The sequence below is a fragment of the Leuresthes tenuis genome, unplaced genomic scaffold (genome assembly GCF_036924035.1).
Source record: "Leuresthes tenuis unplaced genomic scaffold, fLeuTen1.0.hap1 SCAF_24, whole genome shotgun sequence".
NCBI classification, from domain to species: domain Eukaryota; kingdom Metazoa; phylum Chordata; class Actinopteri; order Atheriniformes; family Atherinopsidae; genus Leuresthes; species Leuresthes tenuis.
Window position 1 is genome coordinate 20,082,272 of NW_027325378.1, and position 288,358 is coordinate 20,370,629.

General features: G+C 41.6%; 4 protein-coding genes across 7 annotated transcripts; 2 read left to right on the forward strand and 2 right to left on the reverse strand.

Annotated features, from left to right (window-relative positions):
* Positions 1-1,413: 1,413 nt before the first annotated feature.
* odad2 (outer dynein arm docking complex subunit 2) lies at positions 1,414-40,399 on the reverse strand. The gene is made up of 20 exons (XM_072378456.1): positions 40,160-40,399; positions 39,664-39,821; positions 39,104-39,305; positions 38,843-38,949; positions 38,191-38,327; positions 36,043-36,159; positions 32,175-32,392; positions 31,486-31,614; positions 29,211-29,364; positions 23,504-23,650; positions 22,955-23,164; positions 21,760-21,987; positions 20,713-20,823; positions 20,410-20,564; positions 12,718-12,898; positions 12,560-12,621; positions 10,175-10,289; positions 7,199-7,387; positions 6,818-7,039; positions 1,414-1,573 (listed from the first exon to the last, which is right to left on the reverse strand). Exons 1-20 carry the CDS (start codon positions 40,381-40,383, stop codon positions 1,457-1,459), a joined length of 3,183 nt encoding a protein of 1,060 aa, XP_072234557.1. The 5' UTR covers positions 40,384-40,399; the 3' UTR covers positions 1,414-1,456.
* Positions 40,400-62,167: 21,768 nt separating this feature from the next.
* On the reverse strand, positions 62,168-176,879 carry mpp7a (MAGUK p55 scaffold protein 7a). 2 transcript variants are annotated; one of them, XM_072378194.1, is made up of 20 exons: positions 176,592-176,879; positions 151,289-151,457; positions 137,006-137,124; positions 126,307-126,384; positions 117,489-117,569; positions 109,617-109,748; positions 97,087-97,168; positions 96,592-96,677; positions 95,765-95,839; positions 94,342-94,538; positions 93,661-93,725; positions 87,713-87,733; positions 87,590-87,613; positions 86,875-86,907; positions 79,442-79,612; positions 74,098-74,178; positions 71,051-71,144; positions 69,053-69,161; positions 67,945-68,088; positions 62,168-62,470 (listed from the first exon to the last, which is right to left on the reverse strand). In XM_072378194.1, exons 2-20 carry the CDS (start codon positions 151,323-151,325, stop codon positions 62,291-62,293), a joined length of 1,809 nt encoding a protein of 602 aa, XP_072234295.1. In that variant the 5' UTR covers positions 151,326-151,457; positions 176,592-176,879; the 3' UTR covers positions 62,168-62,290. The 2 variants fall into 2 exon arrangements, with proteins under 2 accessions (XP_072234295.1, XP_072234296.1); XM_072378195.1 differs by lacking the exons at positions 86,875-86,907; positions 87,590-87,613; positions 87,713-87,733; positions 176,592-176,879 and adding an exon at positions 157,255-157,338 and having other exon boundaries at positions 62,169-62,470.
* Positions 176,880-178,683: 1,804 nt separating this feature from the next.
* waca (WW domain containing adaptor with coiled-coil a) lies at positions 178,684-212,315 on the forward strand. Of its 3 annotated transcripts, none has more exons than XM_072378131.1 (13): positions 178,684-178,926; positions 179,123-179,153; positions 180,395-180,587; positions 199,162-199,253; positions 199,829-199,944; positions 200,060-200,175; positions 203,652-203,900; positions 207,095-207,217; positions 207,329-207,480; positions 207,980-208,104; positions 210,083-210,284; positions 210,385-210,512; positions 210,612-212,315. In XM_072378131.1, exons 1-13 carry the CDS (start codon positions 178,886-178,888, stop codon positions 210,679-210,681), a joined length of 1,638 nt encoding a protein of 545 aa, XP_072234232.1. In that variant the 5' UTR covers positions 178,684-178,885; the 3' UTR covers positions 210,682-212,315. The 3 variants fall into 3 exon arrangements, with proteins under 3 accessions (XP_072234232.1, XP_072234234.1, XP_072234233.1); XM_072378133.1 differs by having other exon boundaries at positions 210,086-210,284; XM_072378132.1 differs by having other exon boundaries at positions 207,332-207,480.
* A 4,164-nt stretch (positions 212,316-216,479) lies between these two features.
* On the forward strand, positions 216,480-220,452 carry bambia (BMP and activin membrane-bound inhibitor (Xenopus laevis) homolog a). The gene is made up of 3 exons (XM_072378563.1): positions 216,480-217,039; positions 218,565-218,852; positions 219,620-220,452. Exons 1-3 carry the CDS (start codon positions 216,964-216,966, stop codon positions 220,033-220,035), a joined length of 780 nt encoding a protein of 259 aa, XP_072234664.1. The 5' UTR covers positions 216,480-216,963; the 3' UTR covers positions 220,036-220,452.
* The last annotated feature ends 67,906 nt before the right edge of the window (positions 220,453-288,358 follow it).

Genomic DNA, 288,358 nt, shown 5'->3' on the forward strand with positions numbered 1-288,358 from the left:
AGAACTGCGTCATGCAGACGTAGTCAGGGGATGAAAAACAGTTTGTCTTACATGTCTTAAAGGCCTCCTAAAAACTGGACTTTTTCACACGTCTGGATTAAACAAGAATCTAATTGGTTTTCTTTAGTTTTACAAGTTAATCACTTCCCGACTCCATCCCAGAGCTTAATGAACACACAGAAGACTGATATCAATCAGAAGGCTTGAAGGATAAGAGCATCATTGTGAATTGATTTGCTCTGTTTCTTTGGAGGAAGTCGCTTCTTCACATTAGCAAGCATGCTCAGCCTCTCCTCCCGCATGCATGCTCTTCCACTGACCCCTGCAAGCAGCTGGTAGTGTTTAAACTTCAAAGAGTGATGAAGATTTTCGAGCACATATTTTCAGTGTTTTGCTAATTTTCATTTTTTGCACGTGGCTGATATTAATGATGAAAGTCCCAGGAGACTCTGTGGCAGCATCTGTGGTTGAGTGCTGAACATCTAAGGTAAGTGGGACCAGGGCTGCAGGATCAGAGGCCGAGAAACATGTGAGCGGGCGGCGGTGATGGAAGCCAACAGTGAAGGGCAGCTGAGCCTAATGCGGCCTGTTTACAATAAACAGGAAAAGAAGACAAAAGGACCGGACAAGCCCACATCAGCCGCGGCGAACAGCACTCACACGTCAGTAACAATACTGCTGTGTGTGTGTACTCTGTGAACAAAAGATGACGGGATCAGGAACAAAAAGGGAAAAGGCAGAGCAACTTTCTGTTTTTCTCCAAGAATGTTTTATAGTTGGCACTGACTTAATGCCATGAAAGTGCTTTGGTGCAGAGATGATCCCAGCAGGCCAAACATTCAAGTGTGCACCTTGTATGGGGGGGGGTGTTGTTTAGATATTCTGGTTTCATTTGGGTTTCTAAGGAATGTGGAAAAGGTGGCTCAGAGGTATTTCACTGCAAATGTTTGGGGTCTCTGGCAAAAGAACAAACACTCACAAAAAAGGGCTTTTATTTCTATCTTCATAATTTCCACATGCAGATGGTCAGAGAGCAAGACGAAGGCCTCCCAATGAATTCATGCTAACATGTGATGAAATAATTGATGTAAACAAAAGAGTTCAGGCTTCAAGTTTGCGGCTAAACGGGAGCAAGTGGAGAAATAAATACGAACTCATCAATCAAGATGAAACATTTAATTCAAATACCTTCTCAAATAATTCGATGGGACATATTTTACATTTGTGATACTGATTTTACTTACTTTAACTTGTTTTTACATGTTTCTCACAAAATCTTCAACCAAGAGACACATTTCAAGCATTCTGAAGTTATTTTGCACTGTTTAGATATTAAATAGTTTAATATTTAATATACTTGATAGTTTATGGTTGTGTGTTATTTGCAGATAAAAGCAGTGTTTGCAAACCCTGATCTTTTCTGCATCTCCAGAGGTTGCACTGTGGTGAGTAGCTGTCAAATGAACAAACAGGCCTTTTTATTAGCCAGAGCCAGAAGTCGGATGTCACGCACACAGCCAGCAGCAGCTTCCTGGAGCACCTCGATGTCAGAGCCCATGATGTGAATCAGAGGCTGTGGGAGTGCACAGAAAACAGAGGTTACAGCTGGCAGCAGGAGCGAATTCCAAAAGCATCATTGTTTTCTAAAAGTGGACTAATGCACCTTTGGAAAAACATCCAGCACCCAAATAAGTAGCTGCTTTCACATGTCCCAACTTTGCAGTGCAGGAACTATCTCCAACTGCCCTGCCACGCGTACATCTCTGTGTGTGTATTCAGTGTGTGTGTCCCCATTCCAAACCATGCCTCAGCAAAGGGGTAACAGCTGCATGCACACATGCCTCTGTAAGTTTGTTCAGATGAAAGTCGTGCAGGGCAGGCCCGACATTAAAAACCTGAGCATGAACCACACCACTCAACAGCCTTTCCACCGCTCCAAAGGTCAGATTATATCCGACTATTAGTGGCTTGTGTAATGGATCTCGTTAGATCTTATTGCAGAATAAGGGTTTTGAGCTTTCCAGAAAACTCTAGCTTTGGAAGTTTATTATTTGGTTGTATAAAATTGGACATTTAAAAGATTCTCATAGTTTCAAAGAGTTGCATATTATGTGGACTGCAAAAAAAAAAGTGAGTGGCATGTGTTTTTGGGTAGAGTTTTTATTTCCTGGTTTATCTGCAGCAGAATCACGGCGTTATGTTTGGGAGCAGCTGTGGGGTAGAGTCAAAACAAAAGTAAATGTAAGCATAAATACTCTGGATGATTCTAAATTTGTTCAATGTGTGCTGTGTGGTAGACACAATGGTGTGCCACAGAGGTTTCCAAAGCCACACTTGCAATTATTTCAGATTGTCTTGTTTACATCCATAATGAACCAATGGCAACATTACATCCCTCAACTAAGCGCTTAAGGCCTCCCTCCTCCTAAACATAACAAATTCTTGATAGATACCCTGCAGACACGTCTGAGGCACTTTAAAGCTCCATATATCAAGGCCTTGTTCTCCAGTGAATGAAAAGGGACTTTCTGTAACTAACAGCATACTGCAGCAGGCTTACAAGTGCACGATGTGGACAGTTCCTGAGGTTTCAGCGTAAAACTATCACATCCCTGCTGATCATGAGCAACACGGAGGACAATATGTAGACTGTCAAAAACAGACCATACGTTATGTATGACCACAAATTTGGATTTTTTTTTTCCCTTTAGAGAAAAATCACTACCTCTGTTCACAACTAGCTTCGTGTAAACAGAAGAATAGATTCTTTTGTCTGACTTCAATGATTTTGCTCATCTTCATCCAGCCGATCGGGTTTTTTTTCTGCCTGGGCACCATCATATTAGCATGCATAACAAAGCAGAGTTGAGGCTGATCCCGTCCTCTACATCCACCACTCCACAGATTTGTGTGGTTAGCAAACAGCCTGAGAGGCAGAGAGAGGACATTCCCAGGATTTTCAGCACAAAGATAAACAGTGAAAGGGAAACAGATGAAAGATGAGGTGAGCCAGCTTGTGTGTGAGCACAAAGAGCTGTGAATCTACAGCGTAAGTCCAGTTGAGGGTGAACACCCTACGCCTTGATTACAGTCGCATTACTTTGTTGAAACAGGTATGCAGCAGGCCAACATGTCAGTTCCTGTTAATAAACTTTAAAAACAAATTCTAAAATAGCATTTAGAGCAGCTCCCAAAGCAAACTTGCATCCACAGGCAACAGAAAACACGAGGCTCTCTAAACAAGACTCTTTTGTGAAAAGAGAGGATGCCTGAGAAGTGCCAGAGATGCCGTTTTTGCCAACCTCATAGCACGTTATTCAGACATCGCCAAATAAGGTCTCCCAAAGCGCAAAGCTAGGCTAAGATAAGCGTGCCTGTCTTTGCAGCTTTTTTTTTCTAGCTCTCTCTTTCCCTCCCAGCTGGGATCTCTTGGAATATAATACGGCACTTGTTAGATATTCTCTGACTGTGGTAACAGGAACACTTGCTCTACGTTTGAAAACCAAATCAAGAGTTTGAGGTTTTTTGCACTTCAGAGAGCTCCGGTGAGTCTTGACCTCCAAGATGGGAGGCTGGGGACCATACGCTCCCTCCACCTACTCAACCAGTGGAGGTATGAAAGGAGCAGGCGGGCAGTCTGGGAGCGCTGCTCATATTATTGCATGTCACACATCCACACACACATGCATACAAACACACACATACATAATCTATCGCCCATGGAGGTGTCACAGTGTTAAGTGTGCTCTGCTGGACTGTAACTGCCCGCAGGAGCTCAGGTTGAAACTTCCCTGCGTCCGGTCTGACAACCATTACAGTACCACGCGGCTCCCAACTCCTGGAATTACCATGTTTTAGCAAATAGTACAAACAGACAGCAGTGTTTAGCTAGGTCGAGGGGAAGTTAGTGAGGGAAGTCAAGGTAAACAACATTCCCTGCAGTCTCCAGTGAGCGAGAGACCGTTATGCTGCTTTCTCTGGGTCTCCAAAGAGGAAGAGGAAAAGGAGGGAGTTTTCCAATCAATGACTTTAAGAGGTAAGTTTTAAACTGAACGATAACTCTGTTCAACTGGAAGAACACGGCATTAGGGGCAAAGGCTTAGGTCAAAGGCTCTAAAACATTGATTAAACATGGATCTAAAAATGGCAGTCATAACAGAATATGTGGCATATCATCTGCTCACCACACTCAGAGCCTGAAGTCAAGTCATGTTTCATACAAAGCCAAGGGACACTTTGGAAGTAATGCTACATTTGGAAATGTTCTCATTCTAACATTTGAGTGATTTCAGGCCCCCCACAGCCTCACTGTAGGAGAAGAAACTAAACAAACACTCAGCGTGCCAGAGAAGAAAAGCACTCATAGTAACAAAAGTGCAAACGTTTTTCTCATTTAGATTAGTAAAAGCCTATAATACATACCAAGACCTGGCAATAGCTACACTCTGGAATACCTTCAGTTGAAAATTGCCAATAATTACCGTCCGCATTTTGTAATTTTCATCAATTACTCCACAAAGCTTTGCTTATGAAAGAGGCTCTTTAACACAAATAGCTGGCTGAAGCTGTCTGCACAGATTTATGGTTTCGGCAAACAATCCCCAGTCTTTTGGACGCAATGTAAAGCACAGGGGGAAGGCATGTTGATTTAATACATGACTCAAAATGAAGCACATCCGTATAAAAGTGTGAGATACTAAGAGTGGATGTCAAATCAAACCGAGAGGGCGATTTATCTCTCAGGCTGAAACTCCCGTTTTTGTTGGTATGCAGTTCCTTCTTTAAACCAGGACCAATCTGATCAAAAACATTCTACAGAAATAAAAAAAAAGACTTCATTATATGAAACTGAACTGATTTATGTGTGATGTTTAAAACTCACAGTATTAAGAGGAAATAACTAAGCGGACAAAACTGATGTTTAGGTTATAGCAGAATAAAAACACCAGCATGGTTATCTAATGTGTTTTCCAGCATGAAATACATTCTTTTAAACGGTTAATTTACCTTGCAAATCTTAAGGGACGGGCTATACACCGTTAAGTGTGCTTTTTTTTTTGGGAGGGGGGGTGTCGCTTTCTAAAGCAGCTTTTGAGTAGTAGAGGCCTTTATATTCTTTTGAAACAGTATACTACACGTGGGTGAACATGTTTTGAGAGCTTCTTAATAGCAATAAAAAAAATACTTTTTGACATACAGCTGCAATATAAGAGGGAGTCCAGAATTTTATGCAGCACCATAAATTAGATATGGGCCCTGTATCTGCCCTCAATAAACCCTCACCAATCCATTCAGAACTACTGGAGATATTGTTTTAGCATATTCACCTCCATGTATATCATAAAGCAGAGCAATATAGTGCACACTCAGTGTTGGAAATCGGCACACTGTAATGTTTCCTCTGGGGTCAGGCAGGTTAGCATCAGCATCCCTCGTCCAGACTGGCTGAGACCGAGGCCAGACAGAACAATGAGGCCGTCTGTGCTGCGTTTCCATGTCTGAGATTAAGAACAAATGCAGTGCTGGTGCAGTTACGTGGCCTTTTGCTAATTAAGCTCTTTAAAAGTCCAAAAATACATTATAGAGTAGTGCTGCAATTCTTGACTGGTACATTAATAAAGACAAACACGGAGACAGATTAAAAAGGGTGGGATGTCTTGCATTTGGACACACACGTACACACTAGAAAGTCAAATATAGACACACAAAAACTGAAAGCAAAAAAAATCAAAAAGGGCTTGCCTCGTTTTTGTCATGGCTAAAACTACAAAAAGCATGCAGCTTAACAACTTTTGCAAATTGGACATGACTCTTTCGGAACACCCAATGTTCAGTCCAACTAACCAATTATGGCTAGTGTTTGAACCACATACACTGTAGCAGCAGATCAAGCTAAAGTGCACCACTTAATGAACATGGGAAAAAAATATCTGGCAGCAATGGCATCTTATAATTTATATCACAGTTGTTATTAGGGGTGGAGGTTGAACGCACTCGTGGCCACAAAAAGATTTCTCATGTGAAAGACTTGCTGTAAAACATGTCAAAATTATAGGAGAAGATGCTGAAATATGGTAAACATGAGCATTTGTAACAAAACATCAGTTACAGCTTAATCTTAACATAAAATCTCCACATCACTGTCAGACAAATCTAAACAGCCTGTTTCGCTGAGCATGGAAGCAGCCTGACAAGCTCAAATGATAGACAAAACAATCCGAGTTCCTTTTTGGAAGACACAACTCCCATGATGAGAAAACACTGGTGGATATGGCCCAACCAGGAAGAAAAAAAAGACTTGACCATAAACGAAAACATTGTTCTGTTTGAGCTTTGAACAGCTTTAACCCACTCCTTGGTCTGAAGCATATCACTGCTGCATTCTGTCTTGATGTCCAGAAATAGCCCTTAGTAACAGTTACCCCCAGCTACAGTCCTTTGACTTGTGCTGTGATGGCATCTAGGGTCTACCGTAGAAATGGCACTGCGCACACTGAGCTGTTTGCTTTTCTGAATTCCCATGACGGCTAGAAAGTGGAGTTATGTTTCCGCCACCGAATAAAACCTGCTTTGTTTCTGCTCCATCGGTCAAAGGCTCTGAAAATAGTCACAGCTTTTCAAAGTTTATTACTCTGTGTTCTTCACACATCACGAACAAGGGTGGTGGGAGACCAAAGCACATTTTCCTCAATGCAATTATGCCAGATTTAGTCTCAAATGCACCAAATATACCACAAGGAACTTTGTAAATTACCTACAAAAAGGAATTAAATTAATGAGGACCCAGGAATCAAGCTAAAACAGTAGTGCAACTGACCTTGACCACTCCTTTCTCTTGCATTGTGATGCAATTGTTGGGTTCCTTGGACAGCTGGTACAGGGCCATGGCTGTGCTCTGGTGGACTGAACTGTTTTTTGACTTGAGGTAATAGACCAGAGGTGCCACGGCTCCAGCCTCACCAAAGGATGCTCTGTTGCTGCTCCACATGCAGCAGTGGCTGATGGCCTCTGCGAGATGGTGACGGAGCCTGTCATCAGTCTGTAGAGAGGAAAGCAGGTTAATGGATTCAAGATAAAGCACAAAGAAGGCAAGAACTACCACACCTCACTGTACATATCTATTATTATGAGGGAGCATTACACATAAAAGCAGAGGTAATAATAATAAAATAATACAGCTTCATTCAGGTGGTCTTACTGTGTTAGTCAGCTTAGCCAGCAATGGGACGACCCCATGATCCGTGAGGACAGCCAGGTTTTCCTTGTCTTTGGCTATCTTGGCAATGGCAGCACAGATGCTTGCCAAGACCTCATTGTTTGTTGACTGCAGTAAATTAACAATCAGTTCCAATCCACCAACAAGGGAGCGCACCATCTCCCCTGCATCCTACAGTCAAAGAGTCATTTATTAGCTGGAGTTTGGTACATATGAACACAGGAGATGATGAAGAGGAGAGCACCATAATTACGAAAAGCAGAGACAGCCCCTGACATCTGAACATAGAGCAAAACACTGGAAAAAAAAGGACAAAAGTATTCCCATCAGCCGAAGCAATAGTTCCTGTGCATGCAATGTAATCTGCTGTCTATCTTACAGCAGAACTATGCTTTGGATATATTTGGATTCTTGTTGCAAATCTTGTTTGACATCTATATCCATCTCTCCTACTCACACCCTAACTTGTCATAATGAAGATGAAACATAGAATTAAAGGCTCAAGAGTGACGTGTAACACTTTTTCCCAACAGTGCAAACTCATGGCCTCTTGCTTTGAGCTTTTTGCTTCCGACTTTGAGCCACTTGTGGGGCGATGCCTACCGAATGGAGTGAACCACAGCGGAAGAGCTGGCAGAAACGCCGGTTTCAGTATGGCTTGACACATCAGGCCGCTGTTTAAAATCACAACTTATTATATTGCCAGCCAAGGAAGAATACATCAAGTTGGCTGAGTCTGTAATGTGCAGTGCTTTGAAAATAGGACTAGAATTTCCAAAAAAGCGTGCAATTATGGATCACTGAATGCAAATCACAAAGCACGCTTCATTTGAATCATTTTAACGTCAAGCTACATGTCCAGGATGATATATGGCACACTACTATAGATGGCATATTATTGTTTTGTATTATCGTATAGACCAAAGATTTTACAAAATTCTGCTCTTATAAAAAAAGTGATTCACAGTTTTAGTGCACAGCTACTGTGGGAGAGCTTGATGTACTGTTGTTTCCTCCTCTCCAACAGAGAGTGCATAGCTGAGATCAGGCTATGCTGCCCTGCAAGGGCCCTGTGATGCAGTGCCAGAGGACGAGCTGTGTGCGGCGTGCAGGCCAGTGGGGGGGGGTGCCAGGGCCACAGGCTGACCCCCGATACACAGGAAGCTCTTCCTCAGGAATACTGATGACGACTGGCTGGGAGTCCCTGTGACAGAGGAAGCTCTCTCAAGCCACCAGCTGCGACAGACTAGCCAGAATCTCTTTCATGGCCTGGAAGGGCCCCCAGTTTTGAAAACCACAGCATTATGAGGCGGCACATGGAAAGGCCTTTCTCACTAACCTCTCTCTCTAACCTCTCTCTCCCCTCCTTTTACCCAGGATAAAATTAAATAGAAAACACATTATCAGCTGTGCGTGATCTGAAGCTGAGGGGTTTAAGTCAAGTTCAGAATGCCCTGACCCCCTTCTCTGAAGCAACTGGACTGCTTTAACCTACCAAACTACCATGTAAAGAGAAAATAAATTAAGTATCTAAATGTGTCTCTGCATCTAGACAAATTATTTATATAGCCCTGATACATGTGACTTGGAGGGTCCTTTTTTGGAGAACAAACATAATTGACTAATCCACTACTAAGTCTTCAGGGTACTTTTATGGTGTCTAATCAATTCAAAGTGAACACATGTTGACACTGAGCATAGCGTCTGCCTTAGTCTGTATATGGAGGGGCAACAGTAAGGAGCATCCAGCAGCAGATGTATTTATACTATGGCCTTTTCATAAATCTGCTATGAAACTGCTAAGTCAAACCACATGTTTTTTTGTTTTTTTTTTATCTAAATAACGACTGCTCCAAAGCAGCTGTATCGGGTTCCTAAACTCGGTGGGCAAAGAGCCATATTTAGCTCTTGTCATTGCCCCTGTCCCAGAAAAAACAACCAGAAAGCATGTTCATGAATTTCCCTCAAAATTGGCACGCTGACATCCAGACAAACAATGTCAAACTTTGTTAGCGCTCACAGTGGATCTGCAGCCTACCTTCTCCTTCCATTCCCTCCATATGGTTATCATACATAATTGTTGCTATATTTCACGACCAGAGAAATTCCAGTAAATACAAAATATACATATATATGACATTATTAAGTTGCTGTAAACTGTTACGGACACAAGATTATTGACAACATTGCATGATTTGCATGAACATTGCATGCACAATTGTACGCTAAAAGTTTAAAGCAATTGCTTGAAGGAGCTCATATTCCAGGCTATTTCTCAGGCTTTGCATAGCCACGAAAAGCTTTATATAACTTTTTCATATATGATCATGTGTTTTAATTTGAGGAAAGTATGTCAAGGAGACCGAGACACTCTTAATTACATATTATATAACATTATATTTAGGGTTATGTAATATTCATAGCCGTGTACTGGATATATTTGCAAAGTGTTTTCATTAGAGAAGTGGCTTCACAGAAGCCGTCTGGTTCCTTGCGCTCTATGCGTGGATTGTGTGCCTCTGTAACAAGTAGCATGTTGAGGGAAGATTTTCAGCTAGGAAATCAGACGCCGTGCCACAGGATATTACTCAGTCTTTCTCCGTGCCTTCTCCCCAATTCCCCGATCCCAATGTGCCAAGGAGGCTTCTCTGCTTCATATTAGTCCAAGGTTCACGTAAGCCTCCACTGACACAGCTCTGCCCCTGTTAACCTCCCAGCAGCAGCAGGTTAGAGGGAGAGTTATGGAGTCAAGCATGGTGATATAAGCAGGATTTTGTCTTGTGAGTGAGATAGCCCTTCATGAAACAACACGAACTTTGCAAAGTTGCTTGATTTACAGGTTATCTTTGTGCCGTTGGAGTGTTTCAGCAGTATGACACCAGACAGATGCAGAAGAATTATGCAGTTTGTGTCTCCAGGGATTGAAAAAAAAACAAAAAAACCTTTACTTCACTGTACCTTTGCATTCTCAATACATGGACAAAGGGCCCATGCGGCGCTAGACTGAACATCTGCACTGGGATTTTTTAGTAGTGACCACAGCAGGCGTACTCCATCAAGTTGGTCAATTATTCTGAAGAGAGAGAGAAGAGGAGAGCATAATATCATACTTGACTGATATAAGAGCATATTTCTGTATTTCTTTCTTCATCTATTTTGATCATTCTTGTGTCTTGGAGATCTGGCTGCATCAGTCTGGCCAGCAGCAGGCCAGTCTAACTATCAAATACGATCAAACCATCAATCAGTGTAAGCACTCAATTTTCATTTCAACATGCCTTCAGTCTGGCTCATTTTCCTTCCTCTGTAACCCACCCACTGTGTTCACTCAAATCATCCTCCACGGAAAAGCTCAGCAACGATAGGGCCAAAGGTTAACTCACATAGATCTGTGTATAATGCTTCATACATGGATTTATAAATAGACAATGAGACAAACTTACACTTCATGTTGGTGCCTTGTTTTTAAACCGGAGCCAGAAAAGGACTCCCTTCCAAATAAAACAGAGCCTGAGACAGGTCGCTCTATATTTCATAAAGTCTGAGTGAAGTTTACTTTAGCATGAGCTTTATTTCATGTCATATACATGACTGTTTTCAAAACTGCAGGCAAGCTCTGAGAAGTCAAAGAATTACACCACAGTGCACCCGTTGTCTGGTATAAATAACATGTAACGTGTTCCCCATGTGTGCTTCCACCAACAAGGCCGACATTGAATGCTGTCATAATTACTTAAACACTCCCTAATCACAGTATCTCCGTGACTGGCAACGAGCGAACACTCATCAGGGATGTCCCCTGCGCCATCTGTCTTCCGTTTGCACATAAATCAGTCTAGAGGGATCATAACATCAGATTCCAGTCTGCAGGGCCTCTTAAATCCGGACCAAAAACAAAAGTGAAGCGTCATATCATCTGCCAAAGCAGCTCCATCTTCCCATATGAAGCAGGTATGAAACAAATCAGCAATGAAGTTGCAGCTGGCAGTGATGGATTAGGGGAGGAGACCTTAAACTAGGCATTAAGAATGGTAGGTTCGTTCCTGTAGTTACACAGGATTCGTGGAAGGAAGTGTGAGGTCATCAACTAGCTGAGAATGTAAACAACCATATTAGCATTTCATGGAAAACTTAACAGTGATCAATGCTAATTTTGAGTTCTCAGTAGTTAAAAATAAGATCAATAATGAGAGAATGAGTCCGCTGAATAACAGAAAGGGGTTACTTGAAAGCAAAACTTTTGCGTGGTATCAGCACATCCATAATTACAAAATGTGTGAGTTAGTTGTACGTCATCTGTCACTGCTAATCTGAAAAAACAACTATGGTAGTGTTGGGATGGAGTAGGAAAAAAGCAAATAGGATTTACGTTAATTGCTTGGCAAACTACTGTACACATGTATGTCTCAAAATAAGCAATCGACACAAACTATACAGAGAGGGGCTGTTGAAATAGGAACTCTCTGTTTACAGCACCACGTGAAGGCTGAAGGATTACAAGGTCTGGTGTAAACATGCATACATGGAAAAATATAGAGAACATGATGAACAGATGTAATGGACTTCTGTTGTGTGAAGTTTACCACACTTCCTGGCTTCGTTTTGACATGGCTCATTTTTAATCGAGCCCCTTGGTTTTTCCCTCCAAACAAACATACAAGGCTCATACAACAGCATTAGCAGCTAACTAACAATGTAAACACAGACGTTTAGTTAAGTTTCTGTCCAGTGCTAATTAAGAAGGGTCTTGTAGTCACAGCCTATAACAGCCTTATAAAAGCAAATGAGGCACAGATGGAAGCTCAACAATGATGTGCAGTATTGAGGGTGAGGTTAAATGAACACAAAAATAAAAATGCTCTGAGCTCTAGTTCCCTGTGCTTTTCCAGCCATATAGTCTTGGAAAGGGCAGGGCCTTAGGTATGTTGGTGTGACCAGCGCGGTGACCGCAAGGCTATAGTAAAACCCAAGGAATTAAACCACAACCATATTTAACACAGCAGGGACAATAAACAAAGCTTTTAAAATCTATCATTAAGCTGCAGATGAAAGAGCAACCTACCTGCATCATTACAAATTAAAAGGACGTAAATTTCTTTGTGCATCAAGCCGTGGCAGGTTAATGATACTGTGTGTAGATCTTTGAAATGGTGTCATTCTCTTATAAAAACATGTGACATCAATAGATGGCCAGGAGTATGCATTTGGAGCGAATTCACTGATGACACTGAGTAGGTCACTAATCACATTTTAAGAGACACTCACAAAAAGTTGTTGGCTTTTCTGAACTTCTGTATATACCAAAGACCGTGGTAGCTTGAATAGAAGGAGACCAAGACTTACATCATGTTATCCTTATCTGTGGCACATGCACCCACAGCCTTGGTTACATTCACGAGCAGCGCCTGGTTAAATGACAAGGTGGACACACATAAATCAATGGAGGAGCATGTTTTGAAGACGCGACCATTCTAAATTAAGTAAGAGAAAGTTTCACATACCTGGTTTGTTCCGGTGAGCAGGTTGACTAGCGGCTTGATGCCTCCACACTTGCGAATGGTGGCTTTGTTTGCGGGTATCTGAGCAAACTCTCCCAGGGCTCCCACTACATTGACTAACACTTCTTCAGGCTGATTCGATAGCAGACGAACCAGGATCTCTTGGGCTTTGTACTCCTGAAAGCTTTGAGTGAAGAGAAGAAAGAGAAGATTGCATTATAAACAATTCAGAGCATATTATATATCATATTCAGCATATAAACTGATTAATGAGCACATGCCCAGAGTCAAAAGTGAAAAGAGTCGAGTGCAATGACAGTTACTAACATCAGCATTAAAGGGGAACTCCGGTATTTTTAAACCTAGATCTTATTTCTGGCATGAAATACGTTTATCTACTCACCGAGAACAGTTTGGCGAAAGTCAGCATCCTTTGGAAGCTATTTAGATAACTCGCAATCCATATAACCCAACTCTACTAGGACAACTTCTTCGACACGCATGGCTGCAGCACAGCTCATTCACTCCGGTAAGAACGTCCATCGCACTCAAAATCGTCGTTCATGTTGTCAAAATTTGACAAATATCCTGCCATGTTGCACAAAACTAGCAATAGCAAACTCTGTGTGAAGTTAGCTGACTGTCACAGAGAAAGGAGTAAATAAACTGTTCTCCAGGGGGGCGTGTGGATGAAGTGGTCCCAGTAGAGTGCCTGTGTAGAAATCCCTCCGTTAGCTCTCCTATAGCCGCAAGTAGCCACATAACAGCACCTATGAGCTAACAGAGCAATAGTACACGTTCGTTCATTTATTCGTCTTAAAGTATTGATGAAATAAAGACAGATAATACCTTATTTAGAGGCTGCATCGTCTTTGCCCCGTTCACTCCGTTATATGGATCGCGAGTTTTCTAAATAGCTTCCGAAGGACTCCGACTTTCGCCAAACTGTTCTCGGTGAGTAGATAAACGTATTTCATGCCAGAAATAAGGTCTAGGTTTAAAAATACCAGAGTTCCCCTTTAAGGTTGTGTCAACTTAAAATAAAAAGGGCATAATATATTTCCTTTAATGGTGATCGATCCGATCCGTGCGATTCATGGGCACACATGCAAAACCAGGACATTACTACAGCTGGGAATGTTCATGGCCACTCTGTTACCATAGGCAGTGAAAGAAAATGTATGGTGAAAACCCAGGAAAATAAAAGTGAACATGACTGAACTTCAGGTGGCAACTAATCTCAGTGCCAGAGCGAGGTGATGCGAGCCATCAGAGCCACACACTTTGCACAGATAATCAATTCTTAGTTATTAGGTGTCTAAGTCAAACATGGACATGACATTGCTTTCAACAACAATGACAGTACATGCACTTTTCCCACGGCTGCTTATAGTTGTCCATCGCATTTACTTTGCATAACCAAAGCTTTGCTGCGGCTTGGAAACTCTTCCTCCCTCTTTAGCTGTTTTTCCTTGTTTGCGTATGCTATAGAGTGGTAGATAGACAGTAAACATTCAGAAGGGATATGCCGTGGTTGCAAAAAAACCTCAACAAACCTCTGAAGTACAGTTAAGTTCTACGGCTGTTTTTATTCACAGTTACGGTTGCTGGCACTGTACTTCGTAAGCCATTGTAGATGGCCAAGGTCATTTGGTTTTGGTCAGGGTCCACCGAAAGACAGCCTATTCTTGCAAGTGAAAACACTGCTAATGAATAGAGGAGCTGCCAAAGTTAACTTCAGTGAAATTCACCAAAACAATAGTTTTCCTATGCCATCACCGAGGTGTCATCTGCACTTAACAACGGTAGGATTATCTTGTAGTCACAGACAGGACTTTTGTGAAAAATGAACAGTGTGTCGTGTCTATTTTGGTTAAGTCAGGCCCAGCTGAGGTAATTACGCGATGGCAAGAGTAACATTACACAAAGCTGCCTGAAGCAGCTTCAGCTGGGAACTACACAAATGAAGGTTTGAAGCACGTATGAGAATGCAGAAAGCACAACAAAGCTTCTGTGCAGTATTGTTTTGTAACTAATTATATGCTATTTCTTCACAGATTCACGTGCTCTCGTCACACCTTTAGTAAAGTCTAGAAAATCAAATGCTGCCCTTTACTGTAACTTGAGCTTTTATGCAGGCCAAGTAAAAGCAAGACAACGACCAATGACAACGAGGGTGGAACTAGTTGTTAATTCAATCTGATATTTAACAAACAGTTTGATCCATTTCATTTGAAAGAAAATAGCAGAACATTAAATAACTTGGGTGAACTATCATGAGGTGAGGGGAAGAGTCGTTTAGAGGGCCAATTATCGTCTGCTCATCATAGGGCTGGAACAGAGGTAAGGTGGAGGGCTAGCCAGTATTTGGAAGCAAGCCCCACAAGCTTGACCCCAAGCATTACTGCATTGGCAAATACAGTCCAAAATTTGGCAGTCGTGACTTTCCATTGCAAACTTATTCCCTAACTCTTTTGTTAAAGCTTTTACAGCATTTCTGTGTGTCCATAACACCTCAGTACACAGGCTCAAGGGGCCACATGTGGGTGCATCCATAAATGTGGGACAAAATAATGTTTCACTGTTTAAGGTTTTTTTCTTCACACATATAAACTTGGCCAGGTGATGATGGTAGTCATGTTTAAAAAACATAAACCTAAGACAATGTGGTTTTTAGACATACACGGTTATGTTATGAATGTAATTATGTTTCAAGGCATCAATCATTTCTCATTTGGATGCATCATTAATCAGGAAAATGGCTAACACATGTCACTACTTGTCTTGAATGGAAGTCTCGCCTACCTCAGTACTCTCCAGACCACACAAGTCATTAGTCCCATAAATAAGAAGTAATCCTGTTGTTGCAATAGGCCACAAGACCTGTTCCATTTAACTTACTGAAAGCAAGAGGGAAAAAAATCTCACATTGGTGCATTGCTGCAGCAAAATATATTCCAAAATGATTTTCATTTCACTGCACCGCTGAGCCTTTGATTGATTCTGAAAAGAGCGTGTGCCCCTGTTACCATTAGTATCCTTTCGTTTTTGACAGTAATGATTCAGTTGGTTCATTCCAAGCTTTCGCCTGACCCAGACATTTTGAGTAATTCAAATAAGGCAAAATGCGAAAAACAGAAGCACTTAAACACTCAAGTGGGCATTAAAAACATTTGCAGTGCATCACGCTGGTTTCCTCCTGACGATGTGGCCAGTTTTACCAGCTATCTATATCATCTGCAGAACCAAATAGAAGACAATTCATATGGGAATCTATTGCTACTCCACAATACCCCATGACATGTTATAAATGGCGTGAGGGGAAACCAAAGGGTTTTTTATATTTTCACTTTATAAATGAGGTGTCACTAAATGTGCCTTACATATGATCACCGTTACAACTACTTCTATTTGTATTATCATCAGGAGTATTATAACTATTTTCTATAGCAACAGTCAAGGAATGACAGAATACTTTTCCTGAATGTAAGCATTTATGCTGCCATATTACTTATGGCCGGCATGATTAGGTTGTTTTATCATCTTGCAACGCTACAGTTAGCCAGTGCCAGTATTGTTGGTTTTGCTGTTTTCAGAAAAATATTAAGATCTCCCTTAAGATGTCACCTTATAGTTTGGATTTGTGCCATAAAAGTAGCACTTCTATCCACAGAATAAGAGCCAAGTTACTACTGTTCCAGATCTTCCTGTCACGGTGTCTGTTTAAAGACGTGCTTTTAAAGGAATGTTACTCTCATCCCTCTGCTTTTGTAAAGGAATTTGCACTTAACTCAATGTGAAAGCCGACACTCAGTTATGACACATGCAGTGAGGAGCGTTCCTTGTGATTGCTACAGAACAATTTTCTTGTCATGATCAGAATTCCACAGCAATTTTAACTGCTAATTTGAATTATTTCACAACAAGAAAAGTGTTTTTAGATAATTGCCCCACAAACCAGAAAACTTTAGCTTTCATCCTTGTTATCATAAGGATGATAAAGTAACGATGTCTTATCAGTTTTTTGGCTACATTGAGGACAATAAGCTTTGAATTGATGAATGTGTTACTGAGGTATTAAATCACTGCATGTGGGTTACATATTACATTCCCAGCCTCACACTGAAAAAGAAAATAAATACGGCTAAATCATTCTTTCAGGGGTGCACTAGTGGAAATGTATTGGTCTGCCAGGGCACAGTCTGGGCATTATTTATTTTAGAAGGAAGGAAAATTACAGACATAAAAGTCATCTGACACTCAAGTGCAAGTCAGAAACCGTTCCAGAAATGTCACGACTAAAGGAACTAGGTTAAATGACACTTAAATAAATTCCTGTCTTACATGACAAATGATTAGAGGCCCTGTCAGCCTGCATGTTCTGACATTAAAAATTCCGATCTTAAGTCGGACTCTTTCAGTATGCCTTCAGCTGGTACAGCACTAATGGGCTTTAAATGACACATCACTAAGGCTTGTAAAATCTGCACATTTACTTGATCCTTTGTTAACGGTGGAAAAGTACGAGATCTAAAGGCAAACACTCATGTAAAAGATGAAAGCTTGATAGAATCCATACAAAAACTTGACATTTTACACAAGTAATCACTTCAACCGGACACAATGGCAAAGCAAAGGGAGGAATGACAATAGTGAAGAGTGGAAAGAGTGATACAACTAGTCATGACTGAGTGAGAGCCGCATATAAAAGTAACATATGTGATTATGGCATGACGACGATAATGCACATATATTGGCTGAACTCCCTGTGTTCCATATCCATTTTTGCTGTTAATTTTTTTTACATACTGCAAGTCTGCTGTTAACCACATCAGCTTAGCAGGCACATGTCTCAAAAGTTATGGGCACATGCGGACAAAATGTTCAATTCCTATTAAACTTTTTACACAGAGCCTCATTAGATTTCTGTTCCTATGTGCAGTGAGTAATCTGTCAAATTCACACTAATCTGTTATCACAAATAACAAAAAATGCAATCATTCTGTAAATCCCAAAAGAGATGGCTGCAATGTGCTTTAGATATATGTGTCTGCATGAGTCAAAGTGCCAGATGCATAAAACTAAGTAGTTTTATGACCACTGTATGTCAACACAGAGGAAGAAACGTATATATACATTATTTTGCCGCACTGATAAAGCCTTCTGTACGTGTGACTCCCTATATAAATCTTATATAGAAGATTAAGATTATAAATCTGAAATTATATGTACATGCAGGAGTCAATTTCCCACATCCATGTTAAACCAAGATATGTTGACACTCCACTAATGAATCATTTCAATATAAAAACACCTAAACTAAATATTCCCAAAAATAAAAGCAGCAAAGAGGCGCAATTTTGCTGAATGCGAAACCGAGACGCTCAATAGTGAAGACAAGAGAAGTCAAACTGATCTGTTAGGTTGTCTCACTTCTGGGATCACAAACAGAACAAAACAGCTGACTGAAAGAGAGCAACAGAAACATTGACTATGTACGTTCAGAGCAAAGGACCCTGTGGAGGATAAAGAGAAAGATCAGAGGCAGAACAAAATAAAATTAAATACTGTGTTATAAGATACACAATAACAACCATACATGTACATCTATATAACATATGTATATAACATATCTATATAGACATATTTATATAACATATCTATATACATATACATTTGCTATCCACTGGAAACAAGCAAACTAAACTGTGTTGCAGAAATATACATACAAAACAGCTGCTAATGGATGGGACCCACCCAGACTGGTTAACCCAAGGTCAGACATTCCTGATCATGAAAGATCCTCAGAAGGGGGCGGTTCAATCAAACTACCAAGCTCCTGTCAGGCATCATAGCAGAAAAGATTAGTAGGCACATGGTTCAATACATGAGCAGGGCCCAGAGGGGAACTGGGAGAAACACCTGAGGAGCTAAACACCAGCTACTGATCAACAGGACTTTTCACTCAAGACTGTAAGATCAGACATACAAATCTGTGCACCGCCTGCATCTGCAAGACAGCCTACGACTCCATGCTTTACACATGGATACTGGAATGCTTGGAACTCTACAACATCATCAGGACACTAAGGGCCTTCAGGAACCTGGGACTGTGGAAGACAACCCTGGACACCAATTCCAGAAGTCAACATATCTACCAAGAAGATGCTCTGTCCCAACTGCTGTCCTGCATAGCCCTGAACCACCTCAGCCACATCATCACAAAGAGTGGCCATGGATACTAGTTCTGTGGATACTAGTGGAGCGACCATCAGCCACCTCCTCTACATAGATGACATCAAGCTGTATGCCAGGTCTGAGTGAGACATCGACTCACTGATACACCTCACTAGGATATACAGCAAGGACGTCAGGATGTCATTTGGACTAGATAAATGCGGCCGAATGACATCTAAGAGAGGCAAGGTGATCATGACCGAAGGAGCTGAACTACCAGAGGGCACCATAACAGATGTTGAGGACTGCTACAAATACCTTGGAATCCCACAGGCAAATGGCAACCATGAGGAGGTTGCAAGGAAGTCAGCCACAACCAAGTATCAGCAAAGAGTGAGGCGGGTCCTGGAGAGTCAGCTGAATGGGAAGAACAAAGTCTGAGCCATCCACACCTATGCCCTGCCAGTCATCAGATACCCCGCTGGCATTAAAACATATTAAAACATATATTAAACATATTAACCTGGTCAAAGAAGGAGATAGAAGCCACTGATATCAAGACAAGAAAGCTCCTCACAATGCACAGCTAAAACTAAGAGGAAGAAAGGAGGCCGGGACTAGTGAGCATCAGAGCCACTATTCAGGATGAAACAACAAAGATCCAGGAACTCATCAGGAAGATGGCCTCCAGTGATGAACTGTTAAGTGAGTGTGAGTGAAAGGCAAGGAGGAAGAAGAGGAACTATCATGGAAAGATAAGCCTCTACATGGCATGTACCACTGACAGATTGAAGAAGTGGCTGATATCAAGGAGTCCTATCAGTGGCTAGAAAAAGCTGATCTGAAAGACATCACAGAGGCACTAATAATGGCAGCTCAAGAACAGGCCCTTAGCACAAGAGCAATGGAGGCTGGGGTCTACCACATCAGACAGGAGTGACATCAACATCAAGAAGAAGGAATACGAGAAGCTTGAAAAATACCAAGGGCTGAGGGAGGAAGTTTAAAAGATGTGGGAATTGATGGCAGCAGTGGTACCAGTGGTAATTAGAGCACTTGGGGCCATGACCCCCAAACTGGGAGAGTGGCTCCGGCAGATCATGGGAACAGCATCAGAGATCTCTGTCCAGAAGAGCAGTTCTAGGAACAGCGAAGATACTGTGGAGAACCCTCAAGCTCCCAGGTCTCTGGTAAAGGACCTGAGCTTGAAGGAAGGGCACCAACCACTAGAGTGTGGAGTTTTTTTTCTATCTATTTTTATGCTGATCACGCTCTATGAAATTCTGTTTTATGTAAACATATATTACCAAGTTTTCCATTTCCACCTCACCACACAAGCCTTTCATTGCTCTGAAAATATGTGTATGTGTCCTCTAAATGTTGGGTCCACACATTGTCACTGCATATCCTGTCTTTATACTTGCATGGTCTTTGTGTGTATGCATCATTTATACATCTGGTGTTTCAGTACGTGTGTGTTAACAAGCAGTGATACTGTCAGACTGTGTCTGTGCATACGTGGTCACATTCTCCAAGCTGATGGAACACTTCCAAATGGCCCCAGTGGCAGCAGCCAGGAGATATTTGTTGTCCGCTTTATCAAGCAGTGAAACCAGCAGCTGCAGGCCTTTGTACTTGCGCACTAGGTCACGGGTTTGTTTATCCTCTGCACACTGTAAAGCAAACAGGAATATTAAGAGATATGTGTTAATTCAGCTGCAACCTGCATCATGAGCTACGGAGGTGAGATCTTAAAGAAGAATTTTAGTCCATATTTTTTTAAAAATCTGTTTTTTGCACACAAAAAAGAAAAGCAAGCACCTTGAAGATTGCACTTGCGCAATGCATTTGTAGCTCATCATTGTTACTGCTTAGGTTTTTGACCAAATCCTTGATCATTCCTTCAGTGTGGATGGCAGTCCTGTAGTTTTCCTGTGGTAACAAAAGAATCAGCATAAACATGGATAATCATTTAATCACTTTACATAGGGCTAATATTCTTTTCATCTTTTAGTCAGCCTCTTTTTAATCTGAACATCTTGCAGCAAATATTTGTACTTTTATTCTAATCATCATTGTCAATCTACATGGACTTCACTGCAGTACACGTGTTATTACTCCACTTATTTGTTTATACCTGACTTTGTGCACTGTTGGATGTGCAGCATCTGACAGTCGAGGGCTGTGTTTTAAATTCACTATTCTCAGCATTCACCAATTACAAGTTCAGTAATAATATCACAAATAGTTTGGAAGCCTGTCTTGGTCCAAAATGCTGCTTAACAGAGGAACTAAAAGCATCCAACACAAAGTTAGAATCATTTTAAATAAACTTTTGAGTGTAGCCTGAGGAAAACCTGGTGTCTATCAGGTATCAGTTTGAAATGAAAATTTGCATATTCACTTGTAGGGGGAAGTTTATATTATTTGAAGGTATTTCAACTCTTATTTCAAATATAAAAAAAAAACTCAGGGGGGGAAATCATCAGATTTCATGGAAATATTTAGCATCTGTGAATCCTCCTTTCTCAGTACCTCTCCAAGCCGTCCAATTTAAAACAAAGACAGTAATATTCATTCTATTGTTTCTTTAATTCTTCAGACACGCACATTTTTGACTAAAAAGACTAAGAAATAAAATAATTCAGTGTTTCTTGGGGATTTTGACAGCATAAGTGGAATTAATTCAATATAAACTCCAGCAGACAATGATATGGAACTGTGCTCATCTATGGTAATAAGGTGTATGCTGCCTAGCACAATAATTAGTTGGATCATTTGGATCTGTTCATTCAATATCTGTATCAAATAATTGTCAAACAGAACCACGTATCCATGTCTTATTGCACAGACTGTGGCTGTCCTCACCTCTGAGGCACATTCCTGCAAGGTGCCCACAACAGGGATAAGCATGTTTTCATGTGGAGACTTGAGCAGGCGTCCCAGCAGAGGGATGCCACCAGCTTTACGAATGGCCTCCTTGTTCTTGGTACTCCTGCTACAGCTCCACAGTGCCAAGGCCCCGCAGCGGGCCACCTCCACATCCAGATTTGCACTTGGGGTTGCTAAATTAGGGACACAGTCCAGCAGCTTTACCTGATCAGACAGGGGACACCAGACTTACATGTGGATAGAAATAAACATAAGAATGCATGCAGGCAAGCAAGGAGGCCGTGTGTATATAAGTAGAAAGCCTCCATAATTACAAGTACAAAAATTCAGTGAACCTGACATAAATTCAAAAACCCTCCAAAGTTTGCTTGCAAGATTGAAGTGAAAATGGATGGCTCCAGATGGGAACAGCAACTTTTTGGCGATGATTAAGAGTGTAATTAAAAATCTATTACCACATGGTCTGCAAGCTTGAAAACACCAGAGATGCAAGGAGTGGAAAACTGTCAGGACAGATGTTGATGTTAGGCCTGGAAAGCCCAGTTTGATGGTTTATGGCCATCATTTAGTGTTCTAATTCATAGTTCCTGGTCAGTGAGACAGAGCAGACAAAGCTATTTTACACTGCACAGTTCAAAGGGGGTCTTGTAGAATAGCGTGAAATTAATCTGCTTCCGTGAGTGACTTGCACATGAGAACATCCGATTTAGGACTGAGGAAAATATACAATCCATGGCGGCTTTAATCACAGGTCCTTCTGTCAACAAACATGGATGCAGGTCAGAGGAAGTAGGAGACATTCTACCTGTTTTACTCAGCACCCATTCAGCCACCTTAAAAAACCGACTGGACACTGTCAGAAGTCTACTGTACAGTACAGTGTGAAAAGAGCAATTTACTACTTATTTTACACTTTAAACAAAAAACAATTAGTAAATGTAAAATATGTCTCCAAAGTGACTGTGGCTGGGAACAAAAAGGTGGTAATAAATCACAAACCCAGCAGAGACAAGCATAGAAAGAAAAATATGATGATGAAAATCTAACATAAGTTTTCATTAATGACGATGCAGAAAGAATATGTTCCAGTCCGTAGATGCTACCCTCCTGTTGTACTGAAATTACAGAGCTAAAAAAGCACAATTAAAATGTGCAGTGGATTTATACTCACTAGTTTTTTGATACCACCGTGTTGCCTGACGGTTCTTCTTGCTCTGCGAAACCTGGCCACATTAGCAATGGTCTCTGCAGCTAAGGCCTTAAGGTCCTTTACTGGTGAATCCAGAATTTTCACTATACTCTGCAGGCCTCCCATGTCTACAATGGTCCTCCGGATTTGTATGTTGTGGCTGATCTTCCTCAGGATTTTTAGTGATCCAATCTATTTGCAAAACATGTGCAACAAAAAATTATAGTAAAAACATACAATTTCTAGATTTGTTTTAAGATTGAAAAATTAAACTGTTACGATGCCAAAATGAGGCCTCTGTTTATGCTGTGAAATATGAAGCCAAACGTTTGCATGTTCACTAACAGTAGACAAAATACTGTGAGAAAACCTGGATAAAAAGCACCTAAACATATTGCTATACTGTGTCTTTAAAGACACATTCACTACCAAACATTTGGGTTTCTGTTACTAAAACACAGGCTGGCATACGTGGTGAGTTCTGTTCATGCCTGCAGGCTGTCCAGGTCCAGCTTTGGCACAGCTACTCACTTTGCATTTGACTTCGTCTGTATCCAGCAAGTTAATGAGGACTTCAAGGCCACCGACGTCCCGGATGGCCAGTTGGCATGTGTCCTGCATCAAATTAAAGTCCATCATGGCGCAAAGAGTGAGCACGGTGGCTGTCTGGTCGCCTCCCTGAAATAACAATGCCAAGCAAGAATAAATAAAACTCAGCAACAAAAGTGACATAATCAGGAGATATTTAGGAAAGGGGGGAGGAAACAAAGGTCTCAACATTCCTGTCCCCGAAATCACTCCTTCCACAATAGCATTCTCACTGGAGTTGTAGTTACCACATCCTTTTACACGTTTAGTTTGGTTGTGGTTAATGGTGATGGAATGAAATTATCTGCTATCAGAGCACAGAAGTGACCCCAAGACAGGAAGCCATTAGACATCCCCCTTAAGAAAACTACTGTTAGCTCTTGAGCCCAAAACTAATCTAATGCTAATGAGTTAGCATTTATAAGACAGAATGCATTGACCGTTGCTAAACAGCATGTCCATATATCATTTTAGATCCCAGCTATTAGCAACTTACTGACTACAACACCACTCAGTCAATAAGTGTTTTAAGGGTGGAAAATCTGCACTTTGATTCAAACTCAAGCCTCTCTGCACACAAGGCAGGAAATTGAACTGATTATGTTTTATTGCCACTTAACTCCAGTGTGTTTGCAGAAAAAAAGTCAAATAGAAACAATAGAGGGATTTAAAATAACGCATGTGTGGTCAAACGTGACACATGCTGTAGTTAGAAAGCTCAATCTTTTTTATTATTTCCCCTAAATTTAGTATCCAAATTGTTTTTGTCTTTTTCCAAAATCCAATATAAATCCACATAATGTCCAAAGTGTAGATTGATGTTGACAGCATTACAGCACTCAAAATACCTCGTGGCCGGTGCTGTGAGAAGCTTAAAGTACTGTTCAGGCAGGCAGAGGTCCTTTTATATATGTATATAGATGTACATATACATATATATATATATGTAAAGACAGGATATGCGGTGAGAATGTGTGAACCCAGCGTTTTCCTCGGAGTATACATGCACATATTTTCAGAGTGTGGTGAGGTGGAAATGGAAAACATATACAAAAACAATATATGTTTGCATAGACAAATTTCATGGAGCATGATCAGTATGAAAATATATACAAACACATACTGTACACATACATACAGTTTGGTATGCTTGTTTCCAGTGAAGAGTAGCTTTAATAGCAAATATGATGTAAATCAGTGCCTAACTAAAGTCTGAACATAAATATGAAGTAATCTGTGCAAAAAGTAAACAGATAGGTGCTGCAGAACTAGGCCTGCTTCGAGTCTTTAATATGTGACACCGACGCGCTCAGTCCAAAATCTTCTGGCAAGTGAACATCCAATACGATTCCTTTTTTGCAGTGGTTAAAATGTGCCATGAAAAGAATCAGATTAAATGGATTCAAGCTTGCCTGGCAAAGCTTTATTAATTGCACATTTAGCAAACAATCTGAGTAGATTGTTTTAACCAAGCAAAAGAATTTAGATTATCCTACTACCCGTCTACATAGAAAATAACCCAAATCATCTGTTTGATGCAAATTGTGGAGGGGGTAACTCCTCGGTATAGACCTGTGCCACAGTTTCAAGGGGTGTTTGATCATATCTTCCTCACAAAGCAGTGCTCAGACACAGCAGGGTAACAGGCACATGTGTTCTCCATATCACAATGCTAGCCTAAATGTGAACCATTTGCCCATTAACAGCAGTGGATCTACTGCTTCCTTTGTCTGCTTCATTTTAACTCTTCAAAGGCTTCGGCAGGCGAGCTTCGTACCTTGTAAAAACAACACAAACGCAATGTTTAAGGGTGATAGCTGGGAGAACAGAAAACAGATCATATGCTTTCAGTTTTGGTAGCTTTGGTCTTGAAGTATTGTCGACATTCTTTAAAACATTGACAACATCTGACAATCTTTTACGGTGTCTGTCTTTGAACATGATAGGTGCAGATGGTCAATGTGGAACAAATTAAAAAAGAAATTCTATTACAGAAAAAGAAATTCAAACTTGGTAAAGGAGTCTAATATCTACGCCAATATTTATTATCTTTGTTCAGAGATGTTTTGCGTGCTGTACTTCACTTAGGTTTTCTTATTACTACTTAAAACAAAGTGCAAATTTGTTTCGATCATAATAGTTGACTTGACGATAGAAATCACAGAGTCAAAAAATTATTAGAATCCTAAATCGACCTTGAACATCTGTGGTAAAATGTGAAGATTCAATAGTTTACAGGAGGAGTAGGGAATAATCCATAAATAACAGATCTTTTTTTTGTGCAGTCATGAGCTCAAACACAATGAATTTACACAACACCAGAACCTTAAGTCCTGTTCGTAGTGTTGCTGAAAAAAGATTTCATATACATTTTAAGGTAAATCACTAAGTAAAAGACTGGAGACTAATTAGTATTAGTATTAATCACTCTGAAAATTGCATCATATTGGGATCATATTCATCACTAAACAATTAAATTTGAGCATCTGAAGCATAAAAATGTATTAACATGGTCCATTCCTCAACTTGATATCAGCTGCATAAAGCATTTTAAAACATTTTTTCTCTTCTTTTACTGCAGGTGTCTCTGCCCGAGCTACTAAATAGCAGAGGCCTCCGTGCTACTGAATGGAGGTCTTATTCTGGTGTGGTTCCCTCAGAGCGGCGGACTGGATTCTACAGACACAGACTGCCCTGCCAGAGTCACTCCAGGGCAACAAATCGCAGCACGTAGTATGTGGGAGTAGGAATGGGGTTAACAGTGCTGTCAGTGATACCCTGTCAACCTTTTTCTTGATGCTGTTTTGCATTTGACTTGGACCACATGCAGAACTGCGAGAATAAATATCCACATAAGCACGACGCTCAGATAGACAGAAATATGTCTGCAATGCTGGACTGGTGTCAGGTGAACTCGGGTGACTGAAAATGCTTTGTAGATCTTAGTGTAAGAAAAGACTGCCGAGTCTTGGCAGAGGTCAAGCTATAGAAGATGCATGTGCACTCAGACTCTGTGCTCTAATAGTAGACTCAGAAGGAAAGCTCCTAATGACAAGAACAAACCAAGTCTCAGACTCTGTTATAGGGAGAGTCCAGCAGGAGTGCACAGAAAGAATGATTATTGGCTGATTCCAGCTTTGTATTTGACATGGGATCTCCTATAACATAAAACTTAATCACCTAATGGGCCTCATTATCATAAAATGAGTACTGTGCATGGTGAGCAAACGTCTAGTTATGTGTTTGAGCTGAGAGTTGCTTATGTCAGTGGAATGACAGGATGTCATTATTCTCGTGAGAAAATTCTCCACATTAGGCATGTTGTAAATGAATTACAATAACTGAAAATAAAATGTTTTGACTGAGTGCTGTAGTTATTCAAAAAGACAGGAAAAATGATTAACTTATTACAGTAGCTACAACTGGCCCTCTGTTGATAAAGTGTACTGATCCTGGACGTTTTACATAGGGAACAGCATTAGTTTTAGCACAGCAATTAGTCGTACTGCTCTCATGAGAGGATAAAAGTGCTGTAGTACCGCTGCTGTCCAGCAGAGGGGGTGCAACCTTAATGGGGATGGAACACAAAACCATGTTTATGTTTCCTAAAATCTTTATCTGTTAACTGGTAACATTTTGGACAAAAATTGCAAGTAAATATTTCTCTGAGAATGTGAAAATGGTTTTGTGTGCAGGAAGGACAACTCAACTGATTTCCACTGGAAAGTTTGGTCTTTATTTAAATTTTTTATCTAATTGTTTATTTAATGGACAAAAATTCTCAAATTCTATTTCTGAGCTCAGTTGCCAAATTTCTTAACATTCTTTTAGTCAGTTTTCAAATGATGCTTTTCCACTTTTGGAAATTACATAATTTCCAAAAGTCCCGTGCTTTAAATGTCGTCATACATGCAGCATACAGCCAATAAATACAGCGGATGTTTATGTTGTGGATGCGAGGTGAATTTTGTAAAACATCTTCCGTGTCAGTATGAAATCTACTGAACACAAACACACTCTTACAAGATACTGACTTCAGTCTAAATTCTGGATTTTGTAAAAGTCCTTGTAACCCTGCAGTCACACAGATATAACAAACACATCGGACCCATAGGCAAATATTCTTACATACACATCATTAAAACACAAAACAGAATCTCAGTGAAAGTGTTCTTTCACTTCTTAGAGTACAAACGCCTGCCTATAGTGCGAAGAAAAAAAGGGGGGAAAAGATCTCCTCCTAAAATAAAACAGATATTTTACTTGGCTCATGTGAAGTTTCAGCATCTGATGGTAATGATATTATAAAATGACTACTGGACTAACCCCATAAATAACTGCGCTGTGTAGTTTCCAGACAGATAGAAAACTGGGACATGTTGGTTATAGCACTGATGCATCTTTTTGAAGCAGCACACACACACAAAACCCAAAGGCACTCACCACAATCCCACTGAAAAGTATAAAACTTACAAAGCAGAGGGGTGTTGTTTTTTTTTTTTCTCTTCTTTTCCTGAATTTGCCTTTCTCGTATCATTTGGATCTTTTTTTTTTTTCCCTTTCTGGAAACAGTAAGCGCCTACTTTTAGAATGGGAATTTCCTTCCATTATTTTCTATTTTGCTAAGCTAAAAATACCCACTCAGAATTGCACTTGACTGCAGTGTTTTCTATAAAAGATTTCTTTGGTTGCGGCACGCACGATTTCGTTGAGCAACAAGCTACAAAAGCCAGGAGCTAATGGGTAATATGGAGAATTCACACACCGTCTCAGAATTATTACTAACGCTACACGCTGAAAGAATAACAACAAAAAAAAAAATCATTTCTTGAAACAGAAACAGTAATTAAAGTATTTTCAGTGTTAAAGACAAAGGGACTGGTCGTAAGGCGCTGCTTTAATATAACCCATCTGAATGATACTCTCCAGATAAATAGGTAATAGGGACCACTGCGGGGGGGCGACTTCATTTCTGAAGTCAAGTAGTCCGAGGCATTCCCAGCCAGTCTGGGTCATTGACATTTCTGTCTTCCTTATTTTTTCTTCCATGTTTTGACACATTAATATTCCCCATATGCCCTGTCAGATCTATGGGAGGCGTGCTTCATTTTCATGCTTCTGTGGATTGGGCAAACAGCATGTACAGCTGCTGCCGTCAGACAGTACTTTCCCCTGTGCCTTGGCTTGCATTTGCAACCAAACAGCTCTGTGTCAGAAAACAAGAATCCACAAGTCCAGCCAAGCACTTCAGTAAGCATCTTCCAACAAAGCGCAGCTTTAAATGGGATAAACCCACTCTTCATTTCATCTGACATCCTGTCTGTCGCTAAGAGTGTCTTGATGTGACTGAGGCATGGCAGCTGGATGTGACGGTGGGATAGGAAAATTTCCTTTGGTGAACCTTCACTGCTGCACATTTGTGACTAAATATAATTTCCATGGACTGCAGTTCTATAAAAGTGTTAGACATTTGACTGCGGACTCAAGTAAGCATCAAAGTTGTTGTACAGATGACAGGAAAAGAGCATGAATTTTAATGCTTCCTGTCAATTGTGGCCTGCCTTTGCCTGCAGTTGTACAGTTCTCACTAATTTGGGATGAGATCCATCTAAAGAAAGAAACAGCAGTGTATAGGGTGACTTTGTAATACCTTGAGGTATTTCACCAGCTTCTGGATTTGCCAGTATTCAGAGGGCAGGTCTGTGTTGCTCTCTGGACGGCGCTCAGGCTGCTCCTCTTCCTCCTCGCTCTCAGTGGAACTTTCGCTGAAAAACTCCACATGTACGGCTCCTGCTGAGGTCTTCCTGAGGATCAAGGAGCAGATAACAGCGCGCTTCTTACTGCAGATAATGATGCGCGTACGTGGGTGTGGGATAGACAATACTGTACACAGGCAGACAAAGAAACCAAACACAATGAATGAAACATTTTCATCTGGAAATTTTAATGGATAAACAGTCTGGTCATCCCACACAAGAAAGCCTATTAATGATTTTGAAATTTAAGTTTCAACTATGAACTTCCGCTGAATCGAAGCAGCAGGAAAACACAGATTGGAAAAATGTCACTGGAGGACTGGAGCTGTCATCATATACAGAACAAAGACTCTTGCAAAGCTATTGATGCAACCAGAAATGCAGATGGCTTTTTAAAGTTGCACGGGCCGGTACTATCGCAAAAAATTGGGCACTGTGGAGCAATGAAATTTGGTACATGTTCAAATGGCTCCGCAGAGAGGCAGTTACCATGTACATACAAATAGCATTTCCAGGGGAGCGTATTATCAGACGGAGTAAGCTGATATGAGTGTTTTCCAGGATGTAAACACTTTTTCCATGATGAACACCAGATAAAACAAAGCTCCCGGACCCACAGTGCCCTGGCAGGTGATAGGTGATGAGTATGATTGAGTAAGTTCAGTCTTTATTGCTTACACTGTCTGTGGATGACTTGCAGCAAAACATGCAATCAGCGAATAGGCGTTTGGATCAACTTTGTTGATTACACTAACAGTTTGTATACATTGGCGGGATCGAGTACAAAAACAGCTGAAAAGCTGTAGCTGCCAAGAGCCAAGAGGGGAAAAACATTTCACATGGGCTCGTGTTCAGTAAAATGCTCGCAAGTTCATGCTAATGTTGGTATCAATGTCAAAATCCCGTGCACAGAACACAAAAAACTTAGCATTGCCAGCAAAATATTTAGTGACTGAGCATTCGATAATTTGAAATTGAATGTGTTATTTCTAAGTTGATTTTATGTGTGATTGAAAACAAAGTGTTTGGATGGTCGATGTAAAAGAAATACACACCCGAATGTAAACTTCAAGGCATCGAAAGTGAGGCTTTCCTTCATCAGTGCGAGGCCATGATCTGGACATTGTTCTGCAGAGATCTGTTGGGAGTTGCTCGACCACTCTAACACGCCAGGCATACTGTGACAGTTCACTGTGTTACTCCGGTTATTTTTGGACTAGATCTGGCATCACTGGTGTTTTAGAAAGTGTCTCTGGAAACATGTTTCTTGAGGTCATCTTTTTATGGGATATTTTGGTATACAAACAAATATCTCCAGCACATGTTGGTATCTGGCAGAGCTCTGCTGGGCAACATCTGCTGGAGGTCCCCCGGTCCAGGTGTAAGCAGTGGGGTGACCGATCTTTCCCAGTGGCAGGTCCAAACTCTTGGACCACTCTGACCTCTGATCTACATCACCTCCACTAATCTACCTCAGTTCAAAGCCAAATTAAAAACATACTTATTTGAACCGGCTTTTCACTGAAGCTGTGGCTCACCTTTCTGTTGTTGTCTTGTGTTATATGTAATCTATTTTAAATCTGTTTCTGGAATTGTGAAGCAATTTGGTCAATCTCTGGTTGTTGTAAGGTGCTGCATAAATAAATGTTGATTGATTGATGTTTGTCACAGTTTAGCCCGTAGCTGACAGCATGCAAAGCTCTTCTACCCTTGTTAGATTCACTGACACAAGAGCTTCAACAGTATCCAGTTATTCGTGGAAACTGCTGCATTGCCTTTCTTTTTCCACTCAGCCGTCTTGTTTGTCAATGCAAGCCTGCACTGCAAAATGGACGGCCGCTGTATCACCAGTTAGTAGTAACATGGTTCTTCCTGTATGTCTTCACTGCTCCAACAGTGGTTTTTTGGCTCATTTGCAACAGCTTTGTGATGGTGACACACATGTGAGTGTTTCTTACTTGTCGATCCACGCTGCATTAGACTCACCACAGGACATAAGTGAGAAAGCTGTGGTGTTCATAGGATCCCGTATAACCTTGTTCACGGCCTGAACATGCTACTGTTTTTGTTTTAATCAGACAATTGATCAAATCATTGCTTCTTACTGAAAATCATTCCAACTCTAAAGCACGAAGGAGCCTTTGCAGACCTGAGAAGGAGCAGACTTACATTTTCTGAGAGGACAGGCATCTTGGTGAAGAAGACACAGTGAATTCTCCTCTTATCTTGCTCTTGGCTCCTGCTCTCAGCCTTTTCTTCTTCTCACCAGAGCTCTGACTGTGCTTCGCCTCGTCCGCTCTACAGTAATGATTTGAAATAATAGACATTATGCCTGCTTCTTTGTTTGAGAACGGTTTATTTTTCTAACATAATCATTATTTAACAATTCAAGAAACGGGTCTTGCCGGACATTTTCTTTAGCAACTGAAACACTTTTATCTTAAGCCAGTTTCTACTCAAATGGGTACACTTATCAAAAGGTACAGCTGCAACAGCTCAGCTCAGTAGATCTAGTTATCAATCAAAGACCATATGTGATAGATAGTTTGGGGATTTTTTTTCTGGTACTTTTCTCTTGGTTCTGTATCTCTAATTGAGCAGAAAGGGTTTCCAAACATGAAATATTTGTTAACTCAGATCAATAGCGTAATCAAGAATGCTTGCACTGAAATGAATAAACCATACAACAATGTCTTTATAATATGTGACTGCAGGCAGACATATTGAAAGGATTTGGTGAAAGCTTGGCATTACTGTCCTTTGACGCTCATTTGCTCTAGAGGAGGAATACCTGTCACACTCAGTGTGCAGCAGGCTGAGGATATTTCAGGACACTTTTAAGATGAATTATCACATACCCACATGTAGACAACAGACCAAGATTCCTCCATCTCAGGCATGGTTCATATTTCTTCTCTACGCCTGCCTTGTTCGACGTATGCTGTTGTTTCGGCTTCTTGAGCACATTCTTTTTCTGTTGCTCGCAAGACTTCTGCAGTTGGCCTTGTTCCTCTCCATCAACCATTTCCACATGCGGAATCCTTTGTGTTGTTAGAGGTTCTTGAGCTACAAAAACCTGCTGGTGAGCAGAGAAAGACGGAGGCCGAAGGGTGAGGAGGAAGATTTCTTTCAATTTGCAAAAGACACAACAAATTTTTGTAGTAAAAATATATCTCATCATCTATTTAATGCTCACTGCTCTGAATTTTCCACCCACCTACTGCACCGATTAGTCCTGCTTCATAAGGCTGGACTCAGACCATACAGCATCAATGTCTAACAAAGTGTTGGTTATGTCACAGAACAGTATTAGTAGCAAATGAGAAACACAAAACTCACATAAAAGCCCTTTCTCGACAACGTGCTGACCAGCATGAGAACCGAGTCTTTACTGAGGCAATGGAATAAAATAACTTTTACAGAGAGGAGCGCTCTCTTTGTTAATTGGTTGAACAATGTCAGAACATTTACTGTTTCTCATTTGCCTAAAACCTTCCAGCTTGGCTCACACTAAGCAACGCCTTTGTGTCACTGTTATTCGGGTATGATTAGTTGTTGGAGATTTTCAAGGTCTTAATACCAAACTTTACAGCCCATATATGAATGCCAGTGAGGCACATATGAATGGCTTGTTGGCAAGAGCTTTTAATCACAGACACCTGCTTCAGCATAAATAGCTCAGACTGTCATTGGCTGTTAGGGGCTCAGCATATTTTAAGGGAGGGAAAAAGAATTTAGATGTATTTCTATGGGTTGTTTTCACTCACCAGCTGGAGGCAAGCATGCCCAATCCCTTTTCCAAAGATTTATTTTTCATTATACACACAGTGACCTGCTGTTGGAAACAAGACAAGTCACCCAACCACAGACTCAAAGTCTGACGTTACTAAGGCTAACCAACTTTGTTTATTTCTATTATATGTGAAGTGGACTAAATCCATTTGAAACACTCCAAATTTTGCAGCATATGACAGTAAATTCATTGTAAACCATTGCTATGTGGAACAGGACTGACACCTGAACACTAAAAACATTCATAATCATCCATCTATTTTCCATACCTGCTTTATCCAATTCAGAGTGGTGGATGGCTGGAGCGTATCCCAGCTGCCATCAGGCATGCAGGGTAAACTCAGGATAGGTCACCCGTCTAATGTAGGGCCCCCTCAAACAAGACAAACTACCCTGCGCACTCTCAAGGTCAATTAACAATCACCAATTAACTGAATGTGCATGTTTTTGGACGTAGAGGCCCGAGTATCTGGAGAGAGCCGAGGCAGGCACAGGGAGAACATGCAAACCCCACACAGAAAGCCCCCTGCTGAAACTGGAACCAGGAACAGTCTGAATAACCTCCACGCCACCATGCAGCCCCACAGTGACACTGTATAGATACATAGTTTTTCTAAGTTTTCTAAGTTTTCAGTGAGCGACTCGAGGCGCACATGCAAATACGCAGATTAAATGTTTTTATCTTCAGCCTTGTCACCTTTCTGGGTTTGGGCTCCTTGCTTTGCAATCAGGGAACTGAGCTAGAACAACAGAAAATAGTGTTTCTGACAGACAACAGTCACTGCTTTCACAAATGAAAACTCGAATGGAGAATGTCCAGAAGAATGAATGGTGTTGCTTAACTTCTCATACAGATGATGTATATTGTATCATTTGATTGCTGTCATCAGCAGTCAATCAAATACATTTCAAAGCAACTGGTTCAAGCACCACATACAAAAAGGATTAGATTAGATGAGGCATTGAAAATATTCCACTTGGATCAACTGAAAGTTAGAGGACAGTGCACACTGCACATATCAAAGGAGTCAAGGAATCCAAGAGAAAAAGTTTCAAACAATGATTTGTGCCTCCACATACTCCTTCACAACTATTTTAATGCAGCTGTCCATCATTTTTAGCTTGTTCAGACTTTAGCCATCATTCTTCCCACAGCACTCCTAAAACATAAAAGCTCAAACGTCTTTTTTTCACTGTGGTTAGGCCTGGATCTATTCAGTTGTTTACTGAAGTCTTCATAAACCACATTTCCATCTGTCAACAACTGCAATATGTTCACTTGGTATGGAGCAGTGAATTGGGATTACACAGAGTCATCATTATTTAGGGTCTCTACTGACAGGTGTAGGGTTAGACTTGTGATTCTTAAATAACAAGAGGAGCATTGCATTATGGGATTGGGGACGTTCCATGTACACTCCTTTTCTGTTCTTGAAAGGGTACTATAAAGGGTCAAGGTCACATTTATTTCTATAGCACATTTAAACAACTGAAAAGCACCAAAGTGCTTTACACAAATAAAAAAAAACATCAAATAAGAATAAAAGTACCATAAAATAAGAACAGTAAAATAAATGCAACAGTATGCAAAACCCATCACACATAAAACAATGCAGGAATCACCAGGAAAGATCAAGTCTGGCTCACAGCAAGACCAAGACGACCAAAAGCCAAGGAGAAAAAATGAGTTTTTAAGGAAGACTTAAATGACTTCAATGACTCCAACGATACAGCACGTCTAATATGAAGTGGCAAGCTATTCCGTAGCTTTGGAGCAGCCACTGGGAACGCTCGGACAAAGCAGTAGAGAGTAAGTCTAGATGCAACCAAGACGTCTACAGCAGCATTAGCAGGACTTTCCACTAAATGCTCAAATCATTTTTAAACATTTCTACTAACTTTAGTTGTTGTCTCAAATGTACACGACTACACGTGCAGAATTGTGTGTCTTAACCATCATGACCCTTTAGAAGCTAAAAGTCTGTCCTGAAAACACAAATCCATGTTAATCTTTGCCTACATTAGTTAACTATGTTGCGTACATAAATTCATAATATTGTATTCTTTGCTCCCGCTTTGACAGAAAGATTTGTATGTTGGATGATTAGAAATTGAATTAAAATGTCACTGCTTGTGATCATATTTACATTTTAGAGAGCTGAGAATCACATGGTTGCAATCAAAGGACTGTGAAAAGATCTTTCACATAAGACGCTAAATGCTCTTCCCTCCGGTAAGAAATGGCAGGTGGGGAGCATTAAGTACATGTCAAGAATCTGATAAACTTGTGATGATGCCACATTTTCCAACATCAGTGTGAGGGAGAAAAGAAAAAAAAGATCATATTTTTTAAATGATAACAGATTTTTGAGAGCAGATGGAATCCATTATTGCAGTGATTTGTTATGTCGTCAAATTACTAAAGCAGGAAGTAGCACTATCAAATAAATCCCACATATTTCAATGTCTAAAAAATGAGCATGTATGTGTATGTGTTTGTGAGTGCGTACTTGTTTTTTTATAATATTCATAAGGTCCACAAAACGAGGAGTTCGTCTAGGCATTTAGCTGTGATGGATAGGGTTAGAGGGCGTGTGTGTGTGTGTGTGTGTGCATGAGAGAAAGAGAGAGAGGAGGTCGTGGGTGACGACTGGGATGTGGCTTCACTGTTTTGATGTTACAACACGTAGGAGGTTGATTCAGAAATTTTCCAACACAGTGACAACCAGACACTAGCTCACTTGCGTGGAACAGCACAGACACTGATTACACAATCCCAACTCTGTTTGCGAATATGAGTCAGACAGTACGACCGATCAAATAAAGGTTTGTTCATGAGACAAAGACGCATTTTAACACCCACATGTTTGTTAGGGAGATAGATTGAAGGTTAAAAAAGAGGGGCCTTAATGTGTTGATGTGATTCCACTGTACCTGTTTGTTTATGTTGTCTGCAAAATGTGGAGATCTGCTCTTCAGAAGTGTCATCAGATCTTTGTAAATATCACTTATTCGTTCATAGCCACTCTCATCTCCCTCCTGTTTCCTGCCCTTTAAAACAGAAAAAGAGCTTCATTAGTTTGAAAAACCACAATCAAAACGTGGCCCACATGTCAGCTGGAACAGTTGAAGCCCAGAGTATCTCCAGGTAGCCTTAGAGGAAGTTTAAAACCGTGTAAACCGCTAAATTAGGTTTAAGACACTGTTGCTCTTTGAGGTTTCATTTTCATCAGTGTCACCAATTCGGTTAGAGGTTGTACTTTTACCTTGCTTCAACTATTTCCAGGTGAAGAAACACAGACAGGAAACCTGAAAGAGTAAAAGGTGCTGCTGCATGCAACATCTCTCTTACAAATGACTGAGAGCACATTTAGACAAATTCCAGACATTTGACAAATATTCACAATCTCTCTATCCCTCTCTCCATTACATGCAATTATGTTCAATCATATACATATACTTGATAGGCTTGAAATATTGCTGTGTTAAGATGTACTTCATTTCCAGAAAATTGGAAGTTTTTTAAGAATGCAAAGGAGAGAGGAGACAAATCTGGGCTGCAGGCAGGCCATTTATGTTGTAAGATGTGTAGAATGAGGAGAGGTGCTGTCTCCTCGCAAAAGACATCACCTTGTTGGTAGCATATGTACCCACGGCACATATGCTGATCACAGATGCTAGCTTTTGCAACAGCCTGGATGGTCTTTCTCACCGTTAGCACACAAAACGTGTCTGTTTTTCCCAAAATCAGGCTGAAACATGGGCTCAGTTGACCACAGAACACGTGACCATCTGAGAAGAACTTGTTCCCAACAAACTCAGCTGTACAGTTATTATATAGCTTCATCATCGTCTTATACAGGTTCAGGTTACATTCATGGATCCAGCGACAGACTCTGTTTAGTGGAAACAGTTTTCTCGAGCCTATGTGCTCATATTGGTTATATAATTATTATACAGTGATGGTCGCAGTTCCTCATGCAGTGCGACCTTGAGGACTCAAAGGTCACATCCAACACTGAGATTTTCTTTAGACTTCCTGAATGTTTCACAGTTTTATTCTTGGTAAATGTTGAAAGTTGGAAAGCTTAATCCTTTGGTAAAGGATTAAGCCAATTCTGACACCCTCACCTGTCCCCAATGAATCTGATGATTGACAAATCAGTTAATATGCAGTTTTATGCATTTTGCAGATGCAGGGGGGAGGTCAGGATTTGAACTCCGGTCACCCAATCTTACCACTCCACTATCCAGTCGCTACTCTATGACAGTTTGTCTTTCTTCGCCTCTCTGATAACGTTTTTACTTGTGCTGCTGGCATCAGATTCTACAGTTGTTGAAATGTTCTAATTACAAAGAAGTTGGTCAGTGAAGATACTGAAAATCCTTTCCTTCAGAGCTGTGTCTGTTAAATAAGTTTAAAACCGATGAAATCCACGCACTCTAAGTTTTCACCCAACTGGATTATGGTGGCATGCTCTCAAAGAATGCACCTCCCCGGTGTATCTGGGGACTCTCATGTAGCGTAGCACTGTGCTCTGAGGCCTTTTTACGGGTCATGGTTATCTTGTAACATACTTCAATTTGTTTAAACATGCTGCTCCATCCATCTGGAGCAACGCACAAAAGGACTTCAAAATGTCAAAACCGATTACTCCCTGAGTCAGTTTGAAACTGTCTCTCTTGTTCAGTGCATGAACTTTTAAATCTACATTCATGTTCTCATCTTATTGTGATTATCCTAGAATCTCTTTATGTACGTCATCTGTATCTTGTCTGTATTCTTATGTACTGTGTGAATGTTCTTTATTGTTTTAGGTTTTTCTGCTGTCTTTGCCGGGCTTCTCTCTCTCGCGCTCTCAGAAAAGGCAAAGTAAATAAATACTTACAAAAAATGTCGAGGTTAAAGAAGGAAAAAACAAAAAATATCTTAAACCAAACAGCTTCAAAATCATCCCATCACTGCAACTCAGTAACTGATTCATTGGAATCTATTAAAAAAGATCTGAAACAAGACAATAGCATAATTCGAATTACATGGTAACTAATGTAGTCTACTGTGTTTTCTGTTGCCAGCCTCACCTCATTAAGAAAAACTCCAGCTGTGCTGCAGGTGATATGGAGGGTTTCAGTGTCACATGGCTCGATCACAAGGTAACAAATCTCACCGAGCACCTGTCTCCATGGAGGGGCGCGACAGCCATTTGGAAATTCAAAATCTAAAAATAAAAAAGGGAAAAACAATCCAGCATCAAACTTTCTAACATGAAGTTCAGAAGAAAATGAAGTCAAAGGAAAATTAGGATTAATCAATGTCTGGTGATGAAATAGCACTCCAAAGAGACACTAGTCCAGGGTTGGAACATGCTTTCACTTCTAATATGAATCATACACGAGGAAACTGAGCCACGTAAAGTGGGTTTGGGGAGTATTTTCATAGGAGGTATCAATTCACCTGGAGAAAAGGAGGACACAGACTGCATTCATCACAAGGCTTGTGCATGCCACTTCATGCTTTGTCTGGACATGATAAATACACCACAGAGAGGCAAAAAGCACGTGCAGACTAATGATTTGGTAAACTGGAATCTGACAGATATAATGACTTCCATGACGGTTTAGGTGGCAAAGAGTTTTTATGCTCTGGACTATCCAGCGTTAGATCCAGTATTACTGTTAACAGCAACTGCTTTCCCTGCAACCCAATGAGATGTGATGTGAAGATAATTCAAACCTGATGTGTATCGAAGTGACTTCAACACGTTCTTTTCCCCTCCACTGCACAACTGTTTCAGCATCTCCACTTCATTCTTCACTGTGGTGGCATCAAGCCTGACTTGTCTATTGCAAAGATGGAAAAGAAAAGGATCAATTTATCGTCTATCTAAATCAGACACGACCACATCAACCACAGGTCTGTATGGATGTGTCTGAAGAAGAAAGCAGGATTGATCTGAATGCGAAGACATTTGTGAGATATGAGTGAGGTACTCACTCTGATATTTCTCCAAGAAGCTGGTTGAGGATCTGTTTGTCTATGTTTTGGAGCACTACGTACAGCTTGACTTTGACGTCCAAGGCTGAGCCTTCTTCTTTCACTTCATCTTTAAGGCTTAGAACATCAAGACAGACCTCTTCTCTGTCCGACTTAGTGGCAAAGCTTGAACCAAGAATCCCAGCCATGGGGTTTCTATTTTCTGAACAACAGAAGAGACTTGCTGTACTGATTTAGTTTGAACTCCCAATACAGCTGGCGTCACCTGTACTTCGATCACACGTGCACTTCTTCTCAAACTAGCATTCCATCTCTGGAAAATGGAAATAAATTGTGACCACATTCTTTACATAGTCATGTCTCAGGCAAATATTGTGTATATTACCACAACTGTTTTTGGCAATGCCTCTACAGTAAATATCTATCTGTACAGAATCGCCGGTGGCAGCATAACTGGATGTTTGTAGAGCGTAGCAAGGAAGGACAAACAAATTAAGGCAGTGGGTTCTGGTGGTTGGACTGCTTAGGATGCAAAACGATCCAAATCTCATCATGGTTACCTTCGAGACATGTTCGAACCTCTCCCAGCTTCTTCTCATCTGCCAGATGAAGTAGTTTGGACAGCTGGCCGAAGCTGCGTACATAAACATTAGGAGGGGAGAGCTGCAACAGTGGCTGCCCCTCACTGTCTTTTTCATGGGACTGTACAGCGGAGTCACTGAAGGGAAATAAAAACATATCATAACAGTTATTTGTTTCATATGAGAGTACAAATTCCAAAACAATGAAAGCAACTGGAGCCTGTATTTTTGTTTTTGTACTTTTCTGCGTCCCAGCTATGGGATACATGGCCAATCACACACTGAAGGTAGACCAAAAGTTCTGATTAAGCAAAATGGAATGTTCTCAATCTTACAAAAACTGAAAAACAAATTAATTTTAGCTTTCTGCTTGGAGAGCCAAGGTAAAACACATTTGGAAACTTCCGTGACAGCATAATATCTCGTAACAGTGACAGTGCTGTCGGCCAGCTGCATGCCGCATGATTAAACCAACCTGACATCATAGTCTGTTTGGAAATCAGAAGCCACCAAAGCAGTGCTCCATTGGAGTGGCTCCTCAAACACATGCTCTGCTTCCTGTGGGTGTTGGGCAGTGAACTGCTCCACAAAGCACAGGATTTTCTTCAACAAGAACTCATTCATTGGCGTCGGCTCCAGTTTACCAGAACCAGAGCTGGCGGCGGTCCACTGGGCCGCCCTGGTCAGTGACACCCCCATAACACAGCGCGGGATGTTCTAAAACTTGAAAACAGCATTAAACAGCATTAAACAGCAAGCAGCTTCAATTCAACATTAAACATATCATGATAACATTGCCTAGTTGCAGCTTCTTAAGGACACATGAGGACTTTCAACAGAGCAATTTTAAAATGCTAAAAATATGAATTTGTATTACGTTTGTTCATACATTAACAATGTTATGTATACATGAGCATTACCTTCACAATTATTCCTTTTCAAAAGCATGCCAGACATTTTTATACAATTTCTAAGTAAAATCAAGTGTGTATAAACAATTTATTGGCATTTCTTTAGATTTTTTTATGCATAATGATACTTTCTTTTATTTTTCACTGTAACAATCAAATGATGCGTGGTCGCACCACGCATGACAGACGCAACCTCATATTGTTAATCGGTACAGTAGGAATCAATAAACTGCATGAAAAACAGATTTTATTCCAGTTTAACAGAATCATTTTTGAACAATCATAGTTTAAGTGAACTGGGTTTTTGTGGCTTTTTTGTCAAGCAACAAGAAGGATTCGAACAACACCAGAAAATATCCCACTGCTCCTTCTACTAATAATCATCTTCTTTCACACCAGGAACTTTGGCATTTTTCCCAATCTCGGTTGCTCATCTTAGCGCAGACTCTTGATATTACAGACTGGATATCATTCTTAAAGTATCATTCTTGTGGCCACATGAATAAGTTCTTATCCCCTGACTGTCACACGGCACTAACTTTGACCTCCTCTTCCATAACCTCCAGACATCTGCCTACATATGGCAGCTTATCGTAAATTACAATTACAAAAAAGTCCCAAAGACTATCCTGCACATGCTCACAGTCATGATTTCTTTAAATTCAGTCAAAATTGACAGGCACACCGTTAGCCACCTACTAAAAAAATAGGTCGTTTCTAAGTAAAGTATAAATTTATCAACATAAATTCCCATTTATTATCTTTTTGAGGTCATTCCACACAACATCCAAAGATGGAAACTAAACACCATCCATTAAAAACAGGATTTTCTTTTTAATATGAGAGAAAGTTACAAACCTACTCGCTGCTTCCAGGGGTCCTTTGCAATGAAGCAACTTCCTATCTTTGAGTGGACTGTGATTCCTTATGGGACTACAAAAGACTTACAAAATTATGCCAACTGGGGAGGAATCTATATTTGAGCAGATTCTGAATCATTTTAAAGAAGTTTCCAAATCATCAGTCGTGGCCTGACGGTCGCACCACATGATAATTTGACACTTTTAGTATAAGAAAAACATAAGTAATGCCTAGAGATTGTAAATGGTTACCTGGAGGGGAGAGGCACTGAAGACATATGATAAGTTTTTATCAAATTTGAACCTTTTTTCACTGTAAAGTGCAGTCGGAGGGTAAATTTAGGTGTCACATTGTTTTATGCAGCCGTAGGCTTTTAATTTCACGTATTCTCTGACATTCTACAACACGAACTCAAGATAAGTCGGGTTTTGTTTTCGTGAAGCTAATTGAATCTGTTAATATACATCAGTTTATGTATTTTAGGCGTGCAACACATTCAAAGAAAAGTTTGGGACTCTAAAGCTTTAACTGTATCACTTTGTAATGTTGTAATGAAGACTTTATGGCATAGAGAATACAAAACAGTGAGGTGGGTTTTTTCTCTTATTGTTGTCTCTTTGTTCATTGGTTTTGTCTCATTGTGGGGTTCTTGTCATTCTCCGCACACACCTCTGCTGCAGCCAGGCCTTTGTAATACGTGTAGAGAGTGATTTTCCTTTGTCTTGTTGAAAAATGCACGCATGTCCCTGAGAAGTTGCTGTGAAGGAAGCGTTCAGCAAGTTCCTCTCAAATCTCAAAGTACTCTTCTGCACCAATGCTGTCTTCTAAACATCTAATAATTTAAATAACCTAAAACAGCCACTTATCATCACAGAGACTGGCTTTAGGACTTGTTGGAAACAGTCTGTGTGAAACTTTTTGCCTTTAGTAAGGAGCACACAGCGATTTTCCTACTGACATGATGCCAGACACGAACAAATGTGACTTTGTAAGAGCTGCGGTTGTGTTATAATATAAAATGTAACTGTAGTAATTGTGGGAAAGGGGGGAGACTAAATATCTGTCAGTAATTACAAAGAAGATCAAGGTTTGATTTGATCACATGATATTTCACTAGCATAGGTCTATAACAAATTAGAATGCTCCATGACGTCTGGGAGATAACAGAACCTATAGAAGAACATGTGCCCTGAGAGCAGAAAGCAGAAGTGAAACCAATTTTAATGCACTTCTTTGGGGATTCTGAAAAAAATGCTATATTTTTGTGAAACACCAGTAGCCTTTTCCATCAGTATCAGAAGCCCACGACCACTTTAGACTAACACAGCAAAGGCACACAAGTACTAGAACTGAGAGAGACACTTGGAAAGGAAAAGGAACGGTTGAATATGCTAGCTTCTGTTAAAGTGAGGCGAAACAGGTCAAATTCAAAGCTAACGGTCACATAAATACAACCACGCTCAGTCATTACTCAGTAACATGGCTAAAGGTTTGTTTCTGACCGTTTAAAGCCAAAAATTACTTTAAGTTAACCTGCCCGTGTTTTTCAGCTTACCTTACAAAACCTACCGGTGGGTTTCTTTCGACGGTGTCCATGGAAACCACACCGCTGAGTTCCATTTCAGACCCCCCTTTTTTGTTGCTACGATACAGCAAAACAAAACGGGAACAAGTTGGACCCAAAATTGCACATCTTTTTTATATTTTTATTTTTAAATGTCAGTAAATTAAAACACGAATTCAAAATAAATGTATGATAATTAGAAAATAAACATTAAAAACTTATATATATTTAGGGATATTAGGCACTTTCTGTATTTGCAGTCTAACTGAAGTGTATCATCGGCTCATCAGTGTTGTGACTTGTATGCTCAGAGACTCTTAAAATGTCAAGTCAAATGTTTTCACAATAATAAAAACCCTTGTATGCCTTCCTTTTAGTGTTCAGCTGACCACATATTTGAGAGCCTGTTTCCTCTCTCACTACTGGTTTGGCACTGTCCTACAGACAAACATTGGGTAGTGAAAACATTCTATTTGCGCAGATACTCTCAATTTAGACACACAAGTTCACTCAGTTCAAAGTTAATTATTACCAATCAATGTGTATGTGTGTGTGTTTATCCTTGTCATGAAAATGAAAAGTTGAATGATATTCTCCATTTGCGGATGCAAATGAAAAACGTCTTTGTTCTCATTGTCACACATTTAAGTAGCCAAGAGTTTTCACAACTCTCCATATAAGATGGCTGAGAGCATCCACTGTAGGCAGCATAACATATAATAAGCATTCTAAGGCAGGGCACCAGGCAATCCCATTTTGCCTTTTTATTTTACTGTGCACACTGAAACAACTCGCTCTCACAAGTGATGTGGGATGGAAACAGAGACATCTTCAGTCTTCACAATGTGGCACTTTTTTTGAGTTCAATCAGGTTCCCAACCCATCATGTTCTAAAGCTGAAGGCAGTATTTAATGTGCAATGGAAATGCTGACTTCCCTTAACTTGGTTGGCGCACTGCTAGGAGCACAATTAGTGCAAAAACCTCTCTCTTTCAGATTACCTTGTACAAAGGCAAAGCAGGTGGAACTACTTCATATTCTAAACTGTTATGGTATAAATTGGATTGAGCCTGCATGTATATCAATCACCAGGAGTCCCCCTCAGGGGAAGAAGAAGTAGTAGCACTTCTCAAGTATCAAGCCAGATCATTCTCCGTGTTGTTGTTGTTGTTAGAGAAGTAAATTTATGAGAAGTTCTCCCTCACCAAATATTATATTTGGAACAAGAGGAAAGCTGTCTAAATTAAGAAGCATTCAGAGTTTGCAAACGAGTGCTGGAAGTAAGGGAATGGCTTGAGGCAATGGAACTATAAAACACCAGTGAATGAACTGGAGAGTATGAGGTGAGGCACATGGATGCATCTGTGTCTGACTTTCAAAGAAAATAAGAAGTAAAGAGGGATGGAAGAGTGAGAGGAAACAGAGAAGAAAAAGCAGGATGAACGAGCATATTAATATATCTGGCCCAGGTCTCATTAGGCAGCCTAATTGCTGTTTGTAAAAGGGATTAAATGAAACAATCTCTCCAGACTTGGTCTTTGCTAAGTAAAACAAATATGCAATGCGCTCAGAAGCACCTGCTTTCTTTTAGATGTTGTGTGAGTAAAACTTAATACTGTATAATAAACACAAGTGCTCTCCACGCTATTTCTTTACTGCATGAGTTCAGTGACTGATTGAAGTGCAAGAAAACATACTGATGATACACACAAAAAGTGACTGCAGCCTGGCTTCTTCACATATGAATATCATGATTGCATCTGTTCACACCGTGTCCCACACTCCATTAACACTCAAATTAAATATACACTAAAGACTTTGCGTGAGTAGCTTGAGTGATGATGAGGAGGTGTGTAGACTACTGGTTCTAGTCCTGGTTTGGATAGAGCTGGAAAGCTTTTCTACTGAATTTTCTTTCCTTTTTTATACTGTAGATCATATCCTCCAAAGAGCTCAGATGTTTTTTCAGGCTCCGTATCAACTCCAGTTCAGCGGGGCTCATGGCTATGTGGTAAAAGCAGGAAAAGAAAGAGGTGACACTGGTCATTGTAATGAGCACCTGCAAGATGTGTCTCACAAATTCATGTGAGTTTCAAAAATAGAGAGCAGTTGCAGGGACTCTAACAAGAGGCTGTGACCACATTCCCCAGTTGTAAAAAGCTCCAGAAGCCTACTTATCCTTCCCCATAATCCACAGTGTTTTGGCAAGGAAAATGGGGCAAATGAGATTTACTATGAGCAACTTTGATAGACAAAGTCCTTGAAAACCTAATGCATGACTTTCTTCCAGTTCGATTAATGGAACATATGTAGCCTATATGGAGAAGCCTTGTCCTGGGTCTTTTCTTTATTACTGACCTTGTTTTAATTTCACAAACAAAAGTGAGTAATCACCCTTCTTATTGATTGTTTAAAAAGGCATCAGTACGAGAGGCTACGGCTTGTCAAACTGAACACAAATCATTCCTACGATCCCGAAATTCTCTCAAAGTAGTTGGAGAGAGTTATTTCACATCAGCTCCAAACCTTCTTGGACACAAGTTGTGTCTCTTAAAATATTTCAGCCTGGTTTTTAAGCACATCATAGCTCAGAGTCACTCTGAAAAGTTTTTAATGATCTTTTATTAATACCAAACTTAGAGGATTCTGCTAATTTTGTGCTTTTAATTAAATCCAATTCAGCTTCAGTTCAGTTTTATTTATATGGCACTAAATCACAACAAATGTCATCTCATGGAACTTTAAAGATACAATCTAAGACTTTTAGACCTTAGTTCTGCATTTGACACGGTTGATCATTGTACCCCAGTTTCTTGACTGGAGCATTGTTTGGGCACGATCTGCTCTTAATAGGTTTAAATGTTATTTAACAGAAAGCAGATTTTCTGTCAGACTGCGGGGTTTCACATCATCATCACCTCCCTTCACATGTGGGGTTCTCCAAAGTGTCTATTATTGTACCTGTACTTTTTAGCCATTAATATGCTCCCGTTAGGTTCTATTCTATAAAAGTTGGGATTTCATTTCATTGCTATGCAAGTGACTCACATATTTATTTGCCCCTCAGAAAGCCACGACTCCTCTAAAAGCTTTGCTGGACTGTCTTGATGACATTAAATCCTGAATGGCACTTCCCTTTCTGTGCTACTTTTTGGACCCTCTGACCTTCACTCCTGCCTCAGTGGGGATCTTGGCCCTTGGGAATGTTTCAAAAAAGTTTAGATTTTTGATCAAACCTGCATGAATGCTGCTGTAAAAACTTCGTTTCTTCTGGCTGAAGGCACTTTAGATCAAGGTTAAGGTCAAAGGTCAAGTTTTTTATTTCCTTCACTGACTTCACAAGGTGATTTCTCTCCATATTTCAGTCACATTGATTATTTGCGTTAGTTTTAATTTATAAGGGGGAGCACTTAGGGTAAACAGTCTCTTGGGAGAAGCAAGATATCCAGGATGTCTTTAAGTGGAGGGCGTGGCCCGTGTGAGCCATTTGAAACCAGGCTATCATTTCAGGTGAGATGGCCTTTATGGCCTTGTATTCGCTGGCATTCTTAGTGACTGTAGGACTGTTTAGGCGAGTTTGTCTGCAGAATCTGTTAGTGTGTCTTGTCCTGCTTCCACCTCTGGCACCCTCTATACTTTCATTACCCCCTACCCGAACCAGGGTTTGTATCCCCATCCCGCTATAACTAGTGTACAGTTGGTGAGAGGCTGGGGTAGCTGATAATAAGGCTGCTTGTGGAAGAAAAGATGGTTGCTGTGGTGTGAGGAGCAGTGATTACTGGCATTAGGGGAGTGACTCTGGGACACCAGTGATTATTGTCCAGCCTCCTGGAGGTGTCATGTTCTCAATGAGGTGAAACACTGATGAAAGGAGGTTCCCACCTGATGACCCCAATGACATGTTAGTCAGCACTGCTCAGTGGTCTATATAGGGATTATAGGGATCAGGAGGTTCTTCATAGGTACTGAGCCAGTAATAGAAGGTTAATTGTTGAATTTAGGGAATTATTCACTGAGTCTGGTCCATTTTTTTTTTTGTAGCACAAGTTTCTTGTGTTTACTTTGAATAGGTATCAACCAGTCCCTGCTTTCTCTCTGTAACTTATTCAAAACCCTGCAGCATGACTTCTGACATGCATATGCAATCATGACCACATTTCGCCTATTTTGGCTTCTTTGCACTGGCTCTCAGTTGATTTTAGAATTAATTTTAAAATGTCTTCTTTTTGAAAATCATTAAAAAGGTTATCCATGGTAACTGTTTGTTTCTGAGCAACCTACCCCTTCACATTAGGTATTCACCAACACACAACACTTTGAAAACCCATTTCAACACCTACCTTTATTCTTTGGCATTTAAATCAGACTGAAAGTTCAACATGCTTTTTGGCCCTTTTAGTTTTAATTTAGTGTATTACTGCTTGCAGGGCAGGTCTTATTATATGTGAAGCACTTCATTGTCCTTGCAGGGAGGAATTTCCACACAGAAGTTGATATTGCCTGTCACTCACTTTGGCATTGATGTCATCCCTATGTGGCTCACAGAGTGAATTCCAGTCTGTGTCCTCAAGTCTTCCACCTTCAGAGTTTATCAAGCTACCTGAAACACTCTCCTCAAACTCTGTTTCACCACTGATTGCTGCTCAACAATGGGTGTATAAGTGAGGGGTCAGATCAAAGCATGATCTAATTTTCCTAATAGAGGACCAGCAGGGAACCTGCATATAACACTTATGCTGGCATAGAATAAATCCAACATATTGTTTACTCAGATGTGGTTGAAATCTCCAGAGCGCGCCACAAATACATTGGGAAGTTGTGTTTGAAAGCTGGCAACAAAGCGCTGCAAGATGACCTTTCTGTAGATAATATGGATCTAAACTCACAGCAAACAGCTCAGTCTCTCAGACACAGATCCTCTCCTGTACAGTGTCAAGTTAAGGTTTACACCTTGTATTTCTGATAAGCGCTGCAATACCTCCATCTTTGCTTTTGCCACTCATTTGGATGTCTCTGTCTGCCTATATATTATAAAAGCTGAGTAGAGAGGCGTTGGAGCCTGTTACATGCTCCTGCAAGTATACTACATTCTTAATGTTCCAGTTGTCTTCTATATTCGCTAACAATTTCGCATTCCCCATGATGATTGAGGAAAGAAATAGTTTTAACTTCCACCTCTTTTTTTGTCTTGGGGCCTTTTGCTGGGCATTAGTTGGCTGTTGGAAAGCACTGTCACCTGCTCCTGCTTGTAAGTAACTCTTCTTTTGCATGGTTACTCATCATAGCAAATGTTAACGAGTGTCCGAAGTATGAGGAGAAATCTCTAAAGTATCACAGCTTCTAGAGCACAGCTGAAAAAAATCTCAAAAATCAATATTTCGCTTGAAAGGGAAAAAAAAGCTCACAGGAAAAACAAAATACACAGAATGTGATCGAAGTTGCTGTAACTTGATGCATTATATTCTAGAATATGATGTTTTTATGTTCAGTCAGAATTTTTTCAGTTTATACTTTTGAACCAAATCCTGATTGCAATCACCTGTTGACACCCCATGTTTTCTAGTGACTAGCCCTAAATTGTCCACCTGACTGCCATCCTGACTTTGGGATGTGTTGCAGGCCTGAAATGGAAAAGAATGATGTTTATTGATAAATGAAAGGGATTTCATGAGAGAAAACATAAAATACCTTTGTGGTTAAAAAACCCAACACAAAATGACAGTTAATCAAAACCTGTTCTAAAAGAGGCTATGCAAACAAAACCTGACACGTCTGATAATACCACTGCCAGAGCTTCTTAACCTGCAATTGTGGTTTTCAAATTTCTCGTGGCAATCTCTAAGTGCCAGTGCTTTCTGTGGAGGGTACAGACTCTTGCCAGACATAGAAGTAATGCAAGATTTATGGCTATGAAGTTTTATAAGACAACCAATGACAACTACAACTTTTGTTGTTTTTTTTTCCAATTCTGCCCGGCAACACTTCCTTTTGTTCCTTTTGCAGAATCTTCAAGGCACTTTAAAGAACTTTTACATATTTCCTGGAAATCTGAATGGGTACATGTAACTACAGGTTATCTTTGAGAAGATCATATCATCATCAACTGGAAAATTATCCACCCATCTGGCTGGCTGGTGTGCATAATCTTTTATTTGAATCTGCAGGTTGTCATTTAATGTGAAAATAAAGCAACAAATATGAAACCATGTTAACAACATGTTATGAGCATATTTTAAATAAGTTTGTCTGTTGAACTGAACAGATTATATACACTGCACTGTTTGCATTTCACTTTGATAAACATAGAAAGTAAAATCAATATTTGATGAAAATTGCATTTACTTTCTTCCCTTCCTCATGGCTTACATTATGCAGGAGATACCACATGTTTTACATAAAGTGCAGCAGACTGGTGAGCTCAGTAAGTTTGCAATGTGCTAACATATCCATGGCAATGCAACTGATCCCCCTATTGGCCAATGGTAAGCTTTCTTTGGGACAGAGGTTTATACCAACTGGCCAAATATGAACAATTTAATTCCAAATGCTGGTTAAAGTGCCTTTCCTTCAAGCAAACACTTTGCAGCAGAGTTCTTAGACGAGTGTTGAATCTTAACCAACACCTAAGGATATACTGAAAGTCCTATACCTGTCTTACATCTGCCAAAGGTGCAAAGCAAAAAGAGAAACATCCATAGGATCAGAGAAATTTCCAGTAAACCAGAGAGGTTTTTTTTGTCTTATTCAGGCAGCTTTCTTCTCTTTGTTCAGCACTGACTTCTACCTGTGTATTTTCATTACATCTAATGCTGTGATGCTGTTGAAAAGATGATCAATTACACCAGTTGTGGAATCAGGAATTAGTGTACATAACTGGAAATAATATACTGCTGGATTAGGCATTCTGAGTGGGCACACTGATAAATACAGACTACGAGAAGATGTTAGATTTGGGAGCTAAGCTGGTGTTTAAACAAAGCTATTCAACGTGTTTCAACCAAGGAAAACCATTCATATGGATAAATGATTAGATTTATGTTGGAACCAATATATTATTCTTGTGCTTTGCTGAAATAATACTGACTAGGTCGATATTGTCAATGTTGAATAATTCAAGCAGGTTTTACTGAAAATAACATTCCATGAAAACATCACATAATTCAAGAACAATAATTTAACAAAATTCAATGACATTTCAGCATATTCAAAGTTTAGAAATTGAAAATCACAAAAAAAAAACAAAGATCGTCAGCAGAAACACATATTCAGTTAAATTGTGGTTAAAAATCACAGGGATCTTGGAACAAAAATTTGGAGCGGAGTGAAAAAAAACATGGAGCAAAGCAAAATGTAGGGAGGACCGCCATCTGTCTCGATTGGGTTCGGTTGTGGGAACTGCAAAAGGGAGAGACAACAACAACAACACACCTGATATCAACACTCTGGCAAATTGGCAAATTGGTCGGACCTGTAACCACAGAGCAAAAAGATGCAGCTGCAGAGCCAGAGATAACTGCAGAAAGGTACGGGGAGCTGATATGGTATGGTATGGGGGGCTGATATTTTACACTGCCTCACTCGATAACGCTCTGAGAACTCCAAGACGCTTTGACTTCTGCTTCATAACCCCTCCAAGAAGACACTGAGAACCCTTTGGTCTTTCCCTCGTCTCTGTCAGGGTAAATAGAGAGCTGAGGTAGCTGCAGAAGTTGGATCAGGCAAGAGGGAGTGCGGTGTGAGTGAGTGGTGGGCCTGTTTGTGAGAGGGACACATGGATGAAAAGCGCCGACTGAGATGAACATATGTGTTGAGTAGAAGATGGAAATTGTGGGGAAGGGAGGGAAAAGGACGGCAACAGACAAAGAGGGCAACATGTTAGTGAAGTGAAGGGTGAGTGAGAGCTGGTTTCCTGTCCTCCCATCATTAAAGAGGTGCTGCATGAAACCTTTACGTTGGTGCAGCTCATGCGTTGGTGCCGCCAGGCCAATCAGAGAGAAAGAGGGAGAGGAATATTACGCCTTGGAAAGTATGAGACATCTCTGTGAAAGGCATGAAAAGAAAATTACACTTTCCTGTGCACAGACTAAGATCATTTAGAGAGGATTTTGCCTGGAGACAACTCTGTTGTTCATCACATTTTATCCAGAGCACAGTATAGCATAGCAGAGCTCTGTCACTCTCTTTATTGTTTTTTTCATCCCTTTGTTATTCCGAAGGTATCCAGCTAAAGTAATAACTTTAACTTTTGACATAGATTATCAAGCTGTAGGCCATTTATCATTGTCAAATCCAATCAAAGATGAAACCATCCTTTTTTTCTTACTTTTAAATTGAATTAACATGTAGTGAAATTGTCATTCCTATCTTCAGCTCTTCTGACAGATGTTCTGTGCAGTTTTGAGAGTTAGCTTTGGCCGTGCCTCTAAAAAAAACATCCTGCCACTCCAGTGTTGCCTTTGTTCTTTGCTTTGATGCACAATAGTGCCAAAATTGTGTCATTGTAAGTATAATTGTGCTGCATTAGCTAACAGGTTTGCCTCACTGACCTCCTGGGACTTGACTGCAATCAGCATGAAGCTGTCATCGCCTTGCCTCAATGCTGGTTGGTAGTGACATGTGACCAATATCACTTTAACTGCTGTAGGTTAAGTGTTTTACTTGAACCTGGAGGGGATAGTTTTAGCTTAGAATTCAAACTGAAGGTAGCTCAAGGGAAACTGCAAACCAGACTATTCTTCAACCCTAATTTATCTGTACACACATGAGAATATGGAAGCAAGACAGTCACATCTAATCCCTTTCTTATTTCAATGGAAATGGTAGGCAACAGAAACTTGAGGACCACACTCCACCTGGATGCTGCTCGCCGTGAATTAGCTACACCGTGCAACTGTAAATGTCATGTGTAGTTTCTAGGTTTATGTTAATGTACAGATTACACAAACACATAGAGGGAACATTTGGACATTAATGCTCCATTTCAAGCATGTCTTCTTGTTTTTAACTATTCATACCATCCTGCATCACTTGAGCTGAGAATTTATGTTATGGCTTGGGAGGCACAAATAAATGCTTGACCCTGAGGCTGGCTGTTGCTTAAGTGCCTCATTCAACCCCATGCTGTGTGCTAACAGCGGGAGTACAGATATGCAACAACATCAGCCTCAGCTGGCTGCCAGGGTGGCTTATATTATACATGACCAAAACACATAAATCCTTTGACCCATGTTGTAGCTATTGAGGGGTAACTTTGTGGATGACCATAGATCTAAAGTATTCTTTTTTCACTCTCTTGGAGCTGACTGTGTTACTGCACCGGAAGGTGTTTTACAGGAAACTATATATACTGGGAAACGGTCAAATGCATTCAACTCCAAAACAGCCAAGGTGCTTAAGTGTAATTAATCAAGCATAGACGGAAACAGGTCCTCTGCGTGACACATTTGAGCCATTTGAGCTCTTTACCTAAGATGTTGCCAGCAGTATTAGTGGATAAAACTAAAAGTTATATAGTATACAAGCTCTTTCTATTATACAGGACATTTTCTGGACATATTTTTAGCACCACTGAAGCTCTAGTATAACTTAACATCTTAGTTGAGCCATTTCCTCTCATGTCTTTGACTTGGAAGGTATATAGTGCTAAGAGTCTTGGCTTGAACATCAGGTATTTGTTTTTAACAACCACTTTTCAGTGCTGGAAAAAAAAAAAGAAGATGTCAGCACATAAGAAATTATACCACAAGCTACTTTGAAGTTTAAGAACTTTGGAAATCAAGTATGTTTCTAAGCAAGTTTTCAACAGACCAGGAAAAGGCAGTCAAAGTATGTGCCGTTCCAATGCTAACACTGTAGTCTAATCACAAAGCTCTGAGGACTAATCAGTCCGTCTGCAGCCTGCGTGTTGTGAGTCCTGCTGCGGGTACTTAAGACAGGTTAGACTCAGCCTCAAAGCAGGATCCCCGCTTGAGGGAGATCTCTCTGCAGAGTTGTCAGTGTCAGGCAGCCAGACTTTTGACAGTGCGTATTTAACCTTTTTCAGATGGCTTCAGTTACTGTAAAAGGGTGCTCATACTTCAGCTGGCTGTACACCAGCCCCTATTTAGCATCACTCATTAGGGCCTAAATTTTAACTGTCCATCCCCAAGGCACCGCAAGACCACCATCAACACCTGCAAAGACATGATATACAATCTTTAATTTCCTGCTTGGAAGACTCCCTTCGGTCTTGCTGCCTTTGCCGAATAAGACCCAATAGATCTCTCTGTAGGCCATCTAACCTACAGATGCAACATTTACATAGGTTAGATAGCCCTTTCTTATTTAATTTCTTATTTGACCTCATGCTGCACTTCCTCACAAGCGCCTCAAAGTTAAGAAAGTAATCCCACTACTGTGTAAAGCTGACTGTTAGCTGGCAAAGCTGTGCTGCTTTACGGTATTTTCGTCTTATGGCCCAACTACAGGGTTTCTTTCATGTAAGTCATGGCGGCTTTGGCGGTTTGAAATGTCCCCTGGAACAAACTTTTTTTTACAGATCTGTCCTCCGTCCCACCTGGTGTGACCTGGACAGAACCTTGTAGCCTCGTCTCCTGTCTGCTCTACACATAATATTCTGGCAGCCTCATTGGACCTATGGCTTTTTATTGGAAATTACATCACATCATAAAGGGACATGACCCATTACAGAGCCACAGTGCTTCTTGTTATTTCTTTTTTTTTTACATAGCTGAGAGCCTCTCACTTTCCCACTTTTTTCTTCCAGGCCTGATTATGTTTGTTTTTTTATCAGGTGAGTTCCAAACATTCCTCCATGGTGGGCAAGCAGCCCATTAAGGCAGGACAAGGACTTGATTAGAAACACACACAAACACACTGCATGCGGCTACCCTGTGCTCTTCCTCACGCCTAACCATCCAAAAGCAGAATGACAACCTGTCAAAACAATGTGTGCAGGTTCAAGGGCCAAGCACTTGCTTTTAGGCCCTGGGAATAAGCTTAGAGATACATCTATGACTCTCATAAATCCTGTCAGCCCTGCAGTGTGTTGATACAGAGACGCCAACAGTTCCTGATGTGTGAACCTGTTTCCCAGAGCATGCATAGCAATAACAACATGATGCCTGTATGTCTGTTACAAGGTCCTTGCCTGCAGCATGAACTTGCACTGATGACAAGATATACATTCCCTCAATCTCTGGGGTTTCATAAGTGTGCTTGTTACATCCATGAACATGGCTTGTTAAGTGCACGTCTGCTTTCCTGAATGCACAGATTCATAATACGATGATGTATAGCCTTGTGGAACCCCAGCGTATGAAATCAAACTTTTGTCTGCCAATTCTGGAGGGGCTACAACATTTTTCCCTTATTAGTTGTGCACATGTTCTTAAAACTGTCAAGACAACATATAAACTCTGTGTTACAGTTAGCAGTCAAGGCAATAGTGCAAGAATAAAAAAATCTACACCTATACAAAAGTTCTAATATGAAGTAAAGAAAATAGCAACTAAAACAACAAAAAGCTTAAGTTTTCTATCATTAACAGACTGACAATAGTGCAAGGGACAGTAGAGGAGCTTTTGATTTGATGTAGTTTTAACTTAAAGCAAAAGAATGGAAGTCTGCTGCATAGAAGACGAAACAAAATCGATGAACTAACTGCTGAGCGAAAGAAGGCTAAGAAGCTGGTAAAACACTGGCCAACAGCTTTGTGGCTAATCAGCCACAACAATGGTTGCAGAAGCTATCTAAGCCAGCTAGCTTGTTCACTGTCAGCTGGCAAACTCATCACAGTACAAATTTGTACAAAAAACACACATGTATAACAACTTCCATCATCCATCTATTGGCTGCTCCTCTTGTGAGAAGCAATTGAATAGCTCATAAATGAGTTACATTTAATTTTTTTCAGATATATCCATTGTCATCACTGATCTTTTATCTGCCTGGGTCTTTTGCAGTTTCAGGGCCGTCTGATCACCTGAAGCCATACACAGTGCAATGAGCTTCTCAGGTATCGTTGAGGGTCCCTGTGGTGTAGCTGCTGCCACATTAAGGTAATTCTAGCAGACTCAGCAATAATGACCACTGCAGGGCTTCTTGTAATCCACTTACCGTCATTACTCAGGGTCAACGTGGCTACTGCTGCCAGGCACTCACACCCCAGCTGGACATTCTGCTGCATTCCATTCGACTGGTGTATAGTGGGCAGACTTAGGAACACTGTTTTGCCACTTACATTTGCATGTATTTGCATGAGTTTTTTCAAGTGAGGGTGCTGCTGGAAACACATTAGGATAAGACAACCCGTTAAAGGAATTATTTTCTGTAATGATAACAAACACGTTTCAAATTCTGAAATAGTGCTGCACCACTGGCAGTCTGCTGCAGTGATTCTGGACATATTGTGTCTTTCTTTGTATCTTGAAATTGACCATTTTATCTCTGAAAATACAGATTTGTGAAATTATAGTATACCTTTGGAATGATTATTTTTTATTTTAGTTTTTCATTTCATTTAATTTGAAAGAAGCTGATTTTGTGTGTGTGTGTCTCTCTCTCTCTCCCTCACCCAATCATGGCAGTGTTGAGACTAATTTGTTGCGCATTCAAGAAAGGTCCTGACCTCCTGAGGACTTTAACTTGAAAGATGACAGTTCTGAATCCATGTAATTACAAACTGCTTCGACAGAGGCCAATAATGCTCAGGGGAAAGCCTCAGTGAAAGTTTAAGAAAATACAGGTGGACAGCTCAGAACTCCCCTATAACATAGCCAATGCCGTTACACTCGGCCCCTGGACCCTGCTTTCACTCCACATGTCAGAGGAATTCTTCAGCTGCGAGGGCCTTTGGTGTGAACTTTTACCCCATGGTCTCATTTCCGAATGCACACATAGTGCTGAGTTAACCTCCACAGCCCAGCAGGCAGTGTATACATTTGCCCATCTTGTTAATGATCAACTCCGCTGTAGCTATAAGACAGAGCATGATGTTATGATTTGCACATATTCTCATTAAGGTGAAAAGGCGTTTTCAATCCAGATGAAAATGAGGGGCATCCTCTGTTCACTTCTCACTTCCTATCCCTGCTGTTGATTTAGTTTTTTAATTGAGTAATACAGCTCATGATAACATGACCTGAAGGCCTTTGCCTGCCGACATGAGGTAATCCTGAGGCTGATTAGACTTAGGAGACATAGTGGGCGGTTCAAGGCTTGAAGCCCCATCGCTCAACAGAATAGTCACCCTATGGTCAAGGGCATTTACCCGGCGATGAAGAAAACAGAGGAGCATCAGACACTGGCTCCTTTAGTAAAGTAATGGTGATGGACTGAGCAACCACATAAAAGTCTGGGTAAAAAGCCGGATAGAAAAAGAGCTGCAAGAGAGTCGGGGAGAAAATTTCCTTTCGGACGGGCGATCTCAGCAGGGGTCCACATCCTTCTGAAACCCATGCTAAACAGTTAGTCATGTTAGACAGGCAGGATTTATCAGGCTGAGTCCCATTTAGGATATGGGCCCTGCCACTGCATTTGTAAGTCAATAAATCAAAATGATTGCAGCATATACTGAGATGTGAGATGAAGACATTTCAGTTTATTGGTTCCCAAAATGCTTCAGGTCAACGTTGAAGGAACCCCTATGGCAAGTCAATGAGAGCGGGACAGCTTTTCCATATCCTCCCCTCCTCCCTTTACTAGGTTCTTAACCTCTTCTCCTAAACAATAGAATCAGTTCATGCATAGATTTATGGACATGAAAAAAAAAAAACATCAAAAGGAAAAAGAACGATTCATGAGGCCTTATTGTGGAACAAGGGGGGCAATATGAATCGCCCAGATTTGATATAAAAGCAGAGCTTTACTTCCTATATACCCCAACATTTCTTGTGTGTTCTGTTAAACTATTATAGTCATCACAAGGAGTGGGAAATAGACCTGGAATAGGTCCTGATTTGGTGGGCGTTGGTGTTCATGTCAAAGCTGGGGAAGCCATCGCTTGGCCTTTGCTTTCATGGCAGCTCATTCCTCAAGGGATGTCAAAGAAACATGTGACATATGTACATTGTATTTTTTCGATAATACTCACTCATCTAAAGTACATTGGCATATGTGGCTGATTCCTCTCTTCATTACCCATGTCAAGAGCAATATAGTCTGTACACATTTCTTTTCTCCTCAGCTGGAAGCGGATAAACAACAGTATCCAGACTGATGAAACACTTTCATTACATGGGCTCTTTGAGGTGTATACTGATGGCATGCTAATGAGCCAAGAAGTGAAACAGCATGTCTGTCGATGCCGTTGATGACACTGCGTCAGCAGCTCATCGTTTGTAACAGATAAAAAAGTCCTGGGAGTCTAGGAATCATCACTCCCTTTTTAGGCAGTTGGAGTGCTATCAAAGCATAGCCTGAGACCCTTCAGATGAAGCATAGTCAAATAAACACACGGGAGAAGCAACAGCAGACGACACAGAAGGTGATTTAGGACATCAATTTGACTGTAGTGGGTCAGAGCATGGAGGAAACAGATGGAACTATGGAAATGGAAACTTTTGATCGCTCCTTCGAATCTAGAAGGAGGACATCTTTACTCATAAGATTCTTGGTATAAAGGTAGAGGTGAGGAAAGATGGTGAAATAAACGTTCTCTTGAAAGCCTTCAGAACGTCTGTGTCCATGTTTTCCATAAAGCACTGAACCATTGAGGACAACTTAGCACCGTATTCATTGTTGGTCTTGTGTTAAGGATCATGAAGCTTGATGGCTTTTAGAGGGAAAGATCCTCGCTCACTCACCCAGCCTGCCTTAGCTCAAACACACGGAGAGCTAGCGACACATTCTTGAACGTAAATGCAGCAGCTTTCAAGTCTCCCCCCTACGCTCTGTGATCCAGAGAGAAAGACAGGGAAGGAGAGTAAGATGTTTCCTTCCTCTCCTCAGCCTGAATGAGAGCCATTACCTCCTCCTGACCTTCCCCACAACATCCTCTTCCCCCACCTTACGGCATCCTTATCCGTCTTTGCTGCAACCCCCCCGGTACAGCTATCAAAGTGAGCACTGTGGAAAAGAGGAAAATTGAGGGCTGAGCGACCCGATTTGGACGGGTGGGGGATTTCTTTGGAACATCATCAAGCGGATGTCAGTCGAAACCACAAATTGAATGCTGGTTGGAGGCCATGCTTCTCAAGAGTCCCCTTTAACCACCCCCATCGACTCTGCCCGATCACATCCAGTTTTCAAAGGGCCAGTGATATCTGAGTTAATAATTTGGCACAGAGCACAGCAAGACAGTGGGCTTTAATTGGGGTGAACTGCTCTGGCAGTTTGACTACCTCGAATTTGGCCCTATCCAACAAATGTCATCCACCAATTCTTCTGCGTCACTTTAGGAACACACACTCCACCTGGATGTCCAAAAGAGTTTCCATCGAGTGTTCAGGTCTTACTCGCACTTTTAAAAAAATGTAGACATTTTAAAACTTGACACGTCTGTTAAAGGTCAAACTAGATCACAATCATTCCTCATTAAGAAAAAGAGTACATATTTCCATAAAAAATATATAAATTTTTTTAAAAGTTAGACTTTTTATTGCTCAATGCACCAATCTACAAGTGTATACATCAGCGTAGGTTATAGAAAAACACTTTGAAAACTGTGGAAAATATGTTCTATATGGACCAGATTTGGCTTAAGAGAAAAAAAATTAAATCCAATATGTTCCGCATACGCACAGCCGTGTGAGAAAGAAAGTCTTTGTCAGTTATGTGGTTCAATGTTACAGGATCTAATAAAAAAAATGATTTGGTCCCCATCAGGTCTTACAATGTGGTAAATAAAACCTTAATTGAGAAAAACACAGTTTACACCATGTCATTTATTTCACAAAAACTGAGCAAAAAAGCAGAAGCAGAGCCAAAAAAACAAGGTATACTTGCACATTTAACGATAAAAACTAAGTCGTCATTTCTTTGTATGACATTATCAGTCTGTCAGACTGCTGTGGAGGATTTCTGGCCAACATTCTCCTCAGATGATTGAGTCTTGTGCGCAGCTCTCTCATGGTTCATTTCAATCAAGTTGAGTCTTGGACTGGGTCATTGTTGCGCCTCGATTCTTTTCTTTTTCTTTCTGTTAAAGGTTTGCTGGTCTATTTTGGTTTATTGTCCTGTTGCATGACCCAATTTCGGTCAAGCCTCAGCAGTCGGATGAATTGCTTCACATTTGACTCTACAGCACTTTTGTACACGGGGGGAGTTCACGGTCGACTCAGTGGCTGTAACGTGCCCAGGTGATGTGTTCTTCTCTACCCAAAGGCCATTGTTCCAGGAGTCCTGCGGTTTACTCAGCTGCAACTTTGCAAACCTAATAAATGCTGCCATGTTGTTGTTTCTTTGCTCTTGGTTTCCTGTACATTTTTTTTTTTTTATTTCAATTCTTTTGCAATTGTAATGTCATAAACATTTACATGCTAACTCAGACCTGTAGAGTCTGAGATACAACTCATCCAAGTAGTTCATATCATATCCATGTCCAATAAACCCGGGTCAGTCGAGTTGGACGTGGGCAAAGATTATGATCACAGGTCTCGGCCAGAGATACTCGAAAACTTTCAGAGGTCGTGCTGCTAGTCAATTAAACCAGTGCTAGCAGCACCCGGCTGCTACCTGCCCTTTTAATTTATGTGGAAGCATTAATGGTGTGCTCAAGTTTTTCCAATAATGTTTGTTAATAAATGTCATTTTTGCTCATTTGAGATTGTACTCAAGTCATTTTTAGACAAAGAACCAGATTTTTCCCAAAGTTTTGACTTAGAATTAAATAATTAAATTTTGACTTAGTAAAACCTTAGAATTGAAAGGTGATGTACATTCCCATTCACCACTGTGTACTAGAGGTGACAAATCAGACTGTAGAGGCCAAGGCCCAGTGAGCAAGAATACCAAGTAACAATACACAATTAATAAAAAACAGAATGCTTTGTAGATAAAATGCTTCAAATTCAGTTGGAATTGTGTGCGAGTGAGTAAAAATTATTCAGACAATTCTTTTTTTTTTTTGCTCCCTTGAGCTGTCATTTACAAGACTGACCGTGTTCACAGCAGCATTCTTTCCGAATCTGAGCAGGATAGATTGAATGTCACTCAAGGGCACGAGTTCCCCACAAGCTGGACCACTTTTCTACCACCATTCCACCCCACACATCGTTTCTCTCAACCGTCGCTCAGTTAAGCACATAAATCAAGGACGACTTTGAAAAGTTTAGTTGGATTTTCTTTAATACAAAATGTAGCCTCGTAAACAACGTATCATTTACAGAAAAGAAATTAAAAAATATTTTCTGTAGACTGTACAAATCTGATTCTGATCAATACAACAGCTGACAGAAGGATGATTTAATTAGTAAAAACTGAACGGGAAATCTAAATGAAAAAATAAAAAATAAAGCGGCAAAGAACAGGAGCACCAGTCCCTTTTAGCTGCTATCGTTTATGAAAAGCTAAAAACATTAACATTAAAAATCAGAGATCCAGGCTGCGGATATCACAGTTGGTGGAAATTATTACATGAACACACAAGAAGCCAACCTGAGCCTAGAAGCACAGTTACAGGAATAGTTTCAACATTATTCATAATATGCTTATCTGTGTTATTGCTGAGAGTTAGCAAGTTGTAAGCCAACAACACTCCAGTATGCTAGTTGTGCAGCTAAAGCTAGGAGACAATTAGCTTAGCTTAGCTTAGCATACAAACTGGGAAAAAAAATGGCATGGCATTGCATGAAGTTAACAAAGCTAATTGTTCTTGTTCAGTGAATTAAATCACAAACAGAAGTGCAGCAGTGACAGGCTTGTACGAATCGTGTTGTGACTCAAAGGTCAAACATAATCTATAGACACAAAAGTGATCTCATCTCAGCTGGACCAAAGACGGAAGTATCTCCATGATAAAAGCTTTAAAATAATTTAAAATAAAATGAAAAATAAAAACACAAAGCAGGAGAAAGTTAGACGGGATGACTTCTATTTTTTACTGCTCATAATGTCAAGAGTGATTACTTAAGTTGAAAATCCTGGAGGTGTGCTATAGAGCCGCTACAGGCAGCCTTGCTGAAGCCACTCTCCCCTCTTATAAAACACATTGCTGAACACTTTCTTCTTCCAGACAGCCAAGAGAGTCCAGTTCTGGGACTGTAAATGGCAAAGTTGTTGTGCTGGGCACCTTCTGTGAAGGGGTGGCTTTTCAAAGTGTTCCCAAATGAAATATACGACACCTAAATAAAACAACTCTGTATGTGCTCTGGAGGGGGACACCGGGTTGGGGCAACTAAATTAAATCACTTCAATGAAAGAGATCAGGTTGCCCTCAAAGTCCAGATTTGGATATAAAATGTTTCCAAAAAACTAGTGGAACACATTTAAAAATATATTATTTTCTTTAAAATAAAATAACTCTTATTGCCCTTATTGAGAGTGTACCTGGCAGTGTTGTATTTTGATTAATGGTCATGGAAGCATTTTTAAACAAGAATAAAAAATGGCAGAAGTCACGTATGTTCTTTTCTCCCCGTTTTTCCCTCAAAGTCAGGGTTCTTTTACAGATGTAAGTTATCCACCAAGACGGAAAACATCGGTCCCTTTGGTTTCTACAGGTCTGATGTCTCAAAACACTAAAGATGAAGTCCTGGTTGATTATGACGGTAGAATCGCTGGTGCTATGACTCGTGGCCATGGTAGCGTGACCCAGACTGAACCCCAGATCAATGTTCAGAGCTCTGCACGTAGGCTTTTAGCAGCAAAGCTGTCGAGCCCGGTCAGACCTGAGTGTCTACATCCAGATCGCAGCTGAGGTCCAAATCCAACCCGAACCTAAGCATAAACCTATTTTCAGCCTGTTCAGATATGGTGAAACAGCAGCTTACAGAGTCTAGTTTTATTGGCAAACAGACGTTTTTAGCGTTTTTACACAACAAGCCACGTATATCTGTCCTCACATTCATTAAAACAGCACATTTTAGTCTACACAGTGTTTTCTGTTTTTATCTATGCAGTGCTTTCTCTACCATATATGTACTCAAGCCCAAAACCACTTAGGGTCATGTGCCATTCAGTGTGCTGCCCAAGAACCCCCCTCCCCCCCCCCCCCCCCTCTTATACCCAGCACTAGCCACAGTAGAGATATAAGAAAATATAATAATACTAAGAAAAACTCAAATCTTTGTTGAAGCCCTTCACTTTCCCTCTTTTACAGTCAGTGTGGGTCTCAGGAGTGTGTCCAGCTGACTGGAATCCAGTGAGTTTCCGTTTCCACCATCTTTAGTGCCAAATGCAACTCGCTGAAGGCCGACGAGAGGTCATCGTTGACTATGACCTTCTCAAACAGATGGCCGTACTGACTTTCTATCATCTGGGCAGTGCTCACCATCTCCTGAAAGTCCTCCTCCTGAAGAGTGTGAGAGAGCGAAGGGGAGAGACAAAGAAAGTGGAGGTGAAAAACAGTAAATATGAAAATCTGTTCGTTGCAGTCAGGTTTTAAATATACTGTACACACAAATTACATGGCTTTGATTGTGCAAATAAACATAAAGTGGCCTGTGCAAAGCCTGTTATAACCTCCCTGAGACATGGTATCCACATATGAGACCTGGCAGTAGGAGAATGTGCTTAAACCTCAAGGAATTTTCATTATTCCCTCTGCTGAATACACAAGGTTATCCAATTCAGAAAACAAAACAAAATATAGCTCAAAATAAGCCGAGCACCAAACATGACCCTATTTTACAAAAAGACAGAGGCGAAAAGCACTCATTTTTGTCAATCTGCATTTTGTGTTGATATGGAAATGACAGCTTGTGGACAACGCTCAGCTCAGGCAGTGTGAAACGGCTGACTGAATCTACTGGAGAAAAATGCCAATAGGTCTGGTTTGAGGTCTGCTGAAGTTTTTCTCACGGGCAGAAGTCTGGACACGATGATCAGGTAGTTTGGGATTTGCCTAAACAAGAAGCTCCAAAGGTCCTGAATCTAACTTGTAACACAGCTTTGACTTCAAAAACCAGTTAACCTTTGACTTGACCTCAAGCCCAAAGATGAAAAAATAAACGATTGATAAAGTCTGAGCTTCAGTATAGCACGCTGTTGGGTTGTGTCTCAGGATAGAAGAAGCCTTCATATTTAGGGATATGCTCCACAAACTGTGACTCACAACTGTCTGAAGTAACGATGCAGCGCCATATGAGGTTTCAATGAAACACCGAAATCCACCTGAGATTCCACTGAGTTTGGAACTTCAGACCACTTGAGCTCAGCTTTAGATCTGACCACAACCTATAAGCTGAGATGAGATGTACCAACCAGGACTGAAAACTTTTAATGACATTAAAAATGCTGAAAGGTAAGTAAAAGCCAAGTTTTTCCTCACTAATGGCCACAGGAACCTCAGTCCTCGTAATATGTTTCTTAAAACTGCTCTCCACCACGAAACACTGGAAACAACATCACCAAACCACAACTATGGAAGTTAAAACAAAACATAAGTGCAACAGTGAACGCAACAGTATATTAATGACAAACAGAGAAGTCACATGAGGCTTTGTGCTTTCCAGAAAGAAACCACTAATGGCCCGAGCAGTCAGCAGTTAGCCGGTGCTGCCGCTCATGGCTCTGCACAGAAGATGGTCGTCACAGTGATGCAACTTGGTCAGAGTGGATGGAAAAGAATTCTATTTCTGTTCAGAACCTCAGGTAGTGGTGGCCCGTCCATAAAAGTCTACAATATATTATCAGTCAACAGTCCACCGGTTCACTTAACATCCCTATATTATCCATGAGAATAGTAATCATAATAATAATAATAAAAAAAACAATACCGAGTGGTATTAAGTATCACAACCGCTACCCAAATGTCTTTACAAACTTAGAGTTCATTGTTGGGGTTTAATACAGGTGTATTAAAGTACTAGCAACATCCCTAAAGGGGGGAAATGTTTTATTGTACAACCTCAAATAAGAAAAAGACACCTATCCAAACATTTCTGCAGATCAATCTATTATAACACCTATTATATCCATCATAACTCACAACAGTTTGAAATCATTTCAGAATGTGGGAGAGCTGTCTCTGAGGAGAAGCCCTTTCACTGAGAACCAGAGATTTGGGGAACATGTGGTGTCAGGTATAAGCCAGACATTCATGAACAAATCAAGCATGTTTCACAGGAAAAGCGCATCCATTGTTTACTAATCGAGCAGATGGAACGTTTTCCAAGTCTTCGAGTGTGAAGATGAAAACAACACGCTTACTGTGAGGAACAGCAAAAAAACATATTTTTAGCAGTCCAGGAGTAAATATTGCTCTCTGCATTCATAGAGCGTTCCTAAAGAGCCCAGGTATCTCTCTCCGGTGGTCCCTCTGAGGCTTCCTGGCGTCACATGTGTGGGCTCTGGCTGATCCTGCCCTCAGTGCAGCAGCAGGGCTAACGTGGCTGCACTGATTTAGCCTTCTGTTTTTACTCAGAACAGCCAGCTTTAGATTTCTGGACCGATATGGTTTTATAGGGAACCACCATGCCAAACAGACAATTATAAACGGACACAGATGCACATTCATGCTCCGAAACACACACACACTCACCCAGTACGCTCTCTCTCTCTGACACAAACATGCAGGATCAGGCTGAGCGTGCATGCAACGTGCACGCACATAAACACCGTCTCCAGCAACTTTCAAACTGCTAAACGCTTCACTTTTTAGAGACGCTTCTTCAAGCCAGGAGTTACTTCAGAATGTTTCTGGTGGTTTTCCGCTTCATAATGGATTAGCTGCGGAGCTAAATATAAGCACTCACTTGCTGTGACAGTCAGCAAAAGCCCTGTCTGCTGTTTCTGCCCAGATGTCTGGCATGGATCAACCTTACGTACACCAACTGATGCCATTCTCATGCTCTATTGTTTCGAGTGATGTTTTATCAGTTTTTGCACTGGAGAATGACAGAGGGAAGACATTAGACCATGTCTCGGGGAGCAATCTGTTCCTCCGCAGTGCTGTTGTCTGCATCGAAGCTGCCACAGGACTTCCCTTGCTGGCTCATGAGTGGCTGATGACCACTGCGCCCAGTGCCAGGAAGGCAACCCCTGTGACGGATCCTTAATGAGCCCAGGATACTACATGCGATGTGTTTTCGTGTCCAAGAGTGTGTCTGTCTCGAGCGAGGGCTTTCCAGGTAAAAAAAAACTAAACTAAAAGATTTCACAGCAGGAAGCTGCTTCGGGCTGAAAGATACAGTGAGAGTCAGGAACTGAAAGAAGAAAATAAGAAGGAAAATTTTGGATGAAATGAAAGAGAGATGAGACTAAGAAAGTCAAGATGGCAGATGGAAAACTGGGGGAGTGGGAGGAAGTGGATATTCCTCGGCATCTCCTGATTTGAGCTGATCACTCTCCTAAGTAGGCAGTTTGAGCTGGAGCCACGTGGGGAGTGCAAAACACAAGGGGAAAACACCTGGGACCTATTCATCACCGCTGCAATTATATCGCTGATTTCTACATGAAATGATGTAGCGTCTTTTGCCTGTTTAAGTACTTGCTTCCAGCACAGATAAAAGGCCATTCTGATTGCACAATATGAGGCTTTGATTGACGATTGATGTTTCTCAGCTCAAACTGAAACTCAAGCAGGGCTGGAGTAGAACCAGTTTTCAGTCCAATACCAGGCCACTCCTTTCCAGTGTGGAGCAAATTTACTTCTGTCTGTTCTGTCATTTTTACTGTTGAAACTTTATCACTTATTTATTATCGACTCAGTTGAGAACGTGCCCTTAATTATTTTCTCATTATCGGCAGACATCAAGGTTTTCCTTTCCTTCGGAAACAAAAACTTCTAAGTTTCCCTGATTTAATGACTTTTCAGGAGTTTCACTGACGATTCCAGACAGTGAGTGAACTCGTGGTTTAACAACATTGATCATCATTAATAGAATACTGCAGTGCAGAACACTGAGTTTATAATAAGAAATAAATGTGTCAAACTGCTATAATGTATATTTACCATGTATTGTTTAAAGTGGCATCCCAACTGTCATCTCAGATTCCTCTCAAAGGCCCAAAAAGCATTTCATGAGGGTGTGTGTTACTGCACGTGTGGATCGTGCTTTGAATGGCTTAAGACGCCGTTTCATCTTCCCTCCTCCGCTAAGGACATTCTGCCTCTTCTCAAACTGCTTTCTATCACTACGTCAACAGAGCCGGAGTCACAACAAGCAGAAAAATTTTTATTTTTTATTTTGTAACTTTACAGTGTGTCTTTTGTTGTAAAATCTGACAAGTGAGGGAAATTCACCTTGTGGGACGGTAAAACCTTTCAGCACTTCAGTGGCAGCATGCGTCAGCCCCAGGTATCATCTTTTAAAACCATCACACAGCACATCCTCAGCAGGACATCTGCTTTATTGTTCTAATAAAACACATCTGTCCTCTAATTAAAAAAGTCAGAAACCAAAAAGGTTCTTTTTTCCCCCCACTCAGATTGAATTTAATCGAATCTTGGATTATGCGTTACATTATGATCATCAGACTGTTTTGCTTGCTTCTATAGAAAGTTTCTCCTCTAATTGTCACAAACAATAGGGTTTAAGTCTGTCTGCTGTGTGGAAACAATGACACTACTGTGTTTCAGGTTCTAGCATTTAAGCAGACCCGTATCTGTCCAGGAGAAATGCAGCTGGCTGGGGATCGAGTTCGTCTGAGACTACTCACCCAACAACAGCTTCCCTTTCAAAGTCCATCCTACCTTATATGTGGCGACTTACTCAGTTTACAGGACGTGATAATAATTAATAGGAGGACAGCAATCGATTGTTAGCATTTCATTTGTCTCTCACAACTACTGTTATCAGCTGCTTTCAACTTCAAGCTGCTGTTCCAAGCTGCTTCAGCAGGTATTTTTCCATCGTGTTGGGGCCAGAGACTCGGACCAACATCTGCAGGGATTGCTAAGATAGGCTGACATCTACCCCACTCTGAAAGTCCATTGTGCTCAAAATACAGTTTGTTGTCACTCACACTGCTGCTGCTATTTTAACTCACAATGACACAGATGGAGTAATATAGTGTGAAATAATTTGAATTGTTATTACTCGGAATAAATCTATTATGAATGATATGCCTCACTGCCTGTGTTTGGGGTCATCGGCTCTGTACAAACACAATGTTTACTCATGTGGTGGAAAAAACGTGATCTTAAACAAGTAGAAGGAAGTGTTTGAAAATTGCAACAGAAATGGGGATTATCGTTATGAAATTATTCTGAAAGTATGTGTTCTCGAGAACAAGAAGCTGTGTATCTCAACTATAAATACCACTCCAGCTTTACCAAGAGTTACACTTTGTCTGGCATCTACAGTCCCTCCTTTGCACCCCATCGCCTCCTTTCCAGTTCCAGACTGCCGTCAATCAGTCTTCGTGTCTTTGGCAGCCTCCCGCTCCGCTCACTGGGATGTCAGCTTTATGTTGTCAAAGGTGAGTGAGACACGCAAAGGGGTAAGACTGCCCTGGGCCTGACGGTGCTGTGAAAACCATCATCCACCCCAACGCTGAACTTTCTCTCCTCCCACACCCATCAACTTCCCAGCACACCGGCTAATTGGTTTCACGTGTGTCCCCGCTGGGCCAGGATAAAGGTGTGTAAAGAATGAGCTCATCCCTCGCATGCAGACTGTACACAGATAGTGTTTCTGTTGTTGTGCTGCTGATCTGTAATGTGTTTTTTTACAGTGTGACATCTCAGCTACACCCTTCAGGTTAACCCATTCTTGCACGCATTGAGGTCATATCCCTTTTTACTACATGTAGACCTGCAGCTCCCTGTTGTTACGGGAGTGAGTGATTAAACATTCTACACAGGGATTCTTGGTCTCTTACCGTAAATGCCCTGGCAGATCCCTTGTCATCTTTGCCCGATATGATTTGGGCGTTCTTTCTGGTTTCCCTCAATCTGTCGATCGTCGGAGGCTTCACAAACACAACAAAAGGTTTGAACTCGGCTGTCCGCAGATGCTTTAAGGTCTGAGAGAAGGAGGGAGATTTATTATCTTATTTCTTCTCTTAGGAAGACAAAGAATGCCAAGTACATCATTTTAGTTTGAGAGCACTGCCAAATGGTTGCATGGCAGAGATAGTTATAGGACCTAGGAAAAAAGAATCTCCATATAAAACGGATTCCTAATTCATGCAAAACCCTTATACAATTTATGAATCTTAGACTGTGGGGGATAGACTTCTGTCCACATATGCCTGCATCTATTGTCCCGTCTCTCTTGGGACAAACCTAAAGCATAAAATAGCTGCAGTGGTCTGAGCCTCCAGAGGTCAGTGTTGGAGTCAGAGATGTTCTTGTACTGGCACCGCAATCAGGGTTTCTAGTGTCTTATAAGTGGGTCCAAGCCTACTGCCAAAAGAGTTAATAAAACCCAAAGATGTGGAGGCAGAAGAATCATTAAGAAGTGTTGACCATGACTTTTATCAGTCGCCCGTAAATGAGCTGAGGAGCAATAACATGCTGTAACATAGCCACTGATCTGATCCACGGCTCCAGGCGTGTGATTCCTTCGGCTTTAACTGGTCAAATTGGTTTGGTTTGAAACCCTGCCGGGCTAATGGGTCTAATGGCAGATTTTCACTTTTCTATCATTATTCACTAAACAAAAATAAACTCGTGGGTCGAACACTTGTTTGATGACGACCACGCTCACAGGTTTGTCAGGGCCCGGGTTCGAGCTGACCATCTGTGGAGGGTCTGGACCCGAGACACATGAGCCAAAAAGGAAGTCTTCAAATGCAGGAAATTAGCTGCAATTTGTCCTTGAAAATAACACCTTCGCAAAGCTGCTTCAGTAACTTGGGAAAACGGCAAAGGCCTCTGGGAAAGCCGATGAAGAGGGAGATGGAGGTACCACAGCACTAAAAAATACAGGGAGGTGAGGGATAGCAGGAAATAATGGGATGCAGATGAAGGGTTTGTGTCACTCACATGAGGCTGGACATCCAGCAGGCAAACTTTGTTCTTGGAGATGATGGAGCGTATCGAGTCCAGGCTTGTCCCGTAGTAATTCCCTTTGTACTCACCATACTCAATGAACCTGAGATGACAAAAGGGGTGATAAGTGGGTAGCTGAGCTCTCTCTTCTTTTGAAATGCTTTTCCAGAATTTACATAAATTGAATGCAATTGGCTTCTTATGGGAGAAATATTAAAATCTTTGTGCTAATCTGGTCTACTGTTTTCAGCACGCACCTGAGATATGTCCTTTATAGGCCGAGTCAGTTTATTTTTTTATATATACACACCGGCACATAAGCTCTTATGCCAGTGATTCAATCAGTACCACCTGTTTCGTCCAGTGAGACCACAAAGTAAATACCAAAACCCATCCTGCTTTAATCCAAAAGGATTTCAGCTCGGCAAGCAACCGGTTTGGGTACAAGCAAAGAAACACTTTTCCACCAAATAATCTTCTCCCTGTCACACAAAGCCACTACCAGAGCATTTTAGGCTGGAAACAAGTAAGAGAAGAAAAAAAAAAGAGAGAAGAGAGTAACAACGTGGAAAGAATGTGAAACTAATGGAACGGCGTGGTATGCTCAGTCTGCTCATGACGAGGGTCAGACAGAATGACTGCCTCTGTGTGACTGATGCCATGTAAAAAGAAAGTTTTATGGTAATTGCCCATGTAAGAAAGTTTTACTCAGCTTTTTTTCTAATTCTTTCTTAAAGGGAGGTTTAAGTCTCAAACAAACCTCATATACAGTTATGGGAAATTCATTTAAAAGCTTACAGTAGCTGGTGTTCAAAAAAAAAAAAAAAACACAAGGAAAGGTATATAGATTATAGTGACGCATGCCAGCACAGGGTTAGCTATATTGAGAGAATGGATATTTGCCATATTTACAAGAAACAGGGCTTCCCTTGGGAAAACTGTTCAAGCTGAGCACATGTTGTTGTGGCCTCTTATTTCTGTGCTGAGAGCATTGTTTCTGCTGCGTGCAATGAGGCATAACGCAAACAAGTTCATCTCACTCCTCCTCCTCTGTGCTGCCTTGTAATTTCAGTGTGGAGTGTACCATGCATCCACCCCACATCACAGCTCTGTCACTCACCCCTCCGACTCCCTGAAAAACATTGCATGCCTTGACCTACACCGCAACATGGCCAAAATATACAGCCCCCCCCCCCCCCCGTTCTCTGCAAGCTCTGACACTCTATATGCACTCACCAGCACATGCTTCCCTGTCATATGTACTGTATGTGTGTTTGCGTGCATGAATGTTTTGAATATGCACCCTACAGTGCGTCTCTTAGCCTTTCCTCCAGCTCGTGTGAGACCAGCAGAAAGGCATCAATCATTCTTATGACGATTACAACTTCCATTTCAATTTGTTGGCCACAAATGTCAAGGCGGGCCGTGGTGTGGCTGGAATCAGAGAGTGACCAAGTAAAGGAGGAAGTAGACTGGAGACCTTGGGGCCACTGTCTGGAGATCTGTTACCAGCAAAGGGCCCGGGCCTGTCATCACCAGCTCACACTCAGTTACAGAGACACACAGACGACAGCGGGAGCTCATGTTTGAACTGCGGAAGCAAGCGTTGGACTTTCAGGCTGCCGCTGCTCTCTCTGCTACACTCTGCCTCCAGTGGTTTAGAGAGCAAACAGAGTGGGACTGTTGTTTTTATTATGATGTAGACTCACATTTCACATGATTAAATCACAGGCTCTTGTTAGACATTGACAGATGATGATGTGATATCTGATTGAAATACTTGGTGCCATTACTGGTCCTAATTATTACCAACAAGATACTGGCACTGACCAAAAAAAAAATAAAAATCACTAGTTGCATCTTCTCTGTTGTAACCATTTGTGCTTTCTGTGTTTCTTTGTCTTCCAGTGTCTTATTTATGGAAGTATTTGTGGAATTTATGGCACTTCTTCAATGAACTGTTTTGATTGCATCTGTAACAGGTTTGCCTACTTGTTGTTATGGATGTCTGTCTCGAAGAGATGTTTGGAGATGAAACGGTACTCCACACCTTCAGTCTCATGGTTTTTCTTGGCCCGGCTGGTGTCTGAGAAAGAGAGGGAACAAAGACAAAGAGAGAGAGGGAGTGATTACCTCAAACCCAGACTGTCTGACTCACTGCTGGGAGAGAAAGTGTTCTGAGCAGAGCCACATTCTAACAACCCTGGAAGTCTGCAAAACGGCATTAGTGCCATGCCAGCTCTTGTATATATTATTGTGTAATTGCTCAATAAAATACACAACCTATGTTTCTGCAGCAGCACACTTAAAATACTTAAATGACATAAAGCGGAGGTTTACTGTCGCTTATTAAATTTGTCTCTTGAAACATTGCTGCTGGCCACCAGTGTTAGCGGCTGGAAAGTGATTGAATTTGGGAGCTCTAATTAAGATCAGGTCTCTGCGTTTATTTGGCCATACACTATAAATCCTCGCTGTAAAACAGGCAGTGGGGGCGGCACGTGGAGGGAACGTGAGAGGACAGCCCTGCTGGATTCGAAAGGGTCAGGAGGCCGACTCACACTCATGCTCCTTTCCGGAGGTCAGAGGGGAGAGGTTCGCACCCGTCAGACACTCCAACCTGCTCCAAAACAAACTATTAAACTTTTATCACCTGCAGTCACAACTGCCAAGTTCTGCTTTACTCTCGACTGAGCTTCTCATTTTTCTCCAGCATATTGTGGGTGTTGCATTGATGCTGTGCCCCAGTCGAGGCCTTGTGCTTTTCCTTTGAATAGTTCAGACTAATCAGTGTTCATGAACAACCAGTAGTGTGATTTATAAACACGAAGGGGAGATAAATCCAACTGTTGCAGAGAAGACGTTGAGGAAGATCAATGACTTCATGTCATCGGTCTCAGACAAAAGCAGAGGGCCAAAACAGACTTGTCATATGTTAACAGATACATATGCCTCCCATTCAGAAATGTTTAAGACCCAATTCCAAACAGTCTCTCATCAGTCAAGACCAACACCATCCACCGTGCATTATTTTAGCATCTGCTTTGTGGCACAGGAAATAATTACAATGCGACAAAAGAATGTGAAACCCGTTCAATTGCAAATCGTGGAAAAATATCTCCAAACTTGGATTGGAATCACAATGTTTCACCCCCACTCCCAACTCTAATGGCTTACTGCAACACTCCTAGTGTTTCTTAGACGGCTGGTTTACATTTTACAGTGACAACCGGAGAGAAGGGAGAAAAAAGTGAAACCAGGGCCACAAGCTGGTGGTCTCCCGAGTTCCAGTTTTCAAATTAACAAAATGGGGGTAACGCTTTAATCTGAAACAACACTAAGTGTTGAACACATCCATGTGTCCACTGGCAGAAATCAAAGATTTAAAAAAAAAAAGAGGGAGAGAGACGGAATACTTTCGGAGTCTCTTTCTTCAATGGACCTGTGCCATACGTTGTCTATATGTGTCTGAATCAGACAGGCTTTATTAAAGAACACCATCACAGGTCACATTTGAGAACAATTAACAGGCTTTGTGGGGAAAAAAAGGCCTCACCAATGAGATTTTAATACCAGGGACATTTTAAGTGTCAGTCTTTGACTGGGATACATCCATTATGTGACACTGCATGTAACAAACAAAGCAATTAATATGAGAAGTCTCCATATTTCCTTCAAACTAATGCTGCAGTTTTTTTTATAAGCCCCAGATGGTAACTGTGCGATTAATAGTGCCTTTGCCCTGCTTAAATGTGAAAACCAAGAAGATTTATTTGTCCCCCAATGCTGGCTTTGGGACATCTCGGAGCTACAAAAATCTACTGCAGCAAAGCTGGATGGTGTTGAGAATTATGGCACGCTGTTGTTGGGTCCTTAAAAGGAAAAAAAAAGGGAGGAGGCACTAGAGGAAAGTGACAAAAAAAGACAGAAAAAAAGTGAATAAATAAGCTGAGAAAAGGGGGAGAGTGGGTAGCTTGGTGCCAGCTCATGAAGCAGTGGAATGGCATGTCTTCAAGAGGCAGAAAAACAGTTTCCTCCATTATTTGGAGCTTGTCAAGCATACTGTGAAAAGCTGACAATTACACAGGAGGAGAACCAACTACCTCGGCCTTGACAGGACCAGCCGTGTTGCCTAAGAGCTGCCTGGGTGTTGTGCCAGACATCTCCCCCTACATGTGTGTGTTTAGGTCTCAGACCTAAGCAAACTAAACTGGAACAAGTGAACATCCTTCATCTGAAGTGATTATTGTGATTTGTTTCTGGGTGCACCAGAGTACTCTTACTGCACTTAAGTTTCTCTGTGAATGCGCTTCCAAAGCATTCGTCTTGGTGGACAGAAGCACAGGAGAATTCTTGGGAGTAAACAGGATCAGAAGAGTGAAGAGGGAGGCAGCTTATTTCCGTGGCAACACAGCTGTGATGTCCCATTCGGTGTTTAGGAAGGTCTTTCCTCCACAGAAGAGCTCACAGACAAAAGCAGCTAAATGCAGCTTGTTTTATCAGGCACTTTGATGTTTACAGTAAGAGGTGCTTCAGTTACATTATTCATACCAGACATTTATAGGCAAGAAACAACGTGTAACACGTGTACAAAACTGAGGACGGCTATTCAAATTTCTGTCAATAATAATTCCTGAATGACCATTTTCTTCTAAAGAAAGGAACCAAATCTCAAACCGTGGACGAAATGGAGCAGAAACAAACATCTTTTGTCATTCATCTCACTTCTAAAGTTCCCCCTTAAGCTAAAGTTTGGTCTAATCTAATCTAACATCCTTACTGATTTAAAAAAAAAAAAATTCACTTGTTTTTATGCTGTAAATTTTATGCAAAATGTGCCATATTAAACATATTGAGTGGAGCTTGTCTCATGATCCATCTGGCTCATCTGTGCGAGTGCAGCAAACCCAAAAAGGCAAGAAGGTAACAAAAAAAGGTCTCCGACTGACCCTCTGAAAGGTTTAGGAATGGAACAGAACATGTTAAATTCATGTAAATACATGTGAGCATATTAAGAACACATAATGGGTTGAACTTACGTGGGATGGTTACACTAAAGTGCTGGGGGTCACAGATCAGCAGTTTCCTCTTAAGTACATTCATGCCGACACCTGTGGGTCCTACACAAAAACCAAAACAGGACACGCACTGTGAATATGCAGAAAAGGAGGAGAAGCAAATTCTAATTGATAAAGCAAGTGATGCCTGCAGGACAAGGTTCTGAATTGTGTTTTATTAATCCTACAAAACCAGTTTAATGCCAGTTTTTATCCATGTGCTTTTCCTCGTAATTGGAATCTCAGGAAAAACTGAGACTGAGATTACACGATCCACTAATCTCAACAAACTGATCGTGTACTTTATGAAGTGACGATGTAAATGTACCCAACTCATTCATCAGAATGAACACCAATGTATCGCTCTCTCTCAAAAAGAAATCCACCACAAACGCGTTAAAATGCCCAGAAAGTTGCGGCTGCTAAAATATGAGAGACTAAGAAATGAGTTTAAAAGAATAAAGTCAACATAAGACTTTAAATAGGTCTGCCTCGAACTGTAGAAAACATAAGAGATATGCTGTGACAGGCAACATAATACTAATAGGAATGCAAATTTAGGAACCATTAATAGAAAAAAAATTAAATAATATATCGCAACATACAGAATCACACCCGCCTTTAATTAAGAGTTTTTTAACTATAGAATAAAAATCGTCACGCTGAACAGGCTACATACTGCATAATATGGCTCTCTTAGTGTGTAATTTAGCCTGAATGAGCCTCTTATTATAATTAGCCTTTTGAGAAAAGATGCTTTATCTAAACACTATTGAACATCTACAACATATTGATTATTAAGTGTTTCACAAAGCTGAGTATCCCTCGCCAGCCTTTCCCAGGAGCCAGCATGGAGAAGCGGAGTACCAAAAGTCAGGAAATTATTTCATATGTTTCTTTGAGAAACACTCAAGATGGATTTCTTTTTTTTTTCACGTGGAACCTTATTGCAAAACATTTTTTATGCTTTTATGAAAGCTTCACATTTTCCCCCACCTCTCCCTTGCACCTCCGTCTCAGTTTGTATTCACAGACAGCCTAAAAGCCATTTTCAGTGAACTAACCGACATCTGTGTCTTTCACAAACTGGACAAGACTTTACAAGTGCACGGCTTGGAGTTCCAGAGATTCACCTCGGCTCCGTGTGTGGACAGTTAGAAACAGAGTTTGATTTGGGCTTCGAGATTCCTTGCATGCCTTTCGTTCTGGGCAGGCACTACAGTCGCATCAAACTCTATTGGAAATTCATTATTCCAGGCAAATGTGTTTAGCAGGCCGCTCCTCTAAAACAAACGGACAATGAGTTCACTCACTGTTGTGGATTAAATGGAAAGAGAGGTAGATGGGAAGGGAAGAAGAAAAAAAAAGGGAGCTCTCAGTAGAAATAATGCTCCTGTTTCTTCTTGTGCCATTTTGGTGTTATTCTAGATTTAATCTAGTGTAAAGGAGGATGGTTTTGCAGTGATCTGCAACCTGATAAATTGGTGTGGACATCAAGGCTCTTCTAAGTACAATCCTGGAACACTGGAAACCTTAATATACAGACAAATTCTCACCCGGTGCGGATGCTCTCCTTCTGCACGCAGCAACACAAGCTTAGAGTCCTATTGTGGGACTGCTGGAAGTGATAAAAGCTGTTTCCTCGGCCTGCTTGTCGACACTACTGTTAAACTTAAAAAGTCCTCTTTAGAATGACAACGCAGGGCATTCTGGGCATTCTGTGGTTGCAGCTCATATAAACAAGCACATGCTCAGGCGAAGACAGCAATCAATCTTAGCTGGGAAAAGACGCTTTTCAGTAAGAGAAAATAGTCCGAGAAGCTGAGGCCTGGGAGCTTGGGTGATTTATTGAGATGAGGAAATGGGGTTCAGTTTGAATTTGTTTCCGGAGCGCAGGAGGAATGCTGCTGTGCTGTTTGAACATGGCTCTGGGCTAATGTTGTTCTAGGTGCTGAAGGTGGCAGAGCATGGTAATAGAGGATTTTTATGAGCCCTATCACAGTGGTGCAGACAGTCCACCCAACAGGCCACAAACCTCTGCACAGACTTGTTTGCCTGAACCTTAGAGTGGATATCGGAGTCTTGGTGCAGTCCTGCGGGTTACCCTTGGTATGGCTAACGACTGCAATTCTTCACACTTGTAAAACCATTTTCGCTTTGTTCATGGCTCCCTTGCTTGCCACTTGCGATATCAATGATACATGTCAGCAAAACCTCTTCAGAATAGCGATTAAAGCCTATTCCAGCTGTACCACCGCTTGCCAAGGAGGCCCAACAGGCCCACCACCAGATCTTTTACAAGCAGAGGCAGTGCTCTGTTCCACCATCTGACCTTACACACAGCACCTCTTTGTGCATTGTTTGTTTTTTAACAATGTTGCAATACAACAGCAACATTATAAATCTGAATGCTGCAATAAAAAAATTTTAAAATAGTACAACTCTCACACTTTTTCTGGACCGAGCTGCAGTATTTACATTGTGTTTATGTGTTTCTCTCTCCTTCCTCCTGCCTCTCCCCGTCCTTGCACGCCGCTCTGCCACTAAAAGTGTCAGACTTCATTACCGCTCTCATTAGAGAAGCTGACTTTAATAATGAGAGCTAAATAACTTCCAGGCCAATTGGGAAGCACATCTTGTGCAGTTTTTGCTTAGAAGCAGGACAGACCAGACCCGACAAAGCAGGGCTCTGTAACCGAGAGCCTCGACCCAGTCTCAAAGCTCATTGACTTCTTCACATCCAGGCAGGCGACATAACATCACTACTCGAGGTGCTGGCTTAACCGATACCACATTTAGAGAATGGCGGTGGTGGAGTGCGGCAACCACAGCTTATTTACAGTTCAGGTTTTCAACACGGTCAAGTTTTAAAAGAGCTCCAGTTGTATAAATTAGGTTAATTACACTCTGGATAAATATTCACTTATGACATATGTTGGGGCTAAACCCCAAATTATAAAACTTTTAATATATCAAAACCTTACTGTGACTTCATGGTGTAAAGTAACAGGGAAATGTGGAAATCTGAACAGTATTTTGTCAGGTTAAATAATCACATTTCTTTCAAAACCATCAGTGGTTTGGGCAAACTTTGCATACAGTATGTAAAAATATATTTTTATTGGCTTTTCTAAATGTGCAAAAGCCCAGATAAGCATCTTGATTTGTCTTTGAAACAGATCTTAAACTAAATTCGCCCAGTGCTCCATTCAAGTCAGAGGTGGGCAGCGGGTCATTCATAAATGGGTACTTTAAAGTTGCGCGTTTATTCTAACGAAGGACAGTGAAAAGCTTTGGGAGAGTGGGGTGTTTGATACAAAAACAATGTGTGGGGAAGGTGCTGGGCTGAAGAGTGGAAAAAGTACAGGGCTGAAGCCAAGCCAGGCACCGAGAGCTGTGTCCTGTCTGCAACTCCTACAGTAATGCAGACTTTACTTCTCTCAAGTACTACACTGACCTTCTGCTAAACCCTTTTCTCAAAACAGCAGGTAACTTCGATTTGCCCACATGTTAACAGCTGCAAATGAACTGCAACGAGAACAACACTCGCAGCCTAAAAAAAGACAAAACCAAAGACACACAAAAAAAACAACACGCTTGTCTGTTGGCAAAATGACTGTATGTTTGGATAACTAGCTTCATTCTGCTCTAAACCAGTGTTTAGGGAAAAGTAGCTCTGTTCTGCAAACTTTGTTCTCATCTTTTCTATAACATGATTTGACAATACAATGGAACACACGTATAAACTGCTGGACTGAACAGCTAAACCTTTTGCTCGAGACATGCAGCTTCAGCCACGGGTGAATGGCTTAAAGCCACGTACTCTTTGTGCATATTAAAGATCCCCCGACATAAACATGTTGTTGTCTTCCTCTAACCGAAGTCAGAGAACCACAGATTCAAATCAAGAAACTAAAACGAAGAATTTTGTCAACACTGGGCGTTGCATGTGGCATTCTTTTTAAATGAAAGGTTTGCTTCACTAAATTAAACAAAGAGCAGATATCATGAATGGAAAAAAATACTTTTCTCACGTACTAAACACACGCCCTTATGTGCTTCGAGGAATATAGTCCCGACACTAAAAAGAGTGGGCAAGGTTAGAGAGAGAAGCTTTCTAACGGGGAAGTTCGGACAAACCCAGGGAGAGTAAGAAGGAGGGTGAAAGGTCAAGAAACATAAAGCAGATCTTTTCTTGGCCCTCAGCTTCGTTGTGTGTGAAATTGTCCACAGATTGTCCTCCAAATTGTGGAAGCTAATTGTAAATATTTACATTGGTGTGACAGGTGAGAGAGGTTCAGCATCCTCTGCGTTAAGCGAGGACATGCTGGCAGGAAAATGGGCCCACTAATTAGTACCGTGCTTGATGAAGTCCATGCTCTGTGTACCAAGGCCCGGTCAATCAGGCTAAAAGTACAATTCAGGAACGAGCCTGTGCAGCAAGGAAATGAGAAAAGAGTGAGACGCTGTTGCCTCTGGTGTTGGTTTCTAATTCCGTCACTGGATTTGTGAAAAATTGCTGCTGAAATACACCTCAAAAGGAGATGAGCAGTGAAACAGATGTTTGAATTCTCGTTGCTTAAGTACATCTCTTGCTTTGATAAATGGAAATATCAAAAAGAATCCCACTGAAAATCTGGGGAACAAGTTGTTCCATCTTTGTCTGGGACATTCTTGACATATTTGTTAAAACAAAACCAAAAAGGAAAATGGGGAGAAGCCTTGGATTCTCTGATGCTACACTTGGTCCTGACAGAGATTTAAATCTTTACTGGTGCATCTGGCGAAGTATATTGTTCCACCGTTCACTGGCAACACTCGTCTTCCAACCACAAATACATAATGAGAAACCGCTAAATTCATTTCAAGACCTTGGCACGTTAAAAAGCTCTTTGGAAGGCTTAGTAACACCCGTTGCTGAAGGCAAGTGGTAACAATTTCAACGGCTCAAACAATGCAAAGGACATTGAGAGTGAGGCGAAGCAAGTGAGAGCACTAAATGTGACTGATTAATAAAGAGGTCTGCTCTGTCGATTCCACGGAGTGCTGAATTAAGGAAGAGGACCGCTGGTGAGCCCCCACGTTTCAAAGCTCATTTCCGGGTCAATGGAAGCCAAGGCTGAGCCACTTGGAGCTCCTGGAGCAACAACAATCTGAGTCACAGTCCTTTCAGTGATGTGTATATGTGTGACCATGCTGGGAGGTGAGGATTTTCATTAAAATCTGGGGTCTCTGCAGCGCCAAGTCTAACAGCAAAAGAGCACGAGGTAAGCAGTGACATCAGATAGTTTGATCATTTCTTTGAATGGTTCGGCTCTCTACTCACCCACTAAAACCACGAGCCGGTGTTTCGCTCCACCCTGCCTGCGATAAGGGGCGACCTCCTCATACGTCGGAACATCAGCCATGTCGTACATCTCGCTCTTCTTAGACTCGTACATAGACTTGTTGGTCTTCTTGTCTCTCCTGCTCAGGCGAAAGCTTCTCCTGAAGCCAGCTGGAGGTCAGCAGAAAATGAGAGAATAAAGCAGAAAGAAAAAAAAAACAAACCTTCATCTACAGATATGATACATGAAACTCTGGCAACAAAACTGTGACTACGCATAAGCCTGCAGCTGTGCACTTCGATTTATGCTTGTTACAACATCTTGGCAAACACCTTCGAACAGCTTGATGTGCAGAAATTCATATAATTTTGTGCAGCTCGGTTTGATGAGAGCTATCTTTGCTTTAGGTGAAAGAAGTGCAGCGCAGCGCTCAGCCAACAACTTTCCCTGGATGTCACACGTTACTCACACTTCCCCTGGTGACATGTCGTATTTCTAGGAGACTAATGGTGAGTGGTTCAAGTTTTTTTTACATTTTTACTCATTTTGTGTATGCAAAACATTATTTTTGTTGTTTAAGGATCTTGTGGCTACAAAAACACTTTTATTGGGTGAAACTGTAGGAACTCGATGTTCTAGTGAGTTGTTTGATGTATCAGGCTTTGATTTGCAAATCACTCACTGTTGCAATTGCCAATGCAGATGAGGTAAGCGTGTGACCACGTGTGCCATTTAGTAAAAAGAAGCATCTTTGAGCAGGTCGCTCTGCAAGCTGTGACCTCTAATTGTTTTTCTACCAAGCCTTATCCTCTGACTCCTGTGGCAAAGGCTTCTTCACATTCTCATCCACCAGTGCGAGACGTGATCTTATGATCAGTGAGACGTTAACCCTTTATTTTCAGAACTATGGCTTTATATTCATAGCAGATGTTGGTTGAACCTGAAAAGAAGCCAGCATGTCACATATCCTATTTCTGTTCAGCGGAATCAGTTCTGAAAACTCAAAGATGTGATGCAAAATTCCCCAAAAATATTAAAATGATGAAGTGAGAGAGTCGTAATATCGACCTGGTTAATACTTTCCACAACATTTTCAAACCGCTGCGGTGCAGAGCAGACAAACAGCAAAGAGAGTCTGGATTTTTTCTCAGCTTGTTCTTTTCCAAATAGTCCCTTAATAAGGGATAGAACTGCCGGCCAATGCCGAGTTACAAATTAAACACACTGTAAGTCAAGGGGGAACAATTTTAGTGATTTTGAATAAATGTGTGCATCAACAAGAGAGAGCACACGTGCCCCAATCCTGAATATAGTGTTTCACTGAACATTAGGGATAGACTTTGTTCCATTGTGGGCAAGTTGTGGCTTCAGTCGTCTGTGCCATTTCTCCTGTGGTTAATCAAGTCATTCAGCACCACCCCCCCACACCTCCCACCCAGGGATTATTACCCTCTGCCACACAGTGGAAACATAAACCGATCATCTACATTTCTCCTGTAAGAAGACATAAAATTGTAACCAAAATCCACAAGGTTGACATCATTACAATAAACATCAAGAGTATAGTGTTGGTGATATCCTATTGAAAGTGAGCAATCAGTTTCTGAGAGTTCAACCTGAAAAACTCAAACTTGGGTCAGTCCTTTAGCTTAATATACACAGCCTGATCGCTTATTAAGCTTCAAGTAAAACTATCAAAATGTCATCAACTCCGTCTGCCAAGCTGACATCTCATTGGCTCGGGGGACGGCCTTTCCACAGGGTGGGCAGGTGCAGAGTTTTGTTCATCTCCCAGCTGAAAGAGTCTTAAGTAATCTGGTATTACAATTCACTCGCCTTGGCTTATTCCAAGTATTGAAGCCAATTTCCCTTTACTTCTCTGTTGCTCTGTCTGAGAATAAATAAATGGACGCCCTTGCAGGAGTAAGGAGAGCACCCTTCTCCAATTACTTCATCTTCTGTTGATGGAGACTAAAGTAGACAGAGGGGATGAAATTACCATTATTCAGAATTGAAGGTCCTGTTCAAACGCCAACATGTCTGTCAGGGGAATGATTTGAAGGACTAAATCAAATTTTGTTGACAGTCGACATTATTGTTTAGATTTTGCCCAGCAGTGGCAGAGTCCTGCTGTGTTTTTCAGTCTTTTGTTATGGAGTTAAAATGTCCTTGCTGAAGTTCCACAAACACACACATACAACTGTTTAGAAGCTGCCTTCAGTCCTCCCAGCCCATTTTCCAGTCTGATAATGTCTTATAGCCACATACAAAATTTGGCAATACAAAAATTGCTACAGTCCTGTATCAGTGAAAGAAATGTCAACCAATATGAAAGTTCTTAAAGTACAATGCAACTCAGAAAGACAGAGTGATACATTTTCAATTGGGGGGCCTGAAGGCATAGAACCCTGAGAAGGACAAACGCATGGGGGCTTCCCTACATCACGCGTAGGGGTTCAGCAAAATGACAAGACGGAAAAGATTAGAAAATGAAAAAAAGATTCCTGCTTTTCACAAAGAAAGGAGGGAAAAAAAGTGAAGCTCAAAGGAAAAAGCTCACAGTGAAACCACCTGTTGTAAGGTCCCACTGGAGTAAGGGCCGCTGTCTCTGAGTAACTGTGGGAGACTGTGCTGACAGCTCTGATGCCATCCTGACCCTGCTTAGCATTGGCCCACTCTCCTCTGGGCTAACGGAGACGGCATCTTTTGAATAACCAAGCATGGCAGCTGGAAATTAAGCAAGTATTATGCTCTTGGCTCTACGCCACATGCTGCGGTTTGACACTGTAACACCTTGTCCAGTTTGCGGGCAACAAATGTGGGAAGCATTACCAGCTTTCTCTGCCTTATTATGCCATCAATATTACCGGCTTGGTTGGCATGAGGAGGTCACATAATAGGCAACATTATCAGTCATTATTACAGATAAAACATGCCCAGATTTTTAAAGATCTGACATAATCAGCAGTTGAAAAAAATATGCAGTGAAGTCACATAAATGTAATGTGGGCCAAAATGGTTTGGAGTAAATTTCCTTCAGCTCAAGGAGACTGCATGAAAAAGAGATGAGAGCAAAAGAAAGAGCAGAGGAAAGGAGAGGATTGTGCAAGGACATCATGTGAAGAGAAGGAATTGGACGTGTTCATTTAGGTTTCCACTTAGGTTGTGAAATATTTTGGCTATGGACAGTTTTATCTAAAAATATAAATAAAATAATAATAAAATTTCAAAGCACACCTCTGATTAGAGTCAAGAATGACCTTTCTCTCTTTTTCAGGGGCTAATATCATTGTAAATATTTAGGTGTGTCTTTAGCTTCGTGTGCAGCTCCATCAGGCTGAGGTCAGGTGGATTACTCTGATAAATCTGGTGATTTAACGGTATCCCTTGGGTTCACTGTCCTTCTGTACAGTGATGTGCCATCACATCACTGTTGCATTTGACTCGAATCTGAGATCATTGTATGTCCTCAAAAATCTCAGAATTTATCCAGGCGCTTCTGTTTTCTGTCATATCATCAATAAAACTAGTATTTGCAAATGTAAGTAGCGCGTGCCCATGCCAGCATACTGCCTCCATGTGTTTTACACAAGATGTTGTATGCTTTGGCTCATGAGTTGTTCCTAGCTCGCATGATTTTTCCTTCTCTTCGCTTAAGCTTCATCTTTCCCAAAAATGTTCCATTTTTTGGAAAAATGGAGGAGGGGTAAAGTCTAAAATGATCTTTTCTAAGGCTTATAAATGCTTTGTCTTTCCTTAATGTAACATTTTATGGAGTGTGTTCCTCTTTTGGCTGGATATTATGTAGTTAACGTGCAAAGAAAACTTCCATCCTTCATCTATCGCTGTTATCTTTCATGGACACAAGGGTCCATCTACGCTACTGAGCTCTCACTTTCCCTTCAAGTCCCCTTCTGCTAAGAATTAAGTTTTTAACTTTCATAGAATGTTCATAAAATGAACAAGTAACAAGAAAAATCATGAGCAAACTCATCCACCAGTGCCATAGCTGGGCATTTCTCATTTGAATCTGTGGGGCACCACCTGTGAGCTGAGGCAGCTCACAGGCAGCCTAAAAGTTCCACAAACTAATCTTAACAACTTGCGAAGTGAGACTTTACAGTTTATATGAATGCTTTGCGAGGAATGAATGAAAACTAGAAATCAACAAGAAAGGAGAAGGGAGAACATTAGAAAGGAGGAGGAAAAGTTACTTGGTGTGTTTTGGTCTTGTTGGCAGACCTGATGCGTTCTGTTTATAGCTGTGATAGAACAAAATAAAGTTACTTCAGTTTATTTTGAGACATCGTAGCGTCCCATAAAATATTTCATACAAGACATTGCTCTCCAAACTTCATTTTTCTAACAACTGCTTGGCAAATTTCCCCCATGAACAGATGGGTTTTGGCATTTAACTAACTAGAAGGTTCCAACCAGGAGTCATCTCAGCTTGGACATTCCCCTAAAAAAAAATAAAAAATTCTGGTTCCACTGCAGTTGCACGCAAACTGTACACCTGACCCGAGGGACACAGTCTGGGCCTGGGATGGTCTGAGCCCTGAAAAAAGATGGTTCTGTGTAAGAAGAGTAGTTCCAGAACCCTTCCTCCATCTTGGATGTGAAAACCCAGGATTTGCACCTTGAGCTTGCATCCGTCATAGAACTGTAACATGAATATGTTTTGGTAAATGCATGAAAAAACAAAAAAATATATGAAATCATCGTTGAAATATTTCCGGACCCATCTCTATGTATTCTACAAATGCTCCCCCCCACACAACTGCAACAACAGGCATCTGCAGAAATGATTACGGTACAGTAATAAAGTGAGCTCCATGACTGATCTTAGGATATTTGATTGCACCAAGCATCTGTTTTCAGCAGCAGGCTGGATGTATGGTATAGTAACTATAATGAACATTCAACACAGCAAGTTTCAGATGGGTTTTCAGCCAAGTGATGCACTTTGCTCCTTCAATGAGTTTGTGTAGAATTCAACAGCGGTGAACTCTTCCAGACTTCTTTCTGGGGAGTACACATTCTGGGAGCAATTTCCATGATCCCTGCACTAAGAATTTGGAAAATGGTACCCAACCCAAGTGTTATCGGCTTAGATGGTGGAATAGTGCTCTAGACCTTTGGCTGCGAGAGGTCCATTTGTGTCAAGTGCTATTTGTTTTTCCCCTCACTCATATCCCACAGCTCTTCGAGCTTTGGAATATCTCGTCTCAAAATAATGCTGTATGCCTTATGTTTTGGCCAAGGATTTTCTCGTAGACACACAGGAAAGGCTGCTTCTAAAGGACTCCTTGAAGCCTTTATCAACAAGCGAACCAAAAGTGCCTGTGAGTGCCAAAAGTCCTCAGACAAAATGCCTGTTTTTCCATGAGTCTGATGTTCCAACAAAGACGATACCATACAACAAAGGCACGAGGAAACAAAGTGCCACTTAAATCAGTGGAATGATTGTTTCCACTGAAAAAGGAGCTTTTCGTCAAACCGACGTATTACTGCTCAGATCATATCCAAATGTTTGATATTTATTCAGTTGTGTTTCATTTCAACGTTCCAGCAAGATGCCGCTGCCTTTAAGCTCACCAATTCTTACATAGATGAGTAGGTGAGTCCAACAATTGGATTTGCAAGCAGATGAACTCATTTCATTTAGAAAAAGGTGTATATCTCTCTTTTTTCTCTAACTTCCTTAATTGTACTGTGACCTACTAATGAATATCTTATCAACTATTAATTTGCTGTTTAACTGACCAAACTCACACTGAATGGATGTGCAATGTGGGACATTGGGAAAAAACAAAGGGTCTCATGCTTCTTCTTAAACCTACTTTGGTGGTCAAAGCTTTTCTTCGAAAGAAAAGTTTTGGAAGGAAATAAGTCTGATGAGAAGATGTCCTGAGACAGATGTCCTCCTCCTAAGTTAAGTTTTACTCTTGCTGGCTCTAAAATCAAGTGCATTCTGAGTACAGATATCTGCTCACCCCCAAATAGTGCTCATGGATCCTTTTGGCAATGGACCTTACAGACGTTGCATCACTGAGAGAAGCATGAAGGGAAAAGTAAGCAAAAACTAAGGACAACAACTGCCTGCCTGCGCCTTCCGACCTCCTCCTTTATTTCCCCATGCAACCTCAGTAGCATTGCAAAAGCATCTGTAGGTTCTAGGATTTCAAACTTTTAAGAACAGGCCAATTTTAAATCATACAACCACATCCAACAGGCTGAAAAGCCATGCAGCAAGTACACTCATAGAGGAGATGTTATTATAACTCACTTCTTTTTTCTTCCTCTCCTGAGGGTCTCTCATTTCAGTTAAACCTCGTTCTGGGCTGCTGCAGTCAAGAAATGCTGCTAACCCACTTGAGTGTTGGATGCTGTTTGGGCACCAAAGAGGAAGAGAGGCTGAGGTCAATGACCTCATGGAGGGGACAGGGTGACAGTCAGGGCAAGCCTGACAGAGAGAGAGGAATTCAAAAAATAAAGGAACAGTGTTTGGCACAGCTGGGCCTCGGGAAGTGACCCTGATTGAGTTTGGCAGAAACAGCTCAAACTTAGTATTTATAAACTCACGTGCACTCTGGATATCCTGTGAAGTCTAATTTGTGTAGAAGCCAAGCACCTTTTGACCTCAACATCAGAATATTGACAGAACAGGAAAGAAAGAGAGAGAGAGAGAGGACTAGAAATAAAGAGAAATTGGCAAAGAGATGAACTACCAGATTTGTGTATGAGCCAGCTAGGATGGCCTGCGGTCATCCAGAGGGATGCTACCATATGATTTATTGGGAAAATGACAGTGGTAATGAAAACACGACGGGGACAATTTCTGTTCATGGCAGGGAATTGGAAGCAGCTCTCTGGAAAAGGCTGCAGAGCTAAAGGGAGCCATGGTAATTGTCGTCAAGTCTGACCAGGACCACATCAACAGGACTAGTCCCCAAACCTCCAGCATGGAAAACAGGCTGTTCTTTTGACCCAAATCCATCGGGAAGTATTCTCAAAGATGTCTTCAGATCTACAGCTGAGGTAAAACAGGATAACTAGAACTTACTGAATTGCCACGACTGACATGACATGATTTGCCAGTGCAGTCATGCTGCCTGCAGAACTGCTCTTTATTTCTACATGAGTCCAAGTTGAATCAGTCGTAATAAGAATGCTCCACGAGTTAGAAAAATGGGCCCCCAACAATATGAGAAACAGGTTACTAATTCTCACTGGAACAATTGATCTGTGTCCTGTGGAACACATGACACCAAAGGGCATAAATGCTGATGTATAAAGGGAGAAAAACAAGGATCGGGAGAGGAACGATGGAGAAGACAAGTCATTCTCTCTCCACTCTAAATGCAACAATGAAACAGCCATACCAGGAATGGAGAGGACACATTGGAAGAAAAGAAGATGAATCTCTCACCTAAGTGGAATCCGCTACTATAGTCAGCTTCCTCTGGTGATGAGAAGAAAAAGAAAGAAAGAAGCCAGAAGAGAGGTACATCATCATGTTAAAAAGAACAATCAGACATGAGAGAAACAGGCACCCATCTTTTTTTGCCATGTATCAAAATAAAAGCACAAGTTCATAAAAGCACACAGTTACAGATAAGATCACAGATATGTGATTAGTTGATGTTTATGCCGTTAGCTTTTAGTTTTTAATGTAATAGCCACAGACGAAGGGAAAAAGACAAGGAAGGTTTGGCCCCTGCCAAAGAGCAATGTGAGACATAGAATACAATAATACTAAACTAAACTAAAGTAAGCGTCGGCTAACACTCTGCTACATTGCTACTTGGCCTGGGCTTATGACGGGATGATTCTTCACATGATACAATCTTCCATAGAACTGACATGTTAGCAGGTGAAAGATGTGGTTTTGTAACAGCTGATTAGCTTTTTAAGGATAAAATTACCATGAAATCTGACATGTGTCTTTAATTAACTTTGACATGAGAGGACTGACCAAATGAAAGCAACTAGGATGAAGAGGGAGGGGTGTGAGGTTCATCTTTCATTGCACACAAAATCCATAAAGGGGGACCAGTCACAAATGATTTCACTGTTTAACTGTGTGTTGCAACACAAACAGCAAGTCAGTAAAGCACATAATGGATATAAGAGACAACTAGTACCTTGAATCTCTGCAGCTGTAGGTGCTATAGAGGCAGGGAATGAGCATTAGTTCAATCTAGAGAAAATGTTAGATTTTAAAAAGGAAGTTGAGGGAGAAGGCAAGAGAATAAGAGGAAACCTACCAAACTCTACTGCCACATCATCTTTGAAAAGCAAAACATACGGCAAAAAGAAGAGTTAAAATCAGAACCTCTCAGGGGAAACATTCTAAAATGACTGGAAGCTTGCTGGTGTCACACTCGTATACCTTGAGGCTGAGTCATTTCTTGCACGACATTGAAATGGATTCAAGTCAACTGAAAATTCTATTTAGTTTGTGTCAAATCTACAGCTCTACAACTACACAGTGAGCCACACTAGTCTAAAGTCACTGCTACTGTGACAAGTAAAATCACTGTACTAAAAGAAAAACATCTCAACTCAAGGTCCATTTATTTTCTTTAGAGAAGCAACTTACGGTGTTGATCAAAGTAAGGTTTCTACTCAGGCTATGACAGCTAACAGCTGAGATAGCTTCAAGACTGAGAAAAACCAAGAGTTCAGATTTTTTTCTCATACAGAACACATCACAACTCGAACAAACATTCTCATCTACAGCTAAAACATCTGTTTTGCTAAGGAACATGTATGTTCATTGTTACCTAGTGAGACAAAATCTCTGGTACATGTCTGTGGAGCATCCACTATAACTTCACAGGAAGAAGAAAGGAAAAAAATAGAGTCAACCTAGCATTCAGACAGGACTATAGAGCTCAGATCAATATGTTGAAAACAGAAGAAGAGGAGCATTCAGAACATTTTGACCTCTGAGTTTTAAAGGCGGCTGTATCTTATAGCGAAATATTTCAACCACATTTAAGGTAGCTTTTCAATTCACTCCAGATGTTCATGAGTGCCACTGAAACATTAAAATGAAGATGATTTCAAAATGGTAGCTGAAGCAGGCTCTTGTGTGTGTTGGTTTAATATGCTGCGAACATTTGGAGGCATTTATAGATGCTTCCTCCCCTTTAAGTGTTCCCATTTTGGCTAAACAAGGTTAAATCAAAACATACATAACACCATCTACCACAGCATGAGGCTCACCTTACACCACAGCTCTCATTTCCCACACTACGCCACAGCTCAGGGATGTCACAGCCAAAATGAACGACTAGCCATAACTGCAGTCAGAACTGATCATCGTAAAGGCAGTTTCAGGTTGGAAACGTCAGGACGGAGCGCGGCGACTGGTTTGATGTATAGACCAAATGTGTCTGCCTTTATCCGACATCTTGTTTCGCATGTTCACATCAGTTTTTTTCACGGATGTCCTCGTGTTGTAATGTGACATTTTAAGTTGAACCAGCACCTAAATCAAATTTAAAGTAGGATGTGAGGTAATTATAGAGGGGGAGGACAAAGGGAAACTTGAAAGAGCAAACAATAAGGACAATGTGAGAATGATAAAGATATCTAACATCACTCCCGGTGCTGCCTTATTACACTGTGGAAGGCTTTGATCTGGTGCCTATCTGCCAGCAGAATGGTTCTAATGGCCTTGTAGCCTCACACACTAGCATTCCTTGTCTAATGAAACACTACTCGATAACACTGCGGAATGGAAATAAGTCAGGGGCACGGCCAATCATAGAATACTTAGATGGGAGGAGCTAAAACTTGCCATTTATCGTTTGAGCGAGTACATTTTGCCTGGTGGCCTAAGGAAACATCTTGAGAAGAGAGACGAGTTGAAGTCGTGATCCAAAGCAAGTTTATGTGGACAGCCCGGCCTGCAGCGATGGTGACAGCTAAGCCTATCATTTACAGAGTGCAGGGAGCATTGGCCGCCCTGAGTGCGGTCACTGACTTTCGCAGAAGTTCTCTTTGTGAAGTCAACCAGTCTACAGCTGGATGCTGCATAGTCCCTCTGCCTCCCTGGAAAGGGATGCACGATTAGAAGTACATGTCCAAACATGCCACAGATTCACCACAGAGAATGTCAGAGGGGTTGAGACGAGTATAGTGGTGAAAAGGAATAACAACGGAAGGTGAGTGGATGTTCTATTTGTTAGAGGTTTGACATCATAAAAGCCCACAGGGTCAGACAATGAGACATGATGAAAAGCTGAGCTAGATTCTCTTATCCAATACATTTGAATGTCTAAACTCAAAAGAAGGTACAATTAAACTAATGGGATGAGGTCACAACTGCAGACAGTATGATGTGGCCATGTTGATCAAGAGGCCGGCTTTGTAAATTGCCATGTATGGTTAACACGAGACAAGCTTCATATTTTCTCTGACATGCAAATCAGCTGTGTCCATACAACCCATCAGATTGAAATAAAATTCAAGGCATCTTTACTCTTTGGATAACACCTGGATTTGGAAGTTTCCGAATCCTACCCAGCAGTGTCTAACATACGGTAGTAGGTCAGAGGTGCACAGCTGTGGAAATGTTTCGGCTATCTTTTACCAGGGGAGGAAGAGACAAAAGAATGACCCCCCCTCCCTCCTCAGTGCCCTGGAAATGGCCTGGAATTGCGAGCTGATATCACCATCGCAGCAAGCCAGCATACAGATGGCCTTCTCCTTGAACAAACTAGATGCTGTCACTTTCTCCTCTGCTCCCCATCTCTCTCTCTCTGTTTTAAGCCACCAACATGAGACCTGCGAGATTTTTCAGATGACACAAAATGAGAGCTTTGTAGTAGTCTTTTGCCCTTATAATTCAGAGTTGATGAGCCTGGATGAATGCTCTTCACATTCAAATCCCATGTCTGTAAGCACTTAAGGTAAAAATTGAAATGGACGGATAAACTGAACAGGGGGCTGGGTTCAGGGCCAGGTAAGACCTGTCCCGGGTGCCGTACTGTAATGGTTCCGCTGCTCAGTGAAGAGAGAGAGAGCAAGAGAAAGAGGTACAGTATTGTAATTAAGACCCAAAGGTGAGCTGTAAGTGTGTCCACGTGTTTGGCAGAGTGTAAACTTCACTAAACGATCCGACAGTAGAGAGGTTTGCACGTCAGACGGAGCAATCAACATGCTGTAAGAAAGCAAGAAAAGCCGTCAGGATGTTCAAAGGGAGCGGATGGGGAAACTGGAGAAGAGCCAGGTAATGATGCAAGGGAACTAAGGGCAAAGAGGCAGGCGGCACATATTCGAGGTTGACAAAGGTAGAGGCATAATCTGATTTGCAGCCGATTAATAGCTGGTTTAAACGGTCAACTGCTGGCACTTTAAATATCACATTCACAACCGAAGAATGCATCAATGAAAGCAGAGAAACAGTGAGGAAAAGGGATTATTTATATCTTGAAAATGTTAGACGTAAATGGACACGGTTAAGCAACGCTCACCGCAGCGCCTCGCCAACATCAATATTGTTCCAGCCGATGGAGCTCCCGGACTGGAGAGAAAGAGAGGAAAGACCCCCTCTTCAATCACCACCTCTGTTCATTCACTAACAGCGGGGTCTCCACGGTATCCTTCAATTAGGTTGTAGTTTATGGCCCCAGGGCCAAACTGGGACGGCCCTGTACGGGGCCTTGAGCCAAGCAGTATCTCTCTCCATCTCTCCTGACCCCGCCGCCACTGCTCCACGGAGCCACATCTGCTACCGAAAGTGACCCCTCGACAGTTTCTCTCTCCATATTTTACTCCGTAAGCCCCTCATAATGACTTCTGAAACTTTCTTGCACCTTCTCTTTGGAGTCTTTATTTTTTCTTTTACAAATATAACTTTTAATATTTCAACTCGCTTGCTCAATGCTCCAAAGGCACAAATGTTTTGTGAAAATTTTAAATAAATGCATGCATGTTACCATTCCCCTACTGCTGCACATACAACTAATGCTTCCCGTATGTTTTCCATTTTAAGAAGTGTTGGGACAACCCGAAATGCTCCTTGGGTAGGAGCTGCAGTGGACTGGATTTTACACCTACCCTCTGTGCATCGTGGGAGGAGGGTTACACATCTAATAACTCACTCGAAAGGAATAGAGCCATTAAAAAAGAAATAGCAAGGGAACAGCACAGCGCTGTCTTTATAAACCTTTCAGAAGGACATCCAGCACCATGTATGCCAGTATGTGGTTGAACATAACCAGGAAATGACTAAATCTATAATTCACTTATAACTTTGCACCAGAGGTAAAAGAGGCTAACGCTAAGTTTAGAGGTGGTCAGTGTAGCTCTGAGGTTTATTTCAGAGCTACATATTGAAGGAGTTGCGTTACGTTAGGGCTCATGTAAAGGGAAGCAAGTAGTCAAATGGACATGTCTGTCTGAAAGTGGTAATCTACAGTGAAAAATACTGCCAATACGAACCAACTTTTGGTTCACTGGGGTCATTGTGAGACCAGAACAGGCCTATAAAGCCAATTGCAAGTGTAGTCTATTATACTGAGGGTTTGTGTATATGGAAAAGACCAAATTAAAGGAAGGAAATGAGCTATACATTACACATGATGACTTACGTGCTTGCATTAGGCCTAAATATGTGTTTTTATTTGGTAAGATGAAAACAAAGTCAGTTAGGGATCAAAAGAGGAAGAAGAAGAAAGGTTTGTCGGGAGGGGAAAAGCAGAGATGCTTCTGCAAATAACTTTGTAGAGAAAATGACAAACAAGAAAAAGCATGTACACTAATAAAAAGTGTTGGCAGTAAAAGAAGACAAATGGATTATCCCAGGAATCGCCTTGATAATCACTTCAGCAGCTTATGTTTTAGCTTATACGAGTCTGCAGCAATCAAGTGAAGTAATATCAGCAGTGAGAATAAGACTATAGTCTGTGTAAAGAGGGCTGACCCTCTGATGCTGCAAGATACCAAACAGATGCACAATCGTTTCTTAATGGCTACAGGCAGGTATAAGCAGTCATATTACAGTGTGAGGATGCCATCTGGATAACCTTCTGTCGGTGCACCGAAGCTTTCCATAAACAAACCACACTGCTACTTGACAGCTGCTTATAAATCAGAACGAACGTCTTTGTCTTTCGAAAAATTGCATGTTGGGGAATTTCTAACAGAATACAACTGCGGCATAAAGGGACACTGAGACGAGTGGAGGGAAGCCTTTTGCAGCTAAAGCTGCTGCTATTTTTGTATTCAATTCTTGAGCAATTCTTGAGCTATTCTATTTTAAGAATTCTAGCTCAACTGGAAAATGAGCAACTAAAATCTTTTTTATCTCAACAGCAGCTGTTTAAAACTGCAATCTACGAAGGCATCAGGGATGCTGCCAAACACTAAAAGCATGCGGCATTCCAAAACTCTCATTTCACTGTAATGATAATTTTACTTTTCCACTGTGTTAAACTTAAAACCACAATCTGTAGACTATGCTTAATTGTTTCTGCTGCAGTCCTTATGTAACATGGTTTATGTCTTCTGTCATCATTATGAAGCAATCAACAATCTTTGATTTATAAGAGTAATTTAACCATAATCCCTTCATTTCCTGATCTCTTGCATTCAGGCTTGCAATGGTACATTTCAGCTAAAGCTATCTCAATTACTTTGTTGCATCGTCTGACCAGGTTTGGGGCAAACATATTCTATCATAGCATACATTAATGTGCTCCACAGTCTTTATCACATCTTCGGCTCTAGTATTAGATGGTGAATATATCATTAGGCTGTCTGAGATGGGACAACTAGCTTGTGTTTTGGCTGAAGGATGCAAAGGCTCAGAAAGGTGCTCCAGCGGGTAAACCTTCTTCTTGCATTAAAGCTCCCAAATGGCTTAGACCACATCAACATATGGAGAGGCAGAAGGGGACAGAGGAAAGAATGTCTGGCAAAAAACTGAAAGAAACTAACATGAGACAGACAGGAAAATAATAAGGAAGGTAAAGCCAGACAGAATACTTCCTCTGATGACAAGCGTGAAGGAGTGAAACGATATAGTTGCGCTGTTTCTAGAGCATAAAGATGAGAGCAGGTCAATGATCAGGGCTCTGTTTTAGAGATGAACTCTCCCGACCAGCATCTCACTTTCAGCATCCCTTCCTCCGTGTTCTGTGTTGTGAGCTGTCATGTTCTGGTTTGTTAGAACCAAACACAGCAGATAGCAAATGCTTACACAATCGCCTGCTCGAGGTCCGCTGGGCCGGGAAAGTTGCAACGGGTCGTCGCAGTGCGAATCTCCTGGAAAACGAGAGAGATGGGTAAAAGAACAGAGGAAAAAGAAGAAAAGGCACAATAAAACAATCAGTTTTCACGACTGCTAGGGGAATAATAAACACTCTCTGCTACGCTACAGAGAACCCACTCTACAATAACCACCAGTTTGATTCTGTCAGCTGAGACTGGTGAAAGAAAAGGAGGGAGAGGTGAAGAAGAAAAACCCACAACACTTTGCTGTTGAGAAAAATCTGAATGTGAAACATTCTCCCACTTTCTGTAGTCTTCACCAAATGGCTTTTGTATGCGCATATGATTTTTCCTTTTACTCCCTGAGTGCTCATTGATCATGCCAAAAAAACTGCCCCGGCTTCCTTAACTCTGAGTCCCACATCAAGTGCGACACACTGATGTGCAATTTTCCATGCACTTGCTGTCCAAAGTGGATCAGTACCAGCGCTATCATTTTCTATCATTACTCATTTTGATCCAGACATTATGAGGAAATCCAGACTATATTGGCAGTGAGGCAAAAAAAAAAAAAAACAAGGAGAGAAGAAGAAAGGGTGAAGAAGAAAAGAGAGTCAGGCCAGCCTTGTTCTAAGGATGCACTGATAAACAGGACAGGTAGTTCTAGTACCTCTCTTGGAACTGTTTGGACGGTATTAGGCCGGCACGAGGATTTGCGGTACCCTCGTGTTTGGCCTGCCACCAGGTTGCATCCTCTTGACTCATGATCTGAAGGATGGAGCCCTTTTTGAAGGCCAGTCCAGCCTCCTTACATGGGATGGCTTTGTCTTCCATGGGGTCATAGTCAAAGAGTGCCTTCAGAAACACCTGCATGTTCAGCAAAAGAAGCGAACAGAAGAAAACAAAGAGCTTGCTTCAGGGCACAATAGGATAAAGCACATATTTATCAGAAATGCTAACACTAACAAATTATTGTCATAATGGCAGGCACTGCCAAAACTCAGTGATTAATATCGAAAGGTAATAGCAGTCAGAAATGGAAACCTGCAGTTGCTGGCCAACTTAGCCTTTTCCTGAGGTTTCATCAGAATTTAGGATGAACTAAGTCCCTGTAGCAGTTGGAGCGTTCTATTCTGCCCCGAGCTTTCTTCAGTTCTATATGCACGCCATCATCAGTAATCTTTCCACACAAAACCAATACAGACAAAGACCGTTTTCTCTCTTTACAGTCTGGTTTACTTTGGCAGTGAGACTTGTACACAAACTCTTCCTGTTGTGAGGAGAAAGCTACAACCTACAGAATCTCGCTGCGTCCTCTGTCCGGATTAAGTTCTGTCCCGATGAATTATCACTCCAAGCACACCTCAGTGCACGTGCAAAGAGAAAAGAGAAGCACAGAAAGTGTGTTTGTATGGGAGAGAGAATCAGTTATTGATGTACTATTGATTTAAAGAGTGTTTTGTGCCATGTAGTGATACTGCGTTTTAGCAAAGATGTTTTGTTTGGATCATAACCGCTGCTTTGGCTGCTAAACTCTCCAACAGCTTATACTGAAACACACTAACATGGCCTGATTTCCTTCCCTTGGCTTGTTTTATTTTGGCCTGTTCAGCCACTTGGCTGCCCTTTGATACAGCTATACAACCTAATGCAAGTCTGCATGGTTTTTTTTTTTCAATGAGGGAAAGGTTGAGTTTTTGGCACCAGCTGACTATTATTCAGATAGATTTCTTACACACAGCAGGACAGATTCGGCCATTATATAACTACAGAGGATGTAAGTTGCCTACACTATCCCCTGAAATATAGCCTACAGGGTGGGCTGCATTATGAGTAATGATCAGCAGCTTCTGACCGTGGAGCTGAAAGCCAGAGAGTGGATCCAGCCGAAGTCTGCTCCTGATAGATGAGCATGTGAGAAATGATGGATCAACATCCCAGTGGGTGGGAACAAATGTTGGTTGGAGTGACAGATAAAGATCCATCATTACAACAAATGATCTTTTCCTATTCAAGGATGGACCATACTTCCTTTTCTTCCTAAGTCGATGAGTGGAAGCCAACCAAGATAACGATGAAGCTACATGACTTACCTTTGGCTCTTTGGTTAGCGCCTCGTCCTTCATGCAAGGGACAACTTTAAAGGTGATGGCTCCTTGTGATTGGGCCTAGAATGCAAAGCAAGACCATACGGATTAGGTTCAGTGAGACGGCAGAAACAGCGCTCATCCTCAGGCACCAAATCCACTGACATGTAAAGATTGCATCTATTCTAACTGCGTAACACATCTCTGCTCCCGCCATGCACATGCAGACTGAAGCAGTCTCCCCTCCTGTGAGATTTAAGGGAAACTTTTTCCTCAGTGATTCCTTCAGTAGGAATCCTTTCCATAATATTGTCACACACTTGTATATTTTATTTTACAGATGGTTGCCTTATCATATCACTCTGAAGCTGATTAGTGGCTTGCTGTGTAAACTTACGCTTCGTGTGTATGTTTGAGAAATATGGAGAGCCATCATCTGCTCTTAAAGGGATTTGATGTCTGAGAAGGCACAGAGTTTAAGAGACTCTCTCTATACTCATCAGTCCTCCCCTGGCACGGTTCAGACCTATAATGGAGCTCATTTGAGGCCTGCGGAGAAGGCTGCTTGGAGTAACTACACAGCTTCAACCTCATGCAGGGAGACCACGTGGCTCAATGCATGTGGTCTAAAGGCCAGGAAAGACTCGTAGAGAAGGGCCAGTATTTGGTTTTAAGCACAGTGATGGAAGGCTTGGGGTCCTGGATGAGTTCAGGCAAGTCTTTGCCATCACAAACAGAATGTTATTTTCACCAAGCGAGTGCAGCTAAAACATGGGAGAAACCTTTGGAACAGCACACAGACGGACACATATACAGAAAAAGACAAGGCATACCAAAATACGAATAATCTCCTCTGGTTTCTTGTCCTCCACAGGTATTCCATTGACCTCCTTCAGTTCATCCCCAACATGAATGAGCCCTTGTTCATAAAAATAAAGATCACATATTAATAGCTATCATCCAAATGTCCTGAGGTTGTTTACAAAACACCAAAGTATTGATTACAGTCATGGTGGCATTTGGGATTGGAAAATAATCAAAATGTTACTGTTGACAGATGTGGGAATTTGCCTTTGGTCTGCTTATGATGGAGCTAAATAAACTGGACACAATGGATACACACACACCCAAACACAAAACATGTGGAGCCTCTCTACACACTTCACATTTGTGCTCATTCTTTTAAGAGTACATGAAGTTGCCTTTTCTTTGCTGCACACCGGACTCAATAAATAACTTTCACTCTTCCACTTTATTGAGTCACATACAACTCACTTCTGCGTGCACCCATTCACAGTGCAAAAGAAATTAAAATGCTAGGAACTGACCGCTTCTGTCGGCTGCTCCTCCTCTCATGATCCGCGCCACAAGGATGGCTCCTGTGTGCTCATCCCGCCTTATAGTTGCTCCCTACATAACAATCAATAAGAGTGACTCATTGAAATGAGCTTCTGATGTACTTGGGTTAATATCATACTGTTCACATGTCAAATGGAAAAAACAAAAACAAAACAGCAGTAAAATGTATCTGGTTGAAACTCAGGGACCTTAAACTGCTACCAGGATACTTGTTACCAAACAGGTGATTACGTCTTGGGTAAAATGATACTCAACTTTGTCCTTAAAAGGGCAAACACAAAAAAATCTAAGATGTCCTACCAATAAATATGGATGCTGCTCAGATTTATTGGAGGCATTTCTAAGTGAAAAATGATGGTATAATGCAAGTAAAAGCAGTTTACACATTGTATTGCAAGCAATGGAGTGCTTCTTCTTCGTTATCTTTCCCTCGATCGAGTTGAAACTAAATAGGTATGTCAGGCCCAGACTTCACTCAAACAAACCTGGCATTATGGCAAACATGTCAGTGGGAACATTAGACTTCCTGGGATCAAGCATAAGTGAAGACCAAATGGCAAGAGTGAAAACAGTGAGGAGCAAGTGTACAGTGCATAATCATTTCCGATTGGCTGGTTAGATTGTATCCCTATGGAATGAAAGGGTCTTCGAAAATTTCCCTTCAAATAAACATCAGAGCAACAACACATTGGGATAGAAATAAAACACACAGACTGATGTGAAAGGCCGGGTTATTCCGTTGAAGTTGTGGTGACAGAGGCTGCCATTTGTCTCTGCTAATACAGATGAAGAGTTAGACGGAAGAACTTAGAGTGAAGAGGACTCAAATACACCTGCAATTCTTCTCTGTCCTCCTATGTGAGCTCGGTGCTTTGACAAAGAGACTGAGACGGGAGTGGAGTGTTTCATCTTCCTTATTTGAAATGACAGTTCCACGGTGATGCATTTACCAGTAAACCCCCGAATCTTTTTTCTTCTTTTACAATAACACAATATGTTTAATGGGTGCGTACCAGTCAAAGCCCCCCCACAAACACCATGTAGGCACCAGTCTGGCTGGGAATCAGGATGGAATAATACAGCACAAGTGTGGCGTCATCCTCACTCGGGCTTGACATCCAGAACCAGACGTATGTCATCGAGTCGACACATAGTTTATCATGGCTACAACTTATTCACAGCACGGGGGGGGGGGGTTGGAGCCTTTTTCATCCCATTCAGCTGTTGTGCTTTGTTCCAAACTCAATAATGCCCAGGTCAGTCCAACAACAGCTCACTTGCAATGATTCACACCACACTCTGTCAGGTCCAGAGTAGTTTGAGCCAAAGATATTACAAGAAAAATAAAAATAAAAATCTTCAAAAGACCAAAAGAGCCTCTGGTTTGTGCCACTTTGGCAATGCCATTAGCATGTCATCTTGGTTGTTTTCACAACATATTCATACCTAATGGTTTTCCTCAGAGATAATGGTTTCCTCAAGGCCTTTGGGGTGAGTGCAGACATGGAAACTGTGAAGACTTCAGACTAAGACAGTGGCTGGATCTACGCAGAGCAGCAAACCTAATAGAATAATTGGGCTAATTCAAAGAAACTGAAGAGGTCCCAGTAAGAAAGAAATCAGTGGGGCAGGTCAGTAAGTGGGGAGGACCCTGTCAGACCTGGTGTCAGGGTTACACATAACCTCTGGGTTGTGACTTAAAGCAGCTGTCTGTGATGCGGCGGCCCCCAGACAGACAGAGAATCCTCTTTTTGTGTGAGCATCTGAAAGAATAGAGTGCTACATGGGTAGAGACTGACTGTGACGGACAACAGGGTAAGATATGGAGTCTGCAGGAAATCTCAAAAGAGCATTCAGACATGTGGTCATTACAGTTCTTTCTACTTTTTTGTCTGACTTTTTTCTTTCAAGCTGGCTGATTGCCAGTGGTGTGATGGATGTTTTTATTGTATCCCTGGAGGTGCCTGCTGGTTGGTGGCAGCCTAAAGGCTAACTAAACAGCAGAGAAGCAGCAGCCTTGGACTCAGGCTGTAATGACAATGGGCTGTCTGCACAAACTCCACAGATACACTCGACACCGCACGTCTTTGGCAGTCTTTGGAATGTGCTCACATATGGTGTGTAGATAAAAATCGTGTTTTGACACATATGGCTTAAATCACATGTTGAAACCCTGATGCCATTTACAAAGACCACTTTTATGACTTTTGTTGCAAGTGGCAATGGTGATTATAGAGCAGCACATTTAGCATGCAAATACAAATGAATGGGGTCACACACCCAAATTTCTACAAGGCATAAACAACTTTATCTCCATTTAAAACACTGTGCTTTATGGAAGTCTACACCAGTGGTAAAACAAATAAGTACACTTACATTACTATCTATCAGAGTTAGTTCAAGTTGTAGTCATTGCAAAGTTTTTATACAATGAGGATCTAATCTGGGCACTGCCTTACAATGTGAACCCATCACACTGGACAGCCGTGGAAGCAGCAATGGTGTTTAGGATTTATGACAGGAGGCGGAGCCCCCTTTGCAATCAGGCCAGCCCCAGTTTGAACTCAAACTGCCACCGTAGCCAAATCATCTCCTTCTGATAAGAAAAACTAAGAAAGGCCAAAACACTCCAATCGCAACATGAGGGAGACAAAAAAGTGAACTAAAAGACCAGGGGACGGTCAGGACCAAGAGGCTGACTGGGAGGGTCAAGAAAGACAGAAAATGTAAGGGGAAAATAGCAAGAGAAGACAAAAAGAGAGAAAACAATGATGCAGATATATCTGCACATTCTGTGTGTCAGCAGTTAGAAATGAAGAGAAAGAATAGGACAAAATGTTTAAGGAGAAAGAGAAGGAAATCCTGTGTTAAGATTAAAGTGTGACGATAACTGGGACTACTTCGTGTCAGTAAATATGTTCTGATCCACATCTGCACAAAGTCAAGAAGTGGCAAAACATAGAACTACAGTTCTGAACCACTAGCTTTAGATAGAATTGATCACATCATGCTTTCTTTCATAATTCCCATGTTCTGGTCTGCCCCGTATCTCACAGTCCTTGATGCACAGCATCCTCTCCTCTCCATCTCATTACAATCGACAGTCAACTCTTTTTTTTTTTTTCCAGTCCTCCAGGGGGTATGTCATCCTTTTGGAGGCTGAACAAATTCTATGTAAGCACGATGAGGCAGATGGAACAAAGGGGGCAAATCCAACCTCTTGAACTTGGCATCACCTCCCCCTGTGCTGTGATACCCTGTGGGTGCTATCAACAGTGTCCAGCCATGCGTGGTCAGTAATGAGGACCACCTGCTCAGTTAAACAAATACACAAACAGTGCAGATTAGAACCTAAATAAGCCCTGTGATGTGTGTGTGAGTTTGTGTGTGTGTGTGTATGGTGGGGGCACGCATAAGGAAGAAACAGTAAGTAAGCACTAAGCTTTTCGTGTACAGCTATAAGCTCAACACCCATTGGCACATGGAAGCCATTTCGTACTTTAACTTGTGCGTAGTAACAGCGCAGGAAGTCAGAATAGGAATGTCTGTCTGTCAAAGCACATGTACGCATGACTGACAACATGTGTAGGTGTGTTTTTGTGTGCATGCAAGCGTGTCTGTATGTGTTTCTCTGAGAGAGCAGCCGCGAGCTTCTACCTGAAGCCAGGCCAAGCAGGCCAGACAGAAACCTCAAAAGACTGAATGATTGATGCTGGACAGTCACTAAGCCTGATGAATGGGCTACACTATGTTAGCAATTAGACACAAGGCGCCACTTAACCATCAAGTGTCTCAGCTCCACTATATGCATGGTAAAAGACAGCAAAGGGTGATTGTTGAAGTTATGATCTGATTCTCTCTTTAACGAGAGTTTAAGAACAGAAAATGCAGATTTACGCCATCATCATCATCTCCATCTGGGAAAGCAGTGGCCAATTAGTGAGAAAGCCTCCCCTCAACACAACATGACAAATTATATATGCAGCCGATGCCGCCGGCTCTGTATCTTCATTTTTAACACATAAATGTCTCCAACTGTTTTTGTTGGGCTGCACCAAAACGCAGGGGCTTGGTCTCTGCTGTGAGCTTAAGAGAAACGGAGCAACACTTTGTCCATATCAAGGTAACACCCCTCCCAGCGCACTGCACTGCAGCACACATGCTGACATGGCAGCTACATTAAGTATGTGATGACAAATGGCTAACACCTCATACAGAGCTAAAAAAGTGAGAGAATATAGACCAAAATTTGGATCCCCTCATATATGAGAGTGTGTGTTTATTAGAGGGAGTGGAATGGAGGCATGATTGTCCAGCAAGCTGTCAGCGCACTGTAATGTCATGAAAGACCAGCTGAATGTTGGATTTCTCATCACATTTGGATGCCTTGGGTTGGTCACAATGAGTGTTTGGCAAACTGCGTAGTTATGAAGTGGTTCGAGTGTCCCCTACCTCTTTCTGGATGATATGATGGGAGCCGACTGGCTGGTACTCCTTCATAGATAATGAAAGGCTGACAAGTTGTCTTGGTCTCATCAATCATTTCAGGATGTGGGGCAACCCATGATTGGCCGTACTAGCGAGTCCCACAGCAAAACAAATGGACAGTAGAACCTATTTACCTTACCCACGGCCACAACTCTTCACTATTCCTGACTCACCAGGGAAAACGGAGAGCTCTGTCTTCAACTCACAGCCTGTAACAACCGCTCACAACACCGCCCTATGAACCAAACTGAGCGCCGTAGCATTTGACAAACATTATTTCTCCCTCTAAATTGACAGTGACAAGGGAAAACAAACGCAAGCGGCCAGGGCAGAGAGGCGGACGTGTTTTGACATGATGTCACTTAACAGTGAAAGTGTAACAGTGACAATAAACTCCTGCCGACTGCTGTGTTGACTGCTATGTTTGGAGGTATAAATGCAAGTGTAGTGGAAACACATGCTGGCATCCTTCACACCAGATGTCGACCGTGGAAAAACCAAATATAAAGTGGGAATGGGCCTCCTGGACATTAAAATACAATTACCTCTAATCATATCTGGTGTTGGAGTGTGTCAATTCGTCTTACCTCACTGAGATGGCGCAAAGCCGCCTCCCAGCACATAACACGCATGACCGTTCCACACAGTAAGCCCAGCATATTTACGAGTTCTTGCATACTTCCTTGAAGGCCACGGACTCCAGTGCAGCTCAGAGAAGGTGAAATCGTGTACTACAAGTGTATTTGGTCAGAATCAGAAAATCTCTTTGGTGTTATGGTCACCAATAAAGAATAATACTGGACTGTAAAAGATTAGCAGGAGCCCAAATGAAAACCTGAAAAAGCAGAGAGCAGTCAAAAGCACCTGACGCTTTATGTTAAATGATTTTCTGATGTGATACAACAGTGCAGCCACGGCCGGCCAGTCTCTGCTGGGTGACTTCTTGGATTCCTATCCACCTGTTTTGTTAAATCACTTGTGATTGTGACCAGTGAAAGCCAGTCTATCTACCTTCCCCTTCCTCCATTATTCCTAGTCCCTGTGTCTGCATTAAAGCAGGGTCTGGTTTTCCTAATTTATTTCTTTAACCCCAGTCTTGACCTACCAGTCATAATTAACAAGTACACTGAGGAAAAAAAAAAAGGGAAAATTGCCAGTCCTTATTATGATAATTATAAAAGGCAGGAGGAATTCCAGAAGAAGCTGCCAGGAAATGTAATGCAGAGGGCTCTTTGACAACCCTGCTTACCTTCATTTGTCTTCCTACAACCCCTCTTTCCTTCTCCTCCTCTGCCCCTTAAAATAAGAGCAAGTCATTACCCTGTTACTATGAAAACACACTTAGCAGCCCACCTCAGTACTTCAGACAGGTGGCGGTGAATCTGTGTAGAAATGAAATCAAACTATCTCACCAAGTGTGTGTATTTGTTTCCATACCGTTTGCATGACTCACCTTATGAACAGTATGGTGATTCATGTCGGCTGAGCAGAACTGCCATCTCCTTGCTAGAAGCTGGACATTGCCAGATATTTTGTCATTGTGTACAGTGTGAGAGCCGCATGAGCACATACAAAGAGACAAGTCACAGGAGAGAGGTCTGTATCTGCTTTGGCATTGTTTCACCTTTTCCCCGACGTTATCCCGAGCAAAGAACAACATCACTTTCACATGCCACTTCTAATTTTCAAAGTGTGCTGGGAAACAGGGCCTCTGAGCAGCCGGCCCAACGGGCAACAATGCCCACATTCAGCCTGTGAGCTCTCCAGCTCTCGGAATGTAAAGCAGAAAAGGGCAAGAGGGCTGGGACTTGTTCACATTTCTGATTACACATGATGGGAGGAAGATGTTTTATTTAAGAGGGCCGTGAGATTAGGATTTGGGAATTCTTCAGATGTGGCTTTGGAAGCTGTGCGTCTTTTTACATTCACAACTCAACAGGCTGCAAGGCTGGTGTGACAGCTGCTGGACTGTGTTGTACAAGAACACACACATGGACAAACACAGAGGCTTTTCCATCACTGCTTAAAACAATGTTGTGATTCTCTGGTTTTTTTTTGTTTTCTTTTTGGTTAGAACAAATCTATTTGACTATTTTACCCATGAAGCTTCTGAAAGGATGTCTCATGAATTTATTTTATCATTACATATGTAGATGAAGAGATAAATTAAACATAAAATAACTGTTAAAACATTTCTCTGTGACCTTGCAAATGACTACCACAAGCTGCCACATCACAGCCTGTAATAAGTCTGATGTAAGAAAAATCCGGAATAAAACATTTTTAGAAATATTTTTGGCAGTTTGACTCTTAAATGGAGACTGAGGGAATGATAAATGACTAAAAAGAAATTGTGGATTGATCCTATTAGCTGCTGTCATCTGCCTCTATATGCCATCTAAATTACTCATGCACAGTAATACACCTTCGTGCACTGTATCACACTCCAGCATTGGGACACATTAAAAGACAAAAAACCTGCAAAACATCAGACTTTAAACACAAAAGAGAAGCAGAGATACATTCAACACATGCAGGTGCTCACAAAGAAAGGCTGCAGGCACATGTGCAGACAAGAAACAGACTAAATCAACACCCAATCACCAACACAAGTTCTAATACTGAGGCAAAAGGCAGAAGTCGGCACCTTTCCACGATGACGGAGTCAACATCAGCAGTACTCTTCATCTTCTTCTACAACCCCCCCCACCCCCCACCCCCCCACGCACACTCCAAACACACTGTAGCCCAATCCATCAACTAAAAGATGAATTGCTTTTAAAGCACAAGGATCCATCTGTAAAACACTAACATATGCTCTGCTGTCTGCTTTAATCTCATTAGCTGCTCCATTTATTCCCTGCCAGTGTCATTACTTTTCTTTCAACATTCTGATGTAAACAGACAATAGAAAAGTCACTTTTCTAAACGCTATACATTTATCTGCTCTCTTCTTTTGATAACAATCTCGATTCAGAGCTTCTTTCCAGGTCTTGCAGCCATGCTGACTTTCATTGTGTAAACCAGCGTTTGTATGCATTGCGCAGATAATCTGAATGGCATTTCCATTGAGTTAAAGAAGACAATGACCACAACTCTGAAACAAATTGAACCGGAGCAGTCCTCACTCAACCGCCCTGATTGCGTCAGAGGAAAGGAAAGGCCCGTCTGCTTCAAATGGGAAAAGCATGGCATGTCAAGTTACCAACAGTTCATTCCAGCGAGCGCCATTCATGGAAAACCAACCACGTCACAAACCATCTGATCACTTTCCTGTCTCGCTGAAATGATCAACTCCCTTCTTAAGTTAAGGAAATCCAGAGGCATCAATCATGCCACTGGAGCCTTTACAATAATAATGTTGGACAAGTCATCTACACTCGTATATGCAGTGACTGCTATAGTTCTGAAGTCCAACCAGTGCTATTTGTGGGTCTATAATGAGAAGTCCAGCTGATTCGGTGGTATCCCGTGGGCAGGGAGGCTGGGTGGCCAGGCCTAGTAGTGGTAGCTGGATTGATTGGTACTAGCTGAAGCCTGGCAGGATGCTATGCAGGACAGTATTGCCAACTGCATGGCACAGACCCTGCAGTCTACTGTTTCCATTTAACTGCACCCAGTGACACTCAAAATTGGAAAACCAATCATTTGTGTGCAATGACACAGATCAGAGAGAAAAAAGGAAGAACAAAGGAAGGAGAGTGATAGAGCCTGACAGTGATACTGTCACTTTCCTGGCAGATGGTTTTTTTATGGCTGCTATTGATGTCTGACGGCCAAAGATGGAAACAGAGATAGAGAATTAATTTTGCAATAGAATCTATACATGTCAATAAAAAATGGTGAAATGCAACCTCTGATATGCCTAAATACCTCAACATTACCCCAAAAAGGTGAAATACACAAGCGTGGCCTGAGAAGGTAGGCCTGATAGAGAAACCATATGAAAGAATGGGATTAATGAGTGGGAGGTATCACTGATGATGAACTGAGTGGGAAAAGTGAACGAAAGCGGCTCCAACAACAATGAGAACCGGCACCGAGTGGCACTGAAAGAGCCAGCAAGTGGTGTATAAAACGAACGAGTGCGCAGCGGGGCACACACAGCAAGCATCTACACGTCTGCTATTTGAATCTGCGTCACAGGCCTTCCAGTGTATCCAAATGAGAGGAGCAGAGGCAGCCACAGCAGGCTTGTTGGCCACTAATGTTCTCACAACATTGTGATGATCACTCTGAGCAGCTGCGGTGTACCCTTCTGTGGCCGTCTTCGTTTTGCTCCTTAACGCATGTTGTGTGCGAGTGTTTGGACTTTCCAGAATGCTGTGGGGTGATGCGACAAGCTATTCACACAGTAAAACCAAAAGTGAGGATTACAAATGGTCGAAATATTTCTCAAAAACAAACAAAAGTGCTCTTAAATCGTGATAAATGGACAAAAACAAAAAAAGCATCAAGACCTTTTTGGGTAGACATGATTGCAGCTTGTTATAGGCCCTTTTTTTGGCAGGGGAACATGAATAATGCAACACCAGTGCTTTCGGGCGCTCAAACTTTAGTTTCCTATTAGTCAGTCTGCACTCAAGCCCCTTTATCACCCGAGGCAAACTTCCCAAGTACTCCTGACGCAACCCCCCTCCATTCCTCAGACCCCCATATGAACCATTCTGAAACCTTATCCAAAATAACAAATTATTTCAATAAAAATATGTGGCTGAGCTGATGTGTCTGTGTGCGCGCACATGTTTATGCTGCTCTCCAAACCCAATTATTTCACTGTCCCGACACTTGAGCTAGTAAATCAGCCCTTTTGGGAGAGCAGCAGGAGAGCTGGGAGTGCAAGAGAAAAAAGGGGAAGAAGCAGAAGAAGAAGAAAAGAGAGCTTGCCCTGGAAGATAAAGTTTTTGCAGTTTCATTTGCAGTCACGCTCTGGGAAACAACAGCGGTTAATCAGAGCTACTGAACATAATCCACTAAACTAATCGCCACGTTGACTTAATGGATGACTGAAAGGGAAAGGGGGCCGGGTGCTGACTGCAGCTCAGTCCTGGCATCATCCAGAACAACAGCATAAAATAAGGGAGACCGAGGTAAGCTGAGAGAATTACAATATGCACAACTCCACTCTTATGATGTCATGTCTGAAAATATCAGGCTGATTACACAGCTCAAGAGTAAAGCAATTTGGTAAAGAAGTGATAGTGGAATCTCTGCAATTAGAGGGTTTTTCATTGGTTAGTGTAATGGCTGGGACTTCACCATGAGCATCTGACCAGCTGACTGTTCCCCTAATGTAAGATCTAAAAGCCTGTTAGTATCAGTTCCACTTGAAGGATGTGCAAGATGAAAGTCAATGAGCCAGAGGTACCAACACTACACCACTTACATATCAACTACGCCGCATACTTGTGTAATTTATCCAAAAAAGCAATCTTTTTTTACTGTGAAAGAACTGCTTGAGATCTTCAGTTCTGTTAACTCTAGCACAGAGTTGATTTATTTCTGCTCATAAGAGCTTAAATAGAAAGTTTCTTGGTTTCAGGACGTGTTTTTCCCTCCATCCGAAAGGCTTCTTCGGTTCTAACAAGGTGGCAGGGAGTTGGTTTCAGGCTTATAAGCTGTTGAAAGAACATTCACACATGGAGGCTCGCTCAGGACACCGGTGTCACTGACTCACCTGATCATTACGTGGGTCATTTAGGTTTATATTCAATTCAGCTGCAAATCACATTCTGAAAGATTTCCGGCAGGCTTGGTTTGATAGGTTACCACGTATGAACATGAACATTAATGACTCCAGACAGAGTAATAAACCTATAATACAATATAATGTAGTGGCGACTGTAAAGGAACTCCCTTTTATATGTTCCAGATTTGTAGAACGTATGAAAATAATCAGTAAAAAATTTATTTTTTCACTGTGTGATATTTTAATTTCAGAATCCCGAAAAAATATCTCTTTTAATATGTGTTGTATTCTAAACCGTAATCATGGAGTCATACCAAGCTACTTTTTCAGCTTCATCTTCAGAAAAAAAAAAACTTTTTTACACTGTATCAATTGTTGGACTCTTGTTTGCTCCGTACCAACAGGCTATATTTGATGAGTCCAAGTGCTACTCTCCTGGAACGGATCGAGTCTTCCCTGGTGACGAGGTGGAGAAGAGTCACACATGTCAAAGATGTGTGGAAACAAATGTGATAATGGAAGATGCTGTGGTTCCCAGTACTTGCCCCTAATGGGGCCACAGTAAAGCATCTCAGCCTCTTTGAGCCATTTTTTTACTCATTGCTTTAGTTTAGCATCAAATATTTTCTTTCATGTACTTAAAAATAACTCAAACAATAATAATATAGTATTATTACCAATAATACAGTATAGTGGCCAACACTATGGTCAGCCCTCAACTTTATACTGGAGGAGTTATGATTATAAGAAAATAGGCAGGTGCCTGTTTTCTCACTGCTATGGAATGAGTTGCTATGGCATATTCACTGGCTGTCACTATCAGCTTTATGAATTAATTAAATGCATTTTCATCAAATATAAGCAGGAGGTTAAAATAACGTCATTTCCTGGTATAAATCTGAACTTTGTTTTGATTCAAATCACGTAGATAGAATACAGCTTAATGGTAGAAAATAATAACCTATAAACTGGGCCACTAAATTAACTTATAAACACATTCTAAATTAAGAATGCCTTCATTACTGTACAAAAATAGACAATATCACACATTAGGGACCAAATCACTTAGTCGATTAAGCGATTTCAGGCTTTTTTGTCCAACATCAGCAAAATGATTAAGTTGACTCTCGTTGGTGTAAATCCCATTATGGTTTAAAGGAATGTGATCCAGCATCAGGTTTTGAAAGAGGGTGGAACAGGAAGACAGCGAAACCGAGAATTCCTCCAAGGCACATTCTTACGTTCAGTAGCTCCGGAGAACATGCAACCGGCAGGAACCCAAAAATGGCTGAGGTGTGTTCCCCTTCCAATGGGATGTGGTGAGAAGAGTACGCCGGCTTGGAGCCAAGATGGTGGTCAGAGAGAATACCACAAAGTGAAAATAGAGGCAGACGGGGCCAGGATATGCCCAGCACAGATCAAAGATGGGCAGGGCCTCAGCACACAACAAAGAGCTGCAGGGATGGATGGAGGTCTAACAAGCCAATGAGGACATATGCAGCTGAGTGTTTATTTTGCTGTAGGACACAGAGGTCAATCAAAGTAATGAAGGGATTAAAAAAATAATGAGATAATCATGGAAAGAAATCAGACATGAGATGCAATAAAGCTCAGCAGTTACAGACGCTCATTTCCAAATGTGGCCGACTAGCTGACAAAGGTCAGGGAATGTATGGAATGGCAGCCATCAAATGATGTAGATACCCAGGATGTAAAGGGGTGGAGTAAAACTGAGAATGCCAGCCGAGATGTAAAAAGTACAGTCGGGGCCCAAAGCCAAGACAGCGAGCTGGTTGTTGATGTCTGGAATGATGAGCTGGACATGAAAGGCATGCTGCAATGAGAGAGTAACACTGACCAGGGCAGAAGAAGAGGACGTTTGTAGACGCCAAGCCTAGACTGGCTGAAAATACTTACAGCCAAGAAAAGGGTAATTGTGGTTGTTTGTGGTGTGCTTACAACTTCAAGGTTGTGGCTTGTATTACCACGAGCTAGTACCTCGAAACAAGTAGTTTGGATACTGCTTTGATACAAAAGAAAATGGGGAAATAAAGGAAAAAGAAAAAGAAAAAGCAAAGGAATCAGTAAAATGTGTTCATCGTTAAACTTGAAGCTTGAGATCATTTGCTGAAGGTATGAGAGCAACATGGAACAAAAGATTCCTGCCATGCTGGGATGTGATCCAGGAAAGCTGTCCATCATGGGTGCCTTTATCAACAGACCACCAGTTCTTAAATCTGTTAACCGGTCAAAACATCTGTCATACTTCTGGAACCCGCTGAAGAAGCAGTTTGTACAAATAAAAAATAAAAAGGTACATACGAGAGGCTCCTTGTTTTTGACCAGTCTTATGATTTTCACTGAATCCTCATCATCATCAATGCTTTCCGGCAGCGGAGGCAGTTCGGGGTCATAACTCTTCTGGGCAACAGTGTCATGGACAGATAGAAGGCTCTAAAAGAGGGAGAGAACACAGAGAAAGATTGATGAGTGGAACTGAACAACAGGCAAGGGTCATCAGTCAAAGCGCAAGAGCTTGGACTTTACTTTGGTCAAATTAGCTAAATAAAACATAACAATGCAAGAGAGTTCAATCTATCTTTGTTTCTTTGAGCTCGATGGAGAAAATGCAGGCGGCACGGAGCATTGTTAGAAATTGTGGTGCATGGTTATGGATTTCAAAGCATTTAAGACAAAGAAGTAGTAGCTACATGCAATAACTGTCATTAGGCGCCTGCTGTCCTTCCATACATCTCGCTGATTAAAGGCAGCCAGTGCTTGACTGGGCCATTGCTCACCAGGAACTGAGAGTGGAAGGGTGGGGGGGGGCAACTCTAGCCCCCTTTTTCAGAACCAAGTCTTTCCAGGGCAAGGTTGTGAATGCTTGGAGAAGTGATGTTTTGCACCGTTCGGCAGCAGGCTCAAAGTAATGAAGTTCTCAACCACCTCAGATATTTCACACTTTCACAAGCAGACATAAAACGATGGGATGCAGACAAGAATGATGCCATTGAGACATTCATTTTTCAAACTATTTAACGACTGCGTGTCCGAACCAAGACGCAGCTGGACGCGTGCTGCTTTTTCCGTGGTTGAGGAGGGGAAGACAGAAGTGAGAAAAACATCTTCCATCCCATATGCCAGACAAAGGCAGAGAGGGGGGAGAGAGAGACAGAGAGAGGAATATGGTGTGAAGAGGAGCTGTGTGTTTTATGACATGGGAGCATGCTGCAGTACAGCATTCAAGATGTTGTTAACTGGGAGCAGATGAGAGGAGGAGACAAAAGTGGAGCTCTGTGTCAGGGATCCACACAGACCCAAGCTGAACAACTTGTATACAGTACTGTGCAAAAGTCTTGAGCCAGCCCTCGTTTGCTCACATATTGCCAAGAAAATGCGGTGCTTTGCTAAGTTCTCTGTAATGTTCACAAACAACAGTGATTCATCCCTTGATTAGGGTTACTTTTTATGATTCATAGGTCAGCGCTAAGTGCTTGCCAAAAAACCCCCCATTGTTCTTAAAATAGTCAGATCTAAGGACTGGACTGAAAATGAGTGAAAAAGCTGCCAACGTCCAAAGAAAAACTTGGAGAGAGCTTCAGAAAGCATGAAGAACTATTGCTCAGGGTCAGTTTAGAAGAACCAAAAGTCTGGCTGCTTGGTAGCTAAATGGAAAGCCGTTAGGGGCGGCTCAAGACTTTTGCACAGTGAGGACACTTGTAAGCACTTAGTTTTATTCACTCTCCTAACCACAACCTTAAAAGTTATTCCAATTTATTGGAACTAACCTTTATTTTTCCTCCAAATTTCAGCTCTCATTCAAAAGTAAATATTGATATGGACACCAAACAAGGCACCAACTTGAAACCTAGTGTGGACTGGACTAGATCGAAATAAACTTTAATTATTCAAATCCACAGGAGCATGTAGTAAATTAAGATGTACTTTTCTCAGAAGCATTTCTAGCGATGCAGCTTACAATGTGTTCCTGGCTTTAATTGGCTCGGTACATAAACAAACATCTTGTGCTGTCTTGTATGTCTGGGGGAGCTGCCATTTTGATACTGAAATATTCTCTGAGAGACAGCCAGGAACTAAAACTGTTTGCAGATGAGAACAATAAATGCAAACTGGATGGGAACATCATCCAAGCCTGTGCTCAGTATAAATGATAAATTATGCTGGTAGCACTTTAAGAAGGCATGGATACCGTATGGAGTTGTAGTCTAAATATTTCATTGACGTTACAAACACATTAGCACGCATTAACATATTTCAGCTGACGGAGCTGAAGCCAATGAACAGATCTGTGCTCGTGTCAGAGCTGAATTAAATATCACAGGGTGCAGATTTGTAGAAGACAGCTACTGACTTTGCAACCTTTATCTTATTTTCTTTATCGTCTTTTTTTTTTTTTTTTGGTCTCCCGCAAGGAGTACAAGAAAACCAATTTTAGATTGGCTTAGTATCAGATTCATGTTTTCCAATAACATCCATTGGTGAAAGTCACACTGGGGGGGCGACAGCAAATGTCGAGAAAGGGGAGAATTGTTTTTTAAGTGAGGCTGGATACATGTGGTACTGCGGCTCTTTTAACAGTGTTTGACTGTCAGTCACATCACTTGATCTACGTTGCAAAAACATAAGGGTCAGCCAGGTGCTATCAGCCTCTCAGCAGGGAGGGACGAACATACCGACCTGGTGCTCAGGAGGCAGTAATACAGTACTTTGTTACTGCTGTGCAGAATTAATCCCCCCAAGTTAATCGCCAACCATTTTCAGGGTTGTGTAAATACCTTTAGGAGTGAGTTCTACATCTGACACATTCCACTCCTAATGCTAGCTGAATGTAATTTATCTTTCATACATAATAAAACTCAAACTGGTAGAATAAGAAAACCCTTAAAGTTTGCTGCGTCCCACTAAACAACGATCCTACCCGAAGCTTTTTCTCCACAAACCCAACAGTTGTTTCCTCCGTTTCTTTCAGTCTACTCTCACTGATGGCACTTCCCTATCCTGGCATTGCTCCCCGCTGCCATATCCTCCCCCACGCAACAACCCGTAACAGAGACCGTTAATTCCTTGCAAAATCTTTCTTGACAGCAGCACTAACAGCTGTTTGCTAATAGACAGCACATGGTGCACGCCCTCGCTAGTGACCACTGACATGAAGTGTAACACAGGTACAAATGTTTCATACACACACACACACAGGTCTCTTTCTTGTTGGGCTAATTTGAGTCAGTAAATCTTCTTACGCCTCAGTGTTGGTGGATTTGTTGCCTAATCAAATCTGCCATTATATCCTTGTAAAGGCCCTGCAGCTGAAGCCTGAAGAGGAAAAGAGAAAGAAGGACAGATGGAAAGAAAAATGAGGGGAAGCAACACCATCCTTGTTTTCCCAGCATCCCTCTCTTTCTCGCTTCATGTGTTTATGTTCATTAGGCATAATAGGGATCCTAGAAAAACAGATCACTGAGCTTGACTAAATAAACTGCCCATACATCTCTGGTGAAGGCCTCTCATTAAAGCCCACGGTCCTGCTACAAGCCCACTCAATTTTCAGCATGTGGCACTGGATTGGTGCAAGTAAGCGTTCTCTCCAGGCCTGGGAGACCCTGTTGTGAGCATTCTGCCTCGGAGATGCTGCTGTAAGCCAGCTGGGATACAACCGTCATCCCCCCCCCCCCTCCCCCCTCCCCTTCTCTGAGCATTGAGCCTTAGAGCACAACAACCTGAGTCAAACGCGTTCTGCAAACACACATCTACACAAACCTGTGTTTCCAGCACAGGCTGGCAGAAACAGCTGGTCATCATCACTGGCACTTTCATTACTGTCAATAATAATATTGCTATGGAAGGGGCTAATAAGGATAAAAGTATTTTTCATGTGCTAATCGTAAAAGAGAAAGTTTGAAGCAGAGAGGGAAAGAGAGACGAGGGTTTTAAGGAGCCTGATTTATGTGCCCACCCTTGGAATGGACCTTTTCAACCATAATTAGGAGTGATGCAGTTACTGTCACACACAGACGCCATTCAAAGGCAGCAGCCATCTGCTTGTGTTTTACACCCCCGGCATCATGATTTACACTGTGGCCGGCTGGTACAGCATCAAGTGCCTTTAAGGACAGATGGATAGACAAACATGGCGTAGTTTTAAGGCTTCGTGACTGTAACACACATGCTGTTTATAGTTTAAGACAGAATGTCAAGATAAATGCCTCTATACCCTATGTTCCAACTAGGGGCATTGTTAGGATATTAAAACATAGGGAGCTTCGTCCAGCTGAGAATTTTCATACAACGGTTACAGAATATCTAAACAAAATGGGATTTTTTTTTTTAATTTAAACTTTTTGAGCAGCAGAAGAAAACACGAAAGAGAAATCAGAGCGTTTACTTTGACGACAGTCATGTGCTAAATGCTAACACTCTCCCCAAAGGGTTGCCTCTGAAATATAACAAATGAATCTGACTCTGCGTACTATCCTCTTGAAATATCGTGAAATATACTACACCTCCTCTTCACTCGTCCGGCTCTTATTGTTGCACTTTTTTTTTTTTTTTTTTTTTTTTAAATCACCTCTCCTCCTTGTGTCCTCTTCCAGCTCTCCAGCCCAGGTTATAATAAAGACGCACCTCATAACCTCTTAGCTTTAAGACACATATTTAGTCATTTTCTTTCTATGTGCTCAGACTTAACCGAGTGTTTGAACACAACGAGAGTGCCTGAAAATAGTCTGGTTGTATTTTTATACAGTTGATTTATGATGACATCAACTATGACCATCATTTTTAGACTCTTTTCTACAACCGAGCGATTTTATTTTTTAGCTTTTTCATGATTCGTTTGCTAAGATGAAGTCATGTTAGCGTGCTGTAACAGAAGAATTTCCCTGGCTAAGATAATGTCCGTTTATCTTGCACAACTATAATTACAAGTTATGATTGAAAAAAAATAAATAAATAACAGGTTTCAGATTCCTCAGCCTCACCGATGAAGTGAGCTCACAGATGAAGCAGCTCCTCCAGCCTCACCTGCACCTCCTCAGCGGACAAAAAAACCTTCCAGGTCGCCTAAAATGACCAGTCGTTGCAGCGTCTCTCTCCCTCTTTCTCTCCCATCTCTCCATCAGCATGCAAAATGCAAAATGCACGCCAGACAGTCCATGGTGCCAGGTATTGTGAAACAGATGCTGTTTGCATGAAATACAAAGAAACCAAAGCACAGTGTGCATGTTTTTTGTTTTTTTTTGGTTTTCTTTTCTTTCTTTTTTTTAGCAAATATATTGGATGAGGACACTTCTTCTGATTTCTGGAGATTTACTGCATGATTGGATCCGTCGACTTTTTTCTTCCTTTCTTCCGCTTTGAGATCTGCAGCTATTCAGAAACCTTATCTCTGGATGACCAAGTATTCAGGATGAAGCTAGCAGCAGTGTTTAACGTGGCAGTTTCAAGCAAAGGTGCCCGAAAACACGGTGAAAGGCTTCAACCAACACACATCAGAAGAGGTTGTGCCAACTGTCAAATCCTCAACTGAGAAATTACAAGCAAACCCTGTAAACATTAGGAGCTGCATCATGATACAAGCATTTTTCATAAGCGAAAGAATCATTGGGAATGGAAAAGGAGGGGAGGACCGTCCCAATTTATCTGAATAGAGTCGATTGTCGTTCAAACCTTAAAAAGGTGATCTGGAGGCCAACTTGCAGCACCATAAAACAAAAAGCCTGGTTGATGGTTTTAGTGCTTTTCAGATTTGTTCTAATAAGCGCTTTCTTGGTATCTTAAAGCGATGCAGTTTTTGAGAAATGGTTGGTTAAATTCCATGTTCACTGATAAAATGCCATTGCGCTGCAGGTTGTCTTCCTTGGCTCGCGTCACCCTGCTGTCTGCCAAGGTGCACTGGCCAAAAGGAGAGGAAGCAGTAGCCGAATATTTTCCATTGTTTGGCGTTGAATGACTTGGCTGACCTTGTTCTGCTCTAAGACTGAGGTTGGCTTTGCAGCGTTTGGAGTTTATGGGAGAACAGAGCAGAGAATAAAAAAAAATCAAGTGGAGTTTGAACACGTAAATACTAATGAGGCTCTTCCTGAGTGGACAAAGCTGGAGTCGGAGAAAGGACTTAACACTGCAGCAGGGGCATAGTTTCTTCAATTAAGCCAAATTGTCATATTTACTCTCTTTTAACACAAAATGTGTATATTGGGGCTGAGGATTGATTTAATGTACTGTATAACTGAATGAATCACATACATGTGTAACCCACATCTCCACCTCAGAATTATTGTCACTGTCTGCTTTGGTTTCTTAGCTTCTGTGTCATGTTTTGTATTCTAGTTCATTTCTCTCAGTTGTCTATCCTCACCTTGTATACAACTTCCTGTTTTATTTTGTTCTCCCTGTGGCGCGCAGTCCTCTGTCCCTGTGCTTTTTCTTGTCAGTTGGTTTCCAATCAGTTAATCTCTTTTGACATCTGTTTTAGTGCCTTGGCAGCACCTTCAGTTTAGTTCTTTCCAAAACTGCCATTCTTCACCTCTCTTCCTGATAGGAATTCTATCTTGAACTCTGCTTTTCCTCATGATCGTGTTAACATTAACAAAGCAACTCAAAACCAGACAGAAACATACCTTTTTTTTTTATCTTTATGGGATGTCTTTTGCATCTTAAAGTGCTCTTCTATACCTTTTCAGCAGGCTTAAACCACAGAAGGAACATTTCCAGTCAAATTGCTGTTTAATCTCTGCGAGGCTACATTCAAAGACTAACTGGTGAGGTGCTAAATTAAAATCTTTGATGAACACAAAAATGTATATACTAATAAATTTATACATGGAACCATACGGCTCAACCTACAGGTGAATGTGTTTTGACTGGAACGCCCACTAATGTTATGTAAGGAATCAGAGGGATTTTGAGGTGTTTGAGTAGTGATGTGGGAAAATGGATGCATTCAGAGAAAGGATGAAAAGTGTAGACACGTGAGACATATCCGAGGCTAAGTGAAAATATGACTGTCAGCCACGTACATCTAACATGATCAGATGCAATAAATTCAACTTTATGCGCCACAAGATGTGGGCGAGAGGAAAAAGTGTGTTTGTGTGTGTATTTCCCTGCCTCTTAGTCTAATCTCCAACCTTCATGTCTCCTCACCTCATCAATTAAACTTGCAGTGCTCTCTGATGGATGACTTCTACATACTGTGCTTTGAAATATTGACCTTTGCTGTGCCAAGTCCTGTCACTGCAAGCGTAATTAAAATAATAAATGCGGCTTTTTGACACAGGCATGCTTCGTGGCAGACACTGTGATCATTTGTCGGTGAGTTTCACTTCGGGGCTGACAAAGATAAAGGAGATCACAGTGTCCACGTGAAGCAAAGAAGGAGAGCAAAGTTGTGATATATGTCGACTATTTGTCTTCTAGATGGAGACGGCGCTGAGTGCTGTATCCACTGAAGGTGTTGATTGCAGATGAAGCTGCATTTGTATCTTTTCTCTCCATTTCAGTCTTGAGGTCTACAATTTGCCTCATTGCCTTGAACAGATTGGTGTACTTGCGGTTGAAATTAAAAAATAAATTATCATTAGCAAATATAGAGCAAAATCCACTTCTTTCTGAATCTTTTGGGATCAACCATCTATTCACACCTCTACTGATACTTACAGTAAGTGAATATAGTGTATATGTGTATTATAGTGGGAATGAACTTCATATTAAGCTGTTGTTTCTGGCACAGGCTAAATAAGCATGACGACAGAGCATTCAAAAAGAAGTCCATCCAACTCTCCTTTCATTCCGTCATTGTGAAGCCAGCTCTGTCTGGCTTACACACCTGGAAGGCCTTATGGATAGCCAGACCTACGCATTACAAAATAAGAATGTGTAAATATATTTCTAACTGTCTGCGTCAAGTTAACGAGGCCAGTGGCAACAGCCAAGAAGACAGGAAAATGCCTGAATCTAACAGCTGTGTTATTTTGTCTACAGCAGAATAATAACTTCACTCTAATGTTGCGATTGTATAAGCAGCAAATGTTCCAGATTCAAAGCTGCCTGATGCTTTGCTGTTTTATGAGACAAGATGATAGTCCTCCACAGATGGAATATGCGTTTGTGGTTAATTGAAACATGAATCCAATTATTACATTTACAAACATGGCAAGAACAGAAGACAAAACTCACCTTCACGTGGGCTTTTGTCAGTAGTTTCAGAAGCTCTTTGATGTCCCCATTCTCGGATTTTCTTTCCAAGTCATCACACAACTAAAAAGGAATGAAAAAAGAATGCTCACCCAAATGCATTCACAATGCAATACTATGATATAGAGAAGAGATCAAAGGCAGTTCTGGTGTAAATACAAAATGAAGTCAGGACACTGTTCAAATGGAAATAAAGACAGAATGCACCGGATTGCAAATCTCAAAGGCAATGTCTTTGAGATTTGCAATGCCTTTGAGTTGAAAGTGGGACATTTCACACATCTCAGAAAGGTTCAAACAGAGCCATGTTTAGCACTTCCTCTTCTTTTTACAATAGTCTGTAAGCATTTGGAACTGAGGTAACCGACTGCTGGACCTTCAGGAGAGGAATGTTGTCCCATTATTTTCCGATATAGGATTCTATGCACTCAACAGTCCTAGGTATTCGTTTGTTGTATTTTGCCTTTCATGATGTGCAAAATACTTTTAATTAGTCAAATGTCTGGACTGCAGAAATAGCAGTTCAGCACCTGAATCAGAATCAGAAAAAAACTGTATTTATCCCTGAAGGGCACAGACTCCTCCTAATGCTGTTTTAATACAATCAATATGTACAATAGCATTGTCTTGCTGAAATATGAAAGACATTGGTGGAAAAGATGTTGTCTGATGGGACCACATGTTGCTCTAAAACCTATAGATACCTGACAGCAGTGATGGTACCTTTCAGATTTCAGATTTGACATTTTTGTGGTCTTTTGATGGTGTCTTTGTGGCCTCTTCAACATGGCAACGAATTCATGTCTATGGATACTTGTGCAAAGCTCACATGGATGTTCCATCCCAGAACTGTAGGGGGAGCCAACAGGCAAAAACCATTTGAAAAATTCTCTCCTGTTACTTTAAAGGGAGAGTGCAGGTGAATATAATGTTCGCAAATAGCAAAGGAGCTCTCTGACAGGTGAAGCTGGAATTTAAGGCCATAACACATTTTCCAAAGGCTCACAATCCTTTTGTTTTCAGTAACAGTAGCCTTCCCCAGGAAACGGAGGATGGAGAGTGCGGTAATGGCTGGTTATTCTTGTTTGTTTTTTTTTACATCATGTTAGGTTTTAGCACTTTTATAATCACTTCACTCTGTCCATGGTCCTGAACTGTAGAAAAAAAAAAAAAGAGAAATTAGATTATCATTACACGGAAGACTGATGCTTCACATAGTCTAATGTAGGCTTATGTAGTCATGTATGATAGATTTTATCTGGAGCCAAACCACTCAAATCAAAACTTCTAACAACAACTAACTCAAAAAGTGCTAAGCAGGTCACCTTCCCTCTAATTTCATCCTGTCTTCTTATTTTGACTCCATGCAAAACTATGCTGTTCTTGGTAGACTGCATTGGTCATTAACTGAAAATATTTATTTTAACTAGTACATTGTGAGAAGGTTACATGCTAATCAATCTCAATGATCAAGTGATCTATTCAAAATGGCAGTACCCAGTATGGAATTCTGTAATATCAGACCTTCCCCTTAAAAGACTGAGTAAAAAAGAAGCTTATAACCTCCTATGGTAGTGCTTTCACGAGTGCCCCAAGCATCAGGCAGGAAAGTTGATATTGTGCTAAATTCGGTCCATTGTAGTGGTCATACTTTGTCATGGGGCTTAAAACTCCCACTTGTTGTCACCTTTCTTTTGATTAGATTTACTATTCTGCCAGATCATTTTTCAATAAGCACATCAGGGACTAAAGAAAGCTATGAGAGCATCTCTGAGTTGTGGACTTAGCTGGACTACATTAAAGATAGATGTCTGGTAGCTCTGAGATGTGTGACTCTGCTTGAACAAGCCAAGTCACATTTCTCCATTTGAGCACTGATGTATAGATAATCCTCTAAGTGTGGAAAGAAGCAGCTAAATGTCTCTCAGAGTTTAACTGAGGGACAGTTCACTGCCTGTATTAAACTGGGATCAGGAGCTGATATTTACTACGCAATGCGGTTCAACGGATGTAGTAATCAAGATATCTTCATCAATAATTAACAAATAATTACCTTGATACGTTTATATCTTTATATGCTTATAAAGAATTACAAACCAATTAAATTATAGGTGGTAATAATGGGGATAAATCCTGTCAGTCACTCAAAGAGTTAATCTCTTTCATGTAACCTAAGGACCTAGATTTTGATGGTCTTTGGAACGTAACAATAACTTAAATTTGAAAGTGGCTCCCGGGGTTCACAAACCCCTGACTGAGCATCACGGTGTTGGAGTTCTCCCCAGTCAGCTGCCTTGCTGCAGCTGTAACTTTTAGGAGGGAAGGTTCTGGATTGTATGTATGCACTAAACAGCAGCTCAGATTATCCGGCCTTAGGTGGGGTCCTGGAAGGGGGTGCCACCTAAAGATTCCATTGTTGTCCTGGGGGACTTCAATACCCAATATGGAGGGGCATGATTGGGCGGAACGGCCTCCCTAGTCTGAATCCAAGCTGTTTTATGTCTTTCGACTTCTGTGCCAGTCATGAATTGTCCAATGTGAAGACCATGTTCGAGCGTAAGCTGGTTCATAAGGTACTGGGCAACCTTGGGCCAAAGGTTGATGATCGACTTTGTAGTTGTATCATCAGACCTGGACCTGTTGCCTCTGCGACCCGACCTCCAATTTTTAGTTTTTTTGTCTTGTGGATTCTGTTTCTTTCTTGAAACAAGGGTGAAATAATTAAGCTAACTGTAAAGCTCACACAATTTTGTGATTCTGGTTTATGAAGATGAAATTGACTGTTGCATAAATATGGTATAAACAGAACAAAGTTAATAACTATAAGATAAGAGTATATAAGAGTAAGTCAGACAGAGTACATCATAAGGGTCTGTGCTGTATGTTGATATCACGTAAGAGATAAGATGAACAGCAAAATTATTTTTTAATCCCAACCCTTGAGTATAATGCTCTCCTTTCTATGTGATGCACAGCAAGATGATCTTAAGAGTTTGGGGAAAAAATAGAGATTCCTTGAGTAACGACTCCTGTGGTACAAGAATAAGGCAAGAGAGGTGAGGCAGAGGTAAAAGCAGGGGGCTCTGGGTAAGGCTGGGGTTAGGTGGGGTGCTCTGTCACTTTATTCAAAGACACGGACATGTGCTTGTAGCTCAGGGAGGTAGGGATCTTTTAATTTTTTCCATTCATTTTGATCCCCTCAAGGGGAAGGGACCATGCTAATAAATAGCAACAGAGGTCAGAGTTACACTTGGTGAACCTTATTCAACCCTGCATCACTTCACTTTATCAAATTTACAAAAAGTGGGGGAGAAAAGGAAAAGGAGAATCTGAAAAAGGAAAAACAATACAAGATATAATACATGCTCAAAAGTGATAAGACAAAATAGGACAAAGTAATTGAGAAAAACAGAAAAAGAGGTTAGGGGATATCAAGGTAAACATCTGGTGAAGGAACATCTCCTGCTACGATATAGCACCATCCATCATATCATCGCTATGCTGTTTCCAACAAGTACGGCAAAAAAGACAACTGCGACTCTCCAGTCTCCCATACTGTCCTCTGAAACCAAACTGTTCTTTTAGCGCTGACATATCTGACAACACATTCTGCCTTCTACCTTCATGATTCCCTGCTGGAATCACATTTTCCATCCTCTGACCTTTTCAGAGAGTGGGGATGGGGGCAAAGAATGATGCTGGTCTCCTCTGAGACTGTATTTGATTTGTTAACTGTCATGGCAGGCACTACAGTGTTTAGATAAGTTTGATCCCAGCATGTCAGTTTATGGCTTTCCCTTGACCCTGAATGGTTAAGAGCTCACTTCTTTGATATATAGCTACCAATACATCAAGCTAACCTTACTTTTGAATAGCTTTTATTCAAATGTATCAAAATTGCTAGCCTTTTATTTTAAAACTGATCTTTGCAAGGCAGTGTTCTCTAGTGAATAAAATGCAAAATGCCTTGATTCATTGTAGAACTGTTCAATAATGCACTGTACCCTTCTCATGCAGCATTTTGGTATGAGTAATTTAACACAGTTATGCACAAAAATGTTTTCCTGTCATTATTCTTATAGGCCTCGATAAAGATTTTAAAGAGTCATGGTCTAAATGCTTACTATTCAGCATCTTTCACACGCTAAAAGAAGTCGACAGAATGATATGGTGTATGGGAATTCTTTTTTCATGCAAATAATCAACTGAGACTGAATATGGGACAGTATAACAGCTCAACAAAATGCACCGTTAATGTGATCTTACAATGCGTGACTTATATACTATACTGGGACTACATTCAAAAGCATATCATTTATCATGAACAACTCTGTTTGCTATGATTGAAAAACCTGTTTGATACTGTAGAATCACAGAATCCTGTTGCACAGACTGGAAAACTGGGTTGGACTTTCTGGAGCGGTCCTTAACTGGTTCAGGTCCTACTTAGAAGGCCAGAGTTATTTTGTTACAATTGGCAGCTATGAATCTGAGCGAGTGACCATGACTTGCGGAGTCCCACAGGGGTAAATTCTTGGACCTCTTCTGTTTAAACTGTATCTGTTCCCTTTGGGTCAGATATTGCAGAACTTTAACATCAATTATCACAGTTACGGAGACAATACACAATTTTATGTGTCTCTGTCACCAGATGACTGCAGCCCAGCAGACGTACTGTGTCAGTGTGTCGAGGAAAGAAACACCTGGATGAGAGAGAATTTTCTACAATTAATTGAAGACAAAACTAAGATCATTCTGTTCGGTAGCAAAGAGAAGAGGGACTCTGGCCCTTACAATCACTGGCCAAGTTTGTAACTTTGGAGTGTTGATAGATTCAGATCTGACTTTCAGCGACCACCTCAAAGATCAACTCAGAAACATCAACAGAATTAAAGGTTTTCTCTCCCAAAAAGACCAGTAGAAGCTCATCCATGCATTCATCTCCTGTAGACTCGATCACTGTAATGGTCTTTTAACTTCTATAAAGAGCATTAAACATATGCAGCTCAGCCAGAACGCCACTGCTAGAGTTTTAACCAGGACTAAGAGATCTGAGCCCATCACACCAGTTTTAAAATCTTTACACTGGCTTCCAGTCAGTCACAGAATAGATTTTAAAAGCCTACTAATGGTTTACAAATCCCAGAACGGTTTAGGCCCAAAATACATCTGTGATATGTTCAGAGAATATAAACCCAGCAGAGCTCTTAGATCCAAGGGCTCAGTTCATCTGGTCCAGTCCAGAGTCCAGACTAAACATGGAGAAACAGCATTTAGCTGTTATGCTTTAAACAAGTGGAACAAACTGCCAGTGGAGATTAAACTGTCACCAAATGTAGACATTTTTAAATCCAGGTTAAAAACATTTCTTTTCTCATGTGTCAATGCATGAAATCTGCACAATATCTTTGAACTTACCGAAACTGTTGCTTGTTTTTAATCATTTTAATTTAATTTTATTTCTTTCTCGTTATATTATTTTATGTATTTTTAATGCTTCTTTCACTCCACGCTGCAATGTTTTTATTTTATGTAAAGCACTTTGAATTGTTTTGTACATGAAATGTGCTATACAAATAAATTTGACTTGACTTGATCATGACCTCCAAGCATGCAGCCTGAACCCTCTTTTTGATATACAGCATAAGTCCTGCGCTGTATTAGATGTGATAGAAAAAAGGTTGAAAACAGCATTGACTGCTGAAGCATTGTTATCGTTTACATTCTTTCTCGTGTCTCTTGGACATTTTATCTGATGGCATTTTTTGGATAACAGTATATTCAAGGCCACAACATATGATTAGTATTGTTTTTAGATGATTCTCCTGATTATTTCTAATCAGTTTTTTAGTGTATACAGAAACACTGAACAAAGTTCAACAAAATTACCTGAAGAAAAACAGCTTGTTTTAGAATGCTCATTTAGAATTTCAAATTATGCATAGACCTATCAGAGGCAAAAGTTCTAAACAGGGGCAGGTACTCATCTGTATGCTTTTAGATGAAACCACTTACAGTCACCATATCACGTTAGAATCTACATCTAAAATGATTTCATATCAAATCTATGTGTAAATCTGTGTGATAATGGACCTATCAAAGTCTCGTGGAGTGGAAACTGATGAGTGAGATGACTTGAAGAGCCACTTTCTTTCCCTCTCTTTGACTGTGGCTGGTATGAACTGCAAACAAGTGCTCGCTGATGGCACCCAGTGGTCTTTTCCAGTAACATCAGGGTGGCCACATACAAGTTGGGCAGCTGATCTTTAGAGCTTATGGTTTCTTTAAGGAAAGAAGGAAATGAGTCAGCCTCCAGTCATACGGTCATAGTTCAAGTGATGGACACTGATCTGGACCTGGTCATTCAGCTTACGGCTAGTTTACAACAGGATCTATAAAACCTGATTAAAGTGATGGAAACATACACTGAGCTGGTCCATGTGTAAAGTTGAATTGGCCTTTTTGATTGATGCAATGAGGTATTTTACATTCCGCAATGAAGCAAGAGTGCTTCTATTTCAGTTTTGATGAGGGCTGGAAAGAATAACTGTGTCTACGCATTGATAAAAGTGTGCGCAGCCACCCACTGGCATGGTCTTATATGTATGTAATACAGCACTTATTCCCTGAACCCAGAATCGATCATGTTTCAGGCTGCATTGGTGATGTCCGTTGCCTGAGCAGTGGCAGTCACCTGCTGTGTGCTCTAGACAGTGCAGTCTGAGCTAGACAGGGCTGAAGTGTCATTTTATGTTAGCCAATAAATTAAGCTTCCATTACCTGAAATCCAAGCCTGAAATGAATTTCATCTAACTGCAGATCGCTCCCCCTTTCACTTAGCCCTCAGCCACCACTTCAATAGTGCTCATTTGGAGCGGTGACATGGGTGAAAAACAATATGTTTTAAAAATACACTGTAAAGCTCTGGGCTGACGGGAGACTCTGGATTGCGGTGTGCTGCGAGATGCTTTGATACACCGGCTCTGAGCCTTATCCCGATACCTGATAATCCCAGGGAGACGCTTTGCAGGGCATTTACCAGGAAGCATAAATTTGAAAGTCTGTGATTTGACAAGAGAATGAGGGAGGAAATATGTAATGGGGAGAGAAGATGGAGGCTGATAGCTGGGGGTCTTTTTGAACAGACTGTGGACTCATAACCATAACCGCCATAAGCTGGAGAGGCAGAGCCAAGACTTAAAAGAGAAACAGAAGTGATTCTTTGAACTCTGCTGAACTCTTGAATTTGGTGGGATTCTTCTCATGGTTTTCTCTGGTTAGTGGTGTACTTTACCAGTGCTAACAGCAGGGCAAAACAAACAGAGGAAAGAAAAAGAGCCATAAAATGCATTTTTGAAAATACTACTGATTCAGGCTTTGCCATTCTATCCTGCTTAAGGGTCTTGAGTCAGTGTTTGACACTTCTGTCATCTGTATTGGTATGTGTGAACTCTCCACAATGGAAAGGTAAGTCACCTTCAATGACACTTGTGGCTCGTAGCGACAGGAAAACTCTGGACCTTAAGATGAGGCTGTCTCTTGTGATAGTTTCAGGACACTACAGACTTGGCCTTCAACCAAGCCGACTCTATGCCTGAGAATACACTATATATAGAGTATATGTTTTCAGGAAAAGGAATCTCAGCCCCAAGTCTTTCTCCTTGACTCAGTATTAATTAGGAAGATGTATGGCTGTGGGCGATTTAGAGGGGGAGGAATAAACGGAGTCACTTACAATAAACAGAACTGTGGATTTCAAACAAAACCACGCATCAGAAACAGTGTTTTTCCTCCTCTCTGTTCACTGCGCCAGTCTGGTTCTAAGGTTAACATGTGTGTGTGTGCGTGTGTGAGAATGTTAACTGGGTAATTTTCAATAAATATTGTAAATGAGCAATAGAGTAACAAATGTCAAGATCCTGAAAAATGAGTCAATAAATCAAAGTAAATATCTTTCACAGCTTGAGGAGCGATGCAAGGCCAGTGGAGGAAAACACTCATCGTGGGTGTGATGGTCATGTTACTGTTTATGTAATGGGAGAAGTGACTCTGAAAAGGTTAACTAATGTGGAGAAGCTGCACGCAATAGGTAATGCTGTCATGGTGCTTCCGCTCTTTGAATCTCTGTGCTGTCTGAGTTCAATGCAGCTCACTTCTGTAGCTTGTGTGCTGACGTGATTCGTCATCGCGGGACCATCCATCGCCAGCTCTCCTGCGAGTCTGCGTCTCATCAGGGCAAAGAAAATAATCCGTGTATCGGCAAAGCTGGGATTTGTGGCATATGGTTTTAGAAAGCAGCATATAAACAGGCAGGAGGTTAAGTGGATCCTAGGGACAAGGTCATGTCCTAACACTGACGATTCTAGAAATCCAAAGTGAAAACGGGACAGTGGGCTCGAAGGGTAAGAAGTGAACAAGGACAAACACTGTCAAGCTCCATGTGCGTGTTTCAAGGATAGGAATTAAGTATGAATATAATATAATAAACTTGTGCACAAATATAACAAATGCCTTCCATACATAACTCAGTGAAAAGGAAGATAAGTATTCACTCAACCCCAATTTAGAGGTTTAGAAGGTATTTAACCATCGTGTCGGACGCCGGCACCAAAACTATGAAAGAATGGCGCTCATGCCTCCAGCGGCGATCTAGAAACTTGTGCACTTCATTCCAGACGTTTGAATCTGCTCTCAAAGCTCACGGTGCCTCAACAACAGTTTGCTGTTTTATGTTGTCTTTCCACTCATTTGCACCCCATCACTATGTACAGCCAAATAAATGGAAGCCGGAAAAACTTACTTCATGGGCCAGAGCTGCTGCATTGTCCAGCACAGGGTTGGGTTTGCTCTCTTCGTAGTGCTGCAGTCGTTCATGGATCTGAAAGAACAGATTGTGTCCATCAGTAAGTTTGTGTGAGAGTGGGAGACAGAGACCAAAGCAATGTGTGCATGTACAGCATCAATCCACACCCTCTTATTAAAACAGTCGCACTAGATGGAAACAAAAGAAAAAAGCAATTGTGCTTTTTAACACCAAAAGAGCGCACACACGCACACACACAGTGTTTTCACTCCCCGTCACAGCCCAACACGCTGCCTCTAAACATTTCACTTAGCTTAGCCACTGTACAAACAACGCAGGTTTCCAACATGAAGCTGATATGCCCTTGTGACCCAGTGAGGATTTCAAATCATTTCAACAGTCTGGTTAAATTGGCTAAACATTTCCTTATCGACTTCAACACTTCGACTGCACGGTGTTAAGAGACAAAGCTAAACCTCTTCCCTTTTCGAAATGGAACGTAGGCCCGACTTTTGTGTTAATATTGCCTCATTTACACACACACAAACACACACACACACACACAGCCAAAACGTGCTCAAACGCCGACTTGTGCTCCACAAGTCGGAGAGATGGGATTTAGATCTACGACTACCCCCTAACAGTCGACTTAAGTTTCAGCCAATAAGAAAGCCAGCGAGTTGACCAAAGACAGTAGATCACAGTCAAATAGTTGGCTGCCATATTTACAAGTCAAATGACTCTAATTACTAACAAATGTGGAGCACGATATGATCATCATGTTAATGCACCCTCGATGATAAGTCTCCCTCTTTTCTTTTAGCAGTGAGGGATAGCTTCCACAGAAAGACCGGTTTGTTAAAAACATGAATATATTTTTTGGTAGGTGCATTTGTTTTGGTGGGGGGGGTGAAAAATGTTGCTATATCTAGTTGGTGACAGCATGACTCAAAGAGCATTCCACCCATGCTTGATCATGCATTGATCTTGTCTGTGTGCATTAAGGAGAGGGGTCACTGTAATGTGTGTGCACGTGTGTGTGCACGTGTGTGTGTGCACGTGTGAGTGAGGAAAAATAGGGGTCGTGGTTTGATGTGAGAAACCCTGAACCTATCTTTATTAAAGGTGATACGAAAAGCCAACTACCTGCTGTAAAGCACAACTACTTGTTGATTAGGAAAAGTTTTCATTGGGGGCATCCTTACACTCAGCAACACGCACGCGCGTGCACGCATACTTGTGCATCATCAGTCATGCACAGAAAAACACTCCAACCATGCCATTTTTTATTTTGAGAGCAGCTGTGCAAAAATGCATTGACAGCCTGCAGGGCTGCTGTCAGGTCCCATCACAGAACAGACAGGGACCAGTATTCTCCCAGCAGCCACTCCTGAGAGGCCCAGCGTGGTGATTGAGCTGGGTCATTGGTCTGACTGATAACTGGGCATGAAGTCTCCAGCTGGAAGTCTTACAGAGCATTCCAGCATGAGTCAAAGGCTGAAGAGACAATGACAGAGAAGCCCCTACATGGGCCAACTCCGTGTCTGCAGGGCCAAATCTACACATGTGAGAGCATACATACACACAAATGTACACAAGCAGGCAGCGCAGATGAATCACAGAATCACACAGCAGCACAGACAAAACACAAACTCCATTTAGCCACAAGACTCACGCAGATGAGTTTATTTGAATCTCTTCAAGCTGTCTTTGATAACCACAGAAGAAAACAACGTTTCCACATCCAAAACCCAATTTTCATCACAACATTTGGGAAATAAAAATAATGTCAGCATTACTAAGACGAGTTCTGGTTCAAAAAAGGATGTATGCCTCATTCTGCCCATCAACATTCCACTTCAGACTGTTGGCTTTGAACAGTTACAGCCACTTCAGCTGGACTTATCCACACAGTCTCTTGTGATAAATCACGGCCTGTTAGGACGGTGTCTTGGCCAACATTGCAACCATGTTTCAAGGTCAGTTTAGAGGTTCAAATCCCTGCGTAAAGCCGGCATTACTCAGCTATAAAACATGGAGCATTACACGAGTCGTGGAGGTAATCTGTTAAGGACTACTCTGCTCAGCTGCAGTATGCAAAAAGCTTTGACTTCAGGACCTTAGAACAAGAGAACTGAGGCGAGAAGTTAAATGAAGGGTGGCAGACAAAGGAGTGCAGAAGATCTGTAATGGAATGGAGAGGTGAAGGAATTTACAAAAGGGTAGTGGTAAGGGCTGGGACAGATTAAAAAAACTGGAGTGCTGCTAACATAAGGTTAAATAGACTCCAGTGTCTAAGTGGTGTCGAGTTAAAATGCTGTCAGTATGTTCCGTGTTCTATAACAGCAAATTTAGAAATGCCACTCAGGGGAAATTCCTGGAAATTTTCATTCCTCATCTGTTTAATTTCACATGGCAACATCATATTTGAACGGTTACATTCTACTATTCATGGAGTCTCAGCTACTCCACCCTGTGCTGCGGCTCCCCTGTCTGTTCTGCTACAGTGTAAGGCCGTAAAAGGACAGGCAGGCAGCTCCAGATCCATCATCTGTCCTGATCATCTCTGTAAGAAAACAGACTGAATGAATAAGCAAGGCTGCCAGTGTCTTCAACGCTCCAACATACCACAGTCCCAGTGACATCTGCTTAGGTAGTTGCTGCTCCACCACCTCCACTTACTTAGTTACTCTGGAATTTCTCCTCAGCTCTGTGAGCACATGCAAGACTTGAATGCTTTTATTTACAGTTTCGGACACTTTCCAAGGGCCTGTCCGTGATGCAGTAATGCATTTTAAAGTCGTTACCCGATTTTTTTTTTTGCAACGTGCATTCCCTGTCCTCTTAGTGAGGCAGCAGTGCGAGAAATGTGTCCCGTCGAATGAAAAGAAAAAAAGAAAAATAACAGAGACAGTGTGCTCGAGCCAAGGAGAGGTTAGCTCGAATCAGAGCACAATTCAGGTCGTTTAGTCACATAAAAGGCCGAAGTTTTGATGCTTCTCACGTGAAATGCAGCACAAAAATTTGAAAAGAAAAAAATATAAAAAAAGAGGCTGTAAAGGCTGTGAAACTTTTAATAAATGAACATCCTCCTGGACTGGGTAACAAATAAGTATCGTGTGTCTCACCTCCACGTGGATTTTAGACATGAAGAAGAAAAAATATGATAAAAAATTTGAACGCAGGTACGGGATGATGCAACAAAATCCCAATGGATGGAAACAAAAACAGAGTGGAGGTGGATGCTGAGGGTTGCTGCAGGCTGAGGTCAGACAGCTTTGCAGCCTTTCAAACTGCAATTATTTTGTTTCGTGATCAAAAGAAACGCAGGAGTGAGAAGAACAATGACTAACTCGAGCCTCAATTGTCAACATGGAGGTGCAGTCAAGGGAAAAGGCTTCCCTCACAAACACTGATGAGGTGGGTAAAGTAAAAGTAAAGTCTGGCACTGAGGAAAAGGGGAACGTGTGCAAGGAAGCAAAGGCTTGAAAGATGGAGAGGTGTGTTGATAGAAGGAGAGGGAGAAGTCTGGAGATCACAGGGTTGGATAGTGTTTCTGTTTCCGTGTCCCGCAAGGAGGCTCCGTCACTGGTTAGTGTTCACTGGCCAGAACATTTACATTAAACCAGTAAAAGCTGACGTCTCCCTCTCCCTTTCCCTTTCTGTGCCTACCCACCAGAGTGGATCACGTACCATCGCGCACATATCATGCCTCAGTTAACCCATCCGGTGCTGATCTCTTGCTCGGATTGTGAACACCTTCATAAAACACTTTGGCATGGTTAACTAGAACAGGTTGGGGAGACCAGAAGGGGAGATTCTAGACTGACATGAAGGGCTGTAAATAGCTTAAATAGCTGTAAGATCATACATTTTATTTCATTTTATTTTGTTCTGTCATGGTAAGTCATGACATGATTTTAGCTCTAGCTCCTGCATAATGGCATCAGATCCTGCACAACGTGCTGGGGTTTGTGAACAATCCTGCAGATCACAGACCTAATTCTATCAGTCCATTGAGAAGACAAACGCCCAACACTGTACCACACACCTGCAGTCCTACAGCAGTGCTATAGAGTGGACAATCCTTTCCTCCTCCATAAACTAACAGACTCATTTGGGCTTTCTTCATAATGTACTGTTGGAAAAATCTGTGACCAGCACATCAGCTGTTGTACATTCGACGTGTAAAGAGACAGAAATGTAAGGCTGTGCCCTGAAATGTTCTGCTGGTCTTTAATTAAGATAGATAAGATCACTAGAAAATTAAGAGGAAAGAAACTGGACTCTTTAGCTCTTAAAGACCTTTCACCCCTCATCCAAGAGACTTCCTCAGCTGATTCATATGCACAATAAGGCGATACCAACACCTGAATTACGAAGACTACTAATAACCCACGTGATTAGTACACGGGTCAACTACACGCATGACCTCAAATGAACTCGCAAGAAGTTGAATGGCTGGGTCTCCCTACCAGTTACAGCTGAGGGAGCCTCTTAAGAGGAGAGAGGTGAAAAAGACCTCCTGTAGCTCCCCGCTGAGGATTTTCTATTGACCATACCCTGGATGACTCAGAAAAGATTAAAAGAAGGAACAGCTATGATTGAATCTACAACAGTGTGTCAATGAAATGTATTCACAATCATTACACCAGCTGGAATGAAAGCAGTACTGCAACAGCTACAGGACTGATGGGACACATCTTGGGCTGCTTCCGAAGTCAAACTTTTATGGCTCTAAATAGTTGAAGATTTGTTTTACTTTTAGAATAGATTTATTCAGGGTTGTCAGCTGCATGTTAACATCAGACCCTCTTCTTTCACGCATCTAATCAACCTATGATGATGCACGGAGGAATGCTCCATCGATCCCACTGCTAAACAGATTTACTGACACAAGACCATCTGAGAATAGTTTCTAAGTTCCGACCGACAATGCAGCGATGCTTTGAACCAACATTAATGACTTTGCATGTGGGGCAGTCCATCTCTGCTCCTCTCTGCTTGGAGCACACAGAGAGAGACTTCCAGGTGCACTGAATAATGACCATACTGGCAGCTAATCCAACGAACATGGAGCCAGACTGCTCACAGGAATGTGAATGTGAATGTGAGTGAGAGAGGACAATTAAGGTACTTTTATGCAAGGTATATGCAATCATTTCAGAGCAAAATACCGACATCTACCCCTCCCCACGTTTCACTGACCAATGAAAGTCTTGCCCACAGGCCATGGCTTAAATCTATGAGTTTTAAGCTTTTTTTTCTCCTGGAATATGGTGTCATTCCTCATTTCTCCTGTCCTTTCACAACCTGGACACGGAGCATGATCTTTTGACTGTTGTCAACCACAAAGGTCTGATAAAAATACCTGGAAGAAAGGCAAAGTGCATGGAGGTGAGTTTTAGGCTGGATATTATCAAGCAGCAGATGGCACACCTGATCACTGTTTACAATCAGAGAGAATAAAAGAATAAAAACTTGACTGACAGACTGTAAGATAACTATGAAGATAGTAAATCTCCTTTAGTGACTGAAGATCACTTCACCCAAGCAAAAGGAGGTTATTCATTTGCCCCCCGTCTGTCAGAGTGGATGTGTTTGGTGGGATGGGTTACGAGCCAAGTCCTGAAACTTTGCTGTTTACAAAGTGTGGGGCTTTAGCAATGGAGCACCAGACTTATCTACTTTCTTTTTCTGTGATCTTCCTGGGTAATGAGAACTAAGAGCAAATTAGGGACTGATGCTGGGAAATGATAAATGCCCAAAAGGAAAGTCTACGGTTGTCCTAAAGGGGTACAGGAGATCACAGGGTGAGTCATAAAACTGAGAGGGCCAGCTAGAGCTGGATTGTTATTTAATTAGCTCATTCATATAAAATAGCTCCAACTTTCCACTTGGGTACAAGGATCAGCGGCAGCACCGTTGCATATCATTAAAGGCCTGTGGCACTGAAGAACAAACTGGCAAGCCCACATCAATAATGCTGAGAAACAATGAAGCAAAAGCCAAGCCTATTAGCAACTAACAGGAGAGGAATTTATGGGAACACGACTGACCACAAAATGAAAGATTTCAGAGGCTGCCTAAAGGCCTGCTGACAGAAACTTGGTCTTAAAAGAGAGCCCCACCTGAGGCAGGTGGAAATTAAATATTGTATTATATTTCCTGTGGCTTTTTGTGGGGCGGGACTTTGGCAGCGGAACAATGAGTGTGGAAGAACTTCTAAAAAGCATACTGGAGTGAACCCCTTTAATTGAAAGGATTTTAAACTGTCTGTGTTGTTTTAGTTATGCTAGGCAAACGCACCGGCCCTCACTATTCACATCAGTATCATTACTGCACCAACGAAAAGTACACACCATGAGTCTCCAGCCCCACTGAAAGAGGATACGAGGAAATGTTTGTTTAGTTTCTATGACATAATCTGATTATGAGGGCTGTGCGTGGCTGTCCAGCTATTTTATAGGGAGAGGTGATGAGAGACGGAAAGAGACAGAGACCGGTTTAATTCCTTGTGTAGGACAGAATTCTTCTTTCCATCTCTAACACCTCCTTCTCTGGACCAACGTTCTCCCCTCACACAGACTGACCATTAACTGATGCATCATAATCACCCAGGTGAGACCTGAGCGTTTCCATACCAGTAATCTGGGTAGCGGAGCCTGTCAGATTACCTTGATGTGTGTGTTTTCTCTGCGTTTAAGCTTTCTCAAAGCATCCCCTTCACAGCCTTGTGGAGTCTTTTGAGATTTAGCGGTGCGGCTTCAGAGGAAGGGGACAATTAAGGTTATATTAATGGCGTGCCACTGACGTTAGCCATGTTCACCTGAACGTTGCGTCTGATGGCCAGTCTCTGCTGTAAGGTGAGATGCTAGTTCTGTACTTTTGTGTGTTTCGCAGTCTGCCTGTCTCTGCATTAGGCTGAGTAGCTGACAGGCTGGCTTATATCTGAGTACCAAGTAGAAAGCAGAGGAAGCATATAGTTGTGCTTGTCTGCAGCAGGGCAGTTTCCTCTAATGCCTCAACGTTAAACATAAGATATGCTGAAAGTAGCTCAGCCTCTCTTCAACAGACAAAAAGAAAAATAAGAACATTGGTATGTGAAAGGGGCCACTTTTGTTGAGGAAATCGTGACTCTTATGAATTTGATCATTTCAAGACTTGACCACAACTGTAAAGTAACGATATATTTATCATACTGCAGAAACAGCACACTGGATTACATTAATTACTTAAACCGATACTGAATGACTTGCACTGACATGGAGCTTAGAGCCACTTAGTATGTCACTGGCACATAAACGCAGCAGTATTTTCATTTCATTTTCTTTCTCCATCAAAAACTGGAGAAATTCCTCCGAAAGGTCCTTGTCTTTAAGCTATTTGTATGATTTGTGCTGCTGTAACATCTTCTTCCTGTTTATCTACAGCATACATCAATCTATCTATCACCAGTTATGAGGAAAAAGCAAACACCAGGTGTTTCTTTGGCAGATTAAATCATCGTATCATAGTACTGTTGTGGGCCCACGGTCTCCTCCAGACTGGATGTGCCTCAAATACTCCTACAGTGAAGCATAAAGGGGACATTCAATGAAAAACCTGAGCAACCTCAGCTGGCTCAAACCATGGCTTTAATCTAATTGTTTTATCCCTTAAAAGTGTGCCCATGAACACCAGGCAAAGAAAACAACTTCTGGTTGACGGTAAGCACAGATTGACGGCTTCATTGAGCATCCCCTTTTTCACCACAGCAGTCAAGCTTAGCATTTGTTTCCTGCAAGAATCATTTTTCAAAGCTTTGATGGTAAAGGTAAAGAGTGTGAGGACTTTGCTCTCTTGGTTGAACACTGACTCAACATCCCTTTTAGGTCCTGGACGATTACCCAGTTATAATTGGAAGTAGTCAGACGGCCACCCTTCATTAGAATTACCATCTCCTCTACTATGCAGCGTTTTACCAGCCATATTTAACAATCCAGGCATCAAATGAAACCCCTCTGGTCTCCTCAAGTCCCAATGTCGCTGCTTTAACTTCAGTGTCTGAGGTGTGCCACAGTTCTACAGGATCAATCCTGTCTCCTAAACAAACAGCTTAGACAAAAAGAGGTTTCGTTATTTCTCTCAAACATAACTGTGACATGCTGTAACGACTATGGATCTGAGACAGAGAGGAAAACATGGAGAAATATATCGTGACGGTACATGAAAACAGTGTCGGATCCAAAACTGAGACGATATAAAGGGGATACAGTCAGATGTAGCTCTAACAATTAGAAACGTTTTCTTCGTAACGGAGCAATAAAACATTCTCAGATCAAAGCATGACTGAGAGAAATAAGTAAAGAGGTCCGAAGATACTGTTCATACACAGAGAAATAATAACTGAAAAAAAAGGGGGGCACCCCATTCCTTTCCAAAAGTAGCAGATGATGCGGATGTACTTGAAGGTTTGCCTGCAGATTGCAAGAATCCCAAAATGAAGATGAGGTTAGGGCAGATGGAATGTGTAACCTTCAACGCCTGCGAATATACAAAGATATCAAATTAATTATCTTCACTATAAACTCTGCAGCTTTCCAGTTTAATGAGCAGAAACTAAACCACGGGGCCATTCAGGTCCATTGCTGTGAGAGGAGTAGAAAAGCTGAGTGTTGGAATAACAAACTTGGCATTGTATGAATGGGACTGCAAGGCAGAGGTATAATGAAGCAGTATCAAATAAAGACGGTGCGCATTAATATGGAGAACTTGGCTTAAAGGGATGAGGAAGAGGGTTTCAGATTCTGCCTGAGCCCACAACAGGAAGGATGTGACATGGGTATTTTTTTTTTATTCAGCTGTGACAGAAGTAAGTGAGTAAACTCGATGAACATGCTGTGGGAAGAGGCTTTGTCAGCTGTCATGATGTGACTCTGTGTAAGGGAGTATGTAATCCTACATACCTCTTTAAGTAAGTGGATTCTTTTTTTCTTTATTTTTTCCCCTTTAGATTAAGATTTCTTGTTTTTATGCTCATGTGTTATCCTGCTCTCCCTGTACAAAAACTGGTGTTTTTTTGCTCTCAGATACAATGCTGCACATAGAAATGTCCTGCTCCCTATTCTTTTTATCCTTGTACCCAGGTTCCTTTCTCCTCCTTTCTGCTTTGAGGCTGCTGAAAAAAATGCTACCAGCAACAGTGACTTGATAATTGGAAAACATAACTGGTAAGATAGATGTGATTATGTGACGTCAGCTGCTGATGAAGTTAAGGAACTCCTGACGTGTCACAAATATAGTGCCTCTAATATGTGCTACACCAAGAAAACCCTGAAGTCATGGAGCGCCACAGGGTTCTGTGCTTGGGCCAGTTCTTTTCACCTTATACATGCTTCCATGAGATGATATTATTAGATAGCAAGGCATACATTTGAATTGCTATGCTGATGATACTCAGCTATGTTCACATATGAATTCAATCAGATGGTTAGATTATAAGCACATCTTAAAGACATATAACCCTGGATGGAACCTTGGAGTTATTTTTGACTAGAATCTATCTATTGACTCACATATAAAACAGGTTTCTAGGTCTGCCTTCTTTCACCTTCGTAATTAGGAACATCCTGTCTCAGGCTGATGCAGAGAAACTAGTTCATGCATTTGTTACTTCAAGACTGAACTACTGTAATTCTTTATTATTGGGCTGTCCCACAAATTCTCTGAAAAGCCTCCAGCTGATCCAAAATGCTGTAGCCAGAGTTCTGATGAGATCCAACAGGAGAGATCATGTTTCTCCAGTTTTAGCTTCTCTTCATTGGCTCCCTGTTAAATTTAGAATAGCATTTAAGATTCTTCTCCTCACATTTAAAGCTCTTAATGACCGAGCTCCATCATATCTTAAAGATCTCACAGTTTGATGATTTCCCAACAGAGCACTTTGCTCTCAGACTGCAGGTCTACTTGTGGTTCTTAAAGTTTCTAAAAGTAGAATGGGAGGCAGAGCCTTCAGTTATCAGGCGCCTCTCTGTGGAACCAGCTGCCAGTTTCAATTTGGTAAGCACACATCCTCTCTACTGTTTGAGATTAGACTTAAAACTTTTGTTTTTGATGAAGCTTATAGTTCGGGATGGCTCAGGTGACCCTGAAACAGTTATGCTGCTATTGGCCTAGACTGCCGTGGGACCATAAATATCTTTCATAAATACCTCACTTTGCTCTCTTTACTCTCCATTACATTATTATTTCTTTTTTTCAACAGGTATCCCTGGCCTGCTGTTAGGATGCTTATTGACCCTTCTTTCCCGTCCTCTCAAGCCCGCACCGGGCATAAGGCCACCCTTCCTGAATCTGGTTCTTCCAGAGGTTTCTCTCTGGAGTTTTTTCTTTCTAACATCAACTTGTGCATGCAGTTTCCTCAGCAGGGCAACTTATTTTAATTCATATTAAAAGGAAGTAGTTTTAAGTTTTTTTTAGTTCGAGTGAAAACATTTACAGTGCAGAAAAATCTCCAGAATGAAGTTCACGTCCCTCAATAATCTAACTTGCAGATTCGTTAACACATTATTGCTTTTTTTTTTAATGGAGTACAATACAAGTTTATACTTGACAGCTTTTAGAAATGTAAATCAAAAGAAGAAAGCAACTTTAAATGAGCTTGAGTGGAAAGAGAGAAGGGCTTTTCTTTTCTTCAACTTCTTTTTTTTTTTACCTTAACCAGCGAGTGGAGGCCTTTCTCCCCAAACATGTCCTGGAGGAAGATGTTGTCCTCAGGGCGGCTGACATGAGGCTGCAGCTGAAATGGCAGGGCAGCCAGCAGCTCATACAGACCTGCAGAAGGGGGGGACAGGAAACAGAATGTCATCATGGCAGTGGGAGGTGTTAGGGCACGCATGCAAAGGCACAAACGCACAAACATGGACATGGACACAGATGTGGACACAGATGTGTATACATCTGTCGTTGGATAAGGGACAGAAGGTGTTTCAGTGTCACATGTGCTGAATACATATTTCTCATACAGACGGGCATCTTCACCATGAGACAATGGATGCATATGTAAACATAGAAATAATTCTCACCATTAGAACTTTTACAGATCACATACATTGGATTTGTATCTATGGTGAATCGCTTTATTTCTTCCACAAATTCATCTATTCTTCCACAAATTAATCTATTCAAACATACACACAGAGAAGCAGACCTTGAACAGACTTTGCTACCAAAAGCCCTCCAATGCTTGTCAATGGAAGCAAGAGGAAACATAGAGGGACTTAAGTATGTCCCCTAACCTGTACTTCCTGCTTTTGTCACAGCCTTTCCTGTTTTTGTCTGTAACTAATTAGAAAGAACTAAAAAAAAAAAGGAAAAAGCTTCACATTAGGCAACTCCAATTGAACCTTCTTTCTTTCATTGAACAGATGATACACAAGCCTTCGAAGGCTTGTCCAAGTACACATCATCTCTGCCTGTAAACATGCAATTGTTTTACGACTGAAGCACACGTGTACTTGCTTAAATAGAACTTTTGAAAGAAGTGTTTGTGATAAATTGTCTGTGCGGCTGTTCTGATTGTATGTCAGCATTTTTTTTAAACCGTCTAAATCGCAACTGAGCTTAAAAGAGATGAATTTGAACTAAATGAACCGAACAGGCCTGGCTGCAGACTTCATGACCACACAAGGACGGCAGACTTTTGCATTTCCCCTGCCCAGCGTCGCCCATACACAGAGCATCTCCACAGCCTGAGCAGTTTGTTGGTGGCAGTGAGAAAAACAGGGTTCAGGGAGCAGCAAGACCACAGCTGAATCTGAATCCTGTCAGAACAACACATGCTGAAATCCACAAGGCCTTTGGGGGTTTACTAACCCAGCTTACACAAGGAATGAATATTTCAAATTCATTTTAAAGAGAACCAGACTGGGGAGCTGATGGTTTCAACATTAAGCAGAGGGGAGGCGAAACACTCAGAGGGAGAGAGAGCACAAAACCAGCGAGTCAGTGGGGCCGCTTCCAAACACAACAGAATCCTGCAGTGAAACTGATGGAGAGCAGTGGCAGATACTTGTTTGTTGCTTAGGTCTTCAGTGTGGCTGCGATTCACTAAACCATGGGGCACACTAAAGGTCAGGCACTCAAGCTGGGCTATATGCTTCAAAGACACATTTACTAATGCATCAAAAAATGTCTGCACAATTTAAACTCCTCAAACACAGCCACACTGTGCTGAAAACCTTTGAATTCATCATGAGAAGAAACTCATGAAAGGTATATGAAATATATGAGAGGTGGAACCAAACTTCTCTGTGAGTGTTTATCAGCGGACCGAGCAAAAAAAGAGAAAGGAGAGATTGATTTGATTGCGATCGGTCAATTCATAACTGAAATGATTGATTGAAAAGCAATGGTTGGAGTTGCTGGCTGAATGAATAGCTGACCTGGCTGGCTCTGATGTGTGTGTGCTGGCAGCTCAGAATGTCCGCTGGGAGAACCACGACCGACTACACTGGGTCATGTCTGTCTCTCCTGCTGCTGCCGGGCACTCAGATAGATGGACTGTCATCTGCCACTCTGAACCCTCTGCTTCCCATTTGGAAGCGATTAGGGTTTTGAGTCCCTGGAATCTTTGAGCGGAAGATAGATCACAATTATAACCTGCCTGGCTCTCCAGCTCCCGACACAGAATGTAGGTTAGCACCTCATACCTCACTGTTCCAAAGGTTAAGTGTTAAAGTAAATTACAACACAGGAGTGAATAAAGACACTGAACAAGACAACATAAAACAACAACTTGTCTTGTTTCTTTGCGTCTTTACTGTGTTTTATATGGCCACAGATTCAAATAGTTGGCCATTGCTTTGCATGTCATGCATCACGACCGAGTAGAAAACAAAGGCTTTTTTTGCTGTAGTTCGTCCGTGAATTTACATTTACCTCTCTGCATTTTTAGCTGCGGATTCTGGCGCCACGTGCTGTTTAGACAGAGAAACTCGCACTGAGGGCGGTCATTGGTCATCGTAGTGCTGACCAACTGAAAGTTTGAAGAGAGAAGGCGATCGACCAATGATGGTGATTCTCTACAGTCAGAGACCGTTCCAGAAGGTGGGACATAAAGAGAGACAGCCTGTCCAAAACCTGGACTTTGTCTTCGCACTTCCCCTCCTCACTTCCACTCCATCTATGCTGTAGGGCTACGAGCAGATGCAATTTCTAGCTCTGAAAAAGAGGACATGTCAGGGTAAAAGAGGACGCCTGGTCACCCTGTATTATGGAGACACACCAGACCTATTAGCTGGTTGGCATAAAATAACAAATAAGGGGGGGGAGATTAAAAAAAAAGAAGAAAAAAAATCTGCCACTGCACTTGCCTTATGAACTGAACTCTGTGACCCAGGGGAAAGTCTGTTTGAAGCAGCAACGCAAAGAGCTGTGGAGAAGCCAAGAGCTAAACAAAGAAATCCTTAAAACTGAAATCAAATGGAAGAATACGTGGATGGCCAGACGTGGAGAAAAGATGGAAGAAGAAAGGGAAAAGAGGGCACGAGCCAGAAAAAGAACAACTTAAAAGGGTAAAATCATTGCGTGTAGATGCTATATAAAGAAATAAAATCCTGGGCCAGATGTTCAGATATGTGCATAGAGCATGCATGTCAACTGTGTCCAGCACAAACAGTGACATAAAGGGGGAAGAAAAAGAAAAAGAAAAAGCAAGGCCTGGCAATTCTTTACTATTAAAGGGTGGACCGAACCGAACCATTTCTTGTAAGGCTGGTCTAGCTTCATTTGACTTGCTTTGGCCAGACTACTCTGGAACCTCTCGTGTGGTGGCTGTGTATAGTGGAGCTGGCAGTGTCTAGTGGTGTGTGCCACTCGGTTCTGTTGTGGGTTGTGCTGAACCAGCCAAGTCCAGAGGTCCTGAAGTTCAGCGCGACGCTGCGGAGCAGGGCCGAAAAACAACGGGAGGGGCCAGGGCCTCCAAAGTGTCCCGTACGGGGAAGCAACCACTTTTACAGCCAAACAGCACTTCCCCTCTCACACCCACACCAACCAGCGGTCAAGGAAAATAACCATGTTTTTCACAGATCTCCTCTATGTGAAACACAGACCAAAAAAAAAATGCTTTAAATATGATATGCACAAATTGCTAGTCATGTAGGTCAACTTGCTCTGGGATTTTTCAAGGTCGACATAAAACAAGGAAATTACTGGCACTAATCTAGAAACATAAAATTAGTAAAATATGACCCTTTCCACCACAATGTAACTTCAGCACTGCTTAAACACACAACACCAGAAGCACACGAGCGGCTGGGAGACAAATTTACTAGCCTGTCTGTAACTTTGCTTGCTGGACTTTATGGCTTGGATAAAGCTTCAATATCATAACTATTGTACATACAAGAAGACAAACTGTGTGTGTCTGGTGAAAATAAACTCGTTTGAATACAGGAAATCAATGCCATTTCCTCTCCCTGCATGTTCTCCAAGGTGCTGACTGAGTTATTGACCACCCTCGTATATCTTGTGTGAAACAAAGAGCGTATCATGTGCCTGGGATTCACCAGACTGCTCGGGGAAGAGCATTGTGACAACATGCGAGAGCTCTTTCAGCAGGTAAGTATGAGGACTGTGGAGAAAAACGGTGGTAGCTATGGGTGGCAGCGAGAGAAGCAGCTGCAGGCTTGTGCTGACTAATCCGTTCAAGGCTTGATTTACTTCTTACTGTCAAGTTGAGAGAGGAGGAAAGGCTGCCTTAAGCATAAAGGGAACAGAGACGGGGCAAAAAGACAACATTGGAGATATATACGTTACCATAAATAACATCTTATTAAAGCGTGGTTGCAGACAGAAAAAAAAGAATGATGATACTATAAAAGGAAAATGAACTCTCTGAGAATAGTGGCGGGAACAATGGCATCCTGCAATAGGAGGAAATAATAATTGCAGCAATGATGATTCCTGCACATACGCAAAAATACTTTAACCCAAAGGGAAAAACTCTAGACAGACAGTGGGTGGGAAGTTAATCAGAATAAAGAGCCAAACAAAAGGAGAAGTGTTTAAGGGCCCTGTATTCACAGCCAACACAGGACAGAACAGAATATGTCATCAGCCCTTAGGAGGCAGAAGAATGAAACACTGACCATGAGGCATCACCTACCACGCGTTTAATTATGTAGTATCACGAGCTGTATTGGCTTGGTAGACACTGTGATCTTTAAACACAGCGTGCAATGAGTTCAGCAGCAGGAGAGTGTGCTGCATTCAAGCCCACAAGCCTCCCATTACCAGCTCAAACCGCTTGTCCACATTCAAAAGGTCAGGCGATGGAGCCCTCCAATATCATGTTCACGGATATTTCAATGCTACGCTCTCTGAATAATTCCATCTTTTAGGGAGGGAAGGAAAACTGAGTGCCTTTTGCAAGATGTTACTTAGAACTCATCAGCATGGAAAAATGACATCAGCAAGCACTGTGGATTGGTCAAGGTGCAATCAACCGTCCCTCCAATTATCTATCAACTGTTCCACAGCCACGGGGTCAACTCTGCATGTACGGCATTTCAGAGCCTGCAAAGAATCTGTGGTTCGTCCTGAGATCATGCCTCATGTTGCACTACTGTTGTATTACAGATCGAGGGTAGGGCAACCATCACTAAAACAATTTACCTTTCTTCATCTAACTTTTCAACACAACACCAAGAAATTGCTTCATGAAGTAATTGGCCTACCAGTCCACACTGCATCACACCTTCACTTTATTCTTCAAAGGGCTGTCAACACATTGAAAACAGAGCACAGGACAAAAGGACAAGTCTAATCAACATAATTGAATGCATACATTCTGCAGAATCAGCTCAACACCGGAGGAGTCGTAGCGCTTTCGTTCAAAACTGTTTTAACGGTCACACTGTGGCAGCTGAGTGAACAGTGACAGAGAGCATCTGCTCTCTGCTCATCTGGGCAAGCAAGAAGTAACTTAAAGGGAACTTAGTATCTTCTCCAAGTCTGAGTGGTAGAACTGCCACTTTTAAAAAGAACTGCGAGTGATAAATTATGTAAGGGAAGACAGAGAGGGCAAAAAATTACACAGGGAAAACACACAAGGCTAGGAATGTTCGGGCAGACAGAAACATGATGACAGAGACAGCATCATGGATCGAGACAGATATATGACATGTGGCGGCTGGAGAGCATAGCAGAGTGCCAGTTTAATGTTTGTTGGATGCTGGAACGGTTCGTCTTGAGGACTGTTGGAAGGCTGAGTTTGGCTGCAGTCATCCAAAACTCCTCTTTCACCATATGCAGATGAAAGAGTGCTGTTTGGCCAAGTCTGAGCTGGCTAAGTTTAGAGCGTCTCTAACATGGTAGACAAGACGGAATCCACAACAAGCCAAACCAATGGCTCTTTCAAGTCCCATGAAGAAGCGCTAATGCCACCCAAAGTACCTCGTTTTGATCGCACAATATCAGCGGCAGTTGTGAGAGTTTGTGCATCTTCCACTGGCTTAGTCACCATATTGCAGGCTATTCCTGAGCACTGCCAGCTCGTCAAACAGTGCACATGGTGTGTAAAACTGTTTCTTTTTTCTAATGCAAGTGAGCATGTCCTGTGCTCCAGTGATTGATTTAGTACCCTGTGGACTCTGGAGGAGAATGCTACTAACTCTACAAAAAGAGAAATAATTCTCGACATTCAAATTAATAAAAATGATCATTCCTCTCTCTCAGTTGCGCTCATTTGGTTTCTTTCTTTTACATCTGTTTCCTTTGACTGTGCTTTTTATTTTTGGAGCAAAATTATGTGGAATTTTAGTTCTGATACAGCTGGAAACATGGAGCTCTTCCAGTGGCGACAAATCCTTGTGTTTCATTACTGTATCACCGCGGCACCAACTGGCCATCGCCCCACGACAAATGGCTGAAAACTCCCAAAGGACCCTCCATCCTCCATCCCCTGCCCCCTCCCCCCCAACACAGGCAAAGTCAGGCCCCAACCCTCCCTAATGTGTCCCACAAGTTGAAGCCAACTAAGGACCAGATGCTCAGAATTCTTGACATCAGGATGGAAAAATGTAGTTATCCCTCACAGAGAAAAAAAATGAAAATATGGCCAATATTCTTTTCATAACACTGATATTATTTAGAGATTTGTACTTCTACATAGGCCTTTGTACAACACAAGAGTGTGTCTATGTGTAAGCAGTATTCTAGTGCAGTCACACACTGCTTTACAATAAGAATATCTGAATCGTATTATTCCAGATCATTATATAACCATCGCCTTTCCCAACAGGGACGGCTCAAGATTGGAGAAAATAACATGGCTGGGATTGTTCATTTATCACACCCGCCTAAACATACACAGCCAGTAAGTTATCAGCAGGTCTGGTAGAAGCTTTGTCCCTATGAAAGATTTCCAGCTGTGTGTCGGCCACCTCCTCTGCAGCTGTGCGTGGCTGAACCACCCTTACCTTTAAATGCTGTGCGGGGGCCGTAAACCTTGATAGAACATGCAGGTACGACTTGGAATAACATAGTTAACTTTAATGAGGTTAATAAAAGGGCATCGGGGTCTTAAGAAGTGCTTTGAACACAGGAGTGCAAAGCAAGGTTTCGGCCTAGCCTCTGGTGTGTGGTTTAATGGGCACAAAGCAGTGACGGTAACGGCACATAAGGGATGACTTGTCAGCAAGAATTTGACTCAGCAGAAGCCCAAAAGACTTAATTAATCACACCAATAAGTGTCTTAGGCGATAAATCAAGCAGGGACAACAAGGGCAGTAATGTAACAAGGACTACAATGTAATTTAAAGCACTATGTCATATACAGTGTCCAGTTTTCAGGCACAAGTGATAAGTGTATATTACCCTTCTCCAGTTATTTTATTTCCTGATATTCTCACCCAAATAAGTGTGCACAGACAGAAAGTTGCTCAAAGTGTTCAGACTTCATGAGAGCCTTAGTTCGACCTGGGAAGGCCCTCCGAGCCTTTTTATAAAAAATGTTCAAAATAAACAATGTTAAACGGGGAGCTTTGGTGTTCAGGAGTGTTTAGGTCATTCCAGGACTGACAGGAATTTCCCGAATACACTCCTGTTTCCCGTTAACATCCTTTAGATTCTGGACCCTGCTGACATGTAAACCTTCTACCCAGATAGAAGTTTCTCTACCCTGCCTATCATCAGCCCCCACCATAGCAAACGTCTCAGCACAATGCTGCCATCACCATGTTTGACTGCAGTGATCTTAATGGGAATAGCGACCAAAGACGTCTTTATTCTTTATTCTAGACTTCTTCATCTTTATTCAACAGAAACATAGTTTTTCTTCTCAGAGTCTAAAGGTTTTTGTTAGCCTTCAGCCAAATTCCCAGTTAGGCCACTCTAACATAAAAGCCTGAATCAGTCATTCAGCCATTAGAATCTTTCACTCTATGACCATTTCACACACTGAAGTTACTGCCAACTCAGTCAATACTTTATTTCATTTGAATTGCTTTTCTGCAACCCACTTTAACAATGCTACAGTTACATAAAAAACAGCTCAGCTTCTCTATAAAACTGTCTTTGTAGAAATACATGGGAGTAAAATGGAGTTATGGACTGAAGCATGAATGATCTGATTAATATGTTTACATCCAGCTTTAGTTGGACAAAGACTTTTTTTTTCTCATGTCAAGTGAATGTGCTTATTAGTGCATTCAATGGAGCCTCATTTTTTATTTGATCTCGTTTTACTATCATGCACAGAACCTAATTTCTTTGCCCAGCCACACTAAAAGTAGCTCTTTGTTGTTGAAAGCTTCATGACTGATGAATGTGAGGCAAATCCCACTGTGCTGATTGTGAGAGACAACAAAATCATGCCCCCTCTTCATGTTTTCTCTCCTTTGGCGCGGTTGATTTACGTGCCGTTGCCCGTTCTTGCATGATGTAATAACTTTTCTCTCTTTCTCAAAAGTGCATCCTCAAACCTTTCACAGGTCAGCATCCACAGCCACCGATTCCTCCACTTTCTCTTTCGTCCTGGCCTTCTCAAGAGGACCTTTCTACCAGCTTTTAACGCGTCAGTCAGACAAAGGATGCAGCACAGAAACAGGAAGTGCTCTCCCAGCACACATGGCACCGTTTGCCTGCTCAAAGAAACCGTACAACATGGCAGCGCCACTATGGCTTATCTTTATGGACCTACGGCAAAGTAGACATGATTTACCAATTCTAATCTAATAAAAAAAATATATTTAGCAAAGACATTCGATAGTAATCTCGGCACAGTTTTTAAGAATATATTCTGTTCTTTGTGAGAACACACGGCACCTTTAAAAACAGCTAATATTTCATTATATTAGACGTGTAGTATAGTAGTGGTGTAAAAATGGACAGAAATAATCGAATAATTATTGCGGTTGCCAAATTTGAGGAAAGATCTCATTTCCATACGTATTCAAAGATAGATGCAGGCTAATATTGGACAATTTGGCAAACGTGTCTGTTGAAAAAAAAAAACAGGAAAACTCAAACTAGTAAACTCACACCTGCAGCTGCATTCGCAGGATTTGAGTCTGGATGTTTAGAATAATATCTCCTGCTCTAAATTGCCATGTCAGTGTATTCTACCTCTACTCCACAAAGGGAACCTCTCCACCACAAGACTATAATCACATAATTCAAGATGCAGGGAGGAAATGGGGCTATAAGGAGTAAACACCCACTCTCGCTCCAGGAGGCTCTCTGACCTCTGAGTGGCATAAACCAGATGCTGTGTGTCTGAGGGTCTCTGAGAGCAGAGACGTTAACCTAGGAGCTTTGAGAAAGTCCCCTGACTGCAGTCAGTGAGCTGCCGTTACTGTATCACTGAAGCAGAAGCGGCCAATTAATACTGAAATACAAAGCTCATGTCAGTGCAAACAGGGGTGAAAAAAGAAAATCATTTTAGGTTTTTATCTGAAACTAAACTAAATATCAGTGATCGATTCTACATCAGAGTTTTTCTGTCTCTGTGGGGTTTGTTGGACATGCTGCAGTAAACCTTTGGTCGGCCACAGCATCTGTCCAGAAACCTAAAAATCCTAAAACTTAAACTTGCAACTAATGAACTTCAGCAGGGAGATAAATTGTGTGCGGAGACAGAGGAGTGGGCCGGGTTTGTCCGTCTGGATATCTCTGAGTGGGAGATGAAACAAACTGAGATGAGCCGAGCCAAACTGAGCGGAGGCGTAACGGTTATCTGTCCCCGACTGAGCTGCAACCAAACTCCATCACAGCTGAACAGGAGGAGAAATGACTTAACAGCAGCTGTCTGGCACAGAGAATACAGCTTTGCAAAGGGAGGAAAGAGGTGGGGGGTGGGGGGGCGAGGAGGTTAATCTGCGTTTAGTTTTGACTTATTGTCTGAAGGCTCCTGTGAGGCAGACTCCCCACTGTCAGCCCTGTGAGGCGTGAATTGGAAATTAAAAGCTCATTTTCCATCTCTTCTCAGTAGAGATAGACTGATATGTTTTTTTCAGGGCCGATACTGATTATTAGAAGTCAAGGAGGCCGATAAGCGATATTTGGAGCAGATATTCATTTGCAGTAAAAGTAAAAATATTGGTGTCAGACTTTTGATTAATACAAACTCCAACACATAAATTGGTTTGAATGCCTTTAAGCATATGCTTATTAAACAGATTTTCAGATAACAGAACATGTTAAAGTTTTTTTCTTTGAATTTTGATTTTGAATGCTTCATTTATTACAGCATTTGGGGAGTCTGTAGTTGATTTCATTATGGAAATATTATATTTTAACATGCGATAGCAGGGACCCTGTTATTCAAAACCAGGCTGCTACATTACTAACCATTAATGTTACTATAGCTGAAAAAAATAGTACAATAGCAATAAGAGAGACTCCCACTATTCTCCAGCCATCCCCTCAACGTGCTTCCCTGCAATAAAACTGGACTGAATTGAGTTCATTAGGTTTTTACTCACTCTTTCTCACTCACATACGTCTACTATCACGAACTATTTCCTTATCGATGCTTTCAGCAGCCCGTCTGGAGGGAACGGAGCTGCCGCTTATAGCGTTATTGGGCTCACAGCAACATTACTAGTAGTTGTGAGTTGTAGAGAGCTGGGATGTTTAGAACAATTTCAGGAGAGTTTTCTGCCTTAAATTACTTTCGAAACGTATATCTGCTTTCTGTAGCTTCTCCTCTCATCAAAACTGTTTCTCCTCTCTGCCGTGTGTGTGAGCAGTGTGCGTGTGCAGCTCTCACTGCTGATTGGCTGTTACCTGGTTCTGTGTAACCAATCAGATGGTGCTGTGGTTGGGACAATGCTGGAGGCAGAGTAGAGACTACAGACAGAGAGGCTCGGCTGCATCTGAGCCAAAATAACCCAGTTTAAAATTGATCTCATAAAAAAAAAAAAAAAATTATTTTTAAAAAGGCAGAATCCGATATGCGTCAAAATGCTGAAAATCGGTGCCGCTAATGGGCCTGGCCGATAATCGGTCGATCGCTACTTCTTAGCTGCCTTGTTAGAATGAAAATCAATGCGCGTTTGTGTATTATTATCATTATTGTGGTTATTAACTTGTGTTTCCCTGTTACAGGTATCCTTTCAATGGCGTTATGGTGTTTTTCCCCCCTCTTTTCCCTCTTTTCTGTCTTCTCAAACCCCAGCTGGTTGAGGCGGATGGCCACCCTTCCTGAGTCTGGTTCTGCCAGAGGTTTCTTCCTGTTAAAAGGGAGTCGTTCCTTTCCACAGTCGCCACAGGCACGCTCAGGACGGGAGATTGGACTGAAGTTTCATTGCAAACTGTTGGTTTCCTTAGCTAGGATATTATTTTTTTAATTGGCTCTATATGAATTAATTGGATTATGATTACAATGAAGTGAATTCCAATTGGCTTGAATTGGACTATATTATTTAAGTGCCTTGAGATGACAATTGTTGTAATCTGGCGCTATATAAATAAAATTGAATTGAATAAAAAAATTGAATCTATTAAAAAAGCATAATGCAATAATGTTAAATGATCAACTTCAATCATCAGCTTCCCAATCGTTGATAAAATCCAGAGTGATGTGGCCTTTTTTTGAGCATGTTTGTTCATCACATATAAACATGGTGTTTTTAAAAATGTGTTGTCCGGTGGATCTGTCAGTTGACATTTATCTGTGGTCCTCTCAAGGTTTTTTTGGTCATCCTCTTAAGCGTCCTCACCAAGTTCTCCAGCCATGTTTTAAGGTCAGTTTTCATTTTATTGTTTTCTCACTGCTTGATGTCATGTATCAAACGAGTTATTTTGGGCTGAGGTCGGGAGACAGAAAGAGGAGAGAACGAGGTATAATCTTACGTGCCCTTGATTTGTCTGCCAATTTATTTGCCCTTTTAAATACTCCAATAATGAGCATTTTAATTAAATCTAATCTTTGAAGCACACTTCACATTTTTGCTCATATCTGGCGATGAAAGTGGAGTTATATTAATGAAAATATCTTCCCCAATATCTAAAAAGGCTGAGTTCAGAACTAATCATCTTAGAGTGGGTGATGGAGCCAGTGATGGAGCCAGTGATGGAGCCAGTGATGGAGGCCAGTGATGGAGGCCAGTGATGGAGCCAGTGACAGCACAGCCACCACACGTTTGGAAACAATTATAACGACAGTGCATACATATTTACTTCCCTACTTTGAGGCGAGACAGCTCTTGATTACTGTAAGATAAAGGCTGCACATGAAACCCAACAATGTTGGTTGGTTCTGTAATCTATGCTTTGCTGAATCCTGTTACTGTGGATAAAGGCTAAGAGCTGTAGACTGAGGGCTTTGGATTGAAAATGCACCATTTAACCAGTGTTACATCCATCCATTGTCTTCTGCTAATCTGAGGTCTGTTGTGCAGGCAACAGGTTCAGGACAGAAACTCAGGCATTCCATTCCACAGCGACGCTTTTCAGCTCCTCCTGGGGAATCGAAAGCCATTTCCAGGCCAAAAAGGGATCATATAATCCCTCCATAATGTTCCGGATCCCTGTAAACCTCCAAAGAGAGGCGACCAGGAGGCATCATAACCAGATGCCCAAACCACCTGATCTGGCTCCTCTCGATGCGCAGGCGCAGGGCTCTACTCGGGATGGCTGAGCTCCTCACCCTATCTCTAAGGCTGAACCCGGCCACCCTCTGAAGGAAACCCATTTCAGCTGCTTGTATCTGCAATCTCGTTCTGTCAGTCCCTACCCAGATCTCTTGACCACAGGTGAGGGTTGGAGCAAAGATGGACCAGTAAAGTGAATATCTGCCTCTTCAGCACAACACACTTTAGCAGCTCATCACTGTTGACCCGCAGTGAACAACCGGTTTCCACTTATGCATCAAACTGTTTTCTGTAAAGTCGCTTGCCATTTTTATGGGATTTTGATGCCATCTAAGTGCTCGCAGAGAGGTTTGTTTTATCAACAGTTGTGTTACATCCCAAAAATGTAGGCGGAGCCGGAGAACAAAAAATTGCCAGATTCTGTAGTTGCTTTAAAATGCTACTGGCTTATTCATTTTAGCCTAACACAGAAAATAATCAATTTGGACTAAATCTAAAACTATCACACTATCAAATGAATGCGATTAACTGTTTGAGTGCTTTCCGAATCCAGCAAAAACAGACAATTACTTCTGATGGCACATTGGTGTAAGCTACACCATCGTTGAGTATCTCACTCAGCTAAAATATAGCTTTTAAAGCTATATTTGCTGATGTTCGGTGAATATGTTAAGCATATGTTAAACTACAAACAGTATTTTACTTTTTTTGCATTTAATCGCATGTAGATGAGATGCTATTCATCGAGAAATAGTTCCTTTTTCATTTAAACACACGGTTTTAATTCTATTATATTTCAAGATATAGTTTTAAGTTGCTCAAGAGCCAACTGATCTAAGAACATATGCAGACTAAATATGTCAAGCATCAGAAATATGAGAGACTTTCCATTATCCTAACGCAGCATCATTATGATGCTAAGTGTAATACAACCAGTATTCTCTGCAAACTTTGGTACGATGCCGGGTTAAATTCCGGTGCCAGGCCAGCCACAATTATTTGTGACTTCACCAGGCAAGGGGATCAGTAACCAATCATTCGTGCATTATGTTCATCATGATTCACCTGCACAGTCAACTTCACAAGACCATCAAGGGGGAAGTAGAGGAGATGGGCCGAAGGAATCTTTACAAGTTTTATTTGGAAACCCGAGTCCTTGTCGGTAATTGCCCAAAATGACTGTAATCGTAATTGACGGTCTGGCTTTCTACTTTGCCTGCACAAATTTCCACGACGACAGGGGCTTCAGTAACTCTGTTAAAAGTCTGGATGCAGTAACCCACACACTCTTTATCCATCAGCACAGGACCTAATGTCTATCCTCCTTCCATCCTTTCGCTGTCCTGCATTTGTGTGGCTGAGTCCTCTGCATGGGCAGTGATGCAGCCGGCCAGACTGAGAGAAAAAAGGTGTTCCTGAGGGCAGAGGTGGTGATTTCTGGCAGCTGTTTTAGTGATAACAAGCTTGATTTGCTCCTCAATGTCACATCACATACTCATCAACACATTCACATTGACAAACTCCACAGATGATGTGAGAGGAAACAGAAAATGGTGCATGCATTAGAACATAATTACCCTCTGTGTTGTTAAAGTGTACATTTTACTTGGAAAAAAACAGTGAAAACGGACTGGTTTATCTTCCAACCACACTTGGTTAGTCCACTCAAGAAAAACAACCTAAGGCAAGTTGAGAGTAATCCTTTTCTGAACTTTAGATGTGGATGTTCTCTGTTTTCCGTTGGGGTCATGTAAGGTACTTGCATTCATTTGTGCTGGCTGTGTACTGATGAGCAGTTCTGCTGAAGGAACTAGATATTATAAGTACATTTTACTGGTGTGTGTGCGTTTTGCAGACGACTTGGTGTTACTGAAAGTGTTCCTTACTGAAAGCTTTCGTACCTGGCTCGTGGCCGGCTCCAGTGGCCAGGGCAGGCATGGCTCCTGCCGACAGTTTCAAGGTTCCCCTCAGGCTGTGGAAAATGGCAGCCGTGCATCAAAGTGGCGAGCTTCTCAACAGAAATCCCAAATAACCAGCTGAATCCGACAATGGGCTTTATGCCATGGAGCCCTGGAAGTAAACAACATTTTAGTACCTCGATGTCAAGAAGCAGAATGGCCGTATACATGTGTGTCTGTTAACGACTGCGTTTGTTATTGGACTGACAGCAATCTGTAACCATGGATATGAATATCAACAAGACCAGCAAATCCATGTATTTTTTGGAAGGGGACTCAATCATTTCAACTGAATAATTGCTCTTTCACAAATCTTCCCAGTAGACTCTGGATGATCGCCTGTGATGCTCACAAACGCGACAATCTTTTTCACCCAAAACCACTTCGTCTTCTGCTTTGGACACTAGCCAAAGAAACCTGACCTGGCACCTGGACACTGATGATACACACACACACACACACTACTTTCAAACCCTGTATAAAGCTAAAAGAAAGAGGAACTTCATACACAGCGGAGAATTCAGGAAGCAAATACGACGAACCTGTGAAAAATCCATCAAGAGTCTGAAATGAGTGGCTTTCAAATAGAGGCAACTGGACAGAAAGAAAGTCCAGGAAAGGACGGGGGGGGGGGGGGGGGGGGGGGGGGGCAGCTGATAAGTGTCATGCCTCAAACTTTTGGCTCCAAAAATCCCAAACAGGATCAAGTGTGCTTCAACGTGATCTGCAACAGAAGTAACGGCTCGTCACGCTTCCAGCCGTGAATCTGTTTGTTTGATCCTCATCCACAGTCAGGCAACCACAGGAAACACCTAACCAATAAACAATTAAGATCTATTAAACGTCGATTCCCATGTGCAGTGGCCCAGTCAAACTGTAGGGCCTTGTGGGGTGATTTAAGAATAAGGTCAAAAGAGACAAAGTCAGAAACACGAGTTACACTCTTTACAGCAAATGGAAAAACTTGCTGCGCTGGACTTTAAGTCAAAGTCTGTGATAGCTGACTTATGACCACTTAACGAAGAACAGGGTGAACGAATGGTTAAATGGTGTCAGCCATATACTATAAGGCTATAGTATATGTCAAATAGGTGCACCTGCGGAGCTCATCACAACTTTTCTTCTATAATGAATTTCCTACTTCTGTAATGGACTGGCAGTCAGTCCGGTATGGACCCCACCTCTCGGATGATGGCAGATAGGAGGCGTGCACAGGCTTAATCCCAGGCAAGGCGGTAACCCGTATCTGTCTAATATATTGCAATGTGAAATCACCTCCGGACCTAGCAGACACCAGGTCAGGCCCTTTGGAAAAAGCATCTATTCTGTACAGTCCAGAAGATGCTGGAGCGAGCAAGTGTGCAAATCATTGAGAACATATCAGAAACAGAATATTTGTCCTCTGGATTGAGATGTACAAAATGTGGTGCATTCATCAAACAGCACTTAAGTGAGAATCGATTTTCCAACAAGAGGAGATCTGGGAGACAAATTTCAAATCTGCTCCTGCTCCATGCCAGCACCCATTTGTAGGCCAGATTTCTTGGTCGTTTGCAGGAGCAGAAAGTGCAAGCGAAAAACCTGATGAAATCGGAGTTCATTGCTGTTCAACCCTTTGTGTCCGTCAATAAAATAGGTTAAGAGGACCAGCAGAAAAGGGCACCGGCGCCTCAAGTCATGACCACAAAATCTCTCCAGCAGGCCAATTTGAACAGGGGACCAAACCTAACAGCCACTGAGCTCACGCCAAGAGCACTGACCCATGTTAAATCAGTTCAGTGTTTCACAAAGAGGGCCCTGCACGGTTTTGTCATAAACTTTGTGATCGGATTGACAGACTTAAGGAAAGACAAGGGAGGAAGCCCATGAATAATCTTGAGGAACACTCTCTTATATCTCTTATATCAGCCGATCACCCTTAGTCGCATCTAAACGGGAATGACCACATAGTCCCCGATCCGAGGACGGATTCATCTTTCCTTGTGGATAGCTTTCAGAAGGTCAGGAAGCATGTTGCAGAACTGGGAACACCTGGGACTTTTAACAAGGCCCAAAAGTGTCATAACAGACAAGCTTAAAGAAACATTCTCCACTCTCAGAATGCTCTGACCGTGTCTGCTCAGATCACACAATATCAGATGGTCATTTGGGAAGTAAAGTGACACTTGGCCATATGTTATAGAGATGGTGGTATGAGCTTAATTGCTATGAAGTATTCCTCTCTGTCCGCTCGTGAAGTCTGACATCAAATGGTTCTGCCACCATCTAGTGGGAACGTTCACAACTGCAAGGAGCGTTGGCTCCTCAGGTCCGGCTTTGAAAACAATCTGCGGCACCTCTCCCCTACAAAGCCAGGAGACTCCGTCTGTGCCTGCTTAGCCTTGTTCACAGTTTGAAACACGAATCGGTATTTGAAGAGAAAACAGCTTTGGGTGATGGATGGATCAGGTGAAGGGTGGAAACAGAGATGTGTAGGAGAGTAATTCTTCCTTTCTTTTCAAAAACAAGCCCGTCTGTCCAGCCAGAGGGCGAGGCGAGCCCAACCGCCTGATGCTGTTAAAAGTACAATAACAGAGTCAGGAGGTGAGTGACTGACGGGGAAAAAAACACTACGACACTCCTCCAAGTGCCTGTCAACGATTTGAAAGTCTGCTCCGCACGAAAAAATGTATTGTTTCAGTTTTTATTTTAACCGTGGACGAAACTGTGAACACTCAGCGTTCAAAACAAAAAGACAAGGCATCAAGATCCTCATCAGGAGAATAAGGAAAGAGGAAAAAACGTCATGCTCTGACTAGATGGACCGGTTCTACATTCATGTCATCTCTATCCGGACCCGGACATGAAGCGCAACAACAGGACACATGAGAGGTCCCCGCTGCTATGTAGCACCACTTTAAACCTCCCCCCAGGCAAACCTCGCTCATCCACCATCAGGTGACAGGAAGGCCAGTTAATAGTGCCAGATTTCACTGGGCCACCATGAATGACAGTGATCATCTTAACAGCATGACTGACACCCATCCAAAAGCAGCCCAGTCGCGCCTGCTCTGGTTACAGCTCCAGGGATTCATTTTCTGTTGAGTTATCCAACAGCTTTGGTCTGTTGATCAACTTCAGCTCGAGTATTTTATCTCAGCTGCTCCTAAGAGGCTATCTGACACCTGCTCAGATTACCAAAACTGTCCTGTCACTTTTGGCATCTCTCAGCTTTTCAGATCTACATTTTAGGACCAAGTCACACTTAATCCTAAGAGAAAAAAAAGTTCATGTCGTTTCTCCTACTTTTGACTTAATCTATGTGATAGATATAAAAAAAGCTTCTATGTTCACACAGTACTTTCAGGCAGGGTATTTACTCCTCGTGCTCTGATGCTACTGGCACTCACATGCATCTGTATTTAGGTTATATTCGTATCAATAATATGTCCAAATGTGTCGACGGTATCATTTACTTTAATAAGCAAGAACTGAAACAATCGTATGGAAAATGTGACTGAATTTGAACTTTGAACAAAAGATTAAATTCTTCAAGAGCACAGAAGTATAAGCGCTTTGATCAGTTGAGCTAAATTTTGGTTTCCATCAATCAATCAAGCCTCACAGCAAGAGGAACCCTGGTTCCGATCCCGTGTGGGGCCTTTCAGTGTGAAGTTTGCATGTGTGGGTTCTCTCCGGGAACTCTGACTCCCTCCCTGGCTCCTGAGCATGTTAGGTTCAATAGTGACTCTGCATTGACCGCAGGAGTGAATGTGAGAGTGCATGGTTGTTTGTTTGTCTTTTTTTGTCTCTGGCGACCCGTACATTTAGTCATGAATGTAATCAGTTATATCCTCACAGTGGCTGGGATCAGTGAACATTCTGCTGAGATATATTCATGCCATGACCAATTTAATAACTCTTTATCACACTGATAGAGTTTAGTCACTTAAAGACTTATGGTATTTAAATGAGGTCTGTCACATTCAAAGTTTATTTGCTATATTTAACTGATGCATTGTTCTTGCAATTGACCCGTGTACCCCGCCTCTCATTTGATGGTAGATGGAATAGGCTCCAGCCCTCCCAAAACCCTGAATTGGATCAAGCAGGTATAGAGAATGGATGGATGGATTTCAATCAGGTAACGTTCACAGACTGAGACTCAAATCGATCACTGTAATCTACATTCCTGCTCCAACTACAGCCCATCGACGCACACAAACTACTGGTACTGTTGCTGCATGTCTTTCCTCTCTCTCTTCCCGATTCTTTTGGATTCATCAAATAAAAAATATTCGAGAAAGCAAACGAAAAAAATTACCTCAACCTCCAAAAACCTCATTATATTCTAAACCACTGCCTGCCATTTCATAATTCAGAACTACTCATGCGACCAAGGCCACAGACTTGCTGAGTTATTAAATTAACAGCTTGTAATCAACACTGGCTCAGTGGAGGCTAGACTGTATTGTGATGGCAACAATCTTCCAGTCAATAAACAAGCTCTGATTATGTTTAGATAGACAGAGGGGACTCTGAATAGGCAGAAGATGAGAGCTGCAATGCCATGTGGGAACGATGAAGTTGTTCCTTTTATGGAAATTTTAGTTTATTTTACTTGAAGCCTCACTGCTAAGCTCCAGCTTTGAGTGTTGGTATGGGGCAGCTGTGAAGACAGATTGGATGTAAAATCAATTTGTATTTCAGCTACTCTACATCATATTGGCTTATAGCAACCACAGAGTGCAAAGTCAGACAGACAGAAGTAGATAAAGTTACAGCCACATGCACACAGCCATACATGACACATTCAGAAGAGTATAATTGCAGAGTCTCCAACTGTGGTGAAGGCGAACATTCGATTACACACAGGCGCTCAGCGGGACTACATTTCAACGGGCGATGCATAATTGCAGTGTATCAAACCCTGGGGAATGTTCATCCACATGACGTTTTCAAATGGAAATACTTGTTTTTAAGATAGAAAGAAAAGAAATGTAAAAATTCTTCTGCACAGGCAGCTTTTTTTCCTGTGGAAAAACATGTTGTTGTAGAATGTCTTTCTCCTGCCTCAGCACAGCGTTGCCAAAATGTCACCGCGTCAGTGCTTATTAAGTGTGAGGCGTGTGACGCTGGTGGGCCGGGGCTGTGTTTTCTGGAGTACGCCATACGTTTCCCAGTTAATAGCCGTTAGCTTTACGAGGGACTGGGGCTGCTTAAGTTAAGACTCGGCGGTACCTGGTGTGAACCAGAAGGGACAACAATGAGCAACAGGAGGAAGAATAAGCACGCAACGGAAAAGCCAACGTGGAACATCAATAAATGTCATTAACCCGTGACCAAGAGAAAAAAAAAGGACGGCTTCATCCAATGCGAGAGGTTAACAGAGAAGTCTCTTGGTCTCAGGTGGGACTTTTGACAGCTCAGACAGAATCACGTTGCTCGTAACTGTCCAAGCTTTCCACATAAAAGAAATCAGCTTATGTGTATGTAACACATCTGTGCTGACACACAAATAACACATGCTCACACAGAACAAACTGTGTTTAGGTCAAGCAGAGAGGGGCTAAAACGTCTTTAATCATTGTCCCCTTTCAGTCTCTCAGCTGGCTGCAGCGCTTCAGTGTTAAATGCATTAAGGAGATTAAATCATTAAGCAAAACAGAAGTTATATTCCCAGGTTAGCTATCTGTCCTGGGTTCTTAGTAATCAATATTACCGCTTTTTCAATGATCTATGTCCTTGTATACTGCTGAGCTGACAATAAACACTCTTGAATCTTGAAACCAACAGTTTCACTGCAGCTCTGGAACAATTCGAATGTAAAGACCAAGTGTAAAAGTCACTTTATCCTCACAATAATACAGTAAGCACAGAAAGCTCATCTGCTGAAGCACAAATGAGGCCAAAACTGATCTCAGACTTACCAGATCAGATGTAGTTTCCCACATCGCAGCAGGCAGAAAAACACATGCACTGAAACAGAATCCTCCCATACCGGAAGACACCCAGCGCCGCAGCTCACCTGAACAGACCTGAAATTCAAGCTTGTTTGGTTTTTTTTCCCCCTGCCACCTAAAAGGTTCACAGTGCTCCACCCTCTTTCGCTTCACAATACAACTCGTATGTAAATAGAGGGAAACGTGAGACTTTGCCATGACTTCAAACACTTCCCATATTTTCAGTGTTTGATCTAAAAAAAATAAAATAAAATAAAATAAAAAAAATTGTAAAAGTATTTTTTACACCCAGACAAATTCAATAATCTTTCAGAAAGCTAGCACTACAGTGGGGTTAAACATATCAAACATGGTGCTCATTATAGTTTTTTTAATGACAGTCAATGTGACAGATCTATAGCTTTGAACGGTACTTTGCTTCCCTTTCCCTCTACACACCTGCAATGATGTCACTCCAATAGTTCTGTATAAAATGGAAATTAAACAAAGATAAAAACTAAGGAAACACCCAGGTACTAATCAAAAAAATCGTTTGATTTGGGAGCATCTTAAAACAGGATTAGCATGTTGGATACTGAGTTTATGTTGTTCTCACAACGCAGTGACAACAACTGTCCACTAGATGGTGAAATAAGCTCACTAAATATCTTGATTTAGATCTTTATTTTGTGGAATAACAGACACATATTCCACATTTTCTGCTTGTTGCTGCTCAAATCATGACCTCAGATATGTCCCAGGCTTCCAGTGAAAGAAAACACAACCAGTAGTCTAACTGACAGCCTGTCTGTCTTCTGTTCAAACCTTTGCTAAATGAAATCTAAATTATTGCAGTCTGCAGGAAATATCCTGCTCTCTGGCTCATTGTCATGCATTTTACCTATAACAACAAAAATCTTTTTTAAAAAGACTACTCGTGAAAATAGTTAATAATGAATTGGTTTTGTTGCACTTGCTCCATTGTGCTCTAAGCTTCTTCCTTGTTTTAACACACTTCTCCGTCATTGTCCCATCTCTGCCCTCTGGTCCCCACACAGACACAGCAGCTCTTTGTCTCTCTCAGACCCATTAGCAAGGAGGGGAGCCATAGTCACTATCAGTCCCCGCTGACACATTCCACTGTCTCTTTCTCACGCACATACACTTGCACAAGTAACAAGGGAGAACACGGAACAGTTAACGACCAATTACAGATTCCACAAATTGGGGGAAAAAAAACAATTGTCCTATAACGCATGCGGGAGGGGACAGAAAGACGGGATGGATGGAGATGTTGTGGTTTTGCTGGGAGTCGTAAAATACACTTTGCTTCATCAAAAAAATATATATATCAATGTTATGAGTGCTTTTAAGTGCCTGAATGAAACTGTACACGTTAACACATTGTTATTCTCTTTAATAAATGTGTAATAAACACTAACACTTAGCCTCAGAGAAATCACATGATGACGGACTTTCAGAGGACTGACAAACAGACATGAACCCATCATAAGAGGCATAGAGAGGGAACAGCAGATAGCCATAAGCCTCACTAATCTGAAAGTCCTTCTCAATGCCATTGTTGCTAGGTAACCCACATCCTAACCAGGTATTACTGTAGTATATTACTCTACCTGGAGTGCACTGGCAGGCGCAGGAAAGAAACACATAGGCAGACAAACAGACAGCTGGTCTGATAGATGAGATCAATCAGATAAGAAAGCAGTGATGCAGCCGACGGATGCTGGTAGGGTCAAATGGGCCGTGCACGTCTCTCCAGGATTCTTCACACACACAAGCACTCCTGATGTGTGCGTTTATAGGGGAAGTTGAAGTGAGACCTTTAACAGCAGCATAACTGATAAATAATAGAGAAAAATAATAAAAATAATAAATAAGACAGGAAAAAGGTAAAAGATAAAAAAAAAAAACACCCATCAATATGTCTGTCTGCTATGCACCACATTGTGCATCATTATGAACACAAATACAACCATCATCTTATCAGCTAGTGGTTCTTTTAACAATTCTAGACTTCAGGTCCAACAAGTGGTTACGCCAAGCCACCTTCAGAGGTAAGAAAACAACAGAAGCCATTATCATCATGTTGGCTGATGAGCAAACAGCAGCACAGGATCACCACACGCAGCGATTTCTATCATTTGCATGTTGCCCCTGCATGTTTAATTCAAAGTGCAAGAGTCTACAGCTATCATGACATGTCCATGAGGCAGCATCTGTTGGATGCTGGGTTTAGTCATGAATGTAATCAGTTATATCCTCACAGTGGCTGGGATCAGTGAACATTCTGCTGGGATATATTCATGCCATGTCCAATTTAATAACTCTTTATCACACTGATAGAGTTTAGTCAGTTAAAGACTTATGCTATTTAAATGAGGTCTGTCACATTCAAAGTTTCTTTGCTATATTTAACTGATGCATTGTTCTTGCAATATTATTCCCAGCAATCGTAATTCAAAGCAAATAGTTGACACCCAAATACATATTTAATTCTTCACCAGCCACAATAGTTCAATCTACTGCTGCAGAGCTGTGTGAAGCTTTCCAGTTCAGCCCTGAACCCGTCCGTCTCACATGCACAGGTCAGATCGCTTCCTCCTCTCGTAATAAACACACAAATCCAAGCAGACCAATAGATCAAAATTTGATAATGAGAGGAATGCATCAACTTCACCGCAGTTCGCTGAGTGCAGGAGCAGCAGCAAGACAATGGATGTTAATGTGAGGGAGAGAGAGGAGAAGCTCTTTTAGAATGTCAAAAAGAAGAAAGAAAAAAAAAAGATGCGATCTTTGTGTGGTCAAAAAGTTATTAGCATTGTTCTGATGAAGCCCTGACGTTTTATTTGACCAGTCTGATGTTGATGTATAGAACGTAATATGCTCATTTCACACCATAAATGAGGCATTGTGTTAAAATCTGAACATTTAACCCAATTCACATGAAACACCAGTGACATATGATATAAGACCAGTCAGCCTGGACATACCGAGATGTGAATTTTAGTTCATATCGCCAGGTCTCATGACAGATCTACACCTTTAGGCTCAGTACTCAAGACAAAAGCAATTCCACTAGAACACTACATTATATCTGTTGTAGTTACAGGAGGCAGGAGGGAGCACAACCATTCTGCACTGCTTGTGATACAAAACAACTAATAGATCCTGGTGGTGTGATGTCATTTAAAGTTTAGAGTTAAAACTGTTTTTTTCTCAGACAAGAATCGTTCACAGCCCTAAAATGGAACAAAATGCCTTTCAGCCGTAGGATATGTTAGACAATATTTAATGTCCAACGATGAGAAGTTGCCATTACAGGCCATGTGTGTTTGGGTGGCACTATGCCACCCACTTGAGTTTCGACTTTTAAAGAAATACCACAAAGATATTGCTCTCAAACACACATTCAACCCTGCTTTTGAGAGAGAAATAAAAGATAAGAAGTGTAGAAAAAGCCCTTATCTGTAGATATCGATCCCCATAAATGAATTTGCTCTTGGCTGACTATGGCTCCTAATGATATGACAACATAGAAAGTGAGCTTCCATGGATTCTAACAACAAGATATATCAAATTAGCTTCCACGATTACTTTTCAAATCATTGCTACAAAAGTTTACGCATAAAAGGATCTTGTGTGTCATTGTGTTTCAGTTAAACTTAACATTTTGCAGACTGCAGTAAAAGGGGGAAAAAAAAGATGGAGCAGACTGAGAAAAGTGCATGGACAGAAGCAGAGCTGCTGCTCCGGCGTAATCAAGGTGACGGTCAGCAAGGCTGCTAAGACCAGCAAAGTAGCAGACCGGCCCCAGAAAAGTCAGCACTTATGAGCTCATGAGAGAGCAGATGAGAAAGATGGACCACCTCGATGCAAAAAGCTCACCAAAAACAATACACGACGAAGCCGCCTTCCATCATTTGACCGACAGATAAAGCAGCCGAATTCAACATGATTGTTTGGTAGAGATTACTGCTAACACGTCAGTTAAAGATTTGATTATACCTGAGGCTTCCGACCTGGACACACAACCCAACTCAAACCCTAAAAAGATCAAGAAAACCCACAAACCTCAACCTCACTAACCTCACAACAGATTCCCCAGGAAGTCATCAAAACACAACACACTGCATAATTACCTTTAACCCACAACACTTCTCAGGGCGAGGCATTAATGAGACAATCCCACAAATGTCTTCCATGTTCTGGATGCTTTTCCTGGAAGATTCTGCAACAGCTATCAGGCTGGTCTGGATTCAGTATCCACAGGCCTGGAGTTCTGCAGTCACATTAACAGAGAGCCATTCACAGCAGTGAATCCGACTAGGATTGTGTTCTCAAATAATTCAGCACAGAAAACAGTGCTGTCCAAACTCCTCCCAAGTATAACACCGACTGTTTTCATTAATCTGAAGCATGTACAAACACGTTCAGCAACCTCCAGCTGCCACTCTGTTTTACACAACCACCACATGCTTGGCCCACGAATATGAATCGTCATGGTGACATTTTTACGTAAGAAACTGTGAAGAGAGTGATACGTCTCACTTGATGTACCATCCAAGACTGGGATTATAAATATTGCTCGGGTACCGTGGCTCTTTCCATCACTTTAACAGACTGTTGCAGCCATTTCTGAAGATGAATTGAATCTTCTTTGTGTGTGTGTGAGTGAGTGAGTGAGTGAGTGAGTGAGTGAGTGAGTGAGTGAGTGAGTGAGTGAGTGAGTGAGTGAGTGAGTGAGTGAGTGAGTGAGTGAGTGAGTGAGTGAGAGAGAGCACTAGGCACTAGGGAACTTTATTCAACAGTGGACGAGAGAACGAATGCAGAAACATAACTCAAACCTTGGCCAGCTGTAGCAAGTCTACAGTCTCTGTAAGAATCTGTGACTATCTCAGCACAGATTCTTACAGTACTGGTTCGGTAAGTATGAAGCGATGAGTTCATATTAAGTCCAAACTGGGTGCTTGGGGGCCCGACAAACAAACCTGAACGCACTGAACAACTGGTCTGTACGACTGAATTTCTTGACGGTCGATCAAACATGAAGCATCACGTGATCACATGTATTTACGCATTCGGTCATTCAGCTTTTTTTCTCGTAATTAAAAAAAAAACATCATCAATCGGCTATTTTAATTGAACGCAGGGGCAGAGTATGAGCATGCAAGGTTGTCCACCTCATTTGTCTCCATGTTGGCCCTGTGAAGGACCACTGACCTGTCCAGGGTGTAACCTTCCACTCACACTCAGTGGAAGCTGGGATAGGCTCCAGTCCTGTGGGGGATAAAGTGGGCGTGGAAAATGGATGGACGGATGATTATCTCCCAAACCCACCTAGAGCGCCAGATCATCTCTGAGACAAACAACAGCTTGCTGAACATTTCATTAAAATTTTGTAAGTTTGTGAGTTTGTAATGAATCCCTTGCTGCCTGTAACTCTACACTGAGTACAAAACCATCACTAGACAAGTTTTTACATGCAATTATCAGATACTCTGAGATGGTACTGAAGCTCACAGAGAATGACAAAAACCAAGGTGTTTAGAAGGATTAGAGTTAACCAAAGGCAGGAAGCTCTGTCTGAAGGCCTCCTCTCTCAGATCCACTAATTAACACATTCCTCCACTGTGCTATGCCATATGTGGACATATCAGACTGTTGACCGAAAACAAGAATGCGTGTAACCCCTTTCCCAGTACAAGGGTTGCTAGGAAGGAATGAAAAGGCACGAAGAAGGGGGGGGATCCAAGAACAATGCTTCAATTGAGCATCAAAGAGTGGTTCCCCAAACCTTAAAATGTGACACACCTTATTTAAATACCATAAGTCTTTAAGTCAATCTACTAAAAGAGCCATTCAGAATTGTACTACATGGTGAATGGACAAGTCACTACTGTGTGTGATTCTGTTTTACTTAAAGGTTCCTATAATTGATGGAGCTGGTTTTCTTTTAGGTTTTTTTTTGTTTTTTTTTGGACCCTCCCCTCTCACATCTATCAGATGGAATGGCTGCCTGAGCTGTGAGACATTTTGTCCATCCAATAATAATCCCTTCTCTCTACGATATCCTCTCAAAGTGGCTGAGCAGCACCTGTCCGCACCCTGATAATCACGTACACAGTGGAGAGAGTCCAACACAAACCTCTGGCCTCGTCTCGCACCCTCTTTAATCCCTCTGAAGCACTCTCATCTCCACTCTCCTCCACATTCCACACACACACACACACACACACACGTTGACATGCAGCCAGCACTTCCTCCTCCGCTTGAGCAAAACGATATCTCTTTCTCCCACAAGACTGTTTCCTTGAAATCTAAACTCGGTGCAGACAAGATGTTAACACTAGAATTTGTGGCAAATAAGGACATGATGAGAAAATGACGAATTAAGTGGAGGTGAACAATGCACCTACAAACCCGTCCACTCAATCAGCAACCCGATTGTTTTTTGTCATCCCTTTCCCAGTACCTCAAATCATGCTACAAGTGCTTTGGTTAGCAGGACGGACAGAGGAGGCACGGGTGGGAGGAGGATTGATGAACACAATATCAGGGCTCATACTGTTCACAAATGAAGTAAAACTTTGAACCCTGCTGCTCTGCCCCCCTTTTTTACTGAAGCCTTAGATTAGTGAAAGCATATTTGGATCAACTGGGAAACAACTGACTGCTCACATAAAGAAGGAACTTTCTGTGAAACTAAAGAATCGAAACCACAGAGTGGAACCGACAACACCATAGAGATAACAGTCTGTGTTTTACTGGAACTGCAGGTTTCCAAACCAAAGTTCCAACATTGCATTATTGTAAAACACTAAAACACTTCAATCCTTTCTAAATACCCCCAGCCCCTGAAATGACCTCATCCTGAATCTTAAGATAACTCTCAATAGGATAACAGAGGAGTATCTTGCAGCTAGATTTACTTTGAGTGAAGGAATTCATAGCTGAACCGAAAGCTGGAACACTAAGCATACAATACCTAACAAAAACAATCAGTTAGGGAATCAAGGCACAAGGTAGTGAACACAAAGAGAACACTAGTGTGACTGGGATGTGTAGTATTGCCAGAGAGAATCCTCATTTCTGTGTGTAGTACCCTCTAACAACTTATTATGCCATTCATGCTCACAGCTCTCCAAATTACACAGCAATCAAGACAAAACCAATCCCTCAACACAAGGAGGTATCAGTTGTAGTAACTGGCAGAAGGTAGCAATAACCTTCTGCACTGCTCGTGATAGAAAACAATTATTAGATGCCTGTCAAATTAAGCAAAAAAAATGATCTTCTGAGACTTATTGGGCCTCACAGCTCAAAAATAAGAGTTAGAAATAAATGAGGAAGTGTTGGACTCAATAATGAATGTAAAATACAATCATTTGGACCGAAATAAAAGAAAAAGACCGTTTACATGTTTCATTCCAATCTGACATCATCCCATAACAGTACTTAAAGGGCTCTGCTATGACTTTAAATGACATGATTTTCATTGTTTTTCTCTGAAAATTCTCTTCTTTATAGTTATTTGGAATGAAAAGGTGCAACTGTGACTTGGTGCAAAATGTGCCGAATGTTTCCTCAATTAGGGGAAAAATTCTCTTCTGCCGGTCCTCTGATCTGTGGGATGCCTCTCGGGTCTATTCTGGTTCCTGTGCTATTCTCCCTGTAGATCCTGGCTTTTGAGTTTATATTTAGGAAGCATAATATTCCTCGTTTTTGCAACAAAGAGCAACCTGAAGCTAGACGTCACCATTCTCAATAAGACTGATGTCAGTAGTGGGGTTTCAATTCTGTGTCAATGCAAATCTGAATCAATCTGAACCTTAAAAAAAAGTTAAGACACATGACCAAAGACTGGTTTAAAGACAATCAACTAGGCTGCATTATGTCACCATAGGGTGGTAGTATACACATTTACTGGCCACTTTTTTAGGTACACCTGTTCAATTGCTTGTTAACACAAACAGCTAATCAGCCAATAACAACTCAATACATTTAGACATGTCAAACCGAGCATCAGAATGAGGCAGAAAGGGAATTTAAGTGACTTTGAACGTTGCATGGTTGTTGCTGCCAGAAGGGCTGGTCTGAGTATTTCAGAAACCCCAATCAAAGGCAGACCTTTATTTTATACATTCTCATCGTTTTTAGTCTGAGTTGTCTTATTTTTCTACAATTCCTTATTTAAATGCCTCAAAAACAAATCTGGAAAGGTGGACATAAACACTCATTCCTATGTGCAGCTTTGTAATCAGTGCAAGTGTGCAAAACAAGGGTGAGATTTGTTTCACCTCCAGAATTTGCCTCTAGTACATAAAAAAAAACTGAACTTTTCGGATGGATTGTAGAGTGAGAACAATCGAATTAACTATCAGCTTGACAAACTGACTACCACACTTAACTTTTCCTGCAAATTTACCGCAATGTGTTACATATCGTCTCGAAGTCCGTGGTCACCTTGCTCTGCAACGCAACTTTATCGAGTTAATCCAAATCAATTCATGTACATTTTCAAGTGAAACAATGTGTGAACTAAAAACTGTCAGGAGCAAATATAGACCCATCAAGTTAAGAAAGTTCAACACACCCTTGCAAATAAATGTAAATCAGCTATTGTAAATAGATATGAGATTTTTGCTAGAGTAAAAACACAATTTAAATGACAGTGTAAGCATAGGTATGCTGGTGAACATATATTTTTGACAGTTGTGGCTTAAAGGTCCCCTCACAGTTGATACACAGACAACAGAGTTTGTCACAGACTTAGATTGATGATTGTGTGTCAAGACAAGCTCCACTGGTGGAAAACTGCATTCATACCAATGACACTGTTGCCACTTCGCTGATTCTGCAACACCAGTGGTGCCTCAGTGAAGACCTCTTTTTTTCGCTGATAAGGCACATTAACGGAGTGGTGACATTGGAAGCTATCAATGAAAAACCGTTATGTTAGTTGTGTTAAACTATTAGCCATTGTCGGCAAAGGTTATGTGAATCTGATTCCAAACTAAGGTTTTCCATCAAAAGAAAGGAAAAGAAAACTAATACTCAGATACTATTTATTAAAAATTGTATCAATAAAATTAGATACTCATTCACACCAGAACTGATGCTAAAAATGTTGTCCTCATCTTCTGTAGTTGACAGATTTCAACAACAACTGAGCACTTCCCCTCACTCAGAGGTAGCTGCTGTTGCCTGCATAAAAGTAACTTAATATTGCTTTTACAGTTTTAGAGGTTCATTGTGTGACTACTTAATCACATTTTATTACTACTTTTGGAGACAGCATGACCACAAGGTGCGTCAGTGCAACCTGGAAATGCATTTGTTTATTATCTCGTAATTAGTCATTTTTCTATCTGCAGTATCAAAAATGGTTTCAACTCAAGCGTTTTCTGTGATATCATTATAGAGTTTGAAATAAAGCAGCGGAACAGCCCTGTTCCAACCACAGCAAAAATCAGAGCTCACTGTAAATAGTGCAAAGTCAAAAGCGTATCTTGACTGTATTTCATTCTGCTGGGCCAAAAACAAGCGCTCTAGGTTTTGTTTCATTGTTGGCCGAAGTCTCTCTTTCTATCTTGGCTGAAGCTGAACTGCTCATGACACAGCATAGCAAGAAGTGAGTTTGGACTTTTAGGGAATTTCTGTAAAAATGTACTGGGATTCAAACAATAAATGGCAAATGGATTGTACTTATAGGCCTGTAGCACTTTCTGGTTCAGCTGACCACATTCACCCATTCACACACAAACATTCATACACCACATCTTAGTCTATACAGTGTTACAGGTGCACGCATTCACACATTGATGGACGCATTCAGTTCCAAGAACAGATCGACACGCGGTCCAGGGGGTTCAGGAGTTGACTGACTGCTCTTCCTCCTGAGCCACAGCTGCTCAATACGAGTAGTACAAAATAGCATCATCATTGCAAAACTGAAGAATTGTTTTATAATGTTTTCATGGTTTTTGGAAGCCAAAGAGAAAATCAATAATTACAATGTAATTAAATACATAACCTCAAAAATCACACAATTTCACAATATTATACAACTGTTTGTCTCTGTAGACACAGGGATGAAATTATAACCTGCGTGATGATTATATTCAATTTAGTTCTATTCAATTTGCAGTCATTATTGGTAATATTTAACATTATTCTGGCCAGTTTAAAATATCACTTCTCAAAGCGACTATCACATTTTAAAAGTCTGCTTTTGGTCGGACAGAGATACTGCCCACACTGATGTGGATATCTTTTAAAACTCCACATGCAAACAGCATTTTGAGTCAGAAAAACAGGCTTTTTGCAAACTCTGCTCTCACTGTGTGGACTTGACAAACTGAGGTTTTGGGAATCTCATTCTACTTTCTATGAGCCAGAAACCATATTGTAGTTTTTCTGACGTTTCCCTGGGATTTCATTGTCTGCTCAGGTAGAAAAAAAAACTCCCATGTTTGTCTTTCAGTTTTGCTTTTGCACAAATGACTGTTTTGGTTTTGAAGGTTACTCCAGAGGAGAATCCACTCAGTATGCCTGCTCAGATTGCTCTTCTCTTGTATATTGATATGTCTTTAAAGTAAAAGTTATCACCACCTGCAAGGTCTTACAAATGAACACGATAAGAACAGTCTCATAACCAAGTTGTTCTGTCTGAGGGAAAGTCTTTCTTCCACACAGTGTTAATGATTCGAATCATTGGGAAATGTGCATTAAAAGAAAATCGAATCATGTGTGTTTCCAGCTACACATTTCCATGTGGAGCTCTTGATGCTGGCATTTCTCTGCTGTTTATTGTCAAGGATAACGGTTATTTAAAGTTAAAAACGCCACAATCCGTTTCCATCCCTTTCGAATCAACCAAAACCCGGCACGAGCGAGCATATTTTCTTTTGTGCGAATCAGGGGATTTTAATTCAAATTATGGCGTTTCCAACATAATTTTCCAATGCGACACCTAGTGTTTACGTTGCCTTCTTAAGACAAGACATCAAAGACAAATATACACAAATGCAAAGTCATTAAATATTTCAGAAGCCATTACAGTGTAATCACCTAGATTCACTTCGTATGACCACTTTGCTGACAGCCATGTTGAAAACAATTCAATAATAATTCAAATAGGTCTTAGGCTTCATTGATATAGTGCATATTTTTGTCCAATCAGCTGTGATGCCCCACTGTGCAGCTCCACCCTCTGCTCCAAACAGGGTCATTTGTAGCACTAAAGAGGCCAAATAAGGCAACATTCAAATGCTGAAATAAAAGCTTCAAACCAGCTTTTAAAAACCATCATGTGTCGTCATGACGGCAACATCCTTTGTTTTTACATTTTTTTTTATAAAGTCTATGTTTTAGACATCTCAAAGTGTGACTGTGTGTCACAGTTTGATGATGTCACTTAACATGGCACTAACGTTTCCTCTGTAGTTTTGTCTGTTCCTCTGCAGTCCCTTGGCACACAATACTCCTCTTTTCACTGGATGCCAAATTGTCCAGTCATCACCCTCCATGCCATCCCCACCACCCCGACCCCTTCTTTGCAATCTCTCTCAGCCTTTTGTCTCTGTATCTATCTTTTCCTGACCGAGAAGCTGCTGATGGTCAGTCAGATTAGCATCCAGGCGCTGAGGGGACAACTTCAAACTGGAAAAAGAAAGAGTTGCTTTGTTTTTTCTGATCTTGACGACACCGGAAACAAGAGAGGAAACTGAGTGAGGAGAAAAAGAGCCATTATAATGTCCAGTGCTAAGAGGGTACGTTCACAGGCAAACAGCATATTAGCTATACCACCACATCGGGACCCCTTTCAATTACATGACATTTCCTCCCTTAGAAACTTATTTCATATAATTTTGAATGGGTTTTTATGCTACACTCCAGTTATTGTTACTCAATAACTGGATTCTATCAAGAGTCTTGAAGAATACTAACAATTCTGTACTGATACAATAACAAAATCAAGTTTTTGGCCTGCAAAAAAAAAAGCTGCACTGTTCTTTACCTGACCTACTGCCCAGTAAGACAACACAACTGTACTTATCAGCTTTACATATTATACAACTAAATAATAACAAGCTGAACAGAATTTTTTACATGCATATTTACATACAACCCAAAAAGACAACAACGATAGGGTGTCCTTTTTAGTTTCAGTATCTTCTTCAGGAAGAAAACAATCCTTATGCCGCTCAGAATGCAGGTATAATACAATTCTTCACTACAGACCTTCCCTTTTTTCTGAAAAACTTTCCCACTTCCTCTTCTCTAACCCTAAGGACTTATGACCTGTACAGCCCTCAACCTAAAGATCTAACCTAATCTTAACCCCCCCACCACCTTGCATTCACACACAGAAACAGGGGCCTGGGCCCACCTGCACACACCGAATGCCAGCACATCTGAATCCCTTTACACCACTCACCACACTTCTTTTACAGCACTTTACATTTTCCTTCCGCCTCCGGAGGAGGAGGAAAACAACATTTTTAAAGATTCTAGAAGATAGAAAAATGAAAAGGATCAACTCCCCTCGCTGTGAAGCCCCTGAAAAGTCCTTGTGCTACCGATTTCTTTCAAAAGCAGTTAAATACAGTCCATCTGTGTGAAATCCAAGCGCCGCATGATAGAAGTACAGTATAGTCCTGTTCTGAAAACACCTTTAATAAAGAGGCACCGCTAAGCAGGACCATGAAGACCAAAGAGCTCTCCAAACAGGTCAGGGACAAAGTGGTGGTGACGTACAAATCAAAGCTACAGAGCTGGGCTCTATGGAAGAGTGGCCTGAAGAAGCTGTGGCTTACAGCGAAAATATTCACTGGACATGTAAAAAAAAAGATCCTCTGGTCAGATGGGACTAAAACTGAACTTCTTGGTCATCGAGAAAAATGCCATGTCCAGACTAAAGAGTTTGGGTGAGGGTTAGACATTCAGCTGCGATGTTAGGGTGAAGTTAAGGGACCGCAGGGAATGAATTATGTCAATGGTGAATCACCACAAAGCCCCAAAAATGCAAAAGCTTGTGTGTGTAGGTGTGTATGTCAACACACAAGCTGAACCATTCATTTGCACGTTTTCTTTCTCTCTCTCTTTCATTTTGTGTATGTGTGCTTCAACACTAAAATTACATAATCAATATAACAAAATGAGTTTATTATTCTTAGTCACAACAGCAGTTGTAGAAGGATTTCTGTTTTTAGTCAATCAGATAACAGAATTCATTGATTAAATCATGTTAATCGAGCACTTTACGCATTTACTCAGGGGTAAAGTGAATACATCTATATAGATTACACAGCAAGTGTAATACATTATATAGATTACACAGCACTAAAGGTAAAACTGTAAAAACACAATATTTTTGCTTAATATCATCAGGATATCAAACCGGCACATGCACAAAGCATCTTAGAATCATAATCTAATCAAATCATGAAGCCAATGAATATGTGGCAGAAAAAGCTTAATGTCAAGGCCCGAATTATCTACAGTAGAGTACAACGCATCATAAAAAAAAGCTGTGGAACCTACAAACCAAACCCACTCCACCCCGTAGATCTATTCAAAATCTATTCAAATCTAAACTAGCACAATGGTGAAGTCTCCATCTCTGCACACTGCTGCATTAGCACCACATGTGCTCTGTTATCAAGCACCGACAATCACAAGCATGCTATAAATATCATGCTTTAATTTCACCAGAACCAAAGACTCAAATTATGGCTACTTAGCAATTAGTGGCGAGCAAAGAGTGAAGTTAGACGTCGGTTTTTTTATACCAGGGTACCGTATGATATGCAGGGGAGAACGACTACAGCTGTTAGGATGACGCTTAAATAAAGGACAGATGCCAAATTACACCCGCAGTAATGTCAGCTTATAATTATGTCGGTCACGCATGTCGGTTATACTTCATCTTTGCCATATGAAAGCAGATTAACTTTAATGTGGCAAAACTGATTAGGATAAACTAGCAATCAAGTGCACGTTACCGGGAACAGATACAGAATATATATATATATATATATAAATATATAGAATCAGTATGGTTAGGTAGGTTGCACACACTCATCAGCTGTTACTCGTAATTCTGCCCTCTAATCCAAAAATATAAACCACAAGAGAGTAAAAACTAATCTAAACCTTTGCAAAAGCGATGCCCGGCAGCCTCATGAATGTATCTGATTTCAGCAAACACTATCAATCAGTGTACAGTATCATGCATACGTGTCCATAATAAATAGCGAATTAGTAAGCTGCTTAACTTCCCTATTCTTAAGCACCAAATCTTCCCATCTCAACTCCCAGATAAACCCAGTCTGGCACAGGAGTACCTGCTGGTCCAAAAGCGCTACCTGTAAGCCTCAAAGGGACCTGATCAAGTCCCTCTTAATTCCAAAAAGTGACAGTGAAATCATTATTAGGCCTGGCACAAACACCCCCTGGCCTGCTTTTGACCAAATAGAATCAACTACGGTATTGGTTTAAGTAGCTCATAATCCTACTCCCTTGTCTGCTACCAGATTAGAAATGAAGACTGCATTGCTAATGGTTTTGTTAAACTGTCGTAATGGTGCAATCACAGTCAGATTGCTCTAATTGCCCTCATTGGGCACACAGATGGTCTAAAGATTAATAAAGACCTGCAAAGTACACGCACACAAAAATACACTCAGAGAAGCTTGAAAATGGACTTTGAAATTTGGGGACAAAAGGATGCATTAAGATACACAAGCAGGCCTCCTTTTACCAATCAGCAAACATTTACTTGTTGCCGTGTGGACGTAGAAGGAGGCAGAGCAACAAGTAACTGGAGCTACAGCTGAGACTTCTTGATACAAAACACACAAGGGGAGGATTTACCTTTGAAAACCAGCATTGCTGCATGGAGACAGGGCTCGGCAACTAAATCAGGTAGCATGTATAGAAAAATGTTGAAGTTGCCTTTCCAAATGATCATCAAACGAGTGCCCACACTGCAGCAAAGTCAACAAAGGAACAGGTATCTTGGGTGACAACAAGGGATGAAACTCTGTTTTAATTCAAATCTAACTGACTTTAAATTTCCAAAACATCAGAGGACAAACAACACTGTACTTCCTGCACTTTGTTTGGTATTAAAAGCCAAGAAGAGTCATGCACTGAGGGAAACATCCCTTACCAGATAGCAAACTTTGGTAGCAAAGCAGCAGGATTAGCTTTAAACTTTAAAGCATTCGGTTTTAATCATCGAGATAAGTTTGTGGAAGACCTCTGTTATTCGATACTCCAGCAAAAGGCCGACGTGGCTGACATTACTTTGGTGTTGCAATACAAATACATTCCTAATAATCGCAGCTGAATTACATATCAATAATAATTTTTAGTGATAAATGCAAGGAAGGAAAACATGGGTGAAGACCGGTGTTTGGTAACCCAGCTTCCAAAGCACTCGAAATATCAACCCAAGCTACATTAATATTGCAGACTCATGGGCCATTTATAGAGCACTGGATACTTATCACTAACAGGTGTCATAAAACCTCTCATAGATCCCCTGATGGTGTAAACTAAGTGAGGTCAAGTGGCAAAAATGGCAAGTAATGCAAAGGACGATACCTTATCTTCAGATCTATTGCGTTTGTGTGCATCCAGAGACAACCCTAAGACAACCTTATATATGCATGCATATACTAAATATAGATAGACAATATAGATAGATAGACAGATACTTTGGACTATTTCAGATCTTTTTGCCCCAAGTATGGGATGTTGAATTATTCACAGGGCTGGCATAATGGGAATAGCTAAATTAAGCTGGGCAGAAACCAAACATGGAAAACCCTCCTACATAAAATACCAATTTACAAATAAGTTTAACATCAGCCACATGGACCCACCATCTCTGTGTAATGCTCTATCCATCACCAACAGCAAACTGCAGGAATTCTCCTTTAACAATCCTTTTCAACAAAGTTTGAGCTTTGAATAATGGACTGACAAAGTTTTTTTACAAACATCTTATTTGAAAGATTGCAGTGAAGAAATTTTGTGTGCATTCCCAAAGCAATACCACATAACACAAGTTCCTGTTCCAGATGGCAAGGATTTGAATTTAAATCAAGCAGTTCGACAGCATATCTAACACCAAACAAAAAAAGACATGTCAGGACCTACACAGAAACAGATTCTCTTAACCCTTTCTCTGCAGGTTCAGGTACTTTTATCCATGCTGTAGCTGTTCACTCAGTCTCTCTGTCCTCTCCATCAAAACACGGCCAACAGGGAGCCGGTCAGCATGGTGAGCACAGCATTTTATAAATACAAGCTGCACTATAACGCAGCCAAAGTTGGTGTCTGATTTCTGGCATTTGCTGGGTGGGTTCATTCTGCCGCAGCCCCGCAGAGGCCGGGGAGGAACCCAGTGTAATCCTAAACCTCGACAGGGCAGGCAGGAGCAAAACAACGCGACACAACATCACTTTTGGTGATGCTCATCAACTGTGACCTCGCCAAGGACCCTGCCAAGTCCATCACTTTAATCTCTCCATCTGTGATCAGCAGAGCGGCTCCCGAGTCCACCGCAGACTCAGAGATTAGAGATATCACAGAGAAAGATGGCGATTATGAATGTAAAACAGAGTGGATGGATAAACAGATGAATGGGAAAAAAAGACAGATGGGGGCTGAGCAAGTAAAGGCACAGAGGGCATGATACATGTGTTGGATGGACTGTTTTCAGTTTTCATGCCACCATAATCATCACGACCATAATAATGTCATACTAACTGTATAAACTGAAGCAGACTGACTCAAAGGGTATCTCTGTCTCTGAAGACAGATTCAAACAGTTGAATCAGACAGATTCCTGGTCCCAGGATGTTTGCTCTCATCATCAGATCTCTTAGAGACTCGAAAACACCGCATCCAAGAAATGCTGACCTTAATCAAGGAAACATTTAAAGCGTACAAGTATTTCCACAAGTCCGGTATAAAACATGACACTGAATGAACTACAGAACCATCCTTACATTTAGAATTGAAGCGATGCCGTGTTTAGGAATGGCTGGTTGTGAAGGAGGTTGGCTTCGACATGTCAGGAAGCAGCGCTCAGACCTGAGCTGAGAGAGCGCTCAACACATGATGACGGGACACCAAAGACACTATAAGCTAGTGTTTTATTTCACTACCAGAATGACTGCGGTCTTAAAATGACAGAATTTAAAAAAACAAATACAGGCCAAAAATAACAGGAGTTATTGCCTTCTGGCATTATGTAAGGATTAACTTTAAACCTTTGCAGTTTACGTCAAGTGATCAGCTAGTGCTGGTTGTTACAAAGTCTGTATTCCAACGGTTTCTTAATAATCTGAGTGGGTTGATATTGATCCAAACTCCTGCTTGGATTAAGCATCTTAAACCACTGTGTCCCACCCACTCTTACACCCCAAGAAAACAGACTTCTTGCCGATACGTGGTTACGGAGGCCAGCTCTCGAATGGTCTGCTGACAAGTTTCTCATCAACAAAAGCCTGGCTGTTGCAATGACAGGAAGCATTCAACGCTATCAGTAAGTTGCTTGGGTGAATTCTGGGAGTTGACTCTTGCAGGCAAAGCATTCTCAGTTCCCACATCTCCCTCCCCCTACGCAGTGACCGTCCCGGGAATGTGAGGTATGCACAACTGCAGCTCAGAGACACCTGTCCAGACAACCAACACTCTCCTACACATGGTCCCGTCTGAGCCGTCACATTAAACCCCACCCTGACCTCTGCCACCTCCACACATGCGTGCGCAGGAATAATTCAGAAGACAAGTAACAGTGTTCCTCCCACAGGCACAGGAAGGTCAGCCTGTTGAGGCCAATTTCCGGCTGTTAAACCTTTGCAGCTCAACACCGCCGGTCATCAGTGAAACGTCTGTGAACCAATCAAGTCAAAGGCATAATGAAGCCATCACACCTTTGTCAGGACGCTAGCCTGCCGGCCTCATATGCAGAGTAATGAACAAAACTCAAATGTTTATGACCAAAGTCTCCAGAGAAACTCCCTCCATGCATTTGGAATGCAGACTAAACGGCTCCCACCTTTCCTCTGGTAAAGATATTGAGAAAAGGACTAGATTACTCCCAGAGAGCAGCATCGGTTGTCAAAACTGCAGAGGTCTTAACAGAAAAACGTTGTTTCCTCAGTGCCCCTTTAAATACATGACAAAAAGGAGGTTGCTCTCTCTCTCCATCTTTGCCCTTTTAGCCACAAGCAGAATACCACACAGCCCTTTGGATACCACTCAAAATCATGAATGATGGGACATGTTGGAGACACTGTATCTGACAAAAAAAAGATTATAGGAAGTGGCTATGTCTGCATTCATGAAGTCTGGGGTTTAACTATATCACGTGCAGGGCTTTATTGTTGTAGTGCAAGCACAATTATGGTTATGGAGGAATTATGTCAAACAAAAGCAGATGGTATTGTGCATCATCAGACACACAAACCAGTCTAGCAAAACTAACGCCGGAGCTGGGATGTAATGAGTGCTCGTCAAGTGCTAAACCTCCCACGACGGCAGTCCAGTCAGAGGCTGGGCGCTGTCAGCCCGTGACAAGCTCCGTGTCACCACACTTAAGTCCGCAGAGCACAACGGCTCTGTTTTACTTGTGGCCACACTACACGGGCACGCCGACACTTCCTGGAGAGCGTGAACTCTGCGTTCAGGGCTGCACTTGTTTGGGTGGTTGTGACAGCTTACTGTTCGCAATGACTGACCATTACGTCGGCCCAGCACTGAAGCCGCGTTCACTTTCCACTGGAAACATTTCCCTAAAACAAGGCGGCAGGTGAACTTCAACCTGAGAAAACTAGCACTAAAAAGCTAAATTAGCGGCGAGTTCCAGCACTGGGCACGCGCACATTTTTCTTCATGAAAGAAAAAAAAGAGGGTGTGATTCAGTTTACGTTCAACTGTTCAAGCGTGTGGTGACTAACTTGAGCAGCCAGGGCACTGCATTAATACCGTCCACCTACACCAGGTTACAGACGACGGCCGCGGTGGGGTTCCCCTGTAACCGGTGCAGTCTGTGTGCCACAAACTGTCTCTGGTACCACAGAAACGAGTTTAGTTATTCTGCTCTGAAGTTAGCAGAGCTAGTGTCAGCGCTTGCTGGTTAGTATTCCAAAAAAGAAACATCAACATTATTCTAAGCTAGTTTAATTTGGAGAGCTTATCGTGAAACTGCCATTGTTTTTCATTGTTCTGATTACTGTGAAGACCAGCTTCTGGACTGATACAATAAACGTGTGGGTACTCACTCTGTATCGGAGGTCGGAGCTGAATGGTTTCTTACTCTGGGTTAATATGTTGCCACTCCAGCGATTTCTTCGAAAAGAAAACTTTTCTCTTGTCCCCCCCCCCACCCCCCATTAACTTTCGAAACCGTATTTCGTTTATTTCAACTCCATTTATTTATCAGCGTCTTTGTGGCTCCCTGCAGGACAAAATCTTTGAAAATGTTACGCCTCGAGTGTGTCACTGTCCAGAACAAAAATAGTGGTTTGCTAGAGCGCTGATTTGGAAACGGTTAGTATAATAAATGTAACGCCGGATTCGAGACGTGCCTTAATGCAAAGCTGTTCTCAGATCTGCACTACACGGAGTGTTCGCTGCGGAGGCCGACCAATCTGCTCGTTCATTGGTCAGAATGATATCAAGGCGTGCTCAGAGATGCAGCTCTACATTGTCATTGGCTGGGTTTGTTGTCAATCATCAGTTCACGACTGGTCTTAAATCCGTAACGCTGCCACACAAGAAAACAAAACAGTCATACCTCGGAAGAGCAATTCTTTGAGAAATGGGTGTTGTTGACAATGGTTGTACGTCAGATTGTTTGGAAAAGAAAGTACTTTAGTTATCTCAAGTGACGTATTTTCAAGTTTGGTTTTAGTATACGTGTGAAATTTCTGACAAAATATTTAATTCATTAGTATCTGTATCTGATTTATCAAGATTTAACTAAATTTTACTGGAGTTTTTTTGTTTATTAAATTGGATTTTGTTGGGAGTGGACAAAAGTGCAATTTGGTCAATCTTTAGTCAGATTTTTTTTCTTTTTTCCGACTGCAGCTAAAAAGTGGTGGCACATCTCCCCCTACAGCTCACATTAAGGTAAGAAATGACAACTGATCGATGACAGGAAACGGGCATTTAAACGGGATGTGAACCTATGAGGTATATTTCAATAATTCAATTCATGTCTTGAAATACTTCAATTGTTGTGTGCCATAGTTAAGTGATTCGATTAATTCGTGAAATGATTAATTGACTAATTATTTAACTAAACAGCAAGCGTGTAGGTGAACCAGTTACAGAGATGTAGTGACAGTATGCGTCCCTGTTCGTGCCTCTTCGTGCGTTGTGTATCAAAATGCTGAGCCATAGTCTCTTTTGTCTTCAGTCTGGGATATGATGTGAGATGTATTGTCTGTGAAACAATGGAGCCCAGCAGCCCTCGTCTGACATCTACTCTCTCCAAACCAGTACCTCTAAAATCTCTTTAGCCTAATTTAGTACAATAACGGGAAAATACATTTAAAAAGTGTAAATTATTCTGATAGGATTGCCATCATTCACAAACGTTGGTGAAGTGATTGTAGAGATATTTATGAGCTAAACTTTAATTGAACGTTGCCTGCTATGTCATTAAACAAACGCTAGATGTCAGAAGTGAGCCACTCACTGTCTGCCTCTTGCTCTGAGCCTTTAAACAGCCTCTTACTGCAGCCTATAAACCTTATATTTGCAGCGTTTATTTACAATATCCGTATTTTCTTCGATGAAATGAGGTGATCGAGGGTGTGGGATCCTCCAGTTCACTGGTTAACACATTTTAAGCAACTTTACAGTTTTCTGTGTCTCTCGGATGTTTACATCGGAGGTGGAAGAAGGGAGGTGGGGGATGAAGTCATGTTGCCAGGTTTTTACATAATTCACGTTAGTAGGTAGGTCGCGTTTGAGGCTGCGAAGTGGGTGAGGTGATCAGCACTGTAACTTATGGCAGTCCTTACAAAATAGCCTACCTTAATGAAAAAACAAGCCGGAAAACATGCCTTAAAAAATCAGCTTTAATTTTGGAAAATCGAAGTTGTTTCTTGCGAGACTGACATTGAAGGATTAAATCATTCGCTTTGTCTCCACCAAGTCTGCTTTTGACGTTGTGTCATCATTAATCTGCTGCGAAAATTAGAGTAATTTCTAGTGTAAATTAATAAGCGGCAACATCTCACTTCTTCGTTGTTAAATGCTTAACTGCTCATAAACAGCCCTTGAATTTGAAGGCGTCCCCATATTGGTGGATGTCCAATGTCTGGCAACCGTACGCAGCTCAACTGCTACGTTTTTGTATGTTTTTAGACAGACACTCGGCAGTATGTATGAGTGGGAGCTTGACTGAGTGGGGGCGCTCTTCCGACCATTACTGCTGATAGGATTGCTATACTTATAAGCTAGGGTGAAATAACAGACGAATTCTGTTCGCTGAATCAACAAGAAAATATAGTACTATTATCAGTCTTTCACATCCCACTTTAAACACACTAACACGGCATTGATGGTAATGTATGCAAGGAAACAACCGAGACTCGGCGATGGGTAAACATCTTTATTTATATTACTTATTCTGATTTTCTTATTCCTCGTAGCTACGCTTTGACAATCCGCCATTTTTTACTGAAACCAAAATAAGTGTCTGGAAACTTGTACGTTCAGCAGTTGCAAGACTTTCAACTATTTCTCAACGCTGACATTTAAAGCCTCACATTTACATCTGTTTTCTCTCCATTTACAGGTGCGACCGAAGAGATTCACAGCCCTATCAGGTACTTGTTAGCGAACCGTAGCCTGCTAGCTTGCTAGCAGCAAATAAGATTAAAATGGACACTCTAGTTCAGGCTTCTGGAGAGCACAACAGGCCCCAGTTAGTGCGGAAAATTACACGAAAAGTAGTTGGAGCTTCGTTTAAGAGAACTCCATAAGTATAGTAAATGTTTCAGATGTAAGTAATGTAAAATAAAGCTAGCATAGCATTATTCAATTCGTCGAATTAAACGGTTTTGGGGAAGGTAGAGGCGAGTTTTATTGCGACTCAATGCTAATGGTAGCTTGGCACTGTTAGCTTACTTGCTAGCCAGCCCGATTAAGGCCTGACCGCAATCTGTCATTTTAAGCCAGCTACTCTCTTTTTACATTAGAGTACTCGTAATATAACCCGCAGATTAATGTGCTAATAATTTAAATTAAATAATACGAAGTTATTAGCAAAGATTCAGTATCTGAAATTTTGGTTACCTCCATTATCAGACATCTAAAAAATACATAATTATAAGGGCACGAGCTGGAAGTATTGCAACGACTTGTTTGGCACGTTAAAAATGCAATATGAAGAACTGAGAATGCTGCTCTCACGTCAATACTGGGTTGCATAAATCGGGAAAAGTTCAACCAATTAATTTCTGCAATATTAGAACTCACATTCATAGTAGGTAAGCCTTTTAAAGGTTGTGATATTTTGCTTGACAATTGATTATCATGAAATTGATCATAGTTGATGAAATAACTGCCTTTTCTGTATATGCAAGACTGTGTCAAGTGGTTTTCATCAGGTTGACCGTGTCCTTTCTGCTTCATATTGAATTGAAAGATAAATAATAATGGTGTTGTTGCTATGGAGAAATAATAATGATTAGTAATCATTCATCGGTTTAAGAAATATAAAAGAAAAAATCAACTTTTTCCCCCATTTTGCTGAAAAGACCAAATGTCTCCATGATGGTGTGGTGCTCAACTTTGAAGCTCAGCCCATAACATCCGTGTGCAATACATAATCATTTAAATGCAGCCAATCAGATGCTATGGCAGGTGTCTTCTAGAGGCAGCATGGACTACAGAATGTAGACGGAAAAACTGTGATTGAGGATTGTTTTTATCTGTGAGGCCTATTATTACTCTAGAATTTACAGCAAAGTGCCTGATATGTTGTTAGTGGTCTAAGAGACCCTTTTAACGTCCAGGAATGAAACTATAGCAATCGATAAGTGAGGTGTTTGATTTGTGTCTACAGACTCTCAAATACTCGTCCAAGAGCCATCCAGGAGGGGACCATCGGCATGAAAAGACACGAGACTCAACAGACGTCACTCCTCCCTGCAAAGTGCTCAGGAGGTCTGACAGCCCTGAAAACAAACACATTGACAGTACCGGGCACAGCAGAGCAAAAGTTGTCCACACACACCGGGCCAGAGACAGGGATGGAGGTGAGATGGAAGTTGTTGTGGAGAAATGGGTTTGGATGAAAATAAGCGCTTTCATTTTTAGGTGTACACAAGCCAGAGACCAAGGTCTTGTTCTCGCTCTTAAGTTTAATTTTTATTTTCCAATCTTCTGACACGGCGAATGTCATGATTTTGTTTTGGATCAAATAAGCGCCGATTAGGTGTAGCAATCAGCTTTTGAGCCAAGTAAGCAAATTTCTATCTCACCGAGATGCATTCGATGTTAATCTGCGGTGTCGTTGATCTGTCAGGAGTTTATTGAACAGTTTCTGTGCTTTGTGCAATCACAGCTACAAAGATAAATGTTTTGTGACTGAGATCCAATTCTTATGCCATAAATTGAGAAGACGACACCTGATGAAGCAGTCAGAGGTTGAAGGACATCTTAGGAGTACTGGTGGTCTTTTTTAACTTAGGATTCATACTTTTTCTTGATGAGCTCTACTGATGAATGTTTCTTGATTTTTCTATCAGACACTGATTGTTATCAGCTGATAGTCATCCTAAGTAATGTGAAAGGTGGTCACTTGAGGTGGTTCAAAAGGACCGGTTGTTTTTATTGTCATTGTAAAGCTCCTGTGTTATGAGTTAGATAAACTGAACTAACATTAATCCATCTAAAAGGAGCCATTCATAAAAGTTAGAACCTTTTTATTTTTATTTTTTATTTTGTCCCCCAGCGTAAAGCCCCCAGAAAAAAATGCTTCAGTCTTATTGCGTCAGTATAATTTATAGTTGCCTTCACTGAACTTTTACTCTCATTTGTATTCTATAAAACGTGACATTCTTTATTCGAAACTATTCTTTAAAACTCTCAGCTGTTCCCAATGTAAAAAAACAGCCTGCTGTGGTTTAGAAGTTGTCACGGTGCACCTGTCTCTTAATGATAAATCATCATACCCCGCTATCCCTTACTGTAATATTTATCAAGGATAGATGCTAAAGATTCTTAAGTTATTAGTCAAAGGCTTCAAATAGACTATGTGATCTGTGGTATCAGCCTATTCTGCTCCTGGTAATCGGTGAGTGGCCCCCTAAAGTCCTCATTGGAGCACCCTTCATTTTATTTTAACTAGTGGCCTTTGCATAAGTGATTATTTGAGATATTGCACATTTAGTTTTTCAGTGTTTTTCTTTCCAAGATGATGCAAGCATAGGAGCACGAAATATTTCTCAACTTGAATGAAACGGAATTAAGCAGCTGAAGCCATGTTTAGGGTGTTGTATCGAAAGCTGTAATTATGATGTGCAGCTTTGTCTGTCTGTGGTGCACCTATCACTTTACTCTGGCAGAAAAGCGCAAGCAGGGCCCCCGGAAACACTTTCTGCCATCATTTTCAATGCAGGCCTTTTTTATTTTATACGTAGCAGTAGCATACCCCTTTGGCATGTGTTATTTTAAGCTTATTTGTCCAAATAATTTGTTAGGCGTTGCTTATATTACCATGAGCAGCAGACAGAGGACCCTCACCCTCATACTGGCTGCTGAATGAGCTCGACCCAGCTCAGAGAGCTGAGAGAACCCACATGTGCTCGCTCAGAACACCCAAACTCCACGCAAAAGGGCCCAAGCCAACATCCGAACCAGGAATCTTAAGCTGTGAGGCAACATTCCTAACGGTCACGGTGGTACCAATGGCTTTCGGAAGAGAGATTTTCAGTTTTGTGCGCTCGAAGTAGCTGCACAAAGAAGGTGCCGTGCCTTGAAAAAGATGCTGATGGCGCAGCACTTCTTCTATGATCTCGACTCATTGAGATCTATTAAAAACAGACGCTCAGAAAAGTCACCGGCTCTCATATGAGTAAAACCTTTTTGTTTTCATCACGATGTCACATCGCTGGTTTTTAAAGTAATTAATTTCTGACATCTGTGATGTCACCGCTTACACAGACAGGGTTTTACGTGAGCTTGAGTGGATCATTTCCTTTTATAGTGAAGTCTGTTTTTGTGCATAATTGGTCGAGAAACGCTTTGGGACTTCTGTAGGATAACAGTGGTTCTCTCTCATCCAAGACAATACAACAAGGTTTGTTCATTAAAACCTTTAAAACTCTGATGCATATGAAGGAGAAAACGGTTTTAATTGAATTGGAATGAATAATTTCCTTTCAGAGTCGAGTCCGTTGTTGTGTACAACTGGTTGAGAAAAGCTATGTCTCGGGTTTGTGGAAGATAACGGTGGTTCTTTTTAATCTAAGACAGTAGAACGAGGTTCATCATTTAAATAGATTTGAAGGAGGAGGCATTTTTATTTTTTTGCTAACATACCAGCTTAGCTGGGTTCCATTTCTATCCGTTTTATGGTAATCAGCTGATAATCTAATGGTGTTCAGTTACATGTCTGTCTTACCTCTGTTCATGACCTGGTGGGCTTTTTGTACGAGATGTCGCATAATGTTGTTGCCTTTTCCGTTGCCATTCCACACGTGCTTGCTCAGTATGTGCAGCACTGACTACACTTTCAGTGCCAGAGGGGAGAAAATAGTTACTGTTACATTTTCAGAGCTTTGGCATCAACTTGGTTCCGGAAGCATTAGCTTCCAAGACAATACAACAACAAACAGCTGAGGGTTACCTGTATCCCAGGGTTTTCTTTCCTTTGAGAATGATCAAAGGTCCAGTAGATATTTAGTTTTAGGATTTGTTACATAGTAGACTTGTTCATGGTGACTCAGGAACATACATGAACTAATTGGATCTGTAGTAGGGCTGGGCTTTTTTTTAGTAGGCTTTTTTAAAAAAAAATAAATAAATAAATTTTTTATTGATTGGTCTTGATACTAATAATGACTGTAACAAATGTAGTTAAACTTTAAAACAAAGTTCATAAACCAAAGTTAAGTGATGCCATGTAAACACTCAGTTGTGTAAACACACAATTCAAGTTTTCTCCACTTGTAAATAAAGAAAAACTCTTGATGTAACCCAAAATCTCTCAGGCTGCGTTCACACTGCAGGTTTTTTTTTTATTTTGCGTGGTTGTTCATATTACAATTTAAATGCGACCGCCATCAGACTTCAGTCGGAAGTGACCCGCATGAACAGACGATGACGTGAAGTCGCACGCTGCGTTTGCAGAAGTAAATATGGATGCCACACACGTCCCTGCGTGTGCATCCACTCTGAAGCTGTTGTGCAATCAGAGCCGACAAATATATGACCACATCATAAAGGGAAGAAGAGGGCTGAGAAGAAGGAGAGCACACATTTGAATGATGTGTGATGGTGTCTGTCATGTGTGTTTCATCCATTGTTTACATTAGATCTTGCTGCGTCCCGCCCCCTCTGGCATAGAAATGTGACGTCTGTCTCACTTCAATGACGTAAAAGTCGGATGAAATGCGACGTGACCGTTCAGACGTCGCCTTTAGAGACATCAGATATGAATCCGATGTAGAACCACATGTGAAAGTGGCCTGGGTCTGATATCCAGCTAATCGTCTGGACCCCTGTGTTTAGCTGTGAAACTACTGTTGGAATCTCTTCGGTTCGTTTTGAATGCTTTTAATGCGCGTTGGCAGCCACAGATGATGAGAAGATGCTTTTCTGTGTGACGCATGTTGTGGAAGTTTTTAATCGCTTCCTTCCTAATACTTCTGATGAGCAATGAAATAGAGAAACTTACTTTTTCTGCCGGCCGGCTAAGTTTTTATTCTTCGTTGCAAGGAAAAAGATCAGTCCACACCATTCAGCAGCAATGGTATGAAAAGATACAGACAAAAGAAATACAGAGTATTTATACCTGAAGATGGGGGGCTTTGTTCTTGAAGATGTGTAATCACATCTCCGGGGGGGGGGGCAGGATGCAGTCTTGATGGTAATTAAGAAACAGGAGGTTAAAACAATTATCTTGTCTGAGTGTTAATTAAGAGGTAAATAGTTTAAAACAATTAGCGTGTCTGGGTGATACAAATGGTTAATGTGGATTGGAGAGTCTGTCAGTCCTGAGACATAAAATTTACCATCACAATTCTCCCTTTTGATTATTAATTAATCATTATCAGAAAACAAACTGAAGAAAAATAAAATAAATGAAGAAAGCTAAATGAAATGGGAGTAAAAAAAAACAAAAAAATAAAATAAATAAACAAATAAAAGAAAAGAAAAGAAATAGTCACAACTTAGTATCCGATACGCTAATTCACGCAGATTTCAAAATGTATCATCATGGCAGTTGTTTAGAGGAGATCAAAACAAAGCAAACAAAACAACCAAAAGAAAAAATTAAATTAAATTTACAGAATGTCATCATCAGAGTCAGAGTCTGAGCTGGGGTAATGATCAGGGTCAGGAATATGAAGAGAGGTTGAATTTTGATCAGCATAATTGACATCGGCATGAACATATGTGGAGGAAGGAATCATTCCTTTCATGAGCACATTAGACAGGCATTTCAATATGCATGGAATGAAGGTGCAGAGCAAAAAGAAAATCACTACATAAGGGATTATCATTGTTAAAAACCATGCTGGCCATCCTTGGCCCAAAGATTCCAGCCAAGAAAACCATGAGTCATTTACTGCAGGAGGAGTTTGAATGGCATCTTGCATATGTTCAATGATGTTGGTAATATTTTCGTACTCGTCGGGGACATAAAAACAACAAGAGATGTTAAGTATTTTGCAAACACCTCCTTTCTCAGCTAGAATGATATCAAGAGCCAGTCTGTGTTGGATAACTGCTGTTCTAATAGCAAACATTTCCGTGTTCATCAAAGTGAGAGCGGCTTCAGTTTGATTTGCTAAGGAAAGTACCGACCAAGCGAGTCCATTGATTTTGTTTAGGGCCGCAGCTGTCCCGCCTCCTAGAAATAGAGACCACCCCACATTAGCGTTGGGGGTAGTCCAGGGATCAGCTAGTACATAACCATCATATTTGAAAGGAACACCAGTAATTTCTCTGTGAGCTTGAAAACGTGTGGTGGATTGAATGCTGGTGACAGGAGCCCTCTTATGGAAGACTTTTGTATCAGTTGCAACAATTGATGGATGACAACATCCAGACCACTGAAATAGAGGTGGTAAATCATGATAGGCTTTCCTACCACAAGACCACATTATTCCTGGTTGGGATGATAGTTGCCTAAAGGGACAGCTAAATCTTGTCATGGTGTTATTAGTCCATCTGTGAGAACAAGTAGTTGGAGTTGTAGTATTCACAAATATTCTAGTTTGACAACTTGATTGGCCTAGATGAGGCCCTGATGATGATGTTGAACAAACACAAGTCTCTGCATGCTGTAGAGGGACCTCAAATGCCAAGTTAGTCGGGGTTGAACGGGAGTCCGCACAGGTAATATTGGGATGTGGAGACACCGGGGCATTATTTCTGATTTGTTGACCAGCAATTAACAACATCATCATTCCCAGGGGAACGGTGCATTTACCGTGATCTTCTCTGCCCCAAGATTCTTTCATATGACCTTGTAATACAACACTTGCTGTTAGAGGTTTCGCTTGCCACCTAGCTGTTAAGGCATGGCACACCCAACAGTCACCAGGAATATTCAGCTCCTTTTTGTGTAAAAGAGCTAGAGCGCACGCACTGTTGTCATTACATTGTCTGAGGGCTTGCTGAATTATGTCGTCTTTGGGATCTGCGACGTTGAAGCTGGAGTGGTTGTCTTCCATTGCAGATGTAACAGAGACAGTCTTAACACCTGACAGCATGTTAGGTGTTGCTTCAGTTGGGTCTGGTGGACCACTGACTAGGACTGTGAGTTGTCTGTACATATCTGAGCTTGGATATTCAATTCCACACCAATACGTGCCTGCATCAGTGGGCCTGACATCAGAGATGGTAATTTGAGCTCCGTTTGAATTTGGGACTTTTGTTATTGTGAAGCGGGGATCTCTGTTCGGAGCAAGGGCTTTGTCCGTGGCGGCAAGGATCAAATGCCAATCGTGTGGGCCACAGGGGTCTCTGCATAGGTATTTGTCATACTTGGCATAATATGCCTGAACCCGTCCCGATCGCCAAATTTCAGGGTATATGAGGCAGGTGAATGTTGCACTTTGACCTTCAGTCAAAGTGACAGTCCTGGCAGGTTCGTAGGTGTAAGCCTCCATCAGCTGTGCCAAACATGACAGCATCAGAATCAGGTGATGCATGGTGGGGTTGGGTGGAACACGACTAGTTGGTGTTTATTGAATTGACAGAGTTGCTTCCTCGTGTTGTCCTCCTCGGCGTATGTGCGTCCTTGCACCGTCCTCTTTGGCGTCTGTGCGTCCTTGCACCGTCCGTCCTCCTCGGCCTCTGCTCGTCCTTGTGTCGTCCGTCCTCGTCCGTCCTCCTCGGCCTCTGCTCGTCCTCGTGTCGTCCGTCCTCGTCCGTCCTCCTCGGCCTCTGCTCGTCCTTGTGTCGTCCGTCCTCGTCCGTCCTCCTCGGCCTCTGCTCGTCCTCGTGTCGTTCTCTTTGGCGGCTGGGCTCCTCCGTTGGCTCGGGGATCTTCCTGCAGTGGTTGGCGTGAACCCACGTTGCCCTCTCGGCTACCTTCACAGCGGTATGTGTCGTCAGAAGCACCTGGAATGGACCTCGCCACCGTTTGGAATGCCAGTGCTTCCTTCTTAGGTCCTTTATCACCACCCAGTCGCCAGGCTGGAAGTCATGGAGTGATGTGGAAGCTGGTGGTGGGAGGGCTGATTTCACCTGCTGCGAGATCTGCGAGAGAGAAGAGGATAAGTTTTTGCAATATTGTAACATATTGTCCTCACATAGGCCAGTGGAGGGGAGTGGCCTGGTTACAGGTTCTACTCCCAGAGATGGAGGTCTGCCAAAAAGAATTTCAAAGGGACTCATGTTTACTCTAGATCGTTTTCGCATTCTCATATGCATTAGAACAATAGGCAGGACTTTTGTCCATGGCAGTCCTGTTTCCTCACAACACTTGGCCAATTTTGATTTTAGAGTGCCATTTTCTCGTTCAACAGCACCTCCACTGGCGGGGTGATATGCACAATGTTGTCTGAGGTCAATAGCAAGAAATTCACTGATTTGGGTTATGGCAGAATTGACAAAGTGAGAGCCATTATCGCTGCTCAGTTTAGTTGGTATTCCCCATCTGGGAATAATCTCTGTTAGCAGAGCCTTTGCTACCACTTGGCTACTCTGGTGTTTTGCTGGAAATACTTCAATCCATTTTGACCACATGTCAACTATTACTAGGCAGTACTTCTTTCCTTCTGCTGGTGACAGTTCTATGAAATCCATCATTAAGTGTTCGAATGGTCTGTCTGGTGATGGGTGAGCGGCGTGTGTGATTGTTTTGGTTTTACCTGCGTTATGCGTTGCACAAACCATACACGATTGACAGAACTTCTGCGCATGAACTGAAAATCCTTTGGTGAACCAGTGTTGGGTTATGGCATCCATCATCCCCCCTTTTGACACATGGTCCAATCCATGTGTCAATTTTGCGAAATGAGGGAAAAAATGTTTAGGCAGGCAAGGTTTATTATCAGGTCCTCGCCACACATCTTCCTTCTGTGTGGCACCGCAGCGGCTCCACAGCGCTTTTTCCTGTGGAGTGGCAAAAGACTGTACAGCTGTAAGAGATGTGGGAATAGAGTCAGGAATTGATACCAACAGAGTATCAGTTAATGTGGATTGGAGAGTGGCTCTTTTTGCAGCAGCATCGGCCCGTGCATTTCCTTGAGAAACAGGATCTGTGTGGTTAGTGTGAGCAAGGCATTTACAAACAGCAATAGACTTTGGGAGCAAGATGGCATCAAGAAGAGCTGCGACTTTGTCATGATGTAGAATGGGTTTTCCGTTAGATTTTAGGAATTGTCTGTGTTTCCACAGAGTGCCGAAATCATGCACAACACCAAACGCATATCTGGAATCAGTGTAGATGGTTACTGCTTTGTTGTTAGCTAGTCTGCATGCCTCTGTCAAAGCTATCAGTTCTGCCGCCTGTGCCGAATAGTGAGGGGGGAGTGAGCTGGAGAGAAGAGTTTCATGGTTAGTGACAACAGCAAACCCAACTCTGTTGTGACCAGTTTGTGGGTCCCGTGAAGCTGATCCATCTACAAAGAGAACCAAATCAGGATTTGTTAATGGTGTTTCTTGCAGATCAGGCCTTGGTGTGCAAGCCTGTTGGAGGATGGCAACACAGTTATGCTGTTCTCCATCGTCTGGTGTGGGGAGCAGAGTGGCAGGGTTCAACACATTACAGCGTTTGACAGTAATGTTAGACATTTCTAAAAGTACTGTGTTGTATCGTAGCCAGCGTGCTGTGGAGAGATGGGAAGTTTTTTGTTCAAGTAGAATCATGGACACAGCATGTGGGACCAGGAGAGTTACTTCAGAATAGCCCACAATGTCTCTGGAGGCCATAACTGCCTTTTCAGCAGCCGCCACGGATCTGATACATCTTGGGAGACCTGCAGCCACGGGGTCCAGTTTTGAAGAAAAATAAGCTACAGGCCGCAGCTTATTTCCATGATCCTGCAACAAAACAGAAGTCATACATCCATCTTTTTCATCTACTGTTTGAGTGAACGGTCTGGTAGGGTCAGGCAGGCCCAAAGTTGGAGTGCTTTGTAAAGCAAGTTTTAATTCTGTGAAAGATTGTTCTGCTTCAGGAGTCCATTTGATCTCATGTTTTGCTTGCAGGCCCTTGCCATGAATGAGGGAGGCAAGTGGAGCTTCAAGAATGGCATAGTTAGAAATGAATTGTCGACAGTAAGAGCACATACCAAGAAATGACATCATCTGCTTCTTTGTGATGGGTTTTGGAAGGTTCTGAATTGCATCCACTCTTTTTGGTGAAAGAGTTTTACCTTCAGAAGTGATGACATGACCTAAGAAGACAACCCTTTCCTGGACAAATTGGAGTTTTGTCAAGCTGGCTTTGTGACCAGTTTGTGCCAGATGTTTCAAGAGTGTGACTGTGTTGGCTTCACACTGCTCTTTAGTCGGACTGCAGATCATGAGGTCATCCACATACTGTAGCAAGGCCGTGCCTGGGGAGAGAACAAGAGATTCTAGACTTTGTCTGAGAGCTTCATTGTAGATGGTGGGACTTTCGCAGTATCCTTGGCACAGACGTGTGAATGTGTAGCCTCGCCCATTGAAGTTGAATGCAAACCAGAATTGGCTGTCTGGGTGGATTGGAACACTGAAGAAGGCGTTCGAAAGGTCCACCACTGAAAAGAATTTTGCATTGTTTGGAACCTGAGACAAGATGGTGTAAGGGTTTGGAACATGTGGGGCTCTGGGTTGGACTGCTGCATTAACTGCTTGCAGATCCTGAACGAAACGCCATTCTGTTGGTTGGCCTTTATCTCGGATCTTCTTGACAGGAAACAAAGGTGTGCGTACCGGCGAATCGTTACATGGAACAATTACTCCTGTTGTCTTAAGAGACTCAAAGACTGGTGTGATGCCATCGATGGCTTCTTGTTTAAGTGGATATTGAGCCTTGCAAGGTCTAAAGTCAGATTTTGGAGTGATGATAACAGGTTCACAATCTTTGATGAGGCCTACATCATATTTGCCGACAGCCCAAAGTGTCTTAGGAACGTCTTGTAGGGCTGCGATATGTGTGGATTGATCTTCGGACAAGCAAGAAAAAGTTTTGGAAGTACTTCTGGGTATCAGCTGGATTGTTCTTTCTGCGTGCACAACAGATGTCAACCTTCTTGAGTAGCACTGCAGTGTAGGTGAAAAAAGGACAGATCGATCAGATGTTTCTTGCCAATCGGCTGCACGCTTACATGACTCCACAAATTGGCCCAAATCTTCCCAATTATCTGATGTGTGTTTTGCGAGAGGGATGTGTGGGACCGAGTCCATGTTGTACATGTTACATTGAGCTGGTGTGAGAGAGACTGACACAGCGCATTTATGTTCTGTCCAAAAAATGTGTGTCAGTGTTAGTTTGTCAAACCTCTCCCTTAACCAGCTTTCCTCGTATGATTCGTCAGATTCTGGTGACAGATGGGAGGTACACTGCAGGTCTTCTTTGGCCATGAAGTCTGTTGAAATTGTGTTTTTTGCTGAAACAAACTCAGGAAAGGTTGTTAGTGGTTGCAGTTGCCATTGATATGCATATGTCATGTTCGGGGAGTGGTGGACAAAGGTGTGCGAAGCATTTGGTGTCAGGTCAGATAGCCTGAGGACTCTGACACCTTCTGGGGTGGAGATTAGACAAAGGCCTAATTTGCACATCAAGTCCCTGCCCATCAGGTTAATAGGACAGACTTCAGAGAGCAAGAATGCGTGTTGGAAACTTGAATGTGACTCATCTACACAGTTAAGTGGGACGGTTATGTTCTCTCTAATTGTTTGACCTGATGAACCAATAGAATACACATTATTTCCACTTAGCTTTGGCTTTTTTGTGAATTCTGAAGTTTTTATCACTGAATGTGTGGCTCCTGAATCAACTAAGAATACAATGTTTTGTTCTGCGATGTTCAGTGTGTGTTCTGGAAATTTCTTAAAATGATCAGATGTATAATGAACATATGTTAGGACAATTGCATGTGTGCTGTGAGAGCTCTCAATAGATTGTGAATCAGTGTGGTCACCATGTGTCTGTGAGTGTGGTGTGATACCTTCTTCTCCATCCACAAGTTGGTTGGGCTTCTCAGCAGGAATCCCTCCCCTTCTGGCAACCCCCAACCACCTTCAGTCCGACTTGTTTGCTAGTGCCGATGCGGTGTTTTTGTGACAGTCACGTTTCCAGTGTCCACGTTCCCCACAGAGGTAACAGATATCCCTCTGAGTTTTCCGTAGGCTGCTCTTGTTGTTGCCACGTCTTCTTTCTTTATCTTCATCCTGTTTCAGTTCATAATCTCGGACTGTGTTATACATGGTTATTGCTGCCATGTGCATCTCTTTTTGTGTTTTCTCTTCTTTGTCCCTTTTATTTAAGAGTATTTGGTCATGAGCATGTATGGCATGTCTGCGAAGCTCAGACAGGCGTGCATCATTCCAACCAATGCAGGATTTTTTTACAGCTGAGGCAATGTTTGGTTTTAGTCCACTTAAAAAACAATTGCAGAGATGAATTTCCCACACATCTGGAGCGTTGCTTAACTCACCAGGTGGTTGAAGGCCACTGTGGATGTTGAATACCTCTGTCAGGCGGGTGAGATATTCATCAGGGTTTTCACCATCCTTTTGTTTGCAGGCGGTGATTTTCTCCATGTTAACTTTTACAGGGAAGGCTTGAGTGAATGCACGGCAGAGATGACAGACAGCGTCTCTGTACTGGGCATTAGACTCATCTTCCCAGGTGATGTGTTTGCAGCGGATGTCAGCATTTGATGGGAATTTTCCAGCTATCTTTTGCCAGTCTGTGGGTTTCATCTTGGTGATCAGGAGTCTCTTTAGTTCATTCATGGTGGGTTTAAATTCTTGGCAGAATGTGAGGAATTGTTCAGCAAACATTTTACCTGATGTTGTGGGGTTGGGTAAATGCTGAGCGGCTGCTGTGATGTCCTCAGAGGTCCAGGGACGAAAAACTAAAGTTGCACCTTGTGGTCCAGATACTTCAACCATGGGCATGTTGAAGGTTGTATCTTTATTGGGATGGCGTAGTCTATGTGCAATTGGAGAAGAGGGACTGTTTGATGAGTCTTGTGGTGGAGAAGACACTTCAGGATGAGCTGCTTGTAGTTGTGGCATGATGGGGTTATCGCCACTTCTTTCGCTGGCATATGGTGGTGGAGCTGAAGAATGAAGAGGTGGGTTGCCATCAAGGTCTGGATCCAGCTTCAAAGCCGCCAACTGTGGATACAAAGAAGAAACCTGCGAGTCTGGTGCCCTTTGTGTGGTTGAAAGTTGCTTCTCATTAGTTTCAATTTTTTCACATGAGAAAGGAAGTTGTTTTTGCATCAGTTTCTTATTTCGTCTCTCAGCTTCAGCTTTCCACATATCTAAACATTCTTTTTGCCCTTCCATGAGTTCTAATTTCTTAACAGAAATTTTGTTTTTTCTTCTCATCTCTTGTTCTTTTTTTTTCAGGTTTTCTTCTAGTTTTTCTATATTTTTTAAACTAAGGGACCCCCCTATTGGGAATCCGAGCTCATTTGTCCATAAATTTAAATATTTTAAGCTTTTATCCCCAAATCTCTTTTTCATAATTTCCACAATTGGCCCCTCCGCAGACTGGACCGCTTCTACGGAAAATTTACTCCCCATTCTGAATGAAGAGGTCGTACGACGAGAGCCAATTAGTTATGCTACAACTGGCAAAAGCGACATTTCGATTTCTGCTTCAAATGACAAATAAAGCAAACTGTTTCCATTGCTATAAACAGATAAATAGCGACATTTCGATTTCAGCTTCAAATGGCGAATAAAGCTAACTGTTTTGATTGCTAAAAACAGATAAATAGCGACATTTCGATTTCTGCTTCAAATGACAAACAAAGCTAACTGTTTTGATTGCTAAAAACAGATAAATAGCGACATTTCGATTTCAGCTTCAAATGGCGAATAAAGCTAACTGTTTCCATTGCTATAAACAGATAAATAGCGACATTTCGATTTCAGCTTCAAATGACAAACAAAGCTAACTGTTTTGATTGCTAAAAACAGATAAATAGCTGGCCAACTGTGAAGACTATGAGAAATGAAATTGTTGTCTAATTAAAATCCAAATTTGAAAGAAAATGCAATAAGTCAATATTTCAACACTCACCAGACGAGTTTCACTGAACTCTGTTCTTGGAACCCCGGTGGCAGCGACTCAGGACGTGTTACCGGTTAGCCCTCCCGTCTCACAAATTAATCGAGGTTCGGAGGCTGGAAATGATCTTTTTCTCCAGGATGGCCTGTCGCTTTCCGTGCCTCGTCCTGAACGGCTGCTCACGGGGTCCTGTCAACAACGCCAAACTGTTGTGGAAGTTTTTAATCGCTTCCTTCCTAATACTTCTGATGAGCAATGAAATAGAGAAACTTACTTTTTCTGCCGGCCGGCTAAGTTTTTATTCTTCGTTGCAAGGAAAAAGATCAGTCCACACCATTCAGCAGCAATGGTATGAAAAGATACAGACAAAAGAAATACAGAGTATTTATACCTGAAGATGGGGGGCTTTGTTCTTGAAGATGTGTAATCACATCTCCGGGGGGGGGGGCAGGATGCAGTCTTGATGGTAATTAAGAAACAGGAGGTTAAAACAATTATCTTGTCTGAGTGTTAATTAAGAGGTAAATAGTTTAAAACAATTAGCGTGTCTGGGTGATACAAATGGTTAATGTGGATTGGAGAGTCTGTCAGTCCTGAGACATAAAATTTACCATCACACGCATCGGCTCACATTTTCCTGCTTTTTGCGTAGTTGCTGGGGTGATGCCTTTTCAGGCGATTAAACGCGTTCGTATTAATCTGTTCTTCTTCACTTTTACTGAATCCAAGCCACTTCTACATCGCTGACATAGTGGGACCTTTTTTGTCAACTACTTTGACAGTCTCTCAACCTCTTTCGATGTTCTCCTCCACTACACTAATTCACTTCCACGTTTCTGCTCCGTTTCCTTTCTCTGTCCGCTGGTAGGTCATTACATTTTCTTTTTCCTTTTGGTTTTTCTTGGCAGTTAACAACCGGCTTAGAGGCACATTGCTACCAATTAGTGGACTGGAGTGTTCTGAGAGACACACAGTTGGCTCTGTAGATGGATCGATTGGGGAAAAAATGTCTTGTGCTGAACACAGAGATTTAGGCAAATTAAATCAATCTAATTTCTCAATAAAGTGTTTTATCGCATAACCTTAATCTTTAGTTGTGCAGCAACGCTCCAGACTAACTGTTTGCGTCGGTTGCGCTGGTGCACCTAACCTTCTTTTAGGTGTACTGCCTCAAAACTTGGGTGACTCTAAATGTTGTGCTGTGCCTGTAGCTCCACAGTGATATCATTTAAGTGTTACTTTGTCTTCTACTCAGTGGCAGTTTTGTAAAGCTACAGGGAAATGTTTATTTTCATTTGTGCACAAACAAAACATTCTGTTAATGTTTTTTTTTTTTTATCCACATATAGGCCTATTTGATATTTAATGGTGATGCTTTTGAAGTGCGTCACATTGGACGTTTTGTCATACCAGAGCCAGACCAAGCGGCCTTTTCCAAATGCACATATCTTGGCCTTCATGTTCCACTTTGTTCAGTTTTCGCAGCTTTTTCCGTGCTACTTTTTTTTTTTTACGTACGGTATCTCCTCTCTGTGGGTGGGATTGGCTATTTTTCAGCACGGTGTGTGAAGCTGCTGTAACACAGGCAATAAACGTTTTTATCCAAAGCAACTTACAAGTGCCAACTATATGGCGTAATAAAGGAGCTGTTGAGTTTGTGACGGGCTGTCAGTTCAGAGGGGTTTTCATGTCTTTTACGAGAGATCATTGACAACGTTGATCTCTGGTCAACAGAGATGTGAGGTCAATTAGATTGTATCACCACAGGTTTTTATTGCCAAATGTTTATTCTCACAGATTAAAAAAACACCTGCTCATGGAATCATTTTATATGCAATCCATGTGCAAAAGTGAGACGGGATTTATGTTGAAAATTGTCTGCTAGACTTTCAAACGTCACTATCAGCTCGGCTTGATTGAAACCTTGGCTGTGGGTAGTTTCAGATGCTATCAGTTGTGTGGCAAGCCAGATCATAGCGTATAGCACCATGTAATAAAAAAAGAAAAGTGCCATTACCAGGGACAGTGCAGACGGAGCGCTGAACTGTTCCTTCCACTTATGATGTGAGGTTTAAGTCAAAGCTTTCTTAGCCAGGATCAGGGATGTGTTACAGCAAGCACATTTTCCATTTGCTCCTGTGTGCCTGCCTTGAAAATCTAGTTGCACAGCCTGAAAGAGCAGTCTAAAAATAAAACTGAATGGTTGCAGTCTGGAGCCCGGCATGACCTTAAATCACTCGTTGCATCTGAATATGTGACGTAAACAGAGGTTTTGGTCCCAGACTGGTTAAGCTGTGGGGGTGATTTGCTGTAATTGGCTGTTAATTTGATTGGCAACACAATGGTTGCTTATTAGGCCAGGACACTTAAAAGCCCTGCTCAAAAAAAGCCGTTTTCAGACATGAGATGCATAACATCGATGGCCTCATCATTCTGTCAAAGTGGCGTTCAGGCTTTAGTCACCTTTGCATCAGTGTTAATCCCACGTGATTCAGACTTTCTGGTGAAAGTGGCAGAAAGAGCCACTGCACACGCAGTATTAGTCATTCATGCAAGAGTAGATGCAATTTAAATTTCTCAGAAATTCACAGTTTACTCAACATGTCAAGTGCACAGTGGTTGTGGTGGATTTAAGACGCTGAGAACATCATTTCCAGGCGTGCTCGAGTGGTAAGGAGCTCGACCCATGTTGGCAATACCCTTTTCCAGCGATCGCTGGTTCGAGTCCCGACCGGGCCGATCTTTCCTGCATGTCTTCCCCCAGTTTTTCTCCCCTCTTTCTTGTCCCTCTCCACTGACCTGTCCATTGAAGGCAAATATACTCAAAAATCATTTAAAAAAAGAAAATATCACTTCCATGAGTTATCATACACAATGTGATAGTTGGCTGCAGAAACCATCTCTACAGCACCACGCAAACCTATTAGTCGTTCTGGAGTTGGTTCTCATAGCATAATGTTTTATGGTCTAAGTTTATGTCAAGCTTACACTGTGTTAAAACAGCGGTGGAAAATACTGGAGCTTCAGCCACAATTTAAACACTTTTCAGTAGAGCTTTCTTTCTATTATTGGCTCAGATGACATGAGAAGACGACTCGCTGCAGCAAATGATTGTAGATAGCACCTTTTAGGTGGAAAATTGCAATAGCCTTCTTTCTTTCACTCAAATCATCTGGTGAGAAGCAAATTTAAGACCGCGCTGCTGTGCATGCCTGTCGCTGTGTTGTGTTGAAAGTGATCTGACATAGGCTGCCGTTGCAAAATGTTAGGGAAGAACACCAGAGGTTAGGCCACACAAGACACCTGCACTTTAAGTTGCTACCAGATTAATGGAAAGCCCTTCATGTCTTAAAGGGACTTAGGTTCTGTGGAGAAGAAGCTCACTGCGAGTGTCCCCCTGTAATGCTGCAGACTAGCATTGCAGATTCTGACTGAAAATATTTGGCATCAGTTGTAGAGTGAATTGACTTTTAAAGTAAGTTCAAATGAGTGCACAAGAGAGATGGGGTCAGGGGGAACCACAGAAAAACATCAAACATTGCTGTTAGCATGGCAAAGAAAGTATTGTCTTCTTGGACTCAGAAAATGTCTTATTTTAGCAGAATTAGAAGTTTTGAGTAAAGCCGAGAACACCCATGCCTTAAAATCTGCCACTGTTCAATTATAGATGTTCTATTTTAGAAAGATGCAGAATGCCATGTATACAGACTGAAAGAAGTCACCAAATCTGAAAAGCACTTCCACACATTTTAAACCGTGTGTTTGCATGATCCTGCGGACCTTTTCTTTATCAGTTCCAGTGAAGGTTAAATTGAGCACACATGCATGAGCCAGACCTGACCTGTGTGCTACGTTCTGCTTGCTCTGCGATATTGTCGATATAGATTCATGTCGTACTCCTATCAACACAATAAGGAACCTCAAGCACTGTGGTCAGTATGTTGTTGAGAAAATGCGACCATTTCTGTGGTTATTTCTGCATCACGTGCTGCCTCCTGCACGCCTCAGATTGCTGCTCCCCAGCCTTCACGCTTCCAGCACGGAGAGCGTATCTCGAGCAGGAAAGCCTCCCGCTGCAAGATGCACGTATGAACAGCATATCTGGAAAAGTCCGGACCAAATTGTTGGCTCTTTCTCCTGAAAAGAATCTCGGTTATTAACACACTTCTGTCACCAGTTGTCCAATCAGCGATGGCACAAGACGAGGTCGAAGTACCGATCACAGAGGCGCAGGCTGGGAAAAAGATGTTTATTCTTTGGATCAGTAACAAATGGAAAATACTGAAGTGGCAGAGGGTCGCTGGCTCAGAGAGAAATGCTGAAATTAGACTTTTTCTTTTCTTTTTTAAAATCGTGGTCTGACTAAGAATGGCTGGAAAGAAAAGGGTGAATATGTAGAGTGTGGCTCACACTGGCTGATGTGCAGGAAAGCCAGTGCTTTACTACTTTTTTTTACAAGTGAAACTGAATTTACGCTGAGGGAGCAACAGCAACTGTGTACCTGTTTTCATAAAGATAGCTTTGCATAGACGTAGCACAATAACTGGAGTGGAAGCCTTATTTTCACGCGTCCTGTGAAGAGACGTTACTCTGTAATTCTGTATAGATTTTGTGGCTCCTGCTGCACATTCTCATGCTGCGTTCCTTTTTATAATAACATTTTTGTTCCACTTGGGCTGAAATCAGTGATTCTTAAATCGTGGTATCGTTTCATGTTGCATACCCACAACAGAGACCGGGAGAGTCGTGATATGTGGGCGTTATTTAGCGTTCGTCAGCCATCATAGCTGCAACATGTCATGTTGCTATGGTGTTAGCCTTAAAAGTGAGCTGTGGTCGTTTTAACCTGCGGGTCATTCACTGTGATGGATGACTCTGGATGGTTCCTAACTCACAAACATTTTGTTGCATTGTTTTTGTGCCATAAGTGCTCGATATTCAATCCAGTTCAATTCTATTTATATTGTACCATGTTACAACAAATGTCATCTCAAAGCACTTCAAAGATGCTGTCCAATTCAAGCTAATTAGAATCCAATTCATTGTAATACAGTCGTAATGCAATTAATGCATTTCCATATTAGTCCAATTCATAGATGCAAAGCCAAGCTAAGGAAAGCAACAGATAGCACTGAAACTTCTCTTCAGTCCAGTCCCCCGTCCTGAGCATGCTTGGAGGTAGAGAGGATGTGTGCTTCCTGAACCCAAACTGGCAGCTGGTTCCACAGAGAGGGGCCTGATAAGGGCCTGATTAATGCTCTGCCTCTCATTCTACTTTTAGAAACTCTGGAAGCCACAAACAGACCTGCAGTCTCAGAGCGAAGTGCTCGGTTGGGAAAATATCCACCTATGAGCTCTCTAACATATGATGGAGCTTGGTCATGAAGAGCTTTATATGTGAGGAGAAGAATTTTAAATTCTATTCTGAATTTAACAGGGAGCCAAAGAAGAGAAGCTAAAACTGGAGAGTAATGATCTCTCCTCTTAGATCTCATCAGAACTCTGGCTGCTGCATTTTGGATCAGCTGGAGGCTTTTCAGAACATTGATTTTCACCGTTTCATTCTATCAGACAAAGGGTAAAGGTTGTTGTTGTATTGAATAGTGAAAAGAGATTACATCCTACACCTAATATAAAAGGGGAGTACAGTGGAATGAGAACGTTTGGATGAAGATCATATGATGTATGATAAGACGGTTGTAATTCCAGAGAAATACTCACATTTTGGGCATGTCGCTTTCGAGCAGGAGCCCCAGAAAGAGTCCTGGGGTTGAAGAGGTTCATGGGACTATGTTAGGAAGTTAAAGGAATGTGATATCTTGAAGCTGATGCGACAGCTCGTCTTTAACAGGCTTTTCACACATGAAAATGGTTGTTTCTAATGGGGCTCGCATCTGCTTGTTCTGTTGCAGGACCCAGTTATTCTCCGCAAGAAAATTCTCACAACCATAGTTCCCTTCATAGCTCCAACTCACATTTTAACCCCAGCAAGACCTCAGACACAGTAAGTACTGCCTCTGCCGTAGCATAAACATGTCATGTTGATTTTTGCCTTGACAGTTAACGTAGTAAATGTTCTGTATCTTTTTGTTAAAGATTAAAAGCACTTGTTACCTGGATTGAATGCCAGTTTAATTCATTCTCATCACAATTTGCACTGTGATCAGTTTAGTCCTCATTTCAGTTTAAGAACAGTTTCACCATTTTTGTTAAGTTTGCCTCAATTGTAGTGATAAAAGAAAGACCTTAAGAATGCTTAAACACCATACAGTGAGGTTATTTTTTAGGATTCTGAACGCTGGAAATGTACACAGTTGCATGCTGGAAAGGAACTATTGGGTGTTGTGAAACCCAGTCAATACACGAGGCAATCTGAAGCTGTCTTTGAACCAAGTCTCCCCTAAAATCCAAATGTTTTCTGTGAAAACAACCCAGCCGTAACCCTCAGCTTTCATCCCAATATTGCTTGGGTATTTCAGATTAGATTACAGGCCCTTGCATCAGATACTTCCGCACAAACACACACACACGCTTTGACTGGTTGGCCTCTTGTTTCTAAACATGTGTTCCTTTACTCAGCCTTATGAGCCTGGTGACGACTGGTCAGAGCACATCAGTTCCTCTGGAAAGAAATACTATTACAACTGTAGGACGGAGGTGTCCCAGTGGGAGAAGCCCAAAGAATGGCTGGAGAGGTAGCTATGATTTCTATAACTTAAAGTACTCGGTGTTACATGCTCGATTTTAGTCAAACAAGTGTTGTTTTGATGCATCGATGGCTAATACCACTGTTGTATCTGTGTAACCCAGAGAACAGAGGCAAAAAGAGGCAACAAAGACTGCTATTGTCAATAGTTTCCCCAAGGACAGGGACTACAGAAGGGAGGCTTTGCAGGCAGCGGCGACCCCTGGCTTTTCTGGTCCTAGTAAGTGTCACCTGTACCTTTACAACACATCACTTTGCTTGGACAGAACTTACTTAATCACACACGCTTTGTTTGCATATTTTTAATATTATTACTCCATGTTTGGACAGACCAAAATATTGAAGTTCCAAACTTAGCAGCAGAAAACTACTTGAAGATGTAGGGGTGTGTTGATGTTCTTACCAGACCATGCAGCTTCTCTACTCTTTTAGCCTCCGCTTTCCTGCACATAAGCGACGTGTTGACGTGAGACTGAACAGAAATGCACATATATGTGCCAACTCAGGAGTTGATCACTGTAAGAGGGAGCAAGAACACAGGTTACCTGTCTTATCACAGGCCCAACACAGTCGAATCAGGCTACCAACCGTGGTCATTCAAGTTTAGATCTAACGATCAATCTGACGCCCATGTTTTTGCACAGTGGGAGAAAGTGGCACAAAAAACACACCCTGGCACAGGGAGAACATGCAAACTCCTCATACAAAGGCTCCAGAATTGGGAGCCTTCTTAGTGTCAAGCAGCATCTCTAACTATCACACCACCATGTCACAATTACCCAGACGATGGTTTTAAACGGAAATATTGGCATTGGTCAAAAATCGGCACACAATTTCCCAATGAGCCTGCTAATTCTGTAAACTGATGTGAACAGGAATAAAGGTGTGGGCAGATTTTAATCCACTATCTATGTCCATCACAGATAGGCTGATGATAAGTGTACTTCAAGAGGATGATTTGTGATTTAATAATTTTCATTCAAGGTTTTTCTTTTTCTGGTTACAGTGAATTTTGCTGAACCCTCCTGGTTCAGGCTGTGGTCAGGGGGAGCACTTTGTTGGTCACAGTTGTAATGACATGCAGTTTGTTTCTCAAGATTTTGTCAATTTCCGCGCTTCAGTTCTATATGTTGAGATTCTGACAACAAAAGCACTTTTACAGCATTTGTTGCAGCATTATTTTATTGTGTGTAAGTCATGGTAACTGCATGAACCAATCCCTCCCCATGCATCCGATATGGCCTTTTCATTTTCACTTGTTCTGACTCAGCCAGGGTTACTCTGCTGGTTTGCCGTCTTTCCTCTGCTGTTAAAGTCTCGGTTGGAGCTCTCGGATCAAGGATCGGAGACGGGTGTAAACAGCAGCACAAACACGCACAGATGGAATATTTGATAGGATATTTGTACTTCAAACAAAAAAAAGGCGGGTGTTCAATTTTAAAAACTGAATTTCAAGCCCTGTTACACTATACAACTTTTCATGTCATGTGCAGTCTCACTCACAATGCAAATGCTGCATGCACACTGCAGAAACTGTGTGTGAATGGTTGCTTATTGTTGCAGTCTAAGAACTTGTACTTAAATATGGAGCAACATATCACAGTTGCTATAGTTTGTCATTTGAACGTGGAATCAATCTGTGCAGCCCTGATCAGTCGGTGTTAACAAGGATTCGATCAAAACCCCTTTAATAACAGTGTTAGGTTTATCCATCAAGTTGATCAGGATGCTGTTTGATTTAAAACTGGAATTGAAGCCGTCACTCGTTGTACAAAAGTTTCTTTCACGTATTCTTTTTCACGCTGGGATTGGTGCAACTTTGTTGCGCATTGTGTCATTGTGAGGCGTAACGAGGGGCTAAAGTTGATCTTACATTGATATGCCTGAAGGGCGTCATAACTGAGGCGAACAATCCTGCCTCACGCGTGCTTCCACACATCAAATCACAGAACGTGACGCTTAAAGCAACGGTGCTATCCTCACTCAGCTTGCAGTGTGTAAAGACACAGGTCTGATGGCCCTCTGTCTGACACATGTCATTTACCAGGAACAACAGAAGCCTTAAATGGAAAGATCTAGAAATATATATTTAAAGAAAAATGCTAATCATACTTGTACTCTGCACAGAAGAGAGCAGTTAAGCTGTATTCAAATAAGATATGATTGGTGTGGTGTTGTTTTTTAAGTGGATGATATGCTGATCTTGTACCTGTTTGGCTGAGCAAACACAGAGGGCTGCTTTCTTAAACAAATCATTTGATTTAAGACTTTAGCAAACAGTATTCAGACTTTCTAGAAACGGACTCACCACTTTATGTTCAGTGTCAGTCAGTTGACTTGAATAAAGGCCGTCTGTTGGGGGCCATAGATTGATAGTATTCATCTGGGTGGATGTGCTACATCTGTGCCTCATCTTTGCTTTCATTTGTCCCATATTTTGAAAACTGACCGGGAACAGGCAGCAACGAGTGAGACGATGTTCGCTGTCACCTGTAGGAGATGAGCTGAAGAGTTGATCGTATCAGAAAAAGACACGACTAAGCTCAAAAACAATTTTTCTCATCACAGCCTGTCACCTTGAGTTGTACTGCTTTTAATGTGGAAGGTCACAATACTTGTAATTCACAAATGCAAAATCAAGAATGAAAGAGGCATGGAGCAGTGTTGAACATTGTTTTGTTGTACAGGTTGAGTGGAAACCTCCAGTGATGGAAAATTGCACCAGTTGGATGTGTTCAGACCACACTCTGCTGACAACCTACGAACGTAGTCATGTGGTTAGCTAGTTAACGATTAGCTTCCTGCTACGAAATGCTTGCCAATTATCACAAAGTTGAGCTACGACTAGGGATGGGCATATTTTAGTGATTTTTTTTTTATTATTATTTTTAATTTTAGTGATTTTTATGTCAACTAATCAAAGTTGATTAGTCGTGACATCATCATTAAACTCTCATTAATCACCAAAGCAGCTACTTGTTCCTGTTGTTTGTCACACAAGCATTTAGCTACAACCGAACCAGTCATTTTTAGTAGTCTTTCTGTCTGGTCTTTTTGCTCCTGAAGAGCAACATTTTTGTGACAGTTTATTGAGTCCTAACCATCCTTACCGTGGTAAGCTAGTCTCCTTTTGCCCCAAACAAACAGGATCTAGGTCCATGATTAGCTAACTGTCCAGGATAAGTTGTTTTTTAAGTAAAGGTTTAATTGCAGAGACATTAAAAGCTGCGTTTAAAAGCATGTAGTAGGTCTGAAATGCAATTTGTTGGGTTTTGATGAAGCTACTGTTGTTAGCTTGGCAAGCTCACCGGCATGGAACCAGTAAAGATTGCTTTTACAGCTAATCGGCACTTGATGATGCCTCAGAGTCAACAATGGGAAGGTTGCCATGAATTTCCTCTCTAATGGAAATTGATTTATTTATGAAAAGACTCGTGACGTCTTGTTCTGCTCTTTCAATGATAAATAATAAGCAGTTCTAGTTGGTACCTCGAGTTCTGTGTTATTGAACCGTCTTTCCAGACTAATTCTTCTGAAGTAGTTTAATGCCGTTTTCTGTCCAACCTTCGTGAAGTGTGCGGTAAAGCTGCAAGTTAAAGCATTATGCATGTGTGTGTGTATGTTTCATATAACTGCGGATGGATTTGTGAGACTCTCACTCTAATGACATTGCATCCTTTCTTTCCCTTACCATAGAGTCGGCTCAGACTGAGAAACCTTCAGCAGCCCTTGCCTCCCAGTCATCATCCTCTAGCTCAGGCAGCTTGAACCCCTCATCGGGGCCACCTGGATCATCGGCTTCCACTTTGCCTGTGTCCCCAGTCCTTCAGTCCCCTGCTCCTCCGCTACTACAGGACCCCACCCTACTTCGCCAGCTTCTCCCAGCACTTCAAACCGCCCTCCAGCTCAATAATGCCAGTGTGGACATGGCAAAAATCAACGAGGGTAAGAGATAATGCAGATTTAAGGTCCACTTGATACATGATGCATTCAGGTCCATCATGTCCATGGTCATTTGGAAAAGAACATACTCTCTGATGGGTTATGAAAACATGTTTCTAGCTGTTAGGGGCAGACCTGATGAAAGTCGGGTGAAAAGCAGGTGTCATTGAGGGTTGAGACGGTAGCTGTGTGGCTTAAAGATATGTGATGTGGCTTATGTAATCCAGCCTGTGGAGATGTAATAATTAACACCTTACAGCCAATAGAAGTTACTGTTGTGAGAAGATGAACAGTTTATTTTATCAGTGACTATGTATAGGATAAGCTAAGCAATAGTGTTTTCCCTATTACGACACTGTCTTTGTGAGAAATCAGAGACTGGGGATCCACGTGCTTCTGTGCTGAGGACAAGTGAATGTGATGAGCGATGTATTTGTAATTATCAAAGGACTGTTTTCCTCTCTCAAAAAGCAGAAATGAGCATATGTGTTTTCTTTTTGCTGGATTTATAAAGCTGTGCGTTTGTGTAGTTCTCTTATAAATCTCAGTCATCGCGGCAGTATACACACATGCATGAAGCTGATTTCCACCCCCATTTTTAACCATTTGCCTATCAGTACTCCACAACTAAGCAGACACAACAGTGAAAACAGTAGTAGAGAAGCACACATTTAAACAAATATAACACTGACACACAGAGAAGAAGAGAAAATAGAATCTGTTTTATTTGGTGGTTTCAGTTCATGAATCACAAACAAAGCAAACATAAACTGCCAAATAAAATGGATAAATAGATATCAGAAGCTGTCGACTCTTTAAAGGACCCTGTGGTGGTATTTAAAAAGATAAACGGTCTGTTTACAAGTGCATCAGTTCATGGAAGGGGAACACAGCAGGGCTACATGTGGAGGACATGCTGCTCGTGATTATCTGCAGCAGATGAACTCAGACGATCAGCAGGGAGGTCCCGATGTGTGGAGGGATCATTGTGAGTCAGCTGGTTTTATTCAACAAGTTTAGGAATTTAGGAAAGAAGGCCTTCCACGTACATCATGACCATATTTTATAGGAAAAAAAAACCCACTACCATTCTGATTAAGCTTTGTGTAAAATTGTTCAAAACATTGACACACACGGTCTAAAGGATGTGTGAGGTGTGCACATTCTCACAGAATGTGTCTTTATAAAGACCTGCTTGTGTGGAGAAAATGCTTGTTTTTTGTGTGAAGGTCTTATTTTTTGCATCTGGATCCTTGTCTCTCTTATGATAAATGTTCAGCATTTAAAGTGTGGATGGAAAAAACAAAGTAATGATTGGCAGGCAGTGATTTTGGAATCTGTATGTAGTGGAATCATTGTCTGTTCAGAAGTGTGGCCGATGGATCACTTCTCTGTTGGTTTTAATTTGAATCACTTGTTGAGAGATTTCCTCACAGTGCAGAGGGAATAATGCAGTGCAGGCAGAAGCTTGTTAGCATCAGCGCTTAGCATTTGTACAGAATAGTGTGTGTTTTAACTAATGTCTGCAGTAGGGCTGTCAAAGAATATTCTAAATTCGAATAGGTTTAAAAAAAAAAACAACAGACATTTGGAGGTGAAAATGAATATTCGAATGAGGAAAAACACACATCGACGCAGCCATGGCGCAGCTGTCTGCTTTGCGAGTGGGCGCCCTGCCTGACGGGGTCAGGGACGGGTCACAGGAGGAGTCACACTGTCTGGCACAGCGTCACTGCTGAAGGTTGACTTACGTGAAGGTGGCAGAAAGTTCAGAGCCCAACTCGACCACAGGCGCAGAGAAAGTGAAGTGAAGCCCTGTCTGGAAATACTTTGGTTGATTGTGGAGACTCGAGACAAAGTCGTATGCTAGCTCTGTAAGCTCCAGTTAGCTTATCATTAGACCACCAGCAACATGAGGTTACATCTTGAAACTGTGCACCCAAATGAGCATGGCATAAAACATGAAACTCCAACTAAACAGCCACGTTTCGACACATATTTTGCAGCTTCCGCCACAAGCTCTTTGTCTGCAGCATGACAAAGAGGCCTGCACACAGAAATTAATTTTGTTCACACATTTGTAAGGACAGGAGACCGATCAGTGTGGTTGATGGGACGAGCTTTAGGGAGTTCTGTCAAGAACTGGAACCGAGGTCCCGTATCCCATTCTCAGTCTTGGCCATTAGTTAATTTACTTATTTTGTGTTGGTAATATGTTGTCAGATATGCTTAAACTTAAATAAACTACCTGTACAAATAGTTATGTCTCATTGTATTAGTTTGTCCTGTTATTGATGTAATGCTGTCACCGACTGGCAGTCTGGCTGATTGAAAGCTCCCAGATGCAGCAGATGCAACGCACCCAAAATGCGTATTTATGCATATTACAACAATATATACAACACAGACATTGCAGGCAACAACTTGTATGTAATATGTAGTCTAGCAAGTATTCAAGAGCCTAACTGCCAGCACATGGGGCTCACACACAACCAGGGCTACATATTAACTGTTGTCTGCTCTCAGGCAATTAAACTTGCAGTTGTCCAATTGGGAAAGTGTGAACAAATATGATGCACTGATTTATCTTTACTTGAAAACTGTGTGAATGTTAACTACCTATGCTACTTTGCTTTGAGTTTGTACCAATTAGGACTTGTTGACTAATCAAAAGCTTGTTTTCATACGGTGAGATTTACAGTCTGGAACACGCCAGCCCAAGCTGCTGGCTTCGTTTAGGTTTAGGATGTCCTTCCAGTTTGTCGGCGAGTCAATGAAACGAAACGGAAGCAAGTTGAAAAGCAACACATTGTTTGTTTTTTGTGGAAATTATCTTTGAAATTGAAATCCTTGTTTTCCATTTCAGACAAACAGGTTTAATGAAATCAAACTTATTTTCTTATGTGGTAATTGGATCATGAAACATGTTATTTCACTTCTACAGATTTGTCATTAGTCTTGTTTATAGTCGTTTTTGCTTTCTTTGAGTCTTTGTATATTGAGCTGTTAAATCATTTTGAGTACATTTGGCACATATTCTGTCCTTTTGAGCTGTTTACATTTACTCATTTGTTGATTTATATTTTTGTTTGCCTGGACATGGGGATGATCCAATCAGGGACCATTATCTCACAAGCCTTTTTAGACTTATCTCTTCTGGTCTAACAATGTGTCTCTTTCTTTTCCCCTTTTTGTAGTTCTCACCGCTGCTGTCACACAAGCTTCATTACAGTCGATGCTCCACAAGATCCTCACTGCTGGACCATCAGCCTTCAATATCACTACTATCCTCTCTCAGGCTGCTCAACTCTCCAACCAATGTAATGAAGCTGTGTAGAAGTATTTCAGTGGCACAGCTATCTGTTTATGTGGGCAGTTTTGCTGTACTGCACTGTGCTTTTCTCTTATATTTTTGTTTTTTGTTTCTCTAGCAGCTCAGCAGTCGAATCAGTCACCAATGTCTTTAACATCAGACGCCTCATCGCCAAGATCTTATGTCTCTCCACGGATCAGCACACCGCAGACTAATGCTGGTCCTTTAAAATCCCTGCTCAGCACGCAGCCCGTCATCTCACAGCCAAAAGTAAGACACAACGTGCACTGTGCTCAGCAAGCATATAGCTGTAGATTATACAGCAGCCATCTGGGGGAATGTTGAGAGTATCCCTCGTTAGACCATTATTCCCATCAGGGGCAAGTAAAAATCAGTACAATATGTACAAATATAAAATTATTGTTGATATTTGAAACTGAGACAGTAATTTAGCTTCTTCATACGTGAGAATCCTGTTGAATCTGTCACACAGGCAACGTCTGTAACAAGGAGAGAGATTAAACTGACTGGACAAACAGATATTTCACTCAAGTTAAATGTGCATACTGGGATGTAACAGTAGATTTGTACGTTGTATTGTGAGACCTTGTGGAGCTTTGTCTCCTGTCATATCAACCAGATATTTTAAATGTAATTGGGGGTTCAAACAGGCAAGCAATCATGATCTCACTGATTTAAATAAATAAATCCTAATGGCTGTTAATGAGTCTGTTTTGTGTTGATGCAGCGTCACTAATTTGTGTTGCAGGTGAGTACACCGTCAGTGAAACAGTCATCTCATTCCCAGCCCACATCCCAGCAATCCCTCTCAAGCGATAAACTGCACAGTCACGATGCCACCACGGCCTCCCCACGCACTCTCCAACGCCAAGGGTCAGTATAAGCGCAGAATGAATTTTATTGTACAGTTAAGTGAAACAACTGGAGTGAAATAATGGGCAGATGACAGTTAAAGTCCTGATGGAATGCACCAGTTGTTAGTTCTAAAGCCTGGTGCTTTTATTGCTTCTGCCCATTCACATCACCTCCTGAATTGTGCTTTCAAACACGCTCATCTAGTGTGTGATGTTGTTGCGCCATCTGCTGGTCGCTAATGGAAAAGCGAGTCGACCATCTTTATGTAGCCATTCAGTGTGTGTGTGCCATTCAGATGTTCATTACTGAATCTGTAGATTTAAGCGTCATTCACAAAAAAGTCAGGTATTTTTTATGGGGACACCTGTGAGCACTAATGGTAACAAATATGCTTTAATGCATTCATTAGAAGGCAGTTGGCAAACAGCGAGTCACGGGTTACCTCGCAGAGAGGTTAGAAGTGTGCAGCCTGTTGCATCTGTTGATCTGACACGTCCCTGTGGCTGCTACCACTTTGTCCACTTGGAACTTCAAGAGGTTCCAGAGTGACTTGTTGTTCCTTTGCCACATATCAAACACATCAAAATGCCAAAGACCGTTGCTTTGTAGATTTTTGATGAATGACAACCAGGTGGTAAATGGTCTGCACCACCTGGTTTTAGGTTGCACAAAGTGACTTACTCTGTTTCTAAATTCTCCCATTTGCACACACTGATACAGAGCTTTATATTCTGTGTAGTGTGAGATGTGTGCAGCATTTTATAAATCCCACATAGGGCACAGTGTGAAGTCTGGCCCCTTGGCCAAAGACGCCCAACAGCCATTATTCTGGAGGAGCACAACCACTCTACCTACCAGGGTTGTCATGATCCTTTCCAAACTGATACTGATACCCAGGAAAATACTCGATAGCATTCTTGATACCGTGGAGGAATAAACGACAAATTAAGAGGCTTGCCGTGCTTTTACTGAACAGGGCTCCAGTATAACTTATTTGATTGATGTCACTTACAGTGAGCTTCACACATGTTGCGTCCTCTGTCAGAGTCAGCTATTCTTAAACGCCTTAAATGTAGGAAATGGCAGCTCCCCCTTTAACAACGTGAATGAATACACTGAATTTTTACTGTTATTTCAGTCTCGAGTCGTACCTTTTAAATTCCTCCAGCAAACCTGCTTTATTTACCCAGGATGGAAATAGCATTTGGCTTATTCCCGATTCCCCTAAAATCCACTATCTTTTCCTCTCATTTATGACGATGGGATCATTCCCACAGTCGACCAGATCCCTGCACATTGTCCATGACTGAATCTCCCCTCCTCAGTTGTCTGAGTATTTCTGCAGATGACAGGACTTAGAGTTGGAAGAAAGTCACACACAGAGAGTTCAGTTCCATGTGGCTTTCCTGTGCTGCTCCTCACCTTCTCAGACACAACCCTTCAGTCTCACAAACTGAGGTGGACAACAGTCCAGGCAGTTGTGGAGGCACTCGTCTGCATTTGGAAAAATGAACCCTTCGGTGAAAGAACTGAGCGAAGCGAGAGGGGATCGCGTGACAGTGGGCTGCTAACTGAACAGATGCAGGTAGATGATGATCAGTGCAGCCTAAATTGTTCCTGGTATTGTCATGAAGAGATGGGCTCTTCAGTCTCTAACACTTAACATAGATTCTGGCTCCATCCTGAAACAACCGAAACAATGTTGAGTTATTTTATGCTAGCAGCCAGCTCAGTGTTTAGCATCAAGTAGTGATCACGGTGTCCACGGTGGAGCTGTATGAAGTTGTCAACCGCATGAGGCAAAGACTGCCGTTATCAATATGGTTACAAATGAGTATCTAGATGCCAGTATTTAGTATCCGTTAGTATCTGAGTATGGTTTCTTTTTTGACTAGCCCGCTCCTCTCAGCACCTAGTCATGGCTGCCTGTAGCTCAGTGCCGTGCTTCCTAACAAAGGCATGTTACTGAAGTTTCCCTGACCTTTCTTAAATTCAGCAGTCAGCGGAGTCCCTCCCCCGGTCCCAACCATGTCGCCTCCAGCAGCAGCAGCAGCAACACCCCCAGCTCTGCCTCCGCTCCTCCGACGGCCTCGGCAGCCCGACCCTCCTGCTCTTTCACCCCCACACTCGCCGCGCACTTCAATGAGAACCTTATCAAACATGTGCAGGGATGGCCCGCCGAACACGCAGAGAAACAGGTCAGTACCACGAGCGCCTCGCCAAATAGAGTTCCTACCAACAGCTGCTTATTCGCTGCAGCATGGTCTGAACGGAGATTTTGTTTGAAATCTCTCAAAGGCGTCAAGACTGCGTGAAGAGGCTCACACCATGGGCAGTATCTGCATGTCTGAGAACTGCACCGAGCTAAAAAATCTGCGGTCTTTGGTCAGAGTCTGTGAAATACAAGCAACACTGCGCGAGCAGAGGTACCAACACCCTTTTATTCCCGGAGTTTGCCTTTTGTCTGTGTTTTAGACTTTCTTGCCAGTAATTCTTTAATTTTTCTTTCTTTTTCTTTCTTTCAGGATATTGTTTTTGAGACAGCAAATCAAAGAACTTGAAAAGTTGAAGAATCAGAATTCCTTCATGGTTTGAGAACTTCAGGTTGCGAGTCGGAGTGGGCGTTGAGAGGGAAAGAGGTGGCGGGGGGGACCCATTGCACAGAGGTGGAATCTGGAAAGAGAGCGGTTGTTCAGTTCCTCTTGGACCCGGTCCTAACAAATACACACACACACACACACACACACACACACAGGTTGAAGTCAGGTTGGCTTTGGATCGGCGGACTGGGGGCACTCGAGAGGGAGAAATGAGGAGCTGTCGGTTTAGGAGGGGTAGGGGTGCATTTACAAGACTCTGTTCTGTAAACACTCATGGTGGGGAAGAAAATGTAGATTTCTTGTAGATGTTATTATCTATGTTGTAAATATGTTTTGTAGATTGAAGCCATGGAAAGCCATGCCTATCAAAGCTTTTGACATCCAGATTAATCAATGCCTAGGCGGCTACAGTCATTAGCTAGCCTGTCCTTCATGTTAACTCATCTGCAGACTTAAAGCTTAATTTGTCAATTCATAGATCATTGAACCATTGCGTCTGTGTGTTCATGTGACCTGCATGTAACCGGAGGAGGATGTGTGAAGCTGTTTATTTACACACACCCCCCATAATGCAGAACACACTGGTGTCAGTGTAGTTTGTGCTTCTCTTCAAATCTTGGTAAACTGATCATCTTGTCTAGATTCTCTTCCCTCCACCCTCTCAAAGTGAACTGTAACATGTGCACAGGCTCGGCAAACACCCCCCTCTGTGCAGATCTGTCATAACTGCTCACAATGGTTCAGTGATCTGTTTGCTGGTGGCCCTGCATTACCCATTCTGGAGGGGTGGGGTGGGGGGGATACAGTGCCTGGTGGTTGGTGGAGTGAGTGTTAATAAAATTATGAAGAACATGGGGTGTGATGGCGTGCTGCTTTGGACCATTCCCACTACCCCCCCTGGCCTGAGCCCGGCCCTCATTTGAGAGATCCCACCCTCTGTGGGCTTTTTGTGTTTGTCTTCCCTTTTTCTTCCACTTTTTCCCTCCTTGACTTTTCAAGCTGAGGCGGTACCTTTGTTTCATTCCTTTGTACAAACACTAAAAATAACTGGAGTGTTAAGAGAGACGCAGTATAAAAAAAGGTTTTATTTATTAGAGACAAACCGGTCATCGTCAGTGATGATCGACTCATTCTCATCAGTATAGGACCGGCGGTAAAGCTACAGCAGGTCGGGTGTCGGCGGGTGTATGTGGAGCAACCTCCTCAGTTGGCGCAGGGCAAGAAGGGGTCAAAGTTCAAATGTGAAATGTATGTATTGTAATAAACATGTTAAACTAAAGCGAGCACTGGTTATTTTATTGGAGTGTTAGAGGTTTGGTTTCTATGCTAGTGCCTTGTTGAAAGTCTTAACCTGCACTTACCTGCAGGCTCCACGTTTCTTTGATTCCGTCTGAACTTCAACAAGCACGTCACTCATGGTCGTTGGCGCACAGCCCATCTGTTGTTTCCCACTGTTGAACAGCAGGGTCATCAGCTGCAAAAGCCTGTTCACCCCTTCCCCAAATCATTCTATCTACTGAACTGAAGTAATTCAGTAAAGTGACCACATCATTGCTTTGTATATTGGTTCCTGAAGTATATTGACAAATGAAATAAAATATGCCTCTCCAGGGCACTGTTGTTCTTGCATTTTTGATTGTGCCTTGAAGCTCTTGATTCCTGTCTTGTGAAACTCGTTTGGGGTGGTAGTAACAGATGAAATAAAATAAAAAGTCCCGGTTGTTAATTGAACATACACTACTCACGGACAGTTGGAAAAAGGTGAAATTTCAGGCTGAACGTAAAATGCATTCTAACCTTTACAGGTGAACTTAATGTGACCTGTAAACCTTTAAATGAACTGTTCGATGTTTCAGTTCTTTCACCCAAAAGCTAAATATCCCTAACTTTTTGTGAGTGAGTATGAGATTATGGCAAACCGTACCACTGATAACTCTCCCAGTTACTTTTAAACTAATTCATGTGCAGCTCCACGTGCTTTAAAGTGAAGCTGTTCCAACACTGACCCCTGCTGGTGCTTCATATTTACTGCACAGCGTCCTCTGACGTCACGTCAAAGAGATGTTTTCCTTCTTTTTCTCCTTTGTTGGAAAAAATGGAGGCAACAGGTTTTTTTTTTAACTTTGGGACTCGTCTCAAATCAAATGTTGTCATCACTGGGAACAGAATGCATGTACATTGACTTATTTTCAGTTAACTCGTTCAAAAAGCTTGGATGGAAAGCTGACAAAAGAGAAGTTAGAATGTTCGCCATTTCCCTTACCAGTTTGTGTGTTTCCTTCTGTATTTGGATATCTTGTGTTGGTAAGTGGCACACACACAGAAAGTGATTCAGTGCGACCGATTTTGTTTTGAATTATTTAATAACCCCATTTATTGTTGAGCATCATATCCTGTAATCATAACCATTAGTGTCTAAGCTTACAGATGGGTTGTACTATAGCCCGACGGTGATGAAACAATTACCCAGCCCTCGTTTCTTAAAGTTAAATTGGCTGTAAAAAGGGCTGTCTGAGTCGGAGGATGCAGTAGCAAACCTTTACATAAATCACCAAATTCAATTGTGTCAACAACAAAATAGTTTTGAAAAAAAATCAAAAGATGCATTTGCTAAAGGAAATTTATCAAAGTGTGAGCACAAAGCAACTGTTTTAACAGGCTATGGGCTTTTAGAGGAGGGTGCAGTCTTAATATGAACTTTGATTTCCTTCCCAAACACCAGAATGAGAGGATTCGATGTGGCAGAGTCCAGATGTTACTCCAACGTAAGTTAATAACATGTATATTTCTTGAGATACAGTGATCATTTCAGCCTGAAAAAGTACACACATCGTGCAGTTATTCTCACAAAATCAGAAAAGAAAAGAAAAAAAGTACAGTTGAGTAAGCTCTTGATCCAAATGAACTGTATCTTAACCCAGAGTTGTGTTGCTTCTTACACAAATACCAGTTTCACCTTCCGGTTGAAAGCATCCCGGAGATGAAGTCCTTTTAGTTTTAAACTAAACTAAACTTTAAACATGACGGTGACCCCGAACTGCTTAATCTGTTCACCAGGCTGTACTTTAGGAAACACTACTTTCTTTATCACTTCGAGAGGAGCTACGACGTGTCTGAAGCGGTCTCGTAGGGCTTCCTGTCATATCTGAAAGGAAAACAAAAACAGCATTGAATCCTGCTTATTCAAACACAAGGCTGTAAAAGTGTAAACGGCATCAGAGCAGCAGAGGTTTATGATCAAGCACAGGTTATCTACGGGCCTTCTCTGTGAAAATGAGAGAAAACAATGTGGCTGAATTTGCTCTTAAATAAAGATGAAGGAGGATGCAATTAGTTTCCTCTCTCAGTGTAATCCTGAAAAAGGAAAACTCTCCCTGATTACTTGAGAATGCAGAGCCTTTAACCCAATCTGGAACATCAAAGCAGCTGCAGGCCCTGCATATGTACACAGAAGTCGCTCAGATGCACTGAATATTTGCTCCATTAAGTTGACGAGAGAATCACGGAGGCTGGAGTCAGCCTGCCTGTCTCTGCTCCTTCACTGACATTGATATGGCTCACATCAAAGGGAGGAAGAGGAAGCACAAGAGGAGGACTGGGGGGGAAGCCTGTCTGCCCCGCTTGGCAGCTTTCAGGGACTCTCAGGTTTAGATCGTCAAAGCTCCCCTCCTACCATCTCAGCAGCAACCAAGCAGTCGTTGCCACAACCGCAGGGGGTCTTTTGTTAAGCAAAGTCTGTCTCGTCTGTAACAGGTCACACCTACCAGTGTCTCCTAATGTGTGAAAGCAGACAACATGGAGGGTGTGATTATGCCCAAAGAAAGGGCCACTCATCAAGTATGTCGCACGAGCCCCCGCCCCACCGTGCTGAAGCTTGTTCTCTCAGCAGGAAAAGACACACTTGGTTTTCCTGCAGGAGGCTTTTAAGCTGTGTTTCCCTCACGCATCAAGTTTTCATATGACAAGGGTGTCCTTACTTAGCTTGTGAAATCCATGACAATGATCCCAAGAACAATGTTCAACATACACAAATATTTATCAAATCTTTATCAAATCCAAACCAGCAGTTAAGTTTGTTCTTGTAATGGCCTCTGCAGCTTTGATCCCACTGAGCAGCTCCTATGCTTTGGAAACCTCCTTTACTCTCTTGCTCAGCTGAATCTCCTACATATCAAAATATCAGGTCAAAAGCCACAGAATATTTTGATGGGATTTAGGGAGGAGAGGGGTCATTGTAAGCTTTGACCACTAGATGGTAATCTTTAGCTATCAACACATACAGACGTGCTTTAAGCGCTCGCTGCGCTTCTCGCAGTCCATTAAAGGAAATAATAAAAGTGAAAGTGACAATATAAACACATGGTGTCTGATGCAGACGAGCTGATCGTTTGATGGTAAAATTAGCCTGATGGAGCTCGCAGACAGTGACGCACAGTATCGGGACAATCAGAGCTATCCCAACAGCTGCTTTCCAAAAAGCCTGACAATGAGGTGATCCAGCATTTTGCAGCACAGTCTCTGCTTAGGTAAGCGAAGGAACACCAGCCGTGGACTGGCGCCTCTGTGGAATTGCACATAATTGTGGTAATTGCAGTGTAGTCTCCTACACTCCCTGAAGCAGGATCCTCATCCTGTTGTCTTTGGGCTGTAATAAAGTCCTACTTATGTTTAATTTCTCAGACATGGAGCTCTGGGCTTGCAGACTGGACCTTCCCCCATGACCTCCAATCCCAGCCGGGGGATGCACCTATGTTTTGCATTGCCGGCCCAGTGCGTGCGTTTGCGTGTGTCGCCTCGGTGGCGCCATGGGCGTCTTTGGATAGCTAATTTCTTCTGAGAAGCCGTCCACTCCTCCTCGCAGCAGCAGTCTGGTAGCCTGGATGCAGGCGTCAGCAGCACGGCGTCAACTTGGCTGGCAGAACTTCCCCTGCAGGTAACTGCTGCTGCTGGGCAAACGGATGTTGCAGTTACGTAAACAAGCCGTTAATTTATTTCAAACATACATTTAATTCAAACATGGAGAGGCGTCAGCGCCCTGGGATGCATGGTCTTTGGAGATTTCATAAAACTTGTATTTCTTCACGTTTGGTGTAAATACATGTTTATTGGCTATATGTAAATAAAGCTGCAAACTACACAGCTGTTTGAACACATGATCAAATACTGCTGATCACGTTCATAAGGTTAAGTTTAAGTTAATGTCCAGCTTCTACAGCATGGTTGTCAGGCAGCGCTATAAAATAAATGTGTATGTTAGTTGTTAACCTGCTGCAGCGTCCGGACTTGTAACGACATCTGGTTCATGGTATTATGGAAATGATGAACTCTTTGAGTTATAGGACTGGCTTGATCGAGACAGGAAGTGGCGACCAGAAAAAGACTGAAATTTGGATAATTTCGATTGGATTTGACGTAGAAAATAAAAGTTTTAAATTCGTTAGTAGTTGGCGATTAAGTTCTGACACAATGATGCGCGTAATAACTGAAACATTTAGAGAACAGAGCTTAATTTTATATTTTCAAATAGAACTGCCTATATACACGTATTGTGAATAAGTAATGTACATATATTACATTTATATGTATATTTATATTTATTCCACTTTCAGGTGTTTTTAAATCCTCTACCCTTGCATTTATCTGTCCTGTGGAGTAACATCATAGACAACGCTGACATTTTGAAAGAAACTACCGGATGTTTGAGCAAATCTACCAACTTCTCCTTTGGTGGTCATCCAATCAGATAAGAGTAGGCGGAGCTCTGCCATAACTCGGTTATTTCATCTGTTAAATCGTGCCTGTCCAAAGTTTGTGAGCAGTTTTGGCCTCTGTGAAGTTGCTCGGTTTTTTTCTTTCCGCTGTTCCCCCTCAGGAATACAAACGGATGCTACAGCGCGACCGCACGCATAGAGGTAGAGGAGGACCGTCGGCGATAACTTAAAATCATATTCGTTTTTTTACAAGGAGTATATTCGCACGCCCCTCTTTTCTTCTTCTTCTTCTTTTGGGCCTGAAGAACACTGTTTTACGTGCCTCGGTAATGTCGGACCGTCTTTTAAAACACGTCTGCTGACTTATCCGTCTCCATGCGGGAGAGGAGGCATTTCGGAGTGATATCCCTGTCAGCCGTGCGAGCTGTCGTATTTCAGAGCAGGAATGCCTCGTTTTTCATCGTAGCTCCATGAAAACCTTCTTCTCTCGCGATTTTCTGGTCGGCGCTCTCCGCTGCTCATGCTACTGGATATAAGACCTTTTCTCGTGCCGTCATTTGGTGTAAATGGATCGCCAGTCAAGTTTAATTTCCATCTGGCTACAACTGGAACTGTGTGCCATGGCCGTTCTTCTGACTAAAGGTACGTTTAGACTTTGCTCCGCTGACGGGACATATTTGTTAGCTTCTCTGAATCGGGGTGGGGGGGTGTTTGGAAGTGACAAAACATAAACCCGAGTCGGGACTTCTCAGACTTTCGAGCCTCGGGAGTCGCGCGCTGGTGTTTCTGCGGACGTCACCTCGAGACATGAACGTCTCATCTAGTTGTAAAAGCGGATTTGGTTCATTTAACTTGTCTGAACTACACGGGACGGCTGTGATATATTTCCTTTTCCCAAACCAAATAATTACAAAATTAGCAAAAAAACAAAAATAACCCTCCGACAAAGATTTAGTCAGCTGTGTTTTTCTTTGAGTAACCGTGCTGTTTGAAGCATAAATCGTATTTCTCTGCAGTGACTCCTGCATTGCAACTGTTTCTCTTTAATATCTTTATTTTTGTTTATTTATTTTTAATAAAAAAACGTGTTTTGAAGCTAACATTCGTACCAGCCTGAGCAGGGCTGTAAAGCCCCGGTGCTCGGCCTGTGTCGTCCTCACCCCCTCCCCCTCTCCAGCCCTCTAGCCCACAAAGGGGCCTCTCCTTTCTAATGAAATATTCTCCAAATGACCTGCCTGAGCCCTGCTGCTCCAATCATTCACAGGGAAAACACTGATCTGATGAATGCGGCCCTGCACTGCAATCTGGCACATTCACATTGAAACTACTACGATTTTCAACAAGCTTTAACTGCAGGAACAGTAACAGTAACTCGTGGAATCGCAAAGAAAGACTCAGAGTTGTTGGTTTCTTTCGTTTTTAAGTAGTTTTGTCACTAGAACCAACAGAAATCTGACATAATCTTCTAACTGTATAGATAAACATTCAGATCTATTGTCCTGTAAAGGTGTCACAGTGGCCTCCACAGGAAAAGAAGACCAGTATAAGTTAGCTAAAGCTCCTGAGATGTGTCCTAAGCAGACATGTTTGGGGAAAAAGGAGGCTGTTGAGGATGTAATGAGTGGGAAGCAGGCTGTTGTAATGATAAGATTGCTGGAAGCTCTTTCGATGGGACCTCAGAGCGTCCAGCCACCCCCTCCCACCACACCCCTGTCCTCGACAGCCCTGACCACAAGTAAGTCTTTGCATGCAAGCTGGGGAAGAGAAGATTCTGCACGGCGCCCCCACCCCTCTTGTTACAAGTTTCTAATTGGGTTGAAAGAAATTGACATTGGCAAACGACCACTAATTATAAGCTTCGGAGTTCCCATACTACAATGCAGACAAAAATAAGCTTTTACTCCAGAGCTCTGATGCTGTAGTTGGTGCAGAAAAAACAGAATATCGGATTATGTCTTAGAAGTAACCTTCTCGAGCTGGATCATACCATTATTTTGATATAGGTGACCCAGTGAAACCCCACATTATTACTTGAAGGCCTGTATACCCCAGTCAGACTTATTGTTAGCAATGTAAAGGCTAAATTCTGTTTTTTTTTTTCCTAAGGCGGTAGGAACACTTCTGTTGTTAACGTCTTTTCTAACCGAGCCCTTTTCCCCTTCTCCAGGAGAAATAAGGTGTTATTGTGATGCGCCGCATTGCGTGGCCACTGGATACATGTGCAAGTCCGAACTGAACGCCTGCTTTACCAAGGTCCTGGACCCACACAATGCAAACTCTCCCCTCACCCACGGATGTTTAGACCCCATTGCCAATGCTGCAGACATCTGCAGCAGCAGCAGCAGACAAAGGGCGGCAGACGTCCTGACTGGGGCCCTGACACTGGAGTGCTGCCACGATGACATGTGCAACTACAGAGGCCTGCATGACGTGGCGCACACCAGGGACTCAACAGGTAAAGACAACATCCATCACAGCTGAACTACTTTCTTTTCTCTGAAAATGTATTGGGATTAGATTTCTATGGATTTTACAAAGATCTTCGCCAGACTTTTAAATGATTGGAATCTCTGGAGGGATTTTGATTCCTCCTCAGCAAATACTCAGTGTTTTCCTCTTTTCTGTTACGGCTTATGGACTTATAGGACACCCTTTGTGCTTTTTTTCTGTTTTACAGCCAAACTGGCTTTCAATTGAATTCTTAATGGGCTCCAGCTTTGCGGAAGCCAGGGAGGAGCTAGTTTACCTTTTAAACACTTGGAAAGATATCAGAAATATTCTTTTCGTATTTTTTAGTGTGTACCATTTAATTTCTACCCCGAGGAAGAATGTGCCACATAGAACGAATGCCGTGTCTGCTCACTGGCCGAAAATATCACTTTTTTGAGTAATGGAAAGGTCAGCTGAAAGATAGTGGAGGAGCAGCTCTTCTGAGAATTTTTTCTGTTACGACCCTAAGCAAAGCAGACTCCAGTTTATTAGCTCAAATTAATATCTGGCTCTTAGTTGGGACAAGTTGACAGTTGTTTTTGCCTCTGCTTGCCTCCTACCTTCTCTCTCATTTGTTGCATTTCCCTCTCTGTGGTTCCTTTGCTGGCATTAGCTTCTCACGAAAAAGCAAACAGATAATTGTTTGGTTTCTCGTCATGCACATAACTGTGTATATAACTGCCACAAGGAAGCCAGCCCGCATTAACTGGATTCTGTAATTGTTTTGTGTAGATGGCCGTTACCAGCCCGAGAGCAACAACCGGAATCTGGTGACCCGGGTTCAGGAGCTGGCGTCAGCCAAGGAGGTGTGGTTCAGGGCAGCTGTGATCGCCGTGCCCATCGCTGGCGGCCTCATTCTGGTGCTGCTCATCATGCTGGCGCTGCGAATGCTGCGCAGTGAAAACAAGCGGCTGCAGGACCAGCGACAACAGATGCTGTCGCGGCTCCACTACAGCTTCCATGGCCACCACACCAAGAAAGGCCACCTGGCCAAGCTGGACCTTGAGTGCATGGTGCCTGTAACGGGCCACGAGAACTGCTGCCTGACCTGCGACAAGATGAGGCAGGCCGACCTGGGCGGGGACAAGATCCTGTCTCTGGTGCACTGGGGGATGTACAGTGGCCACGGCAAGCTGGAGTTTGTATGACTTCCTGTGGGAATTACGTGTCATCTCTCCACAAACGGCCTCTTGACTGTTGGCTTTAGCTTTTCTTTTTTTTTCTCTTCAGAAAGTCTTTTTTGTTTCCATTTTTCATCCATTTGACTGTTGGTTTGTGTTTTTGTTTTATTCTTATTTTTCTAACCAGTGGTGAAGCGATACGAGACTGATCTCATGCCGTGTGGTTTTTGCTGGAGGAGCACTTTACTTGAAAATGAAAGGCTGATCTGTTTTGTATTTAACTTGAGGGGGCAGGAGGTGGAATGGGAGCGTCATCGCTGCTCCTGTGGATCCTAAACTAAAGTGCTGAAGGATTCCGAATTTGACTTATTTGCACATTTGTGAAAAACAAAAGTTAACATTTACTTAAGGTTTTACACTGACCAGGGTACAGAAAAAGAAAAAGGACTCGTCTGAGGAGTGAAAAATCCAGTGTTTTAACTGTATGTGTGCACACTCCTCTGTGTACTTTTCATGATTTAAGCTTATTGTAAAAATTCTAAATATATCTATATATTTTTGTCTGATAAAAGTGGCGCGCGTGTGTTTGTTTCTGTGTGTGTGTGCGAGTACATCTGAGTGAATGTATTCAACCTGGGTGAACACACTCACATGAATATATTTATAGCGGTGAGTGGATTCCATTCAGTTGTGATCAGGATGATCAACATATCTCTGCGATCAGACTAAAAGCTTGATTGTGTGTGAAAGACAAAAAACTTCCATTAAAAGTGATTTCTTTTTTCTTTCTTTCTGAATTTATTTGAGGATTCACTTTTTAAGTGTATAATTTACTTTAAATCCACACTGCAGCGGGCTCGTGCCGTGTGTGTCTGTCTGAAAATGAGTTTTTAAAGACATAAAAACCAGAAAACATTGTTGGATGGTAGAGGAATACTAACTAAAGTCTGTTTTAAAGGGATGGGTCGCTTGCTTGATAAAATTGCCTCTGAGCATTATGTCTCCTTCATACTGGATTACAGCTTATTATTTCTGATTATAATGATTATTTTTAATGAAGGCTGACATTTTAAAAATGTATTTTTTAACCTGAAAAACTCCTTGTAACTACTTTTGACAGATAAATCAGTTTAGTAAAGAACCTTTAGTAAAGTTTTCCTCAAAAATGCTAATTCAGAAAGTGTTACGTTGCAAGAAGATGCAAACATTTAAAAGCAGCTCAGTTGGAGTTCTTGCTTGGTCTGGATTTCCACTCGCATGTGGCGAAGGGGCCACACATGACTGGAACAAACCGCTGTGCTATGTTCCTGCTTGCAAAATGTGGCTCCAAACAGAAAGAAGCCCGACGCTGACGGCTTGTTTGGAGTTTGAGGTCAGGTCTCTGTTGTGCTAGTTCATCCAGAGTTTCTAAACTCCTGAATACTACCTTTCTTGGGAGTCCAAATGTGGCAGCGCTCGTGACAGAAGCTACAACAGTTGCTATATTATGTTGATGTGCGTCACACAAATAATTATTGGAGGGTAGACTGGGTTGAAGAGTTCACACCCCACACTCTCAGTGGTTACCATGGCAATCACAAGTAATACACCCTGTAAGTGTTTTTCGAAGTAGACGTTCATTTTGCTGAAGAGTGCATGTGTCTGGGCAGAGCACTGACCCTTGTTTCTTTCCATTAGGAGGATAGGAAAACACTATTAGCAGCTAACCACTTAATGGCAGCTTGCATTAGCAAGTTTCAGCTCATGCTCAAGGCCTCCCCCAGGACTGTTATCCTTGTAATAATAACAATGTCCTAATGTGACTCCTGTTTTCTTTAGGCTAATTCCACTTTGTTGGCTCACCCATGGGTGTTCTGTGGCTATAGATAGGTGAGGAAAGATCAGCCTAAAAGTCCTTACTCTGGCTATACAATTCAGACTATCGCACAAATTACACACACAGGGATGGAAAGCTGTTCCTGTCAGGACGTTGCACTGATTTCTGTTCATTTGAATGAACAGTTTAACACAAACTGCATCCCATACCTTAACCACAACCAGTGCTGACCTGGAGCCAAATGTTTGTCTCAACAAGATGGGGGGTGTGGTCCCCGTGGGGATTACTGATCCCAACGAGGTCGATGTTTAAACATAAAAAGGAGCGCATGCACCACACCAGCCATCACAGCTCAACCCCTGCACACTATTTAGCATGTAAAGTTAATGATGTGGCTAACCGGCCTTAAAACAAAAAAAAACAAAAAACTCAAACGCCGCCATCAGTCTGCCATTTTCACTGTTTTTTATTTCCAGTCGAAATAACTGCATCTTTTCTCTCGTACCTCACCATCACCCCCTGAATGGATTTCAAACTCGGGTGGGCCACATTCCTGCAGCTGGGTTAAGAGCACGCCATGAGATCTGTGTTTCTCCCCCCCCTAAGCTCACAGTGATGGAGTAATGGTCCCTGGAAAGCCTTGTGCCCACTGTGGGAACAGCAGCATGTGTAATAATATATGAAGTGTAAACACACATGGAACTTGTTAACACCTGAGCATGGTGAATGATGCACACCTCGCAGGGTAGTACCATGTTTTTGTTTAACCTTTACGTGTTTTCTCCTCTCTCGCAAGCTCCGCTGCTATGTTTCCCGTGTGGGTAAAAATAAAACTCTAATCAAAGATTAGTTTAAGTCACTCATGAAATTAAAAAAGGAAAACTGGCTGGCTTTAGTTACTAGTTTTGGCAGATTTCTGCAGATTAGTAATGTTACGCTTACCTGGATTGAAACCAAGTGGCAACCTCCGAGGCAGAAACACAGAAGAGACAAAAAGTGCAGTTCTATGAATGACCAAATGAGGCTGACTTGAAATTAAGGCGGCTTCTGTGAAAAGCCCGGTGTGAAGTAGCTGCAGTTTAAATCATACGCTGATACTTGAAGGATGTTTACAGTTTCCTAACCACAAACAAATAGAGAAATTCCAGAAAATAACGCAACTTTCCATCCAACAACACAAAAAGAGGGGGGGTTGATAGAGAAATGTACATGTACAAATCATCATCTATGGTGACGGACATCTGCTGGAGTAAGACACGGTCTAAATATTTAGTCAATTAATTTCCTTCAAGTGGATAAAAGTGCAGCTTCAGCACATGTCATCATTACCCCCCCCCCCCCCCCCCCCAACATTTACCCCAGTATGATGTTAACATTTAGATATAAATCTGGATGTTGGGAATGTTTACAGGACAGAGTGGGCCTCTTGAAGCTAAATGTCACTGTCTGGAGATAAAAAATGAAAAAGATGTGTAATGTTTCTAAAAGGCAGGCTTCCAGTAAAGACTAACAAGAAATGACAAACAAAATGGCTCATGTACTTCCAGTCATATCAAAAGGTCTCTGACTTGAATGGATGTATGCGGGCCAGTGGCTTTTAAACTTTGATGAATAGCTGTAGCTGGACCGATTGATGCTGTCATGCACTTCATCCTCCGTTCGTTATGCCAGGGGCACCACTGGCCCTGCCTGTCAGCTGAGGGCCCCTGAAGACAGATGGGTGAACAATGTGACTCTGCCCTAGTGCCAAACATGCTGACAGTCCCTCCAAGCACTCATCAAATCACAGATGACATGTAAGTTTCTCTGTAATGAACCTGCCCCAACTGCACCATTTGCTGCAATAACAGGATCATTTAGCTTAGTTTGACGTTACCTTCGTCTTCACCCTGAAGTAGCCATAATGACATCAGTCATTACTTTGAAGGGTGTCATTGTAAAAGCCAAAGTTTGGCATGTGGCCTTGTTGGGGTTTTTTTGGAGCCAGAACAGACCATATTTTGATAAGAAAGGGGAACTAGAATAACACCTGTACAGTCTATGATGTTATCAACGTTTCCTCCTTCTCAGTACTGACCATCTCATCTCATGTTTATTGAAACTTAGGACTTAGATTTTTCTTTCTCATATTAAGTCGATGGTTTGCACCTAACATGAGAGCAGACAATATCCTTTTATTTCCTCACATTCACTAAAACATGACTGGACAATTTCTGTTTGAAGGGTATGTTCAAAGAGAGTCAGAATCTAGTCCAATGTTGCCACTGTTAATGTCTGCAAACCAAAATCTAGGGAGGTTACGCTGATAAAGAGTGAAAAAACTTGAATCAGGAGCAGGAGGAAGGGCACCTAGAGGTGTGGTAAAATCCTCAAGCTTGCGTGCATACTGAGGACCGATGATAATGGCTCCCATAAAGCCCTTGGGCTTGGCAGCAGGCCAGTCGTCTCTACCTAACAGAGATTTGCAGCTTGAGCTGGCAGCATAGCCTTGGGACTTTGTGCTCTATGGCTGGCTCCGATGTGTGTTCATTGTGAGTGTAGATCCCAGGGATTACAGGGCTGAAAGCAGAGAAGCTTGTGTCTTTCTGACAACTTCTCTGTGTGAGCAAGGCTAAAGCCACTATCAGAGTTTAGGAAGTGGTCTAAAATAACATGCGGTCGGTGACATATAAAGCTGGCGTTGCAGCTAAAAGTTGGAACTCTAATCTAACATAAATCTGTGAAGTTATGCTTAAGAGTCATACTTCTTGTAACTACATACGTTGCTTAGCCACAATGGAAAAAGTTTAGTTTTGATTGCAGATACAGTCATAATAGACCTCAGATGAGCAGGATGTTTGTTCCAGAGATCCAGAGTATCTGAAAGCACCCTTGACAGATATGGATTTAATTCTGGGATCAATTGGAGTTACACATTGGAATTAATTAGGTGGGAGCTTTTATTCAGGTGACAGGTGTTGATGCAGGGAAGAGCACAGAGTTTTATTAATTGCCTGCCTGATATCACGTGTTTAGTTTTGCTGTTAATAATACTGTGGAAAAAGAAAAGAAGGATTTATGGATAATCATCTGGATGCTTGCGGAAGGTATGATGACCACACTTGATAAGCAATAAAGCTTCAGAATATAAGAGTGATGGTTTTAGGACATTTTTCATTTAACAAGCTGAAGAAGCCACTAGAAGCTTGGCAAGCTCGTCAGTACCCGTGCAAACAGCCCCTCAGTGGCTATAAGTGTAGCCTTAGCTTCTGCAGGGTTATGTGCAGTAAGTCAGAGATGAACTGAGGGACCAATCCTTTCAGCACTTTATGGACTAGTGACAGGGTTTCACGGTGTTTCTGGATTGATCAGGTAGCTAGAGAAGGGACTTCAGCATTGGAGGGATATGTTAAATTTCCACATTTGTGTAAGAACTCTGGCTGCAGCATTCTGAATGAGTTGAAGCTGTCCTACTGACTGTTTTTACTGTCACAGTAATCCAACCTGCTTGACATAAATGCATGAATAATTTCTTGGAGTCAGTTTAGGATTAAAGTATTCTTATTTTAGATTAATTGAACTATAACACTCCAAAGTCAAAGTTTGATGAACATGCATTTCCGTTATAGTTAACCAATAAAGGGTTTTTGTATTCTAGTTTTCATATAGTACATTATGTATGATATTTCTTGCTGGCACAGCTGGGGTTAGTGTTAAGTGTTAAGACTATTGAGAATTCATGGCCATGTCCTTGCCAAAGCCAGCAACTGACCAGCTGGCAAGGTGTAATCCTACCGTGGTTACAACTAATGTATCAACCTGGCAACACAGCATCATTTACTACCTCAGCAAAGTAGTAGCTTATTGTGCCATAGAACAATTATTGTATTCTGCTCAGAATATTGTCTTCGTTACTAGTATAAACTGAACTCTCAGACTTTAATTCTTGTTTTAAACTGAATGATTTCATTAAATCGAGATTAAGTTTGCCAGCAGGTAATTCGGTTTGACTGCTGGTTTTTCCTTTGGAGGACATTGTTCTCTTGCCTAATGGTGCAGCTTCACCAGGAAAGACAAAGAATATGTTCATGTTTTTTTGAGGGACAAAAAGCTCAAATCGTGACAGTGGCAACTAGCAACGGCACTGCAGGTGGCAGCCTGAGCTACTCCAGCTATGTAGGGGCAGCTGCCGAAGGGGGGCCACAGGCTGCCACTGTTTGTAGAAGCCAACGCTGATCATCCGCTGATGGGTTGTCATCATCCAAGTATAGTTGTTAGCTATAGCCTGTTGCAACTTGTCACTAATTGAGTACAGTCATTACTTTCAGATGATGATTTAGTTATACCCGATTGTTTTTAATATTTCATCTGTCTTTTTTTCTTTTCTATTTTTTTTGGTCACTGTGGTGTGGCTGTTGTGTTTGGATGTGTATTTTTTCTATATTGGTGGTAAAGGACCTCACACACTGCGGATTAATAAATCTCTCTCTCTTTATTTTTCTCTCACTTCGATGGAAAAGGAGGGTGTTGAGGGAGTATGGGGTACTGGAGCCGCTTCTACGAGCTATCTGGTCCCTGTATACCCAAAGCAAGAGCTGTGTCCGCCTTCTTGGCATGAGGTCGAACTCGTTTACAGGGCGTGATGGACTCCGCCTACGCCCCTTGTCACTGATCCTGTGATTTTCATGGACAGGATCTCAAGGCGTAGTCATGGAAAAGAGGGGTCTGGTTTGGGAACCTCAGGGAACTTCAATCTCTGCTTTTCACAAATCACATGGTTCTATTGGCTTCTTCAAGCAAAGCCCTTGTGTGTGTGTAGAGTGTGTATAGGCCTGGATGAAAGTCAGCTCAATCTAAATCTGAGGCCATGGTTCTCAGCCGGAAAAAGGTGGAATGCTTTCTCCTGGTTGGGGATGAGTCCCTGCCTCAGGCGGGGGAGTTTAAGTATCTGGGAATCTTGTTCAGGAGTGATGGCAGATTGAAGTGAGAGATGGACAGGCAGATAGGAGCTTTGTCAGCTGTAATGAGAGCACTGCTCCAGTACGTTGTGGTAAAGAAAGAGCTCAGCCAGAAGGCAAAACTTTCAATTAGCTTTTTCAGATTTATAGATGGGGCGAGGAGCTCGGCCATCAGTACGGAACTCAGAGTAGAGCTGCTGCTCCTCCGCATCGAAAGGATTCTGCTGAGGTGGCTCTGGCATCAGATCAGGATGCCTCCTGATACACTTCCTACAGGGAGGAGGCCCCGGGGCAGATCCAGAACTTAATACTTGGGACTATATATGGTAATGTTAAACACGGTTTCCATCTCAAATAAGTTCACTGACTTTGTATTATGGGTCTAAGACTGGGTTTACTAAAGAACAACCAATGACTACATCGTCATCTGAAAGTAATGATTGTGCTGACTGAGTATATATATATACTATATATATATTTATATATATATTTAGCTATACTATACTATAGCTAATAACTATACTTGGAGAACGACAACCTGTTTGCGGATGATCAGTGTTGGTTTCCACAAACAGCACCAGCAGTGTGGCGCGGCTCTGGCAGCGGCTCTGGCACCATGTAGCATGCTGTGGCAGTGTGGCGCGGCTCTGGCAGTGTGGCGCGGCTGTAGCAGTGGCTCTGGCACCATGTAGCATGCTGTGGCAGTGTGGCGCGGCTGCGGCAGTGGCTTACAGGCTTTGACAGTGACTCTGGCACCATGTAGCGTGCTCTGGCAGTGTCTGGCACCCTGTGGCAGCTGCCTCTGCTAAGCTGTGGCACCTCAGGCTGGCATCAGAAGTGCCATTGCTAGTTGCTTCTGCCACATCCATTTCAAAAGCAGAAGTGCGCTCTACAAGGAACAAATGCTCTTCCACTTCTCAGACCAATGTCTCCAAGAAAATGCGTTTCTGGTTTTAAGAGCAACTTGACCCTTTTCAGCTTTCCCAAAGACCCAACAGTTTTGGATCTATTGATGCAACTTATTTGTTTACGAGTTGTTGTAGCTTCCTGAAGGCCGCCTTCATGAGTCACTATCACCCCTCCCCCACCCCTTCAGCAAACCTCTCATTCTCAAGAGTACTCTTCCCCCAAGAGAAGGCTCTCCCTCATTCTCACATAATTGAAAACTATTATGTGAGAAAATTGTATGTCATTTTTCAAAAAAGAGCTAAAGGAGGTACCCAAGATGAAGAATTAAACGAGCCAGGTCCACTTGAGAGAGAATGATCACTTAACCATTTCACAAACACAAAGTTGGATCTTCAGTAGCTTAACCTGATATGGTGCTTTCTTGTAGACCGAATACTGTAGGCTGACTATCTAAACATATTTTACTACTTCCTTTTCATGTCGTGTTTATTCTGGCATTGCTGAGTGGAGTTGTTCAACATGTTAAGGGATCATTTCTGGCTTGCCTTTAACAGAGAAGCCCCAATATTTTACAGAGTCGAGGGAGTCCGAGTGATAAAAACAAGTGGAGCACTAAAATCCCATCAGGCTGACAAGATAAATTTATCTATTTGTTTAGATTTGAGTGCTTTGCTATCTGACACAGCAATACCACATGTTCAGTGTTGCGCCTCAGGGCATGTAAAACATGATATTTAGGACTTGCTGTATGAGGGGAGCACTGGGTAATTATTCCCCTCTCTGACTACTTTATGGCATTTCCTTGGTAATGTTAATCTTAAACAAAATTTGTGTTTGGGAAAATGTCTGTATCAACCTTGAGAAATCAGGACAGTGCGGTTAATGGTGTGGTACTGTGCGAGACATTAGTCCAGCAGAACATATGGGAAATAAACAAAGGCAGGTTTAATTACACAAAGGGAAGTGGTGCATGTTAGATAAAGTGTCTATTTCAGCGGTAAATCACAAAGAGACATCAACTCCAGCATTGTCTCCTCATTCATTTACCTTGAGAAACAACTGAATACATGTTAGCTAGTGATCTTGCATATGATATCTACCTATCTCTCTACCTCTTGCTCTATCTCTATCTTTTTATCTATATCTACATACATGCTTAATGCATGCTTAGGACTGTCTGCATTCTTCCTGTGTCAGAGGGCTAAGAGCTTTGTCTACACACAAAGTTTACTCACAGGCCGCTCTATGCTCTCACAGTTCTGTGATTGGAAAACTGAAGCGCACATAGATAAACAGCAGCCCCAGCACTTGTTTGGCCTGCCTCTCCCCGTATCAGCTGTGGGGCAACAGCCCAAAGTCATCCATGGTCAAACTGGCATCCATTACGGAAACTAGTGAGTCAGCACAGGTTGTTTCTTTATTCTGTGGCGCTATAGATGTTTTTCTAGGCAGGTTCGGTGTAGCCGATGGTTTTAGTGTTAAGTGACCTCGTCCTAACCTTAGATTCCGAGGCTCTAAGAGGTCCGTCTCTCAGAGGTTTTATTTGGTACATTTCTGTTTTTACCCTGTAAATGTCTAAATGTATGTAAGCATGATATTTACATAACAGATGCATCGCTCACTGACTGACCTTCACAATAAAGAGAATTTCACTCCTGGTAAATACATGTAAACAGTGTCTTACTTATAAGCTCAGATTACCTCCTTTTCTACAGGACAGAAGACTGAAGTCAACCTCTAAACATAAATATGTCAAGATGTGGGCTTGTCTCTGTGGGTTGCCTCTGAATAGGTCAGGCTACACAAACAAAGGGCTACCTCTATCCGCTCTTCACTAAACTGGGAACGAGAGGGTTTCCTGTGGTTAACAGCACCCCTGTAACACTAAACTCCATCAGGTCCAAGCATATACTGTATGTGTGGGATTTTTATGTGCAAGGGCACTGCACTGGGATCAGACCACCCGGTATAGTGTAGATTCTTAGTATTTTCAGGGAATGGTATAATGATTAATAATGAAGAAGTAGCTGTCTAGTTGATCTCTGCTTAAGTGTTTAGAAATTCTTTGTGAAAAAAATCCTTTGCTGTCATTATTAATCGCATTATTACTTTTTTGTATTGACAGCAAGTGGAATGAGAAAAATGTCTCTCTCAGGTCTTTCTCAGGTGCCCATGGCACTATACAGTTGATTAAAGATGGCTACACATATACACTTTCATTAATGAATTCATTGAATATTGGGCTGTGATCATACCAAATTTTTTGTCATCTGAAACAACTCGAAGCTCAAAAAATTTCTCAGAAGTTCAAGCGGGAGCGATTCTATGGATTTTACATACTGAACAACTTCTGCATCAGACAGTTATTTACTTTGTCATTACAACTACAGAACGTTTGTTCGGACGAACGCTCAACATGGACCGTAGTTTGATCCAAAACATTCAACACCATGTCTTAATATGGACGACATAACGTGGACCCACTATGTAGAGCTCACTGATGCAGAGGCGACAACGTGCAAAAATCTACGATATAGTATTCACTTTCACTGCTTAGAAACCTTTGAGGTTTGAGTTGTTTCAGATGGAGGACAAAATTAGCTCTTCTCATGGCCCCTTTTTGAGTAACATTAAGCTCAGTACTCACACAGCCCGACTTCAAAAAGACCGAAATGTCACTTCAAACAGAAGGAAATAATGTTTTGTCTGGAACTTCTTTCAACAGTGGATTTAAATGCTTATTAGATTTTCTGGCAGCAGGATATTGTTTGAAGGATTGAGACAATAAATATCAAGTAAAGTATGGTGGAAAATAATGCAACAAGAGAGAGAGAGAGAGAGAGAGAGAGAGAAGGCAATAGACCTATCCTCAGCTCCTTGCCCAGCTCTGTTATTCATCATCAGGTGGAAAGACTGTTTACTGCTGGGGTCAAGGTTCCAGGCACATGTTTATGGGCTCTCTCAGAAGAGCCATTGTTGTTAAAATGCACCCTAAGCATGCAGTGGGCACACTGAAGATCATATCTAACAGGGCCCCACTGCCCTAAGGGCCAAACAAGCCCATTTAACCAGACTCTTAAGTTCAAGCTACAAAAGGACACTGAAGTCTTAGTCTCAGGATAAGACCTCTTCCACTCTTTATTATCTATCTCTTGACTGTTATTTACTCTTCCACATTAATGCAAATGTTATCTTATTTATCCTTAAAACAACCCAGAGACATCCTGAAATGAACATTTTTCCATGGCAGATCTGTATAATTACACACCAGGAGAGCTAGAAGCAGAAGCTCTGGCTTTGATTTGTTCTATTTTTTATTTTTTCAGAGAGGGAGGTTATGAGACTCCTTTAACCTTTTTAGCGTTAACACTCAAGGTCTTTGTGATAATCTCCCCTTTCATTTCCATGTGAGGCGTACAGGAACATTTTTTTTTCTGTTCTTACCACAGTTTCTTTTTTCTGCTCTGCCTTTCACTCTTCTCCGTTCTCCAACCAAGCAACACCACGCTATTCCTAACCAACCCAGCTCAGTCTGGGAGCCAGGAATGCCCCATATAGTTCTGTGAGAGGCATCAAGACTGAGAGGCAGATCAAGGCAGTTGTTTCAACATGGCAGATTTATGCAGCCTGGAACCAAAATAAGCAGCCAGAGTGGAAGGGAAATACAGCATGTATGTATCATTTTGAGAAAGGGATAGATTTAGAATATTTCAAGTTTATTTTAAACGAGGATTTCAAGCATTTTGGATATTTTCAATGCTCTCTTGTGATAGATGAAAATAATTCTCCCAATCAAAGACAGTGAAGCATATAATTCCTGATAACACAGCAACATCTGGCACTTTTACACTTGTTTTTATAGTCACTGATCAACTACAATGTGTTTTTACTCTTTGTGGTAAGATAATGTAAGGCTGGGTATATGCTTTCTGCATCAATGTGGGTAAACTGATTGGGACTGTGCAGATGTATACGCTGTCTATTTTGGGCAAGCTTTGCCAAGGCTTCCTGTGCATGGAAGCTTTGGTATATAGTATATTTTAGAAGTGTGGATTACAGCGATTCTACCGCAAAGTCTTTCCTCCATGCGAGCACGTCGTTCTTCCGCTCTTTGTCTTTTTTGTCTTGTACGCGTTCTGTATGTGTAGTCAGCATCAACAGTCATACCTTTGGACTGCACCTGCTCAGTCATCAAAAGACTTGATGGACCCTCGTGGACTGGTTCAGATGGCAAAATCTAGGTCACATAGGGTTTGCACATGAGCAGACATTAAACTGACAGAAAACTGTTGGTTGCTGTAATAAAGAGGATTTAGCAGTTAGTGAAAGCCAGAAAAGGTTATAGTAATTTCAGTGCATTACTCTGTTTCCTTTTGCTAAGCAGTTGTGAAGGGACATTGGTAGCCACATGCTGGTTTACTCCAGCATTATGACATGTGAATATTGCAGTAGGTTTGCCTGTTTTTAAACCCTCGTCATTTGACGGGACTAGGGTGAATTGATAGTAGTAATGACAGTCTACCTCGATTTGAGCAGGGTATATAGGATTTTCTTCAGTCCTGCTTTCACGGGAGTTGTGATGAGGGGGAGGGGAGAGGTGGGCGCAGGCATGGGGCGTGGGGTTTGTGAGACAGTCTTGGCCAGACAGACATAATTTAGACCAAAGGTGGAACCTGAGAACCCTCCAGTCTAACAGGAAGCACTGGTTTAACTCCTGTCCCAACTGAATGACAAGAGGCCCGGCCTGACTCAGTATGGGCTGGCTTTGATAGGACCTGTGCTAGCCTTGGCTCAGTCTATGTTTGCCCAACCAAAAAATAAAACTATTTAAAATAAAAGAGAGCATTGTAGCTGGAAGGATGAACTGTGTTTACCTAAACTATTTCTTTAAATTTGAAGATGATCTGAAAATGCCTCAAGGTCAACCGTACCACACAAAAAAGTGGAGAGTGGCTTTTTTTTTCTAGATTCCATATTTCTTCATTAGATAAGTATTCGATAATTAAGCTCTCTTTTGCTCTTCCCACCAGGAACTGACACTTTGATTTATTTCTAATACGAAAACTCCATAATAGAACTTTGACAGAAGGATTGCGGTTTTCTAAAACATTCCATTATGCTATGTTGTCTATTATGCTTTTCTTTTCTTTAAAAAAAAACAGCTTAGGGTGCCTCATATTAAAAACAACAGCAACAAGAAAAAAAAAACAGTGAAACACCCAGAGCCAATCACTACCCCTTTATGAAACAGTAAGTGATTGACACCATCACTGATGTTCTTGTTAATGAGTCCATAAACACTGAGAGCTGGCAGACGGACACCATTGGAACCTGTGTCTGGTTTAGTGAAAAAACAAAACAAAACAAAAGGGCTGGTTAAGGGAGAATGGGCTTTCATTAGAATAGAAAAAATGTTCAGAAGCACTTTAAGTCAAGCTGTGTTGATTTGAGGGAAGCTGCAAAGTAGTCTGGCAGCTTCACACCTTTTTAGAAACACGGGAGTCCTATAAAATCAGTTTTTTCAGTATAGTCGGAGCTTTGGGAGTGTTTAATAATCAATTTTACATTAAATAATGTGTCATTAATTAAGTTATACTCAAACTGCTAGATGTATTAAAGTACATTCAAACTTTGCCTCAAGCCAGTTACCTTAACTCCATACTGCCAGTCTCTTTGTTATACCTGCCTATCACAGTGAGTTGTGCTTCTGTGTTTTTAGACACTGTAGGTGTGTGGTGTATGTGTGCCGTGACCTGTGCATCAGTTTGTATGTGATATCTCCACTGTTGGCTGAACATTTCTGTTCTCACTGCTGAGTCCAGGAATTTTCCTTCATCCTTTTCCCTGTTTTCATGACCAAGGTTGTGTATGATGTCATCGTCATGAATTTTAAACACTATTATTCATCTGATTTGCCCTCCTGCAAGGAAAACAACCTGCAATACGTATATTCCACATTTGACATTTCCACTGGAGTAAGTTCAGGCTGTAACTGCACTTGTGCTACCTAGGGTGCCTTCATTTTAGTTTTTTCGTTGCATTTTTTTCGATATAGCTGGCATTTATTTTGCTGTGTTGAATTATTTGCAGCTGCAGCATTCCAGCTTCACCACAGGAGTCATTAAAGTTATATCTAATTTCATCGCAACTCAGTGAAGACCACTTTGTCACAGGAGGTTTCGTATATATATTTATTTATAAGCATAATAGTAAAATGGGAACTCCACAACAGGGTCATTAAGCAAAACCTGAGTTAACAGGTTTGAGAGTTTGTGCATGGCAAATGCATATGCAAGCAGAGAAGGAAAAGCATTCTGACTGGAACACAGCAGCAGCCCTGTAAAACTGCAAGCAGGAAGCAAATGAGGTGCGATCAGCACTGACAGGCAGGGTTATCCTTTTGTGTTCCTGAGGAGAAAATCGTTTTGATCCAAGCGCACACCCTGTCTGTCCAACTGTTCTGGTAAAACAAAGATCTTGCAGAACATAAGATCTGCCCAGTCAGCCAGGACTGATTTCAGTAAAAGAGGTTGAATTTAATTAGGTTAATTTGCATTGGATAAAGTTTATAAAATAGTCAATCTTGTTATTTAACTCTGTGCTGGCTAGGGTTTGATTAGATACCACGTCATACTATAGCCACCTGCTCACATAGTTCACAGACTCTTTTGCCATTTGATCATAAGCATTTTCAGCAAAATTTCCAGTCAAATAGATCTGGATATGAGCGCATTCATGTAAAATGGGTGAATTTGGTATCCATTGAACATGCATAATCTATAATTCAATCAGACTATAAAGCAATTCAGCTGGTGCAGCCAAAGCATGAAGGGAAGCTGACAAACAAGGAAGGAGTAAAAAAAAGAACGCTAGCAGCCGTAAATGCATGTAATTTAATTAGTAATGTAATTAGTTATGCATGTAAATATATAACTAATAAGCTTAGAAATATCACTGCCTCATGAGTAGATTTGATCGATTTGCAAATGTGTATTATGTTGAATAAATGTGATGCAGTATTTTTAAAGTATTTTAGAACATTTCAGTCTTATTATGCCTGATTAAATACTGTGTGTTTTAAATGCTGTTTGCACCTAATAGGCCAAAATAAACGTTAATTTGTCCAGGCTCTAAAATACTGAACAAAAGGGTATTTAGTTGTCTAATGATTTAGATTCATTTTGAAACACTATATAATAAGATGAACATGCAGAAATCAGTTGTTGCAATTTTCCAATAAAATTTTCCAATAAAAGAGGCAAATAGATGTATCATATTTCAGTGATGATTTTCATTAATAAAGTCATAAATGTTCAAATCTTTAAGTCAGCAGAAACAAGATTTGGAGTATTCACTTCCTGTTTTAGGCTACATAAACATTCCACTTGTCTGACATATCTAAAGAAGATGCTTCTGAGTGAAAGTCAAACAGCATAATTGGTCGCTGACTTCAGTCGGTGTTGGAGACCCTCTTGCAGTTCGTGCTGATTTCTAATTTACTTTTTCGTTTTCTAAGAGAAGGGATTGGTCTGAAGGTAGTGCTTGTGTGTGATGATCTCTTATCTCAAAATCTAACCTGCTCCTGGGGGGAGATTAGGTTTCTGAAGAGAGTCACCAAGTCAATGCAATGGCAAGAAGTGAACCAGCTACAAAATCCAGAGTTGACTTGAAGTTATCCTGCTCAACCACTAATCCTGCTTCGTAGAACAAGCCCCAGAGAAACCACAGGCACAGATAACCGTGCAAACTTCAGTCTCACTCACAAATGCAATCTCGATATAGGGACTTTTTGTCCAAATACCAGTACCTTTTCAAACCCCACAACTGCTCCAAGTATATCAGTATTAATATTGACACAAAAGGTGATTCTATCTTTTTTGTTTTCCATCTTTGATGGCTTTGGTTATTTGCTATTAATTGGACTCCATCATATTTAGCAGTTCAGTGTAGTTCTGCTCCAGTAGCAGAGTGAATGATAGGGTAATGAAGCACTTTGCATGCATGTATCCATGCTAGCTTACCAGAACTTCCCCAGCTCCCCATCACACCTATGCTGGCCTTGCAGCTTTATGAAGCAGCCTGCTTTACCTGCTCTTGTTTTGTCGCTATCTCTAACTGCATGAGGGGGAAAAGGAAGAAAAGCTTCAGTTGGAGAGGAATGTGTCATCCATGACAAGCAGTTGGGTCTTCTGGATTTATGAACCCTACGTGTCCTAGATTCAATGAAAAATAGCTTGTAGCTTTTCCCAACTCACAAAAGAAATTCTTCACAAGTGAAAAGTTTCTCTTGTAGCTCCTTGATGTTAACATGACCATACTCCTGCATCTTTTCTAAAAAAAACATTGAGTGAACACAACACATTAGAATATTTGATGGTGATGTTATAATTGGCTTTGATCTTAGACATTATAAATTCATATTCTGTATTTTCCTAAATAACCTATGTTCCTAGCTGGTACTTTTCCACTCTGCTCATACTGCACAACAGATGACCTTAAATGGTCTAAGACCTTAGAAGGACATAAACAACTGGGTCAGACAAAACATCTCTATTAGGGCAGATAGGTCTGGTACATTAGATCCACGCCTAAAACAGCACTCACACATACACACACATTGTTTATCACATCCAAAGAACACAACAAGGACAGCAGCTGGCCTGAGCATGTCACCCAAAACTGGCCAATTATACTCTGACAAGTGTGAAAACAACTTCTGTGAGATAAAGCTGAATATAAATATGAAATGTTTCCGGATAACGGGGCTCGGCCTGACGGATTTCCTGCGGGAGCTCTGGCACTCCGAGTCCAGCGCTGCAATATACTTTACTTGTGACCACTAATAAATACTTTTTTAATAAACGATTTCTCCAGCTTGTTCTTGGGCTTCCAATGAAAAAATCGGGCTAACAGTGATAATTATAAAAGTTATGTCTTCAAATTCCACACATGCTGCCGTGAAATAAGAAGAAACAGTCAGAAAACCAGACTCTCAGATGTGTGAAGCTCTTAGCTTCCTGCAGGAAGGCTGAGTTCTGGCTACTATTACTAAAGTGACATGTAGGAGTTCACATGCTTACACAAACATCCTCAGAAGTGAAAAGAACTAAAAGAAAATTGGTGGATGGCAGAGGAGGGCAAGCAGTTTTCCTCAGGTAGACTGTCTCAGGCAGAGCACAGACAGGAAGAAATGCCCAGCAGGAGGGCCGGCTTATTATGATATCCTGTTACAGCCTGGAGCGGCCAACCAGCCACAGTTTAGTAGACGTTAAATACTCCATGTCTCTGTGTCTCTGGCTGTCTCTGTTTTTCTGCACTCAAAACTTGTTTATAATAAAGTTGGAATGATGCTGTGGCCTTGCCTTGACCTGTTTTTTTGTTTGTTTTTGGTTAAATTAATAAATTTTTTTGCTATCCAGCAACTGCAAAATCCTACTTGCTTTAAATCTGCCCCCTATCCCCCGCCCCCCTCTTGTGTTCTCTCTCTTTTTATACTGCGCACAATGATTATACATCATTGAGGCAGCTCTACCTTTTCATTTCCATGGAACCAGCTCTCAATTACTCTCATCAAAGTTTGGGGGAGGTGAGGATGGAAGGGCATACAGGTTGTGGTTACAGTTTCAAATGCTACAAGACTTCCTGTTACTGAGAAAATTGAACTTAGTGAAGCTGAAGGGATGATTTTTTTCCCCCTCCAAATGATAAAATGCTTTCCAGACATGACACACATCTCCAAAATGACTCAAAGAATGCTATAAAAGTCTTGCTGTATGGTAAATAGTGTGTTGTTTAGACAGATACATCAAAGCTTTTTAAAGACTAGCATTACAACATCTACTATATCTACTTTAGGGTCTCAGAAGAGAATCTAAATTGAATTACAGCTGGAAAAGGCACAAACTTTATCATATTGTATGAACCTATACAGTATAATAAATCAGTGCCTTTGATTATGAACATTAACTTACTGTCATTTGAGGACTCAGCAGGACGGAAGCATCACACCTTTCTTCCTCCTTGACTCATTAATCCCATTGCCTAGCCAGAAACAGTTGCAAATTTATGTTTGCCATTAGCAAGGGTGCTGAGAGGCTCAAAAATGTAACAAGTTTTCAACACAGCTGCAACTTTATGAGTTTTCAGAAGAAAACATACCACACAGAGAGACGCTGGGAGAAGCACAAATCTGTGTAGGTCTGTGCACTTACTGAATCCGCATAAATTCCATACCCTGATTTGTGACCAAAGGCGCCAAACCAAAGTGTAATTGTATGCAACTTTATGAGATCTATTTGGCATACGTGTGTGTTTCTGCTAAATGAATGTGTGCATGCCGTGGGTTGGTATAGTATAGCAATTCTCTATGCCTGTGGGATACACACCCACAACGGCATGAAGGCATTAAATGAAAGGCTTACAATGACTATAGCTCACTGTGGTAATTCTGTAAAGGTTAGGTGGGAGGTGGCAGTCTGCCCTGTCTGTGTTTTCCCTCATTTATCACCAAATTATATGTAATAGTTCAGGGTTTCAGTTAATATGATCATTGTTTAGATTTCAGTTAATGAAATACCACACAAACTATCTAGTGGTACGTATTATGGTTTGTGGAATTATTAAATCTGCTCATTAGATAGATGATTTTATCTTTGCTTGAGGCCAGCTTGTGGAGGGAGGGCAAAACTTAACGTAACTGACTGGTTTGTGGTGCAGGGTGGAGTCATGCATACCTCATTTATAACTTTTTTTGAGAAATGTCATGCTCTATTTCTGTGTGTAGAACTTTAGATATATCCATTTGGATCTGATGTAGATGCGTTACACTATCACCTCTATTGGCAGCTTTTGCTCAGGAGGAAGAGCAGTTGTCTGCCAATCGGAAGGTCAGCATTTCAATCCCTGGCTTTCCCGGACTACATGTGGAAGTATCCTTAGTAAGAACACCACATTGCATCTGATGTGTCGATCTGTGTATATAGAAATAAAATGTATGAGTATATTGGTGAATGTAGCGATGGGATTTTCACACAATGTAAAGCAAGGATTGTATTATTTTTATTTAATCCACACAACTCCCATTTCGTTAGGTACAGCTATTACTGCTATTACATAATATAATATATTAAATAGTAATATAAAATAATCTGGGGTGGAACCGGGAACTTGGCAGGAAGTAAAACCATGTTGGTGAACATGAGTCTAATTTAACTGGCTTACATCCGCTTCACAGATAGTCTTAATATTATTCACAATCTCTGTAAGATCCCCAAATTTGCAAGTTAAAAACACAGTTTCTCCATGGCTTTCTCAACAAACCCCTTTGGCCATTAAGTAAAGTGGCTTTCTGTCAGCTGACAGTCATCCAGTTGTTGTCACTTTAATATAGCGTGCTCGATGGTGTCGCAAGTGTTGGTGAGTGATGTCAGTAATTAGAGGGCCTTATCCCCCTAAAAGTCCCCTAATAACGGTGTCATTGTAGAGACAAATGTTCACTGGAAGTTATAATCAATGCACATACTCTTGTACCTGAGGTAAAAGAGGTACTCATCACTCAAAAAGTTAAATTTTTTGCTCACTTATATAAAGAATACTTTAAAAAGTAAAGATAACGGATTTTCTGACGATGATAAATGAATACATACAATTTGAAGTAATTTCTCAGCACAAATGTTTGAAGGCTTAAATGTGAATTAGTACGCTCCTAAGTGTTAACAGCTTTTGTTACCTAAGAATAAAAATACCATACAAGAAAGCATTTGTGAATGTGAGAATGTTTGTGAAAACTGTATTGCTTTTATGGGGTTTATGAAGATCAGAAAAATGTGTTTGCTCCCTTATGAAGTTAATAAGGTTTAGGATAAAACACCAGCCAAGTGTTGTGGTTGATGTAAAGTGGTTTGATGATCAGCTCTAGAACTGTTGACAGAGACCTGGTTGAAAAAGGTCCCTTTATTCCTTCCTCAAACAATCGTCCTCTTCCCCAAAATGTGCCCATGGGGTGTTTATTCATGCTGGCAGATTCTGCTAATGATTATGTTCAAAGAATATGCAATATTTAGTAGTTGTTACAGCAACTGCATAAAAAGGGTATAAATGGCATCCATGCATTAAGAAAAAGCATCTTAACCACAATTGTTTCTTTTAAAGGTTTATTTAGTCACTAGTGTCATTTATTTGACAGTGGATAGACATGAAAGGGGGAAAAGAGAGTGGAGGAAGACATGCAGCAAAGGGCCCCAGACTGGGACTCAAAGCTGCATTGAGGAACCACAGTCTCTGTACCACAGCCCCCCCCCCCCCCCCCCCCCCCCCCCCCCCCCGATTTGTTTTCTGATGGTACCTGTGCAGTTTTGACTCCTAACCCTAACCAAGTAACTTAACATCTGAAGGACAACCATGAATTGACTAACTTTCATTGTAATGTCTTGTGTTTGCATGTTACCAAGGCAACCAGCCAAATGATATCCATGAGGGCGATGAACAAGTTCTTAAGAGGATGTATTTTAGCCCTCACAACGATAATTTTCTAACCCTGCTCATATGAGTTTTATTTATTCCTTCTGCTTCTTACGGTATGCCATTATGAGTCGTATTGAAGAGTAGGAACAAACGATCTATGATCATTTCAGTTGGAGGACCTGTTGTTCCTCCCATAGTTATAAAAACTATGTGTAGTCAAAAGGGTAAAATAATGACCCACCAGCACATTTATCATAACACTAGTATGATTACATTTTAAATTTATGGGGACAGGGTCAGCTCTAGATTAGTTTGCCATGAACTTGTGTTGAGTCCTGATTTTCACCCCACTGTCTATTTCCCTTATATAATTACTCTGACATCTTCCCATCTTAGTTAGATTATCAGGAAACATGAAAGGGTGTTGTTCTACATTATGAGCTTGTAACTCAAACATCTTGTAGTTTGTGACACCTCTGTTTGGATAGATTTCTTTCCCTGGTGTTATTTTGTGTGCCAGAGGCACTTGTCAAGAAAATGTGTGTTGCTTTCCTGCCTGGGAATGATTTACCAAGATAATTAGTATTTGTAACTAGCCCTTTAGCACCTGGTGTCATGCATTCAAACATAGACACACGTGCGTGCGCATACACAAACGTACGCCTGAGAAGCTACAAGAAAGAACAGCTGGTTTTCAAAGCTGAGCTCAATGCTATGCCGCATTTTCACCTCTGTTCACAAACTTATAGCTGGGAGATCATAAAGATGGGGGACCACTTCCCTGTTCTGACAGTACTCTTGGAGAAAAAAGACCCGAGGAGATGTTCATTCAGCACATCTGCCACAAAAGATTTGAACAATGACCACATTTTTTCATTAATCTTCTTGGGACAAAAGCTTTCTCACAAACTCGTATTTCTGCGGCCCCAGACCTGTCACTCTACCCTCAAAACTGGTTTTAACCAGATCGACAGCACTTTCTGACAATTGAGACAGGGGCTGAAAGCAGAAGCTCTGCCTTTTCAACTCAAGTGGTGGTATCTTGGGATATTTAAACCTCTATAAGTATCTCAAAAACACGCTACATGGATGGTTGTGTTCTGGTTTTGGTGTTGACTTTGGTTTCTTATGTCTTGTTCTAGTTTACCTCTCTGTCATCAGTTTACTTCCGAGTTATCTTGCTTCCTGTTTTATTTTGTTGCTCCCCATGTCATTACTTTTTTATTTATTTCTTTTTTGCCACAGCTCTGTATCCAGTTTTATTAGGCTCCTTGGATCTCTTCATGTTTGTCTTGAAATGAAGTTTGCCCAAACCTGCCTGATTTCTGCTCACCACCACCTGATACAAGATGGTAAATGGACTTGTACTTGTATAGCGCTTTTCTAGTATAACTGACCGACCACTCAAAGCGCTTCACTACATGCCGCATTCACCCCACTCACACACACTCATACAGCACGTCTTAAGATACACATAACTACGTGCTTTCTAATCAGTGATATTCTCTGTTGTTTGGGCTTTTTAGTGATACACTGGAGGCAACGTGGGGTGCCCAAGGACGCTTCGACATGTATCCTGGGGAAGCCAGAGTTGAACCACCGACCTTCCGATTGGTGGGCGACTGCTCTTCCTCCTGAGCTACAGCCGCCCAGATGGATTCGACCAGAGTAGTGACACAAGAACTACAAAGAAGTTGAATTTGACAGCATTGGAAAATTAAAGTAACAAATGGTCGCAATATAAAAAGCCCAAACAACAGAGAATGAGCAGATTAAGATTTTCCTTTCCTTATTGAGCTTATTCAAAAGCTTTATTTGTGAAATAATACCTTCTCCCTTTGAATTACAAAAAAAACCCCACATCATTATTCATTAGTTCTTAAGCATTTAAATGATCAGTTTTCAATTCATCAATAATTGAGACGACCAATTCTGTGATTAGGTTTGTATTACCCTCAAAATAATTTACATACGCTAGCCCCAATTTCTTTGTCTTTGTTAGCTGTCCCTGCTAAATGTGTTCATTGTAGTGCTACTGATAGCTCTTTATTCTGCTGTAAGTTCCCAGTTTATAGCATACTGACATAAGGAAGTGGTCATATTTTTACAAGTTATTGAAAATACAAGTAATGTATTTCTGACATGACTCTCAGATGCAATGAGCAAGGAAAATATTAAGTTAGTGGGGATTAACTTCTCTGCTTAATTCTGAAATTTACAAATTCACTCAAGGGTGTTACCATGTGGTTTATCTGTATGTCTGGCGTGGACTCATTTGTGACAAGAGCAGTTGAGTGCAGTTGAGAAAGGATAGTTGGTATCCTCACTGGTAAGACTCAAACATGTGAGAATTGCATTCTACAAGGTAAACTATGGAGAAACTGGCATTTTTTAAAGCATTACACCCTAACTGTGGACAGCACTGATCCTCTGTCACAATTCACAGAAGTTTTGAACATCTGGGAGAGATTTTCTACTGCAGGTCCTATCACCCTGTCATTTCAGCAGTACCATCCTTGACATGCCTCTCATCTTCCGTTGGTCTCTCCATTGATTTACTGCTCAGGACTCAGTTCTAGCAGCAACTTATAATGGTTGCTTAGCATGGAGCCCTAATGTTTACATGAACAGATCCAGAAGTGAACATTTGTATGTGGTGCACAATGACAAAAAATGTGTTATTCTGCAAGCTCTTGGGAATTTTAAAGATCAATGCTTTATTTAATTTGTTAAATCCATATTTAAGGTTTCAAGTAATACTGCAAAGCATTATAATTCTTTATGGGATTTGAGATTCATCTAAAGGCTCATTTATATTCTCGATACGTACGTAAATCGGTATGTCCGTTTGAAACGTGTCAAGTGTCACTGCCCACATACTCCCATGCATGCTTTACATTGACTTGGTTGTTAGGAAATACATCAACCAGAGGGCAGTGCAGAATACAGAGTCAGTTTCGGACAATAGCAAACATGGTGATGGTGGAGGATAGCATGATAATCCACCTTCACTAAAACAGACAGGCAGCGCAGTAGACAGTGGTCATCTGTGCGGTCATCAAATACATTGTGGCATGTGGACAGAGTTTTTGTCCTCCTCTGGTTTGTTCCGTTTGCTGGTCGTATATGAGCTATACTGCACAACACTGCCCTCGCGATTTCTGGTGGTACTGCTCCGTTTGCTGCGTTTGTGTACACAGATGCGGTTTTTGCCAGGTACGCATAGTGCTATCAGAAAGTATAATGGAGTACCACAATCTACTCTCTTTGGGAAATTCGTTGTATGCTGCCGTGTGACATTGGGTGGGTCAGTGGGTCCTACAAAAACAGCTTAGAAAGGCTTCAAGAACCCAACAAATTGTTTGCATCCCCAGATGCTGATGGGATCTGATGGGATTTGATGGGATGCATGGCAACCAAGCCCAATCCACAAAGACCCAACCCTATAACCCACAGGTTCCAAAATATCTATGGCTAATGTTCCAGTACCAGAGGCTGCAGGACATTCTTAAATGTTCTATTTCAACAACAGCAAACAGTACTTTTGATGAAGTGACAAGGACATATATTTGGCTGATCAGTGTACATGGCATTCTTAGTGAGCGGTTAAAAGCTGTGGTTGAAACAGCGCACTCAGTCGTTGTTAGCAGTAGCTGATCTGTTGTATTCTATACCATTCCAGTAATTGGTTTGTGTCTCCCATTACCAGACATAGAGAGGTTTCTATCCAATTGTGAAGCAAATGGAAACTTTTGAAATATGGCTACAAAGAACACATGCAGCAGGCTAACCTACGATGACAGCCTTTGAACTAATAAGCCAGGCTGTTTGGTGCCATTAGCAGGTGGCATTGTAACCTACGTTACGCACTGCTGCAAAAAACACTGTGTTAGCCACAGAACTGGTGGCTGGTCATAAATGGGAGTATATTAGAGGGAGATCTTCTTGGATTAATTTCTCCTGGTTATGTTGTATTTATTCTTTCATGTCAGAAAGTATCAAAAATATTTTTTCTTTAGAGGCAGACACAGCTGATTATGATTGTTTATATCAGAATAAAATCGAAAAAGGCATTCCAATGCATCAAGTTGGGGAAGTTTTTCAGATTGTTGTTTCTGTCCTGCATTAAAAAACAGAAATTGACAAAAAATCCAAAAATTTGTGCCGTGCTGTGGGAGGCAGACCTCTGATATTCACGGTTCCCTTACATGAGGTTAATTTCCACGGTAACACGGCTTGCTACACCAACATCTATGGTAAAAAATATATTTGTGGTTGCAGTGTGTATCCTTTAAATTATTTTGTTATAGTGTTGGCTTGGTCTGGTGAGAAATTGTGGCGGCACAAATGTTACTGAAGGAACATAGAAATATCAAATGATCGATGAGGGGGAAATTACAGGGAACTTCTAGCTCTTCTAGACTATGAAGGTGACACAACATTTCAGTTGACTAAGACTAAGACTAAGACTAGAGAGTAGTGTAGAACTGTATAATTGAATATTTATAATATATTTCTGAGAAAACCTTATACATATAGGACAAGACTAATAGGGGACCTAAGATCACATCCTGACCATACAGTCAGAGTAAAGAGCAGCCTACCAAAAGTAAATATTGTTGACTTATTGGAGCTAATGAGGCTTCTTTGAAGTGTAAGAAATGAACATGAATGAGTCCAAGGCAAAGACTCTATAAATTACCTTGGCTAAATTATCGAAATCAGCAAAGTTGTTGAGGATATTGAACCATGAAATGAAACTGAAGTTAAGCAGATTCCAAAAACTTGAATTGGATTAAGCTGGTATAGCAAATGGCTGGATGCATGTGAAGCAGATTAAAAATGCTAAGTACTTGATTGAGTGTACTCAGTTACATTTCAATGTATTTTGTCTCTATTTCCAGATTCAATGGCTGTTATATTTTCCTTAATCAAATCTATATACTTTGTTTTCGTGAAATCCAAGATAGTTTTCCTTGCACATGAGCAGTTCATTACGTGGAATGTTTGCTTGATTATAAAACCTAAATCGATGTCTTCAAGAGATTAGTAGCTGCAGTGTGTGTTGTTGACCAGCTGCTTTATTAAGGGTCACGTGTGTTAAAACCACTGATGTTCATCAGTGTGTAAGACTAGATGTCTTTCTCTGTTTACCTTCAGAATTCTGTTGGTCCAACATTAGCTTTCTGTTTTGTTCTATGTTTGCAGAGGATGAGAAAGAAGAACAGAGGTGGTTGAGGGATGGAACTCGGAATGGATTGGGAAGAAAGGGCAGGAGCCACAAACCTTCAGGTTAACAGAGGAGTAGAGGTAGATTAAATATAGAGTAAATATTTGCCATGCTTTCCAGTGGATCTCTCCCCCACCCCCAGCAATCCTCCCAGGGAGGACTGCTCAATGAAAAATGAACAGGAGTGTGTGATGGTACAATTAGCAGCAGACTGTATTTTGTATAAACATTTAGCTCCTGTGATGGAGAAGTGAAGTGTTTGTACACACAACATAGGTGTGTGCTAATTAAAGCACCTTTTGCATTTCTTCTAGGCACTGCATGGTCTGGAGAGGTATGTGCTGAAGTGTGTATGCATGTTGGGGAGGGGGTGGATTGTCTTTCAAGCCCTGTGTTATTTGAACAGTGTTTATGCCGTCTCCAGAAACAAACGCTGAAGCCATTAGCACGAGTGGCAAACACACAAACACGTTCTTACACATTTGTCTTTGTGGGGACCTGTCACTGAAATAATGCACTCCCTAAGCCTCTCACCCTACACCCCAGCCTCACTTTAAAGTTAGAGTACAGCAAAAATAAATCTGCACTCCAAGTCATATCAAAGAAAATATTGAAGACAAAATGTGCAATTAAGTCCTCAGCATATAAACATGAATTATTCAAACATTCACCAAGTATGCAGAATTAGGTTTCAAAGTCATACAAAAATGACCAGTACTCTTTGCATATTGGTGAACATTATACACAGCAGTGTATTGGTGTATCCATTAATCAAAGCTGTCTCAGGTAAATGTTTGTAAAACTTCCAAGTGAAAAATGAGCCAGCTGTTGGTGGCGATCTTCAGTTTTATATCACTGTGGCTCTGCATAAAACAAGTCCACAAAACATCCCCTGATTGTAGTTACTCCTCATACTTTGGTTCTCGGCATAGGTGCACAGCACTCCGACCTCAGCAGTTTGGGGATGTGTCTTCACTGAAATGAATCCAGAGTCTATTTCTACATGAGCACATACAGTCACATAACAAATGCAATACATAAATCTGACTCTCTGAGCTGGTGTGTTGAATCGCCGACATCTGCAGCCATGGACAGAATTAATCCAGTGTTTCTTCCTCTCATTATCCTTCTGCAATTTAAGGAAAGAGACAGAATTTTGCTCTTTCCATCTAGAAGCATCCTAGATGTTAAATGTCTCCTGCCATCCGTTGTGGTAATTTGCTAATTTAGAGGATGCTTCAGTGGGTCATATTTCACAGTATGAACAACCAAGGTTGTATGAGTTGGACTTTACTTTTTTTATGCAAAAAAAGAGAGAAAAACCATCCAAAACATATATGCAGTACAAGAAAAGAAGAAAAAAAGATTAGTCAATCTGTAGTAGTTCGGAATTGTCCATTATTGCCACATTAAAGGTAGCAAAACAATTGTTTTGTTGCCATGTTAGCCACATGCATAATGGAAGTTGTTTTTCTGTAGTGTGAATAGGCTAAACAGATGAACTTAGTTGGATGTCTTGTCACCACAGACTGTGTATGAAAGTCGAAAACAAGATAGGTTTAGTAATGGGGAGCTAATCAGGAAATAAGCACCCTTGCTCTCTACCGAGTGTCATTTCTATTGTTGCTTGGACTGAAAAAAAACCTGAGAAGACAGTTGGAGTCTGTCTTAATGGACGCTCAACATAGAAGTGTTTATCTTTTCCTTATCAGGATTTCTTCCTCAAGTGCACCACTTGACAGGGGATGCCCACCACACTATGTTTAGAAAACTGGTCTTAGAAGTGAGGTAACTGACTCATTGGACCACAGACTGAATACGCATACATGCAAACTAAGATACACTTGCCAAGTTGCGTGCTCTTTCCTTGTTTTGACTTTAAAAGCCCAGGAAACGCCCCTCCTTTGAAGATTTTAAGAAGCCTAAGCGTGCATCTCCCCTGTTCTGGATTTACAGCTGCTCTGGCCTATAGGCCTATGGACGGAGTTAGGGTTTCACTATAGGAATACTCATTATATGTCTTTATTAGCATATAAAGCATTCTTTTTTATATATATACTGCAGCACAGAATGGTCTATTACACAATAGAATCCTTGGCAAAACTGCAGATAATGTGTCTGTACTGATTCAGTCAGACCATCAGTTAAATGGAGTAACCAAGAAACACAATGACAAATGTGGTTAAGGGTTGAATAAAGAATAATTCAGTCTTGAAATAAATTAACTGTGTAGGCTCAAGCAGTGTAGAACACAAGAGATTTCAAATGCATTTACTTTTCTGTATGGACAGTCCTGTTTTTTTTTTTTTTTTTTTTACACAAGTTGGGTTCTATCTTTAGATAAGATATCTTAAATGTGTTTCAGAACTGTTACTGCACTGCTGCTAGTTTCAGAAGGGAAAAACATTTCCTCTGATTCTACAACTGCAGCCACATTGTGACACTGGTGAGCTGTGCGAATTAAAAAAATCCCTATAATGTTTTGGCTTTTTAATGTTTAAAAGTTATATACCTATATGAATACATACAGATGTTGAAATATGTATTTCTCAAGAACTGTGAAACTCAACCCTGACAAAACCCTTGTCTTAACCTTGTCCATTCGAACACTATCCTTATCTTGCATACAACCAAAGTATCTCCATTACCTCCTCTGCTCAGTACTACCGGATGCCTGGGAGGTGGAGGGAAGAAGTTAGAACTTCTATGGTTAATTTGAACACATTTATTTCATTATGATTTTATGTATGGAGCTTGTTTGCATGGATTATAAAGGGTCACACAGCCCTGAAAAGCTGAAAACAGATATTACATCATGTGTAATAGATAAATAACAGATATAGCAAACAAAAACTCTTACTTATATAAAATATGTATTAAGACTATAAGATTTGGTGACAGTATGATGTTTCAAAATCTTTAAACAAACACTGAAAGAAGTCAAATCTAATATTAAATAACTTTTTGGGAAATGCTTACCTGAGGGCCGGGCCTCAGTTCAATGTGTACTATCCAAATAATAAGATGATTCCATGCAAGAAAACCCAACTTCTACCCCCAAACTCTGCCTGAAGCTTTTGATAAGCACAGGCAAGCTTACTGGGGATGCCAAAAAAGTAATTTGAAATGAATTGATAAGATTTTATTGCACATTTATGTTTTTCTCTCGACTTCTCAACTTTTGTATCTATTTCTTTATTTTTTGAAGAATTAAACATTTCATGCATTTGAAATAACTTTCTTATAGAATTGATGTTACTGTAATTCTAATACTGCCATAATGTACCAACATGTACATAAAAACTTTTGACAAATACATATTATAGGTTGTAAGTCTGAGTAAAGAAATAATTTTTTCGTTTGAAATTAAAATGAAAAGATCTGTGGAAAATGTCCCTAATCTGCTTATTTTCATGAAACAATATAATTATAATTCTCCTCTCAATGGTTTGGTCCAATTTGACAGTTTCTGAATTGATGCACCATGGTGGGATGTCAAATTCTTCCATGCTTTGTCAGTTAGTGTGCGCCCTTCAGAAAGATGACCCCAGACTCACCTCTGTGCACAACCCAGGGCCTAGGGAACCCGCTCAGCCCCAATAATGAGATCATTACCAATAGTTAATTAAAAGCGATGCGTCTTCCAAAGCATTGCCCCATATCGCATTGTGTCCAAACAATTGCGTCCCTTGTGGACGACCAAGGATGAAAGGGTGAGCCAAATGGAGGAGAACCCCCATTGTCCTTTTCCTGAGAAACTGTCTTCCCTCGCTTTAAGCCTTTCAATGAATTCATTGTGTGCTCGCTGAGGTTCGGGACCAGTCATCTCGGGTTCAGAGGGACAGGACGGTGCCAAGCTGAGCTAAACCGGAACAGAGGGATGGTGAGTGTGGGGATGCAGAAGGAGACCAGGAAAAGTCGCACAAACTTTCTGACGAGAAAAACATTAATCGAGTCAAGCAAAAGGTACTCAATGATCAGATTTCTGGATCACCGTTCTAACCATCTATTAAAATTAAGTTTCTTGTTTGTTTTTCCTTTTTTAATCACATATGGAAAAAAAAAAAGTTGCCTAAATAGATCCATCAAAGGGCAACATATCAAACAAGACTTATAGTTCCTGTACGATATGACAAATGAAATAACTACAAGATAAAAAAACAAATAAGCTTTTATCGTGCAGTTGTTTTATGACTATTCACTACTCAATATTTTAACACCACCCAGCCCTTCAGCAAAATACGTACTTATCGGGTGAGAATGTATTCCAGACTCCCTGGAGGCAAAGAAAACCCCAATCCGTCCACCAAACATTTTTCTCCTCTAACTGAATGTCTGTATGATAACACTGACAAATGTGTGTTCCATAGACAGACTCTCGTGCGTTATCTCTTGCAGAGTGTGCTGCTGTTTTTCACTATGAAAGCCTTGGGAGAGGAACAGAAGAAGTATGTTGAAGATATCTCCTTGTCCAGTGCCACTTCCTCTATCACTGAGATTACACATCTATATGAACTTGAAAGGATACTTTATGTCCTCAGTTAAGCAGAAAGAAGGAAGTTAGAAGGAAAACAGGTTAAAGTGATGTAAAAACTGCTCTTTTAGCAAAGTGATTTTTGGTAAAAAATGCATGTCCCTTTGAAGAGATGCAGGCTTTGAGGCTTTATTTACGCAAGATTTATATTTGGAGTAGGGTATAATACAGTTAAAATTACACTAATAACAAACCAACCCTGTTTTTTCGCACACTGCAGAGAGCCAGCCTTAACTTATCGGCATTGTGGAGTTGGAAGTGTTCTGATAAGAGGCACAAAACTGTAGAAACATGCTGAATTTCGGCTTACATCAGAAAACCTGACATTGTCTACAAAATGACGTGCTCGTCAAAAGAATGCAGAACAGTAGACCTAAAGGGGAATCCAAGGACTTTGATTCGTAGGCAGGTGAGAGACATTTTTCAGGATCCAACGACTTTGTTGGTCTGGCCTGATTCAGAGCAAAGTGTGGAACGGCAAGGATGTGTCCAACCTGGCTATTAACTTCTACAAAAATGTCATGTCAGCCTGCTCCTGTTGGAGGTCTTTTGTCATTCCTCACATTCTCTTGCACATTAACAAGCTTAGTGTATGGGGGTGCCTATTTGCCTTGAGCAGCCCTGCAGGTCTGTACTTAGACCTAAACTCTCTTGTTCAAACAATATAATGACGTGATTAACACATTCCGCAGGGAACCTGCAACAGTACAACAACACAACAACAAGCAAGGTCTGTAATTTTGGGTGTAGTATAAAACTGAGGCATTCAACAATGCCCTATTTCAAGGGCAGGTAATTAGAAGATAAATAAACGTATGAGTTAAGTTCAGATCTGTGAACTTATATATTTGTGACAAATGAATGTGAATTGTGAAAAATGTATTGCTGTAGCTAATAAAAAACTATAGAAACTCAGTTGAGGTTGAGGTACATAATCAGTTTCTGATTAAAGGGAAACTATGGCCTTTTTTAACCTGGGTCTTACTTTTTCCATCTTTTTGGGTCTAAATTCTAACACAAGGAAAATATCTTATGGTTGATTAGTCCCATTATCGAGTCATCCGCCCACCACGCTGGTTGGTTTATCATCGACATGTACATCAAATCATATTCATTTAAACATGCTGGTTTCTTACAGGTATGAGGCTGATTTCCTAAGCCTACTGTGTGCAGTGGTGAATTACTCCATAGAGCATCTTGATCAAAAGAACAGGTCACTTCAGTTTGTAATCTGTCCCACACAAAGAGGGGACCTTTTGATGTCAGTCTGGAGGAATGTCCATGTGTACATGGATGAGCGTTAGCCCAGCTGCTACAATTCATGACATCGAGACAAACCGCCATCCTGGTATGTTCCACCTTCCTAAGGTCAATTGGAAAAGAAGACAGAGACTGCAAAGCATCTAGCTTGTCATCTTATACCATAATCTTGCAACGCAACCATATTATCAATCTTTCAGGTTTCAAACACATAGCTGTCCACATATCACCAACTTGCAATTGCAGTTCTCAGCTGCATGGACCAGCGTCTCGGTTCGTAGGAGCGACTGACACTGAAATGATCGACACAAGTGACGAGATGTTTAATTTAAAAAACATATATTGAAATCTCTATGATAAACAAAATAAAAGTATACATTGTTTCCATGACAGTCAGATATGAACCAAACACAGATAATTATCCCAGTGCCTTACAAGGTAACAATAACATGTGGGAAAAAAACACATGAAATAAAGCAAAATTTCATAAAAGACATAAAAGGTCAGAGTTTCTCTTCTTTTCTTATTCAAGTTCAGTTCAGTTTTTATTCCTTCTCTTATGATCAGGTGAGTTTTTTTCAGTCAAATATTGTCATTCAGGTCGGATTCAGTTCAAAGTGCACTTGTCAAGTGGAAAAGATGGGTGTGATACAACTACCACACTGGACAACTCGGTAATGGAGATGGAAGGACGGAACTTCTTGGGTCAAGGCAGAAAGCAGGTTCGTTGGTGGGTCGCCATTTCCACCTTCAGGGAAACTCTTGAATCCATATGTAATTTTCCAAAGGGTCTTGAAAACCTAGTCTGTATAGAAACAGGGCTATTACTATATTGCATCATCAACTTCAATGGTTTTATGGTCATAATCAACATCATAACAACACATCACTGGAACCCAAAATGAGTATAACAGTACAGTTTTTACACTGCTTGGACAGTTTTTTTCTTCTCATATCATGAAATAAAGGCTCTTCAACCCATAACGTGTAAATTCGAAGCATATTAATAAAAATTAATATGCATTTTCTTTCAACTACAAAGTAAACGTGTTCTTTCAACAAGTATCAATTAAATCACGAACAAAATCGTGTATGCTATTCACACACATATTCACATCAGTATACACACTATGAGCTCCCCTTAATCGTACTAATCATTAATAAAAACGCTCATAACAAAGAAGTAATGGTGCAAAGGTGTACAGTATGGTACTAACGAAAATAGCCGGATAAAATCTCAAAGCAAAACAACTACAGTGTCGAGATAACGCGGTATCAAGGATAACACACTTCAGCTTGCACCGATATCGTCGGTAGCACAAGCTAACACTGATGGCTGCGTTAGCATAACTCTGGTGACTCACCGAGATGTTAACACATGCGATTACTTTCTTAGATATCCCGCGAGGATGTGTACATGTTTTCATAAAATTTCTCGCTGCAACCCATTTTTTCACGTGTCGCTTCTCCCCTGTCTCCACAAGCGAGGGGTGGGATTTGCTACCCTTAACCAATGGGAATCCGCATCTCCCTGTCAAATCACAGCAGTAGCCTGAGCAGAGTGACTGTGATTGACACATCTTCTGGACAATGAGACTGTGTCAGAGTAGCGTAACTCAGATTGAAAGGTTAAACAGCAATCACAGACTTAAAGGCAACCGAGGTGTGATAAGGGTGTAATATTAAAAAAAAAAGAAGATTTACTTACCCAATTACTTACTGGGTTACACACTGCCTTGCTTTGACAAAGGAAGCAAAATTCACAACAGAATATAGAATTGACATGATAAGCTAGCATTGACCAGCAGTAAGGAAAAGCTGCTTAAATTTGCTGCTGGACTGAGTTTGTCCAGCTTCAGGTGTATATTGCTCAACTGGCAAGCATGATATTTTCTGTAAGTTGCTACAGAGACTTTCCGTCAACATTAGCTGGTCTGTTGGATAAAATGACAAAAAAAAACAGAAAATGCAATGCGATAGTTAGCTTATGAAATGGAATGGTCAAAACTGATGAATGAAATTTTCTATGGTTACAGAAAACTCTCTATATTTCCAGGTGGCGAGTAGCAGCAAGAAATGGTCTTTTAAGTGTTCCTCGAGCTAGTTGTTGAAAGATGAGAGACTCCCAACCCCTTTAGAGAGGTGAAAGGCAATTTTTGTTACACTCAAAGGTTGTCGACCCCTAAAAATAACAAACAAAAAAACTCTTGCTGGCTTCTAGATGGGCTTAAAGCATCTTTGTGCAACATCTGTTTGTAATGCAGGCCAATTCTGGGCATCGGGTCACTAGAAAAAGGATGAGGAGGATACATCTGATGCCCATGCATGGGATCGCTTTTAAAAGCAAAATGTATTTCCATCAAGACGACATCACTGAATACTGCTTTTGTGTTTTTCATATTAAAGCTCTGCTAGAAATCCAAAGGTTTCCTTTTGTGAATTATTTGAGTCATTCAGTTGTGTTCCTTTTCTTGATTGTAACAACTGTTTTCAAAGGCCACACAGATGTACTGAACTGTTTTGTTTAACTCTATGAAACAACATCTCTAAATTGAGAAAAGGACAGCGTGCCCACAAGTCAGGGATATGATGTCATGTGACTCTAAAACAGTCAAAACAGTCCTCACATAACAGTGACTTGTTAAGAAAATATTATGTTTTCGTTGATGCTCTCACTATGTGTTTATTTTTAAATCAACTCTGATTTAAAAGAAAAAAATCATTTTAAGCATAAAGAGTCTTTGCTGTAGTTTGTTTTCCTTTGGTCACTGAATTATCCCCCTCGTAAGAGATGTTAAATACTGTTCAGTGTGATTTCAAGCTAAACTATCACCCTGTTCTCAGTATCTTGCAGTCAACTTCTCTATCTGCCAGTGGGAAAAAATGTAAAAAAAAACCCAGATAAACAGAGACAGACAGTGGGACTGCTGACTGCAACAAGAGAAAATGGGTCTGACCAAAAGGTGACATGCTGTGTTGTGTGCAGCATAAGCTGAGTTTATAGGGAGACGCATGGCCTACTTTTATATCTTGCCCAGAACATATTTACTATACATTTAACGTTTAAGTATAGCAGACTCCAGTACATTAGGACAATACTGATGGCTAAGATAATCCTGCGTCAGCAGGATTGATTTGAGGAGGCACAGCAGACAGCTTCAGCTGAAGATCAAAGGAAAGCCTCTCCTGTGCAGAAGAATGGGGGGTCCCGCCCCTGTCCACCATTGCCAGATGTTCTCCTCTATCCATGTCCCATCATGCTTGATAATTACACAGTGCTCCATAGGCTCTGTCCATGCCTCCTTGACATGAAAGTGCACAGCCTGGCGGGGCGCTGGGCTCGACAGAGCTTTGAAATAGTCCTGGGCACAGCAGTTACACAACCTCAATCTCATAGGCTGGGGGCCATGATCCTTAGCGAGTTATGGTTCAGCAGACTGGTAGGATTGGAAATGAAGGAGGTGTTTTGCGTGTTTGTCTGTTCCTGCATTGCCTCCATGTGCAACATCTAATTTCCCCATGTGCTATGCATTTGAAAGTATGTTCATCCCTCCTCGTTATAGAGTGAATCACCATGACTGCTGGCCCAGATGCCTGTTTCACTGGCACCAGCCCTCCTTTATACATGGCCTTCATTATAGTTGTCACAGGGAGCTGTGAGGGCTGAAATTAGGGCATGCAGGGACAGATAATGACAAGCTAGACATACTGTGGACATGAGACTAGCTTTTGGTGAGCCAAGCTGACTCCATGTGTCCTTAGTCAGTACCTGTGTACCCTATGGTCAAGAAGATAAGTTGCTGTAATTTGCAGGTGGTGCTTCAGCTGCACACTCACTCTTACTATCTCTGTCCATACACTCCCTCACTAGTCCCTCTATTATCACAAGCCAGGGACAGATCTAGACAGTATCTGGCTCCACTCAGCTTTAACCTTAGTGCACCTGTGCGGCTTAAAATAAACCACCAAAAATGGGGATGTCCTTCCTTTTATTTGTTCATTCATTAAAAACTTCACTGCCACAGATGGGCAGGGGGTGAGGGGGCTTGGTAGTGTTCTGTATGAACAGTCGGACCAGTGAAAATGTTTTAGTGAATTAATCCAGATATGAATAGATGTGGAGGAGCTCCCAGCTTGCACTTGGGTGAAAAGTTGTTTTATTTATTTTTTCTTTTCTTTCTGCTTGCTTTGGTCAACCGCTTTGGTCTGGATGTTGTTAAAGTGGAACAAAGTAAACTGACAGAAGATCATAAACCGATGGACGGAGAAGATTTGTTTTATCTCACTCACCACCGCCCCCTTTGACTTTCCACTGTTTCTTTCATGTTCATTTTCATCCTTTTTAGCTCCTCCTCCAGAGCCGCATGCCTATCTCTCAGCTATTATCTGTCCTCTCTTTGCTGTTTCTCCACCTCTTCTCTGTCTGACCCTCTGCAGGTTATAAGGTCAAAGTGAAATACATGCCACCAAGGACAGTGCCTTGAAAGTAAGATAGATAAATGCCACATGAGCATTCCAGCAATGGGCCATGTTTAACCTCTAATAATAACTTGTATTTACTGTCTTCATGACTACAAAAGCAAAGGTGAGTTGCTCACTTTAGACATGAAATACAAGCTTTCAGTCTGCTTTTACTTTAGCTTTCAGCATGATTTACCCTTCCTAGCTCCACCTGCTTTAGCTGTTTCTTTAACGTTAGTTAAGAATAAAAGTTCATTTAAAAAAGTTGCTCCTCATAAATCTTGCCTTTTTCAAATTTAGTGTAGGCTTTCTTCCACAAGATACTTGGAGTCTATCTACTCATGATTGCTGTGATAATATGCACATGATAAAATGCAAAAGAATGGTCCACATAGTCGATGCACCACTACTACCTATTGGGAATAGGGGATCATGAGATCAGTTGTGTGTGAACTGTGAAAATGAAATTCGTGGAGATAATGATTGTGAAAAAGTTATTTTTTATTTCAGTCCTAACCAAGAAGTTTTGATTTCAAACTCTGACCAAGTAATTCTATTACCTCAACCAAACCAAGAAGTGACAAAAATGTTGCATTATCACAAAACGATGTCCATGAAAATGATGGTTAGAGTATAAATCAAATGTATTTTAGCCCGAATCGTGATCGTCTTTTACCCATACCCTTCATTTCTAACTCTTACCAAGTAATGTTGTTGCTTAAACCAAACCAGGAAGCAATGAAAGCGTCAAGTGTAAGAACTGAACATAACTGAGAATTAAAAAACAGTGGTTATATGTCAGTCTTGACTGTCTTATGGAGTTGTTTCATGGGATTTATTAAAAGCACTGTGTGTAAAGTGCCATCCATAAAGGATTTTGAAGCTTGTTGAAATAAAGAATTGAGAACAACAAAAGTTGAGAGGATCATATAAATCATCTCAACTTTTAATCATCCCGACATCAGCTTTTAGGGGTGGGACTTTACAGGACACCTCTATGGGTTATATTTGAACAAACGTGACGTGTTTGTGACGAGATGTGTTGTCTTCTAAGTAAAATGACATATTCAAACTGAATGACAAGAGGTTGGAAAAGTCAGGCTGTGACATGGAACCCACATTTTTCCTTTTATAATGTTGACCATTCTTTTAAATGCTGCGCTTGAAATAGGGCAAGATAAAATATCAAAGGGTGACTTAACGATAGAGGAGCATCTATCTACACAGTTATAATTTAGCTTTCAGAATAAGTTTCAAATGTAGCTTCTCTCCCACTTCATTTCAAAAAGAGCAGAGGGAAATAAAAATAAGGGAGTCAGGAAGCCAAACCATTGCTGAAGGATTTAGAAGCATGTCCCTTGGTGTGGCTATAATTATGGCTGCTCAAGATTGAAGGGTAGGAGGAGATGCTGAAGCCCCAGCCAAGATTATAGTCTGCTTTGTAAAGACAAACTTGGTGAGCAAGCGCTGGGTTAAGAGACAGAAAGAGGGGAGAACAACAGATTAGACTAAGAAAAGATATGAGAAAGACAGAGGAAACCAGAGAAAGATACACAAGTAGAGAAATCTTGAACATCACTATTAGCTACAGTCTTAGCAAAAACAATCTAACACTTGCCTGTCAGATATCATTAGCAAAAATAGCAAACTAAGTAAGACTCAGGACAGACAAGGAATACTTTAAAAAGGGATGAAATACTTTTGTCATGTCAAATACTAAAGCAAATTTAATTAATTCAACTTTCTGCCCCCCTTCTGTTCTGTCATTCATTAAGATCCCACCAAAGATGTTGATCCAGCAGAGCAGGAGGCACAGTGGCAGTGGGAATTTTATCATCCTAATTATTATCATTATCATTAGTCTATAAACACAGACAAAAATAGCTTAAAGGAGAGCACTAAGCCGCAGCACGAAAATGGCTTCCGATACAAATGTTTTTACCATATTGTATTGTAATGAAATGTTATGCTGTGCCAAGCCAGAACTGTCATGGAATGTTGGCGGGATGTTAGCTTTCAGAAGCCACTCTGGCACTCTGTAACTGGACATTCCTGCTCTAAAATTATACTCTTGCTTACTGCTATTTTACAGGAATTAGAAAGAAACACACACACCCAGACACACAAATGTTGATTTAAAAACAGTTCAGGGTAAAGGTTGGGTGGAGAAAGTGATGTTTTGGTCAAAGGGAATGGCTGCACTCATAAAGGGATAGTTTAAAAAAAAAATGGGGTTATGACTAAACATCTGATGTGAATCAGTTCTACTGTAACAAAGACAAAGAAAGGCTTTCTGTGCAGATAAGAGAATATGTGAGCCAGATGAAGAACAAAGCAGAAGTGGAGGAAGATTTCCAACCAGTGTTAGGTGCTGGGGAGGACTGGATCCAAAAGCGAACAGGAGACAGAAGGTAGAAGTCAAAAAGGGATTTATAAGGTGAGGTGGAAGGAGGCTCCGTGTCCTGGTGACTCCGTGCAAGGCTCGGGAGATGAGTGGTTCCAGTGTTCCGAAGATCTCGTGTGAAATCGTGTAGTGGGCTCGGTGGCAGGCTGGGCTGGGTACCGATCTCCGACAGGTGTATCCAGTAGTCATGCGTGTTCGTCTGTTGTGAGGCAATAATCCGACACCGCAAGCCAGGAGGGAGCAGGCTTTAACAGGTGCCAAATTGCTAATGGGACACAGGTGGGGATGGTGAGAGCTGTTAGCCCGATTTTTTCATTGGAAGCTCAAGAATAAGCTGGATAAATCGTTTATTAAAAAAGTATTTATTAGTGGTCACAAGTAAAGTATATTGCAGCGCTGGACTCGGAGTTTCAGAGCTCCCGCAGGAAATCCGTCAGGCCGAGCCCCGATATCCAGAAACATGTTATATTTATATTCAGCTTTATCTCACAGAAGTTGTTTTCACACTTGTCAGAGTATAATTGGCCAGTTTTGGGTGACATGCTCAGGCCAGCTGCTGTCCTTGTTGTGTTCTTTGGATGTGATAAACAATGTCTGTGTGTGTGAGTGCTGTTTTAGGTGTGGATCTAATGGACCAGACCTATCTGCCCTAATAGAGATGTTTTGTCTGACCCAGTTGTTTATGTCATTCTAAGGTCTTGGACCATTTAAGGTAATCTGTTGTGCAGTATGAGCAAAGTGGAAAAGTACCAGCTAGGAACATAGGTTATTTAGGAAAATACAGAATATGAATTTATAATGTCTAAGATCAAAGCCAATTATAACAGAGCGCTCCTCCCAGCCGTCCAGCCCAGCCTGAAAAAACAAAAGAAAACCAGCCAGCACCCAGGTACCAACATACTTAAACGAAGGCAACAAAACGTCACAATCACCACAGTACCCCTCCCTCAACGGGTGCCTCCTGGCGTTCTCCCGGGTCTGCCTGGTAAAAATCCCGGAGGAGCGTTGGGTCCAAGATCAGACGGCGCGAGATCCAGGAGCGCTCCTCAGGACCATATCCCTCCCAATCGACCAGATACTGGAAACCCCGCCCTCGGGGCCTGACGTCCAGTATCCTGGAAACCGTAAATGCCGGGTGACCGTCGATGAGCCGGGGGGGTGGGGGGGTAACGACCGGAGGGCTGAGGTCACTGGTGGAGACAGGCTTGAGGAGGGAAACATGGAATGTGGGATGAATCTTCATAGAGTCCGGGAGGATAAGACGGACAGAGGAAGGGTTTATTATACGGGAAATTGTGAAGGGCCCCACATAACGGGGAGCCAGCTTACGTGACTCCGTCTGGAGTGGGAGATCTCGGGAGGAGAGCCACACTTTTTGCCCGACCTCATACTCAGGGGCCAGAGAGCGATGCAGGTCTGCTAGCCGCTTGTTGTTCTCAGTGGAGCGAGTGAGTGCTGCCTTCACGTTCCTCCAAACCTCCCGGATCCTCCGGAGATGCTCCTCCATGGAAGGAACTGCCACCTCCTCCTCTTGGGCTGGGAACAACGGGGGTTGAAAGCCGTAACAAGCCATGAATGGGGACATACCTGTGGCGGAGCATGAGAGGGAGTTGTGTGCATACTCAATCCAGGACAGGAAAGAGCTCCAGGATACCAGGTGATGAGCGGCCACACAGCGTAGTGCTGCTTCCAGGTCCTGATTGGCCCGTTCTGTCTGGCCGTTTGTCTGGGGATGATAACCCGAGGAGAGACTGGCTGCACACTCGGGAGGCAAACTGCGGTCCGCGATCAGACACAATATCAATGGGAATCCCGTGGAGCTTAAACACATGCTTTGACAGAAGATCTGCGGTCTCCAAGGCAGAGGGTAATTTGGGGAGGGGAACATAATGCACAGCTTTGGAGAAACGATCAATGATGGTGAGTATGACTGTGTTACCTTCTGATGGGGGTAACCCGGTGACGAAATCCACGGCAATATGTGACCAAGGGCGGTTGGGGATGGGTAGAGGATGCAGCAGACCAGCAGGGGGCCGATGGGAAGCTTTGCGCCTGGCACAGACCGAACATGCAGCCACGAACTCACGAACATCCCTGGCCATCCCCGGCCACCAGAAGGGATGGCGGAGAAAGACTAAGGTACGGTGGGTTCCTGGATGACACCTCAGCTTGGACGAATGTCCCCACTGAAGAACTTGTGATCGGACTGCAGGGGGAACGAACAAACGATTAGGAGGACCACCACCAGGATCCGGAACGTCCCTCTGAGCTTCCTTCACCACCGACTCAATCTCCCACGATGCCGCCCCCACCACACAGGTCGAGGGAATAATAGGATCCAAATCCTGGGGGCTTGAGCGTGAATAAATGCGGGAGAGCGAGTCCGGTTTTCCATTACGACTGCCGGGACGATAAGACAGCGTATAATTGAACCTGCTGAGGAACAGCGACCAGCGGGCTTGACGTGGATTGAGCCGGCGAGCAGAGCGGAGGTACGAGAGATTCTTGTGGTCGGTCCATATGAGAAATGCTTGTTTGCAGCCCTCGAGCCAGTGCCTCCACTCCTGAAGAGCCAGAACCACCGCCAGCAACTCACGGTTTCCCACGTCGTAGTTACTCTCGGCTGGGCTGAGACGACGGGAGAAGAAAGCACAAGGATGCAGTTTCTGGGTGGAGGGATCTCTCTGTGACAGAACGGCTCCCACTCCTGCATCAGAGGCATCAACCTCCACCACAAACTGGAGGGAAGGGTCTGGATGCTTAAGGATCGGGGCACTCGTGAACAGAGACTTAAGTTTGGAGAAGGCGCTGTCGGACTCAGGGGTCCACCGGAAGGTGATCTTGGTGGAGGTCAGACGGGTAAGTGGGGCGGCTACTTTACTGTAATCCCTTATGAAGTGCCGGTAGAAGTTGGCGAAACCCAGGAAGCGTTGTAGCTCCTTGCGGTTCTCGGGAGGAGGCCAGTCGGCGACGGCTCTTATCTTGACAGGGTCAGGCTCCAGCTGGCCTTGAGCGATGATGTAACCAAGAAAGCTGATGGAGGGGGCGTGGAACTCGCATTTCTCTGGTTTGACATACAGTTTATTTTGAAGCAGACGCTGGAGAACTAACCTCACATGCTGACGGTGTTCCTGGAGAGACCGAGAGAAGATAAGGTTGTCATCTAAGTAAATGAAAACGAAATGGTTCAGCATATCCCGGAAGAGGTCGTTCATGAGGGTCTGGAAAACGGCGGGGGCATTAGTGAGTCCAAAGGGCATGACCAGGTATTCAAACTGTCCCAGGGGTGTGTTGAACGCGGTCTTCCATTCATCTCCTTCTCGAATCCTGATGAGGTGATAGGCGTTCCGGAGGTCCAGCTTGGAAAAGACTTGGGCATGGCATAACGGCTCGAATGAGGGATCGATGAGTGGCAGGGGAGTCTTATTCTTAACTGTAATCTGATTGAGACCCCGGTAATCAATGCAGGGGCGTAAAGATGCATCCTTTTTCTCGACAAAAAAAAAGCCCGCCCCCAGAGGGGATGAGGAGGGTCGAATCAGACCAGTAGCCAGACACTCGTTGATGTACGTTTCCATGGCCACTTTCTCCGGGCGAGACACATTGAACAGCCTACTAGTTGGGAGAGGGGCTCCAGGAAACAGGTCGATGGCGCAGTCATAAGGGCGGTGGGGGGGTAGAGTGCGTGCTAATTCCTTACTGAAGACCATGGTGAGATCCTGATACTCAGAAGGCACAGAGGAAAGATCTGGAGGGGACTGAGGAGACGCAGACTGAAGGGTCTCCGGACTGGCGGACTTGAGACAGAGAGCGTGGCAGGAAACACTCCAGCTGGAAATGGACGATGTCTTCCAGTCGAGAAGGGGATTGTGCAGTTTTAGCCAGGGTAGACCAAGGACAGCTGGCGACAGAGGGGAAGGTATCACATACAGCTGTATGATCTCACTGTGGTTGCCAGAAATAGTGAGTGTGAGGGGAACAGTGCGATGGGTAACCTTGGCGATGAGCCGACCATCCAGGGCGTTGACAGACTTGGGGGTTTCTAAAAGGTCGAGAGGGATGTTGGTTTGTGTGACATAGTTCTCATCAATGAAATTGTCGTCAGACCCCGTCTATGTCTATGAAAACATGTAGGGGGTAGGACTGGATGTTGCTCCTCAACGTAGCAGGGAGCGATATCCGGGCAAGAGGGCGAGATGAGGTGGTGTTGCTCACAAGAGTGCTCTCCGTCACTGGAGAGCTGGATCCTTTAGGCGGGGCCCGGCAAGTAGCAACGTAATGGCCCGCGAGTCCACAGTACAGGCAGAGTCGCTGTTGCATTCGTCGCTGGCGTTCTGAGGGGGATAGGCGGGCTCGGCCCAGCTGCATTGGTTCCTCAGAGGGAGGAGGGGGGGGCGGAAAGCCTGGCGGGACTCCAAGACGCGGGAGCAGGGACGCGAGAACCGGGACCCGCAGATAGGGCTGGGCTACGGGTCCGATTGGCTCGTTCCCTCCTCCGTTCCCGGAGACGGTTGTCTAGCCTAATAGCTAAAGCAATCAATTGCTCGAGAGAGGTTGAGTCATCTCGGGAGGCCAGTTCATCCTTTAATTCTTCGGACAAATTTCTGGCAAACAAGGCCATAAGTGCGGGCTCATCCCATCCACACTCTGCAGCCAAAATGCGAAACTCAACGGAAAAGCTGGCCACTGATCCAGACCCTTGTCTCAACGAAAATAGCCGGTTCATGGCCACTTGCCCTTTAACGGGGTGATCAAAAACTTTACGAAGCTCAGTCGAAAACACTGAAAAAGAACTCAAAACTGTCGAGTGGCTATTCCACAACGCAGTGGCCCACTGGGCGGCTTTACCTCTTAATAAATTAACACAAAACGCTATCTTAGCTTTATCAGTGGAGTAACTAGAGGGCTGAAGGTCAAAAACTAAAGTGCAATTTAACAAAAATCTACTGCATGAACCAGGTTCACCAGCGTAGGGCTCTGGGGTGGGAACCATGGGTTCCTTTACAGGAGCCGGGGGTAAGGTGACAAGTGGGTTGGTAACTGGGCAAGGCGGAGCGGAGCTGGCCGCCGACAGCTGAAAAACTTGAGCGGCTACCTGCTGCACGCTCTGGGAAAGCGATTGTAAAGTTCCCATAACTCCACTCAGCAGCTGATCGTGTTTACTGATCAGAGCGCCCTGTGTGCTGAGGGCTTCCTGGAGGGCGTCTGGGTTCGCTGGATCCATATTTCTTGGTCGGATTATTCTGTTAGGTGCTGGGGAGGACTGGATCCAAAAGCGAACAGGAGACAGAAGGTAGAAGTCAAAAAGGGATTTATAAGGTGAGGTGGAAGGAGGCTCCGTGTCCTGGTGACTCCGTGCAAGGCTCGGGAGATGAGTGGTTCCAGTGTTCCGAAGATCTCGTGTGAACTCGTGTAGTGAGTCTCAGATACAGGCTGCGGGTGGGCTCGGTGGCAGGCTGGGCTGGGTACCGATCTCCGACAGGTGTATCCAGTAGTCATGCGTGTTCGTCTGTTGTGAGGCAATAATCCGACACCGCAAGCCAGGAGGGAGCAGGCTTTAACAGGTGCCAGATTACTAATGGGACACAGGTGGGGATGGTGAGAGCGCTCCTCCCAGCCGTCCAGCCCAGCCTGAAAAAACAAAAGAAAACCAGCCAGCACCCAGGTACAAACATACTTAAACAAAGGCAACAAAACGTCACAATCACCACAACCAGTCTGATACAAATTCTAACGGATTCAGCTGATCAGTGGCAGGGTATCCTAAGCAACTGCGTGAAGTGAAGCGGAGCAACACAGAGTTTGTTTAGTTGGGAAAAAAGTAGCAAAGTAAACAACGATCTGTTGCAATAGTGATGAATGTAACAAAATCTACAATGTATTGTTCACTGAACCACCATGAAATTTTTGAGGTTTAAGTTGTTTTAGATGGCAAAAAAAATGCTATTCTTATGTCCCTGTTTTTCAGTTGCTTGGCTCCCCCATTAGAATTCCTCCCTTCTTCTTCAAACAGACAGTGCTCTGACCGTTGCCTTCTGCAGGTATGGTACTTACTACTCATAAATACTTCCCACAACCCCACTTTAGAAAACCAGCACTATCCCTTTAAGCTGTGATTATGTTATCCACATTGGTCATTGTGCAAGTGAATTGTTACATCAACGCAGCACCATAATGGTTTATACTAGTGCCTCAGGCACACTGAACCCGCTTCAGCCTAAACAGTAGGCATCTCTACTGAGGACTCATGCCCATACACCACGGAAACAGCTTCAGATGAGGTTGTACAGATCATATATGCATAAACACACATCCATTAAAACTTATTTTGCATATTTTATCAAATCTGCAGTATATTTAGTTAGTTAGTTTAGCCATTTACAGGACCTATTCGGGACTAACTTACATCTCCTTTTGCCTGTGAGGGGAACTATGGCTGTATCATTGCCCCCCTTCTTCAGACACACAGACGCACGGCGGCTAGTTTGGTGGGATGGGAATGGCTGACGATGTGTCATGTGTGTGGAGCCTTTTTACATCCAAAAATAAAAAGGGTACATCTTGACTTGCTCGTTCTACTGGGTTTATTGTCATAAATTTAATATGTAAGTTCTCAGGAGATAATTTTTGTTTTAATTTCTCCTATGACCATTTCTCATCTTTATCACAACTCAACATTCTCTCTCTCTATATATATCGAATAAGAAAGATATTTGAGAAATCTGAGTTGAAATTCCCTTCTTTTAACACATTAAACTTTTTTAAAAAGTATCGGTATTGGTATCAGTACTGATAAAATCACCTTATGTCTTTACTTGGTATCAGATCTGAATGAAATTAGTGGCATCGCACATCACTAATGACTAGCAAAAATAATACAAAAGTGCCCTTTTGCAAGCTTCTTTCAAGAAACATATTGGCTACTTCAGAAACTTTGCAATGCCTCTGCTGCTTTTGGCAATGATAAAAATCTTTATTACAACATAATGTCATTGGTCTACTTGTTAAGTAATAATTAATTCAGTTTAATTGCGAACAAATACCAGTACATCCATAATATCAGGTGTTGCAAATGTTACTATTCTGAAAATAAACAGTTCACCTTTGACTGGACAGTGCATTAAAGAGACCTTCAAAACACTTCTGAACCTCAAAATTATGTGCTTCTGACTAGTTTTGATGTACACCGATGTTTGTTAAGCACATCGCAGAGCCTGAAACTCTCTCTGCCTGGGGGACGAGATACTACAATTCACAACTTTACAATATGGAAAACACTTTCAATGCACTTTCGCCTTGATACATACACGTTGGAGAGTGATTATCTCACTTGTTCTGTCTTGTCTTGTTTGGCTCTGTCAGTAAAGTTGCTGCTTTCCAGGTTTAACTTCAGGAAAAGAACATGTTCATGAAATCAGAGAATTTGTTATTAATGAGAGATGGAATCAAAATTCTAACTTTGTCACTATCATCCCTGCCTCCCATATTAAGCTTCAGTTAGCCATCTCAGTTCTGAGTAATATTGACAAAAAAATCTTTAAATCTTAGCTTTTTCTAAGATTTTTGTTTTCAAGATGTTCTTGCAATACATAGCACTGTAATATACACAGTGTGCATGTGTTGCACAGTGTTGGTTTTACACATGCACTACATTCAAATCTGGCTGGGCAGAGGAAAAGGAAAAGAAAGGAGATGGAACCATGAAATGTTTCCATCTGTGAAGGAAAATAAAACACTCAGCGGCAGGAACATCGGGAGCACCTGCAAAAAGATGAATGAGGAAAACCACGAACAAAAAGAAACAGCAACAAGCATATTAAAACTTAACTATGGTCCCTGAATAGCCACAAAGTGACATAGCAACTGTAAAGTGAGCATGCGAGTGAATGAATGGGTGTGCATGAATGTGTGTGCTGTGTGGGCGTGTGTGTTACATAAATTGCGGTGTCCACAGATCAGGAGCAGACAGGAAGGGCCCCCCAGGCCCGGGTAACCAGCAGCCCCCAGGAAGAGAGAAACCAGGCAACCCATCATAGGAAAGCCACACTGAAGCCCAAATGCCAGCAGAGGAAGGCCTCGGGTAGAGCCCCTACAGCCACGGAGCAAAGGAGCCAGGGAAGCAGGGGCAATGAACCAGGGCCCTGCCAGGCTCCGGCCGCCCTCAATGAGCCGAGTGTGGGACACTGTGTGCTTTCTTTTCTCCCCACAGATGCAGCAGTTGGTTGTTGGTGTCTATCTTTTCAAGCTCTCGCCTCACTCCCCGTCTTTCTTTAATTTCTCCTTACAAGTAAGAAAAAAAAAATGCGGTGCTGCAAACTATGATGAGAAAACTGGCATTGTAGGCTTTGGCTTAGCTGATGCCTGTGCCCCAAAAAAATTTTTTTGGATTATTTCTCTAAAATGTATTCTATTAAACAAACAAATAAAAAAATAATAGATACATAAAGAGAGGTAGGTCATGCTGATTTAATGCCAGTAACATACAGTTTGTATCCTTTGCCTCCTATTCCTCTCTTGCTACTTGCGCAGCCCTCACCACGCCTACATTGAGCAAATACCTGCTGTAGACAATAAACTGTTCAGGTTACTGAGAGACAGAAGGTCTTAAGTCAAGAAAAAGGCCAACAAAGGGAATTGTGAAAGGGTCCTAGGCTATATAACTGCAGCCACTCTGTTCAGTGTTTTACACTAGAACTGTCACTGACTTCTAGTTACTGTTTGACATATATATATACAGCTACATCTGTACAACTCGTCATCACAGAGTTACACAGCAGCACTCAGTAAACTTTGCCAATCAAATAAAAAAATGTAAACGGATTGTGAATCTAAACCAGTAAAAGAGTGGACTGAGGTCCTGTAACTCTATCTATATATCTTTGTAGATTTATCCCTCTCTCTCTCTCTCTCTCTCTCTCTCTCTATATATATATATATATATATATATATATATATATATAGAGAGAGAGAGATGTCTATATATTATGGTTGTGTTTACTTGTTTACTGTCTTGAATTGGAAACCCTACAGGAGGTTTTAAAGACAGGTAATCTATGTAAACACTTGATATAAACTCAGCAAGCAGGACAGTTTGTCCTTATCCAACATACAAACAAAAATAAAGTAACCCTTCACAGATATCCTCTTGAAGCTTTGATGGTTAAACCTCTCCAGGAGCTCCTTCGTGTTCAGGGTTTGACTCCGGATAAAACTGATATAGTTTCCTGGTTCCCTCACAGTCACTTTCTGCTTGAAACATCTTCCTCCACTGCGATTAGCATAGCTGTTATTTTCATTGTGAGGAAAGGTCATCGCTTTTCTCAACAGCCCCGGTAAGGGAAGGGAGAATGTGGGTGGGGTAAGTGATACTTACTGTCTGCTCCTCCACATAGCTTGATCTCAGGATAGGTGTTTCAGTAAGGGTAAGAGAAGGGCCACTCTGCTTGAACCAACAGATATTTTTGACCAATGCCTGTCACTTACATTTCAGTAAGACCTCGTAAAAATTGTGTCAAATTGTTAAAAGGGCATAATTTGTTACCTTTGATGGTGCTTATCACTTGTCTTTGCCTTCCTCTGTAGTTTACCAATCATTCCAATCCTTTGGCTCATGGCGTTCTGCTTGGTTCTGTGCTTGAACCAATTCTTTTCACTTTATACATGCTTCCATTTGGTAACATTATTAAACACGGCATAGATTTCCATTGCTATGCTGATGATATTCAGATATACTTATCTATGAAATCATATTAAACCAATTAGTTAGTTAAAGTAAAGCGTGTCTCAAACAAAGACATAAAGAGTTGGATGACTCTGAATTCTCTGCTTCTAAATAAAGAAAAAACTGAAATGGTTGTCTTTGGACCCAAACGCTTCAGGAGAAAACTGTCTAGCTACATAGTTATTATAGCTGGCATTTCCTTGGCTTCTAGTACAGTTAGGAACCTTGGATTTATTTTTGACCAGGATCTGTCCTTTGACTCACATATAAAATAGGTTTCTAGGACTGTCTTCTTTCACCTTTGTAATATTGCCAAAATTACAAACAGTGATGCAGAAAAACTAGTGTGTGAATTTGTTACTTCAAGGTTGGACTACTGTAATTCTTTACTATTGGGCTGTCCCAAAAATTAAAATGAGCTTATCCAAGGAGGAGTCAGATGAGGTTGTATCTGGTTAGGATCTGGTTAGGATGCCCCCTGGATGCCTCCCTGGTGAGGTGTTCCGGGCACGTCCCACTGGGAGGAGACCCCGGGGAAGACCCAGGATACGTTGGAGAAACACACACATTACACAAGCATTACACAAGTTGTAGAGCTTCACCTTTATTTCTTGTGTAATTAATCACATGACTCATTAGTGTTCAAGTATATTTTATTATCATATTTCTGTTACATACTGTAGAACAAAACTTTGGTGTTAATTAACAGCCTGAACATTGTAAGATTTCTTTAGCTGTACAGAACAGCTACAAATATCTTGGGGTCCCACAGACAAATTGCAATGATAAAGAAGTCATAAATATGTCAGCCAACAGCAAGTACAGATTTCAGCCACAAGCGAGTATCTACACAAACTAAGTCAGATCCTTAAGAGTCAGCTGAATGGGAAGAACAAAGTTAGAGCCATCAACACATATGCCATTCTACGACAAGGATCTTTTTTTTCTCACATTCCTCCATATGAATTGCAGCAATGTTTTGACTTCTAGCTGCAGCCTAACCTGGTGGAGCCAGTGATGCCACTTCTTGATATCAGCTACTTCCTCAAACTGATAGTGGCACATGCATGGGCTTATCCTTCTGTCAAGGTTACCTTCGCTAGGTTTCAGCTGAACAAGTCTTATAATTTTGTAAAAGTTTGTGGATTTCAGTCTTGGTTTTACCGTGTTTTGTTTCTATTCAGTTTTCTTGTCTGTCATTGGTAGTTATTTAGATTATTTTTGTCTGTATCTGTTTTGTATTAATTTGGCTTGTTCATCACTCCTTGGTTGCTCTCTGTTCTTGTTCTTAGTTGGCATTTTGTTTAAGCTTAGTTTGTCTTCTTGAGTTATTGGTTTCTTCAGTTTGCATTAGTCTTGTCTTTGGTTGGTTTTTTTATAGTTACTGTCATGGTTTGTTTTTGTTTGTATTGCTTTTGTCTGTTTGTCTGCCTCTGTTCAGTTTAGTTTCTAGTTCCACATTACCTACATCACACAAGTTACCCGGAAAAGGGAAACCAGGGCTTCCGCCTGGAGCCATGCCCAGGGAGGGGGGTGGGGAGGCTTCACTGGTGAGTGCCTGGTGGCCGAGGGGCTCGATTGGGTTCATCCTGAAAAGATTCAGGAAGCCACCTCCATGTGGGCCCACTGCTCGTGGGAAGGAAATTTGAGGTCAAGTGCCTTGTAAGCTTGCTGGCAGGCAAAGGCAGGGGCCTGGACATGCTGATCCCTGGCATCACAAACTGGCTCTTGGGACGTGGAATGTCACTTTGCTTGTGGAGAAAGAGCCTGTGCTGGTGTATGAGGTGGAGTGGAACCAACTAGATATAGCTGGGCTCACCTCCACACACACAGTGCCATCTCTGGAACCTAACTTGGTGGGAGTCATTGAAGTTGTTTAAAAGCTTCCTAGCAGAAAATGAGATTTACACTGATATGCTAAAGGCTCTGGACATGGTGGGCCTGTTTTGGCTGACACGCCTCTTCAATGTTACATGGAGGTCTGGGACAACACCAGTGGAGTGGAAGACCGGGGTGATGGTTCCCATTTTTAAGAAAGGAGACAAGAGAGTGTGTTTCATCTACAGGGGATCACATTACTCAGCCTCCCCTGAAAACTTTATTCCAGGGTGTCTGGCCTCAGAGGAGGCTGTGACCGATTGTCGAACCTCAGATTCCGGAGGAGCAATGTGGTTTCGCCCAGGTTGTGGAACAGTGGGTTCTTTACCTTGGCAGAGTTACAGAGGGGATTGTGGGAGTTTGATCATCCAATCTACATGTGTTTTGTAGACTATGACTATGTTTCTTTGGAGACTGCTGAGGTAGTATGGGGTACCAGAATCGCTATAATAAGCTATCTGGCAATAGCAACAAAGCAATAGCTGTATTTTGGCATTAAGTCAAACTCGTTTACAGTGCGTGTTGGACTCTGCCAGGGCTGCCCCATGTCACTGATCCCGTTTGTGATTTTCATGGATCTCGAGGTGTAGTTGGGGAGAGAAGGGCGTTTGGTTTGGGAACCTCAGGGTTGCATCTCTGTTTTTTTACGGATGATGTGGATCCATGGGCTTTCTCAAGCCAAAACCATGGTGGAGCGGTTCACAGCTTAGTATGAAGTGGTCTTCCAAATCTAAGGCCATGGTTCTGAACTGGTGGAGGCTGGCTGGGCTCAGCCTTAGAGACAGGGTTAAGAGCTCAGCCACCTGGAAGGAGCTTAGATCAGGGCCGCTGCTCATCTACATCGAAAGGGGTCAGCTGAGGTGGTTCAGGCATCTGGTTAGGATGCCTCCTGGTTGCCTCCCTTTGGAGGTTTTCCAGGCATGTCTAACTGGGAGGAGGCCTCGGGGCAGACTCAGAACTCGCTGGAGGGCTTACCATTTGTATATTGTGGATCTTTTTTTTCTCACATTCCTCCATATGAATTGCAGCAATGTTTTGACTTCTGGCTGCAGCCTAACCTGGTGGAACATGACTTTGATATTGCCAAGGATGGGGACTGCATGCTGCCGGAATCGCAAGAAGGTTTAGAGATGTAGCCTGATGGAAGAAGGAAAAGTAAAACACCAGACACACCATTGTGGCAGGTGATGTGGTAAATACTCATACTCATTTGTGTTCTCTGCAAACTTATCATCAATCTCAAAGTTGGTGCTTCACTAACCCAAAGGAAGGAGGTGGCATATAATCTGCCATAGGCATTTTACATACTGGTAGAAATCATCTCTGGCTCCCACAATGACTTAAGTAACTGGTAGGCTGGCTGACTAGTGAGTGTATACTGTTGCTGATGCCCTACTGAAGCTTCAAATGCATGTGGTGATGGAAGAAGTGGCTGCATTGTAATTGCAGGCTGTGGCTGATTACTTGGAACTGACTGGGTTGGATAAGTTGGATGCATAGACTAAGCAGAACATGTAGGAAGACCCTTTACCATTGGGTGAAATATTGTCTGGGTATGCCCTGTGGCTGGCTGATCGGCATGCAACGATGTAGCTGGAAATAGAATACCTTTATTTGTCCAACAGTGGGGAAATTTTTATGTTACAGCAGCAGCAAGAGATAAAATGGTGGTAAGTAGTAGCACAGGTGACACCTGAAATATTAACCGCACATGTTAGGGTGCCTGCGGTATTGACAGTGGTGTGTACAGTGCCTGAGCTGAGGTGAATGGTTAGCTTCTCTCTGTGATGTTCTTGTCTGAACAGCAACAACAGAAGAATCAGTCTAAACCAAATTGTCTGCACTTTCCCTTGAAAATCTCTGGTGCTCATTTGTGGAAATTGCTTTAATTAACAGGATGCTGGACTTGCGGTAAAACCCTCCATGAATTTTGAGGAATTTTCTTGTCGTAGAATGGCATATGTGTTGATGGCTCTAACTTTGTTCTTCCCATTCAGCTGACTCTTAAGGATCTGACTTAGTTTGTGTAGATACTCGCTTGTGGCGGAAATCTGTACTTGCTGTTGGCTGACATATTTATGACTTCTTTATCATTGCAATTTGTCTGTGGGACCCCAAGATATTTGTAGCTGTTCTGTACAGCTAAAGAAATCTTACAATGTTCAGGCTGTTAATTAACACCAAAGTTTTGTTCTACAGTATGTAACAGAAATATGATAATAAAATATACTTGAACACTAATGAGTCATGTGATTAATTACACAAGAAATAAAGGTGAAGCTCTACAACTTGTGTAAATAACACAGGATAAAATAAAATATTTATTTTTCTCCCAGTATAGCTCATCATTGCAAGCTTTAAATAGCTTAAACACAATTTATATTATTTATGAAATGTAACACAAACTAGCAGCAACAGTATCACCTCGCATGAACTCAGATAGCAATATACATAGTGAACTTCTTTGATAAGTAAAAAATAATCAAGAAAAACATTTACTGACGTCATTCACACACTAGTGCGCACTTTTTTCTGCAATAGTGGCCTTTATTTGAAAGTTGCTCGACAGGAAATGAGGGCAGAGAGCGAGAGAGATGGGAAGGACATGTAGCAAAGGGCCCCAAGTTGGAACTCAAAAGTGATGGCTGCATCTAGGATCTTAAGCCTCTGTACATGGGATGCCAACTCAACCTGTTGAGCTAACTGTCGCCCAGGCTGTGCCTCTTTTGTTTTGCAGTAGCAGCTAAGAACCCAATTAGGATCTGCAGGGTCTGCCTAGCAATGCCTGACTTTGAATTCAGAACAGCTGCCTCCACATGAGTGCGCCTTCTGATGCGATGACCAAAAGGTCGAAGATAGACATGATATTGGACTTTTACTTCTGCAGCTCTGATGTGTACTACATGACTTGTGATAACCTTGATAATCTGGCCTATAGGCCACTGTGCATGAGGCAGATGTGAGTCCACTATCATGATGGTCATGATGGTCTGGCAGTCTTCATTCACACATATTGTGGCTCAAGTGTGCTAAGGCTATGGCCATGTTGTTTTGCTGTGGTAGATAAGGACCCACTCAATTAGGACCCCACAGCTCTACAGGTTGTTCTAGCTCTGCCTGACTGGGGAATTTAGTACAGCTCTATAGCTAAAGAAGCGCTGTATGAGAGTGGATGAATGGGTAAATGTAGCTTGTCAACAAGACCAAACTATATTTTGTCTATATATACATTTCAAAGCAAATATGGCCTTGTGTATCTAAGGATGGTGACAAAGCAGCAAAAAATAAATGTATTAAATGCTCCGTTAGAATCACAATGTAACAGCTACTGTATTGAGTAGTCTAAATATTTAACAGATTTTCATATTTGTATTGCAAATATAGTTTATTTAATATTTTTTTCAAACTTTGAAACATTGTGTTTGGAGAATGTTCCCCACCATTTTGGATTATGTTGACTGAGATTGCTAGAATTTGATTGTGAGCATCAGTCTTCTCAAGGATTCTCATGCACTAAACCTCAATACCACTAAAAAAAAGTTTCAGCGCACTGGTAAGCATAAACTTAGGGTTGTTTTGCCGTGAGCTGGCAATTCTTCCAGCCTATTTACCTTTGCTTTGACTCTCAAGTATTTATGTGTATGTATAATAAAGAGCTATGTTCACAGTTTTTCTGTGATGTGTTTTTTTCTTATATTTTTACACCATGCTTTTTAAATTGCTGTAAAATGTGTGTGTCCAAGAGGAGACAGACAAATGGAGAGTGAATGCGGAAAAAAGAGAGATCTGAAAACAAGGTAGCTAAGGGAAAGAGATGTTGGAGAGCTAGAGGGTGAAAATTGCAGGGGTGAGATTATGAAAGATTACCATGTTGGAGGGGGAGCAGGATGTGGGGGAGCCAGAATGAGTTAGCTTTCATCTGGTCACACGGTACAAAGGAGCTGCCACTGACGAGCCTGGCTCCCCCGCAGTCATGCTGGATAGTGGATGGGGTGCTGGGGAATGACAGTGTTTGAATCTGGTGAGTAACACATTGCAAAGACACAAATCTTGAAAAAAAGAGAAAAGTTTCAAAGCTGTCTAATTTTATCATATAATTCATTATTGATACTACTATTCTAAGTTAAAGGGAAAAAATGTATGATGTTTGTTGTCATTTTCAGCTGAAAGACATGTTAGTGTTACCAATTGACACATGCATTCAAATATAATGACAAAGTCAGTGGGTAGATTTCCAGATGAGTGTTTGTACTCTAACAGAGGCCTCTGTGCAGGCAGACAGTTTAATTACACCTTTACACCACACCATTCTTCTGTCTTACTGTAGGTTTAATGCAGATGAAGGGTTTCTTTGTGTGCGTAGAAAAGACAGACATAGATTATATCTTTGTTCATTTCAATTTGTGTACATATGCAGTGTGCAAGTGTCCTTGTGCACGTGTGGTGTCTGCCTGTTTTCCACTTCTCAGATTCCAAATCTTTCCTTTCAGGCCTGAATAGAAAACACTGCATGAGTTGTGGGCTTGAGGAAAATAAACGTGTGTCAAGAGTTTTTATGCATTTTTGTATGTCCGTCACCAGTCTATCTGCCTTTGCCATCTATCTCCCTCTCACACACTCATTCAGCCAGGTTTGAAGAGAGAAAGACTACCACTGTCATTTGTCTGTGTCATCTTGTCAGCCATATCTAATGACCACTAACAGGCCATCTAGACTTCCTCAACATACAGACCTTTATTCCCATTTTACCAGCCGCATTGTTTGCAAACATACTCTCTCTGTTAACCCCAAAAGTAAAAATCTTTGTAGATGTAGATGCATTTACTAAAAATAAACTACCATACTAAGCTAAAAATCAATTTATATCCCATCTCCTTTTATGCCAAAAGTTACTAAGAAAATGAATGCAGCTCAACTTTGTGATCATTTACACTTATCATTTAATCTGTTTGAAGTCAGGATTCAGAATGCATCATAGCACAGAAATTGCACTGGTGAAAGTTATCAATGATCTTTTCTTAGCCTCTGATAGCAGACTAGTGTCTATGGTTGTCCTGTTGGATCTCAATACTGCATTTGATACGATCGATCACAACATTCCATTACAAAGGCTTCAACATGTTATTGGGATTAAAGGAACATTAGGCTGGTTTCGTCAGACATATCTGATAAATTCCAGTTTGTTCTTGTAAACAAAGAATCTTCGTCACACCCCAGAGTAAGTCCTGGAATCCCACTGGGTTCTGTGCTTGGACCATTTCTTTTCACTTCATATATGCTTCTGTTGGGTAATCTTATTAGACAGCATAGCATACATTTCCATTGCTATGCTGCTGATACTCAGCTGTACTTATCTATGAAACCAAATTAAATCAATCAGCTGGTTAGACTATAAGCATGTATTGAAGACAAAAAGAGCTGGAAGACTTAGAATTTTCTGCTCTTGAATTCAGACAAAACTGAAGTTGTTGTCTTTGCACCTGACCAATCCAGGGAGAAACTGTCTAGTAATATATCTACTCTAGATGACATGTCCTTAGTTTCTGGTAGTACAGTGAGGAACCTTGGAGTTATTTTTGACCAGAATCTGTCCTTTGACTCGCATATAAAACAGATTCCTAAGACTGCCTTCTTTCAACTTTATAATATTGCCAAAAATAGGAACATCCTGTTTCAGAGTGATGCAGAAAATGCATTTGTTACTTCAAAATTGGACTACTGTAATTCTTTATTATTGGGCTGTCCCAAAATTTCTCTGAAAAGCATCCAGCTGATCCAAAATGCTGCAGCCAGAGTTCTGATGAGAACTAGCCACAGAGATCATATTTCTCCAGTTTTAGCTTCTCTTCATTAGTTCACTGTGAAATTCAGAATAGGATCTAAAATTCTTCTCCTTACATATAAAGCTCTTAATGACCAAGCTCCATCATACCTTAAAGAGCTCATAGTACAATATTTTCCAAACAGAGCACTTTACTCTCAGACTGCAGGTCTGCTTGTGGTTTTTAAAGTTTCTAAGAGTAGAATGGGAGGCAGAGCTTTCAGTTATTAGGCCCCTCTCTGTGGAACCAGCTGCCAGTTTGGGTTCAGGAAACACACATCCTCTCTACCTTCAAGATTTGGCTTCAAACCTTCCTTTTTGACAAGCTTATAGTTAGGGCTGGCTCAGGCGACCACAAAACATTCCACAGTTATGCTACTATAGGCCTAGATTGCTGAGGAACCTCCCATGATGCACCTTTCCTCACTCTGTTCTCTTTTTTCTCTATGAACACATGACATTATTGTTGTCATTAACTTGTGTATCTCTTTCTCAGCAGGTATCCCTGGTCTGGTGTTAACTCAAACCCTCTCAGACCCCAGCTGATTGAGGCAGATGGCCACTCTTCCTGAGTCTGCTTCTTTCAGAGCTTTCTATTCGTTAAAAGGGAGTTTTTTCTTTCCACAGTCTCCTCATGCACGCTCAGGACGGGGGATTGAATCGAAGATAACTTTTGGTGAAATCTGTTGGTCTCCTTGGCTAGGCTATTTTTTCTAAAAAAAATTAGCTCTGTATGTATGAATTGGACTCATTTGAAATGTAATGAATTTTATTTTATTGGATTATGATTGTATTACAATGAATTGGGTTGTATCTTTGAAATGCCCTGAGATGACAGTTGTTGTGATTTGATGCTATATAAATAAATCTAAATTTAATTAGATTAAATGCATATTCATCTTCACATGTGATAGTAATGTACATACATCGTGCAGTATCAACACTGTCACTGCAATTTCAATAAACACTGTATTCAGATTAGAAAATGTATTCTAGTTTTCAGAGCCCAAGGGGATGGAAATGCTGCAACACCCAGGACAGTGAGGGCACCTAAATTCCCCTCTTGTCTGGATCAACACCTTTTGAAATTGATTTAGTTTTAGACATTCATATTCAACTGCCATTTGATTGTTACTTTCATTCTTTGTTTGGTTAGCTTTACAGACTTAAAGAAAACTTGTTTTGGTCAAGGTTTTAAAATCCACTTCATCAGGTTGAGATTAAAAAATGGGCAAGGTTTAGGCTTAAAAACTACTTGGTTAGCATTAGGAAAACATGTCTTACATGCATGCTCTGAAAGAGCTGTTCAAATTCCACATGTTAAAATCCTTCAAAATGCTTTTTAGCATATCAGGTGACAAGTACCATCATTCTTGTAAACCAAAGAAAATGTGGTGCAAACACAGCAGAAACCTCTCAGTGCAACCCATGTTTTCAAATGACTCTCTTTTCCATAGAAGACATCCTATGGACACGGGTTCACAAGCTGCAATATAAAGTTTGAAGGCAGTGTAGGGCCAAATTTTGCCAGACGGTCTGCAGCTGTGAAAATCTAAAGAAGTTTTGAAGACAAGTTTATAGAAAAAATATGTAATTATCTGTATCTTTACAATGGACTTTTGCCACTGCACAGTGACAAATAGGTTTGTTAAAGTTTTGGAAATGCTTTGGAAATGTCCTCTATGGATGCAAAGAGGAAAATGTTGGATAAACAGCGTATGTACAGTGCAGATGGTGTGAGTTTTGTGCCCTACAGTGGAATCCTCCGCTAGCAGGTGCAGTACACAGGCAAGTATGTGAACAATTAAGTCCATCATGGAGAATGTTGTTTACATTAACTTGTGATATAACACGAAAGTGAGTATATACCTGGCCTTGATTGGCCAAGGCAGATGGCTGGCCTGCCTAATTCTGATCAGAGCAGAGTTTTTCTCCACTGACACCCGCTGCCCCTTACATGTGTAGAACAGTGGAATTTTCTTGGTACCTTTATAAAGTGTATTTTCTGCTATTAAAAAAGTAGGGGACTGCTGCCAGACGTTATTTATGCAAATAAGTATAGAAATAAATGCATGCTGTTTTTATTATATCAGCTATGCATACAGTAAAGCTTAAACTTTTTACTTTAGTATCAGTCTTGCTACTGTCCTCATATAACACGGAAGTCTTGACCAAATGAATATGAAATTTTATTGATAAAATATTTTTCAAGCTACTGACCAGATTTGTTGGTAAACTGGGACAAGATAAAAAAACAACAACATAAAACCCATTCTAATTAATCAACTGAAAGCATGGTTTCCATAGCAATGCAATGCACAGCTTATATTTTGTTTCACCATAACTGCAGCTTTTTTGGCTGGTCAACCATTGGAAATTTGAACTGAGTTATGGTGAGAAGGGCTGATCTGTAGTAAAGACTAAAATTCAAATGTTTTATAGATTAAATATTCAAACTTTATCACTGAATCAACATTGTATTGCGATTAAATCTAGCAATTAAAATCCCAACATTAGATTAACATTTAACTGCAGCTGACGAACAGACTAAAATAAAATTTGATTGCTTTCCCATCAGATAAGTTAGTTAACAATCCGATCTTTGTTAAACATCAGCAGTTTAAATTTTGTGATAATGAACTTCCAACATTCTACATGACAATATTTAAATGTTGTTTCAGTCCTAGTTTGCTGTCTGGGATATCATCAGAACACAAGTCAACATAAGTCTGTTGCTTTTTACAAGGGGTGGGAAAATATTAACTTCTTTCATTGCGTTAATCACATGATCTCCTGTGATTAATCAGGAATAATTGCATTGTTATACGTAAAATGCAATAATGAATTCAAAAGTAGCATATAACGGACTTTTAATGGAACTGTACAGTCATATGATCGAAGTACTCCGGTGATAATTCAACGAATAACGTTCTGTCGACTGCGCCGTCTGGAAGAACTTTGAAATGAAAATGGCCACGTAAAAGTTCCGTAACCTTCTCTATGTTTGTTTGGCCCGTTTCATCCGCTATTATTTTCTTTTCGGACTGTTTCCTGTCAGCGCCGCAGCAGTAAGCAACATATACTGCTTACTAGGCTCGCTCACGATGGACTTTCAAATTAATAGCCATTGAGCAACAGACGTTTACAATAAAAATGATAAATAATAAAAATGGCGTTAATGGGAGACAAATAATTGTCGGCGACAATGAATTCTTTAGATAATGCAAAAATAACGCGTTAATGTGCCCAGCCGTACGTTTTATAGCTGATTTAATTCAAAACGCTGCACAAAAACTGCTCCAACCAGGTTACGAGTTTCCATGGTGCAATTACACTGATTAAAAGACAGAGCCTCATTTGTGACATTGAAAAATCTGACTTTCAGCTCAACAGAGCACGCTTTACCACTATTTTTCTTTCGTAGTACACCCCTCTAAAGCTATATTGCTGTTGTGGGTAACGCTGTATAACCTGAGTTTGTATTTATAGACATTAAAATGTAATCAATCAGCAACAGAAATGAAACTGTTCAAAAAGGTGCTGGTTAAACTGTTCACAGTTATTACCTTCACTAATAGGGTCACAGTTTGCAGGATTACTCAAAAATGAAAAACCTTACCTGAGGTTTGGCATTATAGCAGGGCAACGTATGGCAGGACAACTTTTTTATGTCTTTTGATCTGGAAAATGATAAAGATCCATACATGTTTTATTCAGCCAGGATGAAGGTGTGCAATTCTGGACTGTGACACTTTGTTTTAATCTCAGTGAAATTTAGCACTGCAACAGTGCTGAAGTTCATCCTTTCTTTTTTTTTTTCACACAGTGTGTTGTAGTACTTGACCCAGTAATAGTGTTAAGGCTAGACAAGGTAGACAATAGCGCTATGGACGGCAGTACTGGACTGTAGTGACCACTGTGACCTGAAGCTGTAGCACATACTCGATCAGAAAAAAAGAAGGCTTGTGTCAACATTGATTTATTTGTTTTCACTGAGGAAAGAGCGAATGACGCCACCTATAGAAAATAACCGCACAATTGTCATTATGCTACTTATGCTGGTCTATATGTATGCATTTAATTTTCTACACTGGTAACTGGATGGAGTTTGCATGTTCTCCCTGAGTATGTGTAGGTTCTCTCTGGGTAATCCAGCTTCCTCCCACCACCCAAAAACATGCATGTTAGGTTCATTGGTAACCCTAAATTGTCCCTAGGAGTGAGTGTGAGCGTGGATGGTTGTATGTCTCATGGATGGATGGATGGAACTTGCAAGCTGAACAACAGTTACAATTTGGAAGCAGAAAAGTTTTTACACGTTGAAGCTGTAGCTTCAGAGAAGCTTCAGTGACACGGGAATGCCAATTAACAGTCCTAATGGGCAATATAAATGATAAAGTATGTGAGTGTGAGAGACTTGTGAATGTTTCATATTATAGGGAAGCTGGGGTAAATTTCCTGTAGATGGATGTGGCCAGCTTGAAGATAGAGACAGGCTTAAACAGGGTGATTAGACAGTCATTGCAGCTCTCAGCTATTTAAGAGGTGAGACTGGCGGGTGAAGTGTAGCCTTTAATATGATGCTCAGAGTTTAATACAAACAAGTACTGGGAGAACTGGGAGTTTCGGGAGAATCTTATATTGGATATAGGCGTCTTGTGAGTTGTGTTTTTGCTCATAGCAAAATCCAAGAAACTATTGGTAAATGGACTTGTACTTGTATAGCGCTTTTCTAGTCTAACTGACCACTCAAAGCGCTTCACTACATGCCGCATTCACCCCATTCACACACACTCATACAGCACGTCTTAAGATACACATAACTACGTGCTTTCTAAGCATTCACACACATTCATACCCCCAATGATACACAGTGTCTTGCCCAAGGACGCTTCGACATGTATCCTAGGGAAGCCAGAGTCGAACCACCGACCTTCCGATTGGTGGGCGACTGCTCTTCCTCCTGCCCTATTCACTATAGCTGAAGACCTGCTCCCTCGGGCTGGTATTGTGCTTGTTGAGAACATGCTGGACACATATGCAGCGGTGAAATGAAAAACTGTGCCAGTCAAATGACTCAGTTTGCCGCAGAGTAGATAAAATGAGCACAGACATTGTCAGGCAAGTTGTGAGAAAACTTAACGACTCTTTTTCACTCCAACTGCACAACTTGTTGCTTTTGTGTATATACATCGATATTGACAACATTTATGAGCATATACTATTCTGCTAAACTTTGGAGGGGAAACTAACATGAGAGGACATTTTTGCTGTTGTCAATTCATTCTTCTGGGAAAACTGCCTGAGCTGGAAAAGGTGCAGCCGCATCATTGTTGGGCCGGCCCCAAGGACTCATAGCGCATTAAAAAGAAAACCCAGTAAAATGAACTTACTGTGTCATACACAGGGAGGCTTTGGTGTCCAAGAAAATGAGCCTTGTGTTACATGATGTTTTGAACGTCTTCTATGTTTTGAGCATAAAAGTGATCAATGTCATAAAGTAAAGGTCTCTTAATGCACACCTATTTCGCCACCTCTGTGAAAATATGGGCGCTGTACACACACACAACTGCTGCTGCACACAGAAGTGCGCTGGCTCTCTCTCTCATACTCACCGACTGTTGAAATTACGATCTGAAAAAACACCTTTCTGACTGAGCACAGATTTCCCCAGACAACTATGTGCAATACTATAATGTGCCATGAAAAATAACAATATATGCAATAAAAAATAAATAAAATAAACAGGAAGTATTAAAAAATGACATAAATGACATTCTGCATTTAATTATGTCGGTGTCGGTATTTCTGTATGTGCATGTATGTGCATGTTCAACAGGTGCTGACCTGGATGGGTTAAATGTGGAGGACAAATTTTGTCTAATCTAATCTACATAACTAATAAAGTCTCAACTTAACTTGATAGTAGCAAGATCTGAGTAATTAACAGTTCAGGGTAAAGTGCCTGGTGCCAGTATAATGTATAATTCTCCTTCCTGATGGTAGGAGATTGAAGAAGGGGGGTAAGGGGGGTTGGAGTCACCTGTAATGTGGAGTGCTTTGCATGTCAGGTGTGTGTCGTAACTGTTTTCAGAAAGGGAGCTGGGGCACCAGAGCCAGGCATGATATTGTCCACAGCACCGGCACCCTTTTGACACTGAGTTCAAGTTAAAGATCCTAAGGACTACTCCATAGTAGCTGATCAGCACAGTTCTTTAAACACACATGGGCTTAATGCCATCAGGGCCTGCAGCCTTGGCTGAATTGAGCCTGCAAAGTTCATACCTCACCTAGTCCTCAATAGTGGTGGTGATGGTGGTGAGTAACCCACAAATATCAGACTCCTGAGCCCCAGAAGGTTTGTAGGTTCCCTCAGGTTGGCTGGGGGGAGGATGTGGATTCACAACCACCTCTCACAGGAAATAGAGGTGAGAAGAGGAGAGCCAGATTGATAAGGCACTGATGGTTGTTCTGGGGGCGTCATACACTGGGGAGGTTGAGTAAGGGCTGAACAGTGGGCAGGGTTGGGGCCCATTGTTAAATCTGTTGAAATACAGATTGAACTTGTTGACCATCTCCAACTCCCCGTCTGTCCCCCTGCTGCTGGACTTAAAGCCAGTGATGCTGTTCATGCCCCTCCAAACTTCTCTGAAGCTATTCTTCTGCAGTCTCAGCAGACTGTTTTCCTTTGCACTTTGTCCCTCTGTGGTATCCCTTTTTCAAACTTTTCCTTAACTCTGGAGGCATTGCCAAACCTATGTGGCTGAGCTCGGTCGTGTCCTGCCCTCTGATGCTCCCAGGATGAAAACAATGAACTGGTCCCTACAGCTAGCTGCATTAGAATTATCAGCATTGGGACAGCCCAAACAAAGTGCTACTAAGTAAATATGCATAAAAAAGCATGGTGGTGTGGTGCACAGCAAGAGGGTTCCAGCTTTTCTGTGTGGAGTTTGCATGTTCTCCCTGTGTATGCGTGGGTTCTCTCGGGCTTCCTCCCACCTCCAAAAACATGCATGTTAGGTTAATTGGTGATTCTAAATAGTCCCTATGAGCGTGAGCATGCATGGTTGTGTTTAATTTTTCTCTGAGTGGTCCTGTGATGGACTGGTGATCTGTCCAGGGTGTACCTGCCTCTCTCCCAATGACAACTGGGATAGGCTCCAGCCCCACTGTGAACCTAAATTGGAATAAGGTGGTATAGAAAATGATGACTGGAACTTGCAAGTTGAAAAGTTTTTACACGTTGAAGCTGTGGCTTCAGAGAAGCTTCAATGAAAATTAATTTTGTGTTTTCATGTCAATATTTGTAGGAATATTTGTATCTTTACATGACAGGATATGTGTAAAGCCCATGTCTCCACCCCACCTTCTGATGTCAGCACACAGTGTCAACTGCAGTTGGATCAAAGTCTGCCTGGACCCTCATCATATCCCATCATTACAGTCCCGCTGCCCTCTCACAAGTCTCCTATTTCCCTATCAATTTGCCTCTTCCTCCACTTCATCCTACATTCCTGAATTTCACTGCCATAAACAACTATCAGCTTAATGGTTACAAAAATCATTAAAGAAGGAACATCTGTGCACCTGCCATGGCCAATCAGAAGAGGCAAACAGCAGCCAAACTGTGGAAAGAAGACTGTGGTTGGCTGATTGGAGTGCTTGCACCTTGTTGAGTCACTCCCACTACCATACCTGCACTTTATAGTTTGTCTGGGCAAGGGAAGAAGCAGCGGGACTTAGAGAGGGGATTTAGCAAAGACACACATACACATGGAAATGGTTAGTGTCTTGGTGGTGGCAGGCAGCAGCCTTCTTTTTTTTCCCTTCTGTGTTCTTTTTCTTATTCATTTTGAGTCTGTTACATTCCAAAATAGGAACCAGATTGCCTCTGTGGCTGCATAATTTGAGCTTCCTACCATTTAAGCATGTAATTGGAAGTTGAGGTGGAAAATTTTTTAGAAAATTTAAAAAAGGGTTAGGTTTTGGTGGGGGTATATAGTGCATAATTACAGAAGTCAAAGCAGCTTGGACTTTTTGAATAAACTACATGTCCTCACTGCTACTACCTTATTCATACCATTTTGAGCAATATGAGTTTGTTGTAAGAATATAGAATGACAGACAAAATTATTGATTAAATTAAATTGAATTATTGATTAAGGAGAAGAAAGAAAATCTAATGAAAATGTAAAATTTCTTGAGATGGCAAGCAAATGCTCCTTGAACCCCTTGGTCACAGTTTTTCTTTGTGAGAACATGGAAAATACAAGAAATACAATGTCAACTAAATAAATGGAAAGCTCAGGCTGGGCTGGAATCAGTTTGCCTGAATTTGATGAATACCTGTGGTAACCTCTGGTTTCCGTCAGTCCAGACTCAGTGTAACTTATGTCAAGTGCAGGCTATCATCTCCACTACTGACAGAGCAACACCACTGAAATGGCCTGAGAAGAAAGCATTTTCCATTGAAGCATAATGTACATAAGCATAATATAATCAGTGCGTTATCATAGTGCCACATGGCCAGGAACATATGTGGTATTACAATAAAGTTGCTATGCTCTTCGGTTTACCATGCAAGCCCCAGAGCCAAGTGCAAGAGACACAGTTAAAGTTGAAGTTACCTAATGAGCCCAGTCTGAATAAAACACCAGTAAGATGTTTCCCTGCCTTCTACCTAGTACTAAGGTGGATGTGGAATATATGTTCCCATGGGCAACTATCTTCATTTTTCATTTCATGATGTGACAAAGTAATTGCTTCAGGTGAGGACAAACTTGTGCGAGAGAGTGGGAGCATTGTGGTATCTGACCACATGAGCATGGGCGCTTCCATGTATGTGTGTTTGTGTCTGGTGACAGGGCGATGTTGATGTTGGCATCCAAACTGAGTTACAACAGTATGTTTAGCATTTTCTGATTTATCTGTCAGGACATGGGGGTGGGTGCACAGAACCAAAGTGGAAGGGTTCTGGAAAATGGTGGCTACTTTAAGTAACGTAAGCAGATCATGAAAAGGCTATTCACTCTGACTGTGGGAGCCAATTGAAGCTCAAGCTTTTCAGTTTATAGATTCAAGTTGGAGTGGACATAAATTCAACTGTGTCTTCTCTGATCTGTTGCAGCCAAGACAGTCAGACAAGACAGAATGTAGCTTCATTTTATTGAACAAATTTGATGTACGGTGCAGAAACCGCAGCCTAGGTTAACTGTATATAGAGAGATTCACCAGGTAATTTCAAGGCATATTACATTATGTAAGAGTGCATAGTTCTCTGAGACCTGTCAAGTTAGGAATGTTGGCTGTTTTCAAAAAGTTACAACCATATTCAACGCATTTCCACATGGATGGCATGAAGCCTTGTCATATCAAGAAGCAGCAGCAATGAAATGTTCCCCTGCTGTGTCCTGTCATGTTTGCTGCATTTTGGAAAAAATAGCACTTAACACACCACAAATAAACCCTCCAAACATCAACCAGGACGTATGATATGTGCCTGCACAAGAGGACATAGATTTTCAGTGCAGGAGGTTGCTGTCTATGCACTATTTCTTATAAGGATGTTCCAGTGGATTCAGTAATTGGCCTAGTTTCATCTCAAATAATTTCAATCCCTGATCATGAAAAAGGCAGATTAGAGGAGCTAATTAGTTTTTGTGAGTCAGGAGAGCTGGGATGAAGTGTATTTCTTCAGACTGGTTTAAAATCATATTAATCTGATAAATTCCAGTTTGTGCATATCAATGACGTGTCCTCCAAACAAACCTGAATGAGTTGCAGCGTTCCACAGTTCAAGCTCTGGACCAATTTTGTTTTCACTATACATCTCCCTTTGGGCAATATCATTAACAAGCATGATAAACATTTACCCTTCTATGCTAATGACACTCAGCTTTACTTATTCACCAAGTTTTTAAATTATAGGCTTATCTTGGTGACATAAAGGCCTGAATGAGTTCTAATTATCTATCTCTAAATTAAATAAAAGAAGATAAAATAGATAAATAAATAGTTTTTGGCCCTTAAAATGCCAGAAATGAACTAAAGAGTTACTTTGGATAACATCACATTGGCTTTGAGTATTGTTGTGAAGAACCTAGGAGTAATTTATGACAAGGATGGCGTCTGTTGAACACTGTCAAAATCCAAAGCATTGACTATGACTAGAACAGATGTAACAAAGTAACTACTGAAAAGCTGCTCCATGCATTTATCACTTATATGCAAGATTACTGTATTGCCATTTTAGCTTGGTGTACAAATGATTCCATAAACCTCGTTCAGCTAATACAAAACAGTGTGGCTAGAGTATTGACTGCCAAGAGTGATTATTTTTTTTCCAACAGATCGACAGATGATGCCATCTCCCACAACCTGCACACCACTCTCAGCCACGTGGACAAGAAACAGAGCAACAACATGAGATCCAGCGTTCAACACAATAGTATATAAAGACTGTTCACAAAGCTGAGGGAGTTAGGATACAACAGCTGTTTTTGTGCATAGATATTGGACTTCCTCCCTGGCAGATCACGTTGTGAGACTCAGCAACTATCTCCAATAGCCTGACCGTCAACACAGAAGCTCCATGAGGGTGTCTACTGAGTCTTCTGCTCTACACCCTCTACACTCATGACTGAATCTTTGGTTCATCCAACCGTTTTAATTATACCTTGGTTAAATGGTAATGTTATTCCTTTGTGTTCCCAGAGTTTCTAAAAGTAGAGTGGGAGGCAGAGCCTTCAGTTATCAGGCCCCTCTCTTGTGGAACCAACTGTCAGTATATGTCTGGGAAGCAGACACGCTCTCTAACTTTAAGATTACACTTTACAGCTTTCCTTTTTGATAAAGCTTATCATTAGGGATGACTCCAGTAATCCTGAAACATCCCATGGTTAATCTCCTATAGACCTAGACTGCTGGGGGGCTCCTATGACACCTTTCCTCACTTTGCTCTATTTTTTCTTCCTTATTTCCACATATAACATTAAAAACATATGGCATTATTGTTGTCATTCACTTGTGTTTCTCTGTCTGTATCCGTTTAATGGTGTCAAGGTGTTTTTTTGTCCCCCCTTTTCTGTCCTCCCAAACTCCAGCTGGTCAAGGTGGATGGCCACCCTTTTTAGATTTGATTGGATTATGATTACAATGAAATGGACTCTAATTGGTTTAAATTGAACAGTATCATTGAAGTGCCTTGAGATGACATGTGTTGTGATTTGGCTATATTTAATTGAATTGAATATAACTAGTGCCATGGTGAATAACAGTCTTATTGCATCTATATTAATTCTTAGCCAGCAGTTTTGAATAAAAATGTCGTCCGCTTAGGGTGCCAGAATACTGTTGATTATGACTGCTGGTGCCTTCATTGTTATGTCTCTGACTGCCAGTTTCCAGTTTTTTTCCAGCAGGTGTCTTGGTAAGTGGAGACAATTAATTTGCCCTAAACTCAAGCCCTTTTTATATCAGCTAGTGGTTCACCATGGGCTAGGACTTTGGTTTATGCTTCTGGACACCTGCCTGGCCTACAGCCCTAGCTGCATGGCATTTGGCAGGGATGGTTTAAGCATGTGACTCTCAGATGTTTCAATTTAAACATATTAGCTTCTGGCCTTTTTCACATGTTTCAGTTTAAATACATTAGCTTCTGGCCTTTTTCACATGCAGAGTTTAAAGTAAAAAAGTTGAAAATTTGAAAAAAATTCAATGATAATACATTTTACAGCCTAAAGTAGGCTCCCTCCTGCACCAGCTATGTATGACTTCACCCATGGAGACAGAGATTGTGTCATCACTGCCATTTGTGTCTCCTGTTTAGAGTAATGTGCACACACATAAACACACACGCCCACATACACACCCTCACTAACTCCTAACTCTCTTATCAGTGCTGACTGGCCCTTCTGCACAAAGTGCAGGATACTGAGTTGAAAGTTCACAATGTGTCATCAGTGACATGTTAGCTCAACCTTGTCCAGTAAAGTCTCCCAGAACAATATGTTACAGTGCTGTTGCTAAGGTGTGTTAAAACATCAAACATCCTTGTGAACAGACTTGGACAATGCTTCTGTTTATGCAAGGAAGGGAATCTTACATTGCCATGACTTAGCAAACTAGATTTATAGCTAATAAAGTGCTCTCTGGGCTTTTTTATTTGCATGCTTTACTTCTGAAAGTAAGTGCCTAAATATTTAAGAAAAAGCTTATTTATCTTATTTGAATTCTCTTTATTCATAGTGCAGGAAACATTACATATTTTTAGGGGAACATAGGAATGAAAACTAAATGAATAGATGGGGAAAAGATGAGAAGTCTGGTTTGGCTGATATTGAGCAAGACAAGAGCTATATGCTCTGATCATTGGAGTTATCTGTGGGAAAGAGACAGGATTCTCTGTGGGAAATGGCCTTGTTTTGACAAAGAGAAGAAGACCAGCAGTCAGTCATTATCTCTAAAAGTTCAGTCTAGTTTAAAGAGGACAGGGCAGAAGCAAACAGTTTTTGTCCTTTTCCTCTGACCTCTAGTCGCTCTCATGTGCTCAGCTAATAAACAGAGTCTTTGTGGATGTTTGATAAACTGTGCAGATAAGTGCTCTGCCACAAATCTCCAGTTACAAAATCCTCTCCACAAGAATAAAAATGTCATTGATAAATGCAAAAATGTTGCTGTTTGTGATATCGAGGCCCTCCCCTGTGTGTCTTTCCCTTTTCTCTCCCCTCCTGTCTGTCTCTAGTCTGCCAGGCTCCAAGCAAAAGTCATGGTTGAGTGATAAAGTCAAGGTCTTGAGGCAAGCTTAATAGGTGAAGAGCAGGAGCTCAGACATGTTGCTGGTGTGGCTGAAATCAGTCTAAGTAGGCCATACCTTCTTTGAGGCTTGAAGGAATGGCAAATTCACTTTTTCTCCCTTC

Bases quoted from the DNA above. Each gene is read 5' to 3' on its own strand.
- waca (XM_072378131.1), top strand. From the start codon at position 178,886: ATGGTAATGTATGCAAGGAAACAACCGAGACTCGGCGATGG. The intron at 199,254-199,828 runs GTAAGTACTGCC...TCCTTTACTCAG, and splicing joins CCAGCAAGACCTCAGACACA to CCTTATGAGCCTGGTGACGA. The intron at 203,901-207,094 runs GTAAGAGATAAT...CCCTTTTTGTAG, and splicing joins CATGGCAAAAATCAACGAGG to TTCTCACCGCTGCTGTCACA.
- odad2 (XM_072378456.1), bottom strand. From the start codon at position 40,383: ATGGGGGTGTCACTGACCAGGGCGGCCCAGTGGACCGCCGCCAGCTCT. The intron at 39,822-40,159 runs GTTGGTTTAATC...ATTTCCCTTCAG, and splicing joins CAAACAGACTATGATGTCAG to TGACTCCGCTGTACAGTCCC. The intron at 36,160-38,190 runs GTGAGGCTGGCA...TCTGTTTTAAAG, and splicing joins CTGGAGTTTTTCTTAATGAG to GGCAGGAAACAGGAGGGAGA.
- mpp7a (XM_072378194.1), bottom strand. From the start codon at position 151,325: ATGCCTGCCCTGGCCACTGGAGCCGGCCACGAGCCAG. The intron at 87,614-87,712 runs GTAGGTTTCCTC...CTGCCTCTATAG, and splicing joins TGATGTGGCAGTAGAGTTTG to CACCTACAGCTGCAGAGATT. The intron at 74,179-79,441 runs GTGAGTAGAGAG...GTTTTTGTGTAG, and splicing joins CCGGCTCGTGGTTTTAGTGG to GACCCACAGGTGTCGGCATG.
- bambia (XM_072378563.1), top strand. From the start codon at position 216,964: ATGGATCGCCAGTCAAGTTTAATTTCCATCTGGCTACAACTGGAACTG. The intron at 217,040-218,564 runs GTACGTTTAGAC...CCCCTTCTCCAG, and splicing joins GGCCGTTCTTCTGACTAAAG to GAGAAATAAGGTGTTATTGT. The intron at 218,853-219,619 runs GTAAAGACAACA...TGTTTTGTGTAG, and splicing joins GCACACCAGGGACTCAACAG to ATGGCCGTTACCAGCCCGAG.